The 288358-nt window shown below is 41.2% G+C and overlaps 2 protein-coding genes and 2 pseudogenes across 3 annotated transcripts; 2 read left to right on the forward strand and 2 right to left on the reverse strand.

The window, feature by feature from the left end:
* Positions 1–57042: 57042 nt before the first annotated feature.
* Positions 57043–58044, forward strand: LOC132541464 (mitochondrial import inner membrane translocase subunit Tim10-like; annotated as a pseudogene).
* Positions 58045–69926: 11882 nt separating this feature from the next.
* SELENOF (selenoprotein F) lies at positions 69927–92786 on the reverse strand. The gene is made up of 5 exons (XM_007529960.3): positions 92632–92786; positions 81117–81284; positions 74832–74895; positions 73991–74040; positions 69927–70805 (listed from the first exon to the last, which is right to left on the reverse strand). Exons 1-5 carry the CDS (start codon positions 92704–92706, stop codon positions 70674–70676), a joined length of 489 nt encoding a protein of 162 aa, XP_007530022.2. The 5' UTR covers positions 92707–92786; the 3' UTR covers positions 69927–70673.
* A 571-nt stretch (positions 92787–93357) lies between these two features.
* HS2ST1 (heparan sulfate 2-O-sulfotransferase 1) lies at positions 93358–230511 on the forward strand. 2 transcript variants are annotated; one of them, XM_060202291.1, is made up of 7 exons: positions 93358–93800; positions 197196–197434; positions 209989–210074; positions 221281–221419; positions 222550–222647; positions 223991–224148; positions 225178–230511. In XM_060202291.1, exons 1-7 carry the CDS (start codon positions 93677–93679, stop codon positions 225405–225407), a joined length of 1074 nt encoding a protein of 357 aa, XP_060058274.1. In that variant the 5' UTR covers positions 93358–93676; the 3' UTR covers positions 225408–230511. The 2 variants fall into 2 exon arrangements, with proteins under 2 accessions (XP_060058274.1, XP_007530021.1); XM_007529959.3 differs by having other exon boundaries at positions 93361–93800; positions 225181–230511.
* Positions 219788–220214, reverse strand: LOC103119647 (large ribosomal subunit protein eL27-like; annotated as a pseudogene).
* Positions 230512–288358: the final 57847 nt, after the last annotated feature.

The following is a 288358-nucleotide window of genomic DNA, read 5'->3' on the forward strand; positions in this document are numbered from 1 at the left end:
AAAAGTAGCTTCTCTTTCCTGCGGGTTGGAGAGAGGTAGTGGTAACACAAAATGGTGTAGTTCCTCAGACAAATACTTCTGATCCTTAATTCTGATGAGATGATAGTTCCTCTCATTTTCACTTTCCTGCAGACCAGTTAAACAGGGAGTTCTTGCCCTTCCAACCAGGAGTACGTGGTCAACTTTCAACGGGAAGTAAGGTTTGAGGTTATACCTTCCTCTTATTTTAACAACCTAAAAGGCAACTGAATCACATACCCATCCAAAAAGATTTGTGTATGCCTACGTTCATAGCAGCACAATTTATGATGGCCAAAACCTGGAAGCAGCCCAGTTGTTCCACAACAGGTGAGTGTCTAGGCAAGTTGTGGTCTGTATACAGGTATATATACACAATGGAATACTACTCAGCTATTAAAAATGGTGATTTCACCATTTTCAGCCCATCTTAGATGAAGCTTGAAGAAAGCATGTTAAGTGAAATAAGTCAGAAATAGAAGGATGAATATGGGATGATCTCACTCACAGGCAGAAGCTGAAAAACAAGATCAGAAGAGAAAACACTAAGCGAAACTTGATTGGAGTTGGTGTATTGCACCAAAGTAAAAGACTCTGGGATGGGGGGGGGGGGGGAGTTCAGGTCCTGGAACAGGTGGGGTTTGTACTGTTATGTGGAAAACTGAGAAATGTTATGCATGTACAAACTATTGTATTTACTGTTGACTATAAAACATTATGCCCAATAAGGAAATTTAAAAAATTTAAAAGCAGCTGAATCAAACACCATTTGGCAATGTCTTCACACGTTATGCTCTAAGGTTAACACAAGAACTTTAAAGAAACAGGTAAGCTACCTCACTAGGGCAAAATAGAAACAGGGTGGGGGTATGGATCAACCTGCCAATACCCTTGTGCATCAGGGAAACAATTATAGAAACCAGAACTTTCACCTTCTGCACCACAAAAAGAATTCTGGTCAATATTCCCAGTGGGGTGAAATGATAGGGGAAGATGACCGGAGGGCTCTGAACTCCATCTCCACCAGGACCCAGAGAGAGAAGAGGAAACCCGAGAGACATTTGTGTTAGCGAGCGGAAATCAAACCACCATCCACTGTAAAGAGGCAAAGATGTTTATTCACGAATTGCAATCCGGGCCGAGTGGTAACTGATGTTAGTCTACCAAGCTCGACCCTGAACAAGCCTCAAACCACACAATTTATAGGAATTCAGACTACACTCAAGGAGGGGGAACACATCACCTTATCAGCCTACATCCAATCACATATCATAAAAAACGTGGTATCCAATCATTTCAAACTAAGCAAGAAGCATGATCCATTCAAAGCAAAGCGCGGGCTAAATTCAAACATTGCAAGACCACACAGCCAATAAAATTCAACCAGGTAGGGTCACCACATCCCCCCCGCCATCAGCTGCCCCTTCCTAGAAAATAATTTCCTAGTGCAAAGGCCCTGATAAGCTCTGCCTGTTTGCAGGGTCTTGGTAAACAACTGGTGGTTTATTGATTCTTGGTAAACAACCGGTGGCTTACTGATTAGGTCCTGTTCTTCAAGGGGGAAAGGGCAAGGAATTTTCCATCTCACACTACAAGCAACTTATACTAAAAGGAACTTAAAAACTTCTACATAAAAAGGGAACATCAAGGCTACTGCCTTTTACAATTTGGATGTAGTAATTGGTGTATATGTGACTTGGAAAAGAAGAGAAAATGTGAAGAAGAAAAAAAAAAAGGAAAAAAGGGCAAATATATACAAATACAAACAGTTATAGAAATAATAGTTAACCCCTTTCAGCCGATCTTGGGTGGACCTTGAAAAATTCATGTTAAGTGAAATAAGTCAGAAACAGAAGGATGAATATGGGATGATCTCACTCTCAGGCAGAAGTTGAAAAACAAGATCAGAAGAGAAAATACAAGTAGAAACCGAACTGGAATTGGCATATTGTCCCAAAGTAAAAGACTCTGGGGTGGGTGGGAGGAGAGTACAGGTCCAAGAGGGAGGACAGAGGACCTAGTGGGGGTTGTATTGTTATATGGAAAACTGGGAAATGTTATGCATATACAAACTATTGTATTTACTGGAGAATATAAAACGTTAATTCCCCAATAAAGAAATAAAAATAAAAATAGTTAACCCTTATCTGCAAACTTAGGAGAACTTGCTGTAGCTTCAAATGGAAGGAATGGAGTTGTATCCCTGTTATCTTGTAATTTTGTGAATCAATATTAAATCAGAAATAAAATTTAAAGAAAGGGAGTCGGGTGGTAGCACGGCAGGTTAAGCGTAGGTGGCGCAAAGCGCAAGGACCAGTGTTAAAGATCCCGGTTTGAGCCCCCGCTCCCCACCTGCAGGGGTGTTGCTTCACAGGTGGTGAAGCAGGTCTGCAGGTGTCTGTCTTTCTCTCCCACTCTCTGTCTTCCCTTCCTCTCTCCATTTCTCTCTGTCCTATCCAACAACAATGACATCAATAACAACAATAATAATAACTACAACAATAAAGCAACAAGGGTAACAAAAAGGGAATAAATAAATATTTTTTTAAATTTAAATAATAAAATTTAAAGAAAGAGACAAGGAGATAACTTTCCCAGCAGAGCACACACTTCACCATGTGCCAGTATCCAGGTTTGGGCCCCTGATCTCCACGGTGGAGTACAATATAAAGGCAGAGATTCATGAGTGCTGGAGCAATATTATAATGTCTCTTTCTCCTTAAGTCTTTCACTCCCTCGCTGTTTCTCACCTTCTATCAAAACAAACAAACAAAAAGTCTTCCAGGAGTGGTGGAATTGTGTAGGTACAGAGCCCCCAGTGACAATCCTGGCAATAAGCAAATAAATAAATATAGAGTAGACAGCTAGCTTGTATTCCCTATAAAAAATAGTAAGCATACTGCATATAGTGGTATACATGTATTACAACACTGAATATCATAAATAAAGCAGGACTAGAGCTACTGTTGAGGGCAGGAGGGAATATTTGTACCTGAAGGTGTAAGACATCCAGTGTAAGAGTCAATACTTGAGTCTGCATTCTGTCTACCTTCTTTTGACATATCGGGTTAAAGTTGATGTAGTATGGAAACAGGATGAAGGAGAAGGTATCTCCAGCAAGAATCCTAGATATCCAGATATCAGTTTGGGATTTCCCCACATATATTTTTTTAAATAATAAATCATGGTGGTCCGGGGAGATAGCACAGTGGATAAAGCATTGGACTCTCAAACATGAGGTCCTGAGTTCAATCCCCGGCGCACTTGTACCAGAGTGATGTCTGGTTTTCTCTCTCTCTCTCTCTCTCTCTCTCTCGCTCTCGCTCTCACTCTTGCTCTCTCATTAATAAGTAAATAAAATACTAAGAAATAAAATAAATAAATTTGTGCATTGTGAAAAGGTAGATGAACATATTTTCTTAACCATCACAGTGACTGAGCCATAGTCGAGTTCAAGCTTTGACCAGAAAGACAAATTCTACCCTTCATCCTCTACCACTCTCCTTGCCAAATGTCAACAAACCACTCTTCCCCCACTTCCTTCTCTATTTCCATGGGATTTGCTTTAAATTTTTTATTACCTTTATTTATTTGATAAAGACAGCCAGAAATAGGGGGCTGGGTGGTGGCACACCCGATTGAGTGCACATGTTACAATGCACAAGGATCCAGGTTCAAGGCCCTGGTCCCACCTGCAGGGGGAAAGCTTCACAAGTGGTGAAGCAGGGCTGCAAGTGTCTCTCTGTCTCTCTCCCTATCACCCCTTTCCCTCTCAATTTCTATCTGTCTCTATCCAATAAATAAATAAAGATTTTTTTAAAAAAACAGCCAGAAATATAGAGAGAAAGAATGAAAGACACCTGCAGCCCAGCTTCCCTATTTGTGAAGCTTTCCCCTTGCAGGTGGGGGCCAGGAGCTTGAACCCAGGTCCTTGTGTACTGTAATGTGTTCAACCAGGTGCACCACTGCCTGGCCCCAGAATTTTTTTAATTGACTTTTTTTAAAGATTTATTTATTTATGATAAAGATAGGAAGAGAGAGAAAGAACCAGACATCACTCTGGCACATGTGCTGCCAGGGATAAAACTCAAGACCTCATGCTTGAGAGTCTAAAGCTTTATCACTGCGCCACCTCCCAGACCACCCAGACTTAAAAAAAAAAATGTTGTGGTTAACAGTTAAAGAAGAAGAGACATTCTAGACTTGAATCAAATTGATTCCCAACTCCTCTTTTCAAGTCCCTTGCTCTTTTTTGCCCTCCTCCTCTTTTTTCCATTGGGAAGCATGCTCCTTAAAGTACTGCAGAAGGGCCTGGGCTGGCTTTCTCTGACGGATCCCTCTCTCAAGCCCCAGCTCCGTGATTATGTATGCCCACAGCAAATCAATACAAAGCAACTTCTGCAGCAGCAGCTGCCAAGGCTTCCTGCCACTGCCTGTCAACAGTTCTTGAAAGAGGACATTTGTCACATTCTTGAGCAATAATTCCGAAGCTTACTCATGTTGCCATTCACTTCCCCCACCTCTGCCCCCAAACAAGACATTAGGAAGGAAACATGATAGATTTTATTTTAGCCAAACTGAAAAACAGACCTTACTTCATGTTGAGTAAGATGAATGGACGGCCCAACTTCACATCTCACTTTATCTGTAATGAGGTTTCTCTCTGTCTCAACTGTTTACACAAGTATTTAAAGCACTTTGTGGCCCCTGCTGGTATATTCCATCAAACAGAGGTAATGGGACAGATGAAGACATATGAGGAAGCCAAGGAGGTACGATGCCTTTTTTTTTTTTTTTCTGAGAAAGTTCAGATTCCAGAGCTATTAGAAAGAACTGCTTCCCCACTCTGTGAATTCACTGGCAAGCAATGGTCTTTTCTCCTTGACAGCAGACTAGTTTTTACAGGGCAGGACAGCCCCTGGCAGGTTTTCCTAGGGTCAAACCCACGTTGAAAACTAATTGCAGCCAGTAACATCAGGTGGTAATTGCAAGGCCATAAGAAGCCATTAGTAGCTCTAGTCTGGACACACTCTGTGGGCCCTTCTGTTACCCACAGGGGTGAATCCCAAGTCTGCTCTGGTTCAGGCTCTGTATCCAGCTGTTCTTTGAACATTCAGATGTTGATTGCTACAACGGGGAGGACTGGAAGCCTAGGGAGAAAGTCCTGCTGAGGTTTTGACACTGTTAGGTGACCTTACATGAGTCACTACAGGTCACTGCGCTCTAATTTCTTTCCTCGCAGCTTAACAAGTTACACTACTAAGTATTCCAGAATGGTTAATGAACCCCCTCCGTCTGATGTATTCAGATGTTTGTGTGAAAATTAAGTGTGGATAAAAGCAGAGGCCTGTTCAACGTTTTTATTCAGCAGGAGCTTGGAGCTTGAAGGCCTGTTGTGCACTCATGTACCTGGAGTAGGGAGGAAGAGAAAGTAGGTGAGCATAAAAGTGAAATAAAAGACAAAGCTGTGGGAGAATAGGAAGTCAAATTTCTCCTCCTTGTACATGGCCTCAAAAATGTTCCTTCCTAACTACCTCCTCAGGTGTCTAAGTAAACTGCTCATAGCCACTGCATCTTGTATTGGTGTCTTGTATTTAAGTCTCCTGCTAGGTTGTTTGCTTTAAAAAGAAAGGTCTGTGGGGGTACGGATCAACCTCCCAATGTCCATGTCCAGCAGAGAAGCAATTACAGAAGTCAGAACTCCCACCTTCTGCATTACAAAAAGAATTTTGGTCCATACTTCCAGCAGGGAAAAGATGATAGGGGGAAGATGACTAGAGAGAGGGTTCTTAACTCCAACTCCATCAGGATCCTGAGAGAGAAAAACCAAAAAGGAAGAACATTTGGAATTAATAGTAAGTGTAGGTGTGACTTAGAAAGGAAGAGATGATGGGACCATGGGGGGGGGGGGATAAAGGACAAATCTAGACAAATATATGCAGATAGTTGTAGAATTAATAGTTAACCCATATCCGCAACCTTAGGAGAACTTGCTGTAGCCTTCCAATGGAATTACACCTCTGTTATCTCTCTCTCTCTTTTTTTTTTTTTTGCCTCCAGGGTTATTGCTGGGAGTAGGTACTGCGAATCTACTGAAATTGGTGGCCATTTTTTCCATTTTATATCGATAGGACAGAGAGAAATTGAGAGGGGAGGGTGAGATAGAGAGGGAGAGAGAAAGAGAGACACCTGCAGATCTGCTTCACTACTTCTGAATGGTCCCCCCTGCAGGTGGGGAGGGGGAGGGAGCTGGAACCCGCATCCTTGCACCAATCCTTGCTCCTAACTGGGTGCACCACCACCTGGCCACCTTATCTTGTAATTTTGCAAATCAATATTAAATCACTAATACAATTAAATTATAAAAAAGAATGAAAGGCCTATGTCCTATTCTTTTTTGCCACCATTGCTTCATTAGGCTTTTGTGCCTATGTGGACTCTTTTTTTTCTTTTCCTGAGAGTTGGCGAGAGACAGGACAAACAGAGAGAGGGAGAATGAGGAGAGACACCACAACATTGCTCCACAGCTTGTGAAGCTTTCTTTTAAAAATATATATATATATATTAGTGATAATAATGATTAGCAAGACTGTAAGATAACAGGAGTACAATTCCACACAATTCCCACCACCAGAGTTCTGTATCCCAGCCCCTCCATTGGAAGCTTTCTTATTCTTTATTCCTCTAGGAGCATGGACCAAAATTCTTTATGGGGTACAGAAGGTGGGAGGTCCGGCTTCTGTAATTACTTCTCCATTGGACATGGGAGCTGGTAGGAAGGTAGGAGTCTGGCTTCTGTAACTGCTTCCTTACTAGACATGGACATTGGCAGATGGATCCATACCACCAACCTATTTCTATCTTTCCCTCGTGGGGTATGAATCTAGAGAGGTGAGTTTCCAGAACACATTGGTCAGGTCATCTGCCCATGGAGGCCATGATGGAATCATAGTAGTGCCTGCAACTTAGTGGCTGAAAGGCGGTAATATAGAAGCAGGACAATTTGTTTAATAAACAGGAACCCAAACGTAGGGATAGAGCAGATGAAACTAGGGGTCTTCATGTGGGAAGAAGCTAGGAAGTCTTTTTTAGGTATGTTCCATGGGGCCCTTGACTTCAGTTATTTTTTGCCTGAGCCCAGCTTTCTTTTCTTATGGTGCTGGGGGTTTGAACCCAGGTCCCCATACATGGTAAAGTGTGTGCTCTCCCAAGTGGGCTATTTTTCTGGGCCCTCTATTCATTTTTTTTTAATCCCTTGTCCCTACTATATCTACTAAAAGGTGGTAGATATGCAAATGTTTATGCAGAAAAACAGACATGGAATGCATAAATAAATGTCAAATACAGAGTATACATTGTAAAAGAGAGGTAGTTGTGCTATGGTAGGAAAGGACCTAAATACAAGTCAGAAGACCTAGGTGCAAATCACCAATTTGTCATTCTAGAAAAGTCTGATTTTGCACTCTGAGCCTCAGTAGCTACAGCCAGTAGCACACATTAATTGGAGTAATACCCAAGTGAAACAGAGGTGTAGTAAAAATAAATCAAAGTATCTTTCTGACTTAGCTCACTTAACGTAATTCCTTCTAGCTCCATCCAAGATGGGTCATAGAAGGTGGGTTCGTTGTTCTTAATAGCTGCATAGTATTCCACTGTGTACATATACCACAGCTTTCTCAACCACTCATCTGTTGTTGGGCACCTGGGTTGCTTCCAGGTTTTAGCTAATACGAGTTGTGCTGCTATGAACATAGGTGTTCATATTTCTTTTTGGCCATGTGTTAAGGTGTCCTGGGAGTACATCCCTAGGAGAGGAATTACTGGGTCACCTTCTGCATCCCACAATGATCTTGGGTCCATACTACCAGAGGGATAAAGAAGAGGAAAGTTATCAAGGGAGGGGATGGGATACGGAGTTCTGGTGGTGGGAATTGTGTGGAGTTGTACCCCTCTTATCCTATGTTTTTGTCAGTGTTTCCTTTTTATAAATTAAAAAAGAAAGAAAAAGAAAAACTGAGAAATATTAAAAATAAACAAATAAAATCAGGATAAGTAGGTAAAGCACAGCTAAGTCAAATGTAACTCTTACCCTGTGTCCCTTCTCCCTGAGTAGCTGGAACATAGCAGTAGAACTGAGTGGAGGGACCCCACATGCAACCATGGATTTCTAGATCATAGAAATAAGAAGCTGTCAACTACGAGGGTGTAAGAGTTTTTCAGAAGGCAGTCCACTGATCAAAAACCTACCACAATGGCAAAGGGTGGTGTTAAAATTATTCTAGGGGAGGGTAGATAGCATAGTGGTTATGCAAAGAGATTCTCATGTTTGAGATTCCAAGTCCCAGGTTCAATCCCCACCCCACCCACAATATAAGCCAGAGCTGAACAGTACCCTGGAGATATATATATATATATATATATATATATGATTTCATGCTTGTTAAAATGGTAAGAAAGGGGAAGACACAGTGTTGGATAGAACTATAACCCTACAACAACAATAATAGCCACAACAATAAAACAACAAGGGCAACAAAAGGGAATAAATAAATTAAAAAAAAAAAAAGAACTGTAACCCTGCAGTCTTGTAAGTCATTATTAAATCACTAATAAAAATAATTGGAAAAACGGGACAGGGCATTGGTGCAGACAGTCGAGTGCACATAGTAGGAAACTCAAGGACTCCAGTTCAAGCCCCCAGCTCCCTACCTGCAGGGAAAAAAAAAAATGAAAAAGCATAAGAAAGACTTCATTAGGACTGGTATGATGTTATGTCAAGACCATCACAACTGAGGTTGGGGTTAGTTAGCATAACGGTTATGCAAAGAGATTCTCATACCTGAGCATCCAAAGTCCCAGGTTCAATCCCCTGTCCCCCATCACCATAAACCAGAGCTGAACAGTGCTCTGGTAAAAATAAATAAACAAACAAATACAATAACCATCACAACTGAAAGGCAGAGGGGCTCAGCTCCAAATACAGCAAAGGTAACTGAGAGCAGCAGCTCTAAATTGCCGTGGAGAGTAGCAGTGGACAGTAAACTATTAAAAGGAGACTTCGAGGACAGGAAGAATTCTCGTTAAACTGTGTGAAGAGGATTCTTCCTGCAGCCAAGCCAGGGTGGTCAGGACAATGGTTGTCTTTGTGGGATTCTTGCTATAGGGCCCAAGGGCAAGGTCTAGTCAAGCAGGGAGCTCTGAGGGGGCTGATTACAGTTTAGTCAAGGAGAAAGTCTTTGTCAGTGAGGAAGTCTTGAGCTGACAAAAGATACATGAAAGAGGATATTGTGTCCTGTGGAAGTGGCAAGAATGGCGAAGTCTATGGACTGATGGAATGCAATATAAGAAGGTCCAGCAAAATGAGAATTGATAGATCCATGGACATTTTCTAAACACTAAGGCTGGGTCATTATATTAAACTTCTTCTGTTTGGTGATGACAAAAAAATTCTCAATACATGTTCAATAGTCTGTTTACCAGAACACAAGATTCACTTTATAGAAGAATAAGAGCTCTTATGAATATAACCTTCTTAAAGTGTAGCACTCAAACCACGCATCGTCCTCTCCAGGCAGTACTTGACCAGAACCACCAAAATGTTGAGTATAACTTCGCTGTTTCAGATGTACCCTTTGTATTATTATATTCGATTGTAGTCATGGTTATAATAAGACAATAAACTCCTGGCTTATATTGAGTCTGTGTTTGACTTAAAACAAGATTTTTTTTTTTTGTTCTTTATTGGGGGGGTTATTTGGGATTTAGAGTTGATAATAAAATATAGTAGTTGGTACATGTGTAACATTTCTCAGTTTTCTACAAACACTCTGATCCCCCTCCTAGGTCCTCCTCTGCCATCATGTTCCAGGACCTGAACACTCCCCCCTACCTGACCCAGAGTCTTTTATTTTGGTGCAATACAACAATTCCAGTCCAAGTTCTGCTTTGTGTTTTCCCTTCTATTCTTATCTGTCAATGTTTTCTATGAGTAGGTTCATCACTTATTCATTCTTCTCTTTCTGGCTTATCTCACCTAACATGATTCCTTCAAGCTCCATCCAAGATGAAGTGAAGAAGGTGAATTCACCATTTTTAATAGCTGAGTAGTATTCCATTGTGTATATATACCACAAATTTCTCAGCCACTTATCTGTGGTTGGATACCTGAGTTGCTTCCAGGTTTTGGCTATTACAAATTGTGTTTCTTGGAGTATTGCACCAAAGTGAAAGACTCTGGGGTGGATAGGGGGGAGAATACAGGTCCAAAAAAGATGACAGAGGACCTAGTTGGGGTTGTATTGTTATATGGAAAACTGGGAAATGTTATGCATGTACAAACCATTGTTCTTATTGTCAAATGTAAAACATTAATTCCCCAATAAAGAAATTTTTTAAATTTGTGTTTCTAAGAACATAGGTATACACAAATCTTTTAGGATGGGTATGTTTGGTTCCTTAGGATAAATCCAGGAGAGGAATTGCAGGGAACAAGACTATATATATATATATGCATAAGCTAAGAGATTACTTGACAATATCTTGGCCAGTAATTTTTTTTAATTTAAGTTAAGAATTAATTAGGACTTCATTGATTCTGATACGTCAGAATGTTCTCAATTATCTGATCTTTTATTTGACCTTCCCAGATTTTGTCACCTAAAAATTCACACAATTTGACACCTCAAGCAAAATTGAAAAAGAGAGGAGTAAAAATAGATCTCAACCAATCCTTCTATTAGGCCTCTTTGGGGAGCCAAAGTTTCCCTTGGGCTAAATTAGAATTCTCTGGAGACCCGTTTGACAGTTATGGAGTGACATTTCTTGTCTGTTTCCACATTGTTTCTCTCTTGGAAATAAGAAGAAATCAACTCTATCTAGCTCCCTACCGGACACAATATCTCATAATACATATTGAGCCCAGAGTTTAGCTCGTCGCTTAACTTCCCACAGTCAAAATAAAACCCGACAGTAATTGATTCTCACTCTTCAGATACAAAAGCTACACACAGCAAAGTCAATCAACCTACTGTAATCACCACACTGGTAAGTAGCCAAGTGACTAACTCTGCTGTCACATTACTTATGTTACTATTTATTCAGCAAATATGTATTGTGGCCTGCTGATATAGACCCTCGGCTAAGGGCTAGGATTTACCAGTGAACAAGCTATGGAGAATTCAGTTTCATAGAGAAAACACAGAGTAAACGAGTCTTATAATTGTTCTACCTGCTAAGAACGACTGGCACACAGTGTTGAAAATTTGGGATTCTGAACCAGATAGTTATGTTCGAATTTGTACTAGCTGTGCAATATTGGGATGCTGACGACATTTCTCTCTCTTTTTTTTTTTTTTAGTTTAAAGTCTTTGTTTGTACATGATACAGCCAAAGTTAATCTGTTTTTTTAATTATTTTATTGTACATAATTACATGTCAACAGGGGTTTAAATCCACACCACTCCCATCACCAGAGTTCTGAATCTTCAGTCTCCCCACTGCAATCCACTACAATTCCCCTAAAGTTGTTGGCATGGGCCAACCATCATCTCTACAACTAGCTGAATGACATTTCTATCTTGATTTTACCATTAAGCTCTGATAATATTACTATCGCTCCTCTAGATTTTAAGGACTGGGTTCAAATATATTAACTGCTTATTATTTGTGCTTACTTTCCATATTACATATTATTACTAGGAGTTGTCTTAACCTACATGGTGTCTTAACCTATGGGAATGGGTATGGGGTAGGAGTTGATGAAGACTAAGAAGTTTCCTTAAAGATAGAAACAGGCTGGGAGTATGGATCGACCTGCCAATGCCCATGTTCAGTGGACAGGCAATTACAGAAGCCAGACCTTCCACCTTCTGCACCCCACAATGACCCTGAGTCCATACACTCAGAGAGATAAAGAATAGGAAAGCTTCCAATGGAGGGGATGGAATATTGAGTTCTGGTGCTGGGAATTGTGTTGAATTGTACTGCTCTTATCCTACGATAATATTTTTTATTTTATAAATTTAAAAAAGTTTCCTTTTTTTAAAAAAAGTAATTTAATCTGAGGCTTGAAGGATGAGTCAGAATAAAGTGTATAGAGTCTGTGAGAAGGAGAGAGAGCCGGCGAGGGAGAGAATATTCACAAAGGTAGGAACATGGGTGGAGGACTGGAAGACAGGAGGAGAATGTCGAATTGCTTAGAATTCTTCAGACTCTAAACTGAGCTGACAGCTGCGATAGCTCATGACTGGGGTCATTTCCAGACATTACTAAAATACTTGTCAGAGTAAAGGGTGGGGAGTTTATCAGGGAGAGAAAAGTTAAGGCTTTTAGCCATGGTTCAACTAATCAATCAACTCCTCACCCTACCCTCCTGCCAGCAAGACATAAAGGAAAGAATACCAAAGGAAAGAATACCACACTCCACAGACAAGACTACACTGATTCTGCTCTTCTGGCTCTAGCCATTCCGTGTCATCTCTGAATCTCAGTGTCCTTCTCTGTATAAAATAGTATTAACAATTTCTAACTCAAGCGCTGTGAATTCCTTGTGCCATAGGAAATGCCAAGGTGGCTACAGTGCTGTCAGTCCTGAGTTCAGTCCCAGGCATTGCATGAGCAAAAGTGATGGTCTGTTATTTTTCTCTCTCCATAAGTAAATCCTAAACACACATGAACACACACATACAGGTGTGTGAACCTACTCAAGTGAAAAGTCCAGATTTGCTGTTATTTGACACAGAATAAACAGTTTAACCACTCTGAACCTCATTGTTCTTATCTACCAAGTAGGGATGACTCCTCCATAGAAGCCACCAAGGGGAATTCTACAGATGATGGAGCAATGCTGTTGTGTCTTTATTGTCACCCCCCCATCCTCTCTCTTACTAAAGTTAGAAAGAAGAGAGAGACAGACAGAAAGAGAGAGAGAGGAGAGAGATGGGTACATGTGTTAGCTCAATGGTATCCTGTACGCAAGTGATTTTGAGTCACTTGCCCTGACTCTTTTTTTTTTCTGTCTGTTTGCTCTTTCCTTTCCTCCTTTCCTCCTTCCTCCTTCCCTTCCTCCCTTCCTCCCTTCCTTCCCTTTTTACTTGCTTTCCCCAGAGTACTTTTCAACTTGGGATTATAATGGTACCTTGGACTAAACCTGAAATTCTAAGCTTCAGGCATGAAGGTCTTTTGCATATGGTTATGCTACACCACCCCTCCCCCGTCACCGTGGGACTCCTGGTTTACATTCAAGTTTGTATATGTGTAACATTTCTCAGTTTTCTATGTTAACAATTCAGCCCCCTCTAGGTCCTCTGCCATTATGTTCCAGTACCTGAACCCTTGTCTCCCTCCACCCCACCCCCATCTCCAGAGTCCTTTACTTTGGTGCAATACATAAAATCAACGACTTTTATCTTTCAGGTTTTTTTATGTTCAAGGACTTTTATTGTTAGAGTTTGTATCTGTTACCAAATGACTTGCATTTCTCCGAATGACAACTCCTGGATGGATGGTTTCAACTCATATGTGCAATATAAAGAATCAGAGGCATGTCAAAGAATTGTGGCAGTGCCCCCAATGAAATACATGCATTTTAAAAATGGAGAAAATACTACTGTCTTATCAATCCTAATAAAACAGTAGCAACAACAAAAATTTGTAAAGAAGAGTATTGACCCTGAAATCAGAATTAACTGACTTTACTGCTCCCTTGACATTTTTCTGTGATGTTTCTTCATCTATAACATGAGACTGTAATGTGAATATCCTCTTCCCAGGGTTGCCTGCAGGTTATGTGAGACGCAGACCACTTTTGGCCAGCATAAGACTAGCAGTGTTCTGTTTATTACTTACACCTGAACATGTTCCTTTATGTAAATTACTACTCATTTAAAATAGTAAGACTTTGACTTCCTGTGGTGAGTTTCTCTTAGAATGTGAAATTAATCCTATGATCATTTATTTTCTCTTTTTTAATGTATGATTTGATAAAGACAGAGAGAAACTGAGGTGTTGTCGTGTGCTGCGGAGAAGAGAGAGAGGAGGTCCGGAGCGAAGAGGGAACATAAATCTTCATTTGCGCTGGCACCTCAAATTGGGTGTTAGAGAAGCAGGTTGGGCCACGTGGAGGTAGCGAAAATGGCCACCTCACGCAGTAACTTTTGCTGCGTCTGAACACCGGAGTGAAGCGCTGGCAAGAGAGAGAGGTGCAGAAGAAGAAGGGCAGATTTCGCGAGAATGGGAAGGGGGAGGAGTAACCATAGCACTTCAGGATAGGATAATAACTCTCATGAGAATGGGAAGGGGAAGGAGTGACCAAAGCTCTAAATATCGCAGGGAAATAGACAATGCCCTGAGGGCACAACATGGCGAAACAGGCACTCCGAGAATGTCCCAACTCTCATGGGAACTAGCAGTAGCCTGAGGGGACAACATGGCAGATGTGACTGCATCTGCACAATTTCCCAGCAGAGAGGAGCAGTGCAGTTAGAGAGGAAGAGAGACACCTGCAGCCCTATGTCACCACTCACGAATCTTTCTCCCTACAGGTGGGGATCAGGGGCTTGAACCTGGGTACTCGTTTACTGTAATATGTGTGCTTAAACACCAAGAAGAAGCCCAAATGAACGACCTTACTACACACCTCAAGGACTTAGAGGAAGAGGAACAAAGGAACCCTAAAGCAACCAGAAGGACAGAAATCACTAAAGTTAGAGCAGAAATAAACAACATCGAAAATAAAAGAACCATACAAAAGATCAATGAAGCCAAATGTTGGTTCTTTGAAAGATTAAACAAAATTGACAAACCCCTAGCCAGACTCACCAAACAAAAAAGAGAGAAGACTCAAATTAGTAGAATTGTAAACGATGCAGGAGATATCACAACTGACACCACAGAAATCCAGAGAATTCTGCGAAACTTCTATAAAGAACTATATGCCACCAAGCTAGAGAATCTGGAAGAAATGGAACAATTCCTAGAAACCTATGCACTTCCAAAACTGAACCAAGAAGAACTACAAAATCTAAATGCACCAATCACAGACAAAGAAATTGAAACCGTTATTAAGAATCTCCCCAACAACAAAAGTCCTGGACCAGATGGCTTCACAAACGAATTCTACAAAACTTTCAGGAAACAGTTAATACCCATACTTGTTAAGCTATTCCATAAGATTGAAGAAACAGGAATACTCCCTTCCACCTTTTATGAAGCCAACATCACCCTGATACCAAAAGCTGATAGGGACAGAACAAAAAAGGAAAACTACAGACCAATATCTCTGATGAACATAGATGCCAAAATATTAAACAAGATCTTGGCCAACCGGATACAGCAACACATCAAAAAGATTGTTCATCATGACCAAGTGGGATTCATCCCAGGAATGCAAGGCTGGTTCAACATCCATAAATCAATCAATGTCATTCATCACATCAATAAAAGCAAAGCCAAAAACCACATGATTATCTCAATAGATGCAGAGAAAGCCTTTGACAAAATCCAACACCCATTCATGCTCAAAACTCTACAAAAAATGGGAATAGATGGGAAATTCCTCAAGATAGTGGAGTCTATATATAGCAAACCTACAGCCAACATCATACTCAATGGAGAGAAGCTGAAAGCATTCCCCCTCAGATCGGGGACTAGACAGGGCTGTCCACTGTCTCCGTTACTCTTCAACATAGTATTGGAAGTTCTTGCCATAGCAATCAGGCAAGAGAAAGAAATCAAAGGGATACAGATTGGAAGGGAAGAAGTCAAGCTCTCACTATTTGCAGATGATATGATAGTATACATAGAAAGACCTAAAGAATCCAGTAGAAAATTACTGGAAGTTGTTAGGCAATATAGCAAGGTATCAGGCTACAAAATCAATGTACAAAAATCAGTGGCATTTCTTTATGCAAACACTAAATCTGAAGAAGAAGACATCCAGAAATCACTCCCATTTACTGTTTCAGCAAAATCAATCAAATACCTAGGAATAAAGTTGACCAAAGAAGTGAAAGACTTGTATACTGAAAACTATGAGTCGCTACTCAAGGAGATAGAAACTGATACCAAGAAATGGAAAGATATCCCATGCTCATGGATTGGAAGAATAAATATCATCAAAATGAATATTCTCCCCAGAGCCATATACAAATTTAATGCAATACCCATCAAAGTTCCACCAGGCTACTTTAAGAGAATAGAACAAACACTACAATCATTTATCTGGAACCTGAAAACACCTAGAATTGCCAAAACCATCTTAAGGAAAAGAAACAGAAATGGAGGCATCACACTCCCAGACCTTAAACTATATTATAAAGCCATCATCATCAAAACAGCATGGTACTGGAACAAAAATAGGCACACAGACCAGTGGAACAGAATTGAAAGCCCAGAAGTAAATCCCAACACCTATGGGCATCTAATCTTTGATAAGGGGGCCCAAAGTATTAAATGGAAAAAGGAGGCTCTCTTCAATAAATGGTGCTGGGAAAACTGGGTTGAAACATGCAGAAGAATGAAATTGAACCACTTTATCTCACCAGAAACAAAAATCAACTCCAAATGGATCAAAGACCTAGATGTCAGACCAGAAACAATCAAATACTTAGAGGAAAACATTGGTAAAACACTTTCCCACCTACACCTCAAGGACATCTTTGATGAATCAAACCCAATTGCAAGGAAGACCAAAGCAGAAACAAACCAATGGGACTACATCAAATTGAAAAGCTTCTGCACATCCAAAGAAACTATTAAACAAACAGAGAGACCCCTCACAGAAGGGGAGAAGATCTTCACATGCCAGACATCAGACAAGAAACTAATCACCAAAATATATAAAGAGCTCAGCAAACTTAGCCGCAAAAAAGCAAATGACCCCATCCAAAAATGGGCAGAGGAAATGAACAAAACATTCACCACAGAGGAGATCCAAAAGGCTAACAAACATATGAAAAAATGCTCTAGGTCACTGATTGTCAGAGAAATGCAAATTAAGACAACACTAAGATACCACCTCACTCCTGTAAGAATGGCATACATCAAAAAGGACAGCAGCAACAAATGCTGGAGAGGATGTGGGGACAGAGGAACCCTTTTACATTGCTGGTGGGAATGTAAATTGGTACAGCCTCTGTGGAGAGCAGTCTGGAAAACTCTCAGAAGGCTAGACATGGACCTTCCATATGACCCAATAATTCCTCTCCTGGGGTTATACCCCAAGGACTCCATAACACCCAACCAAAAAGAGGTGTGTACTCCTATGTTCATAGCAGCACAATTCATAATAGCTAAAACCTGGAAGCAACCCAGGTGCCCAACACCAGATGAGTGGCTGAGAAAGCTGTGGTATATATACACAATGGAATACTATGCAGCTATCAAGAACAATGAACCCACCTTCTCTGACCCATCTTGGACAGAGCTAGAAGGAATTATGTTAAGTGAACTAAGTCAGAAAGATAAAGATGAGTATGGGATGATCCCACTCATCAACAGAAGCTGACTTAGAAGATCTGAAAGGGAAACTAAAAGCAGGACCTGATCAAATTGTAAGTAGGGCACCAAAGTAAAAACCCAGTGGTGAGGAGTAGACATGTAGCTTCCTGGACCAGTGGGGGGTGGGAGCGGGCGGGAGGGATGGGTCACAGTCCTTTGGTGGTGGGAATGGTGTTTATGTACACTCCTAGCAAAATGTAGACATATAAATCAGTAGTTAATTAATATGAGAGGGGGAAATCAATTGTATGTCTCAAAGTTTCTCAAAACACAAACTGAATCTTTTTAATATATAGGCTATGTATTTGATATACGGACTCTCTCAAAAGCCTAGACCAAGTAGATTAGAAGCTTCCAATAGCACAGCTATATACAAGATACTAGGTACTGTACAGCAAACCATAACAAAGGGACTTTTCAAAGTTAACCCAATTAACAAATAATGTGATGATAATATTAACTATTGATTGTCTTTTGGAACCCTAAGACAGCAGGAACCTCACATCTTCACTATAGAGCCCCTACTTCCCCCAGTCCTGGAACCCTTGGATAGGGCCCACTTTCCCGTATACATCTCCCAATCCAAACCAAATAATATTGCATCCGCCGATCACAACCTAACCAAAGCAACGATTGCCATCTCAACATGCTTCACCTCAGACTGTATCCAGAGACTTCACGTGTGGAATGACAACCCTTCAGCTTCATTACTTGGGTGAGACCTTTCCTTTAATAGTACACTCTAATTTCATCTCAGGTAGTTCACTTTCTAACAAAGTCCCATAACCTAGATATACACCAGTTTCTGTGAGAGAGAGCTTATGTGCACACGTATCCATAAACTACTGCAAAATATATGCCTGAAAGCAGGATTACACTAGAGTTTGCAGTGAGTACCTTCCTAGCACTTCCTCTCCACTATTCCAAGCTTGGGATCCATGATTGCTCAACAAATTGTTTGGCTTCATATGTTAACTCTCTTTTCAATCACCAGGTTCCAGATGCCACCAGGATGCTGGCTAGGCTTCCCTGGATTGAAGACCCCACCAATGTGTCCTGGAGCTCAGCTTCCCCAGAGACACACCCTACTAGGGAAAGAGAGAGGCAGACTGGGGGTATGGACCGACCAGTCAACGCCCATGTTCAGCGGGGAAGCAACTACAGAAGCCAGACCTTCTACCTTCTGCAACCCTCAACGACCCTGGGTCCATGCTCCCAGAGGGATAGAGAATGGGAAAGCTACCATGGGAGGGAGTGGGTTATGGAGATCGGGTGGTGGGAATTGTGTGGAGTTGTACCCCTCCTACCTTATGCTTTTGTTCACTAATCCTTTCTTAAATAAAAAATTAAAAAAAAATCAGAATAGGTGGTTAATTGTATATTAACAGTGCTGCTTTATAATCAGGGTACATTAAAGAAAGGATACAATTCCTAAAAAAAAAAAAAAAAAAAAATATGTGTGCTTAACTAGGTGCACCACCACCCGGCCCCTTCATAGATATTTTCTAAATGTATTCTAATGGTAGATGTGTTGCCTCCAGGGTTGTTACTAGGGCTTCCTGCAGGATGCTCCCACCTATCCTGGTGGCTTCTCCCCCCACCCCCACCACCGAACTACTGCTTTGACAGTTGTATGGAACACACCCTGGACCAGTGCAGGGGACTTGTCACACTACGTCAGCTTATCATCTTAGCTTACCACAACCCGTGGGATCCTGGGTATATTGTGTGGCCTTTCTGAGACTGGCCTTCCTCTATAGAAGGAATGTGCTAAAGGCCTGATCTCAATCTAGGGGCCAAAGTGAGTGTACTAAAGACCTACAAAGAGCAGAGCACATAGTACATTCTTGTAGTTGAGAATGGAGGCTTATCGCATAGTGGTTCTGCAAAGAGACTCTCATGCCTGAGGTTCCAAAGTCCCAAGTTCAATCCCCTGCACCACCATAAGCCAGAATTGAACAAGACTCTAGTTACAAAAAGAAGAAAAAATAATAAAACTAATAATGCTGGAGGAATAAAAATAAGTAAATAAAAAAATAACATCTTTGGTCTGGGAGGTGGCACAGTGGATAAAACTTTCAAATATGAGGGCCTGAATTCAATCCCCAGTAGCAAATGTACCATAGTGATGTCTGATTCTTTCTCTCCTATCTGTCTCATAAATAAATAAAATCGTTTTAAAAGAGAAAAAAAATACTAGAATGTTCAAAGTTACAAATATTGACTATACTAATTGCTGGTGTGAATTTGAAACAATTGGAACCCTCATCTACTGCTGGTGGAAATCTTAAATAGTAACACATTATTAGAAAGAAGCAGTGGCAGTCCAGGAGGTGGCACAGTGGCTAAGGCACTGGACTCTCAAGCATGAGGTCCTGAGTTCAGTCCCCAGCAGCACATGTACCAGAGTGATGTCTGGTTCTTTCTCTCTCTCCTATCATTTCTCATGAATCAATCAATAAAATTTTTTTTAAAAAGAAAGAAGCAGCGGTGTAGCTTCTTTATCAGTTAAACAGTGATATAGTAGGTAGGGTGCCGAGTTTATAAGAATTAAGTCACCATATTTGAGAGCTAGTCTCTTCCCTGATGCAGCTTTCTGGTCCTTTTTCCAGCCATGACATCATCTCCCCAGATAATAACTTGGATCCACTTGTATATCAGATGTCAGGCTCAGAAAAAAAAAAAGCCCCAAAACTTGTTGGTATAATTCTAATTCTGCTTCTAAAACTCCTTCTGTTTCATTGGTTTAATGCCCCCTGCTTAACACTGTATTCTATTTATATAACCACTGTTAACTAAGCACCACCCTGCCTGCAGGGCATTGGTTTAATCCCCATTGGTTCATGATGTCTTTTTGCTCCGCCCCCTCTCGTAGTACACCCTGATTTCGACCAGTCTTTTTTTGCTCCACCCTCTCTAGGTCACATCCTGTTTCCACCCTACTTGGCGAGTATATATAAGGACAGGATTGTGATTAGAGGTAGTTTAGATTGCGCTTTGTTCCACATGAATAAAGAGATACTGCTTCCCAGCTCAGCCATGAGTCCCTGGTCGTCTGTCTCCTGCCCGCGAAACTAGCCCAGCAAAAACTAATATAGTCATGGGCCTTTAGGAATATAACTAAAATAGGCCTACTAACTATCTACAAAACGGAGACCCCCAACTTTTCATCTGAACTATTCCAGCCATTAAGTTCATGATTAATCAACAATTTGTTTGGCTTTACATGTTAACTTTACATGTTAACAATGTGTCCTGGAGCCCCACTTCCCCAGAACCCAGCCCCAGTAGGGAACGAGAGAATCAGGCTAGATTCTCTGGTATGGATCGACCTGCCAACACCCATGTTCATCGGGGAAGCAATTACAGAACTCAGACGTTCCACCTTCTGCACCCCATAATGATCCTGGGTCCATACTCCCAGAGGGTTAAAAAATAGGAAAGCTAGCAGAGGCAGGGATGGGATATGGAGTTCTGGTGGTGGGAATTGTGTGGAGTTGTACCCCTCTTATCCTGTGTTTTTTGTCAGTGTTTCCTTTTTATAAATAAAAATTAAAAAAAACAACAACAATAAAAATGATTACAAAATTTTTTTTAAAAGAATGAAGTCCCAAGTTCAACCCTGGCATTGAATATGCCACTGTAATCCTCTAGCTCTTGGTGTTTGGGTGGGTATGTGTATTCTTTTCTTTCTCATTCATAAAAATAAATCTTTTTTTCTTCCTCTTACCAGAGCACTGCTCCACTCTGGTTTCTGGTAGTGCAGGGGGTTGAATCTGGGTCTGTGGAACCTCAGGCATGAGAGTCTCTTTATATAATCATTATGCTATTTACCTCCTAAAATAAAATGAAATGTCATGGTACCCGGTCATTTAACTCCTAGGTACTTCTGTGCTAGAGTAATGAAAATATATTTACAACTAAAATTTGTGCACCAATATTTGTAGAACTTTTGTGTATTGTAATCCCTACCTAGAAAACATCCAGCTATCAATAGGTAAACAGACAAATGGTGAAATAACTACAGATGGTCCACTCCACAGAAATAAAGAATGGGAAGTCAGGCGATAGTGCAGCGGCTTAAGCGCATGTGGCGCAAAGCACAAGGACCAGCTTAAGGATCCTGGTTCGAGCCCCCAGCTTCCCAACTGCAGGGGAGTAGCTTCACAGGTGGTGAAGCAGGTCTGCAGTTGTCTATCTTTCTCTCCCCATCTTTGTCTCCCCTCCTCTCTCAGTTTCTCTCTGCCCTATCCAATGACGACAACAACAAGAACAATAATAATAACCACAACAATGATAAAACAACAAGGGCAACAAAAGAGGAAAAAATACCCTCCAGGACCAGTGGATTCATGGTGCAGGCACTGAGCCCAGGGAATAACCCTGGAAGAAGAAAGAAAGAAAGAAAGAAAGAAAGAAAGAAAGAAAGAAAGAAAGAAAGAAAGAAAGAAAGAAAGAAAGAAAGATAGAAAGGAAGGAAGGAAGGAAGGAAGGAAGGAAGGAAGGAAGGAAGGGGAGGGCACTGTAGGAGGGGGTGGGGTGGGGGGGGTGCCTGGGATCCAGGTGCATGATAATGAAAAGAACCTAAAATTGGGGGGTAGGGAGAGTGTTTTGCAGACACCTGTTACTAGGAAATGAGAAATCGTACCCATGTGTCAACAACTGCACTTAAACCATTAACCCCACAATAAAATGATTAAAAAGAGAGAAAGAGAGAGAGAGAGAATGACCTATTGATACACCCAACAACATGGATAAGCTGAATGGGGAAAAAATGTTTATAAAAAGAACATATAATGTATCATTTCACTTACATAAAACTCCAGGGAATTCAGACTAATCTTTAGTGACAGAAAGCAGATGTGGCTGTCTGGGGAGGGGAAAAGGGAAGAAGGGGAAGACTTCCTCAGAAAGGAGTACTTCTTGAAAGGCAGGCAGGAACACTTGGGGTCGGTAATCCTGTTGCCGATGGATTTTCACAAATGTATAAACATGTGTCACAATGATCAAATAGTATTCAAATCGCATAGACTTTATTACCTGCTTACCAAAGCTCAATCAAATTGTTTTTTAAAAGAAAAACCATCAGAAGGATTACACTATTTCGACTGAAGAATAGACCTTACTTTTCCTTAATTCTCAACTGTTTTGTTATTGTTTTTGTCTGCTATGCACCATGCAAGTAGAAATCACCCCACTGCCCTTTTTCCACCCATATGTTTCTGTCATTATTCTCAAACCAGGACTCTAGAGACCTGCTTGCACCCTCAGAGTTTAACTCTCAACAGCTGACAGTGGGTGGAAGTCATCCAAGTCCCCTAGTAACTGTTCAAACAGCTGAGGGAAGCTGGGAGTTATTGGGAGCTCAAAGTGGGGAGAATGGCCACACACCTGTCACCACATGCCTGGCTGAAACCCAGTCCACACTTGGGGTCAGTCAGATAGGGAGGGTTTGTGCAAATAGTAAGAAGGCAGAAATTCCATCATAAAAAAAAAGTTGTTTTTTTTTAATTTACCACATTTTATAGATTCCAGGTATACACCTTAGAAATCATTATCTGTATATGCCAAATTGTGTTCCTGCTGTAAGTCTACTTTTGTCCTTCACCATGCAATTAACCTCTTTTATTCAATTTTGCCCTTCCGGCCCCCTTCCCTTCTAGAAAAGCCAGCTTTGATGGCATTTGAGTTCCTTCTCTTTCCTGTGTTATTGACCTCTTAAACTTTATAACCTGTCGGGGAGGCTGTTGTATTTCTCTGTCTGTTAGTGTCTGAAACTTGCTCACAGACAAGGGCTGGAAAGCAAGTTTCCCTTTGTCCCTTAAAACCAGAGAAAGAGGATCTTTGACCTCTGTTTCTAAGCACAGTAAACAAAGGCCTTCTTGGCTGCCAGTAAACTCAAAGTGCTCATTAAGCAAGAAGTTTTCTGGCCAGTGGTTGAAATGACATCATGCTTCCTACTGGAATCCAACCACAGATAAAAACCAGGTCATTCAATTTACAAAGAGAAAACATTCCCTTCTGCTACCAGCATTCAGGGGGGTAGCCACAGAGATCAGAGAAGAAAAAGAATCTATTGAACACGGAATTTGAGATTATCTCTTAACATCTACACTTAATTCCCGATACTATACAAAGATTTTTTTTTTTTTTACTCCAAATTATCTAATGCTTGACAGCAGGTGTGCTTCTTGGGTAACTTGCCTGAATTTTCAGATTAAGTGTTTAACCAGACTAGGCAGAGGGCAGGTGGGACTCACTAGTTGATAATTGTCTTATCAGATAACCCTTCAGGGCTCACTAACAAAGCAGAAAGAATCCAAGAACCCATTATCTTGACACCATTGATCACAATTTAACATGGAGAAGAAAAAAAAAAAGTGATCTTAAAGTCTATTCGCTTACACAGTTTGTGGGAATACAAGCTGGTACAGCCCCTTTGGGAAACTGTACGGAAAGTCCTTAAATAAAAATAAAAATATCTGACAATCCAGTAACACCATACCTTCAGCATTTGTGTAAAAGACATGAAACACTAATTCCAAGGGACATATACAGTCCTATGTTCATAGCTGCATTATTCACAATAGTCAAAAAGTGGAAGCAGCCTAAATGCCCAGCAGGAGATGACTGGAAAAAGAAATTATGGGATGGATATATATATCCCATACTATTTTGTGATTAAAAAAGATAATATTCTGTCCATTTTGTGGGACAAAATGTATGGAAGTATAAATGATTGTGACATAAGTAAAAGGACGAAAGACAGCTATTGGTTTCATTCATACATGGAGTCTAGAGAACTGAAACACATGAATTTACTGGAAAAGGAAAGAAGAGGAGGAGAGAAGGAAGAGAAGAAAACTCTAAGACTGTGATAACTATGGTGGTTATTGCTGGGAGGTTGGGGGAACAGAACTTTGGTGGTGGTTTCAGTGTGGAACTATACCCTGTAATCATATAATCTTGTAAACCACCATTGATCACTTAAAAAAATTATTTTAAAAAAGTTTACTCAGATTCCTTTAAAATAAAACCAGAAGAAGAATGTGGTCTGGGAGATGGCACAGTGGATAAGATAAAGCCAGAAGAAGTATAAATTTTAGATGATGATCTTAGGAGGTCTTTCTTCCTTTTTCTTTCTTTCTTTTTTTTTTTTTTTTTGAGAGTTAGGAGGGGAACCACTATGGCATTAGATAGAACAACCAATAGTCAGAATTGTTTAAAAGCCAGTGAATCTAATAAAATTGATAATAAGATTTCCTTCCAGTAAAAAAAATGATAATAGAGGGGAAATACCTTAACCCAGTTCCCAAACCTAGAATGTATAGATAATTTCAGCATAATACTAAAACTTAGTAAAATTTAGAACAGAAAGGGAGTCAGGCAGTGGTGCAGCAGGTTAAGTGCACGTTGCGCAAAGCGTAAGGACCAGCATAAAAATCCCAGTTTGAGGCCCCCCGGCTTCCCATCTGCAGGGGAGTCGCTTCACAAGTGGTGAAGCAGGCCTGTGGGTGTCTTTCTCTCTTCCTTTCTTCTTCCCCTCCTCCCTCCATTTCTCTCTGTTCTATCCAACAACAACAACATCAACAACAATAATAACTACAACAATAAAACAACAAGGGCAACAAAAGGAAATAAATAAGTATTTAAAAAAATTAGAACTGAAAAAACACTATGAGAAAATATGTGTTTATTATCCTGCTTGACTGAGGCAACACTGACTTATAAGACTCACTGTCACTGGGCTGTCTTGTCACAGGGGTGTCCTTTCATGTCTCCCCATGACTGGTATCAGCACACCTCACCCACCACCAAGGATGGTATCCTATATTTTTATGCCACATTAAATGTAGCATTTTTCATTTCCTACTAGTGTTCAGTTTTTGTTTGCTTGCTTGCTTTTGGTACTATTTAGTTCTACTAGAAGTTTCATCTCTGATTGTACTCATTTTACAGAATTGAAAATGTGTGTGCACACCAGGCACTGAATCCAGGACCTCATATATACAAAGCACATATTCTGCTACTGATTTATACCTTGGTGTTTTTTTATTCATAAAAATATCTTCAGAACATATCTTAGTTCCAAACTAGTAAAATAAATATTTTAAGAACACATTACAAACATACACATCTCACAAAGAATGCTGCTTTCACTAACCCATTCATTATTTACCTACAACCTTAATATTCTAGAATTGTTCAGAAAGATTATTTCAAACTGGCAAATAAATTAAGAGATAATTGGGTGACCTTTTGATCATGATAGGTCATCCTCTAATAAGTCCATTTTATGTTTGACATTTGACTTACTACTACCAACTAACCCAAAACCCAGCCCTATTATAAGTCCACTAAATTAATCTTTGGGGGCAGGGAGGTGGTGCACCTGGTTAAGAACAAACAATGTGCAAAGACTTGGGTTCGAGGCCCCGGTTCCCACCTACAAAGGGAAAGCTTTGAGAATGGTGAAGCAGGGCTGCAGGTGTCTCTCTGTCTCTCTCCCTTTCTATCACCCTCTCCTTCTCAATTCTTGCTGTCTCTATCCAAGGAATGAAGACAATAAAAAAATTAAAAAGTAAATAAAAAACAAAAATGTCTTAGACTGATTTAATTCTCCAGCACTTCTTATCTGTTACGTGACAACTTTTCTCAAGTTCTAGAGAAAGTTCTTAGGCGTGAAGAAATAGAATGTGCTGTTGGAAGTCTTGGAGTTGACTAAGATAGAATTCAAGCAATATAGCAGAGCGCTTGAGGACTTCCTCTCTTTTAATGAATTTCTACTTCTCAGGAAATAATGTCCTTTTTCAAGGTTATACAGCACAAGTTAAATGCACCAACTTCTTCAATGAAACAAAAGAGCTTCTTATTTTCTATGGTAAAATATCTAGATTTTGAATCTTTTCATCAAAGGAATTTTAGTCATAGTACTTAGAGCACAATACTGTTAATTTTCTCAGAGAAGCATCTATTTCCAGACTGTTGCAGGTTCTCTGTTGTATGCTTGTCATCAGAAGTAAATTTCACTGCATAAAATGCTGAGTGGCCTTTTTTGCAACCTGAATGAAAATTTCTGATTACATAGTTCATTGTCAGATTTTTAAGTGCATAAAACATTTTCCATAATTAAACAAAGTCCCTTAGAAAGTCTTGTTCTAACCCCCACACCTATGGACATCTAATCTTTGATAAGGGGGCCCAAAGTATTAAATGGAAGAAGGAGGCTCTCTTCAACAAATGGTGCTGGGAAAGCTGGGTTGAAACATGCAGAAGAATGAAATTGAACCACCTTATCTCACCAGAAACAAAAATCAACTCCAAATGGATCAAGGACCTGGATGTTAGACCAGAAACTATCAAATACTTACAGGGAAAACATTGGTGGAACACTTACCCACCTAAACGTCAAGGACATCTTTGATGAATCAAACCCAATTGCAAGGAAGACTAAAGCAGAAACAAACCAATGGGACTACATCAAATTGAAAAACTTCTGCACAGCCAGAGAAAATATTACACAAGGAGACCCCTCACAGAATGGGAGAAGATCTTCACATGCCATACATCAGACAAGAGACTAATCACCAAAACATACAAAGAGCTCAGCAAACTTAGCAACAAAAAAGCAAATGACCCCATCCAAAAAAGGGCAGAGGATATGGACAAAACATTCACTTCAGGGGAGATCCAAAAGGCTAACAAACATAGGAAAAACTGTTCCACATCGCTGATTGTCAGAGAAATGCAAATAAAGACAACACTGAGATACCACCTCACTCCTGTAAGAATGGCATACATCAAAAAGGACAGCAGCAACAAATGTTGGAGAGGCTGTGGGGACAGAAGAAGCCTTCTGCGCTGCTGGTGGGAATGTAAATTGGTCCAGCCTCTGTGGAGAGCAGTCTGGAGAACTCTCACAAGGCTAGACATAGACCTTCCATATAACCCAGTAATTCCTCTCCTGGGGATATACCCCAAGGATTCCATAATGCCCAATCAAAAAGATATGTGTACACCTATGTTCATAGCAGCACAATTCATAATAGCTAAAACCTGGAAGGAACCCAGGTGCCCTACAACAGATGAGTGGCTGAGAAAGCTGTGGTATATATACATAATGGAATACTATGCAGCTGTTAAGAACAATGAACCCACCTTCTGTGACCCATCTTGGATGGAGCTAGAAAGAATTATGTTAAGTGAGCTAAGTCAGAAAGATAAAGATGAGTATGGGATGAACTCATTCATCAATAGAAGTTGAGAAAGAAGAACAGAAAGGGAAACTAAAAGCAGGATCTGACTAAATCGAGAGTAGGGCACCAAAGTAAATACCCTGTGGTGAGGGGAGGGTGGACATTCGGCTTCCCAGGGTGGCGGGGGAGTGGGGGTATATAGGTGGGATGGGACACAGTCTTTTGGTGGTGGGAATGGTGTTTATGTACACTCCTATTAAACTGTAGTCATATAAATCACTATTTAATTAATATGAGAGGGAAAAATTGTATGTTTCAAACTTTTTAAAACACAGACTGTCTTTTTAATACATAGGCTGAGTCTTTGATATGCTGACTCTCTCAAAAACCTAGACCAGGTAGAACAGAAGCAACCGGTGGCACAACTATATACAAGATGCTGGGTATTATACAGCAAACCCTAACAAAGGGACCTTTCAAAGTTAACCCAATTACCAAATAATTTGATGTTAACAATAACTATCCATTGTCTTCTTGAACCCTAAAACAGCAGGAACTTCACATTTCCACTATAGAGCCTATATTTCCCCCAGTCCTGGAACCTTAGGGTGGGGCCCACTTTCCTGCATGCTGCTCTCAATCCATAGCAAATAATATTGCATCTGCTGATCACAATCTAATCAATGCAATGAGTGCCACCCCAGCATGCTTCACTTCAGACTGTGTCCAGAGACTTTAGGTGTAGAATGACAGCCTTTCAGCTTCATTACTTGGGTGAGACCTTTCATTTCATAGTATTCTCTAATTCCATTCCATGTGGTTCACTTCCTAGCAGGGTCCCAAAACCTAGATATAGACCAGGTCCCCTAAGATAGAGCATATGTTCACATGTATCCATAAATTAGGGCAAAATATATATCTGAAAGCAAAAGTATACAATAGTCTACAATGAGAACCCCCCAACACATCATATTCCAGTCTTTAGGTCCATAATGGTTCAACAATTTGTTCGGCTTTGTATGTTAACTCTCTTTTCAGCCACCAGGTTCCAGATGCCAGCATGATACCGACCAGACTTCCCTGGACAGACAATCCCACCAATGTGTCCTAGAGCTCCGCTTCCCCAGAGACCTACCCTACTAGGGAAAGAGAGAGGAAGACTGGGAGTATGGATCGACCAGTCAATGCCCATGTTTAGCGGGGAAGCAATTACAGAGGCCAGACCTTCCACCTTCTGCAACCCACAATGACCTTGGGTCCATATTGCCAGAGGGATAGAGAATGGGAAAGCTATCGGGGAGGGGATGGGATATAGAGATCTGGTGATGGGAACTGTGTGGAGTTGTACCCCTCCTATCCTACAGTTTTGTTAATATCTCCTTTTTTAAATAAAAAAAATTTCAATTAAATTTAAAAAAAAAGAAAAAGTGGGATAAGAAAAAGGCACGTGGGGCCTCAGTGTCCTACGAGGCGGATGTGGAGTGCTAACACCTATCACGGGGAGATGTGAAATTATACACTTGTGACAACAGCAGTCTTGTAAATCCATGTTTCCTCCCATACAAGGGCTCCCAGGATCGCTCACTTCAATAGCACATGACTCTGGATCAAAGAATAAGCCTCTAATCTATAGCTAGAAATATACATGCATATTACATATTTCTAGCTATATAAAGTAACATATATATATATATATATATATATATATATATATATATATATATATAACCAGCACACTGATCAGCTGGCTTATGGTGGTGTGGAAGATTGAACCTGAGACTTTGGAGCCTCAGGCAAGAAAGTCTCTTTGCATAACCATTATGCTATCTACCCCTGACCCTAACCTATAGCTAGAAAAATGAGATTTCTTCTCTTTTTTTAAGAAATATTTTTATTTATTTGTTGTAGAGCCAGATGTTGTAGTGTGCGGGCCACAGAGAAGAGAGAGAGAGGGTCCGGAGCGAAGAGTAAACACAAATCTTTATTCGCGCTGGCACCTCAGAGTTGGGTGTTAGAGAAGCAGGTTGGGCCACGTGGAGGTAGAGAAAATGGCCGCCTCACGCAGTAACCTTTCCTGCGTCTGAACACCAGAGTGGAGCGCCGGCAAGAGAGCGAGGTGCGGAAAACGAAGGGTTTTTATAGGAGTAGCTTTCGCGAGAATGGGAAGGGGGAGGAGTAACTATAGCACTCCAGATATCGGGGGGATATAGACAATATCCTGAGGGCACAACATGGCTGAACAGGCACTCCGAGAATGTCCCAACTCTCCAGGGAACTAGCAGTAGCCTGAGGGGACAACATGGCAGATGTGACTGCATCAGCACAATTTCCCAGCATTTATTTGTTTATTATTGAATAGAAACAGAGATAAACTGAGAGGAGAGAAGGAGATAGAAAAAGAGACAGAGAGAGACACCTGCAGCCTTGCTTCGTCACTTGTGAAGCTTTCCCCCTACAGGTGGGGACCAAGGGCTGGAACCAAGATCCTTGTGCACTGAAATGTGTACACTTAACCAGGTGCATGACTGCCTGGCCCTGAAAACAAATTTCTAAAAGAAAAAAAAAAATTGCATTGTCATCTTTATTAACTTATTGGATTGAGGCAACCAGAAATTGAGAGGGAAGGGAGAGACAGAGAAGGAGAGAGACAGAGAAAATCCACAGGCTTGTTTCACCATTCGCAAAGCTTTCCCTCTGCAGGTGGGGATGGGGTTCAAACCCAGGTCCTTGAGCATTGTAACATGTGTGCTCAACCAAGTGCGCCACCATCCAACCCCATTGAAAACAGATTTTTTTTTTTGCAATGCAACTTCTCCCCAAATTACAAGTGCATGGATAAGCATCTACTCTGCCCGCTTGCATAGGCGCACACAAACCCTTATAAGTCCTCTCTCTCTCTCATCCTAAATTCTTCTGAAAGTAGATTGATTCCATGTGGACCCAGGGAACATTCTATTAGTCATACTCACCCACAGCTACCACTCTGCCCCCACCCCCACCCCCCCCACCCCCCCACCCCACCCCCCACCCCCCGCTTGCCTCCCACATTATTTCCTATGAACATTTGTCATCTGACCCTAATCTCCCTCCAACCCTCACAAATACTGACTGGAAAATAAGACTCCTATTGTTTCCTTTCAACCAAAGAGAAGATTTTCATTTCAAGCAAAGGAAGAAGATCTGGACCATCCACTCTTCCCCCTCCCCCTCTCATCCCCGACTCCATTCGGCCCTCACCCATAGCTTCTCCAACTTTCAGATTACACAGATAAATTCCCTGGCACAGCCAGGAACGCAAACAGCTATAAACAGTGATGAGAGAAAGTGCCTTTAATCTATATTTCAGTGATGCTGGCCCGCAGCCACAATGTACCAATCTTTCTTCTACCCGTCGAGTACCAGCAAGAAATTTCCTACTTGAAGTAGCGATTTCAAAGTTTATCCAATTTCTGTGTTGCTATTATTTAGCAAACATCCTAATCTAAGTCAGATATTGTGCTAATGTGAGTATCCTAATGTCATCACGGCTTTTTTTCCCCCTATATTCTCACTCTTGCTACCTCAGTTACCGTCTCAGCCAGCCTCAACACATGCCTCCGCCTTATTGTTGCTAGAATAGTATTTACAAGAAAAACATCTGATCAGTTCCTCGCTTTTTTTTTTTTTAACAATGTCTCTCTAAACGCTCAGTAAAGTCCAAACACAGCAGCAATTAAAACTGTATTTAGGGGAGTCGGGCTGTAGTGCAGCGGGCTAAGCGCAGGTGGCGCAAAGCACAAGGACCGGCCTAAGGATCCCGGTTCGAATCCCGGCTCCCCACCTGCAGGGGAGTCGCTTCACAGGCGGTGAAGCAGGTCTGCAGGTGTCTATCTTTCTCTCCTCCTCTCTGTCTTCCCCTCCTCTCTCCATTTCTCTCTGTCCTATCCAACAACGACAACAACAATAATAACTACAACAATAAAACAACAAGGGCAACAAAAGGGAATAAATAAAATAAATATTTAAAAAAAAAACTGTATTTACTGGGAGTCGGGCGGTAGCGCAGCGGGTTAAGCACACGTGGCGCAAAGTTCAAGGACCAGCATAAGGATCCAGGTTCGAGCCCCTGGCTCCCCACTTGCAGGGGAGTCGCTTCACAGGCGGTGAAGCAGGTCTGTAGGTGTCTATCTTTCTCTCCCCTTTCTGTCCTAACCAACAACAACAATAATAACTACAACAATAAAACAACAAGGACAACAAAAGGAAATAAATAACTCTATTTACTTACCTACTTAGTTTGGATAGAGACAGAAAAAATGGGAGGGGAGAGAGAGAGAGACCTGCAACACTGCTTTACCACTGTGCAGTTCCCCCCACCCCCACCCTGCAGGTGGGGACTGCCCACTTGAACTTGAGTTCTTGAGCACTGTGACACGTGGTCTCTACCAAGTGTGCCGTCACACACACCCCTATTTTCCCCCCACCCACCCCTGAAAAAGATTCTGTGTAATTTAACTCTTGCTGATTTTATCCAGGCTCACCTCTTGTCACTGGCTTTCATTAAATTCTCTGAAGTGCAGCATTTCTTTGCATGATTCTACCCAGCGCAGACGATCTCACCAATATGTCCTGGAACCTCACTTCTTTAGAGCCCTACACCACTAGGAAAGATAGAAACAGTCTGGGGGGTGGGGAGGGGAGTTGGGCGATAGCACAGCGGGTTAAGCACACGTGGCGCCAAGCGCAAGGTAAAGCAGGTCTGCAGGTGTCTGTCTTTCTCTCCCCCTCTCTGTCTTCCCCTCCTCTCTCCATTTCTCTCTGTCCTATCCAACAACAACAACATCATAATAGCTACAACAATAAAACAAGGACAACAAAAGGGAATAAATAAATATTAAAACATTAAATTAAATTAAAAAGAAACAGTTTGGGAGTATGTGACCTGCCAATGCCCATATCCAGAAGAGAAGCAATTACAGAAGCCAGAACTCCTACCTTCTGCACCCCCAAAAACTACTTTGATCCATATTCCCAGTGGGGGAGAAGTGGTAGGAAGAGGATAAGAGGGCTCTGCACTCCAGCTCCATCAGGTACGAGAGAGAGAGAACAAAAAGGAGAGAGAGATTTGGATGCAGTAGTAGGGTTATGTGAGCCTTGAAGGGGAAGAGAGGATTGGACCTGGGAGGAAAAGGGGGAGATTATGTACAAATGCAGACAGATAGTTGTAGAGGTGACAGTTAGCCCGTGTCTGCAACCCTGGGAGAACCACAGTGGTCTGCAATGGAGGGACTTGGGATCAGAACTCTGGTGGTGGGAATGGTGTGCAATTATACCCCTACCGACATGTAATTTTTTAAATCAATATTGAATCACTAATAAAAAATAATAATAAATAAATATTGCTTTCCCACTCCTACTTGTCTTCACAATCTCAGCCCTCACATGTTCTCTTTCTTTGTAGCTGAGCCTACCCTTTGCCCCCACCCCACAGTCCAGGATTTGTATGCTTGAGGCCTCAGAAGTCCCAGGTTCGTCAGTCCATGTCACCACATGCCAGAGCCGAGTACTGCTCTGGTGTCTCTCTCTACCCATCTCTGACATAAAACAAATCTTTCAAAAAGAAAGCAACAGTGCGAGAATTTGAGGCTCAGAAGATTTTTTTAACTTGACCTTTTCACACAGCTCTCAACAGAAAGCAGTCATGCTCAGTCTTAGACCCAGATGTGTCTGATTCCATAGCCTGGCTCTTAACCGGGTGCTTATGGCAGCCTCCTTTCTCGCAGGTGGTGGTCATCAGCTTCTTCAGATGAAAGACATTGAGAAAGGTCACAGAGCAACAACAAGTAGAAGAGATTGATGGATAGCGTAGCTAAGGCTGGAGGAGTGTAGGAAAACATTTCCCATGTGTAAAAACATAAAATTACTTTCTGAAATATTAAGCCTTGTACAAATAGCTTTGTGTCACAGGTGATGAACAAAAAACACATTAACATGGAGAGCAGGCAGCACGTTGATAATCTGAATTTTAAAGAGGCTTTTTTTTTCTGACAACCCAGAATTGTTTTATAAATTTTTAAAAGATGTTAATAGATGTCTGATGTGGACGATTAAAGGGGAACTATTTGGTATTACAAAATGAATTACGATTTCAGAAAGTCTCTACACAGTTATGAGTAGAAGCAAGCCTGCTTAAATTGGAATAATACATGGAGACATTACCACTTCAAGAAAGAAAGAAAGAAAGAAAGAAAGAAAGAAAGAAAGAAAGAAAGAAAGAAAGAAAGGAAGAAAGGAGGGAAGAAAGAAAACAGCAATCTGGCGGTGGTGCCCTGTGTTAAGTGCACCTAGTACCAAGCGCAATGACCAGCCCAAGAAATCCAGTTTCAGCTGCCAGCTCCCCACCTGTGGGTGGGAGGGGGAGTCGCTTCACAAGTGGTGAAGCAGCTCTGCAGGCATCTGTCTTTCTTCCTTCCTGTCTCCCCCTCCTCGCTCAATTTCTCTCTGTCCTAGCCAATTAAATGGGGGGGGAGAGAATGGCCACCAGGAGCAGTGGATTTGCAGTGCACTGAGCCCCAGCAATAACCCTAGAGGCAAAAAGAAAGGAAGGAAGGAAGGGAGGGAAAGAAAGAGGGGAGGAGGGAAGGAGGGAAGGGGAGAAGGAAGGAAGGAAGGAAGGAAGGAAGGAAGGAAGGAAGGAAGGAAGGACCTGAAAGTTATCTCTCTAAAAATAAAATGATTTTAACTCAAGCAGCGGGGCTCTGCACCTTCATAAGAAGTGCTGGCAGAATCACAGCCAGGGCCTCCTAATAGGCACTCATTTCTGAAAGGGAAGAGCCCCGGTACCACCACCATCTTTTTTTTTTTTTTTTTTTTTTGCCTCCAGGGTTATTGCTGGGACTTGGTGCCTGCACTATGAATCCACTGTTCCTGGAGGCCATTTTCCCATTTTGTTGCCCTCATTGCTATTGTTCTTGTTGAATAGGACAGAGAGAAATCGAGAGAGGAAGGGAGACAGAGAGAGGGAAAGAAAGGCAGACACAGGCAGACCTGCTTCACTGCCCATGAAATGACCCCCCTGCAGGTGGGGAGCTTGGAGTCTCAAACTAGGATCCTTACGCTTTGTGCCATGTGCACTTAACCCGCTGCATTATGGCCCGACACCCCGACCATCTTCATCAACTACCTTTCCCTTCTTTTTATCTTTCTCCTCCCTTCTCTCCTCAACCTTTGCCTGCCTCCTTGAAGTGCACTGTCTGTTGAGAGAAGACACTCTTTCTAACAGGCTTGGTGACTCCCACATGTATGTAATGCTGCCAACACTACCAGCTTGTCAAAGTATGCAGGTGGACCAAAGTTATTGTCTGGGGAGATGGTGTCATACTTGGAAAAAGGACTAGAAAGCTGGATCAGGGAAGACAGTAGCTCCCAAATTTGGGCAAAGTGTATAAATATTGTTAACTGGAAACCCCCTCGATTTGATCTGAGGCCCATATTCAGTACAGAAGCCTATAAACTTCTGCATCTCTGTAGGTCTGAGCTCACATTCTGTGGTCAAGGCTAGGAACATTCCAGACTGCAATGATTTCAGGACCCATCTTGCTGGGGTGGTAGGCAGAGTATGTTATCCAATCTCCCTTTGGAGAATGAAACTGTCTTTACCTTTGTTGATCCACATTGAGGGCAAGGTCCTATAGGGGGCCACAAAGGGATCCATTATGTTGTTCCTGATGGAGATGACCAGTGACAGTAAGAGAGGGACCTGTTATAGATCTAGCCCCATCATGTCTGTGGGAATCCCAGAACTCCCTGACTAGGGCCTCAGATGGTGGGGTGGCCTGGTAGTGACTAAAGAGTCATTACTGAGCAGCTGTGTTTCTCTCCTCTTCTCTTCCAGGTCAACTAGGAATACCAAAGGAGAACACCTGGGACCACAACAAGGCAGGACTAGAACAACTTCAGGAACCCACCAAACCATCAGTGAGTGCAAACACATGTGGCTCATGGACAGGGAGGAGCCTAAGGAGAGATTGAGCAACAGTCCAGCAGTTTACCAGTTGAGGTACCACCTCCAGTCTTTACCAACAAAAAGACTGCTGAAGGGAGGAGAGGACTCCCCTAAGACTCAAAAGCAACTGTGAGTCTCAATTGCTACTACCCTCAGAGGCTGGAGCAGCAGCGGGGAGGTCCTGTGCTGACACCTGGAAACAGAGAACTGACCAGGAAACTCAGGAGAAGAGCTACACCTTGGTGGCCTAGCAGTGGGGCTGTATAGTGGGAGCCTTTCCACATTGTTCTCCTGATGAGAATATGGTAACTAATTGCCTCAGAACCTACAGACTGTAAACAGAACTTCTTTAGAAACTCACAGGGCCCAGCAGTGCTGCCCAGCTTGGCAGAGAAGCTGAATTGAGGATGGAGCTTTGGATCCCTGGGGTGTGAGAGTCTCTTTGCATAACCACTGTGCTAACTCTCCCCCACCCTGCTTTATCTCTTGGTCAGGAGTGAGTGATTAAGATAAGAAGCCTACTTCTAGTTTAAAAGTCCTCAGGCTCCCATAGCCTACAGGGAAGAAAAAGAACAAAAGAGGCTTTAACAGCTGCTGTGCTCCAACTCAGGGATTGAAATAATATTGAAACAACTGTTAATTTCCACAACTGTGAATTCTTTAAGTACCTTACTTAGACATAAGTCAATCCAGGCAAGAGAGATCAGTAATTTGAAAAGTGCTGAGAGAGGGACCTCATAACATACTATATAGAATGGTTAAACCAACAAGAAGAAATATTGGAGAAATGAACCGGGACAAGAGTCAAGCTAAAAGCCCCCCAAGGGTGAAGCACAAAATAATGAGGTCAACATCCTAACACTAGCTAAGGAAATAATCATAGGAGTGAGCAAAGAGTTTGAAAGAATTATCATCAGAAATGCAGAAAGCACTAATTATCTCAAGGTTATTAGAGAGCTGAAAGCTGAAATAGCTGAGCTAAGAACACAACTAGCTAAACAAGCTAAAACAGTATCAGAACAGGGTAACAAAATAGATAAACTCCAGAAAACAGTAGAGAGGAGAGATTCCAGGCTTGCATCATGGGAGAGAGACCAGGAACTTGTGGTGGAATGGTAATACAATTCTCTATTCATGTGGCAGCCCCAGAGTCGGATATGAGCACAGTGGGTTAAGCCACGTGGTGCCAAACTGCAAGGGCTGGCATCCGCCTCCCTGTCTGCACACCTGCCCTCCTCCAGGTCGGGACATGGAAAAAGAGAGAGAACCCAGAAACAGAAGTGACTTTTATAGTATAAAACCGGAAGTGGCAAGTCGGAAATGGAAATGGAAATGGCTAGGAAAAGGGGGTGGAGAGAGGCAAAAGGTATGCTGGGAACTTCCTTAGCAACTGTTGTGATGGTTTTAACTGGTGGGATTAATGTTACCCTGCAGGCAGGATAGGTCTCAAGATAGAAAGAAGACAGATCAATGGCAGAGGGGATTGGCTTAATGCCCAACAGAGAGAGAATAGAATAAATGAGGCTGAAGACAGAATTAGCAAGATTGAGGACAAATTAGAGACAACTAAAAAAGAAGTAAGATATCTCAAAAAGAGATTAAGAGGTACTGAAAACAATAATAGAGATATATGGGATGACTTCAAAAGAAATAATATACGCATTATCAGCTTACCAGAGCAAGAAAGAGAGGGAGGAGAAGAAAGCATTCTTCAGGACATAATAGCTGAGAACTTCTCTAGTGTAGACAAGGTTCAAGAAGCCCAGACTTAAACAGAATTAACCCAGACTTAAAGACACCAAGACACATCATATTTATAATGGAAAGGAATAAAGATAGAGAAAGGATCATGAAGGCTGCAAGAGAAGAAAAAAAAAAAAAGTCACCTACAGAGGAAAACCCATAAGACTGGCAAGAGACTTCTCCACACAAACACTACAGCCCAGAAGAGAATGGCAAGATATCTATTGAGTGCTAAATGAGAATGGCTTTCAACCAAGACTACTGTGTCCTGCTCAACTGTCATTCAGGCTAGATAGAAGCATAAAAACCTTCTCAGAGAAGCAACAGTTGAAAGAATCAACTATTACCATGACTGCTCTGAAAGAAGTTCTGAAAGGTCTCCTATAAACAGTCAGACCACCATAAATATGCCATCTATCAGAACACTCTAGAAATATACAAGAATGGCATTAAAATATCTTCAATCTTTGCTATCAATAAATGTCAATGGCCTGGATTCATCTATTAAAAGGCACAGAGTAGGAAGATGGATCAGAAAACACAACCCAACAATATTCTGTCTACAGGAAACCCACCTAACTCAACAAGACAAACACAGACTCAAAGTGAAAGGATGGAAAACTATCATACAAGCCAGTGGCCCACAAAAAAGGGCAGGAACAGCTATTTTCATATCTGACACAATAGACTTTAAAAATCAATAAAATTAAAAAAGATAGGGATGGGGAGTTGGGCTGTAGCACAGCGGGTTAAGCGCAGGTGGCGCAAAGCACAAGCACCGGCATAAGGATCCCGGTTCGAGCCCCAACTCCCCACCTGCAGGGGAGTCGCTTCACAAGCAGTGAAGCAGGTCTGCAGGTGTCTATCTTTCTCTCCTCCTCTCTGTCTTCCCCTCCTCTCTCCATTTCACTCTGTCCTATCCAACAACAACGACAGCAATGATAACTACAACAATAAAACAACAAGGGCAACAAAAGGGAATAAATAAAATAAAATAAAACACTGGGGAGGTGACTGTACTTTAAAAAATTTTTTTTAAAAAAGATAGGGATGGAAACTACATAATGCTCAGTGGATCAGTCAGTCAAGAGGACTTAACAATTATTAATATCTATGCACCCAATGCGAAGCCATCTAAATACATCAAACATCTACTGAAAGAGCTACAGCAATATATTAACAGCAACACAGTCATAGTAGGGGACTTCAACACCCCACTCTCTCAGCTTGACATATCATCCAGGCAGAAAATCAATAAAGAAATGAGAGAGCTAAATGAGGAGATAGATAAACTAGAACTATTGGACATTTTCAGAGTCATTCATCCCAAGAAACTGGGATACACATTTTACTCAAGTCCACATGGGTCATTCTCAAGGATAGGCCATATGTTAGGCCACAAAGACAGCATCAGCAAATTCAAGAGCACTGAAATCATCCCAAGCATCTTCTCAGACCACAGTGGAATTAAACTAACACTTAACAATCAACAAAAGATTAGTAATAAGTCATTATTAGAAATGTATTAATAATTTGATCCCACTGTTAAAATTCAATATGGTTACCAATTTGAAGTCTTAAGTACTTAGATTGAAGGAACATATACTTAGAGCTATGGCCTCTACATCAAAAAGTTTGAGACATTAGAACAATGTTTCCCTGAGAAGGAGACTTCTAATGGTCATTGACCCATGGATTGTGACCCTGAGGAATAGTTTTTAACAGGAAGAATCCAAATTACAAACCAAGCAGATAGTCTAGCAGAATCCTGGGGAAAAGGAAAGAAAAACATCCCTGTACATGAACAGCTGTGCTGTAAACCATTCACCCCTCTAGTAACACAAGGGGGAAAAAAATCAAGGCCAAGGTAGAAAAGAAAAGAAAAGATAGAAATCAAATGACACAGATAAATTTAAAAGAAAAAAAAAGACCTTTAGTTGTGGGTCAATGATGAAGTCAGGAATGCAGGTACTAGCTTAAGACTTTCTGAGAGCTTAAAATAAACTCTTCAAGATTATTGGAGGGCCCTGTAGTTCAGGACTGAAGGCGTGAGATTTACTTGTTCCATTCATTCAAGTGTGTATTGATTTTCCTGCCTGGGCCAAACAGGCTCCCAGGCACTGAGGACCTTGTCCTGAATGTTTACCATTCACAGAATGGAATGTATGTTATGAGTTGTCCTGAGGGCTCATGCAAGTTCAACCACCTTTCTTTGGCTAGACGGATAGGGAAGACTTCCCAGCAGGGAACGTGGAGGCTGACCCCCAAATGTAGGGAATCTGTGAGGATATGATCTCCCATTGAAAGATGGGTGCCTGAGAAACACGGTCTTCCTGTCAGCCTCTCTCTACCAGAGACTGAGCATGGGAGAGAATGGCCTTCAGGTTCAGCTTCACCTGTCAGACTCTCTGCCTCACAGGGACTCTGCATTCCCAATACGATAGCTTAATTCCTTGTCTTTAAACCAAATGGTCTGATTATTCAAAAGCTACCAGAAGTTATCATACCTGACCCATCTTCTCTTCACCCTCAGGACACCTCTCTGTCTGCTAGCCATTGATAACCCTACTTCCTCATTCCCAGAATGGCTCTCCTGCTTACACAGATGCTATCAGAGGCCCCTTTTCTCACTTCTTTGTTCTTGTCCTTCTGAATAAAACTATAACCAAACCTCAGCCTCCTGACAGGCAGGACCTCTACACCTATGCACATCAAAGCCTAGCTTCCTCATTCCTTAGATCACTCACCTGATACTTTTCTCAACCCCTTACCTCTCTCTGCCCCTTTTTTGCTTTAACCATATATGGTATAAACAAGCTACCTCCTTCTGCAACCCCTTAAAAGTCTTGCCTCTCTGATGAATAAACATATCATTGTTATCAGCTTGGTCTCTAGGTCATCTCTTGTCATGGACACAGAGTGAGTCCCGTAAGACTCAGCCCCTGCTCCCTCGGGTGACATTCTCCTAGACCCCCGCATCTGGTGTGCAATAGGGCCTCCCCAGAAGAGGCCTCCCCACAAGAAGAACAACACCCAAAGACCGAGTTAGGTGAGTGGGCAGGATGAGAGTGAATAGTGCTTGCTAAATGAAGTACCCATGTACTTAGAGAATTGCTGCTAGTTGCATGTGCACAAGTAGCGAGTGAAGGAGGGAAGGTGAGGATGAAGGAGTAGTAAGGGCTTTGTTTTTCAGGGGGAAGATAGTAGACAGCCAAGCAAGATCTGTAGGCATGATTGTAGTAATTTCCAAGGGAAAAAGCAGACCCAAAAAGGGGCATGTGACAGATGCAGAGAGAGAGAGTAAGGAGTGTCTCTCAGTGATCTGAAAGAGATAATGATATTCAGCATATCCAAGCCAGGTGGTGGTAAGGTAGATGCTGATATAGTATGAGGTCACTGAGATTGGTGCCAGAGAGGAGTTGGGCACCCCTTGGCAGAGGACAGGGAAATAATTCTGCAGAGACATGTCTCTCTCCTTGGTAGGTCCATGTGGCATAATCTATCATGAATCAGATTACACTTTATATATGTGTGATGGGATTTCTGGGGCAACAGAGTAAGGAGTGAACATTCTGTAAGGCAGAGAAACAGTATTAGCTAAAACTGAGTAGACTCATCTTATCGTAGGATCTCACAAAGCTCTCCATAACCTAGGGGCCTTGTAGCCTAAACTTGGCCTGTAATCCACTTTATGTATCAAATATTGTTGCTTGGGCAGGGGTAGATAGCATAATGGTTATGCAAACAGACTCCCATGCCTGAGGCTCCAAAATCCCAGGTTCAGTCCCCTGTACCACCATAAGCCAGAGCTGGGCAGTGCTCTGGGAAAAAAAACACAAAAAATAAAAACCTTTTTGCTTCCTTCCTGCTACCAGACAGAGATCATCTGTCTCTATCTAGTTCCAGCTATGGAGTTTCACCATGTTTTTTAATTATCTAGTTTGTATTTTGTTTTTTCATTTATATTTATTTATTTAGGATTGAAAGAGAGAAATAGAGAATGAGGGAGGGAGAGAGAGAGGGGAAGAGAGAGAGAGAGAGAGACCTGTAACACTGCTTCACCACTTATGAAGCTTCCCCCCAGGAGGTGGGAACCAGGGATTTGAACCTGTGTCCTTGTGCACTGTAATGTGTGTGTTCAGTCAGGTGCGCCACCACCCAGCCCTTTCTGGCTTGTGTTGGTATGCTTCTAAGACCCCTTCTGTTTCATTGGTTTAATCCCCCCTGCTTAACACTGTATTCTATTTACATAACCACTGTTAACTAAGCACTACCCTGCCTGCAGGGCATTGGTTTAATCCCCACTGGTTCATGATGTGTTTTTGCTCCGCCCCCTCTCGTAGTACACCCTGATTTGCACCGGTCACTTTTCGCTCCACCCTCTCTACGTCACATCCTATTTCCACTCTACTTGGCAAGTGTATACTATAATGACAGGATTTGTGTATAGTTTGGTTTAGATTGTGCTGCGTTCCGCATGAATAAAGACTGATCCGCGTACCACTCAGCCATGAGTCCCTGGTTGTCTGTCTCCCGCCTGCGAAGTTAGCCTGGCAGGCTTGTACTTTGTTTTTTGTTTTTTTTAGTTCTATTAGTGATTTAATATTTATTTACAAAGTTACAAGTTAACAGAAATACAACTCCATACTATTCCCACCACCAGAATTCTGTGTCCCTATTCCCTCCATTGGAAGCTATAGCAGTTCTCCTAAAGCTACAGATATGGGTCAACTATTATTTTTACAACTCTCTTTGTATTTTTTTGTCTTTAACCAGAATACTGATCACCCCTGGTGGTGCAGGGAATTGGACCTGTGTCTTCAGAGCCTCAGGCATGAGAGTCTCTTTGCATAACCATTATACTATTTACCCCCTTACAACTACCTGTCTATATTTGTATATATTTGCCCAATTTTTCTTTTTTAAAAAATTATTTTTATTATCTTTATTTATCAGAAACAGCTAGAAATCAAGAGGGTAGGAGCAGATAGAGAGAGAGAGAGAGAGAGAGACACCTATCTGCAGCACTTCGTCACCACTTGTGAAGCTTTTCCCCCGCAGGTGAGGACCAGAGGCTCGAACCTGGGTCCTTGCACCTGCACTCAACCAGGTGCATCACCACCTGGCCCCCTTTGCCCATTTTCGTCCATGGTCCCATCTTCTCTTTCTTTCCAAATAACTCAGACACCCATTACTACATCCAAATGTCCTTCCCTTTTTATTCTTCCCTCTCCAGGTCCTGATGGAGCTGGAGTTGAGTCCTCTGGTTATCTACTCTCTATCATTTCTCCCCCACTGGGAATATGGACCAGAATTCTCTTTGGGGTGCAGGTGGGAGTTTTGATTTCTGTAATTGCTTCTCAGCTGGACATGGACATCGGCATGTCAATCCATATGCCCTTGACTTGTATTGTCTGCTTTTTAAACCTTTTTTTTTAAAGTAATTCACTGATATTGTATTTTCACCTATGTCCAGAAAATATGGAAAATCAAAAGCCCCAAATAAGCCCTTTACCACAAGTGGTTTGAAAAGCACTGAGCCCAAGAAACTAAAAGACTACAAAGTTGGAACATTCAACGACCCTCAAACCTGGCTACCTGTTTTCTATTTATTTTTTTTAACATTTTTTTCCTTTATTGAGGGATTAATGCTTTCCATGCATAATATTTCTCAGTTTTCCACATAACAATACAACCCCCACTAGGTCTTCTGTCATCCTATTCCAGGACCTGTACTCTCCCCACCCACCCACCCCAGAGTCTTTTACTTCGGTGCAATACACCAACTCCAGTCCAGGTTCTGCTTAGTACTTTCTCTTCTCATCTTGTTTTTCAACTTCTGCCTGTGAGTGAACTCACCCCATATTCATCCTTCTGTTTCTGATGTATTTCACTTAACATGATTTCTTCAAGCTCCATCCCAGATGGGCTGAAAACAGTGAAATAATCATTTTTAATACCTGACTAGTATTCCATTGTGTATATATGTCTCTTTATTTATTTTTTTTTTTACAGATTCTGAGGTCCATTGCGAGACACGGTATATTACATCTTGAAAGCATCTTGGGCCCAGGAACAAGAAAGATCCCCAGGTGACTCTCATGTATCAGAGTGAAGAACCACAGGCTCCATGAAAGACTTTTGCCCTTTGAGGTTCTTGGTTTCACTCTTTGATACCAAGATGAGGATCATGGGTAGAGATAGTGGCCCTCAGGCTTGGCGGCACAGAGGAGTCACTGATCAGTTTTGGACTTCTACCCAGAAAACAATTAAGATGGCGTCTTTGATGGTGGGTGTTTCCTGGACAGTGGAATTTTAATGAAATAGTTCTAGACAGTCAGATTTGAGAACTACCAGACTCGAGATTCTTTTTTTAATTATATCTTATTTATTTATTTATTCCCTTTTGTTGCCCTTGGTTTTTATTTATAATTTATTTATTTATTTATTTAGGAGAGGAAGAACCAGACGTCACTCTGGTACATGTGCTGCCAAGGATAGAACTCAGGACAACCCTATATTTGAGAGTCCAATGCTTTATCCACTGCGCCACCTCCTGGACCACTTGAGATTCTTTTTGTTGTTGTTTGTTTGCTTGGTTGGTTTTTTAATTATCTCTTTTATTTATTTGTTTATTTATTTATTTATTTATTTATTTATTTATTTATTTATTTTAGTGGATAGAGACAGCCAGAAATCAAAAGGGATTGGGGTAATAGAAAGGGAGAGAGAAAGAGAGAGACCTGCAACATTGCTTCACCACTTGCAAAACCTTCCCCCTGCAGGTGGGGACTGGGGGCTCGAACCTGAATCCTTACACACTGTAACATGTGCACTCAACCAGGTGAGCCACAACCTGGCCCCTCAGACTCAAGATTCTGATTGCAAGTGAGAACACTGAAAAGTGAGGAGGTTAGTTTACTACTTTCCCCAGAGCATGAGATCAGTAGTAGAACTTGGGATTTCACATCTTTTATCTTTTGAGGGGCTCAGCCAGTGAGTGGGAGGGTGGTGATCTTACCACAGAGAGCATAGAGAGATGGAGAGAGATGGCTGCCAAAAGCAGTACAAGTTCTTGCCTTCAGCCCCATTCCTGCTCCTGTCTGTACCTCTGGGAGGCAGCACGACTTATGCTTATTTTCTTCCCAGCTAGAGAGAACCTGAGAGGCAGATTTTTTTTTTTTTTGCCTCCAGGCTTATTACTGAGGCTCAGTGCCTGCACTACGAATCCACTGCTCCTGGAGACCATTTTTTTTTCCATTTTGTTGCCCTTGTTGTTGTCATTTACTAGATAGGATAGAGAGAAATCGAGAGAGGAGGGAAGACAGAGAAGGGGAGAGAAAGATAGGCACTAAAATATACCTACTAGCTATCTACAAAATGGAGGATCCCCCACCAACTCTTCACCTGCACTATTCCAGCCCTTAGGTCCTTGACTGGTCAACAGTTTGTTTGGCTTTATACATTAACTCTCTTTTCAACTGCCAGGTTCCAGATGCTAGCATGATGCCGCCCAGACTTCCCTGGACAGACAAACCTACCAATGTGTCCTGGAGACCTGCTTCCCCAGAGCCCTTCCCCACTAGGAAAAGAGAGAGGCAGGCTGGGAGTATGGATCGACTTGTCAATGCCCATGTTCAGCAGGGAAGCAATTACAGAAGCCAGACCTTCCACCTTCTGCATCCCACAATGATCTTGAGTCCATACTTCCAGAGGGATAAAGAATAGGAAAGCTATCAGGGAAGGGGAGGGGATATGGAGATCTGGTGGTGGGAATTGTGTGGAGTTGTGCCTCTCTTATCCTATGGTTTAGTTGATGTTTCCTTTTTATAAGTAAATAATTTTAAAAAAAAAGAAAGAAAGAAATACCATTAACTGTAAAAGGTTGACTTTTTTTTTTTTTTTTTTTGAGAGAAGGAAAAATACCTGACTCTTTTTGCATGAAGTTGTAGCCACCAGGGCAGAGCAACCACTTTCAGACCGTGTGGCAGCTGTATGTCAACATGTTCCATTACTTCCTAATGTCCCTGTGAAAGAGTCCAGCTGTTTATTTCCATCAACCACTGGAAAGGAGGCATGCTTCTTGGGGGAAAGTAAATGCATTAGGACTCCATCTCTAAATGGAAAAAGCCAGAGGGAGAAGCAGCCTATAAATAGTAGAGGTTGTGTTTGGTATTTGCTGGGGGGGGGGGGGAGGATGATTATAGGTATTGGGGGGAAAATGTTTGTAGACTGAGGGAACAAGCCTGGCATAAGGGAGCGTGACCACTGTATTGGAACACCGCTGGGAGTGATAACAGTATATCTCACCATAAATTCAGGAAAATTCCATTGCTTTGCTTATGAGGCCGACACCTATTCTACCAAATACTACAGGAAGTGATGTTTGAGGATATCTTGAAATACAACTTTGTATTCTTTTTAAATAACTTTTTATTATCTTTGCTTACTTATTGGATAGAGACAGCCAGAAATCCAGAGGAAAGGAGGAGATAGAGAGGGAGAGAGACAGAAGACACCTGCAGCCCTGCTTCACCATTCGCAAGGTATTTTCCCCTGCAGGTAGGAACTGGGGGCTCAAACCCAGGGGAGCTGGGGGCTCGAACCAGGATCCTTCTGTTGGTCCTTGCACTATGCACCATGTGCGCTTAACCCACTGTGCTACCGCCCAGCCCCCTTAAGTGCTAATTTTTAAGTTGACAGTTTTGTATGGCATTGAAATGATGTGCTAAACATCCAAATGCCCCTTGGCAGAAAAAAAAAAAAAAAGTTCTCCATTCCTGTTGTATAGGAAGATTGAGCAGAAAAGTAAATAGATTGAAGGTAAATTTAAATCAGGTTTCTCACAGGAGTAGCACAAACATAAAAAACAAGAAAACCATGGTCTGGGATGTGGCATAGTGGATAAAAGCATTGGACTCTTAAGCATTTGAGATCCTGAGTTCAATCCCAGGAAACACATGTACCAGAGTGATGTTTCTCTCTCTCTCTCTCTTTCTCTCTGTCTCTTCCTCCTATCATACTTCATGAATAAATAAATAAAAACTTAAAAATAAAGAAAACGTAATGTAAGCTTTATAGTAGTAAATTGGAATTATAGTTATCTTTATTAATTCTTTGTTTTCAATATATAGAGATAAACAAAGAGAAATGCTTCCTAGCTCTGTCAACCGAGTCTATCTGGGAGTAGAAACACTCAGATAGCAATGATTTCTGATTATCTTCCTCCATTAATGAAAACAATTTCTTCAAGATCAACAAAAATGAGAAAAATGGTCTCCAGGAGCAGTGGATTTGTAGTGCAGGCACTGAGCCTCAGCAATACCTAGAGGCAAAAAAGAAAAGAAAAGAAAAGGAAAGAAACAAAAAGAAAGACAATTTCTTTCATTAATGATTGTCATAACTATAGTTATCTTAGTTTGGATGACAGAATGCCAAGGATTTTATGGTGGGTGTGGTTTGAAGCTATACCCCTGTAGTGTTATAATCTTGTAAACTATTATTAAATTACTAGTAAAAATTAATCAGGGGCTGGGCAGTGGCACAGCCAGTTGACTGCAAACATTGTCCTAAGCAAGAACCTAGATTCAAGGCCCCAGTCCCCACCTACAGGGAGGAAGCTTCATGAGCAGTGAAACAGTGCCGCAGGTGTCTCTCTCTCCCCTCTATTTCCACTTCCTTCTCAATTTCTCTCTGTCTTATCAAATAAAAGGAATGAAAGGAGGGAAATAATATAAAGAATGTCAAAAAAATTCATAGGAGATGTGGCAGAGACTGGGATAGGTGTGGGATTGTGAGGTAGGTGATTTGCAAGGTCCCCTGAACTGACAAACTGACATTGAAACTTCATGTTTCTGAATGGACACTACCTGCCAACCGTCTTTGCCAGGCTTTAAACTCCTAGTCTACAGTCTTACTAGCCTGGTCTATTTGCTAACCTGCCTCTGGGGCAAGTCCCTGAAGAATTTTCAGCAGCAGTGCTGAAAAATAAGTGAAAACCTCATGTAAACACTTAACAATGGAATGGTTTTTAACTTAACTGAGCCAGCAGATGGCAGCAAGCAATTCAGGGAAAGACAGAAAGCGACCCCACCCACCCACCCCCAAACTGGGATGTCCCAGCACTGCTGCATCAAGTGTGACCAGAAGAGGGCTAAAAGGCCTGGCTGGCACATTGAGCTCTTGGCAGTCTGACAAAATCTCACTCTCTGGGAAAAAAATGGGGCAAGGCAGAGGAGGAAGACGGACTAGTAGAAAAGTCTTTATTATGTTTTTAAAGAAAGAAGCTTTTATTTCACCCTAATAATGAAAAAGAGAAGAAATAAAATAAAAATGAGTGGAGAGAGAAAAGCCATAATTTTAGGAGACCCTGAGCCAGATGCCTTGGGGGTCCTAAACTTTAAAAAGCAAAAGGGAGTTGAGTGGTAGTGCAGTGGTTTAAGCTGCACATGGCACAGAGCGCAAGGACCAGAGGAAGGATCCCTGTTCGAGCCCCCCCCCCCCCCCGCCACCTGCAGGGGAGTTGCTTCACAAGCAGTGAAGCAGGTCTGCAGGTGTCTATCTTTCTCTCCCCCTCTCTGTCTTCCCCTCCTCTCTCCATTTCTTTCTGTCCTATCCAACAACAACAACATCAATAATAACTACAACAATAAAATTAGGGCAACAAAAGGAATAATTTTAAAAAAAAAGGCTGGAAAAAAAAAAAAGCAATGAAACTGTTAGATCCACAAATCCTGGGGCATAAAATGGCATCAATTATTTAGATCATAAAAACAGGGCTTCAGATTACTTTGAAATAAGGATGGACAACTGAGAATTATATGAATAAGTACATATTAAACAGTGACCAACACCTGGTAACAGTTCAAAAAGAACAGCGTTATTATGTGGCCCGGGAGGTGGCACAGTGGATAAAACACTGGATTCTCAACCATGAGGTCCTGAGTTCAATCCCCGGCAGCACATGTACCAGAGAGATGTCTAGTTCTTTCTCTTCTCCACTTCTCCTATCTTGCTCGTGAATAAATAAATAAATTATTAAAAAAACAGCATTATTATTATTTGAGAGAGAGAGAGGGAAAGCGATAGAGCTCACAGCACAGAAGGAGGCACCTTCAATGCAGTGAGGGGCCAGACTTTCACCTGGGTCACACTCATAGCAAATTGGGGCACTAATTTGCTATTTTGCGGGCCCTCGCTACTTTGTGTGCTGTTTTTCCTTGCTGCTTTGCGGGCCCTTGCTGCAATTATTATTCTCTACTGGTGTGACAGGATCCCCACTTTCTTAGCATAACTGACTCCATCTTGACCGGAACCTGAGCCTGTGCAACCACTTTATTTGCCAACAAGAAGTAGATCTTAGTATTCTGAAATTATTGATTAATTGTTGATTGTTGATTGCCTCCATAATGGGTTGTCCTGACTGCAGTAACAGACCACCCTAACCACTGCATGTTTGGCTTCTGTAACCTAGCTAGCTTCCTGCACCTACCCCTAGAAATGATTGCTGAGGACTGCACTCTGAGCAGTGTTTTTAGCTATGTGTAGTCACTGGCCGGCTTAATAAAGACTCTCAAATTTGACTGAACTGGTTTCAGGTGGTCTCTGATGTTTACCCCACAACATTGGTGTATGTCAAAAGTGTTACATATTGTTCAATTTCCATGTTGTTTTGTTTTGTCTTGTTTTTTTTTAAATTTTTTTTTTATTGACCTAATTATGATCAACATGTTCGTTGGATTAGAGGAGTACAATTTCACACAGTTCCCACCACCAAAGTTCCTCATCCTATCCCCTCCATTGGAAGTTTTCCTGTTCTTTTTCCCTCTGCGGGTATGGACCCAGGGTAGTTATGGGTACAGAAGGTGGAAGGTCTGGCTTCTGTAATTGCTTCTCCACTGAACATGGGCATTGACAGGTCAATCCATACTCCCAGCCTGTTTCTATCTTTCTCTAGTGAGAAAGGGCTCAGGAGATCTCGGTGGGGTTCCAGGACACCTTGGTGAAGTCCCCTGCCCAAGGGAATTCACAGTGGCGTCATGGTAGCATCTGTAACTTGGTGGCTGAAAGGCATTAAGATATAAAGCATTATGCTGTCTCCCTACCCTAATTGATTTTTTCCCATTGTTTAGTTTTTATTTTACTTTTTTATTTTTAATATTGATTTATTTATTTTCCCTTTTGTTGCCCTTGTTTTTTTCTTATTGTTGTTGTAGTTATTGTTGTTGTTCTAGATGTCATTGTTGTTAGATAGGACAGAGAGAAATGGAGAGAGATGGGGAAAACTGAGAGGAGGAGAGAAAGAGAGAAACCTGCAGACCTGCCTCACCGCCTGTGAAGTGACTCCCCTGTGGGTGAGGAGCCGGGGGCTTGAACCTGTCTGCATTTCCTCTGATGCAACTTTTGGACAGAAGGTGATGCTTATGCATAGTTTCTGATCTAAAAAGCAGTGAGACTGCAATCTGTGGGAAGAGCCCTGTTTCAAATAGACAACCATTAGGTATGAATTTCCAATTAAAATTTGCTGATTTCTTTAATGATCATAACAATAATTTTCATCAACTTGGCTCAGTATAAAAATTAAACAAGGGAGTCAGGCGGTAGTGCAGCGGGGTAAGTGCACGTGGTGAGAAGTGCAAGGACCGCTTTAAGGATCCGAGTCAATCCCCAGAACCACCAGAAACCAGAGCTGAGCAATGCTCTGGTGTCTCTGTCGCTATCTCTCTCTCTTTCCCCCTGTATATCTCTTTAATTAAAATAAATAAAATATTGGTGTATTGCACCAAAGTAAAAGACTCTGGGGTTGGGGGAGAGGGTTCAGGTCCTAGAACATGATGGCAGAGGAGGACCTAGTGGGGGTTGTATTGTTATGTGGAAAACTGGGAAATGTTATGCATGTACCAACTATTGTATTTACTGTCGACTATAAAACATACATCCCTCAATAGATAAATTTTAAAAACGAGGCACAATCACCTCAGAAAAAATGAATAAAATATTTTAAAAATAAAAACACATCTTCTTCTATGCAGTACTTTTCCCAAAAATAATTACAGTGATCCCAGTAAAGTTTTTTGACCTGTCTATAAGGACAGGAAATAGAGGAACCATTATATGATACCATAAAGCAAACTCCAGATGAATCCTCAATAGGCAACATTTACAAGGAAGGGGGAAGGTGGTGGCAAGCCTCACTCATTAAGAGCATGTGTTATTATGCACCAGGACCCAGGTTCAAATCCCTGGTCCCCACTTGCAAGAGGGAAGCTTCACACTATATGAAGCAGGGCTACAGGTATATCTCTTTCTCCTTCCTTCTCTATCTCTCCCTCTCCTCTCAATTTCTCTCTGTCATATTAAATAAAAAGAAAGAAAAAATGGAAAATTAGCCACCAGGAGCAGTGGATTTGTCATGCAGGCACTGAGCCCCAGCAATAACCCTGGCGCCAATAAAAATTAAAAGGAAGCAACACAACGATTGCCACCTCAACATGCTCCACTTCAGACTGTGTCCAGAGACTTCACGTGTGGAATGACAACCCTTCAGCTTCATTACTCGGGTGAGACCTTTCCTTTCATAGTACACTCTAATTCCATCTCAGGTGGTTCACTTTCTAACAAAGTCCCAAAACCTAGATATACACCAGTTTCTGTGAGAGAGAGCATATGTTCACACGTATCCATAAACTACTGCAAAATATATACCTGAAAGCAGAAGTACACTAGAGTTTGCAGTGAGTATCCCCCTAACACTTTCTCTCCACTATTCCAAGCTTTGGGTCCATGATTGCTCAACAATTTGTTTGGCTTTGTATGTTAACTCTCTTTTCAGTCACCAGGTTCCAGATGTCATCAGGATGCCGGCCAGGCTGCCCTGGACTGAAGACCCCACCAATGTGTCCTGGAGGTCAGCTTCCCCAGAGACCCACCCTACTAGGGAAAGAGAGAGGCAGACTGGGAGTATGGACCGACCAGTCAACGCCCATGTTCAGCGGGGAAGCAATTACAGAAGCCAGACCTTCTACCTTCTGCAACCCACAATGACCCTGGGTCCATGCTCCCAGAGGGATAGAGAATGGGAAAGCTGTCAGGGGAGGGGGTGGGATATGGAGATTGGGTGGTGGGAATTGTGTGGAGTTGTACCCCTCCTACCCTATGGTTTTGTTAATTTATCCTTTCTTAAATAAAAATAAATAAATTAAAAGGAAGATAGGGGCCAGGTGGTGGCACAGCTAGTTAACCACTACAGTGTGCAAGGACCCCAGGCTTCAAGCCCCAGTCCCCACCTGCAGCAGGAAAGTTTCCTGAGTGGGAAAAAGCTGCAACTGTCTCTGTCTTTCTCCATCTCTCCCTTCCCCTGCCCACTCATTTTTTTCTGTCTCTATCCAATAATAAATTTAACTTAAAAAAAAAAGTAGAGGGAGTCAGGCGGTAGCGAAGCGGGTTAAGCACAGGTGGCGCAAAGTGCAAGGATCTGTGTAAGGATCCTGGTTCCAGCCCCGGGCTCCCCACCTGCAGGGGAGTAGCTTCACAGGCGGTGAAGCAGGTCTGCAGGTGTCTGTCTTTCTCTCCTCCTCTTTGTCTTCCCCTCCTCTCTCCATTTCTCTCTGCCCTATCCAGCAACGACAAGAATAACTACAACAATAAAACAAGGACAACAAAATAAATTAATTAATTTTAAAAAAGTAGAGTAGGAAAGAAGAAAAGTGAAAAGAAAAGAGAAACATGTCCTGTAACACTCTCGTGGCAAACTAATGATGACGTTCTTCCCTAGTCTGGAATACTTAATCTCCTACTTCACAAATCATCATTCAAATCTCCCTGACCTCAACAACTCAAATATGATCTAGTAACTGCCTCTCATTTCTCTGAGCATCAATATTTCTCATAGTTGTCCTGTTTTCCTGTTACATTCTAGTTAGGTATTTGTCTCAACCCAAATAAGCCTAAATTTTGGACTGAATTGATTAAGTTAAAGAAAAAGATTCTGGGAGTTAAAGATAGCTCATCTAATAGAATATAAACCTTCACTTGAATGAGACCCCAGTTCAACCCTCATCATTGGACCACCAGGAAATCTCCATGGGGTGGAGTGGTGTTGTATTTTTTTCCCCTTCTCTCTATCATTTCCTCTATATGAAATAAAAAGAGTTAAAAGGTCAGTCTGGACAGGGGGTATGAATCAACCTGCCAATCCCCATGTCCAGCAGGGAAGCAATTATAGAAGCCCCACCTTCTACACCCAAAAAAAAAAAAAAAAAAATTTTGGGCCATACTCCCAGAGGGGTAAATGATAGGAATGATGAACAGAAGGCTCTGAAACCCTGCTTCCACCAGGAATTTGTCACCAGGATTCTTGTTTTTATGCCATCAATGAAAGGTAAGTGAATCTGAAAAATACCAGAGGAATCTAGGTACTGTTTCTCTTATCTAAGAGAAAAAAGGAAATGGTGTTGAGTTATAAGCCTAGTATCTTAAAATTTCCTTTTTTTAAGTTGTGTTTTTTAAATGTTTTTATTTATTTATTATTTCACAGAGACAGAGAAATTGAAAGGGGAGAGGGAGAGAGAAACAGAGAGACACCTTTAGCTCTGTTTCACCACTTATAAAGCTTTCCCTCTGTAGGTGGGGATCAGGGGCTTGAACCTGGGTCCCCAGAGATAACCCTGGAGGCAAAAAAAAAATACTGGAGTATAAAGAAGATGTTTATTAAATGCTCAGAAAATCATCTGGTAATGAAACCCCATCAATCAATTATTGTTGCTATTAATTATATCTGACAAGCCACTGAGGGTTTGATTTATACGCTTATATTCTTGGAGAAATGTCTAAGACTATACTATGACCAGCCAGGAACTGGACAGAGACTTTTTTTTTTTTGCCTCCAGGGTTATCCCTGGGGCTCAGTGCCTGCTCCTGGAGGCCATTTTTTTCATTTGTTGCCTTTGTTGCTAGAGATGACAGAGGGAAATCGAGAGAGGAGGGGAACACAGAGAGGTGGGGAGAAATATAGACACCCGCAGACCTGCTTCACTGCCTGTGAAGCAAACCCCCCTCCATCTGCTGGATACCACCTTGCCCCTGGAAGGAGACATAAATATTTGCTGCTCTTACCTCCCTAGTTTTGTTTTGTTTTGTTTTTTGACACCTGCAGACCTGCTTAACTGCCCATGAAGTGATTCCTCTGCAGGTGGGGAACCGGGATCCTTACACCAGTCCTTGTGCTTTGCGCCACATGTGCCTAACTGCTGCGCTACCGCCCAACTCCCACCTCCCTAGCTTTCTTTCTCAAGCAGAAACTTTCTTTTATGCTCAGCCCCTGTGGCACAGAAGTGACTGAACTAACCCCAGCACCATATCTAGCTGAAGAATTGATCCTCCTAGCCACAAAGAATTAATGCAAAGATGAGTATCTTATCAAATTATTAGTTTACTGTAAATTCTCAGATTTGTTCAAGTTACTAGAAAAGAAGTATCCTTTTTTATTTTATTTATTTACTATTGGATAGACAGAAATTGAGAGGGGTGAGGAAGATAGAGAAGGAGAGAGACAGAGAGACACGTACAGCTCAGCTTCGCCACTTGTGAAGCTTCCCCCCTGCATGCGGGGACCAGGGACTTGAACCTGCATCCATGAACAGTGTAATGTGTGTGCTTAACCAGGTGTACCACCGCTTGACCCCAAAGAAGTATCTTTAAAAAAAAATTATTGATTTTATTATTGAGTGAAGACAGAGAGACATTGAGAGTGGAGAGGAGGTAGAGAGGGAGAAAGACAGGGAGACACTGGCAGCCCTGCTTCACCACTCGTGAAGCTCCCCCCTGCAGGTGGGGACCAAAGGCTTGATCCTGGGTCCTTGTGCACTATAATGTGAGCTCTTAACCAGGTGTATTCTTTCTTTTTGTTCTAAAAGACCATTTTTTTTTCTTTATTTATTGGATAGAGACAGCCAGAAATCAAGAGGGAAGGAAGTGATAGAGAGGGAGAGAGACAGAGGGACACCTGCAGCCCTGCTTCACCACTTGCAAAGGTTCCCCCTGTAGGTAAGGACTGGGGGCTTGAACCCGGCTGCTAAAAGACCATGTTTTATTTTGCTATATATTCACTCAAAGTGTAAGAAAATTATACATTATATTTATATAGTATACAAAATATATAAAATTATATATGTGTTTTATATATATTGTATACAATACACATATATACAATCTCTCATTTCCCCATGTTAGGACGTTAGGTGTCTAGTTGTCTGTAAGACACTTTTCATGAACCTAGGTCCAAGACAAAATCTTTTATATATATATATATATATATATATATATATATATATTTTTTTTTTTTTTTTTATTTATTTATAAAATAGGTCAAGACCATATGATAAGATGGGTACAATTCTGTACAGTTCCCAACACCAGAACTCTGTATCCCCTCCCCTCCTGTGATAACTTTCCTATTCTTTATCCCTCTGGGAGTATGGATCCAGGGTTATTATGGGATGCAGAAAGTGGAAAGTCTGGCTTCTGTAATTGCTTTCCTGCTGAACATGGGTGTTGGCAGGTTGACTCTCAGTCTCTCTTTCTCTTTCCTTAGTGGGGCAGAGCTCTGGACACATTGGGGGGGGGGGGGTCGTCTGCCCAGGGAAATCCTATCAGCATCATGGTAGTATCTGGAACCCGGTGGCTGAAAAAGAGTTAAGATATAAAGCAGAACAAACTGTTGACTGATTATGAACCTAAAGGCTGGAATATTGCAGATGCAGATTTGGGGGTTCTCTATTTTGGAAAAAGCTAGTAGGTCTATTTTAGGTATATTCCAAGGAGCCCATGACTTTACTAGTTTTTGCCAGAGCCTGACATCTAATATGCAGATGGACCCAAGTTATTGTCTGGGGAGATGGTTTCATGGCTGGAAAAAGGAGTAGAAAGCTGGATCAGGGAAGAGAGTAGCTCCCAAATATGGGAAAAGTGTACAAATATTGTTGACTATAAACCCCATTGATTTGATCTGGGGCTCATATTCAGCACAGGAGTCTATGTAACCTCTGCTTCTCTGTAGGTCTGAGCTCACATTCTGTGGTCACGATTAGGATTGTTCCAGGTTGCACCAATTTCAGGACCCATCTTCCTCAGATGTTAGGTAGAGTATGTTATAAATTAAGCAATGGGCTATGGTCTGCCAACTCCTGCCTTAGACCGTGTCCTAAGATAGTCAGCCTTTTGAGTTTAGTTTGCCACTAATTTATTCTTTTTGGCTGAAGCCAGCATAAGTCAGACTTATGCCATTACAATGGAAAGAATCCTGATACAAGCTTGCATTTGATAGTATGGCTTTAATTAAGCTAATTATGTCAGATTGCCTAATGCTAGAGAAACTGATCACTTCTGCCATCAAATGGAAATTTTAAGGGGAAAAAAAAAGTCTCTGTCTCTTCCCCTCTCCTCTCAATTTTCCTCTGTGTCTATCCAATTGTAAATAAATAATTTTTTAAAAAGAATGAGGGGGGGTCAGGCAGTGGCATACCTGGTTAAGAGCTCATATTACAGTGCTCAGGGACCCAGGTTCAAATCCCTGGTTCCCCCCTGCAGGGGGAATGTTTCACAAGTGGTAAAGCAGAGCTGCAGGTGTCTCTTTGTCTCTCTTCCTCTCTGTCTCCTTCTTCCCTCTTAATTTCTCTCTGTCTCAATCTAAAAAATAAATGAAAGTAAATTTTAAAAAGAATGAAGCATTAATTTAAAAAAAGAATAGAAACACATGAACTTGAACAAGAATAAGGAGTCTATCCTGAGACCTTGAGAGAACTATGGCAGTAGTATGTTGAGAGTAGGGGGACAGAGGCCCAGAACTCTGGTGGTGAGAGTTGTAGGGAACTACATTCCTATTATCTTAGAATCTTGCAAATCACTATTAAGTCACTAATAAACTTTTTTTTTCACCAAAGCACTGCTTAGTTCTGGTTTATGGAGGTGCTGGGGATTGAACCTGTGACCCTAAAGCTTCTGGCATGACAGTTTCTTTGCATAGCCATTATGTTATCTGCCCGTCCCCCACCCCGTCCACTAATAAACTTTCTTTTAAAAAGGTGAAAAAAAGGCTTCAGCCCGAACCTACCTGGGCACCGGGGTTGGGTTTTCGCGAGTCTACCAGAAGCTGGGGCCACCCGGAGCAGCTGTGTTCCGCCTCCCCCGGCTGTAGTCAGTGGCCTCTGGCCTGCAGGTGACTCCGATGGCGTCACGGGTCGGAGGTGCAGCCCTGGGGCCGCCTGATAGAGCTTCGTGTTTGGTTGAAAACCCACGAGCCGGGAGGGTCGGGCCCACGGTTTGGCGTGTTCAGGGCTGGTCCCTCCATCCTCTCCCGGGAGAGGTGAGCTGGGGGTGGGGGAGAAGCAGGCAGAGCTGCAGGGTTCAAATTCAGCCCCGCAGGGGACGCGCCATGTGCCCTTGAGCCAGAAGAAGCCTCAGTTTGCACCACCATTAGGTGGGCGTGCTGGGGCTCCCCGAGGTCGGTGCCCCGAGTCCTCTACCCCCCCACCCGCACCCCCAGGTGGGCGCTGAGGGTGCCGTCTGCTGCTCCCAGAACCAGGTGGCCAGGAACACGCCCCCCACGGCTGGGGCCCGCGATGGATCTGCTCAGGGCCCAGCAGCTGGCGGCGGAGCTGGAGGTGGAGATGATGGCAGATATGTACAGCAGGATGACCAGTGTGCCTCCCCACTACAAGGAAGCCGAGCTGTCCAAGGGCGAGTCCGTGTGCTTGGACCGGTGCTTGTCTTAGTACTTGGACATCCACGAGCGGATGGGCAAAAAGGCTGATGCAGAACGAGGAGCTGATGAAGACGATGCAGCAGCTCTGGGCCTGCGTGGGTAGCGCACAGCCCAGGGTGCACTTGACCCCTTCCCACCTGTCTAATCAAAGGGCCCCCGCGGGTGTTATCTGTAAAGACTACCCTGGATCTGGCTTTCTGGAGTGTCCAGGAGCCTGGAGTGTGGTGGAGCTCTGTCCTGGGCGAAGAAGGAATGTTTGTCACACTGGAATGGGACTGTGTATGTGTGTGTACATATATATATATATATTAAAACAAGCGTGACAACAGCCAAAAAAAAAAGATTAAAAACAACAACAACAACACCATATCTAAGTGCTTTCTGTGACTGCTAGTTGTTGGGAGTAGTTGTGTTGTACAAAAAAATGAATTTTAGGATTTGAGAGATAGCATCTGAGTTCAATTCCTAGCATCCCATGTACTGTAGTGATACTTGAGTTCTCTCCCCTATCACTTTTCTCTTTTGTTAATAAGTAAACAAGTAAATAAATAAAAGAGGAAGAAGGCTGTAACTCTAGAGTTACAGTCTTGTAAACCAACTTTGAGTAGTGTAGAGATTATTTTTGGCAGAATTGTGTCTATTTGGTGCCTTTTTCAAATTAAAAATGCTTTGGTATGTGTATTTTTTTTTCTTTATCTGAGAGAAAACCCCCTGTATTTTGGGATATTCTAGAGTGATTAAGACTAGCTGGGTAAGGTTTACTACATTTTGGTTTAACTTTTAAGTAGGGGAGTGGGTATATGATCACCAAATTGGCTTCATCAGACAAGAAGGCCTTTGATGGATAGCTCAAGTGAGGTTTAACTAAAGAAAAATTAGAAGAGGCAGGTGGTGGTATTAAGGAACTCTGTTGTAAATCAAAAAGACTGGAGCCAGGATGGGTGAAGGAAGAAAGAAGCTTTTTAAATATGTGCAGGCCAAGAGTTCAGATCTCTCTGAAAACTCCAGCCTTGAACTAAGGGACAGTACAAGCTTATATAGGGGGTGCAGGCTTGAGAGCAAAAAAGGGTCATTATAAAAGCAGAGGCTGCAAGGTTAAGCGGATGGAACTTGTACCCACTGCTCAGGGTCTGGTTGTCTTACTTACTTTTATGGTTACTTGTTATCTTTCCTGCCTAGCTGTGTCTAGTTTAGCCTTAGCATAAGCTAAACCAGTGATGGGGAGGGGAAAGCTAGTTGGGGTTACAGAAGCTGATGTGACAAGCAGTTAAAGACAAAATATGGCAGTAACCTTGTTTACTGCAGATAGTTAGGTCTGGCCTTCTGCTCTATTTATCTACTGTTCAGTTTACAGAAGTTCAGTCTGACTTTCTCTGTCTCAAATCTTTGTTTTCACTTACTCCGACCTTCCAATTTTACACAACCACCTGCTCTATCTCAAAATTTCTGCACTTACTCAGTCTTTCTACACATTCTTAACCCTTTAGCCTCAGTTATTCTGTTCTGTGTTAAGGCCTTCTTACAAATACACCACAATCATATTATAAGCACATATTCTGTGTCGGGCATTAAACCAGCTCCCCTGCTCCATGCTCCATTGCTGACACTATGGCCTATTTACATAATCATTGTTTTGCCTGATCTATCTTCTTTCTACCTCAAGACCCGCCCTGCCTGCAGGGTATATTAATCCCACCAGTTAAAACCATCGTAACATGCCCCGGCCAGCGGGGCGGTAAACAGGGGCTAGGAACCCACGAAACCTGGAATGAAAGGGACAGAAGACACAAGAAATGACAGCAAGACAGGACTCGGATCAAGCTGCAAAATTTTATTGTGTTCACAGGCATTTTAAAGCTTTGGGGAAGGGGGAGCATAGGGGGAAGGGGGAGGCAGAAATCACAGTGGAGGGTCCCTTGCAACTATTTCTGTTAAACTATAACTATATGGTATGTCACTATAACTATATTTTATGTCACTTAGTTTCTGGCAAACATCCTTCCTACGGGAATTAGAAACTTATCTCAAGGGCTTCTGTTGTTTCAAGGCTTAGCTTCTGTCAAGCAGAGAAATGGCTTCTGGCAGTAACAGTTGCTAAGGCCACTTCCACCTTTCCAGCATGCCTTTTGCCTCTCTCCACCCCCTTTCCTAGCCATCTCCATTCCCGACTTGCCACTCCTGGTTTTATCCCATAAAACCCACTTCTGTTCCTGGTTTCACCCTTTTTTCTCTCCCTTGTCCTGACCTGGACAAGGGCTGGCGTGCAGAGTAGGAGGCGGCCATTGCAGTTTGCCGCCGGGTGGTTTAACCTGCTGTGCTCACACCGGACTGTGGGGCACTCCCATGTGAATAAAGAATTGTATTACCACGCTGCCACAAGTTCCTCTCTCCTGCCCACAACGCTAGCCCAGCAATTCTGAGGCTAAAATTTTGGAAATTCTCTTATCAGTGGTGCACCTGGTTAAGCACAAACACTACAGTATTCAAGGACCCTGGTTCAAGCCCCTGGCCCCCACCTACAGGAGGAAAGCTTCACGAGTGGTGAAGTAGTGCTGTAGGCATATCTCTATCTCCCCCTGTCCTCTCAATTTGTCTCTGTCTCTATCTAATAAATAAATTAAAACTTTTTAAAAAATAAAATGAATAAATAAAAATTAGAAAGAAGAAATGGAGCTCAGTGTTTGAGTATATTCTTATGTATAAAGACCTGTATTCAATCCCCAAGGGGAAGAAAAGACAGAGAGGTATTTAGAATTAGTTTGAAAGCAAAGGACTAGTATTAGATAATACAAGCCTAGACTGCTATTAATAATGTTATCGGTAAAATGACCGCTTACAAGACTTGTCACATGTGTAGTTTCTTATCTTGAAATTCTAATCTGCAGTGCCTCAGAATATGATGAAAACACAGCGGAAGCATCTAGTGATCAGGAGGAAAATTAACAGGAGGCCAAAGATTAAACAGAGTGGGCAGTGGGATTGCTTTTCTAATTACAGAGAGTGCAAGAATAAATCAAATCTATAGTCTAACCCAGAAGTCACAGGAAGGGGAAACAGCAAGTCAGATGCCAATGGAAAAAAAATGACCAGGACTAAGAATCCAGTTTTCAGTGCCTTACCCCTTGTCTGGGCAACTAGATGATAAATAGCAGGACTTTAGCAATCATATCATCTCAAAAACCTAGATGCCACTTTTTTTTTTTTTTTTTTTTTTTTACTATTTTCTTTCATTTATTTTCACCAGAGCCCTACTTACACTACTTAGCTTTGAATTATGTTGGTGCAGAGGATTGAGCCTGAGGCTTCAGAGCCTCAGGCATGAGACTCTTTGCATAACCATTATGCTATCTTCCCTGCCCAGCCACTTCCTTTGCTCTGTGTTGATAATGATGTTATTGAAAATAACTGAGAACAAAATAAAATAAGAACTTCAGCGTTCACAAATGTACTCGCTTAAGAACTGATATCATATTTTTGCCTACTTTGCAGAGAACTATATAATGTCAGGTAGGATAAGATATCTGACTATACTGAGGACAAATTACAGCTATCGTCTCTCCCTGCTCTAGCCCACCAATAACTCTGTCAAAAAAGATTACATTAATTTGACAAGCAGTATTTCTTATAGAGCTGTGCTAGTTTATTACTCAGTAACTTTCCCACTTCTGTTTGCAAATCAATTACAGAACATATTTTCCTACTATTGTTTTGCCTTCAGAAACTTCTGAACCAATCTACTGACTGTTTACATTCAAAAGATGACTTTTTCCTTTTTTACATCTGCTAAGTCTTTCCTTGTAAACAAGTTAAATGACTCATTTAATCAGCTTTGATGGTATAAACTATACATAGTCAAACATAAACACAATCCCATATGTTACAACTAATGAGGAAAACACAACCACCTTGACAAAGGCATGTTGACCAGGTGGCTGTAAGAAGTCTGAAAATTCTGTTAAAACTGAAATATTCTCATGGCTTGACAATCTCTGAACATAGGTTGGATATAGTCTATCCATAATAGTTCCATAATAGACTTATGTTGGTCCTTTCCTTGTAAATTTCTTTAAGTCAGGGGTGGGGTGGATCTGGGTTCGAGCCCCTGGCTCCCCACTTGCAGGGGAGACGCTTCACAAGTGGTGAAGCAGGCCTGCAGGTGTCTTTCTCTCTCCTCTCTCAGTTTGTGACCTATCCAATAAAAATGGGGGAAAATGTCTGCCAGGAGCAGTGAATTCATAGTGCTGGCACTAAGCCCCAGCGATAACCCTGGAGGCAAATTATCCTCATCCTTTGTAAGTCAAAGCTATTCACCTCACAGGATAGTACAATAAAAACTGTAACGACTCTATAAAGAAATAGAACCCCCCATAGGACCTTGCCCTCAACTTGGATCAACAATGGTAGAGAACGTTCCATTCTCTGAAGGGAGGCTGGACAACATACTCTATGCTACACCTGAGGAAGATGGGTCAATATTGGGGCAGCATGGAATGTTCCTACTCATGACCACAGAATGTGAGCTCAGATCTAGAGGGATGCAGAGGTCACACAGGCTCCTAAGCTAATTATGGGCCCCAGATCACATCAAATTGATGGGGTTTACAGTAAAATTTATACCCCTTCCCCATATTAGGGAGTTGCTCTCTTCCCTGATTCAGCTTTCTGGTCCTTTTCCAGCCATGACATCATCTCCCCAGACAATAATTAGGATCCACCTGCATATCAGATTTCAGGCTCAGGCAAAAAACAAACAAACAAAACAAAACAAAAAACACTAGTATAGCTACAGGCCCTTTGAAATATAACTACAATATGCCCACTAGCTATATACAAAATGGAGGACCCCCTCAACACTTCATCTGCACTATTCCAGCCTTTAGGTCCATGATTGGTCAACAATTTGTTTGGCTTTGTATGTTAACTCTCTTTTCAGCCACCAGGTTCCAGATGCTACCAGGATGCGACCAGAATTCCCTGGAGAGACAACCCCACCAATGTGACTTGGAGCTCCGCTTCCCCAGAGCCCCACCCCACTAGAGAAAGAGAGAGGCAGGCTGAGAGTATGGATTGATGCTGCCCATGTTCAGCATGGAAGCAATTACAGAAGCCAGACCTTCAATCTTCTGCATCCCACAATGATCTTGGGTCCATACTCCCAGAGGGATAAAGAATAGGAAAGCTATCAGTGGAGGGGATGGTATACAGAGGTCTGATGGTGGGAATTGTGTGAGCTGTAAAGCTGTACCCCTCTTACCCTATGGTTTTGTCAATGTTTCCTTTTTATAAATAAAATGTTAAAAAAAAAAAGAAATAGAACCAATTGAATCTTTTTTTCTCTTTTCCTTGCCCTTCACCTATCTATTCATCCATCCATCCAATCTTTTTTAAAATTTAGTTCTTATTTTATTTTTTTAACTAGACCACTGCTCAGCTCTGGTTTATAGGGGTGCCTGGTAAAGAATTGGTTTACTCTGAGTATCTGAGAAGTCTGCTATCTGTAGGGTAGCAAAGCACACTGAAAATTCAGGTTGGTGTATAGAGAATATGCAGGTGGAGAACTTTAGCCAGTTGCCGGGGCCCTGAGATTAGAGGCGTCTCAGGGTGCAGAGAAAGCCACCACAGCCAATCACCATACAGTTGATCAGAAGAAGTCAGGTGAGAATGCATATGACATCCCTAGCTAGAACAGTGTCAAGTGTGTGTCCCTTCCATTCCCAACTTCAAGGAGTCTTTATTTGTAAAACTTATGCATTACACGACACTGTTCAGACAAAACAACAAGATGGTTATACAAAGATCAAACATATTTCTAAGGGAGAAAACATCAGGGTGAGGGTGCTTGAAATTGTCTTTATCTGAATGTCATTATTATGCCTGGTACATTCATTCTTTTGATGCCGTAAGATACTGAGTTTATCCCAGTGACACCATTCCAGATTCTTAGAGCAGCAGCCAGACATTCAGATTCAGGTGGTTGTGGAGGCAATCTAACCCCTCTACTGCCTGTGGACAGGAGTCTCTGAAATATCTAGATTTTACCTTAGAACAGGATATTGTGGTAACAAAACAAGAGCCTGAAATACAGGTCTCGCGGTTTATTTTAGTCAAAAGAATGTAACTTGTAGACATAGAACATATTTTGTAAACATTGATTCAAAGGTAACAATTATTAGGCTTTTCAGTAACAAGTGTCAGGAAGTCTGGTATCAGAAAACTTCTGTAGCACTGGTGTTTTCCCAAGTCTGAAATCCATTAAGGAAAACATCTTCAGGCTGGAAATTCAGGTAAGGTTTTATTTTATTTTAACCTGGAGGCAGAATTCCTTCTATTTTGGGAAATATAAGGTGTGTGTGTGTGTGTGTGTGTGTGTATTGGGGTATCACTTTGGCCAACTTTATCAGTGAGAGACAAAGGGAGAGAACAAGCCTGCAGCACCAAAGCTTGCCTGAGTGTGGTGGAGTCTGGGTTGAGACTAAGCCCATTTAAAAGCAGGAAGGTGAACCAGTCTTTTCTCTCTCTCTCTCTCTCTCTCTCTCTTTCTTTCTTTCTTTCTTTCTTCTCTTTTTGAATGTGTCATTTCGTTTTTTAAGAATTTATTTATGAGAAAGATAAGAGAGAAAGAACCAGCCATCACTCTGGTCCATGTGCTGCTGGGGATCGAACTTGGGACCTCATGGTTGAGAATCAATGCTTTATCCACCGCACCACCTCCCGAACCACTCTTCCTCCCTCCCTCCCTCCCTCCCTTCCTTCCTTCCTTCCTTCCTTCCTTCCTTCCTTCCTTCCTTCCTCCTTCCCTCCCTCCCTCCCTCCCTCCCTTCCTTTCTTCCTTCCTTTCACTTCTAGGGTTATCACTGGGCCTCGGTGCCTACACTACAAATCTACTGCTTTTGGCAGCCATTTTTCCATTGTTGTTGTTGCTGTTATTATTGTTGGATAGGACAGAGAGAAATTTAGAGAGGAGGGGGAGACAGAGGCAGGGAAAGAAAGATGTCTGCAGACCTGCTTCACCCCTTGCAAAGGGACACGCCTGCAGGTGGGGAGCCCGGGCTTGAACCAGGATCTTTGCTTGGGTCCCTGCCCTTTGCGCCATGTGCGTTTAACCTGGTGCGCTACTGTCCCCCCACCACATGCTGGCTTTGTTCTTAAGGCCATTAAGTAATTGACTGATTCTACCAAAATTATGAAGATAATCTGCAATCCTTGAAGCCTACCAACTGTTAATCCCATTTTAAACTCTTAGTAAATCTTAATCCTATTAGTTTAGTAACTCTTAATCCCATTTTAAAAGTACTCCCATGGCAACATTTAGGTGATAAGACTAAGTAAATGAGTACTCATGAAAAGAACAAGAAATCCGAGGTATAAAGAAACTGAATTCTTTGTACTTTACTTATTGGGAATATACAATGGTATAACTGCTTTGGAAATGTTTGGAAGTTCCCGGGGGCCAGGCAGTGGCCCATCTGTTTAAGCACATACATTACAGTAAACAAGGACCTGGGTTCAAACCCCTGGTCCCCACCTGGAGAAAAGCTTCATAAGTGGCAAAGCAGGGCTGCAGATGTCCCTCTGTCTCCCTCTACCTCCCTCCTCCCCCCTCAATTTCTCTCTGTCTCTATACAATAATAAATAAGAAAGTTAAAAAGAGAGAGAAAGATGTTTGGCAGTTCCTCAAAAAGTTACATAGAGTACTATATGATTCAACAATTTCTCTGGTAGATATATGTACCTAAGATGAAATATTTCCTTTGCTGCAATCCACCAACTCCAGTTCAAGTTCTGTTTGTGCTTTCCCTTCTGTTGTTATTTTTCAACTTCTATGAATGAGATCATCCCATATTCTATTTCTGGCTGATCTCACTTAACATGATTCCTTCAAACTCCATCCAAGATGAAGTGAAGAAGGTGAATTCATCATTTAAAAAGTTTTTTTAAAATTTATTTTCCCTTTTGTTGCCCTTGTTTTTTATTGTTGTAATTGATGTTGCCATTGTTAGGACAGAAAGAAATGGAGAGAGGGAGGGGAAGACAGAGGGGGAGAGAAAGGTAGACACCTGCAGACCTGCTTCACTGCCTGTGAAGCGACTCCCCTGCAGGTGAGGAGCTGGGGGCTTAAACCAGACTCCCTATGCCGGTCCTTGCACTTTGCGCCAGATGCGCTTAACCTGCTGCACTACCACCCAGCTCCCAGTCACATCATTTTTAATAACTGAGTAGTATACCACCACTAACTCAGCCGCTTATCTGTTGTTGGACACCTGGGTTGCTTCCAGGTTTTGGCTATTACAAATTGTCCTGCTATAAACATAGGTGTACAGATTTTTTGGGATGGTTGTGGAAAATATTTCCATATACAAACTTGTACATGAATATATATCTGTGTTATTCATAGAACCCCAAAGTGGGAACAACTCAAATGTCAAATAAAGGATAACACATTCACTCAAAGGAATATTATTTAGTCACAAAAAATGAACAAAGCATGAAAGCATGCTATGGTTTAATATGCATGAAGCATGGAGTTAATGCTAAACAGATGAAGTCAAATACAAAGAAAGGCCATATATTGTTATGTTTCAGTCTATATGAATCACCCAGAGACAAACACCAGATTCACTAATCTTATCTAGGGCTAGGGGGTGGAGTGATTGCTGATGAGTTAGGTTTTTTTTTTTTGGGGGGGGTGGGGAGGTTGTAGAAAATGCTCTAAATGTATATTATGATGGTTGTATGAATCTTTTGTAAATATGCTAAAAATCATTGAGTTGTCTTACTTTATTGGATAGAGACAGAAATTGAGCGGGAAGAGGAAGACAGAGAGGGAGAGAGACACACACAGAGACAGAGACGAATTGAGAGGGAAGTGGGAAATAAAGAAAGATACCAGTAATACTGCTTCACCACTTACGAGGTTTCCTCCTGCAGGTGGGGTTGGAGGCTGTATCCCTCTTATCTCACAATCTTGTTGATTATTATTAAATCACTAATAAAAAAGGGGGGCAGTAGTACACCGGGTTAAGTGCATATGGTGCAAAGTGCAAGGACCGGTGGGTGCATGGTAATGTGTGTGCTTAACTAGATGTGTCACCTCCTGGTTTTAAGATGGTTAATTTTAAATATGAATTACATTTCAATAAAATAGAATAAAAGTTTTAGTTGGGAGTTGGTAGGATTACTCAGGAGGATTTCTGCTTTGCCATGAGAGCAACCCCATTAAGCTCTTAGAAGAAATAAAGATTAGGGCTATGAAAATCTCTGGCCACATTTTTTTTTTAAATATCAGAATGTTATTTTCTATAGTGATTTAATAATGATTAATAAGATTATAGGACAAGAGTGGTACAATTCCATGTATTTCCCACCCAGACTTCCGTATCCCATCTCCTCCAGTGGAAGCTTCCCTATTCTTTACTCCTCTGAGAATATGGACCAAAAATTTTTATGGGGTGAAGGTGGAAGGTCTGGCTTCTGTAATTGCTTCTCTGCTGGACATGGGTGTTGGCAGATGGATCCATCCCCCCAGCCTGTTTCTGTCTTTCCCTAGTAGGGTAGGGCTCTGGAGAGGTGGGGTCACTTGACACATTGGTGAGGTCCTCTGCTCGGGGAAGTCAGGATATCATCATGGTAGTGTCTGCAACTTGGTGGCTGAAAGGTGGTAAGATATAAAGCAGGACAAATCGTTTAATAATCAGGAACATAAAGCTAAGAACAGAGCAGATGAAACTAAGGATCTTTGTGTGGCAAGAAGTCAGACAGTTTATTTTAGGTATATTCTAAGGGGACCATGATTTTACTTATTTTTGCCTGATCCTGATAGCTAACATGCAGCTGGGCTAAAAGTATTATCTGGGAAGATGGTGTTGGGTATGAGAATTAGACTACAAAGCTGGATTAGGGCAGAGTAGCCCCCAAATATGAGGAAATTATATAAATACTATTTTAACTGTAAACCCTATTGATCTGACCTGGGCTCTTACCTATTCATATTTAGCACAAGAGCCTGTGTAACCTTTGCATCCCTGCAGGTCTGAGCCCACAGTCCATAGTCACATAGCTGGGAACGTCCTAGGCTGCACTTGTTTCAGGAGCAGTCTCCCTCAAGCAGCAGATTATGTTGACCCAGCGAGTGGGGCCATCCCTGTTCTACCTTGAGGGTAAGGTCCAGTTGAGACCCACAAGGCTTATGATGATGTTCCTGATGCAAGTGACCAGTGATGGTGGAGAGGGATCTGTTAGACGTCTAGGCCCTTCACATCTGTGTGGGAATCAAGGATTCCCTGGCTAGGGCCCCAGATGATAGGGTAGCCTGGTAGTGACCAAATGAGCCGTCATTAAAGTGTGCTGGTCTCTTGCCTTTGATCTGGCCACATTTTTAACTTATCAATACATTATCTTATTATTAAAACACTCTACCTAATAGATGTTGCTTAACATTGAACTTATGGTCAGTAGTACTCACCTCATAACTAAGCAAGAATACCTCTATAAAATGCAGTTTTGAACTTCAAGGCCTAAACTACAACCTGCTCATAATCCTGAATAGAATACTGTGTGTGTACACAAGGTGTTTTAAGAGTGAGCTGCAGGAAAGAACTAGTTTATTGTTCTTAAGTTTTATCCTCAGTCTTTTTTTTTTTTTTTTAAGGTGGTGCAGAGGATTGAACCTGGGACATCAGAGCCTCAGGCATGAAAGTCTCTTTGCATAACCATTATGCTACCTGCACCCCCCTATCCCCATCCCCAGTATTTCTAAATAACTGTGTTTCATGCGCCTGATTCTTGGACCAAGAATCAGTTCAAGGGTTAAAGTGCATAATCAGGAAAATGCTATATATTTTTTAAGTCACAAGATGCAAACTATACTCCTAGAAAGTTCATTACTACTACAGAATGTCAATAAAAGGTGTTTTTAGTAAAAAAAAAAGTCGTGCTCACATTTGGAAACCGGACTATTATTTGCCATGTATTCATAGACAGGCTTTCATATACTAGCTATTGCGTTCAGATGTATTTTCTGTTTTTTCTTAGATATTTTTTTATTCCCTTTTTGTTGCCCTTGTTGCTTTATTGTTGTAGTAATTATTGTTGTCGTTGTTGGGTAGGACAGAGAGAAATGGAGAGAGGAGGGGAAGACAGAGAGAGGGAGACAAAGATAAGACACCTTTTCTGCATTTTATTACTTTTAGACTGACTTGAAAGTCTCAAATCCTCTTAAAACAGGCAATGTCAGTTCTTGCTCATAGTTTCTTGTAAGAGGCTCCTGCCAAGTTCAGGTATTTAAAGATAAACCTAACTGTTTTAGGTTATAAGGAACATAATTTTGGCTAGGGGAACACATTTATATATATCAAGTGACATATATACATATATATATGAACTTGAATAAGCTTAATCAAATGTCAGAATTTGGCTATAAAGTGGTACTTTTTTGGATCAGTATTTACATCCCTTTCTTGGTAATTGGGTGTGTGTGTGTGTGTGTGTGCTTTGTTTCTTCAAAAAACTCTTAGCTGTTCTTTAATTGGAATTAGTGAAAAGCAGTTGGAACTGGCTGATTAACTCAAATCTCCCAATTAACATAGGGGAGCTTGCTAGATATGCATTTATTCATTAACTCAATAACTTCAAGGACCAGGAAGTACTTTAGCTTCTTTGGATCTCTTAGAATAACCTGAATATAAAGACTTTTCCTCAATTATCTATGTGAATCCTACTATTCTTCTCCATGTGGTGGCTAGTCCTCCTTTGCTGTCCTTAAATTGCTAAAGCAAACCTCCCTCTGGCTCTGAAGTAAACCACCATCCAGGGTCACACCACATTCTGCAGGTCTTTATACCATCAGAAACAGTGCTAGTACTGGGGGAAACCATAACCAGACAAACCCCAGAGTCTGCTTAGCAGAACTCATGTTCTTTCATTTTGGTTAGTCAGATTCTTCAGTATCTTTCCTCTCTCACCAGCTCTAAATATCTATTTCTTAATATTTATTCATCTCATAGGACAGAGAGAAAGTGAGAAGGGAAGAGGAGATAGAGAGGGAGAAAGACAGACACCTGCAGCTCTGCTTCACCACTTGTGAAACTTCCACCTCCCTGAGGGTGGGGACTGGGGCCTTGAACCTGGGTCCTTGAACATACAGTAATATAGTATGTGCATTCAACTTGGTGTGCCACTGCCCAGCCCTGTCTAAATACATATACATATTTTAATGTATATTTAAAAAATTTAAACATACTATGCAACAAACCATAAGCAAAGATTACTTAGTATTACATTGATTACTATTAGATCTCTATTAGTAATTACTATTGATCTCTATTACAAATAATCTATATAAAGTTTCTGACAAAGTTTGTTTTAAAGATTTTGAAACCAAGTGAAAAGATTCGATCATTCTGATATTAGTAATAGGATTAATAACCAAATAACAGTTCTATTACCTGCAAAAAAGAAAAACAAAATCTTCTCTTTTTCTTTTAACATGAGCAGTACTCTGCGCTGGCTATTGGTATCAGAGATGGAAGCATGGGAGCTCTCACATGCCAGTCCTGTGCACTACGGACTACTACTGCAGGACTTCTCCAGCTCAAGATTATAGTCAATTTAAAACAGTGTAACCACCTAAACATTTTGGATTAAAAGAGGCCTGCATGAAGAGAAATTAAAAACACACCAAGAAACTTGTCATTTGAGTGGACCAATCAGAAGAACTTCATACTCAGAGAGAATTGCTTAAAGCTTTTTTATTTATATTTTGGTTTTAGAAATAATGATTTTTAAGTTGATTCTCTGGGTAAGACTGTAAAACACAGAAGTTTGCTGAGCATCAGATCTACACAAATCCTCAGTAAGGTTTTCTATGTAGCCTTCATGGATGCAAACCTTTGTGAGTACTGCTATTAGTGGAGACTGTGTGTGTGCTTCATAATGGTGAAGCTAGAGAGTCTTCCTACAATGCATTGAAAACTGTCGTGTTTCTAGTGAAAGAAAAGCTGAGTGATATAAAAATAGGAGGGGACCGGAGAAGCAGGCAAGCTGCTGAGGCTCAGGGGAGCTTCCTTTGTAGTTTTCTGTCATTACTTGGAAGAGCACAGGGCACATGGAGCTTATAGCGATCATCTCCCTTATTAGCCTACTGAATTAAAAAAAAAAAAAAATCTGTTGTTCGTAAAACTGGACCAATTATCAGAAACTATCATCTGCATAATTAACCACAAGTCTATTGTGAAGCACTTTGGGAGTGGCATCAACAAATGTAGGGGGCTAACGATTCATAAAGAATGGATCTTGTTAACCATGCCAGCTTCTTAGATATTTACGATAGGCAGTGAGGGCACTTTGGCTTCTGATTCGAAACTTTATGCCTCACAGGAGCATTGGTCAAGAAATGGAAGGGAGCAAGACTCAAGTGGTTTTCTGGGTGCTAGAATATTTCCTGGGATAAGGTAACAAATCGACGATGAGGACAGAAGATTTAGATGCGCTCCAATCTTTCACTCAGGAATTCTTCTACGCTGTCTGTGTTCCATTTGAGGATGCTGAGCTCTTCAGCGATGTTCCCGCCGGCATCCAGGAGCTTTAGTACAGGGTCTGAACCACGAACATACTACGACAAGACAAAGCACCGCTTTACTTTCACCTCAGAGTTTCCTTACTTAGCCTCGAATAAAATCCAAATCAATTCAATGCAGTTCAATTATATCCAATTTTAATAAAAAAAACTTAAAAAATATATTTTATTTATTTATTTTGGATAGAGACAGAAATTGAGAGGAAAAGGGGAGGTAGGGAAAAAGAGACACCTGTAGGACTGCTTTACCATTCGTGAAGCTTCCCTCCTTGAGGTGGGGACCAGGGGCTTGAACCTGGGTCCTTGGGCATGGTAGTGTGAGCGCTGAACCAGATGCGCCACTACCTGGTCCCTAATACATTTAAGATAACATTGCAGGGAGTCGGGCGGTAGTGCCGCGGGCTAAGTGCACGTGATGCAAAGTGCAAGGACCGGTGTAAGGATCCCGATTCGAGCCCCTGGCTCCCCACCTGCAGAGGAGTCGCTTTACAGGCAGTGAAACAGATCGGCAGGTATCTATCTTTCTCTCCCCCTCTCTGTCTTTCCCCTCCTCTCTCCATTTCTCTCTGTCCTATCCAACAACGACGACATCAATAACAACAAATGATAACTACAATAATAAAACAAGGGCAACAAAAGGAAATACATAAATAAATTTAAAAACGGTAACATTGCAAAGGTCGTAAAGGAAGTCTTGAAAATAATTTAATGAGTGGTCCCGGAGGTGGTGCAGTGATAAGGCTTTGGACTCTGATGCATGAGGTCCTGAGTTCGATCCCCGGCAGCACATGTGCCAGAGTGATGTCTGGTTCTTTCTCTCTCCTCCTATCTTCTCATGAATAAATAAATAAAATCTTAAAAAAAAAAAGAAAATAATTTAATGGGATTTCATAAAAAGTAGAAACAACATCTACTTTAAAGAGAAAAGGACCTAATGGAATTAGTTTATTTGGGATTTACGCTTTCTTGTGTGCAAGGCACTATGAAATTCTCCACTGAGCTTAAAATCTCATGGAGGCAGCAGGGAAGTTCAAAATAAAAAAAGAAACTGATGGTATAAGAGCACTGTTACAATATGTCATGTGCATAAATTATGAGGCAATTCTGTATTGGTTTAATTTTTTTTTTTTTGTTTAAAGTAATCTAATGATCATGTAATTTCAAAATGTAAAAACAACAAACCACCAGCTACTTACAGCACAAAGTGAAAATACTAAGAGTCAGAGACCCTTATGTTTACAGTAGTTAAATGTATAATTTTTTTTTTTGCCTCCAGCGTTATTGCTGCACTACGAATCCACTGCTCCTGGAGGCTATTTTTTCCCTTCGGTTGTCTTTATTATTGTTGTTATTAGTATTGTTGTTGGGTAAGACAGAGAAATCAAGAGTGGAAGGGAGACACCTGCAGACCTGCTTCACAGCTTGTGAAGCGACCCCCGCTGCAGGTGGGGAGTCAAGGCTAGAACCGGATCCTTGCGCAGGTCCTTGCGCTTAGTGCCATGTGCGCTTAACAGGCTGTGCTACCGTCCTACCCCTGGTAAGTTTAATTGCTTTCTGAGGCAGACAAAGTAGCTCTTGGATAGTCCATTGCTTTGCCATGGACATGACCCAGATTTGAGCTCAGCCCCACAAATGAAGCGTTGAAGTGTCCATTTCCCTGTCTCTGCCTCTTTCAGTTTTAAAGAATCTGCCTGGAGAGTTAGTCCCAATGCAAATTGGGGGGGGGGCGGGAGAGGAGAAGGAGGGGAAACCCTATGAAGTCATCCAATAAACTATATGGAGAGATGACCAATTAGGAAACTGCAAACTAAAACAACAGTGAGAAGATTCTACATACATATTCGAATTGCTAAAGTCGAGATCACTGACAGCACTTAATGCTCGCAAGGACAATAGGAATCTTAGTCATTGCTGCTGGGTAGCACCTAGAAAGACAGCTTGGCAGTTTCACAATATAATCTAGAAATTGTGCTCTGAGGTAATCAAGCAAATCAGTTGAGAACACATGTCTACAAAAAAATCATACTGACAAAATTTGGAAACAATTAAGATGTACTTCAACAATATTAATTATTTTCATTTTGAGACTGTTTAACAACAGAAAAGATGTGAAGCAACTTAAAGCATCTAATTGTTAAGTACACAAGGACCCAAGTTCAAAGCCCCAGTCCCCACCTGCAGAGGTTAAGCTTCCCCCAAGTGAAGCAGGGCTGCAGGTGTCTCTCTCCCACTTCCCTCTCAATTTCTGTCTGTCTCCATCCAAAATGAGTAACAACAACAACAACAACAACAGAATGTTAAGTGAAACACAATCTGAAAGTTCACATACTATATGACTCCAACTATATCACATTCTGGAAAAAACAAAACTGTAGTGACAGCAAAAAGATCAACCATTAACAACAAATTTGGAGATAGTGGGAGAGGAATGAGAGGATGTAGCAGAGGGCATTCTAGAGCTAGGGGTTATTTTGTATGATGCTATAATGGGGCACATAGTGTACATTTGTCAAAACTCCTAGATGTACAAGTCCTGGTGCAAACTATGGAATCAATTAACAGTAATAGCCAACCAATACTGGCTCATCAACTGTAAAGAACGCATAAAATGGCGGCCAGGTGGTGGTGCACGGGGTTAAGCGCATACAGTGCGAAGTGCAAGGCCTGAGCAAGGATCCCAGTTCGAGCCCCCAACTTCGCACCTACAGGAGGGAGGGTCACTTCACAAGTGGTAAAGCAGGTCTGCAGGTGTCTCTCTCTCTCTCCCTTCGCAATTTCTCTCTGTCCTATCCAATGAAAAAATGGCCACCAGGAGCAGTGGATTTGTAGTGCCAGTACCTAGCCCCAGTGATAACTCTGGAGGCAAAAAGAAAAAAACAAAACACTAAACAATGCAAGATGTTTATAATAAAGAAAATTATGTACTTCCTAATAAACTTTTCCACAAAACTACATTATTAAAAAAAAATAAGACTGCTAATGTAATGATCTTGTTCTCTTTCAGTAATAATAAATTAAAAACTTAAAAAGAATGGTCTGGGAGGTAGCTCAGCAGACTGGACTCTCTCAAGCCTCAGGTCCTGAGTTCAATCCCCCAGCAGCACAACATACCAAAGTGATGTCTAGTTCTTTCTCTCTCTTCTATCTTTCCCACAAATAAATAAATAAAATCTTAAAAAAAAAACAAAAACTTACAACGAATTTCAATTGAATCACCTTACCTTGATTTGTAGTCCTCTGAAGAGTTTGGGTTTATCACTCCTGACAAAAGCTTAAAAGTAAAGAAGAAATAAGTTAAGAAGGATTCAAAGTATTTACTTCCAAATTCAAGCTTGCCTCAAGAAGCAATACAAACTGAAGAAATAAACAAGCACCTTTGGTCTGGGAGGGGCATGTGGACAGTAAACTGGACTTTCGAGAATGAGGCCCAGAGTTTGATTCCTGACACTGCACATGCCGGAGTGAAACTCCGGTTCTCTCTCTCATGGATAAATCTTTAAGAGAAAATAGAAGGAAGGAAAGCAAGCATGCAAGAGAATAAGCAACATCCAATGAAGATAAGCTTTGGATTTGGACTGCAAAGGAGTTTTGGGTTAGGGTGCAGACTTCCAGGATGGGAGGGATCCCATGAAATTTGGTGGGGAGATAATAGTGGGTGTGGTGACGTGGTGACATTTTATTTTTCACTGCCATCAGTAAAAAATTGCTGGTGCCTGGTGCCCACAGGGCGAATTCACTGCTCATGGTGAACATATTCCTTCCTGCCCTTTTTTAGTTTTATTTTTGATTAGATAGGGCAGAGAAATTGAGAGTGGGGAGGAAGATAGGGAGAGAGACAGAGATACCTGAAGACCTACTTCACCATTTGTGAAGCTGCCTTGCTACAGGTGGGGCCCTGGGACTTAAACCCAAGTTGTTAACTTATTTAGAGGTATGAAATTGTGTATCGAAAACACTCACTGTCATTGTAAACTAAAGTTACCTCAAATAAACCAAATTTAAGTTAATAGTCGACTTACTGTAATATTAAACTGAGTATTCACTAAAGTGAATTCTATATACCTTGGACTTGAGGGAACCTCCCCAATTTTCATCCACAGACTTCAAGAATAGCTCCTGCATAGAGCTACAAGAGAAAAAAACAGAAATAAAAAAAAATTGATCTAAATTTAAAAAATCCAGTTATGAAATAAAGCTTTCACATTAACATTAAAATTAAGAACAAAACAAAACACCCAAATGTGAATACTGGATAGGATTACCTTGTCCCACTCCAACACAAGAGCAAAGAGAGTTTAAGTCTTTACCTGGAACATTGTCAAATCTAACTGAAAACAGAAAGAGCCACGGAGATTTGACAATGAATCTGCACAGTGCACAAGTAAGATGTCTCACACAGTCCTTCACAACATTTTCAAGAATTCCTACATTTTTTTCCCCCCCAGAATGGTCAACTGAGCATAGATACTTAGTGAGAATTCTATTTGATTTTTAACTTAAGAGATTAAATCTTTTGCAGTTTTCAGCCTATCTTGGATAGAGCTTGAAGAAATCATGTTACGTGGTCTATGGCCATACCACCCTGAACATGCCTGATCTCGTCTGATCTCGGAAGAAATCGTGACTACTGGATTTCCAGTTTACCATAAAAGAGTGATTATTTTTTCTCATGGAATATTACTCAGGTATTAAAAATGGTGACTTCACTGTTTTCAGCCCATCTTGGATGGAGCTTAAAGAAATCATGTTAAGTGAAATAAGTCAGAAACAGAATGATGAATATGGGATGATCTCATTCACAGGCAGAAGTTGAAAAACAAGATCAGAAGAGAAATCACTAAGCAGAACCTGGGCTGGAGTTGGTGTATTGCACCAAAGTTAGTGGGTGGGAGACTCAGGTCCTGGAAGAGGATGGCAGAAGACCTAGTGGGGGTTGTATTGTTGTGTGGAAAAATAAGAAATGTTATGCATGTACAAACTATTGTACTTATTGTCGAATGTAAAACACCCCCCAATAGAGGGAAAAAAAAAGAGATTAAACCTTAGGTCTGAGGAGATAGCACTATCTTGCATGCCTGAGGCCCCCAGATTCAATCCTTTGCCCTGCCTTATGCTATAGCAGAGCTCAGTAGTACAGATTTCTTTCTGTCTCATGAGAAATAAATAAAATCTTTTTAGAAAAGTTAAACAAATCCTTAAAACCATATCACATTACGAATATAACTCAAATGCTAACAATTTCCCTTAATGAACTTCTGTTGAAATGGATCAGCAGGTAAACATTTTTTCAAGCTACAGAACCTGTGCATTCTCTTCACCGTATATGTCAAAAAACGCCACAATGCTCCTACATATTTAAAAAATACAAGCAATTTTCTTGCTACTACAGAAGACTGATATTCAGTCAAAACATCATTCACAGTGTCTGAGAGGCAGCTCCGTGAGTAAAGCCCAAGTCTTCTTATGCATGAGGTTCCTGGGTTGGATCCCTTGCTCTGCACAAGAGAACTCTTGAGAGCACGGATGGAGAGCCCCATGAATGGTATACATGGAGTAATCACTTAGCTACATAAGCAGCTAGGTGTCATCATGCATGTGAGAGATCCTAGATTCATTCGTTAGCACCTCATTAAAAAAATAAGCAAAAATAAATAAATAAATAACCAGACAGAAGGCTAAGATTCAACAAATTTTAAAAGCCTTGAAATAAACTGCATGGTTATACATTAGATTAAAAGCTGGTTTTTCAAAAAGGAACTCCATTCTTTTGTATTCACATTGCTGTCACTACTCCAATATCAAATTCTATTGTTTATAATAAAAATATGGAAACTTGTAATCCTCCTTCAGAAATATCTGAAATAAATATCTGAAATAAAAAGTAAATTTTTATTATTACTCTCACAAATTATGACTTCTCTATCAAGTCTACAATCACCTAGTATACCTCAAGCATAAGTATGAACAGATGGGGGCTGGGTGGTGGCACACCGGGTTAAGCACACACAGTGTGAAGCACAAGGACCTGTCGGGGTAGCCTGAGGGTGTTTCTTCCCAGGCACGTGCTCTCTGGGTTGGAGAGAACTCGACTGGAGCCAACCTGGTGATGCCGGAGAGGAACCAGGAACTCTGGCTGAGCTGGATGCAATGCAATCCTGCCTTTATTGATCAGAAAAGAACTGCCTTTATACCTTCCGAAGCGGAAGTGGCAGGCTGGAAAAGGAAATGGGTAGGACAGGGGGTGGAGAGGAGAAAAGACCCAAAAAGTAGCAAGCTTCCATCTAACCAGTGGGGATTAAACCAATGCCCTGCAGGCAGGGCGGGACTCAGACAAAACAATGATTATGTAAACAGACCAAGTGCAGGGTGCCTGGCATGATGACCAACAAGGACCTGCAAAAGGATCCCTGTTTGAGCCCCTGGGTTCTCCACCTGCACAGGAGGGGGTGGGCGGGTCACTTCACAGGTGGTGAGGCAGGTTGGCAGGTGTCTTTCTCCCTCTATCTCTCCCTACTCTGTCAATTTCTCTGTCCTATCCAATGGAGAAAAAAGAAAAAAAAGACTGCCAAGAGCAGTGGATTCACAGTGCTGACACCAAACTCCAGCAATAACCCTGGAGGCAAAAACAAAAAACAAAACAAAACAAACAAAACAGGGGAACAGATTCAAACGTTAAAAAAAAAAATCATAGTAATATAGAAGCTTTAATATTACAAAGAACAGCAACATGAAACTAGGACAAAAGGAAGCAGGCTAGCCACACTTTGTGTTTGTTTATTCTGACAAATAAGGCACCCATTCTTGATAAAATTCACAGTTTTCTAGATGAAAAAAATCTACAAATAAGGCACCCATTCTTGATAAAATTCATAGTTTTCTAGATGAAAAAAATCTAACATGTTTCTTCAAAAAGAAAACTTGATGTAGAGGCACCTTGTAGCTAACAGGTAAATACTGCCTGGCAACTAACTAACTTTGTAGCTTTTTAGTTTTGGACTTAACGAGTTTCTCAGATGAGAACATCGTGGGGTCATCTTTTCTCATCATATTCTCTCCTCTAATTAATTTAGTCAATAAATTCTGTTGGTTTTACGACCTAAATCTATTTCCCATCAGCCCCATCTCTATTCTATTAGCAACAGTATGCCCTTGGACAATGCCCCCAGAAAACCACAGGATGAATTATTTTCTAACAGCAGTATGCCCACCTCTTCCCTTTCAACTGTCATTCACACCACCAAGTACTAACACACAAATCTGATGTTAGTTTACTACTGATCACTCCTTAATTTTATCTCCTGCCTATAGGAAATTCCTTGTTTTTTTTTTTTTAAGGAAATACAGATCCCACTTCAATAATTACCCCGTCACCATAGTCAACCCACCTCATTTATCTTTGCCATGATTCTCACAACTCTGCCTTTACATGCTGCAAGCAATGACACATCATTTTCTAACTTATTAGCACTAATTTTTGTATAAAGCAAGCAGTGGATATTAGCCTGACCTGCCAATGGCTATACCCGTCCTTTTGTGTACTTTCACGCACATAGCTCAATGAATTATCTTTTTTTTTTTTCTTGATAGAGCATGAGACAGAGAGAGGGAGAGCCAGAGCCAGAGCAGTATCTGCAGGCCTGCTCCCCCGTTTGTGAAACTTCCTACCCTGCGGGTGGAGCCAGAGAGAAAGAACCTGGGTCCCTGCACATACAAAGTCTGCACTTCACTGGTTGTACTACAGCTGAGCTTCCCCACCTGCCCTTGAACTTCTTAAATAAGTCAATACACCTGGAAATAAATACTACCGAAGTGCATAACTTAGAAAACAACTCCACTTTCCCCAATCAAGAATCTCCCCCCCCCCCATTTTATTTGACAGGACAGAGAAACTGAGAGGGTTGGGGAGATATAGACAGACACCTGCAGACCTACTTCCCCACTTGTGAAGCGTCCCTCCTGCGTGTGGGGAGCAGGGCTGGAAACTGGGTCCTTGTTCTCGGTAATATGTGTACTTAACTGGGTGTGCACTGCTTAGCCCACACCACACCCCCCACCCCACCACGAGTTTTTAGTTGCTTGTTTTTGGTTCTTCTGTTAGCCACTTCCATAATTACAATGAATATGCATTATTAATATATCAACTTGAAGAGATTCAATGATTCCTCCTTCCATTTTTCATTTTATTAGACATTCTCCTAGTTACTTTCACAAAATTTGATAATTATGCTTTAGTTCAACAAAATATCTTGCCAAGTGATTTCCAGCCGTCCATTTTCATGTGTATTAATTACTCAGAGGGCAATGACTGTAGAATTATTTTGGCATTAGAGTTTATAACCAAGACAAAACTATATAGTTCATTTTGACTCTAAAATAAGAACCTTTAGGAAATGTTGTAAGCCAATCTGGAGATAGATCAAGAATTATAGTAAAGAATGTTTTAATATGTCTGACTAGCTGATCCTACTGTGTAATAACTGAAAGAATTGACAATTAGCTTTCATATTAAAAGTAGGTGAAATGTCACATTTAGAAAATGTAAGAAATAAAGTCAAGTATCTCAGTTTAAACCATATAAACTTTAAAACTGTTGTTATGTATGTATACATGTTACATGGTTACAGTCATTTATTAGTTGTATAACTAGGCAGGGCCTCTATACCTCAAATGCAAATATGGAATGGGGATAATGCTGTCTGAGAGTGGTGTGAGAATCATGCAAATCAGGTCATTCTAAATGAATGGAAGAACTGTTATAGAGTGAGAACCTGGTAACTGCTATTGGCTACTACCACTCTGTAAATATTTGTGTCATTATACAATAGTAATATTACTTGGGAGCCCTAGTGTTTTTTACACTGGTCGCCAAACATTACTTAACATCTTTAGTGACTACAATCTCTTTGCAGTTAGCTTCGCCTCCATTTCATGTTTGTAGGTTTTACGCACCAGTAAGTAGTATTCTCTATCTGATAGACCGACACTTAAAACTTGGCCAATGTCTAAGCTCATTTCCAGTTACTTTGTAACTGGCTAGAGAATTTCCATGTATGTCAAAAATAAATGCTTTGACTTTTTTTAGCCAGAAATTTTTCTTAAAAAATCATGACCTATAATGTTGGTTGAGACCTTGATACAGACAAATTTGTCAATATCATCATGAAAAAATACCAAACAACAGGAACATTAGAGACTCTGGGTAATTGAGGAATAAAGATTTGCTAATTTAAAATAAAAACTACTGTAATCAGATGACTTGCATGTAGGATGCTCTGGTTCAACACTGGCACTACATATGCTGGACTCTCTGTCTCATGAAATGAATAAATCTAGAAACAAACAAACCCCTGAGTAGCAGTGACTGATCAGTAAGAGTAGTTTCTAGCACTGATTAGTACTGTGGGATAGAGACCCTAGGCTTACTGCTAGGGCTAGGTGCCTACACAATAAATTCATAGCTCATGGTATCCCCTGCCACTTTTTGTAGAAAAACTGTATGGGAAGGGGGTGGGGGAGGTAGACAGACTTACAGCACTGCTTTACTACTTGTGAAGCTTTCCCCTCACTGGTGGGGACCAGAGGCTAGAAACTGGGCCCCTGCGTGTGGTAAAACGTATGCTCTACCAGGTATGCCACCACCCAGCCCCCTGATTATTTTTTGGTCTTATGTGGCCAAAAGTTGTGAAGACTGGGGAGCTATAGGATGCTTAATGATTCTGCTCCTCCTTTGTGGGACAACCATTGTAGGATGGGGTCGTGGTAAAATAGAACCTTTCATTCTTATTTGTTTTGACTGAGCCAGTGGACTAGGAAAAAGTTGCTGGGAGGTGCATGGAATTATATTCCTATTATTTTACAATCTAGTAAATCAGTATTAATAACCCTAATAAAAACTTAAAAAAGGGGGGCCCAGCGGCAATTCTGCGGGGTTAAGCACACATGGCATAAAGCACAAGGACCGGTGCAAGGATCATGGTTCGTGCCCCCGGCTCCCCACCTACAGGGGAGTTGCTTCACAGGTGGTGAAGCAGGTCTGCAGGTGTCTCTCTCGATTTTTCTCTGTCCCATCCAACAACAATGACAATAAGAACAATAAGTGCAACAAAAGGGAAAAAAATGTCTCCAGGAGCAGTGGATTCATAGTGATCCCCAGCGATAACCCTGGAGGCAAAACAAACAAACAAAACCCCCAAACTTAAAAGAAGTTGCTACAAGAACAAAAACAAAGAAAACGAAGGCCAAAGACTTCACCAAAGTTGACAAAGCAAGTTCTAATATTGCGCCTTACCGACTAAATCAGCTAGTGAATACCAGGTGAATATGAACATACAAGCGAGAAAATACAACCTTTTTGGTTTCAAACTGTGCTTCTTCTTGACAACATCGGCCACAGTCGGGACCCAACTGAAGCAGGTTGAATTGTCCGAGAAGATCACAGGAGCTACAGAGCAAATTGCTGGAGAAGCCCAATTCTCTGCATGCCTCTGATGAGAACTCTGCCCCAAATGCAGACACCTGGAAAGAAAGAAAAACACAACGCCATGCTCACAAAGCTTTCAAGAAAGAGAAACACACCGTGCAGACAGATACCTATGCTGGTCATGTTGCTCCGGCCTCAGTCTAGTCTGCCCTTGGGGTCTGCTGACAGAGGAACTACTTTCCAGTTCGACTCCTCCCGGAGCCCCCGCCAGCTGTCCAGTCTGGAGAGCTACCGTCACTCCCAATTTTGCTTCTTCCCCTTTACTGATGTGCTGCCCTTCATTTTGACCCAGGTTTTGTAGGGCTGGATGTCTACAGTGATCCTCTGTGAACACACCCTATGAGTCTGTGGACTCTGAGCCAATGTGGTGTGACCTCTAGAGTTCTGCACTGAGCTCTGGCAAGTTTCAGCTGGAAAGCAGCTTCCCTGACTCCACCTTCCTATTCCTTTAGCACTTAAATTCTCTCACATTGTTGCAGAATATTAAGATTGGGGTTGGATGTCTGGATTTCATTGCAGACTGACCAGAATCCTGTACCTTCTTACTGTCACTCAACAATTTTTTTTTTTTACTTTCAGAAAACTCATAGATTTCTCATGTAATCTTGTACAGATTAGAAATATGAGATAGTGGGGGGTCGGGCAGTGGCGTAGTAGGTTAAGCGCATGTGGCGCAAAGCGCAAGGACAGGCATAAGGATCCCGGTTCAAGCTCCTGGATCCCCACCTGCAGGGGAGTCGCTTCACAGGCGGTGAAGCAGGTCTGCAGGTGTCTATCTTTCTCTCCCCCTCTGTCTTCCCCTCCTCTCTCAATTTCTCTCTGTCCTATCCAACAACGAACAACATCAACAATGGTAATAATAATAACCACAACGAGGCTACAACAAGGGCAACAAAAGGGGGAAAAATGGCCTCCAGGAGCGGTGGATTCATAGTGCAGTCACCGAGCCCAGCAATAACCCTGGAGGGGGAAAAAAAAAACTAAGATAGTGGTCTGGGAGGTGGCACAGTGGATAACACCTTGGACTTTCTTTTTTTTTCCCCTCCAGGGTTATTGCTGGGCTCGGTGCCTGCACCATGAATCCACCGCTCCTGGAGGCCATTTTTATTGCCATTGTTGATGTTGTTCGTCGTTGGATAGGACAGAGAGAAATGGAGAGAGGAGGGGAAGACAGAGAGGGGGAGAGAAAGACAGACACCTGCAGACCTGCTTCACCACCTGTGAAGCGACTCCCCTGCAGGTGGGGAGCCGGGGGCTCGAACCGGAATCCTTAAGCCGGTCCTTGCGCTTTGTGCCACATGCGCTTAACCCACTGCGCCACTGCCCAACCCCCCTGCCTTGGACTTTCAAACATGAGGTCCTGAGTTTGATACCTGGTGGCGTACATGTCCCAGAGTGATATCTGGTTCTCTTTGTCTCATTATGGATCAATAAAACATATATAAAGACCTGAGATAAAAGCAAGTGGGCAAGCTAGCAGATGAACCTTATTTACATCAAACTCTTTCACAGTACCAGGCACTTTGCTAAGCCAGTTACATTGTCCCAGCCTTTACTCTTAGCCTATTGGTGCTAACATCCCTATTTCACAGAGGATTCACACATTCAGGAATGTGACGGTAATGAATGAGTCTATACAGCCACCAATGAGTGGCGGCTTCCAGATTCAAATCCTGGCTGCTCTTACCCACTGTTACTAACCAACATATTTAACAGAATCTATCAGGCATCATTACTGGGCATGTCACAAAAAAAAAAAAAAAAAAATCACAGGAAAATGCTGACCATTATGAATACACAGACCTAAAAGGGGGTGGTTTGCGCGAGTGGTAGGTATATACAATCAGCATTCTATACTGCCCTTCTCAATGGGTATCATGTATTAGTTGAATGCAGAATTGAATACCACTTGGGGCACTTTAGAAAACAGTTCTTGGGGGCTGGGTGGTAACGCAGCAGGTTAAGTGCACACGGCACCAAGTGCAAGGACTGGTATAAGATCTCGGTTCAAGCCCCCAGCTCCCCACCTACAGGGGAGTCGCTCTACAGGTGGTGAAGCAGGTCTGCAGGTGTCTGACTTTCTCTTCCTATCTTTCCCTCCTCTCCCTTGATATCTCTCTGTCCTATCCAACAACAGCAGCAATGACAACAATAACAAGAGCAACAAAAAATGGGAAAAATAGCCTCCAGGAACAGTGGATTTGTAGTGCAGGCACTGAGCCCCAGTGATAACCCTGGAGGTAAAAACAAAACAAAAAACAAAAAACAAAAAAAAAAAAAAAGAAAGAAAACAGTTCCGCCAGCCTCCCTACTAAGCAGTACTAGAATATTCCCCTCCTACTGTTCAAGCATACCCTGATTGCATCTTCAGGCTAAATCACCTTATATTCTACCAGTGCCCCTCATTAGAATGCTGGTAGTGTCACATTGCTATTAACTTTAAATTAGAGCTATTCAGATGCATAGGCAGTGGAAAAAACTGGAGACTCTGAGGTGTGAATTTACAAAGTCGGAACTAAACACTCTATAATTAGCAGCAATCCCACCTCAGTTCTTCCCTACATACTCCCCACTCCAGGAAAGAAGCATGCCCTCGACCCGCTGAGCTACATCTCTGGCCGTCTCCCCAGTTTCCTTTTTAGTCAATTCAATTCGCTGGTTGAAGAGATTTAATTCTCATTACTGCCAACTATTCCACCTGGCCTCTCCCACTTCCCTACCCCACTTAGTAGAATCAAGCTTTTCTAACTTTTTAATGTTTTCATATTCCTTTTCATTTTCAAGAATTTTCTTTTTTGGATTTCGGTTTGAGCCCCCGGCTCCCCACCTGCGGGGGGGGGGGTCACTTCACAGGTGGTAAAGCAGGTGTCTTTCTCACCTTTTTTCTGTCTTCCCCTCCTCTCTCCATTTCTTGCTGTCCTATCTAACAACGACATCAATAACAACAACGATAACTACAACAATAAAAAGGGGCAACAAAAGGGAAAATACATAAAAAATTAAAAAAAAAGAATTAAAAAAATTTTTTTGGAGGGGGCTATCAGGTTCTTGCTGGGGCCTGGTATCTGCAGATGACTCCACTATTCCTAGAGGTCATCCCACCCTTTCTTTTCTGAATGAGAAACAGACACCTACAGCATTGGCAAGGATTTTATTTCCTTTTCTTAAAAAACACTAGACACTACAGAAGAGACAGGAATAAGCAGTTCAACAATCACGAATTGCCCAGGAATTCTATTTTCTTTTTAAATTTTTTGGCTGCACAGGTCCTTGCACACAGGAGGATTCACTGCTCCCAGGATACTTTTTCATTTAGAGAGAGAAAAAAGCGAGAGGGAGAGATACTACAGTGCTAGACTCCCCCTACCCCCCGGTGCCACAGGACCTATGTTGTGCCAGGACTTGAACCTGTGGGGGCAGGCACCCTACCAGGGGAGCTTTCTTTCCTGCCCTCATTTGGTGTTTATGGGCGAGGTTAACTAGAGGCCTACACAAACTGCAGATATCTTGGTAACAGAATGACGCTCAGAAAGACTATTCACATCTCAGAGATTTAAATGAACACACATGCACACATACTGATGGCACAACAAAATATATAAAAGATACGGGCAGTTGGGGGAGTGGTGCAGTGGGCACAAGTGCCTGACTTGCATGTATTGAGTCCTGCGTTCAATCTCCAGCACTGCGTATGTTAGAGTGACTTGTTTCTCCCCTCTCCATCTCATTAATAAAGAAACTTCCTTTAAATGAACACAAGAACTTGTGTGTCATCTGTATACAAAGACTATCCAATCTTACTATCTGTGCTGCAGAGATAAACACAGTTAAATATATATTTAAAAATATACTTAACTGTGTAGTCAGGCAGTAGGACAGTGGGTTAAGCGCAGTGGCGCAAAGCACAAGGACCGGCATAAGGATCCCGGTTCGAGCTCCTGGCTCCCTACCTGCAGGGGAGTCGCTTCCCAGGCAGTGAAGCAGGTCTGCAGGTGTCTATCTTTCTCTCCCTGTCTTCCCCTTCTCTCTCCATCTCTCTCTGTCCTATCCAATGACAACAGCAACAATAATAACTACAACAATAAAACAACGACAACAAAGGGAATAAATAAGTAAAAAAGAATTAAAAAAAAAGTGTATTTATGAGGGAGAGAGAAGAGAGAGAGAGAGTAGAAGAGAGCCAGAGCATCACTGTGGCGTATGTGATACTGATGTGTGTGTATGGGTGTCAAACTCAGGACCTAGTGCAAAGCTTTCTGCAATGTGTTACCTCCTAGGTCAGTTAATGAAAGTACTTATCTTCCGTTGTGCTATATTCTAATTGAAACAGATTGGGCCAACTTGATTGGATGATGTGCTACTCTGCCATGTGCATGACATAGTTTGGAGTCTCCGCCTCCAATACTGGAGGAAGCTTCATTGCTGTGGTCTCTAACTGTCTCTCTGCCTTTCTCTCCCTGAAAAAGTCATCCTAGAGTAGTCAAGCCTCACTTACTAATGAACAACAACAAAAATATTGGCACAGGATTAAGTATGGAGAGTGGAAGGACATAGCATTTACACAGACATGGTGCAGTTAAGATTGGATCAGTGTGCTACAAGAGTAAGATGTGATAGGAGAAAATGGAAAAGTGCTATTATATCTGACTTTGCAAATCTGGATAGAAGATGCCTGGTGAGTCTTTTATTTCATTGCATGTCTTATTTTATAGAGAACGAAATGAAAATCTGATGTCAAGAGTAAATGAACATGGCTTAGATTATAATCAGATACTAGCACTCAACATTACTTCCTTAGAAGTTGTGTTTTGGGGGCCGGGCAGTAGCCCAGCAGGTTAAGCGCACATGGCACAAAGGGCAAGGACCAGTGTAAGCATCCTGGTTCTTCCCCTCCTCTCTCTATTTCTCTGTCTTATCCAACAGCAGCAGCAATGACAACAACAATAATAACGACAACAAGAGTAACAACAAGGGGAACAAAATGGGAAAAATGGCCTCCAGGAGCAGTGGATTCTTAGTGCAGGCACTGAGCCCCAGCAATAACCCTGGAGGCAAAAAAAAAAAAGTTGTCTTCTTTGCACTAACTTGCATGGCATCACGAGCATAAATTCAACAGGCAGAGTCTACAGGGAACAAAGAGAGAGCAAGTCAGGGAACACAGCAGTGCATGACAGCACTGGAGAATACGCAGGGGAAGAGCACAGTCTTCCTTTCACCAAGGCACTGCACTGTCAGCCCTCGTTTATGGTGGTGCTAGGGACTGAATCTGGGACTTCGGAGCTTCAGGCATGAAAGTTATTTGCATAATCACTCTATCATTGCCTTTACCCAATTAAGGAAGATGGCTTGATGTGTTAAGATACTGTCCCATGGGGACCATATTCAGAGAAAGAATGAAAAACTGACCCCTGTCCTCAATAGATTTCAGGTTAGTATGCACTTACTAGGTAATATTACTTGTAGTCACCGGATTTTTGAGTGAGAGCAGAGATCAAGTGTTTTTATTTTGACCCACTTCTACTCCCTTTTTACTTATACCTAAATTAGGAACCCTGTTAACAGACACCTATGAAGCTAACACAGGGATAGAACCTAGAATACAGGGTTAGTGCCCCAGGAGGCCTTGCACTGCCATTTTTTTTTTTTTAAGGAATTTTGCCTGTGAATTCCCTCATCAATTACCTCAATTATATACTAAGCATCACTCACTTTTTATATACATGTCACCACGGCGTTTTCCCCACTACTGTGGCCAGAAGCATGCATTACACTACCACTCTTAGGCAAATTTTTCATTCTTTTATTTCACACAGAGCCAGTTTGTCCTTCCACTACGTAACCCCTCCTCCATTCCATGGGTGCTGGGGCTAGAATCTGGGAATTTGTGCAGGGTAAGGACCCTGCCCTCGTGGGTGAGCTATCTCTGTCACCAGGGGTTAAACAATCAACAGGAAGGATGGGGTGTTCTCTATAGGGCTAGAGTTAGTTCAGAGACAGAATGTCACATGTCAAGCATTATCAAAGAGAAATGGTGGCTGGAGAGGCAGAGTGAAGGGCTTGCGTGTGTCATGGTGGAGGGGTGCTCTGTGGTTGCGCTCTCATTAAGTAACTATAAATAATTTAATTTCCATAGTATATGTATTACTAAGTATTTATATAACACATATTTGGCATATATGCAACTTATTATATATATGTATCTGATAAAACTGTGAAGGTGCCTGTGAAATAAAATATTATCAATGGAGCACAAAGAGACTCTTACACTTGGGACAGTTTTCTTTTTTAATATTTATTAATTTCCATTTTGTCGCCCTTGTTTTTTTTTTTATTATTGTTGTAGTTATTATTGTTGTTGCTACTGATGTCATTGTTGTTGGATAGGACAGAGAGAAATGGAGAGAGGAGGGGAAGACAGAGAGGGGGAGAGAAAGATAGACACCTGCAGACCTGCTTCACCGCCTGTGAAGTGACTCCTCTGCAGGTGGGGAGCCAGGGCTAGAACCGGGATCCTTAAGCCAGTCCTTGAGCTTTGCGTCACATGCATTTAACCCGCTGTGCTACTCTCAGGCATGAGGTCCACAGAGTTTAATCCCTGATATCCTACAGTACCTCTTCTCTTTTCTCTTCCTCTCTCACTAGTAAATCTAAAAAAAAAAAAAAAAAAAAAAAAAAAAAGCATGCTTTTAATACTGCAGAGAGAAAAGTAGATATCACAGTTGGTAAGGTATGTTTAGTAGTGAAATGACTGTGTACAAAGACTACTGAGGGAGGGTTATGATATGTGATATACTAAAAACAAATGACTCTTAATTCTCCATCTATCCTCTTTTGCTGCCCCAGGAGGGGTGAAAAATGAAAACGAAGTCAGATCAGATAACCAAGTACCAGGCCAAATCGGTCTGGTTAGGGAAGACTGGAGAACAGATATTACCTTAAAAAGTAATGGGGGCAGGGTGGGGTGGGGCAGAACTCTGCTGTACCTCTGTAATCCTATAATTATGTAAGTCACTAATAATCATTTTTAAAAATAAAGGGGCCAGATAGTGGTGCGCCTGGTTAAATGCTCACATTACAGTGCACAAGGACCCAGGTTCAAGTCCCTGGTCCCCCCCTGCAGGGGCAAATGGTGAAGCAGGGCTGCAGGTATCTCTCGCCCTCTGTCTCCCCTCCCCTCAATTTCTGTCTCTATTCAATAATAAATAAAAATAATTATTTTATTATTTTTTAGACCATTTCTTTCTTTTCTTTTTTTTTAGAGAGAGAAATGCAGAGGGAAAGAGACAGAAACACCAGAGCACTGCTCAGCTTTGGCTTATGGTGGTGCGGGGGACTGAACCTGGGACTTTGGAGCCTCAGGCATGGCAGTCTGTTTGCATAACCATTATGCTATCTCCCCCACCCAATAAAATAATTGAAAACAAACAAAAAATATATGGCAGTGACCAAAACAGATTCAGTTAAAATAAATAAATAAATGAGTCATTACAATAGTTAGCAAAAGACTTTTGTGTCTGAGGCTTTTAAGTCTCAGGACCAATCCCTCACACCACCTTAAACTACAGCAGAGCTGTTCTCTGGTAAACAAAAAACAAACAGAAAGAAAGAAAGGAAATGAGATGGGCAGACCAGATAAATAAGATGGACAATCAAAAATGGTGTTGACTTTGGATAGTTCGATATCTGTGAAAATAAAACCAAGCAGAATGAGAAGATTTTTACTTGTCTCCAGGGTTATCGCTGTGGTTTGGTGCCTGCACTAAAAATTCACTGCTCCTGGCAGCCATTCCCCCTCCTCCACCCTTTTAAAAAAATAACTGGATAGGGAAATTGAGAGAGGGAGGGGAAGATAGAGGAAGAGAAAGATAGACACCTGCAGACCTTGCTTCACTGCTTGTGAAGTGACCCCCCTGAAGGTGGGGAGCCGGGGCTCGAACCGGGATCTTGTGGCGGTCCTTGTGCTTGGTACTATGTGGGCTTAACCCACCGTGCTACAGCCCGGCCCCCATGATTTAACATTTTCCTTTTTTTTACTTAACATTTTTTAAATTAATTAATTAATTAATTAATTTAAGAAAGGAGACATTAACAAAACCACAGGGTAGGAGGGGTACAACTCCACACAATTCCTGCCACCCAATCTCCATATCCCATCCCCTCCCCAATAGTTTTCCCATTCTCTATCTCTCTGGGAGCAGGGACCCAGGGTTGTTGTGGTTTTTACTTAACATTTTTTTTCAAGATTTTTTCCTTTTTGTATTTTTTAAAAATTTTATTTATTTATTTATTCCTTTTGTTGCCCTTGTTGTTTTGTTGTTGTAGTTATTATTGATGTCATTGTTGCTGGATAGGACAGAGAGAAATGGAGAGAGGAGGGGAAGATAGAGAGGGGGAGAGAAAGACACCTGCAGACCTGCTTCACCGCCTGTGAAGTGACTCCCCTGCAGGTGGGGAGCCGGGGGCTCGAACCAGGATCCTTCGGCTGGTCCTTGTGCTTAGCGCCACCTGGGCTTAACCTGCTGCGCTGCTGCCCGACTCCCTTTACTTAACATTTTAAAGGACTTAGTGATTAATGTAATTTGGAGAGTGAAAGGAAAGAGAACTATTTAAATAATTAATTATTCGTTTGGGTAACTAGGAAGTAAAGATAACCATTTGGATTACAAAAGTTTAAAGAACAAAGCATGAAGCTGTTTTTAAGGAGATGCGGGCAGCTAGAATAATGGACTAGGGGGTTGGGCGGTACCACAGCAGGTTAAGCACACATGGCACAAGGACCAGCATAAGGATTCCCGGTTCCTGCCCCCCCCCTTCTCCACCTGCAGGAGGGGATTGCTTCAGAGGCGGTGAAGCAGGTCTGCAAGTGTCTATCTTTCTCTTCCCTTCTGCCTTCCCCTCCTTTGTCCATTTTTCTCTGTCCTATCCGGCAACAACGACATCAAAAACAACAACAATAACCACAACGATAAAAACAACAAAGGCAACAAAAAGGAAAATAAAATATTAAAAAAGGGGTTAAACAATAAATGAGTGTCATACATATATTATTCATTAATGAGAGAAGAGGAAGAGAAATGCCACAGTTTTGTTCAGGCATATGTGATGCTAGAGAATGACCTCACACCTAAGAATCTATTTGCCACTTCCTGGATCACTGGTTCTAAGCTATTTAAGAAGCAAAATAATCAAGACTTGGAAGACTTAGTAACTGCCTGGCTGTCAGATATATAAAGAAAGGAAGGACTCAAAGATGACACCCAGGTATGTTTTGGAAATTGTCGACAGCTATTATAATTAGATCATTTACTGCCAAACATTTTTTTAATCCTGTTATATCCATTTCCTAGCATATGATTTCATCATTCTTCCCATGCAAAGATGGAGTAAAAAAAAAAAAAAATTCCATCCTTGAATTCCAAACTGTTTTTTGGTATTTGACCTGATACATATTATGTGGTGGAAGTGCTTTCAATGCTAGGCCTTTGGAGGCATTGTGATTTATGTTTGCTAAGAATTCTGCCTAAGGGGCTGATATAAAATGAGGTTTGTTAGGTCCCAGGGGACAGCATAAGTGTAATACAGAAAGATTTTCATGCCTGAGGCTTCACATTCAATTCCAGTCACAACCCTATACCAAAGATAAACTGTTCTGGTGAGAAAAACAAACAACCGCGGGGCACAGTGTTGAACCCTCAAGTAGGATGTCTCAAGTTCAACCCCCAGGGTTGGCTGTAGGAGAGCAATTTTCTGGTTCTCTCTGCCTCTTCATAAATATAGCTTGGCTGCCTACTGAAGGATGAAAGGCACATACAGGAGAATCAAACTGTCTTTGATTAGAACACCAAGTATGAATGAAGCTTTTTTTTTTTTTTTTTAAACTCTTCAGTTCAGCTGATAGACTATTTCAACACAGAGGCATTCTTAAGCAGATCCAGAAAGAGAAATCTTTTACTTCAAGCCACAAAGTTCTGGTGTGGTTACAAAGCTGTACATAACTGAAACAGTTAAAGCCTGAAATCAACAGAAGTCAACTTGAAATATCATCTATCTCTCTATCTTTACTTGGCAATGAACTCAGGTGATCTAAGGTTGGCCACTGATCCTTTAAAGGTAGACAATATAGAGGGGTCCTCTGAAAATCTCCTAAGGCACCAAATCCCAGAATGGAGGGCTGTAATGCTAATTAGAGAATCCACCTCTAGTTAGCTTTAATTCTGCAAAAGAGCAAAGGTGTTTGCTTCAAACCCACTGATAAAAGAAAAGCGAGTTGTTCACAGTGGACTTAAGTATAAGCTCTAATTCCCTCAAATCTTGGATAATGTATTTAACCAATAAATTTAGTTATTTCGTGAATGAGTAAGAAAGTAACCTAAAAATGAGTTCTTTCCCTCCTCCTCCAAAGATTAAGTTCTGTTCTAAGGAGCAAGTGAAATAAAAAAAATCTTGGTCAACATCTTTTTTTTTTTAATTTAAAAAATTTTTAAAAACCAGAGCACAGCTCAGCTCTGGCTTATTGTGGTGCAGGGGATTGAACCTGGGACTCTGGAGCCTCAGGCACGAGACTCTATATAACCATTATACTATCTATCCCTGCCAACAACGTCCCATTTTAAGATGAGAGAAAGTAGTTTCAGAAAATCAGTTTATAATGTCACTGAAGACTGCATCCATGAGTATATATAGACGCCAGAGAAATTGAGATAAAACTTCTTCCCTTCTCTTTTTAAACAAAGAACTACAGAGACTACTTAAAAGAGAGAAGTAAATAGGAAAGTGTACCCTGGACCAAGATCTGAAGGTTTCCCTCAAAGATTTGGAAGCCCTTTGCATTTCTGCCCATTTATTGTCCATTTATATTTTGCACAAAGTCTCCCTGCTTTGTCTCCAGGGTGCGATCCACAGATCTTATTATTTTTAAACTTATCTTTATTTATTGGATAGAATAAGCCAGAAATCGAGAGGGAAGGGGGTGACGGAGACGGAGAGAGACAGAGAGACACCCGAAGCCCCGCTGCGCCACTCGAGCTTTTCCCCTGTAGGTGGGGTCAGGGGGGCTCGAACCCGGGTTCTTGCGCATTGCAACCTGTGCGCTCCACCAGTTGCGCCACCACCCAGTCCTCAGCTTTTTTTTTTTTTTTTGTACTGCAAAGGATCAAGATGAAGTCTCCAATTTAGTCTGGAGAGAAGGAACCGCTAGGAACCAGGGGCGGGGAAAGACACACTGACTGAGCCACGTCGCATTCCGGCCATGGGTGTCGCTCAACCCAGGACCAACACCTAGTTCCAGGGCGGCTCCCCAATGGCCTCCACGTGCCGTGCTCTTCAATGCAATCGCTCCCAGTCGCTCGCCCTGGGACTGTCGCGGACGTGAGCTCCACTCACCGCTTGAAGCACAGCGGCCAGGAGTAACCGCAGCCCAATCGCCGGCCCCAGACATCCGCCCTGCCCGGCCGCCATCGCTCTCTCCCGTGCGTTGGTCTCCCGCTGCCCAGAGGACCCTTGTGCTAGGCGCGCCCTCTCCAGAGCCTGATGCAAAACCCATTTCTAACAAACCTCACATTCTGCTGAGAGTGGCATTACCTACGGACAAATGCAGGTTTAAACCGGGGGGGGGGGTCAAACATCTTTACATTGAAGAGAAACATAAAGTCGCTGGGTCTTCTCGATAACCTCCCCCCCCCCCCCCACACACACACACACACACAACAGGCACTGCCGTAGACGCCCCAAGTCTGTTTCCGCTCTGGGTTCCTTCCTTTCCATTCACGACAGTTCCTCGAGCAGCTAAGTCAAGCCCCGCCTCCTTCAGTTTTCGGCCAGCCTCCGTCTCCGGCCAATCGCAGGCCGCCCTGGCTGAGTCCCGTGAGCTGGGAAACCAACCGTAACCCGAAAGCGAGGCGAGCTTGGGGTCCAATGAACGCAGCGTACAAGGAGCCGCGGGATGGGGCGGGGCTTCTGGTTGCCGAGCAGCGTACGTAGATGCGTGCGCGAGGAGGTGGAGGGGAGGGATGGGTAAGGGGGCGGGGCCGAGGGCGGCGCAGTCGCAGCCGCAGCGCTGGCGGAGGAGCGCGCGTCCGCGAGCTGAGGAGGGAGGAGAGGAAGGCTGAGGGAGGGACGGAGGGAGGCGGGCGGGCGCGGGGGTCAGGCACAGACACGGCACAGGGAAGCCGGGCGGCCGCTTTGCGCTGTTTGCTGCGCGGGCTTTTGGAGGCGGCGGCCACCGGCGGCATTTGGCGCCTGGGGTCGGGGGGGGGGATTGTGGGGAGAGGAGAAGGGTGGTGGTGGGGGGGTCGCTGCGGTGGTTCTCTGGTGGTCGCCCTCTTCCTTGCCGGCTCCCCCCGGTGGGCACCTCCCGGCGTCTCCGGGGACCTCCCCCCCCAGCACCCCAGTACCCCGCGGTATGTCTTGATCCCGAGCAGCGGGGTTCATGGGGCTCCTTAGGATTATGATGCCGCCCAAGTTGCAGCTGCTGGCGGTGGTGGCCTTCGCCGTGGCGATGCTCTTCTTGGAGAACCAGATCCAGAAACTGGAGGAGTCCCGGTCGAGGCTAGGTAAGGAGCAGAGCCACTCCGCGCCCCAGGAGCGGTGTGTGGAAGGGGGAAGGGGGGTGGTGGTGGCGGTCCAGATCGGCTTCTGCAAAAAAAAAAAAAAAAAAAAGGGTCTTTTTTTTTTTTTTTTTTTTTTTTGCAAAAATAGGGGCTTTTTGCAAACGTTGGGCATTTAAAACAAAAATGGGGGCATTTGCAAAAATGGGGCTTTTTGCAAGCGGATTAGCAAATCTCTCACCTGGGGTCTGGTTGGGGAGCGGGAGACTGAAGGTCTGCATGCACGGGAGAGGAGGAGAGCGAGCGAGCGAGCTTGGGCTCGGGGCACCCGGGAGCACCCGCTCCAAGAATGGAGGGAATTGAGCTTGAGTGGCATGCTGGAATCTCGAGGTCACGGGGCAGAGGAGGCAAGGTTTTTATTTGCTGACTGTTATTCCAGAGTCGGCATTTCACCCCTAAAATAAATAAATAAATAAATAAGTAAATAAATAAATAAAAATAGAGCCAACTCGGTGGGCAGCGGGTACAACTGGAAGAGACAGAAACACTCAGCTTGCAAAAGCGTCCTCCCGGAAGGCGCACAGAAAGCCCTGGCAGCGGCCGGAGACGGGTGTTGATCCCAGGTTTTGAGACGTGGACACCCGCGTGTGGAATCTCTACGAGACGCGACGCGCAAGGTTCCCCCGAGGGGGCGGGGAGGGGAGGGGTTCACAGGCAGAAATGAGAGGGAGATGCTGGGGAGGAGGGTGAGCAATAGGAGGAGACCTGGAGTGAGTCGCACACTTGCTGAGGGGGCAGCAAGGGACCGCACAACTGATGGAGACGTAAGAAGTGAAGCCGCCCAGGTTGGACAGGAAAGCAAAATCAAAAAAAGCTTCTCCGAGGTGTCCTGAATGAGGAGGCATATGCGGACATCCGAGGGATGCTGAGGATTGTTTTTAAGAATGGAGATCCAGCATCTGTCTTAGCAGGAGGCGGTGCCAACGTGAATTTCAGAAGAGTAGAGAACGCCAGAAGGGAATTTTAAGAGGTTTTAAATCTAGGAAAGGAAAAAGTTCAGATTGTGCAGGAGTTAACCACATAGCTACTATTAAGAACCTCCAGGAGTAAGGAGTGTGCTTGCTTCCTTGCTTGCTTTCTTTCGTCAGTGGCTTTGGTTTGAAATAACAAAAGAGGTTTGAAATAACAAAAAGTTGGGAGTGTGATTCTTGTGAGACAAAACAAAACAAAACAAAACACCCCACAAAACAAACAAAAACCAACCATACACATTGATAGGATAGGTACTTTCAGATTAATTTGGAACTTTTGGTATTTGGAAGAACTAGGCATGCTAAAAGAATGTAAATCATAAATTTTGATTTAAACATGGATATAGTTGTTAGAAATCAGCTCCATCCAGCCTGTGGTTTGAATATGGAAAAGTAGTATTAAAGTGTGTGCTGCATGTAGATATTTTACCTTAGTTTTGTCTAAAATGCCTTTTGAGGACGGGGCAATGGACTAGAAATTGCAGTTTAGACTAAGAAGTACCAGCTATGCGCTACTACGTGGATTCTGATTAGTTTTCAGGAATATGCGTTAGGAAATAATAGAGTCCATGTTAACGGTTACTGATGGGTTTTTTGTAGACTTTGCAGAAAGACGGTTGGCGACTTAAGATAGCAAGTGTAAGAGCATCAGATAAATCTAATTGATAATGCAGCTCAAGTTGAGAAGCTTGCTTTCTACTAGAGGATAAAAGTTACGCTGGATAGTTCTTAAGACATCAGACTCACTTATTGTAACTTTATTAATAAGATGCGTCTTGTATGGTGGAAGTAATGATAATGTTTGTCCAAACGTTTTTTTTTTTCTTTCTTTTTGTTGGATCCATTTAGCAGCATCCCCAGTCTTCCTCAGTAATGATGTGGCTTTATAGCGAGAAAGCACTCCTTAGGCCTGCAAAATAGCTCAGTTGGATAGTGAGCTGCTCTGTCATGTGTGACCCCCGTTCCAGCCCATTTCCCACCACACTGGAGGAAACTTCTGTACTGGGTTCTCTGCCAGTCTCTGCCTCTTTGTCTCTCTCTGAAAGGTATCTCAGCAGTGAAGTGGGGTAATGACACAAAACAAAACCCTCCTTTTAGAGTTCTGAGTTAGAAGTTATATTGAGGGGGTCGGGCGGTGGCGCAGTGGGTTAAGCTCATGTGGCGCAAAGCAAAGCGCAAGGACCGGTGTAAGGATCCCGGTTCGAGCCCCCGGCTCCCCACCTGCAGGGGAGTCACTTCACAGGCGGTGAAGCAGGTCTGCAGGTGTCTTTCTCTCCCCCTCTCTGTCTTCCCCTCCTCTCTCCATTTCTCTCTGTTCTATCCAACAACGAACAACATCAATGATGGCAATAATAATAACCACAACGAGGCTACAACAACAAGGGCAACAAAAGGGGGAAAAATGGCCTCCAGGAGCGGTGGATTCATGGTGCAGGCACTGAGCCCAGCAATAACCCTGGAAGAAAAAAAAAAAGAAGTTATATTGAGATTAAAACATGTGGAGAGTGTGAGTGTGTGTGTGTGTGTGTGTGTGTGTGTGTGTGAAGCAGGCTAAGACCATCACTCTGCACATGCAGTGCAAGGGCTGGAACTCCTGGCCTCCCCCTCTAGCATTCAGGCGTTGCTCTCTACTGTCTACCACTGAGCCACACTTACATGCCACATGGACCTATTTGTTGTATTTTTTGTTTGCATTTCTTAGATGCATTACAAACAGAGCTTTAATTTTTAATTTTTCCTTCCTTGCCTAACATTTTCTTCATAAACACAGTGGTTTATATACGCACAGCCCAAATAATTTTTAACAAGTTATCTGAAGTTATAGAGAGCTATATGTAGAGGATAATGTGTGTTTTTTCCCCTTTGTTTTAATAAGAAACCTTTTAAGTTCTATCAGGAATGATAAATGCCACTCTAAAAATGAACCAAGTAAAGTAGCCTCAACTACAAAGCACTTGATGGAACTATAATTCCCTAGAGATATAAAAATGTGGTGGAAAATGTTTATATTAGCAATCTTTTGATTAAAAAAAAAGGATTCGAAAGGCAGTACTAATATAGATGTTGCTAGTTAGTAATCTTCCAGAAAGAAAGGACAACAGAAGAAGACATCGCTTGACAATTCAGACTCCTGTGCTAGGCCATTTCCATATGTGATATTCTTGTTTCATCTTCCTAGAGCGCCTTAGAAGTCATTTCTCATTTTCATGTAACTTGACCAGGTAGCTAGTCAGTAGCAGAGTCAGTATTGGAAACCAGGTGTGTCTGATTCTAAATCAAGTGCTCCCTTAACAGATTGCTGTTACACTAAGACTTGGCGATTTTAGTAGGTTTTTAAAACTGTAATGCCAGTGCTTCATTGCATTTATTGTTCAGAATGAATATCAATTTGAGGAAATTCAATTTCTAACACAAAGGAATTGCTTTAGTGTAATGTCTGCCTCTTGTTTGTTTCTTTTATAATGAACATAATTCTATTACCCAACAAAATAACTGAAATAGATAGGTTATTTCTGCAACAGAAAAATAAAGGCTTGTTGTTTCCTATACGTGTAAAAACCCAGCATTAAAAAGATCACTCATGTGATCAGTTTGGTTTTTTTAAAAATATTTTATTTATTTATTAGTTAATGAGAGAGATAGGAAGAGAGAGAAAGAACCAGATATCACTCTGGTACATGTGCTGCTGGGGATTGAACTCAGGACCTCATGCTTGAGAGTCCAGCACTTTATCCTCTGTGCCAGCTCCTGGACCACAGGTTGTTGTTATTATTTAGTAGTCCATTTTCTGTCCTATTTTGCATCTCCTTTTTTTTTTTTTTTTTTTCAAATCTGTTATCTGCTCTTACCTTTATGGTGTATTTTACTTATAGTTATCTTTATTGTAATTTTTCATTGATGAGCCATTTATGGCAAATGTCATCTTCATTTTCCCCCACTTTATGTTAATACTTTCTTAATTCTATATTAAATTTGCACATTTTTTTTGAGCTAAAATGTGGCCTTCATGCTTTTCTACTAATCAGAGAGTCCTTTTTGGGTAGAGACAGAGAAGGCAGTGTGAGATCACAGCACCAAAGTTTCTTTTAATACCGTGGGGTCCGTACTCAAACTTGGGTCCTGAATATGTCAAAGCAGTACACTATCCAGCAGCTATTTCATGGTCCCTAGTCAGAGATTCTTTAAACATTAGGTAGCCATTGGTAGATTTCAAAGTGTCTGATTTCCTTGAAATGGTATGCAGAGTTTTAATCAGATCATAAAGGTAGTGTGCAATTCTCTTAGTGGTAAGAATCACTACTCTAGAGCAGATGTTTCATATTTAGTGGCATGTGTATTTCCTTGGCTCCTACAATGTGCAACAAGTGAATTAAATTTAGGATACAAGCAGTTAATTATGGACAACTTTACCTGGTGCTTTGAAAAAACTTACATTTTTATATCACTAAAAATGATATAAAAAGAAAACACTTATTAAAATATTAAAATGTGTACATACTTTTCTTTTTTAAAAATCTATTTTTTTAATTTATTGCCTTTATTGGACAGAGACAGAAATCAAGAGGGAAAGGGGAGATAGGGAGAGAGAGATACCTCCGGCCCAGCTTCACCACTCACAGAGCTTTCTCCCTGCAGGTGGGGACTGGGGACTTGAACCTGGGTCCTTGCACACTGTACCATGTGCGCTCAACCAGGTACACCACTACTCGGCCCCTGTACATAATTTTTTCTGATGAAAGATAGAAGATAACATATAATTACAATGGAAGCCATGTACTTGGGTCTTAGAGCTTTGCATGCCAGAGCTTAGCTCTTTCTGAATCTTAAGAGCACACTTGTTACAGTTGATTGACAGAAAAGTGCATTTTTTGTTATATAAATACGAAAATTATTTATTTGGTAATTTTATTTTCAGTGAAGTCTAAGGATTTTACATAAATCTTCACACACACACACACCCCCCCCCCCCAAGCACCATTCTGTCTGGTGTCAGGGATCAAACATGGGTTCTCTTGCTTGTTCTGGTCCTAAGCAGTTAGATAGTTGATGTATATTCTAATATCACTATGCAAGTTCATGAGTACATCAGAATATAGTATTTTAAAAGAAGGAGATAAATCAGAATGGATATGTGACCTTCATTGGTGACAGTTGCTACTGTGTGTTAAAGCTCTTCCTAAAGTAATTACTAATTTATCTAGCATTTTGCAGTTTTTACAAATGCTCAAAACAGTAACATGTTCCCAAGAATGATTAATAATCAGTCTAAACACTACTTTTCAGAAAACCCCCCTTACTTCCCCTGAGGGATGCACTTAAAGACTTCATATTCATAGTTCACTGTAGCCTCGTGATCTACAGTGATTTACCAGCCTTCTAGTAAATACGTTTACATACCACTTAACCTTTCTGCCACTTAACTAGATTCGCTACTTGCTAGGTCACTTGCTCACCTGATCCTGTTCCTTCATTTGATTAAAGGGGTTATTCTTGAAAATTTTCCCTGTTCTGTAATCTCCATTTCTTTTTGCTAGACTATTCTCATTAATATATGAACATGACTTTTGTTTCATATTATGTCTTCTCTTTATAGTAAGTCTCTAAAAATCACCCTTTCTCTCCCTCCCTTCCTTCCTTTCTTTCTTCCTTTCTTTCTTCCTTCCTTCCTTCCTTCCTTCCTTTCTTTCTTTCTTTCTTTCTTTCTTTCTTTCTTTCTTTCTTTCTTTCGGCACTGCTCAGCTCTGGCTTATGGTGGTGCCAGGGACTGAACCTAGCTCTCCTTAATTGCTAAAGTCAACAGTAATGTCTTCTTAAAAAATATTTTAAGAAGACGGTGGTTGCATCCTTCCAGTTTCTAAGGTCTCACTGAGTCCCCCCTTCAGAATCTTCTTGTGATCTGTCCTGAAAAGTCTTGTTAACTTTACATTCAGAACATATCTAGAACATGACTACTATTCAGCACTTCCACTGTTATCCTAATTCTAGATACCGCCGAGATCTCGTCCTTGGATTCCCGCCATGTCTTAACTAGTCTGCCTGCTTCCACACTTGCCTCCCTATAAACATTTAATATAACAGCCGGAGTGATCCTTTTAAAATGTAAATCAAATCATGTCACCCCCTACATAAAAATCCTTGGAAACTTCCTGAATTAGAATGTCAACTACTTTTAAAACAAATTGCTTTTTTAAAATTTCAGTTTAACACGATAAACCCTCTTGTCCATGCCTCATCTATTAGATGACCATTTGGGTGGTAGTTTTCCCTTTACATGTCTAGGGCACCTTCTGTCATGCGGTTTGGCCATCTCCTTCTCTGCTATTTCAGCTTAGACGATAGGCAAGAACTGTATACATTCTTTGTATAGATAAAGATTTTTCTTTTTTTAAATTTTTATTAGTGATTTAATAATGATTAACAAGATTGTGAGGTAACGGGGTACAATTCCATACAGTTCCCACCACTAGAATTTTGTGTCCCATCCCCTCCATTGGAAGCTTCCCTATTCTTTATCCTCTGGGACTGTGGACCAAAATTCTTTATGGTATGCAGAGGTGGAAGTTCTGGCTTCTGTAATTGCTTCTCCACTCCACATACATGTTGACAGGTGGATCCATACCCCCAGCCTGTTTCTATCTTTCCATAGTGGGGTAGGGATCTGGAGAGGTGAGGTTCCAGGACACATTGGTGAGGTTGTCTGTCCAGGGAAGTAAGGTTGGAATAATGGTAGAATCTGCAACTGGTGGCTGAAAGGCAGTAAGATATAAATCAGAACAAACCGTTTAGTAAGCAGGAACCCAAATGTAGGACTAGAGCAAATGAAATTAGGGGTCTTTAGGTGGGAAAAAGCTAGGAAGGTATATTCCAGGGGGTTCATGACTTCAGTAATTTTTGCCTGAGCCTGGTAGCTAACATGCAGGTCGACTAAAAGTAGTGTCTGGGAAGATGATGTCAAAGTTTAGAGATGAAGATTATTCATTCTAAACATCTTGCCCTCTTACCCATTCAGTTTATTGGTGAGGATTAGTTTCCCAACAAAAGGTGGACAGGATAGGGCCTGGCTATTTTAACTGGTGGTCACAGAAAAACAAACAACTGTGGAAGTGGTAGGGTAAGCCTTTGATTTAAAATGTTGATTAAAATCTTTTGAATCCTATTAATCAACCCTCAACATTTATTCGGACTTGTTTTGTCGTTCAGAGTATTAACTGGGTCAGTGTCCCATGCACATGTGAAAAATGTGTGTCCTATAGCTTGCAGGGTGGGGCACGCTCTCAGTATCAGTAGCATTGGTCTGTAAAGTTGTTCCAGTCTTCTGTATCTTTTATTTTTCGTTTTATTTTTATTGAGAAAGATAGGAAAAGAGGAAGAATCAGACATCCCTCTGGTACATGTGCTGCCAGGGAGTCCTCATATGAGCTTTACCCCACTATGCCACCCCCCAGACCACTCTGCCTGTTAGCTTCGTCAACTTTCTAAAGGAGGTTTGAACTCTGATGATGATTTTGAGTTTGTCTTTCTCTGTCTTGTATAGAACTGGGACTTTGCGTAGGCATATGACTTCCTCCTTCCTGGGCTGACCTTTGCTTTGCTTTTTTCTTTTAAAGATTGTAGAGGGTGACCTTTTTTTTTTTCTTTTTTTACCCCCAGGATTATTGCTGGGGCTTGAAGCCACTGGAGGCTTTTTTTTTTTTTCTTTTTGTTATTGTTGTTGTTGGATAGGACAGAGAGAAATCAAGAGGAGGGGAAGATGGGGGAGACAGACATCTACAGATCTGCTTCACCGGGATCCTTGAGCTAGTCCTTGTGCTTCACGCCATGTGCACTTAACCTGCTGCGCCATCGCTGAGACACCCCTCCCCCTTCTTCATTCAAGTAGCTTCCCTGAGCAACAAGGAGAAAACACTGTAGCACCATTCAGCTTCATTCCCTTGGGTCCATGGCACTCTCATGTGGCTCTAGGGTTTGAACCTGGGATTCTGTGTGACAAAGCACAAACCACTCATTGTTACCTACTTCTCCAGCCTCTGCTTTCTTGCTCTCTCTCTTTGGAATTCAGTTGATGTTTTTGCTGATACATATACTCTGAGGCTCTGTGATTAGTTGCCTGAATGTTGAGGTGTTGAGACTTGATTCATTAGCCTCTTTTCTTTATGAAATGACCCTCATTAGCCTTCTCACTTTTCTTTATTCAAACCCCATTTAATTTGATGTTCAGATAGCCACTTCAGATTCCTTCCTTTTTTTTAAATTTATTCCTACCAGTGTTATTGCTGGGACTTGGTGCCCGTACTACAGATCCACTGCTCTCAGAGGCTATTTTTTTCCTTTTTTCCTTGCTATTTTATTAGATAAGACAGGAAAATTGAGAGGGTAAGGGAGACCGAGACTTGAAGATCTGCTTCACAGTTCATGAACATCCCCCCTGCAGGTGAGGAGCTGGGACTTGTACCCTTGAACATGGTACTCTACTCGCTCAACCAGGTGTGCCACCACCTGGCCCCTGCCACTTCAGTTTTCTTTTCTTTTCTTTTTTTCTTCTTCTTCTTATTATCTTTATTTATTTATTGGATAGAGACAGCCAGAAACTGAGAGGGAAGGGGAGATAGAGAGGGAGAGAGAAAGAGAGACACCTGCAGCCCTGCTTCACCACTTGTGAAGCTTTCTTCCTGCAGGTGGGGACTGGGAGCTCGACCCTGGGTCCTTGCTCATGGTAGCATGTGCACTCAACCAGGTGTGCCATCACCCAGCCCCTGCCACTTTTTTTTTTGACCATGCACTGCTAAGTGCTGATTTATGGCAGTGTGGGGGATTGAACCTGAGACTTTAGAGCCTCAGGCATGAGAGTCTCTTTGCATAACCATTATGCTTAACCCCACCCTTCAGTTTTCTTTTGATTAGTCTCAGTATGGTATATTTTTTCTCATTCTTTTAATATTAATTTTATCTTTGTGTTTAAATTAAATTTCTTTTAAGCAGCATATAGTTGAGTTTTGCTTCCAACAGTCAGAATTTCTTTAGTGAATGAGGGTGCTTAGAGCTATTCTTATTATCATTACTATTATTTTATATTTATTTTCCTTTTTTGTTGCCCTTGTTTTTTTTATTGTTGTTGTAGTTATTGTTGTTATTGATATTGTCATTGTTAGACAGGACAGAGAATAATGGAGAGAGGAGGGAGAAAGATAGACACCTGCAGGCCTGCTTCACTGCCTGTGAAGTGACTCCCCTGCAGGTGGGGAATCGGGACTTGAACTGGGATCCTTATGCCAGTCCTTGTGCTTCATGCCACCTGCGCTTAACCTGCTGTGCTACCGCCCAACTCCCTATTACTATTTTTTTTAATTTATTTGTTTTTGGATAGAGACAGAAATTGAGATAGGGAGAGAGAGAGGGAACGAGTCAGAGACACCTGCAGCTCTGCCTCACCACTCATGAAGCTTCCCCTACAGGTGGGGACCAAGGACTTGAACCTGGGTCCTTGCACACTGTAAAGTGTGCCACCACCTGGCCCTGAGTTATTACTATTACTACTACTATTGCTGCTGCTACTATTATTACTACTACAACTATTACTTTATTAACCAGAACACTACTTGGTTCTTATGATGGTGTGGGGATTGAACTTGGGCCCTTTGGTATCACAGGCATGAAATATTTTTGCATCACCATTATGCCACCTGCTCAGCTCTCATCTCTCTTTGCATGTGGCTCTCCAGTTTTCCCAGCTTCCTTTGTTTTTCTGTTCTCCACTGTACAGTCTTGACTTCCGTGTCCTAGATTCACTAGCTGTATGCTTGCATCTATTTCGGAGCCTTCTGTTCTTTTTCTCTTTGTTTATTATGAAGCTGCCTTCAGTTGCCAGCAGTCTTCAGTTCAGTGTAGTTCCAGTGGTTTTTTTTTTTTTTTGCAAAGCATACCTATCTTTTAATGAAGTATTGCATGTTTCCAGTGTGTATACCTGGCAGAAAACCAGCTTAGTTCTGTTGTTTTCTCCTTGGAATTGCTGATTATAAAGACCAAGTTGACATGACCTTAAAGTATATTTTAATAGATTGCCTCTGTATTAATGTTGCATAGTACAGGATAAAAACCATTTACCCTTTGGTTATGTCTTACTGTCTCTAAATAGGTTGTCAAGTTAGAAAAAAAAAAGGGGGGGGGTGTATCTTTTGCTCCTGGACTTGAAAATTGTGAGTGGTAGCTTTTCTTTAACTTGGGATGATCCTGCCCAGCTGTGTCTGATTGAAGAGATGCCATCGTGTTTCCTTTCCCTCCTTTTTTGGCTGGGTCTTAAAGTAGAATTCTGACTAATTAACCCTGTGACTGTTTATGATCATGATTCTTCATGAGCACTCTGACTTCACTTTTTTTTTTCCTCGCTTACTTTAAATCTCCCTTTATCATCGGACCCATGCCTGTTAGGTAGTTTTCTGCTTTTTCCACCAGATGACCGACCTTCATGACTTTTGAACCTTTGTCTGTAACCAGCAGTAGTAACTAGCATTTATTGATAAACTATTCTATAGCGGGGATATTTTTAATAATGTGTATAATTGCTTGTCAGATGTCTGATGTTTATCTAGCCTTCAGTTACTGGGAATATCAAATGGTCTTTAAATGCTATAATGAATGGAAATTGTATAGTATAAAAATGCCACAGTTAAAGTTGCTATTAAGTGTTAGTGGTCTTATTCTCATTGCTCTTGTGTTAATAATTCAGTATGGACGGAGTCAGGTGGTAGCGCGGCGGGTTAAAGCGCAGTTGGCGCAAAGCACAAGGACCAGCTTAAGGATCCCGGTTTGAGCCCCTGGCTCCCCACCTGCGGGGGAGTTGCTTCACAGGTGGTGAAGCAGGTCTGCAGGTGTCTGTCTTTCTCTCCCCCTCTCTGTCTTCCCCTCCTCTCTCCATTTCTCTCTGCCCTATCCAACAATGAGGACCTCACTAACAACAATAATATCTACAACAATAAAACAACAAGGGCAACAAAAGAGAGTAAATACAAAAATATTTTAAAAAATTCAGTATGGAGTGTATTTGTCACTGCGGTGTGCTTTCCCCTGCTCCACGTTGTTGGATAAGTATCTGGATAAATAAAGATTCTACATGAGTTACAAATTTTATCTTCAGATTAATTACTTTCTTTAGAAGGAAGAATCGCTAGCAATTATTATTATTTTTGCTCTATAGATAGAAATCAGTTTACTTATATATGAATATAAAATAGAACAACCATTTTAATATTACTGAAGTGTTTTCACTTTCTAATCCTTTCCAGTTTGCACTTAAAGATGATTAAAAAAATTTTTTTTAAATATTTTATTTTTATTTATTTATTCCCTTTTGTTGCCCTTGTTGTTTTATTGTTGTAGTTATTATTGTTGTTGTTGGATAGGACAGAGAGAAATGGAGAGAGGAGGGGAAGACAGAGAGGAGGAGAGAAAGATAGACACCTGCAGACCTGCTTCACCGCCTGTGAAGCGACTCCCCTGCAGGTGGGGAGCCGGGATTGAACCGGGATCCTTATGCTGGTCCTTGTGCTTTGCGCCACCTGGGCTTAACCCGCTGCGCTACAGCCCGACTCCCCAAGATGATTTTTTTTTTTAACGTAAGATTTTATTTACTTATTAATGAGGGAGGTAGGAGGAGAGAGAAAGAACCAGACCTCACTCTGGCACATGTGCTGCCGGAGATCGGAACTCAGGACCTCATGCTTGAGAGTTCAAAGGGTTATCACTGTGCCACCTCCCAGACCACATTAAAGATGATTTTTTTAAAAAAATATTTATTTATTCCTATTTGTTGCCCTGTAAAGATGATTTTATAAATTGCAAATTAAACTTGGATTGTGATGTAATTTTCTGTCCATGCATGTACAACATACATTAGTGAATACTTTTTTAAATATAGATTTCAGCATTTATTGAGGGTAACTTATGTACATTGACTCCATAAAGTTTAATTCCATGCTATTGCAATTTCCAGAAGCTCCCTCTGCTAGTATCAGCAAGAGATAGCAAAACCCCCTTTTCTGATCTTGTTTCTCAACTTTTGCCTGAGAGTGAGATCATCCCATATTCATCCTTCTGTTTCTCACTTATTTCACTTAACATGAATTTTTCAAGGCCCATCCAAGATTGGCTGAAAATAGTGAAGTCACCATTTTTTACAGCTGAGTAGTATTCCATTGTGTATATATACCACAACTTGCTCAGCCACTCATCTGTTGTTGGACACCTGGGTTGCTTCCAGGTTTTGGCTATTACAAATTGTGCTGCCAAGAACATATGTGTACACAGATCTTTTTGAATGGATGTGTTGGGTTCCTTAGGATATATCCCCAGGAGAGGAATTGCAGGATCATAGGGTAGGTCCATTTCTAGCCTTCTGAGAGTTCTCCAGACTGTTCTCCACAGAGGTTGGACCAATTGACGTTCCCACCAGCAGTGTAGGAGGGTTCCTTAGACCCTGCACCCTCTCCAGCATTTGCTGCTGCTACATATTCTGATGTATGACATTCTCACAGGAGTGAAGTGAGTCTCATTGTTGTCTTTATTTGCATTTCTCTGACAATCAGAGACTTGGAGCATTTTTTCATGTGTTTATTGAAATTTTTTAAAAGCATTGATGATAGAGTAATGAAGGGATGAAAAACTCAAGCCTGTTTCTCTCTCCACTTTGTAAATAGTTTTTGTCATAGTTGCTAGGTGCCTGCACAACGAATCCACTGCTTCTGGAGGCTACTTTTTCATTTTTGTTGCCCATTGTTGTTGTTGTTATTGTTGTTAATGCTGTGATTGTTGTTGGATAGGACAGAAAGAAATGGAGAGAGGAGGGGAAGACAGAGGGGGAGAGAAAGACACCTGTAGACCTGCTTCACAGCTTGTGAAGTGACACCCCCCCCCCCCCCCCCCCGCACGTGAGAAGCCTGGGGCTTCAACTGGGATCTTTAAGCTAGTCCTTGCGTTTCGCACCATGTGCCTTTAATCCTCTGTGCCACTGCCCAGCCCCCTAGCATAGATTTAATATGTTGAATGTATACTTTTTGGAAATGACCAAAAAACAATGGGGGCAAATAATCTTCCTGATTCTAACGACTTTTTTTTTTTCTTAATCAAAGTAAAGCTGGTTTGTCACACTTTAGTTTAACAGTTCTGCAGACTTATGTACATATACACATCTGCAATGCATGTGCAGATGTTTATGTTTACACACCGCCTACCACGTAACTCTTTATCCACTATTAGGTTGGAGAGGAAAGAAGGGAAATAGATACAGGGCCATGTGATGGTGTACCAGCTAAAGTAACACATTGCCACATGCAAGGACCCAGGTTCAAGTCCCTGGGCCCTACCTTCAGGGAGTGGTGGTAGGTAAGGTATAGTTGAAGTTCCCACAACCTGTAATCCGATGACTTTGTCTCAGTCTCCTAAGCATGAGTCTGTGTCTTTTGGCATTGACTTTCCTGAGTTCCTAGCTGCCTGGCATCTTCTGTGTGAGTCATATAGTGGGTGCGTATGGAAGTAAAGCTCCAGAAAGTGCTCTTCCCCAAGACTGCTGTCCCCTGAGTGTTTCTGTGCTGAAACTAACTCACACTGAGCTTTTGGCAGATTGTCGGTTACAGTGGATATTCCTAGACGTACTAGCCTGAGCTGTGGACTAGCAATTCTGGACTTCTGGTCACTGGAAAATGTAATTCTCTCTGTATTCACTCACCTCTCTCCAGTTTGTAGGGGGTTAAGGCAGTAGTTTGCCCTGTGCCTGAGTTCTTTATTGATTTTCTAGATAGAGACAGAGAAGGCACTGAGGGAGAAGGAGAGGGAGAGAGACTGAAGCTCCCTTCCGTGTGTTGGGCTGGGCTCAAATCTGGGTTGTGCACATGGCAAAGCAGCACCCTTGCCTCTCAGCGATTTCAGCGTCCACATTCTAATCTGAAATGAATCCTGTCATTTAATCTTCACGATCTCTGAGACAGGTGGGCATTGATACTTTTCCTGTTTACAAACGAGTACTGAATTAATTTAGGTTAAATAGTACATAAATTTAGCTTAATCATATGTTTCAATTAAAAACTATGTGAAGGTCCCACAGCTTAGGAATGAGCTCAGTCTTCATCACAAAACCTCTTACTTGTGGTCCAGGAGGTGGTGCAGTGGATAAAAAGCATTGGACTCTCAAGCATGAGGTCCTGAGTTCAATCCCCGGCAGCACACGTACCAGAGTGATGTCTGGTTCTTTCTCTCTCTCCTCCTTTCTCATTAATAAATAAAATAAACCTTATTTTGCATTTAGCCAGGCTTTGGAATTACCTCATCCTGTAACACCAGAAAAGATGGACTTCCAGCTACTCAGATGAATTTGATTTTAGTGCGTCCTGAGCATACTGAAGTTGCATATCAATAAAGCTCAGACACTTTTTTTTCTTTTCCAAACTGATAATTTAGTAGTTATCAAAAATGTGTTTTTTAAAGGATGGAAGTTTTTTTTTTTTTTTTTTTTTAGCTGCAGCTTTTTTTCTCTTCCTTTCACAGATGTTTGTTGGGAGAGATATAGTTTTGTTAAGTATCCACATATGTCACATTTTTAAAGTTAGGTATGAATTTCAGTGTAGGAGTGCAAAGAAGTTAATATTTATTTGTAAACATAAAGAACAAGATAAAGCTCTTGTGGACTATCAAATATTAAGTCCTCAGCAGTTTAAGTTCACTATGCATTCTTATTTCTGACAATTATAAGATGTCAAGGGAGTCAGGCGGTAGCGCAGTGGGTTAAGTGCACGTGGCGCAAAGCACAAAAACCAGCGTAAGGATTCTGGTTCAAGCCCCCAGCTCCCCATCTGCAGGGGAGTCGCTTCCTAAGCAGTGAAGCAGGTCTGCAGGTGTTTATCTTTCTCTCCCTCTCTCTGTCTTCCCCATCTCTCTCCATTTCTCTCTGTCCTATCCAACAATGACATCAGTAACTACAACAACAATAAAAAAACAACAAGGGCAACAAAAGGGAAAATAAATAAATATAAAAATATGTCAAAATGTTGCTATGACTTTGAATAAAATGATAACCTTTTTTTTTATTCAGAGGAACCTTGCGGGACATTTTCCTTAACCTTCTCCCCCTACCCCCCAGGAGAAGTAGTGGTTTATTCTCTGACAATTTCTGACTTACTTTGTGGGAGGAAAGGGCTACTTTTTTATTCCAAGCCAAAGTTTTTAAAATTTTCTTCTTTATGCCACTTTTTATTTTTACTTGTCAGATTGTCTTTTCTTCTATCAAAGTATGTGTATATCCCTTCAAAATCTGAGGCAGACAGTGTTAAATTTTTTGGTGTCCTTTTTTTTTATAAAGTATTTATTTTATTTGATAGGACAGAGAGAAATTGAGAGAGGAAGGGGAGATAGAGAGGGAGAGAGAGAAACCTGTAGCACAGCTTCACCTCTTGTGACATCCCAGGTGGGGCTTGAACCCAGGTCCTTGCACACGAAATTTGTAAATTCAAGCAGGTGTGCCACCAGCCAATTCCTAGGTGTCCTTTTGTTGTTGTTCTCACCAGGGCTTCATCACAGAGACAAGAGACAGAGGGAGACTTCATAGCACCGAAATGTCCTTGTGTGTGGGGCCTTTAACCTGGGTTCCCTTCACAGCAACGCAGGACTCTTTGCACTTGAACTTTCTCGCCAGCTGCTTTTTTTAGGAATCTTTATTTTTTTTGCCTTGCTATTAATTGGTATAGACCCTTCCACCTATCTTATATTTCTTTCAGTAGTTTAATTAGGCAAGATATGCCTGCTTACTGTTATAACTATATAGTGCATCCTTTACAAAGCATTTTAGTTTTTTAAATATATTTTTGCTTATTATTGGATAGAGACAAAGAGTGACTGAGGGGAGACAGAGAGATACCTGAAGGCCTGCCTCATCGTTTATGAAGCTTCCCCCCTGCATGGGGGGGGAGTTTGAACCCAGGTCCTTGTATGCTATAATGTGAGCATTTAACCAGGTGTGCCACTGCCTGGCCCCCCAAAGCATTTTATTTTTGTTACCAAACTTTGTTACATGTGTAGTTAAAACAATACTTCATTCCTAATATCTAGTCAGATCACTTATTAAATGTTTTCAGTTTGAATAACAGTAAGCTGTTATTGTGAGCGTTATCACTTGAAAACCTTTTGGAAGGAAGGTTGAATTTGTATGTTGATTTACTTTTTTTAAAAATTTTTTAAATTTTATTTATTTATTCCCTTTTGTTGCCCTTGTTGTTTTATTGTTGTAGTTATTATTGATGTCGTTGTTGTTGGATAGGACAGAGAGAAATGGAGAGAGGAGGGGAAGACAGAGAGGGGGAGAGAAAGACAGACACCTGCAGACTTGCTTCACCGCCTGTGAAGGGACCTGCCTGCAGGTGGGGAGCCGGGGGCTCAAACTGGGATCCTGACGCTGGTCCTTGAGCTTAGCGCCACCTGCGCTTAACCCGCTGCGCTACAGCCCGACTCCCCATATGTTGATTTCTTATGGTCAGGAGAAATGTGCATTGGTACAAAGTGTTTACTATTTCTCATTTGGACTGTTTTTGTCCCCCACCCCCCTCCAGGAGTTCTGTGCTAATAAGTTAATGAGAAGCTGGGTCAATTTTTTTTGGAAAGTAGCTTGAAAAAAATGGAATTAAAATGTAAATAGACTTTCCCATAAGAGGATGGGGACATTTTCCATGTTTGATTTTAACACTGTTGCTTAATTTTAAATAAGAATCTTCCTTCCTAATACTTAGAATATCAATCGCTTTCAATTGAATTGCTGTGAATAATTTCTTCTGACCATTTCTCTTTAGCTTTATTAGTCTTTTTTCAATTGAGTTCTTTATTCTTGCTTGCTTTTGACAACTTTTTTTTTTTGGATGGCGAGGACTCCCTACATGGCTTTTGTGATAGATTCATTATAAAAAACAGTAGGATAAATGTTCACACTCCCTTCTTTTGGCTGGCTTGGGGTGAATTAGTGAAGGAAAAAGAAAACCGCCCCAAACAGTGAATGTTGGCAAGTATTTAGGTATTTCTTTGGTCTCATTCCTTAGCTCACTTCAGTAAAAGCTTATGAGTAAGTTTTTCCCACTCTCAGAAATCTGAGCTTGAGAACAGTGTGTGGGTAACTGATTAGTATCCACTGCACAAATGTGTTGGATGGATTACTTGGTTTTTCAAGCGTCTAGGAAGTGTCAGAAGAGTATAAATGCAAACCGCTATTACGATAAAGCAAATACTGCTTTGAAAAAATCATTTTAACTGGTAGAAGAAACTTCCTGTAAGAGCCTGAATTTGAGTTTCTGTATGGCCTTTCACTTTGAATACTAATTAGTAGTTGAACATATGTAAAGCTTAAGTGCTGTTTAAAAAATACATAGTTGTGAAGCACTTATGCAGACGAATGCAGTTTAAATTTTTACATATAAAGAGTTAGGAGGGCTTCTTGAAGTTTGCTTCCTGGCTTGGTGTTTTCTCGTTGATAAGAGAAAATTAAAATTTAGTCCATTAAAATTGAGTCTTTATTAAGGCATTGCCGGTGTTTTCTCTCACACTTATTTTATAGATTGACTAGTTTCAGCTGTACACTTTTATAATCAGTTGCAAAAAGGTGTTTCTATTCCTCCCAGTTCTGTGGCCGATGTCTCTCTGTCTCTCTCTTTTTCCCTTCCTCCCTCCCCTCTGTGTAACAAGCCTCCCCTCTGTGTAACTTATCCCGGGTTCATGGAAGTTCTGGGGATGGAACCTGGGTTCTTAGTGCCTCAAGCATGAAAGGTTTGCATAGCCATTATGCTGTCTCTTCAGCCTGTGGCTTTTCTCTTAACCTGATCAATTTGCTTGGAATTTGTTTGGTGGGAAAATTAATTTGTTGGAGTTTATCTCAGATCACTTAGAAATAAACTCTGTGTTGTCCTACTCTGTCTGTCTTAATGCTTAATACTTAATACTTTGCCGAAATTATTGGTGTCACTGGGGAGGTGCTAGTGATTAGACTGCCCTCTCCTTTCAGCATCTGTAGCTGTAAACAAGTTAATAAAACCAGAATTCTTCTATGACTCTGAAAAGAATGTCCATTAGCACTAGAAGGTAAAAAAAAATGCTCGTGTGCTAGTCAAAAATGTGTAGCCCAAACACCTATATATATACTTTAAAACTAAAGATAAAAATGTTCTGAAGGGTAATTTAAGGGGCTTCTCCATGGGCAGTTACTGTTCCAGGGTAATTCTTGGCAAAACAAAGTGGTTTTTATTTGGTGTGTTCTTGTTTTCTGAAGGGCTTCCTATGTTGTCATGCTACGATGTTTCTTTTATTTATTTATTTATTTGTCTGTAAACTATCTTATGAGTTGTGCAATTATTTTCCAAACTATTTCTTCTTTTCCCTCGCCCAATATTTCTTTTACATGTGGAATTTTCATTGGTGGTGGGGATGGTGTATCAAAAGAGACGTAGAATTTTATGACTTTTATTTATGATTTTTTAAAAAATTATTTTTATATTTTTGTTGGATAGAGACAGAAATCGAGGGGGAAGGAGGGAGGTAGAGAGGGGAAGAGACGAGAGGCACCAGCAGCACTGCTTCAGCACTCGAGAAGCTTTCCCTTTGCAGGTGGGGACTGGGGACTTGAACCTGGGTCCTTGAGTATTGCAACATGTGCGCTCAACCAGGTGCACCACCACCCAGCCCCTATTTATGATTTTCTTTTCAGTGGTATACGTACTGTATAGTCTCTGTACCTACCACTAGGTTATTTACATTTATTCTCCTCAGTTTCTTCCCTTTTTCTGCACAGGTAAACTGTATGAAGTTTATACACTTCAGAAATGTTTTCATGGGAGTTGGGCGGTAGCGCAGCGGGTTAAACGCAGGTGGCACAAAGCACAAAGACCGGTGTAAGGATCCCGGTTCGAGCCTCCGGTTCCCCACTTCCCCACCTGCAGGAGAGTCGCTTCACAAGCCATGAAGCAGGTCTGCAGATGTCTTATTTTTCTCTCCCCTCTCTGCCTTCTGCTCCTCTCTCCATTTCTCTCTGTCCTATCCAACAACAATGACCTCAATAACTATAACTACAACAATAAAAGCAAGGGCAACGAAAGGGAATAAATATTTTTTAAAAAAAGAAACATTTTCATAAACTACATCATGCTCAAGTTGAAATGAGTGAAATTCAGAGGAAAACAGTTCTGAGCAGAAACTCAGTGCCACACTCAGAGGTTATTAATAATGATAAAACGAATTCTGCACCTCAGTTATTTGCATCCTTCTGTATCGAGATGTTCAGTACTTGTTTAAAGACTTTCCTGTTAAAAATTGTAAAAGCATGTGAACTTAGTAAGAGGACACAAAGGACTAATTCTGCTTTGTTAAAACCTACTAATGTGTGTCAAAATGTGATTATGGCTTGTTGACAAGGAACCATTGGATGAACAGAATTCAGTGTTTTATGGGACTAACTTGTTGGCAGGCACAATTAACAGTGCCAACACCACTGAAACCAGCCAACTCTTTTATCTTCAGTAAGTACTCTGTCAAATAAGACATCAGTCCCTTTAAATTTTAGGTAATGAATAGAATTCATTTAGACTTTAATTTACAATGTGCAGCTCAGATAGGTTATCTTTGATTAGATTATCTTGGTTTTAAAATTTTTTTTGAATATTTATTCATTTTCCCTTTTTGTTGCCCTTGTTTTATTGTTATAGTTATCATTGTTGTTGTCATCATTGTTGGATAGGACAGAGAGAAATAGAGGAGGGAGACACAGAGAGAGGGAGAGAAAGATAGACACTTGCAGACCTGCTTCACCACTTGTGAAGCAACTCCCCTGCAGGTGGGGAGATTATCTTGGTTTTTAATGCTGTTCTATTCATCTGCAGGAATGCTGAAGAGGATGGAACAAAGATTGTAAACCTGTCTAGACTTCAGAATCATCTGTGAAGTTATATCAGGGTGAAAAAAATGAAAAATTGCTTATTGCTTTTAAGAAAACTAAATTTTTGGAGGACCTTTTTTCTGAAGAACTGGTTTAATTATTGGAGAAAGTGAGAAAGGATCGATGTGTTGGGGATGGTGACAGAGTTCTCCTCCTTCACTAAACTGGGGCAATGGACCATCTTCCCTGTAGCCCCACATTGTGCAGTCCAGCTGTCAGAGGAGAAATAAGCTTTTCCTTGAGAAATGAAGTCTAGCATCATACTCAGTTTCTTTAAAGTAACTAAACAGTATTTATTCTGGTCCCCAAATGAGCTTCCTTTCTGAACTCGACTTCATTGGCACCTTAACACGCCCATATCAATTAGTCTTGGAAAGTAGGAGTCATCCTTGATTCTTTTACCTTTTATATAAAGTCAGTCACCAAACTTTTCAGGTTCTAACTTGGTCTCTTTCAGGGTTACCTTAAGCACTACATGCCGTAACAAGCTTTAGATACACAGGGTTTCTTCCTGCTTCAAAAGACTATTATGATGACCATTAATATTTGAAATTAAATGTTGGAATGTAGGATTGAACACTTATGATAGAATATTAATGATAAACTTTTGTTTTTATTTTATTTTATTTTATTGTTGACCAGAGCACTGCTCAGCTCTGGCTTATGGTGATACAGGGGATTGAACCTGGGACTTTGGAGCCTCAGGGATGAGAGTCTCTTTGCATAACCATTATGCTACCTACCCCCTAATGATACATTTTGAACAAGAAAACACTGAATTTTAGATCAGATACCTAGAATTTCAAAAGTCATTTTCAACCGTCTAATTATTGCTAGTCTGTTTGCAATCACAAACTATAAAAAGGGGCTTGGTTTTATTTGATGTAGTGTGAGTTGTCTGGGAGGGTGGGTATGAAAGAGTTGGAAGCACCTGGTTGAGTGCACACATTATAGTGTACAAGAACTTGGGTTTGAGCCCCCGTCCCCACCTGCGAGTGGTGAAGCAGGACTGCAGGTGACTCTCCTTCTTTATCTCCCTCTCCCCTCTCAATTTCTCTTCGTTTCTGTCTAATAAATAAAGATGATCAAAAAAAAAAAGAAATAGTTTTGAGGACCAGGAGCTTTTTAGTATTTTGACTCTAGGTGTGGTAGAGTTTACATTGAAATATAAATCCACAAATGATAAATGACAAAATGACATAATTCTTTTGACCTAGGGATTATGTATATGAAACTAGTAAATATTGACATGCTTTCCTGAATGGTCCTTGGTGTTTACCATATATTTGTTTATTTGCTAATGGTAGAAGGCATAGTTACTTGAAGTCTGTATAGGCTTCTAGGGGCACCACCTTCTCCCTCCCCAGCATTGAACTTTTCTTTCTTTTTTTTTATATATTTATTTTATTTATTCCCTTTTGTTGCCCTTGTTGTTTTATTGTTGTGGTTATTATTGTTGTTGTCGTTGTTGGATAGGACAGAGAGAAATGGAGAGAGGGAGGGGAAGACAGAGAGGAGGAGAGAAAGATAGACACATGCAGACCTGCTTCACCGCCTGTGAAGCGACTCCCCTGCAGGTGGGGAGCCGGGGTTCGAACCAGGATCCTCATGCCGGTCCTTGTGCTTTGCGCCACCTGCGCTTAGCCCGCTGCACTACAGCCCGACTCCCTGAACTTTTCTTTCTTATGCTCATGAACTCAGTCATGATGTGAACCTCCTGTGTACACTGGACATCCTGCTACCTTTGCCTCATTTTCATTATAAATTTAGTTTCGACTTGAAGTTTTTGTTCACTTGGCTGATGTCTAATGTTCAAGCTGTCACTTTCTACTTCCTACAAAGTCAGCACCTGCTATCTCTTAAGAGTCTTCTCAATTTTCTTGGGAGCTAATAATTTATTTCCCCTGAGCACCAGCTGCAGTCACTGGGACTGACTGATTTTTCTGAAGGGAGTAGATACTTGATGTTCTTTTGAAGAAGAATGGAATTTGATTAAAGATTTTAGGAAAGGAAAAGTATTTGATGAGGCATTTAGGAGAGATGGAAGAATGATCAGAAATATGAAGATAAGACATACTCAGTATGTGAATTATCATATGGTACAGTGAAACTGTATCATATTGTTTGGCTGTGATAGGGGCTGTCATTGGGAAATTCAAATTCATAGAACTCAGTAATATCTAAGTTGTTATTTAGTGTTATCTGTTGTTTATAAAACTTTTGTGGGTGTAACTGTGTTAGGCCCTTCATGAAATATTTTCAGTTACTTCTTAGAAACTGTAGTCTCAGGCTAGGAAGACAATTACCATAATGGTTATGCAAAAAAGGATTTCATGTCTCAGGCATTAAAGGTTCCAGGTTCAATCTCTAGCACCACCATAAATCAGAACTGAGCGGTGCTCTAGTCTTTCTGTGTCTGTCATTAAAATAAGCAAAGAATTCAAACAAAACAAACAATAGTCTGGTGTAGAAGAAGATAGTATCATCTGAAGAAATTGGAGTTTAGGTTAAAACTGATTGAGCTACTAAAAAAGTTAGATTTGAATCTACATTTCTTCTAATGTACTGTCTTCTAACGCATGTAGATAAATAAAGTTGCTTTGCAGTGAGTGACCTAGATTTTACACATGAAATTTGCAAAAATCTTGCCCTTGTCCCCATGGTGAGTTGATTGCTATTATATTGGATTAAGGGAAGGGCCAAGATAGTAATGCGTCAGCAAAGCTACAAGTAGAAATCCACTACACGGGAACATGGACCAATGGCATGAAAAAGACTATTTTTGACAGAAAAAATAATAATGACTTCTTGATATCTGAGACTTAATAAAAAGATCAGTGTTCTAGAACAGATATTGAAGGCAGTGTTCTGTAATGTAGTCAGTTTCACAAAGCTGTCTTCTTAGAGTTTCAAAAATGAAAATGGAGGCCATACAACTGAGGGGTTATTGAGTGTGAGGGCAGGTGGCTAAATAAGTAATTTTTATTCAGAAGTAAAACTTAGACTGTATCAATTGTTGACCTATATACCCTTGACATAAAACTTTTCTTGCAGAGTAGGTATGATTGATGTAGTCTGTACACACAAGCTTATAAGTTGCATGCATAAAAATAGGTCTGTATGCATACTGATATTATTAAATGTGATTTCCTTACATCTCTGTTGATTGGACAGGAAAGGGACTTGAGCATCAACTGTTTTGGGTTATCAACCAAAGAGTAGGTCCCTTGCTTTAAGGAATAAATAAATACACAGTTGATAACATTGATATCTTTTCTGAAAATTCAGAACTTATTTTATTTCCTTTTAAATCCAAGGTTGTCCCACATCCAGAAGAAAGTAGGCTAATGGAATTCCTGCAGGTAAAGATAGGATTTTTCTAGATGAACAATTCTTGGGGTAGATTATAATTGCTTCAAAAGGAACTAGGTCCTCACAGTTCTTTAAGACATAGCATGGCCTAGACCCTCTCAGTTAGAAGATGGCTTTGAACAAATATGCTAGTTCACTGCTGTGTTGATGGAAAATTATCAGTAAATCTCTGGTAAAAATTTGGTTATGAGCAATATAAACCTGTCTTAAAGAAATACATGGTAAATGAACTTCCCCCCCTTTCAAATTATTTCCTTGGGATGCCTTCACTTACGGTTTCTGTGATCAAACTTTTTTGCTCTGCTATTTTGATTTAAGAGTTCTTTAAAAGGATAACTTCCAGTTTACTTAAAAAGCATTTGCTTCTTTTTATAGTGCCACTTAAGAAACTTTTTCCACTAGGAAACTTTTTTGCCACTTTATTCTTGGGTACTTAATACATTTTTACTGTAAGTTATGCTACATTTGAGAAAGTTCCTATTGCTACACGGGTTTCAAGCTGAATTTATGGCGTTAGGGAATATTCCGAATCTGTGAGTTAGGCCCCATTTCTGACATTGGTTAGTCAATGCATTGTGCTTATTGACATTGGAATCATTCACAATTTTGCCTTTAGAAATCATAGATGGTGAAAGAGTCTACCATATTTTGCTTTCTGTGTTTTAAGGAGGCTATATTAACCTATAATAATTAATGAGTTATTATAAGTAACTGTTGATTATGTACAAAAAGAAAAAAAGAAAACATTGATTCGTTGGGCTTCATTAAAACTAAAATTTAATCCTTTGTGAAAGTCATTGTTAAAAGAGTGAAAAGACAAGCCACAGACTAGGAGAAAGTCATTGTAAAGGACCGGTATCGAAAACACAAAGAAACCTTAAAACTTAGCAAGGAAAGTTCTGTCTTGTTTAAGAATGGGTGTGCAGAAAGTAAAAGTATAAAGAACAGTGAAGGTATGACCACAATCTCTCCGGGGGAGAGAATAAAGGAAAAGCGCCCGTTTCCTTCAATACTAAAAGATTGTACTTTACTTCTTGGTGGTGGTTTCTACAGGCTTCTACTTATAACTCCTTAAATTGTACATAGAGTGTTGCTTGATAGAAAGTTTTCAGTATTTTTATTTATTTATAAGAGAGAGAATATCAAGTCATCACTTGCACATGTAACACCTGGGGTTGAACTCATGACCTCATGCTTTTAAGTCCTTATCTCTTAACCACAATTCCACCTCCCAGGCCACGAGATGTGTTTTTTTATTTAAATGAAACTCCTAATTCTAAAAAATAATTCAAAATGTTTGTAGCTCAGTGGTGTTTAATGTATTTATAATGAGGTATTACTTAGTTATTAGTTTCAAACATTTTTCCCTTACCCATTAGGACTCCATTGTTAAGTATTTTTCACACTTCCCCAATCCACATGTCACTTAGATCCTATTTTTTTTTTAATTTCTAGATTTACCCTTTTTAGATATATCTTAGGAAAGAAGTTGTACTATTGATATATGTAACTTTAGTTTAACTTTCACCTGATGTAACGTTTTCAAAATTCAAATTGTACAGTCATCACTTAACATGTCAGCTAACAGTGCTCTTTAAGTGACCAAACCATTCTAATAATCTAATAATCTCAATAATCTAAATAGCCAGTAACCTAAGTAATCTAAATAACCCTCTATACTAGTGTAATAGGCTAGCTACTATCTAGATTTTTGTGATCACACTGATATTTGAACAATGATGAAATTTGCCAGTGTTTCATTTCTCAAAATATACTGCAGTGGTTTAGTGACACATGACATTATACATAACAGTATAACCATTGAACATCCGGCTTCTCACCTTTCCATAATTACAAATTTTTCTTTTTTTTTAATTTATTTTTTATTTAAGAAAGGATAAATTAACAAATCCATAGGGAATGGTGTTTATGTACACTCCTAGTAAAGGGTAGTCATTTAAACCACTAGATAATTAATATGAGGGGGGAAAATTAATTGTATGTCTCGAAGTTTTTAAAACACTGAGTCTTTTTAATATATAGGATGTGTATTTGATGTGCGGACTCTCTCAAAAGCCTAGACCAAGTAGATCAGAAGCAACCAATAGCACAGCTATATACAATATACAAGATACTGGGTACTGTACAGCAAACCCTAACAGAAGGACTTTTCAAAGTTAACCCAATTACCAAATAATGTGATGATAACATTAACTTTCCATTGTCTTTTTGAACCCTAAGACAGCAGGAATCTCACATCTCCACTATAGAGCCTCTACTTCCCCCAGTCCTAGAACCTTTGGATAGGGCCCACTTTCCCTGCAAAGTTTTCTATACACATTCAGTACATTAGTCATAATGTATGTTAAGTCTGGTGTGTGTGTGTGTGTATGTGTGTGCACGTGTTTTCCTTTTGCCAAGAAATCGAAAATAATGTAGCATTAGGATTATTGTGGATTTACAAAAGAAGTTTTAAAATAACTGCACATTTTTAAGAACCACAGCACAGAACTGAGATGCTCTTTGATGTGATATTAACCTCATATAGGTTAAATGCAATATTAAAATATGTAATTTGTATAGAAATGCTTGGGTAGTATATTAAACTCACCTGAATGCTGTGCTCAGGTAGGCCTCTGTGATATAAGTGAATATCCAGTGAAAATCCTTGATAATTTATTCTCACCCATGATTGTGATTCTCTCCAGCCTGTAGAAAAAGTGATGGCATATGAAAAGATTTTTTTTTTTTGGATGAATTTCTACTTTAATAAACTAAAGGATAGAGGCTAAATTTTACCTTTAAAAGTCCGGAGAAATTTTGACTGTCAAAATGTCAGAAAACTTGTGCTCATTAAATCTTTGATTAAACAGTCTATAATGGCTTTCTTTGTGTCTTTGTATCTTGAACTAGTGAGTTGGGTTCATTAGTAATCTGAGTGTTGAGAAGGTGTGATAATTGAGTTAAATTTACTGCCTTTATTGTTATGTGGCTGGTAGCAGTGATGATATTAGTAGTGATAGACATACTTTCTTTGTATGTAAAGAATGCCAGAATATCCCATGAGTTTAAAGCTAATGTATAGTAGGCATGCTTAGTGAAATTAAGAGTTTAGCGCTAGGATTTCACTGATGTGTGGACCATAAATAAACCAAGCAAATGAGCAAACCAAACAGAAACAAGCCCTTAGATTCTGGCCACAGTATGGTAGTTGCCAGAGGGAAAATGGAGGAGTGTGTGGAAGGGAAGAGTCTGACTGGTGGTGAATGTTAAGTAGGTCGTTGTTGGTATGGTTGATAAATGCGCTGGTTGGGTTGCGAAGCTGCGCCTCTGGGACGTATACAGTGTTAAAAAACGTGTTACTTCAACTGTCAATTGTCAGTCTGTAATAGTAACTACCAAGTGGATTTTTAAACTGTACAAGACTTGCATTTTGGTCTTGGGAAAGTTAAAGGCAAACTCATGTCTCATAATGAGTCTTGCTATTTCTCTCTGAATTGGTTATAGATCATAGATACATACCCAAGTGGCCCTTGGCAGAAAAGAAAGGTCCACTTCTGCATTAAGAACTCCATGGTACAACTTTGACGTTGTTCTAACTCACTCTCATTTCTTCAACTGGCATCTCTCAGCTTGGTTCCTTACCATTTGTGACCTCTCACTTGAAGCACCGCAATTCTCCCAGAAGACTTGAATCAGTATGGGGTCTTCCCATAAAGGGCCACTCCTTATTTTTCCATATTTGATTTCTACAACAGCTCCTTGCTGCCCTCTTCTGGCTGTGACCCAGTGTTACTGAGAATATTTTAGTTTTTAATCCTTAGAAACACCTTGGACAGACCATGGTTCTCATACCTGCCTGCACATTAGAGTCTTTATAATTTTTTTTAAGAAACTTATTGTTTGGATGATACTTTTAGAGATTCTGACTTACATGGTCTGGGGGGGGGAGTAGGGGAACAAGCTCAGGCATCAGCATTTAAAATTTATTTTAATTTTTTCAAAATTTATTTTCCTTTTTGTTGCCCTTGTTTTTCCTTTAGTATTTATTTATTTATTTATTCCCTTTTGGTGCCCTTGTTGTATTTATCGTTGTTGTTACTGATGTCATCGTTGTTGGATAGGACAGAGAGAAATGGAGAGAGGAGGGGAAGACAGAGGGGGAGAGAAAGACACCTGCAGACCTGCTTCACCACCTGTGAAGCGACTCCCCTGCAGGTGGGGAGCCGGGGACTTGAACCAAAATCTCTCCAGAAACTCACTTAAGCCATAGATAGGCACCAAGCTGCCGATGATGCTATGATTTCATCCTGAATTCCCTGGGTTCACCAGTGTGTCCCAGAACCTCACCTCTCCAAAGCCCTGCCTCACTAGGGAAAGAGAAACAGCTTGAGGGTGTGGATCCACCTGCTAATGTCCATGTCTAGCAGAGAAGCAGTTACAGAAGCCAGACCTCCCACCTGCACCTCATAGAGAATTTTAGTCGATATTTCAGAAGGGTAAATGTTAAGGGATGATGACCAGAGGGCTCCAAATTCCTAGTTCCATCAGGACCCAAAGAGAGAAGAGAGAGAGAGAGAGAGAAAGAGAGAGGGAGAGAGAAAGGACACTGGGAAGTAGTAGGTGTGACTTCGAAAGGAAGAGAAAGCAGGGCCATAGAAAAACGGTGGACAAATATATAAATATAAAGATAGTTCTGGAAATAATAACCCGTATTTGTGATCTTGGGAGAACTACTGCAGTTTCCAGTGGAGGGAAGGGGACACAGAACTCTGGTAACAGGAAAGGTGTGGAATTATATCTGTTACCTTATAATTTTGTAAATGAATATTAAATCACTAATAAAAATGTGTGGGAGATCAAACAGGTCTTAGCACATGCTCATGCTCAACTTTTTCTATGTTTTAAGATGAGAGTGAAGGAAATTGAGAAAGAACAAAGCGTGACTCTACCATCCATTGGAATTCTTGCTATATCTTTTTTTTTCTTTAATTTTTTTCCCCTTTTGTTGCCCTTGTTCATCATTGCTGTTATTACTATTGTTGTTATTGCTGTCGTTGTTGGATAGGACAGAAAGAAATGGAGAGAGGAGGGGAAGATGGGGAGAGAAAGAGAAGACACTTGCAGACCTGCTTCACCGCTTGTGAAGCGACCCCCCTGCAGGTGGGGAGTTGTGGGCTCGAACCGGGGTCCTTATTCTGGTCCTTTCGCTTTGCATCATGTGTGCTTAACCCGCTGCACCACCACCCGACTCTTGCTATTTGTGGTGCCAGGGATTAGACCCAGAGACCCATGCATGTGAGGCAACCATTTTAGCACTGAATCATCAATATGCAATGATATGTAGTAAATCTTTATATATACATATATATTACTGAGTTTTAAAAAATTTGTTCTCATATTTCTATTACAACCTAATTTAGGTTGAAGTACACCTAACTAATAACTAAAATTAGCATATTTCTATTCCTTATTTTTATAAATCATGTATTTGACCAATTTTGGAGGATTAAAATAACACTCGTGAGCTCCAGCTTTGCAAACCAGCATGAAAATGTCATACCAATGTATTTTTGGGGATATTTTTTGGTCCTAATTTTCTGGAGTAAAACTAAAGTCCATTTTCATTAGATAGCATGATTCAGATTATACTGAAATAGTATAATTTAGACATACCTAAATTATAGTTTGGAATGATACATTTTCAGCTTCTGCTTCTGTTAAGATAACAGACAATGTTTACAGTTCTAAGTTGGAAACCCTCCTAGTAACAGATTTTGATTGAGAACTTGTCAGTCACTGTAGCAGCTGCTTTAGACTGCATTTATATTTAAATGGGAGAAAGTGATCTGTTTAGAATTTTAAAAGTTGTTGCCATGGCAAACTTAACTTGCTAGCTCATCCTTTATCTCTACTATTGAAGTGATCTATTTGACTGCTCACTCCCATGAGTGAGGAGGATGAATTGTTCAGTGGCAGAGCTTTCATTAGGACAATGTTGAATGCTTCCAAATGGGATATAAAGTAGAGAGACTAAAGCTTTCTGAGACCTCTGACTTTGGTTAGTTATAATTTGAATTAATCCTAAAAATGGGCAGGATAAAGCTAGAGCATCTTTTAAAGAAACGTTTGAATGTGATTTAATGTTTTGACAAATCCAACAAATAACATCAAAATTATACTTGTGGAAATGACATTCTTTTATTTGAGTAATGTGGACTTTTTTTTTTTTTTTTTTTTGAGCGTGAGATGATGTGTAAATTGACCTTTTCCTTAAATTTTTTGTTTCTGTTTTTAAAGAAACATACCCAGGGCCTCCTACACTACAGGGCCATTCAATTTTCTGCTTGTTGGTTTGAAAACCCTAGTATCATATTCTTGCTGGAGTAAGTAAGGTTTGGAGAATAACAGTGTTTTACTTTATATTAACATTTCTTACAAGGGGAATAGTAATTCAACTTCTGCCAGACTAATAATTATCTACGCCATGGTTATTAACCCTACACTAAAAAAGAGCTTGTTCTTTTTTATTTGTTTTTATCAACAGAAAATGTAAAATGACTGGAGGGAATCTTTTTCCATTGTTGCACCTCTGAAAATCACATTCTTTTAATGAGGAAACCTTTATTGAGAACAGACTATTGCTTACTGCAGTTTGTGTGTTTTTGACTCTTATTGAGCACTCAGATATCTTGCCATTCTATTCTGGACTGTAGTGTTTATGTGGAGAAGTCTGTTGCTAATCTTACGGGTTTTCCTCTGTAGGTGACTCTTTGTTTTTTCTCTAGCAGCCTTCAGGAGCCTTTCTTTATCCTTATTCCTTTCCATTCCAAATATGATGTGTCTTGATGTCTTTTAAGTTTGGGTTAATTCTGTTTGCGACCCTTTGGGCTTCTTGAACCTTTATGTCTTTTATGTTGTTTATACTAGAGAAGTTTTCAGCTATTATGTCCTGAAGAATGCTTTCTTCCCCTCCCTTTCTTCCTCTGGTAAGCCAATAATGCCTATATTATTTCTTTTGAAGTCATCCCAATAGGTCTCTGTTGTTGTTTTCAGAATCTCTTAATCTCTTTTTGAGATCTCTCACCTTTTTAGTTGTATCTAATTTGTCCTCAATCTTGCTACTTCTGTCTTCAGCCTCATTGATTCTATTCTCTCTCCCCTCTACTGTTTTCTGGAGTTCATCTATTTTGTTACCCTGTTCTGGTACTGTTTTAGCTTGTTCAGCTAGTTGTGTTCTTAGCTCAGCTATTTCAGCTTTCAGCTCTCTTAATAACCTTGAGTTAGTGTTTTCTTCCAGAGTCTCATTTGTTGTTTCTGCATTTCTGATGACAATTCTTTCAAACTCTTTACTCATTCCTGTGATTATTTCTTTAACTAGTGTTTAGATGTTGACCTCATTATTTTGTGGTTCAACCTTTGGTTGGCTTTTAGCTGGACTCTTGTCCTGGTTCATTTCTCCAATATTTCTTGTTGGTTTAACCATTTTATATAGTATGTTATGAGATCCCTCTCTTAGTACTTTTCAAATTACTGATCACTCTTGTCTGGATTGACTTGTGTCTAAGTAAGGGAATTAAAGGGTTCATATTTGTGGAAATTGACAGTTGTTTCAGTATTTTAATCCCTGAGTTGGAGCACAGTGTCTTAACAGCCTCCTTGGTTCTTTTTCTTCCATGTAGGCTATGGGAGCCTGAGAGCTTTTAAACTATAAATAGGCTTCTTAGCTTAATCAATGACTCCTGAGCAAGAGACAAAGCAGGGTGGGGCAGAGATAATCCAGTGGTTATGCAAAGAGACTTTCACAGCCCCATCACTGGGCCATGAGGTATAGATTTTCTCCTGAGTTTCCTGGTTAGTTCTCTGTCCCCTGGTGTCAGCACAGGGCCTCCCCATCCCCGCTGCTCCAGATTCCGAGGGCAGTAGCAATGGAGACTCACAGTTGCATTTGGTGAGTCTTAGGGGAGTCCTCTCCTCTCTTCAGCCATCTTTTTGTTGGTGAAACAGGCTGGAGGTGGTGTCTCAGCTGGCAAACTGCCAGACTGTTACCAGCCACTTAATCTCTCCCTATAGGCTCCTCTCTGTCCACAAGCCACACATGTTTGCACTCACCAGTGATTTGGTGGGTTCCTGAAGTCATTCCAGTCCTATCTTGTTGCAGTCCCAGGTGGTCTCCTTGGATATTCCTAGTTGACCCAGGAGAGGTGAGAAACACCAGTGTGTTTTTGACTCTTAATCTATTCTTTGAGCTATGTGCAGCATCTGAGCATAGTATTAATGTCTTTCATTAACATGAGGGATTTTTATATCTTGTCAGTTTGGCAACTTTAAGACTCACCACTTTTTTTGTTTTGTTGTTGTTGTTCTTTTTATTGCCAACAGGGCTGTTGCTGGGGCTTAGGGCACTATGAATTCATGGACCTGGCAGCCATTTTCTCTCCTTCCTTCCTTCCTTCCTTCCTTCCTTCCTTCCTTCCCTCCCTCCCTCCCTTTTTCTTTTTTTAAAGATTTTATTTATTTGTTAATGAGAAAGATAGGAGGAAAGAGAAAGAACCAGACATCACTCTGGTATATGTGTTGCTGGGGATTGAACTCAGGACCACCACTCTGGCACCTGAGATGCTAGGGACCTTATGCTTGAGAATCTAATACTTCATTACTTGCCGGCTACTGAGGGTAATTTTATCATTTTGGTTTTTATGTCTAGATGAGCAGTTTTGAGGGGCTGGGTGTTGGCTTAACCAGTAAAGCACACCTGTTTAAATGTATGAGGATCCAGGTCCAAGTGTCCAGTACTCCCTGTGGGGAAGAAGTGTCTTGAGTGTTAGAATAGTGCTGGAGGTCGGTCTCTCTCTCTCTCTCTCTCTATCTCTCAACCTCTATCAAAAAGGAAAAAGAAACTGGCTGCTGTGAACAGTAGAGCCATACAGACATGGAGACTCAGCAATAAGCCTGAAGGCAAAACAAAACACCGTATGTTAATTTTGAAATAAGTAGGACATTCTTTTCCATTCATCCCATGTATGACCAGAAGCGAGACTCAGTGTATTTAAATGTATTATTATCATCAACTAAACAATAATGTGGATGAATATGACGTAGATAATCTGGTTTAACTTAACATGCTCTGAAAAAATTATCATTATCAATTATTATCAAAAATTATCATAATTGCACTCTTAATTGAATGAAGTTTAATGGATCTAGAATTGAAAATACAAAGGGACTGGGTGGTGGCACCCCTTGTTGAGCGCACATGTTATAATGCAGCAAGGACCTGGGTTCGAACCCCCAGTCTCCACTTGCAAGGGGAAAGCCTCACAAGTGATGAAGCAGTGTTGCAGGTGTCTCTTTGACTCTCCCTCTCTATGTCCCCCTACTATATCAATTTCTGGCTGTCTCTATCCAATAAATAAATAGTTTGAAACAAATTAAAAAAGAATAGAATTGAAAATACACCGATAGCGGTAAGGAGAATTGAACTAGATCGACGTTTTTTTTTTTTTTTAATTTACTATTATCTTTATTTATTGGCTAGAGACAGACAGAAGTCAAGATGGAGGGGGTGATAGGGAGAGAGACAGAGAGACGCCTGCAGCCCTGCTTCACCACTTGTAAAGCTTTCCCCCTGCAGGTATAGGCCGGGGTCTTGAACCTGGTGAGATCGAAGTTTCTTTTGACAGTATCTATGTAAATTCTTCAAAAAAAAAAGTTTTTTTTCCCCTTTTTAAATTTTTTATTGATTTAATGACTTTTTTTAAGTAGGCATTTTATTATTTTTGTATGGAAAGCCAGCCATATGTACATGGGTGATTTCAGTCATCTTGCTGCTTTTTCATGGAAAAGATAGGACGACAGAGATAGGGAGAGACCATAGCTCCACCAGGCTAGAAACTGGGCTGGACACATAGGAAGTCATGCCCCTACCCTGTGAGTTTTCTCTCTGGCCTCATATGTGATATGGTGGGGGCCAGGCCGGTCCGTAGCGCACCGGCTTGAGAGCACATGGTGCAAATCACAAGGACCAGGGTAAGTATCCCGGTTCAAACCTCCAGCTCCCCACCTGCAGGGAGAGTCGCTTCACAGGTCTTTACCCTTCTCTTCATTTGATTTATTATGTTCTCCTTAGAAAACAAATCTCGTTGTATAAGACAGATTGCCATATTAACATTAACAATGGTGTTAAAAATCTTAGTACGTTGTTGCTTTCCAAGAGAAGTGACTGACAATAGAAGGCTGACTAAATGAGTTTCTTCATTCACTACTAAAAATGCCTATGATGAGACCTCAGTCATGTTGTGTACGCTACACATTTATGATTAGGACATGTGATAAGTAAGAGTTGGGGGAATGAGTCCACCTGCCAACGCCCATGGCCACTGGCGAAGCAATTTCAGAAGCCAGGCCTTCCACCTTCTGCACCCCATAGTGATCCTGGGTCCATGCTCCCAGAGGGAGAAAGAATAGGAGAGATGGGAGTCTGGCGGTAGCGCTGCGGGGTAGGCGCACCGCAAGATCAACGTGAGGATTCCGGTTGGCGCCCCAGGCGCCCTACCTGTAGGGGAGGGTCACTTCACTAGCGGTGAAGCAGGTCCTGCAGGTGTCTTTCTCTCCCCCTCTGTCTTCTCTTCCTCTCCCCATTTCTCTCTGTTCAAGCCAACAATGACGACAATAATAATAACTATAACAGTAAAACAAGGGCAACAAAAGGAGTCGGGAGATAGTGCAGCGGGTTAAGCGCACGTGGCGCAAAGCGCAAGAACCCACATAAGGATCCGGGTTGGAGCCTCCAGCTCCCTACTTGCAGGGGAGTCGCTTCACAGGTGGTGAAGCAGGTCTGCAGGTGTCTATCTTTCTCTCCCTTTCTGTCTTCCCCTCCTCTCTCCATTTCTCTCTGTCCTATCCAACAACAACGACAACAATCAAACAACATGGGCAACAAAAGGGAATAAATAAATATTAAAAAAAAAACGGAATAAATAAATATTTTAAACTCAAAAAAAAAAAGAATAGAGCTTTCAAGGGAGGGAATGGGATACTGAAGTCTGGTGGTAGAAATTGTGTGGGATTGTACTCTTATTCTATGGTCTTACATAATATTTTTAATCTGTAAGTAAATAAAAACAAAGAAAAAAAAGAATGACCCCTGCCCTGAGGTGACTTACAATCTAATGGGAGAGACAGATAATAAACTAATGAATAAAAAGGGAAATGTAGTATCATGAAGTTGATACATCAAACATCTGGCCTTGAAAGACAATATGTCAGCATGTAGGGAAAATAATAGTAAGTAAAACACACAAATTGCACAATTATATATATATATATATATGACATGCATATAGTTTGAGTTGTCAGAAAAGCAACTTTTTTTTTTTTTTGGCTTAGAAAAACATAAATAGATCATGAATTTTCTGACAGTCTGGTATATCAGTAACAGCTTCATCTTAGAAGATGGGTATCAGTCAGTCCGGGGAGTCAGTGCATTGGGCTCTCGAGCATGAGGTCAAGAGCTTGATCCCCGGCACCATATGTGCTATGGTGATGCTTTGGTTCTTTTCCGCTTTTGTTAATTAAATGAATAAACTAAAAATGGTTTATCAAAGAGACTGTTAAATAATATACGGAATTGATAACAGCTGTTCTGGCATGATGGCCCATTCATTGGCTTTTCTCCCTCAGCTTCTTGAAATTTCAGTATGCACATGTATTATTAAAAGTTGAGGACCTGGGTGGTGGCACACCTGGCTGAGTGCACATGTTACCATGCACAAGGACACAGGTTCAAGCCCCCAGCCCCTACATGCAGGGGGAGAGTTTTATAAGTGGCGAAGTTAGGCTGTAGATGTCTTTGTCTCTCTCCCTCTCTATCTTCTCCTTCCCTCTCAGTTTCTGGCTGTCTCTACCCGACTAATGAGATGAAAAGAAAAAAAAAAAAGAAGTTGAAAAATCACATAATAAAAGGAAAGGTTCTAGGGAGCCTGTTTAATTCTGCTTTTTCATATGTTGCTAATGGTGACCAAAACTGCTTAGTATTAGTGAACAGTTAGTCTATATAGAGGCAATGCCAAGTAAGTTCAGAGTTTGTTTTGATCAAGTAAGAACTTTAATTTTAGCTCTGGGGAAGTAGTTTTTATTCCTGGTCAGTTTCCAACACTATCAGGATATCTGGCCAAGAATTAAGCTCTTAAAAAACAGCTTCATTTTTATTAATGAAAACATGTCATTTTTATGAAGAAGAAGAAAAAAACTCTTCTAGTTCTCTCTGGCTACAGAAATACACTGGTGATATATCTAAAACTACATAGTCTCTTAGAGACTGGAGAGGATGGTGTTAAAATGCAGAGAGCACGGACTGAAGCTCTGGAAGGAAAAGGCTGCAAAGACACTTCCTTCATAGTCGATACATAAACTCACTGTTTATTTAAAGATAAAGTTATCCACATTAAAAAAAAAGTCTCTGACTTCTGTTGTCTACCCATATGTGCTTACTAATGTGTCAGAGGTTAGCAGTCAGTGACAGTAAAACTTAATCTTACAGCTTGCTAGAAACTGAAAAAAAAAGTTGTTGCTTGCTCAATTTGCAGAAAGTGGTCTAATTTAGAGGGGTTTGTTGTGTTTTATCTCTTCAACTATTATCATGGGTAATGTCTGCTTAATTCCGTGCTTTGTCAGCTCCGTCCTTTATATAATCTTCAGTAGAATGAGCACTGTGCTTGGAATTATTTTGTTTTGCTAAATATTACTTGTAAATGATGTTGATTTGCAGTAGACAGGAGAATTAGCAGTAAGATTAGCAGTTTTATTTTAAACCTCCCTAACCAAATAATAAGGCATTGAGGATCGAGAGCTATTTATTTTCCACATTAGGCAGAAGAGTGTAATCCTTTCTTTATTGTTGCTAGCATTGTCTTCAAGACTATGTAATGCTAGCTCCTAGCTTGTTTCTTTTTCTAGTGGATGGGTTTCTAGTACATGGATGGATTGGTATGAAACCTTGGGTCTTGCGATTATATGAAGACTTCTGAGGGGAATTATGGTGTATCTCAGGTGATGTTCATACAAGAATTACTCAAAATTAATAGGACCACTTCATATTACTTTCAATCCATATAGTAACTTTGTTTTACTCAGATATCTTAAGAACTCAGAAACAATTCTGAGAAGTTCTATAGGCCAGATATTTATACTTACATCTAAGTATGCATATTGGTGTCTATATATATTCTTTTCTCTTTACCTTGCAGGATGTTCATTTTCTTCCTCCTCTCTCTCTCTCTCTCTCTCTCTCTCTCTCTATCCTTTACCTTTGTGGGCCTACTTTTCAGGTAGAAAAAGAGAAAAAGACATAACAGCACCAAAATGTTTTTCTTTCCCTCTGTGTGGTAGGGGCTCTATCCCTGGAATATATCCCCCAAAATATTCCTCTGTTAAGTTTTATGATTGTGCTCAGTGGGCTGTGGAGATAATGCTGTCAGTAGAGTAACAGACGTTCATGCCTAAGATAGCGGATGTCATTGTCTACTATAAGCAAAACCCGAGATGTGCTCTCGTTTAAAAAAAAAAATGAGCTCACTAACCAGTTAAATAACTCAGTTGGTAGAATATAGCACTTGCAAGCCTGAGATTCATGGTTCAGTTTCCAGTACCCTATGTACCAGAGTGGTATAATTTGACACTCTCATGTGAGTCTCTGTCATGAAATATTAAAATATTAAATATTTTAAAAAGACTGCTCAGCATGTGGCTGCTGAATAATAAATACCGCTTTGCTGGGTACGTAAGGAGTCATGATCACATGGTATCTTCTTTGGATTAAACTATCATTCTATCTGTTGCTAACCAATGTACCGTGGTCTTCCTTCTTGCGTAGGAGAGGCTCACTCCCCATGATGATTTAAACAAAGGATGCTAGCTTCACCTCAGTTCATCTGCAGTGAGGATAAAGTTCTGGGAGAAGATGTAAAGCTTTCCCTTCTGAGTTTACATCAAGAGAAGAGAAATCTTCTTAATCTTCCAATCACTGGGATCAGAGCGGGTGTGGTGAGAATGCTGCCAGGGTTGGGACAAGACTTCACAATGGCAACTGTTGGGGATGTTTTGCTGCCTGACTTATTTCAGTGGAATACTCCAAAGCCGTAGCTCAAAAGACAAGCTTACACATACCAACATAACAGAACTTAATGAGTAGAACCTCCTTTCCCGTCTGTGTTATATTTGCTCTATAGCATCTTTTTTGCTTTAATCTTGGCAGTGTTTATTTTCTCCTAGAAGGGGGCCTCTGCCTGGGCCGGCAAGTAGCTCGCTTGGAAGTTGCTGCTTTGTCTTGTGTGCAGCCCAGGTTTGATCCCTGACCCCACTGCATTGAAAGAAGCTTCAGTACCGTGGTCTCTTTTATACTCTCTCTGCCTCTTGTGCCATCTGTCTCTATCTTAAAAAAAAAAAATTTGTACTATGTTTTTACAACTTAAATCTCCTTAAATAAAAAAAAAAAATTTAAAACCCTGGTTAAATCATTTGCGATTCCTTTGTTTTTGTTTTTTTTAACCTCTTTTATCTTTTATTCTTGCTATTTTCTGCCTTGCTATTTCTCTTTGCTCTGGTCTTCCTAGATATAAAATCTATTTTTAAATTAAATAATAGGTCCATGGGTCAATCCCAATTCTCTAGTGGGAAGGATTGAGAAGGATATATGTTAATTGTCTCCAAGACACTTTTGCAAGTTTAATTTATATCACATTTTTCTTTACTGTAAGAAGTGTTTGGGGAAATCTGAAATACAGTATGACCATTTTTTTTTCTGCTTTCAAGACTTTAGCTCATAGTATGTAACAGACCTACTATGAGTAATGACCTTCCATGCATATATGCCTGTTAGACAAAAGCAGTTTTTTAAGTGTGCTTTTTTTTTTTTTCCTGTGCATAACTTACTTTAAAAATAGCTCATTTTGGAAGTTAAACATGCTAAGTGTAAATCCCAATTATGCTACTTCCTTTGGCACAAGGCTAAGAAATATAACTCTTCTTAGGCATCTGTTTGGATAAAATTCATATACTTGGTTATAGAGAGAGAGTTACAAATAGTAAAGAACGTAAAAACAGCTAACTTTATTTGGCCCTTTTATACCCACATACATATATTGGAGAAAAAGAAAAATACTTCTCCCTTCACCTTCTAAGTTTTTACCTGCAGTAAACGTATTACAGGGCAGGTCAACATTTGGCCTTCATATATACAGGCACGCTTATACCCAGAAGAAAATGAGTTGACTCTTTGAGGTGACTTAGAATCTTGAGTTAAGTATTTTCTCAGTTGGGAAAAGGATGGAGGATTGTAGAAATCTTAGGAGAAAGTAAATGGCTTTTGGGAGAGTCTAATGAGGCCTTAGAAGAAAGGTTAACATAAGAATGTTAACATGTTAAACATAAGAATGGGGCAATTGAAAGGTTAAGTGTTTATTATTTATTTATTTAAATATTTATTTATTCATAAGACAGAGGTAGTGGTTAGGTGGAAGAATCACTAGGAAGAAGTGAGGCTTATAAGTTACTTCAAACAGGGTCAATATTCTTTTTTGCTGGCCTTTCAAATAGCTACTCATAAAATGTGTGCGGATTGACTCAGTTCAAAGGTGTGGCCCATTTAAACAAGACAGTAAATGGTTTATCAGAAGTGAAATGCCCAACTCCATTTTAAAATGATGTGAACATTTCACAAATGAGAAGACTGATATTTGGGAAGACTGATATTTGTGAGAATTTTTATGGACACCATGCTGACTACTAACTAGTCTCTTTGGTGAGAGGAGTCCAGTCTCTCTTAACTCAGAGTTTTCTGACATTTGAGCTCTTTTTGAAGGAATTTCCTTTAGGTGGGTAATGGATAATTCCCAGAAAGGCTCTGCCTGTGTTAGTTATTTTTCAGGTAGCCAAAGCTTAATATAGTAACTAAAAGACACATTTTAGGGTGCCATATCTTGAACTCATAGTCAAATCAGAGATTAAAATCAGAGATGATTTTAATTGTCTGGGAAACTTTTCTGTGTTTTGAATGACTCATCCTCTGAAAATTAGATTTTTATAATGCTTTCTTTGAATTTCTGTTCTTTTGTGTGCATTGACTTTCATTTGAAAAGTTTTTAAAGCTTCTGATCAAAAGTCTTGCTGGTCATTTATGCAACCGTACTTTCAAATCTAAAACCTACAAGAGAAGCCAGCTAGTTCACCTAGGTAGTGTGTCTGCTTTGTCATAACCCATGACCCACTCAGGTTGAAACCTGGCCTCCACTGGACCAGGGCAAACTTGCATGCTGTCATAGCTGTCTGCCCCTACCCCTTCTCTTTCTGTTGTGCCTCTCTTTCTCTATCTGAAAAAGTTAACCAGGCAGTGAAACCTTGGCTACAAGAACAACAGCAACAGTAATAATAATGTTAAATAATAATATCTGACAAGGATTGTGAAGGAATGTGGGGATTACTTTTCCTTTATCTACTACACATGCTGTTTACTGCTCAGATCGCTTGTCTTCCCCTTGCAAAAATCCAGCAGTGACCTTATTGCTATTACTCTTGTTTACATGTCCACCTAGACATACTGTTTTAAGGTTTTAATTTCTGAATAATTTAAAAGTTGGTTTCATACCCACTTCTTTAAGTTTTTTTTTAATTTAAAATATTTATTTTATTTATTTATTCCCTTTTGTTGCCCTTGTTGTTTTATTGTTGCAGTTATTATTGTTGTCGTAGTTGTTGGATAGGACAGAGAGAAATGGAGAGAGGTGGGGAAGACAGAGAGGGGGAGAGAAAGATAGACACCTGCAGACCTGCTTCACCGCTTGTGAAGCAACTCCCCTGCAGGTGGGGAGTCAGGGCTCGAACCGGGATCCTCATGCCGGTCCTTGTGCTTTGCGCCACCTGCGCTTAACCTGCTGTGCTACAGCCCGACTCCACACTTCTTTAAGTTAATGATTACTATGTGACCCATTTAGATTCACATAATAGGTCATGTTCTTGTGTCTCAACAGTGTTTATACACTCACAACTATATTGATATTTGCTGTTTATAACTGTGATGTCCTCAGAGTGTACCTTATTCCACCTATGACACATCACTGCAGATTTACATAAATTCACATTTGTCAAATTATACGGAGGAAAACTTACAATATAATCACTTCATAATCATGTAATCTGTTCAGTATGATTGCATTTTTCCCCATGCAATTTAGTAAGTGGGTGCTTGTCGAGACACTTAGTGACGTTCCATAGAGAATGCAGTCTTAGGCACTTTGTTATTCGGTACTCTTTATGCGTGGATATATGTGTGTAATATTAGAAAAATTAGAGGAGGACTCTATCTTCTCAGCTTCATTATGTACAGCAGAGTTCCTTTGCTTTGTTAGAGCTTACTAATCCTGTAAATGAAAATAGCTTACAAAATGACTCTTGGCTAGTTCTGAGTTCACGTGATGAGAGCTGTAGTGTAGATTCAGATTTTTTAACGCAAAAATGTTCCCCTCCTTTGAGGGAGGATCCATTTTTATTTCTCTTCCTGTTTCTTTTCTTTTCTGATAGAGGTTGAAAGAGATAGAGGAGGGGAGAGAGAGAGAGAAGAGATTTCTGCACACTGCTCTAGCATTTTTTTTAAACAGAGCACTGCTCAGCTCTGACTTGTAGTGGTGCAGGAGATCGAACTTGGGAGTTGGGAGCCTCAGGCATGGAACTGACCCATGACCCAGCACTGTGAAGCTTCCTTTGATTAGGTGCGGCTGGACTCCAACCTGGTCTGTCTGTGCACAGGGCAAAGCAGTGCATTATCCAAGTAAGCTACTTGGGTGATCCAGTACTTAATATTTTTAAATGTGTGACTGGGGTCTGGGAGGTAGCTCAGCCAGTAGAGTGCATACCTTAACATGGTCAAGGACCCAGGTTCTTTCCCGATTATCTTATATGGAAGCACTATTCAAAGGAGATGCTTCACAAGTAGTGGAGTGATGCGCTGGTGTCTGTCCTTTCTCTGTCTCTCTCTCCCTTCACAAAACAAAGATGAGAGTGTGCTGGGACAGTGGAATCATGAAGGCTCAAAGCCCCAGTGAAAACCCTGTAGCAAACACAACACAGTACAACACAACACAACACAACACAACACTCATGCTGGACTGGAAAGATAGCAGTGTTCATGCAAAAACGTTTTCACGTCTGAGGCTCCAAGGTGCCAAGTTCAATCCCCGCACTGCCATTGGTCAGAGCTGAGCAGAGGCCTAGTTAAAATAAATAAATTTACAGAACAGAATTTTTGTGGTTTATGCAATTTCACCCATACATGTATATTCAAATAATGTAGCTCAGTTAACCCTTGAACAATACAGGGGTTAGGGATACTGCACTCTACGATTTAAAATCTACTTGAAATTTTGACCCTCCCCCCAAAAAAAATTAATTAGTAACCTGCTGCTAGTTGGGATCATTGTACTCAGGGATAGCTTTAAAACATACTTAAACAAGTTAATTTCATATAGTGGGAAGTGCTCTTGGTGACTAGGACTGCTTCTTGACATTCGTGCTCAGGGGAACTCTCAGAGAAGGTGATTAAGATGATGAGAGAAGGGAGTCGGGCAGCAGCACAGTGGATTAAGCGCACGTGGCACAAAGCGCAAAGACTGGCTAAGGATCCCGGTTCAAGCCCCCAGCACCCCACCTGCAGGGGAAGTCGCTTCACAGGTGGTAAAGCAGGTTTGCAGGTGTCTGTCTTCTCTCCTCTCTGCTTTCCCCTCCTCTCTCCATTTCTCTCTGTCCTATCTAACAATGATGACATCAATAATAACTACAACAATAAAAAAAAACAAGGACAACAAAAGGGAATAAATAAATAAATATAAAAAATAATAGATGAGAGAACAACAGTGGTGATTGGTTTCTTAGAGTGTGGAGGTAAATTGCTCATATCTACATTTTTACTGAAAGTAGAGGGATATACTGTGTAAGATACTAAATACTTTAGAAACAGTTAAGTTTTGGAAACAGTAGCCACTTTTTGCATGAGAACCTGTAGCTCTAGATAGGAAGAAAAAGAGAGAAGTATTGAGCAGAATAGGAAAATAATCTGTTACATGAGAAGAGAAGCGACTTGAAAAGTGAGAAATAGACCTTCCCCAGACATTTGTTTTACTAGTACACATAACTCGTCTTGTCTGGAGTTGGTTCATATTCCCCAAAAGACATTGATTTAGAGTGGACAGCTACAGATGCATTTAGAAACACTTGTTCTTTTATTACTGGGAAGAGAAAGAAAGGACAAAAGAAAGAGAGAGCGAAAGAAAGAGACCATAAGATGGTTCCACGGGGGTGGGGGTGGTGGGAGAAATAGCATAATGGTTATGCAAAAGACTTTCATTCCTGGGTCACCAAAGGTCCCAGGTTCAGTCTCCTACACCAGCGTACGCCAGAGCTGAGCGGTACTGTGGTGTTAAAAAAAAAATTAAAAATTAAGGAAAAAAGAAAAAGTTTTGGGCCAGGCAGTGTCACACTTGGTTAAGTGCACACATAATGCTCACAGTTCAAGCCCCTGGTCCCCACCTGTGGGGGAAAAGCTTCACAGGTGGTGAAGCAGGGCTGCAGGTATCTCTCTGTCTCTTTCCTTCTCTATCTCTCCCTCACCTCTCAATTTCTATCTGTGTCTATCTAATAAATAAATAAAATACTTTTTAAAAGATGGTTCCAGGGATTAAACCTGCAACCCCTGGCCTTACACACACCAGTTGTGTGCTATTAATGTTTATCCCTGCCCACTTCTACAAATACATTTCTCAAAAAAAGATTGACTTGTTAATTTATGTACTAGAAAGGGTGAGAGCAACACCAGAGCACCATTCAGCTCTGGCCTGAGGCTGAACCTGTCGCTTTCTACATGTGACTCCTGTGCTTTAGCAGTAAGTTATCTCTCAGGTTGACAGATGCGTTTTCAGACAAGCAGTCTGTGGTAATAAAGCACATAAACAGACAGTCAAACAAGAACTACAAGGATAAGCAGTGGAATCAGAACACCACAGACTTCAGATATTGAAACTGTTAGACAGACTTAAGAATAAATACTTCAAATTATGACACATACAACACCTATAAGAAAATCATAAAAAGCAACATAACAGGAAGCCAGACTATTTATCTATTATTGCATAGAGAAAGAGAGAAATTGAGAGGGGAGGGGAAGATAGAGAGGGAGAGAGAGAGAGAGATATACCTGTAGCTCTCTTCATTCGTGAAGCTTTCCTCCTGCAGGAGAGGATCAGGGGCTTGAACCTGGACTCTTAACCAGGTATGTCACTGCCTGGCCCCCCAGACAAAATTTTTAGAAATGAAAAGTACAGTTAACAAAGTCAGTGAGCTTCTGTCCTGGTCCACACTGTGTCGAATTTTTTCATCATTTGAACCTTCCTACTGAGACTGACTGTACATTTTGGGAATGTACATAAAACACCTCCTTAAAGACCTTTGGAAAGCAGCTATGTAAACTGGATTTGAAGGGCCAATTCTTAAGAGAATAAAAGCTGGTGAAGATTTATATACTTAACTTATTTTCCTTGAGGAAAATTTCCAGTACTCTGTGCCAGATAGAACTCGGGCAGAAAGGACTAGTTTTACTGGTCTGAGGAGGCAGAACTGTCTAGTCTGGAGTCTACTTCCAGAGACAAGGAATTCTTTCATGAAAGATAGTTTAAGAACTACCAGCCCCCAAAGTAGACCCTCAGAAACCTGTCAGTCTTTAAAGTCCATCAAAAAGGAATTAGATGGCACATGTAAACCATCACCTAAATATCTTGCCAGAATATATGCACCTATGTGTAGTTGCTTTGTTCTTTAAGAGCTAAAGATGAAAGAGAATCTCTTTAAAGAAATATAATTGGCCAGACAATGTGATCTTTTTATGAAGTACAAAGGAGCTAGACTTTGTCCAAAATGCAAATAATACTTGAGATTTTAGAGATCAGACTATGAGAATAATATATCTCTGAATCATAACTGCCATTATCTGAACAAAGATATCTGTGACTCTTATCAGCTTTTCACTTGCTGTTCCTGATTGCTACAGGGGATAAGCATAAGCAGGATTCGGCTATCAAGAATTCCCAGTGGTTATCTATCTATCTATCTATCTATCTATCTATCTATCTATCTATCTATCTTTACCCCTAGAGTTTTTTGTTTGTTTTGTTTTTTTAGCTAAAGGGTTAGAGGGTGAGATGGGGAGAGAGAAAAGAGACCACCACACGTGCCTATCACTTGTGAAGATTCCTCTGTTCAGATTTTCTCATCTGGTGGCAGGGCTGGATGGAATCCATGTCTTTGCACAAGGCCCATGTGACCTCTGCCAGGTGAGTTACCTCCTAGCCCCTTACTTAGTATTTATTTTTAAATCTAATTGAAAGTTCCCAACTTATTTTTGCTTTCACATACAACTGGCTTTTAAATGCTTAGAGGAACTTAATATAAGCACTGAAGTGTCTTCAAGTTGACCAGCATGGCTAACGCATGACAAAATGCATTCAGCACCCACAGAACATGTAACATTCAGGAGCCTGTTTTTTTTTTTTTTTTTTTACAGGGCAGCGAGTTTTCTATAGAGCTATTACAGAGAATTAGTTTAAAAATACCTTCTCAGACGTACTTGTCTAAGTCCAGAAGTGTATCGCACTAGATAATTTCCAGGCAATAAAAAAGCAAAATGCTAAGCAAATTGTAGTTCTCTGTCTGTTTTATTTACTGTTCACAATAATTTTGGAGCAAAAGTCATTCCTGTACCTTTTTTTGTGAGTATTACAATTTCATTATATCTATGTGTGATTGTATTATGTTTATGGTCTTGCATTCTTAGGTTTCTTTTTTCATATGTATTTAATATACATATAATTTTGTTATAGGCATTTAGTTAATGACATGTATAATGTATTTTTATGCAGAATTAGTGAATGAACTTGGGGCCTAACATTAGGACCTCACACATAGTAAGAAAAATGCGACACAAGCGCGCACACACACACACACACACACACAGTCTCCTAGTCCTGTTAATAAGGAATTGTTTTAAGTTAGTGCTTTTCTGATTATGCCCAGTCTCATCTGATTAGAATTTATTTATACTTGCCATGTTTCAAACATCTTTATTAAGCTTTTTCATAAAATTAATTAAATATTTTTGTAGCTTTTCTTCCCATACCCTCCTGATCAGTTTTTAGTAATTCATCAAACTGCTCTTTTTCAATTTTTTAAACTTTATTATTTATTTTGATAGAGCAGAGAGAAATTGAGAAGGGAGGGAGAGTTAGAGAAGGAGAGAGGGACATCTGCAACACTGTTTCACCACTCTTGATGCTTTCCCCTGACCAGGGGCTCGAACTGGTTCCGTATGCATGGTAACATGTGCATTTAACCAGGTGTGCCACCACCTACCCCCCTGGGAGCTTATTTAGACAGGCAAAATCTTGCAGTTTCTGTCAGATTTACTAATTCAGAATCTACATTTTAACCAATTCTAATGATTTCTAGATGCATTACAGTTTGAGAAGCTTGTTTTCAGGTGCTGCGTACATAGCAGAACACATGATTTGCATGTATAAGTGCCCTAGTATCTTCACACCGCAAAGAGGATAATATGCATTTTTTGATTATGTCATCCCCCATTCCTACCACATCCTTTTATAAATGACACATCTGCTTTAGGTCCATTAAAGTCTCTTGTTCTTGAGAGTTTAAAGATTTTTGTTTCTCTACTCCCTTAACTAAAAAAAAAAAAAAAAAATTCATATAAGAGGAGAAAGAATTTCAGTCTTCAGCACAAATCTCTCTTTCCCTATTATTCTACTCCTCTCATTATGTTCCCAATAGCAAATGAACTTTGACTCGCCAGGGCACAGGGGCCATCTGCACGCCTTTGGGAGAGAGGGTGATTACTTTATCTCCCCTCTGAGAATAAAATGATGAATTTCTTACATAGAGAGGGAACCTGTTCATTGGTAAACTGATGCCCAGGTACTAAGCTCCTAGCTACATCTTTTAAGGTCATTAGGGTAGCAGCAGTGGATTTTTTTTTTTCCACATTAGAAAATGGGCAAAGCGTTGTGGTGGAACTTCTCAGCCTCCCAGGTCTTAATTGCTATTAATGTGAAATAATCTGCATTGCTACTTGATGGTAACCAGTTTTTCACAAGGCCCCTAAGTTCCCCATATCAAGCTAACAGGCCTACTCTGGCCACACTGAGAAAAATCAAACCCTTTTGGGATGACAGATCACACAGACTATTAAAAGATCTACTTAAATTATTAGGTTAAAAATAGAATGCCAGCAAGTTCATCTTACCAAGTGGTTGACTGTGAAGATGTTATTGAGTAGGTCTTTACCCCCCTCCCGCCCCTTCCCCCCAAAAGAAATAGAAGGAAGTTGGGGAGTCAGAGAGTTGAGAGAGGGAGAGCCGTGAAAGAATCTGTCCACCATCCATGGAATCCAGCTTCTTCTACCCCTCTGTACCCCCAGGACTCGGACCCAAGTGAATTACCTTCTGGTCCCTGAACATTAACTCTTAAGTTTCTATGTTTTATAGTTAACAGAATTTTCATGTTGTATAATAACTACTGCTAACAACATCATTTTACTTGCTAAAAAACAAAAACTAAACAAACCCTCCCAAGAATACAGTAGTTTTTTTTTTTTTAAGATTTTATTTATTAATGAGAAAGATAGGAATAGAGAGAGAAAGAGCCAGACATCACTCTGGTACATGTGCTGCTGGGGATTGAACACAGGACCTCATGCTTGAGAATCTAGTTCCTTAGCCACTGCACCACCTCCTGGACCACAGAATACAGTGGTTCTTATAAAAAAAAAAGAAATCAAATATTTTACTCCTAGGTGCTTAATGGCTTAACACTGATGTTTCATCGCTTAACATAAAGTGAACTGCCTTACAGTTGTATTCGATTTTACAAATGGGAATCATGCTAACTTATATAATTTTAGAGCCATTACAGATCATAACCCCTATGTTTTATAGGAAAGATTACTGAGAAAACAGTGAAATGCGTGTTTTGTTTCTAGTTCTTGCCAAGATAGTGTCTCCTAGGTTTTGATTTTTAGGCTGAAGTCCACAATCTTAAAAGGGATGTGAATTTTCCAGATTATGTTCACTTCTAATTTGAAATGAAAGGTTAGTATTTGGAATAAAAGACAACATTTGGCATCAAATTGTACATCAGACTAGTTTTGACAAAATACTTCATGTTCTTAAAAATGATCCAAAGAGTAGGATGAACTTTGTAGTTTGCTGCTGATGGATTGTTGGGAACATCTAGACCTGTGTGTTTACAAGATTCTGCCAGAATCTTGTAAGATTCTGCCAAGGTTCACTCTATATACTTTTTCCACTGTCTTTTTCTTTTTTAAAAACTTGTTTTGTGTTTTGTTTTAATGAGAGAGTTGTAGAGAGAAAGATAGAGAAGAGACTAGGTCACTCTTCAGCTCTGTTTTATGGTAGTGCAGGGGATTGAACCTGGGACCTTGGAACCTCAGGCATGAAAGTCTTTTGCATAACCATTATGCTGTTTCCCCTGCCTGGTGTTTCTTTATATGCCATGTGAAGCATTTTTATCTTAACTTTTAACATTTTTTAAATATTTATTTATTCCCTTTTGTTGTTTTATTGTTGTAGTTCTTCTTCTAGCGTTTGCCATTATTGTTGTTGTTATTGATGACGTTGTTGTTGGATAGGACAGAGAGAAATGGAGAGAGGAGGGGAAGACAGAGAGGGGGAGAGAAAGACAGACACAGGCAGACCTGCCTCACCGCCTGTGAAGCGACTCCCTGCAGGTAGGGAGCTGGGGGCTCGAACCGGGATCCTTATGCCAGTCCTTGTGCTTTGCGCCACCTGTGCTTAACCCGCTGCGCTACCGCCCGACTCCTTTTATCTTTCATTTTTATCTTTTATAGCTCTTGTGTCTTCAGCCATTTATGGCACAATAATTATATATTCAGATTTGCACTAGGGAAGATACTCTTGTTTGCTGTTTTATATCTAAAGCAATTTTGGTGTGTTTTACCCTCAGTTTTCCAAGAACCAAGGGATCCTACTGTTACCGGAATACACTCCAGATACCACCAGTCAGAATCACAAGTAATGCCTACAACTGCAGTATATTGGTTTCCAGGCTTTCTCTCCTTGTTTGCTTATTGTTTTTGGATGGAGTTCAAATCTTTGATGAACTGGTGGGTGGGTGGGTGGTTGCCATGTGAGCTCAAGAAAAGCTGTGAATAGGAAGATAAATCTTAGATTAAACAAGAGAGGGAGTTTTATAAAAAGGGGTCCAAGTCACAGTAACTTCCCCTCTGAGATGATGACCTAGACATACTGCTCCCCACACAGAATTACAAGTGTTCAGGGCAGTTGAGATGTCCAGGGCGCAGCCCTGAAGCCCTGTCTTATGGACAGTGAGGGAAGGCTGTTGCAGTAACTCAGATGCATGACTTTAATGATGTCTTTTTTTTTTTTTAAAGTTTTTATATATTTATTCCCTTTAGTTGCCCTTGTTTTGTTGTTGTTGTTATTATTGTTGTTGTTATTGATGTCATTGTTGGATAGGACTAAGAGAAATGGAGAGAGATGGGGAAGACAGAGAGAGGGAGAGAAAGAGAGACACCTGCAGACCTGCTTCACTGCCTGTGAAGTGACTCCCCTGAAGGTGGGGAGCTGGGGGCTTGAACCAGGATCCTTAAGCTGGTCCTTAAGCTTTGTATCACCTGCACTTAATCTGCTGCACTACTGCCCAACTCTTAATAATCAGTCTTAATTAGGAAAAGTAAATGGAGAAATAGAGCAAAGTATGTTTAAATTTTTTCCCCTAAAATGCTAAATTTCTAAATTGAATTGGTTGATGTCATCAGGAGAGCACGCGGATATATACGACCACCTTTGCACCTGACCGCACACTTGCTGTATCTCAGAATTTGCTTGTCTTTCTGAAACAACCACCTGACTCCGGAGTTTCTCAAGATGATCTTTGGTTAAACTTTGCTAATATTACAAGATGCAAATCTTCATCTCCTTTTGTAAAAGTCTGTTTCAGCGGTGTTTTCACTTGTTTTTTCCTGTCCTATCCTTTTCTGCATTATATGAGCTATCTACAAATGAAAAAAAATTTAATACACATTTAATATAACTGTATGAGTTTAGTTTTTAATGGCTGACAGTAGTCCTCAGAGGCCTGGGTGGTGCCACACCTGATTGAGCTCACATATTACCAGGCATGAGGACCTGAGTTCAAGCCCTTCTCCCTACCTGCAGGGGAGGGAAGCTTCATAAGTGGTGAAAACAGGCCTTCAGGCGTCTCTTTCTGTCTGCCTCTTTGTCTCCCCTATCCCTCTCAATTTTTCTCTGTCCTATTGACTAAAATAGGGGGAAAAGGGGACAGACAGCTGGCAGGCCAGAGTGGTGGATGTGAAGTGCTGGGTTGAGCCCCATTGATAACTGGTGGCAAGCAAATATATAAAATCCTCAACAATTAGGTTCTAAAAAATATTAACAAAAGAACCTTTTAAAGTTTTAAAGTTCAGAATAAAGAACTCTGAAAAGTGTGAACGTTTGAAGAAACTATGAATTCCTGGGTTTGTTTGATTAAAACCAGAGCACTGCTGAGTTCAAGCCAGGAACTGAACCTGGGACATACGAGCCTTAGAAATGAAAGTTTATTGTATAAACCACTGCACTACTCCCTCACAGTCCCCCTGCCACACACACTAACTATATATATTTTTTCTTTTGCCTCCATGGTTATCACTGGGGCTCAGTGCCTACACTACGAATTCACTGTTCTTGGGGGCCATACTCCCCCCCCCCCAATTTTATTGGATAGTACAGAGAGAAATTGAGAGAGGGGGAGAGAAAGATAGACTCCTGCAGATATGCTTCTCCGATTGTGAAGTGACCCTCCCCCCCTGCAGGTGGGTAGTTGGGGTGGGGGCTTGAATTGGGATCCTTGCTGGGGTCCTTGCAATTTGTATTATGTATGTTTAACCCGGTGCACCACACTGCCTGATCCCCCCAATTGCATTTTTTCAGTAACACTTATTCTTAATTCTTTTGGAAAGTGAGGACTTTGTTAACTGCTAATTCACACACATTTTTGCAACAGCGTATTTACAGTCCCTGTGAGATCTGGGGAAATGCTCATTGTTTCTATCTAATGTTTTCCATTGCCTTAAAATGCACTACTACCACTTAGGGATAGTAGTGATTTAATGAAAAAATTAGCATTGACATAACCCACTTAACATGATTTTTGCAGCCAAATATCTAGAAGACGTTTAGTAATACTGAGAGCCAGCGGACTTGCTAAGCTAGTTCAGTATAGCACTGCTCAAGAAGGCAGAGGCCCCTGAAATAGATGGCATCGAAGTTAGTAGTGCCCACATTTAGCACTTAGTATTCAATGAGGTTTTTTGTTTTTTTTTTACACAAATATAGGCAATGTCTGCCTATTGATTGATTGATGAAGTCTATTCTCACTAGATTGTCTTTACTAAAGGTAACACTTTTCTGTCCTGGGGAGTGGCACAGTAGATAAAACACTGGACTCCCAAACATGAGATCCCAAGTTTGATCCCCGGCATCACATGTGCCAGAGTGATGGTCTGGTTCTCTCTCCTCCACCCCATTAATACATAAATACTGTTTGTTTGTTTGTTTTAAATAAATGACATAGCTAGATTACTACATAATTTAGTAGTTAGAATGATCAAAATGAAATTTTGAAATCAGGATGTTTATTAATTGCTTTTTTAAAATACTTTTCTAATTTTAATGAATTAATTAATTGTTGGATACAGATAGAGAAATTTAGAGGGATGGGGAATGTAGAGAGAGAAAGAGAGAAACTGAGCACGGTTTCACTGTTCACAAAGCTTCCCCTCAGCAAGTGGGGCTGGGGGCTTGAACCTGGGTCCTTGCATACTGTAATATGTGCTCAACCAGGTAGGTTATATGCATCATCACTGAGCCCCCAAAATAAATATAGATTTGTAAGTTTTCCACTTAGAGTTTTAAAGTCATGCTAGAGTGGTGCTGTTCTCTCTCTCTCTCCCTCTCCCTTTCTCTCTCTCTCTCTCTGTCTCCCTCTTTCTCATTAAATACATCTTTAAAAATCTCAGATTTTTCTTTCTCTGTAGTATAAATTGAGTCAAATGGGAGTCTTAGTAAATAATATTTTTATGTGATGCCAGGTAGGTAATGGTGTTTATTGCACACTTTCATATATATATATATATATATATATATATATATATATATATATATATATATGTATCTTCATATTCTTACTCATATAAGTTCCTGAGAGATAAGTTTATATATGTATATACATCTTTTTATTTCATGTTGTTCTTCACTTCCTGACCCATGAATATGAAAGACAAATATTGAATTTGCAGATCCTGCCAAGCTTCCCCAGTGAATGATGGACTTAAGTGTGTTATATTTCAGGTAATGCAAAGAGCATGAACTCAAGCTTTATGCAAGAGTGGTACTGCTCCCTGTGGGCTGGCAGCAGAGCAAGGCTGGTTAAAGGTGATGGGAGAAGCCTTTCTGTTTACCTGCACAATGCTACTTTCCTTTCATTTTTCTTTTCATTCCTTTCAAATACTTCACATTCACCCGCCATCTCCAATAATGCTCAGCTACCCAGTATTTTGTCACCTTGTGCTGTTTGCCATTTCAGTTGTTTTTAGGCACTTGTTATAACGTGAGAGTTTATCATTTATTTAAAATGCTAAAACTCAGTGCTGTTACTCTTTCAGCGCTCATGTTCATCTTCTCTCTCATTTAAACATAATGACCTAGAATTCTCCTTTGAATGCTATGGCTTGTGATTTTTATGTACCCCTGTGCATCCATTTTTAAACCAGCGATTTCTAGTGCTATTTTTATTTTTACTAAAATAAAGGTTTTCTCTCTCTCTCTATCTCTCTCTCTGTCTCTCTTTCTTTCTTTTTTAAAAGAGTTTATTTATTTATTACTGAGAAAGACATCAGGAGAGAGAGAAAGAACCAGACATCACTCTGGCACATGTAATGCTGGGGACTGAACTCGGGACCTCATGCTTACAGGTCCAGTGCTTTACCTACTGTGCCGCCGTGCCCAGACCACAAATAAAGGTTTTCTACTCCAACTGTATTTTCTTTCTTTTTATAAAGTTTATTAATGAGAGAGAGGAGAGACACAGAATGCCCGTACAGGACTGTGGCACAAATGCCAGGGATTGAACTGCGCCACCTCTTGGCCTGTTCTAACCTTGTCTCCTTTCTCTCTCCCTTCCTCCCTTCCTTCATGATTTTTTTTTTAAATAATCTTTATTTATTAGATAGAGACAGCCAGGAGTCAAGAGGAAGGGGGATATAGAGAGGAGCGAGACCCCTGCAGTATTGCTTCACCACTCTCAAAGCTTTTCCCCTGCCTATGGGGGCTGAGTACTTGAACCCAGGTCTTTGGCATTGTACACTCAACTAAGCATGGCACCCCCTGCCTTCCTTTATTTTTTTTCCACTAGGGTTACTGTTGGGCCTTGCTACCCTCACTATAAATCCACTCCCAGGGGCCATTTTTTCCTTTTTATTTAGTTTTTTTCTTCCTAATTTTTATAAGGTAGGACAGAGAGAAATTGAAAGGAGAGAAGACGAAGAGGGAAAGAGAAAGACACCTGCAGACCTGCTTCACTGCTCATGAAGTGGACCCTCTGCAAGTGGAGAGAGGGGTCTCGAACCCAGGTCCTTTAGTTTGGTAATATGTACCCTTAACTGGGTGTGTCACCACCTGGCCCCCTTACCCTTATTTTCTTAAAATAATTTCCCCCTTAAATTCTAGCAGGAAATAACCGAAAATATGCTCAGAGTTTTTCACTGTGTAGATAAACATTACTATAACAAATTACTTTCATTGGGTATTGTTGGGCATTGCTTTAGGTCTAGTCTTTCTGGCATGTTGTTTAGATAGATGGTCTCTTATGGAACCAAGTGAAACTGTATCTGAAATCTTCCTTAGAAAGAATCAACATATGTAGCCAACTGAAAAAAAAGAATGCCAAGACAAATTCAGTAAGTTTACATTAAAATCCACCTAGGTTTTCTTTTTACAACTCATGTTCCTAGGACACAGTAACGTATGACGTGTTGGAAGGACATATACCATTAGTAAATGACTCATATTTGAAATGTGATAAATGAATTTTCTCCAGTACTTAAACAGAAATGGAGACTGATTGCTTGTTCCATGCTTTGACAAAGATTATACTCTGTCATATTTTGAAATATAATTGCTGAGCAAAAGTGACATGTGAATCTCTTAGTTAATTGCCTTGACTCCACTACCAGCTATCTAAAAGCTTCAGCACAGTTCTTCAGTGAACTTTTCATATTCAGTAGCAAGTAACCTTTTAGCCCAAAGCACCCATTCATTAATGTCAAAACATTTTTTGACAAGTCTTTTAAATTGCCAGTAAGTGAATTTATTAGAAAACAATGTGAGATAAAGTTTAAAAGATCTTGAATAGTTGTAATGACTGTCGAGCTGCGCCGTGGAGAAGAGAGGAGATCCGGAGCGAAGAGGGAACACAAATCTTTATTTGCACTGGCACCTCAGAGTTGGGTGAGAGAGAAGCAGCTTGGGCCACGTGGAGGTAGCAAAAATGGCCGCCTCATGCAGCAACCTTCCCTGCGTCTGAACACCGAAGTGAAGGGCCGAAGTGAAGGGCCGGCAAGAGAGAGAGGGGCAGAAGAATAAGGGCTTTTATGGGAATAGCTCTCGTGAGAATGAGAAGGGGGAGGAGTAACCATAGCACTCCAGGGTAGGATAATAACTCTCATGAGAATGGGAAGGGGGAGGAGTAACCAAAGCATTCCAACTAACGCGGGGAATCAACAGTGCCCTGAGGGCACAACATGGCAGATGTGACTGCATCTGCACAATTTCTCAGCAAATGACTTTTTTTTTTTTTTTTTTTAAAGCTTGGAATAGTGGAGAGGAAGTGTTAGGGGGGTACTTACTGCAAACTCTAGTGTACTTCTGCTTTCAGGTATATATTTTGCAATAGTTTATGGATACATGTGAACATATGCTCTCTCTCACAGAAACTGGTGTGTATCTAGGTTTTGGGACTTTGTTAGAAAGTGAACTACCTGGGATGGAATTAGAGTATACTATGAAAGGAAAGGTCTCACCCAAGTAATGAAGCTGAAGGGTTGTCTGGGTCCATGCTCCCAGAGGGGTCTCTACCTCTAGGAGAATGGGAAAGCTATCAGGGGAGGGGGTGGGATATGGAGATTGGGTGGTGGGAATTGTGTGGAGTTGTACCCCTCCTACCCTATGGTTTTGTTAATTAATCCTTTCTTAAATAATAAAAAAAAAAAAAGCTTCATTGCATTAAAAAAAATCTCTCATGACTAATAATGAACCCTAGGTGCTAATTCTATAGGAATTTCAAAGGTGAGTTCAGAAGTATGATTAGAAAGTTCCTATGTGGAGGTTGGGTGGTAGTGCAGCGGGTTAAGCGCAAAGCACAAGGACTGGTATAAGGTTCCCGGTATGAGCGCCCAGCTCCCCACTTGTGGGGGGTGGTGTCGCTTTACAAGCAGTGAAGCAGGTCTGCAGGTGTCTATCTTTCTCTCCCCCTCTCTGTCTCCCCCCCATTTCTCTCTGTCCTATCCAACAACAACGACATCAGTAACAACAATAACCACAATAACGATAGAACAAAAGGGAAAAAAGTAGCCTCCAGGAGCAGTGGATTTGTGGGGTAGGCACCAAGCCCCAGCAATAACCCTAGAGCCAAAAAAAAAAAAAAGGTTCCTATGTTTGATACTGCATATGTGTCCAGCTGGCTGCTACCACATCCATGTATGCTATGTTTTAGATGTTTACCTTTCCATGTTCTCTTATATCTGCTGTATTTTTAGAATGTAGTAGAGCAAAAAAGCAAGCCAACTTAAAGTAAATGGAACTACAGACATCAGGTTGTCATCTGAGGAAGTGAAACAGATTGGCTTTGTTATCTAGTCTCCTGACAGTCAACTAGCCTGGTGATTATGGACACAGAAATGGCATTATGTGAAGCAGATGTTTGTGTGTGTGTGTCTGTCTGTCTTCTGACTATTTAATGCCTATGTTTATTTTTAATACTGGACATTTCTCTAACTTGTCCTAAATAGGAAATAGGCTATATTAGATCACTTTCACTAGATTATATCAAGCAACTTCAAAAACCCAGTGGCATATTTATTCCTATGTGACTTTCTTCTATAACTTTTGCATCTTGAGCCGTATTCTTCAGGAGAGGGAATTTTTATGATAGCTCTGGAATTTTCTGTATGCCACTTTCTTGTTTCATTGGCAGAAATGGGTCAAGTGGAAGCAGGTATGTAAGGAAAGGGCTAATATTAGGCCAGATGTATCACATAGAACGCAACATTCTGTATCTGTACCCACCAGTCCCTTCCTCTACCCTGCTGTTTATAGTAGATAAGTAAATATATATTTTTAAATGTTTTTTTTTATATATTTGTAAAATATAAAACAAGAATTTAGAATTAAAAGTAAAACCAGTGACACTGGTGAGTGCAGAGAGATTTGTTTACACAGCATATTCCTTCGTGTCCTAACTGGTAACCTCTTCTGAGTCACTTAGCAAACACTAGCAGACAGCATTGAATTATAGTGGAGGTTATCTTTTCTTCCTCCTTGTATTTCTTTTCTAATATAGTACCTCTTGGGAGATTAAAGAGCTAGTAGAGAAATTTATAATGGGCTGGGTGGTGGTACACCTGGTTGAGTGCACGTTAGAATATGCAAGGACCCTAGTTCAAGCCCCCAGTCCCTACCTGCAAGGGGAAAGCTTTGCAAGTGGTGAAGCAATGCTGCAGGTCTCTCTCTCTTTCTTTCCCTCTCTATCTTGCCCTTCCCCCTCCATTTATCTATCTCTATTAAGTAAATAAATAAATCATAACAGGAAGTTACTTTTTATTATATCTTTAATATCTTATGTTGGATGTTATACATAGATTAAAACACCACATTCTATATGGATGTAAATTTGAAATACTTTGAAGTATAAAAGGGGTGTGTGTGTGTGTGTGTGTGTGTGTGTGTGTGTGTGTGTGTTCTTAAAACCAGAACACTGCTCAGCTCTTTTGTGGTGATGGTGGGGTATGGATATGGGACTTTGGAACTCCAGACAGGGGAAAAAAAATGTTTGTTTTGTTTCTTTCTCTTTATCGCTACCAGGGTTGTCACTGGGGCTTGGTGCCTGCAGGAAGAATCCACTGTTCCTGGTCAACATTTTATTCTCTCCCACACACACACCTTTCTTTTTTGATAGAGAAGGGAGGAGGGAGAGAGAGATGGGGCGGCAAGGAGGGGGAGCAACCCACAGTGCTGCATCACCACTTGTGAAACTTCCCCTTCTGCATGCAGAGACAGGGGGCTTGAACCTGGGTCCTTGCCCATGGTAATTATGCATCTACCAGGTGTGCTACCACCTGACCCTGTTTTTTTGTGTTTTTTTTTTTTTTTTTTGCATAGCCATTATGCTGTCTCCCTTGTCAAATTTTCAAAGGGTTTAAAATAAGATTACGTTACTTAGAAATGCTATGAAACTACCTAAAAGTCAAAATAGATTTCCATGCTTTCACTATAATAAAAATTAATGTATATTTACTTAACCTTTACTAGTTGGTGTTTATATTCTCTGTTGAGCTCCATACGCCAACCAACATTCTGTTTAACACTTCCTGTCGATATGTTATTTTGGAATGTGAACTGACTTCAGTACATTGAGTGCACATCTTAATGAAATATTCTGTCTGGTGCTGATGAGAAAGTTAACATATTCACATAATGTTAAACAAGCTCTTTTTCTAGCATTTGCAAAAGGGCAGTACCCTCATTTTAGTGGATACATGTATCTGCCACACAAATTTAGCAACTAGTTTAAAATACTGTCACTATACTCTGGAAATAGTCAAGGTTAATTATAAATCCTAGTGTCTTTTTTTTAAGCATCTCTTTTGATAGATACATCTGAAAGCTTGTTTGGAGGTTCTAGCAGGGGAGCGCAGCTACTCGTATCCGTCTCCATTTGAGGAAGGCCGTCCTCTTCGACCGAGCATGCAGCTTCTGGAGGGACGCACATGGAGCGGTGAGGGAGGAAGGGGACACCCGCCTAGCCAGCCAGATCAGCCGAATCAACCCTGGCGATCAATGGGGTGATGGATGTCAGAGCGCCCTCACATCCAGTAGTTACATCTTGATACGTTTTGGGCTCTGCTTCATTTGTTGGTCTTAAACTTTAATTTTGAGTATACCAGGATAGCTGTCTGCTTTCTTCAGTCTGTTGCTTCTTGCATATGATATGGATACCTCGACTTAATTTGTAATTAAAAATACTTTAGGGATCAGAAATTAGGCTAGTTGGTAGAACACATGCTTTTCTGTGTATAAAACTCTGAACAAGAAAGAATGGGAAAGAACTGGGATCCTCATGCCGGTCCTTGTGCTTTTGCGCTTAACCTGCTGTGCAACCGCTGGACTCCCAAAATGTATGTTTTGATAAGAACTATAGGCACCATACTTGGTGCCTTACAGACACGAAGTTGCAGATGATAGTATGATTCCACCGTAAACTCCTTGGACAGACGACCTCATCAGTGTTCCCTGGAACCTCCCTTCTCCAGAGCCATCCCAATAGGGAAAGACAAACAGGCTGGGGTATGGGTCGACCTGCCGGCGTCCATGCCCAGCAGAGAAGCAATCATAGAAGCCAGAACTCCCGAGACCTTCCTAAACCCCCCAAAAGAATTTTGGTCTATACTTAACTCCCAGAGGAGGAGAAGTGTTAGGGGGAGATGACTAGAGGACTTTGAAACCCAATTTCATCATGACCCAGAGAGAAGAGGAAACTACAGGACTCAGAAACCCATCATGACCCAGAGAGAGAAGAGGAGAAAAAAAGGAAAGACATTCAGAAGTAGCAGTACGTATAGGTGTGATTTAGAAAGGAAAAAAAGGGGGGGGGCATGACCAAAGAAAAGATGGATATATATTTATTTATAGAAATAACAGTCAACCCATCCATACCTGTGATCTTGGGAGAACCACTGAAGTTTCTAATGGAGGGGATGGGATATAGAACTCTGGTGGTGGGAATGGTGTGGACTTGTACACCTGTTATTTTGTGATTTTGTAAATCACTAATAAAAAGTAGGGGGAGGGTAAAGAAAAAAAAAGGAAGGAAATAACATGTAGCAAAAAACTTAATAAATTGAAAATCAGGAAAAAAAATATAGGCACAGTTGGTACAGCAAAACTTTTCCATTTTGTGTGACTGAAACTCTATGCACAGTGAATCACTGCCCGCTTACCTGTCTTCTAGCCCCTAACAATGAATTTGACTACTTTAGGGACCTCCTGTAAATGGAATAATACGGTGTTTATCCTGTGGCTCACTGACTCATTTAGTATATCATCCTCCAGGTTCATGCATATGCTGTCTAAAGAGGGGTTTCCTTCTGTTTAAAACCATAATGATATTCCATAGTAGGTTTATACCACATTTTGTTTATCTATTTGTCAGTAAACGTGTAGGTTGTTACTTCTTGGCTATTGTGAATCATGCTGCAGTGAACATGGGATTTACAAATTTGTCTTTAAGATCTGGATGTCAGCTTTCTAAAAATACCTTGCAGTAGGATTACTGGGTTATCTAGTACTCTGAGTTCCTGAACAGCCTCCATACTGTTTTCCACAGTGCTTGAGCATTTTCCAGATGAAAGCACAGTGTTCTAACATAGTCTCTAGAAGAAGGATGTTTTTAAGTGTGGTAGGATGTTGTTGCGGTGGTCTGGTGTTAGGCTGCACCGCGGAGAAGAGAGCGGACGTCCAGAGCAAAGGGGTACACAGATCTTTATTATAGGATGGGGGGGGGGTTGGGTTCAGACCACGTGGAGCCAGCCAGCAGTGGCCGACCACGGGGGGAGAGCAGGGAGACCAGAGAGAGAGAAACACCTACAGCCCTGCTTCACCACTCGTGAAACCTTCCCGCCTGCAGGTGGGAACCAGGGGCTTGAACCCGGATTCTTGCACACCGTAATGTGTGTGCTTAACCAGGTGCACCACCGCCTGGCCCCTCTTTCTTTTTTTTAATAAAAACAAAGAAGTTGAGAGGGAAGGGGGAGAGAAAGACACCTGAAGCATTGCTTCACCAACTCGTGAAGCTTCCATTACAGGTGGGGACTGGGGACTTGAACCCAGGTCCTTGTGTACTATAATACATGAGTTCAACCAGGTGCATCACTGCCTGGCCCCTGAACACATATTTAAAAAATAATAATTCTCAGTCGATGCTTGTGACCTGGACCCATACACAGTTGTCTTTACCTGCTCCCCAGGAAGTGAAAACAGGTTTCCTGTCCAGCCCTCAGGAGAGCACAGGGCCCTCCCTCCAGGGAGGGTGAATGGATGTGACATCCAGGCCAGTAACAGCTGATGACCAAAGAACTTTGTGTAGAGAATGCAAATTGCTCCTGCCAATACAAGCAGCTTTCCATGTCATTAGTACCTACCCAGACCAAATATACAAAAGCCAAACATACAAAAGGAAGAAAAATCAAGGTGGCTTCCCCCTGAGGAATCTAAGTGACAAGGCCGGAATGGTCTTAATGCAGAAACCACAGCTTCCCAAGGCCCGTGGGTAAAGAATGGTCTCAACAGATCCCAGAGCAGGGTCTGAGCTGAAGGTAGGAGTGTCTGGTCCCATCACATATACCTTGAAAACAGACATGGGGTGGGGGAAGGTAGCATCATAGTTATGCCAAAAGATCTTCCTACCTGAGGCTCCAAAGTCCTAGGTTCTATCCCTGGCACCACTATATGCCAGAGATGAGCAGTGCTCCGGTGAATAGTAATAATAATAAAATATTTAAAGGAAATGGAACACCTGCTGCTGTGTTCCAGCTCCTTGCAACTGAAAGTTAACCTTCAGGCTGACTTTTCTCCACAATGATACTTGGGCCAGGAGCTTTGGCTCAAGCCAATCAGGCAGTAGACTGTGGCTCTGCACTGAAGGGCTCCATGTGGGGGCTGCCAGGGCCTGTGTGGAGGCAGAGGAAGAGGCTGGAGGGAGTGACAGCTGCCAACAGCTGCATTCTGCCAAAGTGTGTGTGTGTGTGTGGGGGGGGGGTCCTTTCCTTTGCCTGGTGTTTGCTAGGGCTTCCCAACAGTGCTTCCAACATTGCACTACCCAACCCTTGCAAAGGCCCTTTATCCGGGACCCTCACAACTAGCTGCCCTGCACAGACCTCTCTCCCTCCGCCCCGTCAGGTCCTCTAGAACAGGACAGGATAGGCTTCATACATGACAAACCCAACAACTGTCTGTAGGAATTCCAGGGAAAATAATTCAGATCTTCTCCAAGGTTTGCTGAGCTGCTGCTGCTTCTTCCTGAGGATGCTTCAGAAATAGCAATAGATTTGGGAAACATTATCAGCTGTGACAGTTTATTTCCCTGCTAAGGTCCCTAGTCGATCAAAAATACTGATAAAAATGAAACACATATAAGATCCTCCGGAGTGTACCTCTCCTAACCAGGCCCAGCTGGTAAATAGGAGAATCAACCCGATTCCCAAGCTTACCTGGGTAGCTCTGAGCCTCAAACCCTGAAGACACTTCTTTGCCAGGTTCTGGACTTTTCCTTTACAAAATATTAAAGTCGCAATACACCCAAGGACTGAGGCAGGGTGTCAACTTTTCGACAAATAACGTATTAGTAGTCCACTTAAAATATATTATCGAAGGGGTGCACCTGGTTAAGCGCACACATTACAGTGTGCAAGAATCCGGGTTCAAGCCCCTGGTTCCCACATGCAGGTGGGAAGGTTTCACGAGTGGTGAAGCAGGGCTGTAGGTGTTTCTCTCTGGGCTCTCAGCTCTCCCTCTCTGAGGTCTCGCTCCCTGCCCCCCCCCCCCCCCCCCCGTGGTCGGCCATTGCTGGCTGGCTCCACGTGGTCTGAACCCAACCCCCCCCATCCTATAATAAAGATTTGTGTACCCCTTTGCTCTGGACGTCCGCTCTCTTCTCCGCGGTGCAGCCCGACACCAGACCGCCGCAACAACAGTAGGATTTGAGGTGTAACTTGAAGATTGAGTGGAAGTTTTGGGAGTAAGGAATGATAGAGAGGATGAAGTCACTTGCTTATCAGAGAAATGGATGAAATGTACCCAAGAGAAGGAAGTGGGGCGGGATGAGTTAGAAATGGCTGTTTGGGGATTGATTACTAAAAACTTTGCTTGTCAACCAGAGTTTAGATGATGTCATCTAGATGTTAAAAAAAAAAAAAGAGGGGAGTCGGGCTGTAGCGCAGCAGGTTAAGCGCAGGTGGCGCAAAGCACAAGGACCGGCATAAGGATCCCGTTCGAACCCCGGCTCCCCACCTGAAGGGGAGTCGCTTCACAGGCGGTGAAGCAGGTCTGCAGGTGTCTGTCTTTCTCTCCTCCTCTCTGTCTTCCCCTCCTCTCTCCACTTCTCTCTGTCCTATCCAACAACGACAACAACAATAACTACAACAATAAAACAACAAGGACAACAAAAGGAATAAATAAATAAAATAAAATAAATTTAAAAAAAGAGAGAGACTAAAAACTCTCTTCCCAACTCTTCATAAAATTCTAGCTCCTTTGTGTACCATGAACAATAAAGAATTACTATACCAGTTGCAAAATCCAAGTTAAGTGAAGAGAAAAAAAATGAAGCTATGATAGTGACTTTGTAGATGGAAACTTTGGGATTGACAAAGACTTCTGTAGTGAAGCCAAGAAGTAATATCCAAATGAAACAAGTAAGAGGTGTTTAAAAGTTAACCTCTAAGGCTATATTAGTCAACAGAGTAGCAAAGGGAATTTCTTAAGATCCCAGAGAAAATGTGTGTGTGTGCGTGTAGCGGGGCCAAACTTCTGTTGCTTACTCTAATTTTGGAGACAGCAGAACTCAAGACAGAATGAAGTGAACTGTAAATAACAGTTCACATGAAACTGAATTGAATTATGCATCTGCTAAGCTCAAAAATACTTACTATACTGTACTACCATCCTGCCCCACTCTACTCTTTAAAATTCCAAAAGGACATCTTTTTGTATTTTACTACATGCTTAATTATTACATCCAAGAAGGTAGATATGCTGACGTGATGAAACTATTCTAAAAATATTTTTTTAAAAGGGTTTTGTTTGGTAAAATTTGTTACCTATAGTTCAGAACTTACTTTCCTATGAACATTGCATTTAACTAACCAGTCAACTCACCAGAAAAATATCTGCATTTGATAGTAATTGAACAGAAGGATGAGATAGTAATTGAACAGAAGAATAAGATGGATTTAAAAAAAAAAAAACAGAAAATTTTCTTCTTTTTAGTCTTTCTAGTTTGCTTCCCAGCTCTGCTCTGGTCCTTGCTAGCTGTAATATCAGTCATTAGCAAGTTTCAAAACTTCTTCATGGTACTGTTGGAAAAGTCAAGATGATTTTTTTTTTGGTATTTCTATGCAGAATGCTTCTTGACTTTTCTGACAGCTCAATGTTTTCCTCATCTACAACAATAGTAGTTATTTGTGGCATGGCTGTTAGGTTTTGGAAAGGCAGTTTTTAGGCAAATAAGAGTAAAGTTAGGTCAGTGAATATTGTTATTTTACAGGACAGCCATCTATCTTATCAAGAAAAGCCAATATAATTTAAATCTTAATAGCATATCAAGTATCTCTATTAGAAGAGACAAGAATTTTTCTTACTTGGTAGCTGTACAGTCCCAAAGCCAAAGGTAGTTTGTCAGAATGACAGATTGAGGTCTCAAATCAGTGCTTTTAGGAACTGGTGCTGTAACTTTCATCTCTGTATCTGATTGTGGAGATGCAAGCGGCAGATATAGAATGTAAATTCTACTGGTATTTTTAGTAGTTTAGGAAGGTTAACGTGAATTTATTTTCATTTCATATTTTTTGTTGTTGTTATCTGCCTGGTAATGGATAATTATTAGACTATTTCTTCATTATATTTGTATTGCATGTGTTCATGACTGATTCACTTCTCAACAAAGCTGCCTTGCAGTACTTTTTGCAGATAGAAACAGCAGGAATGTTTGCAAGTTTTCCACGTTTTTTCCCCATTATGAAGACTATTTTCCTATTAGTATTTTGCCTTTTTTTCCTAGCACTGTATTCAAATAACCAATTTTTTAAAATCATTTTTTAAATCACAGTGTTAAGATCCATCTTACAGAATTAAGTTGCAATATGCCTTTATGGACATTTTCAGAGTCATTCATCCCAAAAAACTGGAATACACATTTTACTCAAATCCACATGGGTCATTCTCTTTTTTTATTTAACCAGAGCACTGCTCAGCTCTGGCTTATGGCGGTGTGGGGGATTGAACCTGGGACTTGAGAGCCTCAGGCAAGAAAGTCTCTTTCGCATAACCATTATGCTATACCCCCACCCCAATGGGTCATTCTCAAGGATAGACCATATGTTAGGCCACAAAGACAGCATCAGCCAATTCAAGAGCATTGAAATCATCCCAAGCATCTTCTCAGACCACACTGGAATTAAACTAACACTTAACAATCAACAAAAGATTAGTAACAGTCCCAAAATGTGGAAGCTCAACAATACACTTCTTAACAACTTCTGGGTCAAAGAGGAAATCAAGGAAGAAATCAAAATGTTTCAAGAGTTCAATGAAAATGAAGACAGAAGCTATCAAAATATTTGGGACATAGCTAAAGCAGTCCTAAGAGGGAAGTTTATAGCTATACAAGCACACATTAGGAAACAAGAAAAAGCACAAATAAGCAGCCTGATTGCACATCTTAAAGACCTAGAAGAAGAACAACAAAGGAACCCTAAAGCAACCAGAAGGACAGAAATCACTAAAGTTAGGGCAGAAATAAATAACATTGAGAATAGGAAAACCATACAAAAGATCAATGAAAGTAAATGTTGGTTCTTTGAAAGAGTGAACAAAATTGACAAACCTTTAGCCAGACTCACAAAACAAAAAAGGGAGAAGACCCAAATAAATCAGATATTAAATGAAAGAGGAGCTATCACAACAGACACTGCTGAAATTCAACATATCATGCAAGGCTTCTATAAACAACTATATGCCACTAAGCTAGAGAACCTGGAAGAAATGGACGATTTCCTAGATACCTACCAACTTCCAAAACTAAGTAAAGAGGAAGTGGATAACATGAACAGGCCCATCACAGCTAATGAAATTGAAACAGTTATCAAAAATCTCCCCAAAAATAAAAGTCCTGGACCAGATGGTTTTACAAATGAATTCTACAAAACCTTCAAAGAAGAACTAATACCTCTACTTTTAAAAGTCTTCCAGAAGATTGAAGACACTGGAATACTCCCTGCCAGCTTCTATGAAGCCAACATCACCCTGATACCAAAAGCAGACAGGGACACAACCAAAAAAGAAAACTACAGACCAGTATCTCTGATGAACATAGATGCGAAAATATTGAACAAAATTCTAGCCAACCGGATACAGCAGTATATCAAAAAGATTGTTCATCATGGCCAAGTGGGGTTTATCCCAGGCATGCAAGGTTGGTTTAATATACATAAATCAATCAAAGTGATCCACCACATCAACAAAAGCAAGACCAAAAACCACATGGTCATATCAATAGATGCAGAGAAAGCCTTTGACAAAATCCAACATCCCTTTATGATCAAAACACTACAAAAAAATGGGAATAGATGGAAAATTCCTGAAGATAGTGGAGTCTATATATAGCAAACCTACAGCCAACATCATACTCAATGGTGAAAAACTGGAAGCATTTCCCCTCAGATCAGGTACTAGACAGGGCTGCCCACTATCACCATTACTATTCAACATAGTGTTGGAAGTTCTTGCCATAGCAATCAGGCAGGAGCAAGGCATTAAAGGCATACAGATTGGAAGAGAAGAAGTCAAACTCTCCTTATTTGCAGATGACATGATAGTATACATGGAAAAACCTAAGGAATCCAGCAAGAAGCTTTTGGAAATCACCAGGCAATACAGTAATGTGTCAGGCTATAAAATTAACATTCAAAAGTCAGTGGCATTCCTCTATGCAAACACTAAGCTAGAAGAAATTGAAATCCAGAAATCAGTTCCTTTTACTATAGCAACAAAAACAATAAAATATCTAGGAGTAAACCTAACCAAAGAAGTGAAAGACTTGTATACTGAAAATTATGAGTCACTACTCAAAGAAATTGAAAAAGACACAAAGAAGTGGAAAGATATTCCATGTTCATGGGTTGAAAGAATTAACATAATCAAAATGAATATATTACCCAGAGCCATCTACAAATTTAATGCTATCCACATCAAGATCCCAAGCACATTTTTTTGGAGAATAGAACAAATGCTACAAATGTTTATCTGGAACCAGAAAAGACCTAGAATTGCCAAAACAATCTTGAGAAAAAAGAACAGAACCGGAGGCATCACACTCCCAGATCTCAAACTGTATTATAGGGCCATTGTCATCAAAACTGTTTGGTACTGGAACATGAACAGACACACTGACCAGTGGAATAGAATTGAGATCCCAGAAATGAGGCCCCACACCTATGGACATCTAATTGACAAAGGGGCCCAAACTATTAAATGGGGAAAGCAGAGTCTTTTCAACAAATGGTGTTGGAAACAATGGGTTGAAACATGCAGAAGAATGAAACTGAATCACTGTATTTCACCGAATACAAAAGTAAATTCCAAGTGGATTAAGGACTTGGATGTTAGACCACAAACTATCAGATACTTAGAGGAAAATATTGGCAGAACTCTTTCCCGCATAAATTTTAAAGACATTTTCAATGAAACAAATCCAATTACAAAGAAGACTAAGGCAAGTATAAACCTATGGGACTACATCAAATTAAAAAGCTTCTTCACAGCAAAAGAAACCACTACCCAAACCAAGAGACCCCTCAGAATGGGAGAAGATCTTTACATGCCATACATCAGACAAGAGTTTAATAACCAACATATATAAAGAGCTTGCCAGACTCAACAACAAGACAACAAATATCCCCATCCAAAAATGGGGGAGGACTTGGATAGAATATTTACCACAGAAGAGATACAAAAGGCCGAGAAACACATGAAAAATTGTTCCAAGTCTCTGATTGTCAGAGAAATGCAAATAAAGACAACAATGAGATATCACTTCACTCCTGTGAGAATGTCACACATCAGAAAAGGTAATAGCAGCAAATGCTGGAGAGGGTGTGGGGTCAAAGGAACCCTCCTACACTGCTGGTGGCAATGTGGATTGGTCCAGCCTCTGTGGAGAACAGTCTGGAGAACTCTCAGAAGGCTAGAAATGGACCTACCGTATGACCCTGTAATTCCTCTCCTGGCGATATATCCTAAGGAACCCAACACATCCATTCAAAAAGATCTGTGTACACATATGTTCTTGGCAGCACAATTTGTAATAGCCAAAACCTGGAAGCAACCCAGGTGTCCAACAACAGATGAGTGGCTGAGCAAGTTGTGGTCTATATACACAATGGAATACTACTCAGCTGTAAAAAATGGTGACTTCACCGTTTTCAGCAATATGCCTTTATTCAGGAGAACCTTCTTTTGAGGTCTTATTTGTTGTTGATGGTGTTTTCTAGAAGGACATTTGGAAATATCATTATGGTGGCCCATCTTAATCTAAGATATACTTTCTGGTTTGATGTGATAACAGTTTTAATTTTATATCACAGAAAGAATAGTTAAAGCCGATGGAATTACTTAGCTTTGTTTCCTCAACAAGAAGAAGGATTTTCTAGTTATTTTATCTTTATTTAACTCAAAGCCAAATACCAAGCCACTTTGGATAGATACAGTTACAAAGAGAATGACATCACTTCTAAGACCTTTAGTTTATCACTACAGATATTTAATGTTAGCGATTACTCTTTCTTTTTCCCTGTGTATTCCTTCCTGTCTTTCTTTTGCACTACTCTTTGCTCTTCCTTCCTCTCAGATTATTATTATATTATTTTTGCAAATGTCACAGAAATACTGGCTTAGAATGTAGTTCAGTGGTAGAGTGGTGCTTCACAGGTATAGGCCCTGGATTTTGATTCTCCCCCTTCTCACCCCCTGCAAACTGTTAAAATCTTACAGAAACACAGCACAGTCTATCTCATTATGCTCTTCTGTTTTCCCCCTTAAGCGAATTATGTGTCTTAATATATTCCTGGGGAGTGAGGGGATGATGACAGGATCATATGGAAACACTTGGTTTATAGTGTTATTTCTTAGTACTTGCTTTTTTTTTGTTTATTTTTTTTAAAACATTTCTCAGTCTTAGTTAGTAATTTCAAGCTGTAGAAGTTGACTGCAAAGCAGGCCGAACTCAGTGTTGAAACTAAATGCCTGCAACCCAATCACTTCACATTTTCCTTTGGTTCCACTTAACCACATCTCTGACGTCTTCTCTGCTCCACAGTTTCACTCACTTGACGCTCTTTTCCCCACAGCTCAACCGTCTGTCTCTTCCACCCTCTCCTGTCAAGGTCTCTACTTCTACTTTTTTTTTTTTTTTTAATATTTTTTATTTTATTTTATTTTTATTTATTTATTCCCTTTTGTTGCCCTTGTTGTTTTATTGTTGTAGTTATTATTGTTGTCGTCGTTGTTGGATAGGACAGAGAGAAATGGGAAGACAGAGAGGAGGAGAGAAAGATAGACACCTGCAGACCTGCTTCACCGCCTGTGAAGCGACTCCCCTGCAGGTGGGGAGCCGGGGTTCGAACCGGGATCCTTATGCCGGTCCTTGTGCTTTGCGCCACCTGCGCTTAACCCGCTGCGCTACAGCCCGACTCCCTCTACTTCTACTTTTTAAAAATACACTATCTGTACTAAAGTAGTTACTTATTAGGAATGTAGCATGCCTTTTAATTAGAGCTGTTATTATATCTGTTATTTCTGTTGACCCTTCCCCCCCCCACCCAAGGCCAATTATTTATAGTGTGTGACTCTGCAGAGCACAAAGCTTTTCCCTAGGAACTTGTATCACCTTGTAGCGTAACTGCCTGTAGGTAAAAAGTTAGAGTGACTGTGATTTATAAAGGGGCTTAAGGAGCCCACATCGCCTTCTTTCCCTTTGCCCTACGTGCCAACCCACTGTTTAAAAACTTTTTTTATTTTCCCTTTTGTTGCTCTTGTTGTTTTTTATTATTGTTGTAGTTATTGTTGTTGCTGTAATTGATGTCATTGTTGTTAGACAGGACAGAGAGAAATGGTGAGAGAAAGGGAAGACTCCCCTGCAGGTGGGGAGCTGGGGTCTCAAACCAGGATCCTTACGCTGTTCCTTGTGCTTCGTGCCATGTGCACTTAACCTGCTGCACCACTACCTGATTCCCCCACTTTTAAAAAAACATTCTGGGGGAGCTTCCCAAACTCTAAAACAATCACTAGAAGTATTTTTGTCTAAAGAACAGGCAACCAACGCTCCCCCCAAACATCCTCAAACTTGTCCTAAGATCTGTTTGAGTTACTAAGAGAATACATACTTGGACAAGTTACCCAACTGATATATAAAATTACTGAATTGTACCACAATTTTGTACCTTCCACTTATTTATTTATTTATTTCAGAGCACTGCTCAGTTCTGGTTTATGGTAGTACTGTGGATTGAATTGGAAACTTTGACCTTCAGGCATTAGAGTCTCTTTGCTATTTCTGCTATCACCCCGGCTGATATACTCTCTACTTTTTCTGGGCGAATCTCATTGCAGGTGGCCTTTTCAAAATAACCTTGTTCCTTCGAAAGAGAGAAAGTATCTATAAATAGTAATTTACAAAAAGTAAAGGAGTTGGAGGCAGAAATTCAGTAGTAGACTCGGATAATCTTGGCATGAAATCATGAGGACCTCAGGAGTCAGGCAGTGTGGACCTAGTTAAGCGCACACATTACAATGTGCAAGGTCCTGGGTTCAAGCCACTGGTCCCCACCTGCAGGGGGAAAACTTCATGAATGGTGAAACAGGGCTACAGATGTCTCCCTGTCTCTTTCTTTCTGTCTACCTCTACCCCTCTCAATTTCTCTCCACCTCTATCCAATAATAAGTAAGTAAAAAAATTTTAAAAAGAAGATGAAAAAAGAAAAAAGTCATTCTTAAAAAGTCATGACAACCTCTCTAAGGGGGTAAGGTATGCAATAGGCGATACATTTCTAGCAACAAAGTTCACTCTAAAACTACATTCAATAGGACTTAGAGAGAAAAGTGAGGGAGAAGGGAAAGCTCACAAGGAACTCTATTAAAGTTCACACTTATTTATCGAATTACCTAAAACATGGCAGGGGTCGTAAGACTGAAGACAAAACCACAAAACTGCTTTTCAGACAGTCTAGTCTTTTGATATGCATTGAAATGATAATTTCCCCCCTTCAACCTGTTAATGTAATAAGTTATATTAATTTTTTTTAGTTAATAAACTACCCTATTGCCCTTAGGATTTATCTTTTGCTCTTAGTTTGTGAAGATATAATTGACATATTGCATTGTATTTTTCAAGGTATACAGCTTAATGATTTGATAGATGTATTTACTGTGAAATGATCACCATTAGAAATTTACTTAGCACCATCTCCTAACATAACTACAATTTCTTGTGTGTGTGATGAGAACTTTAGATATGCAATGAAGTCTTGTTAACTATAGTTACTATGTTGAATATTACACTTTGAAAATGTATTCATTTTGTAACTGGAAGGTTTCTTTTTTTGTTTGTTTATCTTTTGGCCATACTCACATATTTCCCTTGACCACTCACCTGCTGCTAGTATTTCTCAGGCTGACATATGCATTTATGAGCTTACTGTTATTTTAGTCTACATGTATGTGAGATAATATAAAAATTCCCTTTTCTGTCTTTTTTCACTTAATTTAATACCATTAAGGTCCATTCACATTATTGTATTGGCAGGATTCCATATGTGTGGGGTGTGTGTGCGTGTGTGTTAATTTTTAACAGAGCACTGCTCAGCTCTGGCTTAATGGTGGTGTGGGGGATTGAATCTGAGAATTTGGAGCCTCAGGCATGAGAGTCTCTCTGTATAATCTGCATAACCATTATGCTATCTACTCTATGTATGTGTTGATAAATACATTGACATATATGTAGTTACAAATGAAGGTCATATTTTTTAAATCTATTTACTCATTGTTTCCATGTCTTGTCTCTTGTAATCCATCATAGAATTGGCTATATTATTACTGTTAATAATATATTTAAATTACAAAAACTTATGATGAATTTTACATCTGTGCTCTTAAGACATATTGGTCTATAAGATGCTTATTATATTGTAGGTGCCTATTTTTATTGTTAAAATATGTATGTTAGTAAATTCCTTACAAAGTAGTATTCTGCCTATAGTTTGACTTTGAGTTAAAAATAGAGCTGTTAAAACTTAGTGCTAAGCCATCTGGATCTGATGCCTTTTGAGACAGAGTTTGTGATTATGTAAGAATAATGGAGATTTCTCACTGTCACTTGGTTTCTTTCAAGCTTAATTTTTTTTTCAAGTTGTCTTTTTTTTTTTTTGGTACAGTGTCAGTTTTCATTATTTCATGCACTCTCCACCCCCCAGCAACTTGTTTATTTCATAAGGTTTGTTGAATTTAGAATGTCTAAGGAAAAACTCACACATCTGGTATCAGTAGTGCAGTCAAGTATAGAAAGTAGTTATCCCCTGAAGAGTCTCCCTATGTTAAGGTTTGTGCATCAATACTGGAGATAGAAATAGGTGGACTCGTTAGAGAATTAATGAAGGAAAGGGAAGATTGATGCTTGGGTTCTAATATAATTTGATTTGTGTCCATAGAAGAGATTAGGACACAGAACAGCACTGTTTAATGACAAGTGGGGAGAACCATCTACCTATAAGCCTAGGGGAAAGATCCTGAGGGAACAAATCACCCCTGGTAACATCTTTATCTCTCATTCTAGTCACCAGAACTATAAGAACAGGGATTTCTATTGTGTGAGCCACCTAATCTTAGCAAATTAAAACAGATGTAGTGAAAGGGAGCAGTAAAGATGCTTGGTCAGATTAAGAACTGTATTCAAAATCTGTTTGAAATCAACAAAAAAGGAAAAAGTACTGTTTTTGAGTTAAGAGTACAGTGGAGCATTGTTAGAGGGAAGTGTGGTGTTGCCGTGCTCTTTAGTGTGATAGCTCCTATTCTAGGAGAAGGAAAAGGAAAGAACCAGATAGCAGCCGTGACCAGGTCTGACAGCAAGACTGCTCACGGTACAATGGAGGCTGTGGGAACCAAACACCATTGTAAATATTACTTACAGCAAAAACTGTCATGGAGTGACAAAATCAAGAGAATAGCCTCAACCTTAGCCTTAATGGCGAAATCTGTACAAAACAATGATAGGTATTTTCCATGGTATTAGAAAAGAAAAATTTAGGATGGATATTCAAGTTAATTTACATAATCCCCTAGCCTGCCTGATTTCCATTTTTGGTATGCTTTTGAAGGAACCGATCAATTTCTTTTTTTTTTTCTTAAATATTTATTTATTTATTTATTCCCTTTTGTTGCCCTTGTTGTTTTATTGTTGTAGTTATTATTGTTGTTATTGATGTCATCGTTGTTGGATAGGACAGAGAGAAATGGAGAGAGGAGGGGAAAACAGAAGGGGAGAGAAAGAGAGACACCTGCAGACCTGCTTCACCACTTGTGAAGCGACTCCCCTGCAGGTGGGGAGCTGGGGGCTCGAACCAGGATCCTTACTCCGGTCCTTGAGCTTTGCGCCACGTGCGCTGAACCCACTGCGCTCCCGCCAGACTCCCGGAACTCATCAATTTCCATGGAGTCAGAAAGTTTTTATTGTTGACAGCGCAAACTCATACTGTAGAGCAGATGCCGTCATCAACTTGTAGTATTCCATTATTCTGCTTTGAAATTAAGTGAAGTACTTGTTTAAAAATGTCTTCTCATTAGAATGTACAATGATCACTTTCAATTCTATCTGCTATAATAGGACATTTCTATTACACTGCAATCTGGACGGTCCCATAAACACTATTGTACTTGAACAGATGGAAATCATAAAGGGATATTTAGCTACAGATTTCCTGTCATAGTTTTGCAAACTGAAAATGAAGAAATCAACATTTGCAATCAACTAAAAACAAAAATACTATCTAGTAAGCTAAAATGATGTTAATGTGACATAGGAAGCTAAGTTCCTTCAATTCAGTGTATTGTTGACTTCCAGGGGAAAAGAAAGCATTCAAATGACATTGTGCAAATCTAGTCAAGAATGTGATTTATGCAGAAAAGAATGATAAATTTGCAAGTGACATGTATGCATTATGTGTAATAGTTTCAACTGACCAAATGATACACTTCTTTTAATTTACTATTTTAAATATAGGAGAATATTAAGAAACATCATTTGAATTTTAGAGTCGAATTCCTCTTATAGATAATGGAGGGATAATACTTACAACATTATTTCATAAAATTGTTAATGAAATAAATATAGAGATGTGGAGTATTATGTGCTGCAGTGTGATTTTAATTCCATGGAACATTTCTTTAAAAAAAAAAAAATTCACTAGGAGATGGTGCCGGGATAGCCTGAGGGTATTTCTTCCAGAGCTAGTGCCCTCTGGGTTGGAGAGAACTCAACTGGAGCTGATCTAGGCTGCTTCGTGGGAGAGGGATCAGGAACTCATGCCACACTAACTAAGCAGGAGATACACTCTGGAACTCTCGGAGCCGGAAAGCAATTTCCAAGTGTCTTTAATCAGAAGAGCAGCTGTTTTTATACTCTCCAAGTAGGGTGGAAACAGGATGTGATATAGAGAGGGTGGAGCGAAAAGTGACTGGTGGAAGATCAGGGTGTGACAAGGAGAGGGGGTGGAGCAGGTGAGAATTCTACTACTAAACCACCAATGCCCTGGAGGGAGTGTGGTGCTTTATGTAAATGTAAAAGTGATTTATGTAAATAGACCAAAGCTTTGAATGGGATTAAATCTATCCCTATATAGGCATATGGTTAAGCAGAAGCCAGGGGGAGCTGGCATACTATCCAACAAGATGGATTTTTAATCTATTAGTAATATGACATAACATCACATTGCTGATGTGTGGGCAGACATGGCAAGGCTTGGAATAAGAACTTCTATAAACCCAGGAGCCCCATAGCTCAAAGCAGACTTCCTTTCCTTTCTTATAGGTGTATAGAGTCTTCTACTGAGTGGTGAGCTTTCTGCTTGGGGTGATCCAAGAATTTCTCCAGCTAGATGGTTGTAATACGAATAGTCCGCATATGAATAGTTGAGTTCTGAACTTACAGTTTGAAAATCAGTGTAGTTATCAAAACTAATATTGTGCTGAAATACATTTCACACTCATATAATCAATCAAGATTAGCAATCTAGAAGAGCAGGAGGTTACAAAAGTGCATTGTATTGGCTTCTCAAGCACGAGGTCCTGAGTTTGAGTCCCAGCATTTTATGTGCTAGAGTGATGATGCTCCTCTCACTTTAATCTTAATGTGTGTATTCATATGCAAATACATCTTTTTAAATTAGCAAGTTAAAGAAAACTTAATTAGTGGTTGTATGTATTTAAACTTTGTCCATTATTGTAATGTATAGTATGTCAACCAGTATCCAGTTAGTACATAGAAAACCACTATGATTTGAACAGGGAAACTTTAATATAAGAAATTATCACTAACCAGTGCCAGAGTAATGAGAGGTTGACTGTATTGTATTGCACCGAAGAAGCAAAGAACTCAGGGGAAGAAGGAAAAGGGGAAGGGAAAGATTGGAGGAGTGTTGAGGTCCTGGTATGTGGTGTAGAAAAGGAGCCCAGGTGGGAGAGGGAGGGAGTGCTTTGCAGACAGCTGTCAGGAAGGAACGAGAAATTGTACCCATGCCTCAACAACTGTATTAGAAACTAGTAACACCCTCAATAAAGTGGTTTAAGAAAGAGAATGTAAAAATTAACAGACATGAAGAACAACCACAATCTCTTAGGACTGTGCTAGTGGCCAAAAAGAAGGATCCCTATAGTGTTAGCCAAATTACCTGGATTGTGTTAGACTAACCACAGCTGTAGCTCACTGGATGACAGAAAAGTTACTGTGGTACTTTGCCAGCATAAGTTACTGACAATCTCTCCATTAGAATGCCAGGGAAATTCTTTTGGGGGAGACACAGGATTATGAAATCACCTAGAAGCTGTTGATTGCCATCTCCCACGGGATCCAGATGCTATACCTATAAGTTCAGTAGTTTTTATATTCTGTTACAGAACTGCCTGGGGTGGGATGGGGGTTCTGCAGGTATAGGAAGAAGCTGTTGGTATCTGTATATTGCTGAACATCTTGTGCTGCAGGAGCCAGAAAGCTGCAAGGACTCTGGAGCCATAAACTTCCCTCCCCAGGGACTGTGCAAGCACCCTTCTTAGTTGACAAAAGCTTGGCACTACACCAATTGGGATAAGTAGTTCTGTGTTTCTCCAAAGAACAAAAATAGTGCTGATAGATACAGGAGTTACAGGATTTCAACCTAAAATAAGAGCCTGCTAGTAACTTAAGAATTGTAAGAACGGGAGTCGGCACGTGGCGCAAAGCGCGAGGACCAGCATAAGGATCCTGGTTCGAGCTCCCGGCTCCCCACCTGCCCCACCTGCAGGGGAGTCGCTTCACAGGTGGTGAAGCAGGTCTGCAGGTGTCTCTTTTTGTCTTCCCCTCTCTGTCTTACCCTCTTCTCTTCATTTCTCTCTGTCCTATCTTAACGATGACATCAGTTACAACAACAATAATAACTACAACAATAATATATAAAAAAACAAGGGCAACAAAAGGGAAAATAAATAATAAAAAAGAATTGGAAGAGCAGTATCATAAAAACTTTTGAATGCATTTATTTGTGTATAGATTCTTATCAGGATTACTATTGGTGTACAGAGATTTGCAACTTTTTTTTTTTGTTTGTTTTATTTTTTCCAAGCAGACCTGGATTTTTGTATGCTCTTCCTTTTAGGAATTACTGTGACCTTGGGCAAAAATCTTTCAAAATTCCTAGTGGGGATAATAAAATGTATCTCATAGCATTTGCTGTGAAGGTTATGAAACACAAAGTACCCAACCTCTGTGTTGTACTAGAGCCTCAAAAAATGACGCTAGTTGCCATTGGAATAAGTACTTTTGGGATGTACTATGGCTCATTCTAAAACTGGCAATTTTGTAAATTTTATTTTACAGATTAAGTATACATTTGTACATGTCTGAGTTACCACAGCATAACTATAATGTCGAACTGCAAGAAATTTCACAGATGTCCTAAGTGTGTTGATCATACTTTATATATTTTGATCATTAAAATGTTTTGCTATTAAGGTAATAAGGCTAAATGGCTCCAAATGTCATACTAGAGTCAGTCAATAAACTGAAAATTCATTATTGGTTCCAACAGAAGAACTTAACTTAGATAACTGGTTTCCTGGTTCTTAGGGGGTGAAATGAACAAAGTGAAGACACTAAGATAGCTCAGTGGTTATTGCTACTCCCTTCAAATCTGTATTCACATCTGGGAAGTAGAGAAAAATTCCTGCAGGACTTGGGCTCACAACCTAGGAGATGGTGCTGCTTGGTGGCTGTTGCTACTTATAAATAATTAGGATGAAGCTTGAACCTGGAACTATTGCTGCTAAGGACAAAACCTTGCTGAGGTAACGAGTGGGCTTACCAGGCAAACCAGGAGCGTGTTTATCTCATTTTCTACCCCTTCTAGTTTTTCATAATGCAGACCCAAAGAAGAGACTAAGTGATGAGGAGTGTGTGTAGTTTGCAGATTCCTAGTCCAGAATCCCAAAGAAGATAAAGGGGGAAAAAACCTGTAATTGAGACAGTATCTTGGATCAGAGAGATAATATAGCATTTGCATACCAGACTTCGTAACTGAGACCCCAGAGGGCACAGGTTCAATCCTGGGCACTACCATAAGCCAGAGCTAAACAGTGCTATGGTATCTCCCTGAATAGATAGATAGATAGGGTTTCTGTTTCTCTAGTATGCATATTAACTCAAATCCTGTCTCTTACGCCACACATAACAGAATACTCTGGTTCTCTTTCACATACACACAAACAAATACATCTTAGACATTTCTGTCCTTTGTCTCTCCTCCTTCTAGCACTTTTAAAAAATATTTATTTATTCCCTTTTGTTGCCCTTGTTTTTATTATTGTAGTTATTGTTGTTATTGATGTCGTCGTTGTTGGATAGGACAGAGAGAAATGATATATGAAGTATAAGGATCGAAAACTGGAGCCAGAGGGTAGTGCACCTGGTTAAGTGCTCACATTACAGTGCACAAGGACCCAGGTTCAAGTCCTTGGTCCTCACCTGCAGGGGGAAAGCTTCACGAGGGCTGCAGGTGTCTCTCTTGTCTCTTTCCCTCTCTATCTCCCCCTTCCCTTCTCAATTTCTCTCTGTCTCTATCCAATAAATAAATAAATAAAGATAAAAAACCTTTAATTAAAATATCCTGAAGTATTATGGAATTTATTCATTAACATGTTAATTTTAAGTATGTTGGTGGAATTTACAAGTTAAATGAATATTCATGAACTCTTTATAATGATGTGTACGTACTAGGCTAAAATGTCTGTAGAGACAATCTTTTCATATTTTTGCCAGCTGTGAAGTTAAGGAAGGTCAGTTACTTAACAGTAGTTGAAAGCAGTGCGGATTTCAGCTGTGATATACTAGTGGGTGACAGTGTCAGTCTTCAAGCTGTGCTCACTTGCCCCTGTTAACCCTTCTTTCCTTCAATTCTAATTCTGTCAGATGGATGTTTAGTCTGGTGAGTGCTTTACATACTAGTTAGTGTCCATGTTCAATTCCCAATACCCCCATAAGCCAGAGCTGAGAGGTGTTTTGATCTCCTCTCTCCCTTTCCTGAAAATCCTTTTTTCTCTCACACAAAAATCAACTAAATATTTTTAAAAAATGGAAATATTGTCTTGGATTATAATTGTTTGTTTGACAGTAACTATTAGTTCCCTCCCCTTTTCTGCTGATCCTAATAAGATTTCTATGAAGGGCCAAACTGTAACTAGTTAACAATAGAGGATAAAATAGCTTCACCACAGACTGTTCAAATGTTTCTATTAGACAAATTACTATCATGTTAGACGAACTTCATGTTGTAACACCCAACTGAGGTAATCTGGGCAGTGACTCCTATGCAGTGCACCAGAAAATCTCAGATGTGCTTCAGGGACAGCTGTGAAAGCCAGGGCAAACCAATGCCCTCGAACTGAATCATCCTTCCAGTCCAAGCACTTTCATGGTTTGTTGGTGTATTTGACTTGCTATAAAAATAACTTCAGTAGAGAGGGGCTGGGTGGTGGCACAGTTGAGTATGCACATTATCACATGCAAGGACCTGGGCTCAAGCCCCAGTTCCCTACCTGCAGATGGGAGCTTTGCATCCAGTGAAGCAGTGTTTCAGCTGTCCATCTCTCCCTCTCTTTCTTTCCCCTGGCCTCTCTCTGCCCTTATCAAAGAGGTGTGGGGGGTGGGGTGGGGGGGGTGACAGATGCGAAAAGCGGTTGCCAGGAGTAGTGAATTTGTCATACAGGCCTTGTGTAAGTCCCTCAAGTGCCACCCATACTGTTACAAATGACAATATTTAGTCTTTTTGTTAAGATTATCAGTAAGAAAGAGATGTACATACCCCAGAGCACCAGATAGTTATTTGGTATTGAAAAGGATAGGGTCACACTAGGGATTTACTCTTTAGGAGGTTACATTTTACCCAAAGAACCACCTCCCTAGGAACAATTAAAAAACATTTTTTTAATAGAGGCGTGGTATTCCATTGTGTATATATACCCTTTCTTCTTCTTTTTTTAAATTATCTTTATAGGATAGAGACAGTCAGAAATCGAGAGGGTAGGGGAAGATAGAGAGGGAAAGAGAAAGACAACTGCAGACCTGCTTCACCACTTGCAAAGCTTTCCCCCTGCAGGTGGGGACCATGGGCTCAAACCTGGGTCCTTGCGCATTGTAACGTGTGCTTAACCAGGTGTGCCACCACCTGGCCCCTGTGTCATAAGCACAACTCCTGTGTCATAAGTTAGCTGTTCAGATATTGGTGGAGTTATTTCTGGCTTCATTGGTCTGTGTGTCTGTTTTTAGTGCAGTTGCATATTGTTTTGATTATTAAAACTTTGTAGTGTGGGTTGTGCTTAGTAAGTCTGATACTTCCATTTTGTTCACTTTTTTTTTAAGGATTGCTTTAAATAACCTAATTTTGACCATGCCATGCTTCTCTTTCTTCTTCTCCTCCTTTTCCTCCTTCTCTTTCTAATTTTTAATTCTTATCATGAGAGAAAAAAAGAGCAGAATACTATCCAGCTCTGGTATATGGTGTTACCCAGGAGTGAACCTGAGACCTTAGTGCCTCAGACGTGAAGTCTTGTGTGTATCTGCACTGTCTCCCAGATGTTAGGATGCTTTCCTTCTATTTATTGTCTCATACTTCAGTAATATAAAAGTAGAAATTTCATAGATTTTTTTCATAGAATTTTCCTTTCCCGGTAGTCTGAATAGAGAATAGTGCTTTTAATCTTTTTAGATATTCATTTCTGGGGCATTGTGAAAAGATACTGTTCTGGGAGTCACTCTTTAATCCTGATGTTTCATCAGCCACGAGAATCAGCTGCCTGATTCTCTAAGTCTCAGTGTTCTCATCTAGAAAATGGAATGAGCTCACATCAGTAGAAATATTTACGCTCTAGGTCTAACCAAGAACAAGTAAAGCAGGGTCTCTAGAAAGTTGGAGCCCCAATATTCATATGTTCAGAAATATCCCAGGTGATTTCTCATGCGAAGTTAGGGCTAAGAATCCTTGGAATAGTTGATCAGTAAGACAGTGCTAGTCATGGTCCTTGGCACTGCCTGCCAATCTAAACAGTGTTAATTACCACTTCATGAGGCAAGTGGAGCATGTACCAGAATGTAAATCATCTAAGAAGCTACTATCATAAATTTCTCTGGTGCCCATATAGAATAATTGTGATGTAACTGCTCTGAGGAAACAGATCATCTCTCCTAATGTATAAGTGAGTCAGAATAGCAATACAATGCCTTGGCTGTATCAAATGGCCTAGACGGGCTGGGAGAGAAAAAGTTTCTTCTCTAAGATCTTTCCCAGTTCTTAAATTCTGAAACTCAACATTTAGTACAAGTCTAAGGTTGCCTATTTCAATACTTAATACAAAATGAATTAGAAAAAAGGCTGGAAAATTGTACTTAAATAGAGGGAGTGGAAAATTTTAAAAGGTTTCAAATGTTGAACTATTTTAAAAATATTTATTTCTTAAGGAGAGGATTAAGAGGAGGGAGGGGGAGAGAACGAGAACACCAGATATCACTCTGGTTAATAGGCTGCTGGGAATCAAACTCAGGATCCCATGTTTGAGAGGCCAATGCTTTATCCATTGTACTACCTCCTGGAGCACATGAATGAAGTATTTAAAAAAAATATTTATTTTTTTTCCTTTTGTTGCCCTTGTTTTTTATTGTTGTTGTTATTGATGTCCTCATTGTTAGATAGGACAGAGTGAAATGTAGAGAGGAGGGGAAGACAGAGAGGGGGAGAGAGAGAGACAAACACCTGCTTCATCGCCTGTGAAGCGACTCCCCTGCAGGTGGGGAACCAGGGGCTTGAACCGGGACCCTTACACCATTCTTTGCGCTTTGCGTCATGAGTGCTTAACCCACTGCGCTACCACCTGACTCCCAAATGAAGTATTTTTAAAGAACATATGAAAAAGTGTAGGCATCAGTCTTCCATAAGAGAATATGTTCTCATTTACCATTGTAATTCTATTTTGTGGCATATTTAACTGCTTCAAGTGTGCCTTTTTTTTTTCCCCATTGTTATCTTAGGAGATAAGTGAATTATATGTAGATAATTATTAAAAATGACTGCAAAGCAGTTTTAAAATGTAAAAAAAATCTGTGTGGTATACTTACGAGAATTTCAGTAATGATAACTGAAGAAAACGATGAAACGGTGGCTCTTAAGCGTGTCAAGTCGTCAGTAAACATAGGCAAAGTAGAAGGACTGCCTAGGAGTGGAAGGAGAAGACCAGGCTCGGGCCGGGTGGTTGCACGCCCGTTTCAACACACATTGCCATTGCCATGTGCAAGGGACCAGATTCAGGCAGGAGGAAGTTTCATGAGTGGTGAAGCAGTTATCTTCCCCATCCCTCTCGATTTTGCTCTGTCTCTATCAAATAAAGAAATAAATAAACAAATAGAGAATTCCACGCTCACAAAGTTTTCACTATTACAGAAAATCATTAGACAAGTCATATAATGTGGACTATTAAATTTATAAGCTCCTTTGTGTTTGAAAAAATAGTAATGTTACAATGGAATACTACTCAGCTGTAAAAAATGGTGACTTCACTGTTTTCAGCCGATCTTGGGTGGACCTTGAAAAAATCATGTTGAGTGAAATAAGTCAGAAACAGAAGGATGAATATGGGATGATCTCACTCTCAGGCAGAAGTTGAAAAACAAGATCAGAAAAGAAAACACAAGTAGAACCTGAAATGGAATTGGCATATTGCACCAAAGTAAAAGACTCTGGAGTGGGTGGGTGGGGAGAATACAGGTCCATGAAGGATGATAAATGACATAGTGGGGGTTGTATTGTTAACTGGGAAACTGGGGAATGTTATGCATGTACAAACTATTGTATTTACTGTTGAATGTAAAACATTAATTCCCCAATAAAGAAATAAATTTAAAAAAATAGTAGTGTTATAAATAGTATTACATAGGAATTCATCTGTTTTTGAACAATTCTGGTAAATCTTCCCCCCTCCAACTCACCATAATTCTCCATGTTCCCGGTCAAAATGGGTCTTAGTATTACAGTGCCAGAATAATTAGTGGTATACTGTGAATTGTCTGCTAACGTTTAAGACTAAGGCCACTTATTTCAGTTACAGTTATATTGAAGACCTCAGGCAGATAATTATAGATGGGTAGCAACAATCGTTGGCTGTCAGAGCTTAATTTCCACAATAGTTAGGATTTTTATTATACTGCTTACTACTTATCTAGTCTGAGTTTTATAAAAATGGTGGGTTTTTTTTTTTTTTTTTGTCTTCTTTTTACTGCTTTTCCTCCCAATTACTTTGATAGTGAAAGTGGCTTGATAGCAGATATTCTTGGGCTCAGAATGAAGTATATATATAGAAGACCAGTGTAATTAAAAGTTTTGAATAGGCTCCAGATTAACTCCCACATTTTCTGAATGAACAGCTGGCTCAACCTGACCATCTGTGATTACTGCCCTTTGTAAAAATTATTTTCTTCCTTTCATTTGACTTGTTCCCAGTCTTTGATTTCTCCCAATCTATTTTGACATATTGTAAACCCGATATTCTAATCATGATAAGCCTCTGGATTAAAAAATAATGGTGGTAAATTTCATTGTTTCAGTGTTTTAATGAATAGGCAAAGCTGAGAGTGTGTATGTCACAAGAATTCCACGGGTATTTGAAAGATGTAGATAACTAGAAAAGTACACTGAGCTCTAGCAGTTAGCAGCTGAAATTTTCATTTTGTCTGTACCTCCTATCCTTTGTTGCATATAACGGGGGGCTTATCATTTGATGCACTCATATTGTTGGAGGGTTTTGTTTGCTTTGTTTATCTTTTGTGGAGCCAGGTCCTTAGGCTTGTACAGCATCACCACTTCCAGGCCAGTTCAGATAGAGAGGAATCTACAGTCACAGCACTAGAGCTTCCTCTCACACTGGAGCACCACTCGTGTGTGTCTGGACGCAAACTTGGGCTACGTTTATGACAGAACAGAAAACTGTCTCCGATTGCCTCAGGGAAATTGTTGACACATAATTGGTAGAGTAGAAAGAATGGAGATCACAAACCCCACTTGGTACTCATCAATTAGTCATAGTTAATGAAGAGCCTTTGGGGGACCGGTTGGTGGCACACCTGGTTGGACACACGTGTTAATTGTGCACAAGGACCGGAGTTTGAGCCCCGGGCCCTCACCTGCAGGGGGAAAGCTTCTTGAGTGGTGAAACAGTGTTGTAGGTGTCTCTCTCTTTCTTTCCCTCTCTGTTACCTCCTATCCTCTCGATTTCTGGCTATCTAGCCAATAAATAAATAGAGATGGTAATTTTTAAAAAGTATCTTTGGTAGAATGAAATACAAATTTTCATCCTGAGTTCAGGACTAACCACATTATTAAGCTTGTGCAAAGCATAAAATGCTCTCACCAAATTTCCACAGTAAAACTCTGAAATGACCTAATTTCTTTGATTAGTGAATGCAAATTTTTGTTTCAAGTGATACTTTTTAGTTTGCATAATGACAGTACTGTATTAAATGGCCTTATAATTGCTTGTGATGTGTAATGATATTCAGTTCCACGATGAGCAATTATGAATTAAATAATGAATCAGGAAGGGGAAAACATCAGTTTTATTCATTTGTCGGTTGAAATACAGTAATTGACATATTGTATTACTTAGTGAGCACTATTTGACAAATATGCATGGACTGGCTTTCAAATATATATATTGTTATTAAGACTAAGATTATCTCTGCTTCCCTGCCTGCCAGGAGGGGAAGCTTCATAAATGGCAAAAGAGTGCTACAGGCATTACTCCTTCTCTGTTTCTCAGTTTCTCTCTCTCTCTCTCTCTCTTCTCTCTCTCTCTCTCTCTCTCTCTCTGTCTCTCTCACCTCTATGGAGAAAAAAGCAGCAATTTGAAAAAGAAAAAAGGCTGCTGAGATTGATGGAGCTAGGCATTCACTGAGCCTCTGGGATAACTAACCCTGGTGGCAGAAACAAACAAGCAACCCCCCTAAAACATTACAAAGACTACCTACTCTTTCTTTATTCAAGCAAATGGGGCCTGTCCATAACTCACTTGGTACCCTGTGTGTTTTCTTATTTATCGTCTTTATTTTATTTACTGGATAGAGACAGCCAGAAATCAAGAGGGAAGGAGGTGAGAGAGAGAGAGAGAGAGAGAGAGAGAGAGAGAGAGAGACGCCTGCAATACTGCTTCACCACTTGCAACGCATTCCCCCTGCAGGTGCGGCCTCGGGCCTTAAACCTGGGTCCTTGTGCACTGTGACACGTGCGCTCAACAAGGTGCGCCACCCACCCTATCTCGCCTATGTGTTTTCTTCACACAAGTGACCTAGGTATTAAACCTGCTCTCACAGCCCTGGGGGGGGAGGGGCTTTGGGGTGCTGTGTTATCTCTCCGCACCCACCTCATCTCTTGTCTTTATTTGAAAAAGGTGGCCTGAAGCCCTGGCAGCAATAACAACCATATAAAGAGTAAGAAAATCAGAGTGGAATTAGTGGTGAGAATGGCTTACTCTGAGACACCATGGAGAAAGGTCATAGGAAAGCCTTTCTCCTTGGCAAAGACAGAAACTCGGAGCTGCAGGTATTAATATCATAGCTATGCAGCTCTGCTGAGGGTGCACTTGGCAACATTCAGCAACAGCTGGACTTCATTTGCTTTTGAGCTTTTGCAGTCTGTGGCCTGCAGGCTAACAATGATGGATAGAGAGTTTTCCTCCAGATTCTTAAGGGGGAGAAATGAATAATGGATTCATAATTCTTGTTTTTCGAGTTATTGTAATTCTTTTCATTACGAGTTTTTAAATTATTCACTAAAATTATCCTTGAGTTGTAAATCTGCTAATAAGTGTGACCATTTAATGAGCTTCATCTTCAAAAATGCAAATATAGTGTCAGGCTAAATCGAAATCTCATTTCAAATGAATCTTGAGGCTTCAGAAACTATCACTTGAGGAACAATTGGCAGTGGTACTAAATATTTATGTCAGTACTAAGCTTTTCTCTTTTAAAATAATTTAGAAGTTGGGGCAGAATGAAAGTGTCAATAATTTTTATTTAAAAATATAGAAATATGGGGCAGGGTGGTGGCACAGACCTCTTTTGAGCTATCTCTCTCTTTTTTTTTTTAACTAGTAATTAATAATGGTTTACAAAATTATAAAATTACAGGGGTATAGTTCCAGCCAGCACCCGCAGTTCAGTGCTCCCATAGTTACATTTTTAAACTTTCATAATTGTTTCTTACAACATGAGACATGCTGTTCGGGTGAAACAACCCACTTGCCTCCTGCTCTGCTTTGCCATGTGCACAGCCTTCGTTTGAGTCGGGTTTTTTTAAAAAAGAATGATTTTTCAGTTGGTGTACTGCACTAAAGTAAAAGACTGGGGTGGCGGGCAGGGCTCAGATCCTGGAACATGATGTCAGAGGAGGACCTAGTGGGGGTTGTATTGTTATGTGGAAATGTTATGCATGTAAAAACTATTGTATTTTACTGTTGACTGTAAGCTATTAATCCCCCAATAAAGGAGAAAAAAAAGAATGATTTCTTAAAGGTATAAATAATAGTGGTTACATATTGTGAAGGGAGACAACTGGGCATGTGGATACAGTGCGAATTGGAGACTTTGTTGCATATCCTTTTAAAATACTTCCTACTTGAGCCCCTTGAATATATTGTTCTTCTATCACTGTAACTGATCAGTAATTTAAATGTAACTCATGTTGTGTAAAATTGTAAATTGTATTAAAAAATCAGTGGTAAGATATTTATTCCCTTTTGTTGCCCTTGTAGTTATTATTACTGTTGATACTGATGTCGTTGTAGTTGAATAGGACAAAGAGAAATGGAGAGAGGAGGGGAAGACAGGGGGGGGAGAAAGATAGACACCTGCAGACCTGCTTTGTTGTTTTCGACGGGTTATGTTGTTTTCTCCGGGCTGGCTTCACGGGCGGGTAACAGACGACCAGGGACTCATGGTTGAGCTGTAGGCAGTATCTCTTTATTCATGCAGGACGCAGCACAATCTAAGCTGAGCTAAGCTAAACTCAAAGTACCCTAAAACTCACAATGCTGTCTTTATATATACTTCCCAAGTAGGGCGTGAACAGGATGTGACATAGAGAGGGTGGACAGAAAAGTGACTGGTGAAAATCAGAGTGTGACAAGGAGAGGGGGCAGAGCAAAAACATATCATGAAACAGTGGGGATTGAACCAATGCCCTGGAGGGAGGGTGGTGCTTGTTAACAGCGGTTATGTAAATAGAATGAAGTGGTTATGTAAATAGAATAGTGTTAAGCAGGGGGGATTTAAACCAAATGAAACAGAAGGGGGTCTCATGCATACCAACAATTCCCCCTTTCTTTTTAACTAATGGCCATAGTATCAGGATTGTGGGGTGAACAGAAACCTATATCATACAGGCGTTTTCAAAAGAACTGGCATAAGACATGGAAAACAAAATAGGCGAGCAGCAATAACCAGTGTGATGCCAAGGGGAACATTTCTTGCCTCTGGGAACGCTTCATGCCTCTGTGGGCATCTCTTGCCTCGTGGGGCGCTTCATGCCTCTGTGGGCATAACCTAATAAGGAGGGGAAGGTTTCTGCCTCTGGGGCAGAGCCTGCAGGCGAGGGGATATGGTCTATAAAGTCTCAAGGCAATTGGCTGAAGTTAGTCTTTGAGAAACACAGCAGCGTGTACCAGTAAGTCCGATGGAGGTGTCAGTCCAAAGTAGCTGACCATAAAAGAAAATGCCAGAGGATGAAACGCTGCACGTCTGTCTCGATGGAGAATGTCGGCCACCAAAATTCTGCTTTTCTGTAGAGAGTGATCTTTGGAGTCTGTGAATCTGTTTCTTCAGGTCGTGCCAGGTCACATCATTGGTTTCCGGGGGTGTGTTGTAGTCATTCCATCTTGTGGGCGATGTCAGAGAACAGGGTTCCAAATGGATTTCCGGGAATTCCATTTGAGTAGATGCTTCTTCATGTGAAGACTTGACAGCTGAAATTCACTTACTTGTCAAACAAAACTTGTAGCAGATTAAAAGTTTACTATAATCGATAACTCCATTATAATTGGAAGTCCTTTCTAGTATGATTTTAAGGTTGTTTAAACAGTTTAAATTCAATAAAATGTGGAAAGGTAAACAGAAGAACCACGGTAGAATCCTCAGGCATGAGAATAATTAACATAATCATTGCACTATCTGCCCCACCCATAACTCATACCGTTTTCAGGATTAAACATTTCAGATTTATGCCAAGACGTAAAAAAATAAATCAAAGGAGGAAAAAACAATTTTTTGGATTGTTTCTGGATGTCTCTATAAATCATGGCTGCGTCCAGCATTTTTTTTTTAAGTCAATGTCAAACAAAAATTCAGTCATTCAAATCACTCTCTTATGATACACAACTTGAACCAGATTATCCAGATCTCACCATGTAGTACCAAGAGTCCCCGGAGGGCGTCCTAGTCCAAAAAGCTCCTCGAAATTCCATTTAGGGTGTTTCTGACTGTTCCTGCTGGATTGCTTCAGGCACCCATTTTTAAAAGCGTCTTCCCATCGGAGAAAGAATCCAATCAGGAGAGTAGAACTATCCACGTGTCTCCATACTTGGGAACTGCCAGGGTACTCGAGAATGTTCTTCAAATTAGAGTAGTCCTTCTCCATGGGAAACATGCGAGAAGAAGTCCAGAAAGTCCCAGTGGAAATCTCCGTGCATATCCCAAGGTCTATGATCATGGTCATAAAGAACCAAATCGTGGCCTGGAGCAAAATGTAGTCCTTTTCTTCGGGAAACATGAGAGAGGGAATCCAGAAAGTCCAAGGAGAAATCTCCGTGCATCTCCCAAGCTCTATGATCCTGGTCATAAGAAACCAAAGTCAGGGAACCGAAGTGTGGCCCAGAGTAAAATGTTCCAGAGACAGAGAAACTGTCTCATAGTGAAACAGTAGAGGCTTTGGCAAACCTCTTCGTAAGCAGAAGAGAAGACCATAGTGCATAGGTAGGCAGTCTTCACTTATCTGGGAGTTGCGCAGGTCCAGTCCCACGTTGTAGCGCCATATGTTGTTTTCGCCGGACTTCATGCATACCAGCACTGCTTCACCGCCTGTGAAGTGGCTCCCCTGCAGGTGGGGAGCCAGGGGCTGGAACTGGAATCCTTACGCAAGTCCTTGTGCTTTGTGCCACATGCGCTTAAGCCACTGCGCTACCGCCTTACTCCCTGCTTTACTATTCTTTATCCCTCTGGGAGCATGAACCCAGTATCATTATGGGGTGCAAAACGTGGAAGGTCTGTCTTCTGTAATTGCTTCCCCTCTGAGCATGAGCACTGGTAGATCAATCCATAATCCCACCCTGTCTCTCTCTTTCCCTAGTGAGGCAGGTTTCTAGGGAGCCAGGGCCCCAGGACACAATTTCCCTACTGTCATCTGCCCAGGGAAGTCAGGTTGGCATAATGATAATCTAGAACCTGGTGGCTGAAAAGGAGATAAGATGTAAGCAGAACAAATTGCTGGCTAATCATGAACCTAAAGGCAAGAATATCGCAGATACAGATTTGGGGTCTCCATTTTGGAAAAAGCTAGTAGGTCCATTTTAGGTATATTCCAAGGGGGTTCATGACTTTACTAGTTTTTGCCTGAGCCTGACAGCTAACAGACAGATGGACCCAAGGTATTCTTTTTTTAAATCCAGAGTAATGCAAAAATCATGTCTGAAACTCACCTTGTTACTCTAGTCTCCGTTTCTGTTTTTAATACTAAGTTATGGTCACAGAACAACAGATAGGCTAATTTAAGGAGATGTATTTGCATCACGGTATTGAATAATTTCCCTTTGGATCTGAAAGTAATGTGCGTTTTAGACAATTGAGGAAATTGTGGAAAAGTACCCTTGTATTTTATGCTTTACAACACTTAAAGGGAAATGCTTAAAGTCTGTGTAGAACCATTATAAGTTAGACTTAGAACAACGCTTGGTAAATAATCAGTAAGCCGTAACACTCAGCTAAAGAGTTCATTGGTGCTAGATAATAATACTAGTTATGATGTACATGAACATAATTTTGAAATGTGTTATTACTTTTGTTTGTGTGGAACTAGAAATAAAGAAATAAAGACCGAAATAAACAGCAGTTATAGTGCCCACAGTTTGGACATAAGCTACTCTACTTGTTCCTTAGTTGACACCTCTTCAATCCTGTCATCTTTATTACGCTTGTTTTGTTGACACCGTGTAACACAAGTATCCAAAAGTGGCTGGTGACAAGAGGAATGTGATGCTAGTTTATATTTCTGTCTAAAAACACCTAGGTAGTTGTTTCTTACTGTTCTGTATTAAAGTGGGAAGTGCTTTGTTAATTTCCACAAACTATTACTTGAGTGAACCAATAATTTTTCTGGTTGTGTTTAGTCTTTCTGAGAAACTGGTTTTGTAGATTTGATTAAACTTAAGTAACTAATGAGCTGAGTAATTGTTTAGGCCTTAAAAGAAAATAAAGAGACAAATAATTTGTTTTATGTGGTGTCTTTTTTGGAATCCAAGTTTTAGCTGTTAATCTGCACTATTTTGAAAAAGTTGACTTGGAGTGATAAAGTTCTTTTGGTGGCAGTTTTTCCTTGAGAAGTTTCTCACCTGGGTAGAGCTGGCGGTCTGGGCAGAGTTGTGGTCTCTGGATGCTCTGGTGATTTGGTGGGTTCCCAAAGTAGTTCTTTTTTTTTTTTTTTTTTTTAAGATTTTATCTATTTCTGAGAAGGAGAAAGAACCAGATATCACTCTGGCACGTGTTGCCGGGGATCGAACTCGGGACCTCATGCTTGAGAGTCCAAGGCTTTATCACTACGCCACCTCCCGGACCCCCAAAGTAGTTCTAATCCTGTCTTGTTGTGGTGTCCTTTTTACAATTTCCTTTATAGAGAGGCAGAATTAGATGGTGTCAATTTTTCTTATTTTTTAAAAATATTTTATTCCCTTTTTTTGCCTTTATCGTGTTATTGTTGCAGTTATTGTTGTTGTTACTGATGTCGTTGTTGTTGGATAGGACAGAGAAATGGAGAGAGGAGGGGAAGACAGAGAGGGGGAGAGAAAGATAGACACCTGCAGACCTACTTCACTGTTTGTGAAGCGACGCCCCTGTAGGTGGGGAGCCGGGGACTTGAACCAAGATCCCTACTCGGGTCCTTGTACTTTGCGCCAAGTGTGCTTAACCCGCTGTGCTACTTCCGGACTCCCTTCTTTGTGTTTTAAAAGTTTTGAGAGTATCAAGCTTTTTAAAAAAAAATTTAAACATTTTTTATTATTATCTCTATTTATTGGATAGATACAGTCAGAAATCAAGAGGGAAGGAGGAGATACACAAGGAGAGAAACAGAGAGATATCTGCAGCTCTGCTTCACTACTCGCAAAGCTTTCCCCCTGCAGGGCTGGACCAGGGCTCAGGCCCAAGTCCTTGCGCATTATAACGTGTGTGCTCAACCAGGTGCACCACTACCCGGCCCTTATTTTTCTTCCCAATAACTGAATGTATCTAGATGATATTTAGATTATTAATGATTCACATCACTAAAATGCACTCAGATGTAATTAAAATGCACAGTCAATGCTAGACTTCAGTGATTCACACTACTATCTAGAATTTTCATTTAGCTTAGGACATTACCAAGAACAAGAACTGCACGAAACTGTGTTTTCTTTCTTGACAAGGGATAATGTATAGTCTACTTGAACTGTAGTTAATATTTTAGCAAGCCTCTGACTGTAATTTATAGTCTGATCAGCACTTTCCCACATACAGTAAAAAGCTGCAAAGTGAATTATCTTTAGCATAGTTCTTGCATTTCTGATTGCATCCAAAAGGTACAATTTCAGATTTAAAAGATTTAGGGAGCACTGAAGGTCAGTCAGAATTAACATATAGGGGGTCAGGTGATGGCACACCCAGTTCAGTACACATATTACAGTGTGCAATGACCCAGGTTCAAGTCCCAGATCCCCACCAGCAAAGGGAAGTTTCACAAGTGGAGAGGCAGTCTACAGGTGTCGCTCTTTCTCCCTCACTCCTCTGTCCTTAATCAGTTTCTCTGTCTCTATCCAAGAAATAAATAAGATTTACAAGTGTTTGTTAAAGTTCAAATGATGTCAGTTTATTTTCAGGACTAATTTTTTTTTAATATTTACTTATTTATTTCCTTTTGTTGCCCTTGTTGTATTCTTATAGTTATTATTGATATCTTCATTGTTGGATAGGACAGAGAGAGATGGAGAGAGGAGTGGAAGACAGAGAGGAAGAAAGAAAGACATCTGCAGACCTGCTTTATCGCCTCTCAAGTGACTCCCCTGCAGATGGGGAGCCGGGGTCTCGAACCAGAATCCTTACGTTGGTCCTTGCATTTTGCTTTGTGCTAACTGCGCTTAATCCACTGTGCTACCATCCGACTCCTTCAGGCCTAATTTAAACATTTCAGTGTCCTTCATATACTGATGGATACCTCATACTTGACAGAAGTGCTTATCTTTCAGGAGACTTAGCGGTGAAGGAGGTGGCCCACTCATACAGCCCAACAGAATCGGTTCCATGAGTTAAATGCTAATTCATGTCTTCACCACAACTCCTTCACCCCTAGCTTTTACCATGAAGTCAAAGAGGGTTAGTTAGACGTAAACTATCAATATAATAATGGAAATTCCATGTGAATGGTGTACATGTTGGTGACAGAGAAAGAAGACTTTTTTTTTTTTTGCTTGCCTCCAAAGAGGAACTCAGTGCCTTCACTGCAAATCCACTGTTCTTGGTGGCCATCTTTTCCATTTAGTTGTTTGTTAGATAAGACAGAAACTGAAAAAGGAGGGGAAAATAGGGGGAGATAAAGACACCTACAGACTTGCTCCACAGCTCATTAAGTGACCCCCTGCAAGTGGGGAGCCGGGGGCTGGAACTGGGATCCTTGCGCGGGTTCTTGTGCTTTGTACTATGTGCGCTTAATCCCCTGCGCCACCACCTGGTCCCCGAAGACACTTCTTTGTCTTCATCTGTTTTAACCTGTTAAATCCAATGGAAATATTCTCTAGAACACTCCATCACAAAATGTCCCATGATTGTCACATTAGTATCTTCTGTGAACTTGACTAAAGTGAACATTCTTGGGCCCTGAATTCACAGTGGGAAAGGAGACAGGAACTGATATTCGAAAAACTCTGCAAGTCATTCTGCTATTTGCTCAAACTGAAAACTACTGCTCTAGACTATGCTGCTTACCAAGTTCTAGTGAAATTATGGCCAGTATTCAGCATGACTAATTCTAATTTGCTAACAGCTGCTGCATTTGGGGTTTAGTTAATGATCTCCAAACCCAGCTGGAATTGAGTCCTAGTTACTCTTTATTCTTTTTTCCTTACGAGTCTATGGAGTACCAGGTGCAGTTGCTGAAGTGTGAAAAAAAAAAAATCAGCTTTGTAGACAGTATTGGCATTTATTTCTTGGCATGGCATTTATTTCAACAAAGCACATTTATTTTAATGGCTGTTTGGACTTTTCCTAAAAATGGAAGAAATCTCTGAATCTTCCTGCCACTTTAATATCAAGCACAGTATTTTACTTGAACTACAAAGCTTATGGATGAGTCTCTCCTATTAGATTTCTTTCAAACTTTTAATATTATATATTTTAATAATTTTTTAAGTATTTGTTTTCTTTTTTGTTTCCTTTGTTGTTTTATTGTTGTAGTTATTATTGTTGTTCTTGATGTCATCATTGTTGGATAGGACAGAGAGAAATGGAGAGAGGAGGGGAAAACAGAGAGGGGGAGAGAAAGACACCTGCAGACCTGCTTCGCTGCTTATGAAGCGACTCCCCTGCAGGTGGGGAGCCGGGGACTCAAACCGGGATTCTGATGCCGGTCCTTGCTCTTAACCTGCTGTGCTACCGCCTGACTCCCTTTAATATTATATATTATTTATTTATTTCCTTTTGTTGCCCTTGTTTTATTGTTATAGTTACTATTGATGTCGTCGTTGTTGGATAGGACAGAGAGAAATGGAGAGAGGAGGGGAAGACAGGAGGAGAGAAAGACACCTGCAGACCTGCTTCACCACTTGTGAGGCGACTCCCCTGCAGGTGGGGAGCTAGGGGCTCGAACCGGGATCCTTCAGCAGGTCCTTGCACTTAGCGAACATGTGCACTTAACCCGCTGAGCTACCGCCCAACTCCCAATATTATATTTTTAAGAATATTTATTTTTCAGTTTCTTCCCATAATAATCTACTTTCTACCCTCTTCACATATTCCATTTGACCACAGATGTTTGTTTGTTTGTTTGTTTGTTTTCTTGTTACCTGGGATTGATGGCTCCAAAGCTTTGTTCAGAGGCAGAGAGACAGTGGAAGACACCGCAGCACTGAAGCTTCCCCAGCACACTGGGAGCTGTGCTCTAGTCCACACACGTAGCTAAGCACCCTTGCAGCTTTATTTTCACTTCAGAAAAAAAAAAAAAAATTCTAGAAGAGCTTTCTGTTAACTAAATGGGCTCCTTATATGTTAAGGGCCAACTACATAACTTTGTGAGCAGCAGAACTTCTTCAGACTCTCAGAAAGCATTTCAGAGGCACATCAGTGAGATGTGAAACAAAAATGTATGTCCATATATCTACATATCTATATATGTATTCTTTATTTTTAAAATGGAAACACTGGCAAGACCATAGGATAAACTACCTAGGGGATGAAGCATACTGAGTATGTATTAGCAATGGACACTGTGTCCAAAACATCTAAAATGTTCATTGGTAGGTCAGCACATGGGCTTGAATGTGTTAGGTAAACCGCTGAAACAGTGTTCCCGTAACTGACATTTCCCTGCCTGGAGCAGTGACCCTCTATTTCCTGGGCAGTCCTTAGAGCAGCTCCTTTATCATGTTCCGACTTTCCCTTTCTCCAGAGCTCAAGCCTGTGGGTATATGGAGATCCAAAGGGAATGGGAATAAAAAGGGTATTAGCCCTTTGTGAGGGAGATGCTGTGTGAATTTCTTTTTCCTGAGTAGTAGAATTTCTTTCCTTCCTTCCTTCCTTCCTTCCTTCCTTCCTTCCTTCCTTCCTTCCTTCCTTCTTTCTCCTCTTTCTCTTTCCGTCCTCCTTCCCCCCTTCCCTTCCCTTCCCTTCCCTTCCCTTCCCTTCCCTTCCCTTCCCTTCCCTTCCCTTCCCTTCCCTTCCCTTCCCTTCCCTTCCCTTCCCTTCCCTTCCCTTCCCTTCCCTTCCCTTCCCTTCCCTTCCCTTCCCTTCCCTTCCCTTCCCTTCCCTTCCCTTCCCTTCCCTTCCCTTCCCTTCCTTCCTTTAAAAATAAATTAATCTTTTGCCCAGGAGACTGCTCACTCAGCTCTGGTTTATGGTGATGCCAGGGATTGAATCTGGGATTTCTGATGCCCCAGACCTGACAACCTACTGCATAAAATGCTATGCAATCTCCTTGCCCTTTTTCTGTTTTGATGACTGTGCAGAATCTTTGTGGCTTCATGTAGCTCCATTTGTTTTTGCTTTTGTTTGCCTGGCCATTGATGTCATGTCTCTATATAGATGTCTAAAGCTAAAAATCATGGAGTCTTTTGCATATTCTTCTATGCATTTTGTAATTTGGGTTTAACATCCAAGCTTTTGGATTCAGTTTGGATTAATTTAGTGGAATGGTGTTCGTCTTCCATTCTTTTGTCTGTGTTTCACCATTTTTCTCAACCCCAGTTATTGAGGAGACTCGGTCCATTTTATGGTGTTGGCTCCTTGTCTATAGGAGATGTATGTGACTTTACTTTTGGAGTCTCAGTTTTATTTCTACCTGTGTCTGCTTTTATTCCAACATCATGCTGTTTTTGTTTTTTATTACCATAGCTTTGTAGCATATTTTGAAGTAGGGGAATGTGATTCCTCCATGTTTGTTTCTTTTTTTCTCAAGATTGCTTTTGTCAACTTGGGATTTGTCTGTTTTTGTTCCAGACTACTTTTAGTACTGTCAGTTCTGTTTTCTTAAAAAAAAAAAAATTATATTGGAATTTTGATAGGGGTCACTACTGCTTTAGGCAGGGTGTATGTTGTTAGTCCTATCAGTCTAGAGCATGAGAGAACATTCCTTTTCTTTTTATCTTTTTTTTTTAAACTGTAACTTAAGGTTTGTTTGTTTACTTGTTTTAGACAGAGACAGAATCAGGGAGCAAGCGTAATAAGAGCCCATAGCACTGACACTTTCTTCATTGTGCTGGGGGCCTTGCTCAAACCTGGGTCTTGCAAATGACAAGACAGCACAGTATCCAAATGATCTGTTTTGCTGGCCCTGGATAGACTTATGTTCATTAGAGTTTAAGTCTTTCGTTAGATTTACCTCTAGGTACCTGAATCTTTTAGATATGATTATAAATGGATCATTTTCTTGATTTTTTTTTTTAATTTTTTATTTAAGAAAGGATTAGTGAACAAAAGCATAAGGTAGGAGGGGTACAACTCCACACAATTCCCAACACCCAATCCCCATAACCCACCCCCTCCCCTGAGAGCTTTCCCATTCTCTATCCCTCTGGGAGCATGGACCCAGGGTCGTTGAGGGATGCAGAAGGTAGAAGGTCTGGCTTCTGTAATTGCTTCCCCGCTGAACATGGGCGTTGACTGGTCGGTCCATACCCCCAGTCTGCCTCTCTCTTTCCCTAGTAGGGTGTGACTCTGGGGAAGCTGAGCTCCAGGACACATTGGTGGGGTCTTCAATCCAGGGAAGCCTAGCCAGCATCCTGGTGGCATCTGGAACCTGGTGATTGAAAACAGAGTTAACATATGAAGCCAAACAATTTGTTGAGCAATCATGGATCCCAAGCTTGGAATAGTGGAGAGGAAGTGTTAGGGAGGTACTCACTGCAAACTCTAGTGTAGTCCTGCTTTCAGGTATATATTTTGCAGTAGTTTATGGATACGTGTGCACATAAGCTCTCTCTCACAGAAACTGGTGTATATCTAGGTTATGGGACTTTGTTAGAAAGTGAACTACCTGAGATGAAATTAGAGTGTACTATTAAAGGAAAGGTCTCACCCGAGTAATGAAGCTGAAGGGTTGTCATTCCACACGTGAAGTCTCTGGATACATTCTGAGGTGAAGCATGTTGAGGTAGCAATCGTTGCTTTGGTTAGGTTGTGATCGGCAGATGCAATGTTATTTGGTTTGGATTGGGAGATGCATACGGGAAAGTGGGCCCTATCCAAGGGTTCCAGGACTGGGGGAAGTAGGGGCTCTATAGTGAAGATGTGAGGTTCCTGCTGTCTTAGGGTTCAAAAAGACACTCAATAGTTAATATTATCATCACATTATTTGTTAATTGGGTTAACTTTGAAAAGTCCCTTTGTTATGGTTTGCTGGACAGTACCCAGTATCTTGTATATAGCTGTGCTATTGGAAGCTTCTAATCTACTTGGTCTAGGCTTTTGAGAGAGTCCGCATATCAAATACATAGCCTATATATTAAAAAGATTCAGTTTGTGTTTTGAGAAACTTTGAGACATACAATTGATTTCCCCCTCTTATATTAATTAGCTACTGATTTATATGTCTACATTTTGCTAGGAGTGTACATAAACACCATTCCCACCACCAAAGGACTGTGACCCATCCCTCCCGTCCACTCCCACCCCCCACTGGCCCAGGAAGCTACATGCCTACCCCTCACCACTGGGTTTTTACTTTGGTGCCCTACTTACAATTTGATCAGGTCCTGCTTTTAGTTTCCCTTTCAGATCTTCTTAGTCAGCTTCTGTTGATGAGTGGGATCATCCCATACTCATCTTTATCTTTCTGACTTAGTTCACTTAACATAATTCCTTCTAGCTCTGTCCAAGATGGGTCAGAGAAGGTGGGTTCATTGTTCTTGATAGCTGCATAGCATTTTCTTGATTTCTTTCTATTTCTGTTTGGTACTTGCACATGCCGGTGTGATTGGTTTCTCTAGCCTCCCTCTATACCATGCTGGCTTATTTCTGAGTTTTCCAGGGCAATCTTTTGGACTTTTGATGTAAGTTATTATGCTCTTTGTAAAAAGTATTAGTCTTACTACCTTCCTAATTTGGATTTACTGTCTTTCTTTTTTTAAAAAAAAATATTTTATTTATTAATGAGAGGGATAGGAAGAGAAAGAAAGTATCAGGTATCACTGTGGTACATGTGCTGCCCGGGATCGAAATCAGAACCTCCCACTTAAGAGTCCAATACTTTATCTACTGTGTCATCTCCTGGACCACTGATTTTCTTTTTTATCTCTTTTTCTTTTTCTTGTTTAATTGTTATGACTAGACATTCCAGTCCTATGTTAAATAATAGTGGTGAGAGCTGGCATTGTCTTGCTTCTGGCTTCAGGGGAATTGGATCGACCCTCTCGTGGTGCATCCCGTGAGTCCCCATTCATTGGGGAAACTGATGATCCTTCCTAGCCGACTGAATCCACATGGATCCCAGTCACTTTCAAAGCCAGCAACAAGCAGACATCAGGCTCAACCTGACGCTGTTGACTGGCTACGGAAGAAGGGCAAACGCTAGAAGAAGAAGGGGAATGAATAGCTTTTCTTTGCTCCCCTACTGTGCTACTTTTTGGTTTGTCCATTACAACCTTTGCTATGTTGAAAAATACATTCCTTCTATTTTCTTTAAAAACTTGTTTTATTATCTTTATTTATTTGTTAGATAGGCAGCTGGAAATTGAGAGGCAGGAGGAAGATAAGGAGAGAGACAGAGAGACACCTGCAGCCCTGCTTCACCACTCGTGAAGCTTTCTTGAGAAGGAAACAGGTCATCTTTTATGGTTTTGTAGAACTCACTAGTTAAGTGTCTAGTCCTAGACTTTTGTTCATGAGATATGATTACTGCTTCAGTTTCCTGGCTTTTTGCTGGTTTTTTTTTGCACTCTTATTATTTTAATTTCTGTTCATTTCTGCTATCATTTTTACTGTTTCCTTCCTTCCACTGATACTGACTTTGGGTTTATTGTGTTCTTTTTCTAGCTTTTTTTTCTTTTTTGTTTTTCTTTTTATGTGTGCGGTTAGATTGTTTATTTGATATTCATCTTGTTTTCAGGTAGCCTACCAAATGGAAAGGCCTATTGGACTTAGATATGTATTGTTTTCAAAAGGATCCTAGAAAAAACTAGAATTGATGAAGAGGTTGTTGTTCCTGTGCATGGCTATACACATTCATGCCTGGCCTCGCTGTAATTTCATGACCCGCAGATTACACTCCCTGTTATTTGCAGGCTATACATTTTGTATCGCCTGTAAAATAGCTCACATAGCAGTTTCTCCATAATTCATTATTCAAACGTGAACCAAATATGACTTCAAAAAGCATTTTAAGTATTTTATGTATAGTGCCTATGTTCTTTCTCTAAGTGCACTACAAATGTGCAATACCTTCTCAGACGTTTCCATTGATTTTAGGATGTCAGAAGAAGCTACACTCACTAGATGTAGAGTACCTCTGATTTAAACGAGATGGACCTGCTATTTGAATACTTAATAACTAGACATTTTGGCATACTGCAGAGTTGTAATGGTTTTAAATATTGTGAAGGAGAAAAAAAGAGTCATTACCCATCAATAGTAGTTACTACTTTTATTTGACTCAGTAAGCCTTAGTTGTTTTTTTTTTTTTTCCCCTTTTGTTGCCCTGGTTGTTTCACTGTTGTAGTTATTGTTGTTGTTGTTATTGATGTCGTCGTTGTCATTGTTGGATAGGACAGAGATGAAGGGAAGACAAAGAGGGGGAGAGAAAGATAGACAACTGCAGATCTGCATCACTGCCTGTGAAGTGACTCCTCTGCAGGTGGGGGGGTCTGGGGCTCAAATTGGGATCCTTAAGTCGGTCCTTGCACTTTGCGCCACATGCATTTAATCCGCTGCCTACCACCCGACCCCTGTAAGCCTTAGTTTTATGAACAAGTTTCAATGATAAAGATTCTCTGGATTTTCTGTAATCTCTCTCTCTCTTTTTTTTTTTAATGTTGTTTTAGTCATACCTCTGTATTAGCAATTATCCTGTGTGAACAATGTATAAAATACTTTCAAAGTAGAAAATGCATAGTTACATTACTTTAATGAGAAGATTAGTGACTTCTGTTTAACTATATATCCATTTTGTATATTTTAAATGCTTCAAACATACAGTGTATATAATTTAATACATGCAATGAGAAGAGGATGAATAACTTCTAAAGCATGTTAATTTCAATATTCAAAGGTTCACAGCTCCTTAAAAAATTTAAAATCCACAGGCTAAAATATCTTAAAATATTCTAAGATTATCATATTAGTTAATTTTGAAATTACTAATTGGGCATGTAGTAGTTTACATATGGAGGAAATAATTATAAAAATTATTAATACTTGGGGGCTGGGAAGACAGCATAATGGTTATGCAAAAGGCTCTCATGCCTGAGGCTCTAAGGTTCCAGGTTCAATCCTCAGCTCACCATAGACCAGAGCTGAGCAGTGCTTTGGTACCCCCCCCCTCTCTCTCGTGTTAAAAATAAATTTTAAAAATTATTAATACTCCTTTTTTTCTATAACCATTGTTTCCTGTAGGTGAGATAGATACTCATTTATGAAATAACACATAATCTGCTTTTCCAGCTCTTTTGATTGTAGGTGAATCTTGTAAAGGCAATTTCACATGTATCTTTGTTCCTAGAGGAAGCCTCTTACACGTCTATCGCACGTGAATGTCAATAGCACGTTTATTTCCCTTGATAGAAGACAAGCAAGAGTGTGGGCAGAGCAACACTAATAGATTTGGACAGTGATGAAAGCTGGGGTTGTTTGGAATATACCCTTCAGTTATTGACTATAATGCTTAGAGGCTCTCAGTAGATATTTATTATTCTGAGACAACTGTCAGATCCTCTCCATGCTTACAGCATTATTTGTTACTTTAATTGAAATGTTCATATGGAAAGCGATTATTTGGGGGAGGGGAGGATTCTGTTTTCTACCTTGATATATATTACTTAAGAAACCCACCCATGCCCTTTTTCCTTTCTGCCTCTTTCTTAGTCTTGTCCCTAAAATTCTGTCCTTGAGTCTCTTTGAATCCTACATATTCAAGATTACCTAGGCAGTTTTAGGTGTTTTCAAGATTCTTCCAGATACGTTTCTTCTGTTTGAATCTGTTTTTCATTCTCGGCCTGTGTGTTCACTTTCCTGTGTAGCATCTCTTGGCTGTTACAAGCAGTCTAGTCATGTCTTCAACACTGAGCTCGCCTCATCCTCCCTCCGTCCCCAACGAGCTCCCCAAAGGAGGAGAAAAAAGGAATAAACATAGAATAGGGACGCATGTCTGCATACGCGTTAATATTTCCGTGCACATACCTATGCTTGTACATACAGAATCCAGAAGCTTTTCCTCCTGTTGTTTCAAATCCTGCTACTGGTAAGCAGCAGGCCCAGAACATTAATTAGCTTTTGAGTTAAAACCTTAGCCCAGGATATACTCTCTGTAACACAGTGACCATATCTGCTAAGCCAGAATTTAAAATACACAGTCTACTGCTGGTGAAACAGCTCGCGTGGAGAGTATGCTGCTTTGCTGCTTTGCCATGTGCACGACCAGGTCTGAGCCCAGCCCCACTGCACTGAGGGCGCTTCAGCGCATTCACTCACCCACTCTTCTCTATCTCTAGCTAAAAACATTAATAATAAGAATACTAGTAATAATGAAATGCATAATCTGACATTACTCAAAGCCTGAGCTTGCTGTTGTAATTATACCACACTGCTTTTCTTTTCATTTTTCATTTATAAAAAGGCAACATTGGCAAGACCATAGGATAAGAGGGGTACAAGTCCACACAATTCCCACCACCAGATCTCCGTATCCCATCCCCTCCCCTGACAGCTTTCCTGTTCTTTATCCCTCTGGGAGCATGGACCCAAGGTCACTGTGGGATGCAGAAGGTGGAAGGTCTGGCTTCTGTAATTGCTTCCCCACTGAACATGGGCGTTGGCAGGTGAATCCATACTCCCAGCCTCTCTCTTTCCCTAGTGGGGTGGGGCTCTAGGGAAGCAGAGCTCCAGGACACATTGGTGGGATTGTCTGTCCAGGGAAGTCTGGTTGGCATCAAGCTAGCGTCTGGAACCAGGTGGCTGAAAAGAGACTTAACATACAAAGCCAAACAAACTGTTGACTAATCCTGAACCTAAAGGCTGGAGTAGTGCAGATGAAGAGTTGGGGTGGGGGTGGGGGTGTCTCTGTTCTGTAGATAGCTAGTAGGCATATTTTAGTTATATTCTAAAGGGCCTGGGGCTGTACTAGTTCCCCCCCCCCCCCAAGCCTGAAATCTGATATGCAGGGGGATCCAAGTTATTGTCTGGGGAGATGATGTCATGGCTGGAAAAAGAACCAGAAAGCTGGATCAGGGAAGAGAGTAGCCCCCTAATATGGGAAAGGTGTATAAACATTACTGACTGTAAACCCCATAGATTTGATGTGATCTGGGGCACATATGCAGGTTAGAACCCTGTGTGACCTCTGCATCCCTGTAGGTCTGAGCTCACATTCTGTGGTCATGAGTAGGAATGTTCCAAGCTGCCCCAGTATCTGAACCCATCTTCCTAAGGTGCAGGATAGAGTATGTTGTTTATCCTCCCTTTGGAGGATGAAACATTCTCTACCTTTGTTGATCCAAGTTGAGGGCAAGTTCCTATGGGCGGCCCACAAAGGGGTCTGTTTTGTTGTTCCTGATAGAGAATGACCAGTAACAATGGAGAGAGTGATTTATTTGAGGTCTAGGCCCATCATGTCTGTTTGGGACTCTCAGGACTCCCCAAGTAGGGTCCCAGCTGATGGGGTGGCCTGATAGTGACTAGAGAATCATCATTAAAATATGCCAGTCTCTTGCCCATATTCGTAGTCCTTGGCTTTGATAAGGTTAGCTTTGGAGTGAATGAGAGAACTATAATAGGAAGTAGGTATCTAAGTCTAAGTAGACACTGTTTCATTATGAACTTGATACTGACTCACTACAGACTATTGTGTACTTTTGCTTTCAGGTATATATTTGGCCCTCATTTATGGATATGTGTGAGCATACGCTCTATCTTGTAGGACATGGTCTATATCTAGGTTTAGGGACTTTGTTAGGAAGTGAACCACCTGGAATGGAATTAGAGAATCCTATGAAAGGAAAGGTCTCACCTGAGTAATGAGGGTGAAAGGTTGACATTCCATACCTGATGTCTCTGGACATAGTCTGAAGTGAAGCATGCTGGAGTGGTACTCATTGTGTGGATTAGATTGGGATTGGCGGATGCAATATCATTTGTTATGAATTGAGAGAAGCATGTAGGAAAGTGAGCCCTACTCTAGAGGTTCCAGGACTGGGGGAAATACTATAGAAATACTATAGGAAATACTTGCTCTATAGAGCAAGTGGGAGGTTCCTGCTGTTTTAGGGTTAAGAAGACAATAGATAGCAATTGCTATAATCACATTAATTGGCAATTGGATTAACTTTGAAATATCCCTTTGTTAGGATTTGCTGTATCATACACGACATCACCATAATGTATGTCCTTTGACATTATTTGTATATAGCTGTGCCACCGGTTGCTTCTCTCCCTGGTCTAAGCTTTTAAGAGAGTCAATTTATCAAGGACTCAGCCTATGTATTAAAAAGACTCAGTCTGTGCTTTAAGAAGTTTGAGACAGTCAACCATTTTTTCCCCTCTCATATTAATTAGTGATTTATATGACTACAAATTAATAGGCGTGTACATAAACACCATTCCCACCACCAAAGACTCTCCTCTACTCCCCCTACCCCGCCCCATGAAGCCGAACATCCACCCTCACCCTCAACCCAGGGCTTTTTCTTTAGTGCCCTATTCCAAGCCACACTGCTTTTCATGCCACTTAATTAAACCATGGACATCATGGTAGGCAGACCACATGTAATGTAAAATTGCAATTATGATATTTCAAGACGTGTAGCATAAGGCTTACATACATTGTCCTTTGGTGTGATTGGACCGTCTTAGGGAGAGCAGTTAATGCTTCCCTTACAAGTGATTATTAAATTCCATGTGAAGGCCGAGGCACTCAGTAGGCAGGGCTGACTGAGCAAGGGGAGAATGGAAAAGTGCTCAAGGCAGGTGAGATAGTTTGCACAGGATCTGGTGGTAGCAGCAGGTGCTGCTGTGTGTGTGAGCATCTGTCTCTGTGCAGAGTAGTGCGCGACCTTGTTAAGAGACTTCCCCTGGTTTCTTCTTCCGTTCCTTTCATCCTTTCTTGTTCTCAAAAGGGTTTGAGCATAACGTTTCTATTAAATACAGAGGAGTGGAAAGCAAAAAAAAAAAAACAACTGCTTTTTAAAGTGAATGATAGATGATTTGACTTAAAGGAATCCTGCAATACATTCAGACTTAGGTGTAGTGAAATATCGAGAAGGTGGGGAAGTATGCTGTTGTTTCTGAACTCTACTGACCTGAAGTCACACCTATGAACTATAATGACAGTTTGAGGCTGTTTGAAAGATAAAATTCCTACCCCACTGCATTTAGATAAATCAGGGAGTAACTAATCCGCAAGTAACAACTCTCACTAATCTTAGCTAAATTTATAAGTAACTTAGTTTCTAGGTGTGAATTTTAATATTCTATGCAATCTTTGTGTGTTTGAGAATTAATCTAGGCTTGAGAAAATCCACTATAATGCAAAGTGACTTTCAAAATGTGCTGAAGGAACTTCAGGTCAGTGGTGTTCAAATTTGACAACTTGGGTTCTGTTTGCTTGTTTTGCTCTTGACCTGCATAATTATTATCCTTCAAAGGTCATTCTAAAATGTTCATTTGCAAAGCATTTCTTCAGCTATTCCTATTGAGTAAGAATATTTTTATTCCAGAAATAGGCAATTATCTTTTGGGTTTTCTAACTTCCTTATCCGATCTTTAAAAAACTGAGCCTGTCTCTGTTTGGCTTTCCAGAAAGGGCTATTGCGAGACATGAAGTCCGAGAAATTGAGCAGCGACAGACAATGGATGGCCCTCGGCAGGATGCAACTTTAGATGAGGAAGAAGACATGGTGATCATTTATAACAGAGTCCCCAAAACCGCAAGCACGTCTTTTACCAATATTGCCTATGACCTGTGTGCAAAGAATAGATATCATGTTCTCCACATCAACACTACCAAGAATAATCCAGTGATGTCGCTACAAGATCAGGTAAACACCATCAGGGAAGGAGTACACAAATATTTCCCGAGACTTCTTCTTACTCAGATTTCACTTTTTGAAGGAACATGAGTGATTTGTAAACTGACCCCAGTGGTCCCAATGATTCTCTTAAAGGAAAGGACAAAACCAAACTTCTGTGTAATTTTATATTCCTTGTAGTTTGTACATTTTCTTGAACATAGTAATGTATTCAGATATTAGTAAAATAAATGAATTAACAGTTCAGATTTTTAAGAGAGAAAATTGAAGCTTTTTTTTTTCCCCCCCCTCCAGGGTTATTGCTGGGTTCGGTGCCTGCACCATGAATCCACCACTCCTGGAGGCCATTTTTCCCCCTTTTTGTTGCCCTTGTTGTTGTAGCCTCCTTGTGGTTATTATTATTGCCATTGTTGATGTTCATTGTTGGATAGGACAGAGAAATGGAGAGAGGAGGGGAAGACAGAGAGGGGGAGAGAAAGATAGACACTTACAGACCTGCTTCACCACCTGTGAAGCGACTCCCCTGTAGGTGGAGAGCTGGGGGGCTCGAACCGGGATCCTTGATGCTAGTCCCTGCGCTTTGCACCACCGCCCGACCCCCCAAAATTGAAACTCTTAAGTATGATGTCCTCTTTATTGGTATTGGACTCTGAGGCCAAGGTGCCAGTAAAAATGCTACAAGCACTGTAGTTGGTTCCTGTGCTAATGACATTTTCAAAGTAAGATGTTCTATTGTCAAGTAACTTGTTTGCTCAAAGCACTTTGTCTGCCCAACAGTGATTTAAGGGAGACAGTATCCCATGTTCCTGCTCCCTCTAGCCTGAAGTCAGGACTTTTACCACTGCAGGACATTACAGGTTTTATACAACCAATCTTTTTCAAATTGGCCTACAGCTTTATCAATCATTCTAAAAGTATGATATCTTTTAGAAATAGGAATGATATTTTGTATGATACTCTGCAGTAAAACATTATTACATTATCTCAATCTATGATAGAGCTTTCAATGACTACCGATGGTGTATATGGCTCTGTTTTGTGACTAGGCTCTGAATTTCACCTTTAGCTTTCCTAGTAATTTATATAAATGTTAGCTGTCAACTCCTGGGCAACAGGCATTATGGTTTATATTCTGACAAACTCTTACCTCTAAAGTTGTCAAGAAATTTTAGATGGTGCCAACAAGATGGCTCACCTTAGAGAGATGCCTGCTTTGCTATATATGTGATTCAGGTTCAAGCATGGCCCACATCACATGGATGGAGGATTGGGTGTGATGATACCTTTCTCTCTTTCTCTCTCTCTCTGTCTCTTTGCCATTCTCTCTCCCCCTCCCCCATCCCTCCCTCCTCTCTTTCTCCCTGAGAAAATTGGCTTGGAGAAGTGAAGCCCTGGCAGACACATGCACACACTTAGATAAATGGATTGCTAATTTAATGAAATAGTTTTAACTAAAATATAAATTATTTTAGGAAACATTTACATTTTAGCCATATTAGCATATACATTATTATTATTATTATTACTAATTTATTTATAAAATGGAAATACTGACAAGACCATAGGATAAGAGGGGTACAATTTCACACAATTCCTAACCCCAGAACTCCATGTCCAATCCCTTCCCTTGATAGCTTCCCTATTTTTTTTTTTTTTTTTAGTTTTTATTTATAAAATGGAAACACTGACAAGACCATAGGACAGGAGGGGTACAGTTCTACACAGTTCTCTAGAACTCTGTATTTTTCATCCCTCTGGGAGTATGGACCCAGGATCATTATGGGGTACAGAAGGTAGAAGGTCTGGCTTCTGTAATTGCTTCCTCACTGAATATATATATATATTCTTGAAGTCCTCTCTGTAAATCTAAATAAGCTCCTCTCTATAAATATTGAATGGGATGAGAACTGTACCCCATGATAAGTTACTATCTAAAAATATTGTCTAGGATCAAGTACTATCTTAGGGTAGCCTTATGAAAAATAAATGTGTGTTAGTTATATAACTAGAATGTGTTTAATGTAGATGAAATTGTTCTAGAATTGACCACTACCCCATTATTTAGCATTATTCCTGTATTGAAATATGAGAAGATTTTAAAAACATGGTTAACTTATACTTCCTTGCTAGGGTACTTTTTTATAAAGGCCAGTAGTATGTGGCATATCATCTGCCCTTAGAATTCTTGGCTCTCTGCAGTAACCATAGTACTCTTTCTCACAGAACCGAAAATCTGTGCCCATCAGCCAACCAAATACCTCTTCTGTAAAGGAGAAGAAACATGAGCTTGTTGAGCTAAGTGGGTCATAAAGCCTATTCATTATGTAATATTGTATCTCTCAGTGACAAGTATCCCGAATAATCAGGTTTTACTTGGTGGATAATAGTTTTAAATCTATTTGCATGACTGCTTTTTAGAGTGTAGATTTTGATTTAAAAGCAACATTTCTCAATGCTCACATATCATTTTAGACTTACTGAGTTTTTTTTGTTTGTTTGTTTGTTTAGAAAAATACTGTTAGCTTGCTTATTCAGTTTTGGGAGTTATTTTGTGTCTAGCATGGTAAAGATGACTGACAATACCACCTACCTTCCCTACCCCCACCAAAAATATAAATCTACAGAAACTGTCTATGTAAGACATTTATAGGCATCATGTAGTAATGCATTTTTCCAGTTGCATTTGGATGAGATAATGCTTCTGTTTTTTATTTCAACAGTATATTAGTTATATATCTGTTAGGGGAAAGCCAACAGAAGAAAAGCATAAAATACTGTCTTAAGAGTGGTGAGATTACATAGTGGACAACACTTAAAACTTGAAAATGTCAGCTTATAGTTCAAAGCTAGGTCAGGACAAGGAATAGGTTAGATCCCAGGTGGATTCTAATATACAACATCTAAATTATTTATAGCCTTTTATTCTATAGACAGCATCCCTCAAAGAAGTCACAGTTACTGCATCATTTCTCTTTGCACGGCAGCATTGATATTTCACTTGTATCAAGTTGTATCTAAATGTAAACTTATAGCTATCCGCGATGCCTTGAAAGTAATCATCCCTAAAATACTCCTTGAACCCCAGTTCGTATAACATACTTTTATTTTAGTACCGAGTTTCTTGTTGACCTGGTGTTTTGTTTCCAACTACTTTAGCATTTGAGTAGGAATCACATGCCTTGTTTTGCTTATCTTCTCTAAGAAATAGTTTGTAAGCAGTATCAGACTTAAGTGAAGTTTAAAAGGTGAGGATGGTTTGGGGAGTGGAAGGTAGCATAGTGGTTATGCAAAAAAGACTTGAAATCCTGAGGCACCCAAGGACCCAGATTTAATTCCTACCACTACCATAAGCCAGAATTTGGCAGTATACTACTTTTAAGAAGGAAAAAAAATGAGAAAAGATGAGGTTTTTAAATTACACTTACTAAAATTCTCATCTACTACTAAAAGCCCAGCTCACTTATCAATTTTTTATGATATTTCTTTTCCTTCCAACCTCACTAGTCCAGTTTGTTTAACATCTGCTTTTAGCCCCATGTCTCTGGACATATTTTGTACACATGTGGTAAGCTCTTGGCTGAACTATTTATGTGCTGAAATGTTTTAGTGAAAGAGGCCAAATATTTACAATCTGGCATAAAACTATTCATTGGATAACAGCTGTATATATTCTGCTATTTTTCAGACATGGTTATCAACTCTGTATTCAGGTTTTTATTCAGTTAAATATACATTTATACAGAGATTGTGTTACATTCTTTAGGGAAATATCAAAGAAATGAAAAACAAGGCCATGTAAGTGTAGAAGCTATGGTGACTGTCTTCTTCTTCTAGCGACTGTCTACTTAGGAAAGCATCAGTTTATTATATTCTCATTAGAACATTTAGCCAAAAATATTCTTCACTAAAATACTTGACCTGGATCATATCTTGAGGAAACAGTCAAAGCTATATTATAGAAAACTCCTTGGGAGTTGGGCGGTAGCGCAGTGGGTTAAGCGCACATGGCGCGAAGCGCAAGGACCAGCCTAAGGATCCCAGTTCAAGCCCCCGGCTCCCCACCTGCAGGGGAATCGCTTCACAAGCGGTGAAGCAGGTCTGCAAGTGCCTGTCTTTCTCTCCCCCTCTCTGTCTTCCCCTCCTCTCTCCATTTCTCTCTGTCCTATCCAACAATGATGACAACAACAACAGCAATAATAACTACAACAATAAAAAACAACAAGGGCAACAAGAGAAAATTAATATAAAAATTTTTTTTTAAAAAAATTTAAAAAAAAAAAAAGAAAACTCCTTCTCTCCTTCCCTCCCCCTTTCCCTCTCTCCCTCTCTCCATGTGTATGTTTGTGTGCGTATGCGTGTGTGTGTGCACACGTGTGTGTGTGTGTGTCTAGAGCTGTGCTGAGCTCTGGCTTATGGTCCTGCAGTAGATTCAGGCCAGGACTTGGGGACCTCAGGCATGAGAATCTGTTTGCATAACCATGATGGTAGCTCCGTGATCCAACATTCTCTAAACTCTTCCAAAGAGTCAGTGTCATAACAACCAAAAGCGTCTAGGTTTAGGAAATGGTGATTTATCCTCTTTCTAGACCAGGGGACACTCAAGAGACATGAAAACCAAATGTCATATATATTCTTTGACTAGAGTCTTGGTCATAACTGTCTTATATTTGCTTTCAAATGGTTCAGAAGAAAATGTCTGTATGTGTGTGGTCCTGGTGTGAAAGACAAACACTTTTCAGAGAGAAGAAGACAGTAGAGCAGCGAAATAACTCACTGGGATAGAGTGCCTGTTTCGCTATTCCTGCAACCCAAGTTCAAACCTAGACCCACCACACTGGGGGCGACTTGAGTGCTGTTTTCTTTCCCTCTCTGCCTCTGTCTTTTTCTGAAAAGGTCAGCTCAGAGTAAATAGTGAGGCCCCCTATGACGACAAGGAAAGAGAGAGAGAAAATAGACACCGAAGCCCAACTCCACCATCCAGGGAGCTATTCCAATGCCATCCACTGTGCTGCCAGGTGGTGCCCATGTAGTGCCAAGGTTTGTACCCCGGTTCTCATGCCTCACAGATCTATGCTCTCCTCAGTAAGCTATACTCCTAGACCTCAGGATGTTGACAGTGCGTCTTTTTTTTTTTTTTTTTTTTTAATGTTTTTATTCATTTACTTATTTTGGATAGAGACAGAGAAGTTGAGAGAAGGGAGGGAGGGAGGGAGAGAGAGAGAGAGAGTGGGTGAATCCTGCAGCACTGTTTCACCATTCGTGAAGCTTTCCCTGTAGGTATGCACCGGGAGCTTGAACCTGGGTCCTTGGGCACTGTGATGTGTGCACTCAACCAGGTGCACCATCACCCAGCCCTGACAGTGAATCTTAGCTTAGAGTATACATATATTGATTGTTGCTTCCATTTTTATGTGTGTTAGGAATTTTTCAAATTTAGAAAAGTGACATATGAGAAGTGAAAACATTAGAATAATGGAATTAAAAGGCAAGCATGACTACAAGGCATAAGAAGACCAAGTTTAGAATGAAATTAAAAGGCAAGCATGACTACAAGGCATAAGAAGACCAAGTTTAGAATGAAGTGGACTTAATCATAAGACCTGTTTCTGAGATGGATGTTTACTCAGTTAATGAGCAGGAGTTGACAGGAAATGGGGAACCAGTCTCATAAATAGGTCTTGAGAGATTGTTTAAAGGTTCTAGCAGGAGAGCCCCACCACTCTTACACCTTTGACTGAAGACAAGTCCGCCTCTGTTCTGCAAAGGTCGTCCTCAAACACACCTGGAGCCCTGAGAGAAGCCACTAGCCACCCAGATCAGCCGAATCAACCTCCTTGATCAGTAGGGTGACAGATGTCACATCCAAATAACCCTCACATCCTCATGAGTACATCTCTGAGTTGAAGGCCTTCTTATCTTTCACTACTCTGGGGAAGGAAGCAGAGCTCGTGTTCATCAAGGGGGCTCACCTTTCTTGTTTCAAGCCCCCATTTCAAGCCTCTGTACCACATGGGAGCATTATGGCACTAGAAAAGCTGAAAGATGGTGGACCAGTGTGCTGGTGTCTTTTTCCCTCTCTGAATGTCTCCGTTTTTGTCTACCTGTCTCTCTATCTGAAAGAGGGAAAAAAAAAAGAAATCACCCTGGGAGCAGTGTAATCATCCTTTTTATAATAATAATAGTAGCAACAATAATAGTAATAACAATAATAACTATATTAAATGGCAGCATCTTTTTTTTTTTAAGAGTTGCTGGGGTGAGGCATGGAATGGCCAGAGTTCTTTTTTTTATATATTTATTTATTTATTCCCATTTATTGCCCTTGTTTTATTGTTGTCGTCATTGTTGGATAGGACAGAGAGAAATGGAGAGATATGGGGAAGACAGAGAGGGGGAGAGAAAGACAGACACCTGCAGACCTGTTTCACCACCTGTGAAGCAACTCCCCTGCAGGTGGGGAGCCAGCATCTTTTATAATTTTTCATGGCCCCTTTTTGCTCTCTCTAGCGTCATCTTTTACTTGTTTCTGCTAGATGTTAGAGATACCCAGAATTTCATTCTTTATAGGACAAATGAGTCTTTTTTTTTCTTCTAATGCACTGTTAATCTAACTTCTCATCATTTGCATTAAAGCCTCTGGTTCAATAATAGCTGCATGGACTGACTTTTTTTAGAGCGACACTTTAGACAAGTGCTTTTAATGTGTATGCAGATCATCACTCGAAGTACAGATTCCAAGTGAGAATGACTCAGGAATTCTGACATTTGAATTTCTAAAATGCTTTACTAGATGCCACAACTGATACCTCTGGTCCTTGCTCCGTGGTGTGAATAGTAAAGATCTGGAACTTGATTCTCAGTGGGGTCTGGGGAAGGTGCATATTGTAATCTTCTCAGGATGACGAAGTACATTCTCTCTAAGTGCGTGTTTCTACTCCCCCCCAACAAAATCCAAATTTCTTATCTAAGCTCACAGGCTTCTTTTAAATTCCAGTTCTTATCCATTGCTTCAACCTTTTCGTGATTAGCTGCACTGACCTTTCAGCTCACTGAATGCACCATGCATTTCCCACTTTCAGGCCTCAGCATTTACTGTTTCCTCTTTAAACATACTCTCATGGCTTCATGTTAACCATTTGATTGAGGTTTCAGCTTCAGTTACATTCTTTTAGAAAAACAGGGTCTCAGGCAGTAGCGCGGTGGGTTAAGCGCACATGGCGCTAAGTGCAAGGATCAGTGGAAGGATCCAAGTTTGAGCGCGCCCCCCCCCCCCCCCGCTCCCCACCTGCAGGGGAGTCGCTTCACAGGCGGTGAAGCAGGTCTGCAGGTGTCTATCTTTCTCTCCCCCTCTCTGTCTTCCCCTCCTCTCTCCATTTCTCTCTGTTCTACCCAACAATGACGACATCAATGACAACAATAAAAACTACAACAACAAGGGCAACAAAAGGGGGGAGGAAGCAAATTAAATTTTAAAAATTAAAAAAGAAGAAAAGAAATACAGTACTTGAACATGCTATGTCTTCCAAGTGACGGTGAGACTCTTCTTACTCTGCCTTTCTTTGTACTGACAGATGTGTTTGTTGCCTGTCTTCATGTGCTGTAACATAAACGCCACAAAGATTGGACACCTTGCCTGTCTTCTTCACCATTGTATTTAACCTGGTGGTTGAAGTAGTGCCTGGGACATAGCAGATATGCCATCATTTTTTTTTAACGGAATGAATAAATATATTTCAAATCTGAATGTAATTCTGAATTAAGCATAGTGTCATGATGATGGTTACTGGCAGGTAGGCCCTCCTGAGTGATAGTAACGTGATCTACCCTTACCCCCAGTGTTTTGGTTCACACACATATCCTTCTACCAAAAGAAAGAAAGAAAGAGGGGGCGGAGGAGGGAGGGAAGCAAAAGAAAGAAAAGAAGAAGGAAGAAAGAAAGAGGAAAAATACATTTTTGAACCTGAATCAAGATATGAATTCATCTCTCTCTGGTGAACCTTTTTTATATTTTTAGTCACTATTACTCAGTTTCCTTCCTTGTAGAGAAAAATCTCTCTAGTTTAGTCTCGAAACCGCCCCTGGCTGTCTAACACATGCTTACTTTAAGTGTATATGAGTAGGAGTTTGGTATATAGTAATTAACCAAGTTAATGGTAGTATTCATTCAGTAGGTAGTAATTACAAAGTTGGAATTTGGCCACAGTATTCAAAACAAATTCTTTTGTGATTACAGATGATCATAATGTTGAGATTAATTTATTAAGTGTGTAGGTCTACATACACTGTTAGTGAGATGGTACTTCCTTAGCTTTTTCCTGTACTCCTGGCTCAGATCTGATTCAACAAGCAAATAAATCACATCACCACTACCTCCATTGCTTGTGTTTTCCCTAAAGGTGTCTTTTGATTACTTGCTAGCCTGGCTCTGCTTGAGTTATAAAATCTGACAAAAATTACAGTGGAAGATCTGCTCCAGGCTAGCCATAAAAACATCTCTTTTCATGTACTATATCTAACTACTGCTTCTGAATTATCTTTTTTTTTGATAGCCTATTTCAGTCAGAGAATGGAAATTCTCTTTGTGACTTTATGTCCTTCTCCAATGCCAGAGTTTTCCATGTCTTTATTCACTTTAACTTCTTTTTGGTACTATGACATTTTACTCCCTTTTGCCTAACGTTTCACCTTTGATCAGTGCCAGTCTGCCAGTAAGAATCGAAACAGTGAGCCAGGTAGACGCTTTCTTGCCCTTTTCTATTTCTTCCGGCCCCACATTCCAGAATTTTCTGTAAGTATTGGGCAAAAAAAAAAAAAACTAGCCCCTCCCCCTCATGACCCTCCCTTCCTTAGAAAAAAAAAAGATGAAGAAAATAAATGAAAATAAGATGAGTGATGGAGGAGAGACGAGACGGTAGGAATGATAAAGTAGGAACTGCACTAGACAGATGAAGGGGGGGAAACAGAGTAGAAATAGAAAATTCTAGAAAACTACGGGGATATTAAATATGACTAAATGGAAAAAATAGCCAAATTAATACTTTGAAAAGGACTTTTAAAAACTTGCTTCAGAGGAAATTAAATTGTTGTTTTGTTCTTGGAGATCACTTTTGAAAATGAGAATCAATCAGTGGTGTAGATTTTTTTTTTTTAGTGATTTAATAATGATCGACAGTATTGTGAGATGAGGGGTACAGTTCCATAAATTCCCACCATCAGAGTGCCCTATCCCCTCCCCTCCATTGAACGCTTCCCTATTTTTTATCCCTCTGGGAGTAGGGACCAAAATTCTTTGTGGGATGCAGAAGGTGGGAGGTCTGGCTTCTATAATTGCTTCTCTGCGGGACATGGCCATTGGCAGGTGGATCCACACCCCCAGCCTATTTCTGTCTTTCCCTAGTGGGTCAGGACTCTGGAGAGGTGGGGTTCCAGGACATATTGGTGACATCGTCTGCCCAGGGAAGTCAGATTGGTGTCTTGGTAGTATCTGCAATTTGGTGGATGAAAAACATTAAGATACAAATCAGGACAAATTGTTTAATAATCAGGAAACTATGAATTGACCTGTCAATACCCATGTCCAGCGGAGAAGCAATTACAGAAGCCAGATCTTCCACCTTCTGCACCCCATAGAGATTTTTTGGTCTGTACTTCCTGAGGGATAAAGAGTAGGGAACCTTCCAGTGGAAGGGATGGGATATGGCACTCTGGTGGTGGGAATTTATGGAATTGTACCCCCCACACACACCATCAATCATTATTAAATCACTAAAAAAAAAAAAAGTTGAAAATAGGAATGCACAAAGCAGAACTTGGGTTGTATTTGGTGTATTGCACCAAAGTAAAAGATGGGAGGTGAGGGGGCCAGGTGGTAGTGCACCAGGTTTAGCGTACATGGTGTGAAGTGCAAGGACCAGCATAAGGATCCCAGTTCGAGCCCCTGGCTCCCCACCTGCAGGGAGGTTGCTTCACAAGCGGTGAAGCAGTTCTGCAGGTGTCTTTCTCTCCCCCTTTGTCTTCCTGTCCTCTCTCAATTTCTCTCTGTCCTATCCAACAACGACAGCAGTAATAATAATAACAAGGGCAACAAAAGGGAAAAAATGACCTCCAGGAGCAGTGGATTCATAGTGCAGGCACCGAGCCCCAGAGATAATCCTGGATGCAAATTAAAAAATAAATAAATAAATAAAAGACAGGGGGAGTTCAGGTCCTGGAACATGATGGCAGAGGAGGACCTAGAGGGGGTTGAATTGTGTGGAAAATTGAGAAATATTATACTTGTACAAACTGCTATATTTTACTATTGACTGTAAACCATTAATCCCTAGTAAAGGGGGGAAAAATCAGGAACCTAAAGGTAAGAATAGAACAGATGAGATTTGGGGTCTTCATGTTGGAAGAAGGTAGGAAGTCTAATTTAGGTATATTCAAAGGGGCCCATGACTTTACTAATTTTTGCCCAAGCCTTACAGCTAACATGCAGGTGGGCTGAAAGTATTGTCTAGGAAGATGATGTCAGAGTTGGGAATAGGACTAGAAAGCTGGATCAGGGCAGAGAGTAGCTCCCAAACATGGGAAACCTACATAAATACCATTAACTGTAAACCCTATCAGTCTGGCTTAGGGCCCATAACTCTTCATATTCAGCACAGGAGCCTGTGTAGCCTCTGCATCCCTGTCAGTCTGGGCTCACAGTCCCTGGTCACAGCTAGGGACATTCTAGGCTGCACTCATTTCAGGACCAGTCTTCCTCAAGTGGCAGAGTATGCTGACCAGCCTCCCTTTGGAGAACGGGGCAGTTTCTACCACGGTTGTTCTACATTGGGGGCTAGGTCCTATAGAGGCCTCCAGGAGGGTTTATGATGTTATTCCTGATAGAGATGGCCAGTGATGGTGGAGAGAGAGATCTGTTAGAGGTCTAGGCTCATATATCTGGGTGGGCATCCCAGCATTCCTTGACTAGGGCCCCTGATGGTGGATGGCCTGGTAGTGAGCAAAAGACCATCATTAGAGAGTACTGGTCTCTTGCCCTTATCCAGCTTTCTGTGTTTTAAATGCTAAGACTCTTTCCCAGATTAGTGTGAGCTGCTGCTTTCACCGTGGTGACATCTTTTTGTTTGCTTAGCAGTTTTTTTCTTCCTTGTAAAGGGAACGTAAATCTCAGTTTAGCGTCTTTCTGTTTATTGCAAGTTGTAAATCAGCCAGAGCTTTATTAATGAGACTTTAATCAAATGGGATGAAAGACAAAACACATGCACACTCCTGTTAGGTATATAAACTTGAACCCTCCCGCCCCACCCCAGTCTTTTACTTTGGTGCAATATAGAGTATTTATAAACAGAACTCACCTGGTGTTTTTGCTAGAACAGAGTAGTTGAGTAGGGCAGAGGGAAACAGAGGGAATGTGAAAGAGAGACACCTGCAGCACTGCTTCACCACTTGTGAAGCTACTCCCCCCACACACACACACAGGGCCTTCAAGGGTTTGAACATGGATCTTTGCACATGGCAGCATGTGTCCTCAACCAGGTGTGCTACCACCAGATCCCAGAAGGGAGTCTTGACTGCTTGGAAATCTTGCAGATTTGCTTATCAGAATTATGTAACATTTTCCTTTGAGAAATTGTGTTATCTGTGCTTTGCAGCTGGGATGCTTAGGATTATCTAGATTAACAAGTTATTAAGCATTTTACTAAATCTGCACTTATTTTTCACAGTAATAGTTTATGTCCATAAAACTCTAGTAAATTTAGATACTGCTGCCTGGGAATTAGCTCTCACAGTAGAATACACACTGCCATGCGTGAGTTTGGTCTGAGCTCCCAGCCACCACATGGGAACACCTGCTCAGAGAAGCTTCACAGTGATGACTAGTGTCTAGTGTTAGGCTTCCTCTGTTATTGTCGTTGTAGTATTAGGCTTTGTCTTTTGTGGTTCTCCTTCTCCTCTCCTCTCTGTCTCTATCTCTCGCGCCACTGTAAACAGTGAAATTGTGCAGGCTTAGAGTCTCAGTAATAACCCTCACGGACCAAAAACTAAATTTACATAGTAATTTCAAAATTAAAAGATTTACCCATATGACATCATATTAATCCTTTTTTTTAACCAGTATGACACCTGCTTTAGATTGACATCTTTGGTCATCACTTTTCCTATCATCATTTCAGTTTAAAGATAAATTTTTGATTCATTGATAAAATTAATTACAAAGTCTCTGGGGGAAAAAAAAAACTTTTGTTACGATTTGCATGGAAGGATTATTCCTGAACTGACGGCTACTTTCCTCACTGTGTGTTGGTTCTCACCCCATGTAAATATACTTGCAAAGCAGTGTGGCAAATGACTACACTGTGTAACTTTTTTTTTCTGAGCATGGTTGTAGCTCTATGATGAATTAGTTATTACAGAACGCACAATGCTTTCCTTAGTTTAAACTGGTGTTTCGAGTCTGTAATTGTCATACCACTGTGATTGGTGTAATATTCCAAACTAGAAATTAATTTTATTATCAGACTTTACTTTCTTTAGATTATACATAAGTAATGAGCATGTTCTTTTTGTTTCAGGTGCGATTTGTAAAAAATATAACTTCCTGGAAAGAGATGAAGCCAGGGTTTTACCATGGACATGTTTCTTATTTGGATTTTGCAAAGTAAGTTACACCGAAAATGATACACTAAAGACTGTTTTGTGCTCTAACAGCTGAAAAAAAGAATACGTGATATGATTTGATTTTTTTTCCAAGAAAACATACTGCTTTGCCATTGCCCGTTATAGGGAAGGCATTTAAATATTCATCTTAGTGTTATACTGCCCTCTAGTGTTCATGAATTGATAATTGTCATATTAATTTTAGAAATTCAAGATAAATTTTGTCATACACTTTAGAGTTACTTATCATTGTTATGCATTGTTACTTATCATTGTTTACGCTTCTCATACAACCATAGATGCAATTTAAGCGCATGTGGCATGAAGCCCAAGGACCGGCGTAAGGATCCTGGTTCGAGGACCCGGCTCTATGTTGTTGTTGTTGGCTAGGACAAAGAGAAATTGAGAGGGGAGGGGAGACAGAGGGTGGGAGAGAAAGACAGACACCTGCAGGCCTACTTCACCGCTCTCGTGAAGCGGACCCCCCTGCAGGTGAGGAGCCGGGTCCTCGAACCAGGATCCTTACGCCGGTCCTTGGGCTTCATGCCACATGCGCTTAACCTGCTGCGCTACCCCTGTGAATCTTTTCCTTTTTAAGAGATCTTTTTTAAATTTTATTTTAACCAGAGTATTGTTCAGCTCTGACTTTTCGAGGTGCCAAGTATAGAACCCGGGAGTCTCTCTCTCTCTTTTTTTTTTTTTGCATAACCATAATGCTGGCTCCCTGGCCTGGATCTTTGCTGTGTGTGTGTGTGTGTTTTAACATGCATTAAAATGGATTTTCAAAACATTAGACATATAAAGCACTTTGTTCTTATTTCTAATTCCTTCCATAGAACTCAAAATCTTAAAAAAAAAAATGCTATCTCTAAAGTTGGATGTACATATTTCTATAAATAATTTATCCTACAATATGGAAAACACTTTATGCACGACTTTAAAATAAACTAATTTTTTTCTTCCCTAGGCATGAACCAGTTTCATAAACTTCATTCATATGCATATTTCCCCTCAGAGCTGCCTTATCCTTCAATTGAATGTTTGTTCCCCTTTCACCTAAATGATTTATTTTTTTTCCACACAAAGCTTGGTTTCTCATACTTGAGGTTTTCATTATTAACATATTTTATTGAGGGCTGGTACTCTGGGCAAAATTCTTTTTTTTTTCCTTACAATGAACCTCTGCCGACAGAGGCACTTGCAATCGAAATAGTACGGAGCTTCGTGAAAAAGATTGATCTCCTTGATTAAGTAGTAACACGAACATTTAAGAGTCTTAAGTATTTTCATAATGAGTCTCATATCATTAGAAGTGAAAACTATTGTGGAAAAAATGTAATACACTTATAAGATTTTAAGAAGATGCCTTCCTTAGAAAGCCAACGTAGGTGAAACAGATTTCGATGTTTGTGGTTAAGAACTATTGTAGATATAACTGGTATTACTTATCATGTTTGCATTTGCCGGCCTTTCTCGTTGAATGAGTAAGGAAAGAGAAAGAAATACTGGCTACCGGTTGTTTAAAAAAAAAATGTATTTTACTTATTTCCTATGAGCTGGACAGAGTTGCACATGAGAGAATGAGAGATATAGAGAGGCAGAGAGGCAGAGAGAAGCCACAGTAGGACTGTAGAGAGCCTGAGGCTCTGGGGATTGATCCAGGAACCCCAGGCAGGAAGGTCCTGCACTCTACTTGCTGAGCTATTTCTCCTGAGGCTGCACCTTACCGATATTTTAAACACGATAGTCTTCAGGATGTATTTGTTTTTTTTAATTAGTAATATAATAATGATTAACAAGATTGTAAGATTACAGGGGTATAATTCCACACAGTCCTTACCACCAAAGTTCCAAGTCCCATCCCCTCCATTGGAAGCTTCTTTTTATTCTTTATCCCACTGGGAGTATGAACTAAAATTCTTTTTCCCCCTTTTTAAAAATAATTTAATTTAATTTAATTAATTTTGCCTCCAGGGTTATCTCTGGGATTCGATGCCTGCACTACCAATCCACTGCTCCTGGAGGCCATTTTTCTCATTTTGTTGCCCTTGTTATTGTTATAGCTGTTGTTATTATTGGTGTTGTTGGATAGAACAGAGGAAAATCAAGAGAGGAGATGAAGACAGAGAGGGGGAGAGAAAGACACTTGTGGACTTGCTTCACCGCCCATGAAGCAACTCCCTGGCAGGTGGGGAGCCAGGGGCTCAAATTATAGGGTACTTGGACTGGTTGTTGTACTCTGCCATGTGTGCTTAACTGTGCTACTGCCTTCCTTCCCCCTTTTTTATTAGTGATTTAATAATGATCAACAAGATTGTGAGATAAGAGGGATACAGTTCTCACTACCAGAGTTATGTATCCCATCCCTCCATTGAAAGCTTCCCTAGTCTTTATCCCTCTGGGAGTATGGACCAAAGATCTTCATGGGGTACAGAAGGTGGAAGGCCTGGCTGTAATTGCTTCTCTGCTGGACATGCCATTAGAAGGTCGATCCATACCCCCAACCTGATTCTGTCTTTCTGTAGTAGGGCAGGGCTCTGGGGAGGTGGGTTTCCAAGACACAGTGGTGAGGTCGTCTGCTAAGGGAAGTCAGGTTTGCGTCATGGTAGGATCTGCAACTTGGTGACTTAAAGGCAATAAGATGGAAAGCAGAACAAGTTGTTTAACAATCAGGAACAAAAAGGTAAGAGTATAGCAGATGAGATTTGGGGTCTTCATGTTGGAAGAAGCTAGGAAGTCTAATTTAGGTATATTCAAAGGGGCCCATGACTTTACTAATTTTTGCCCAAGCCTTACAGCTAACATGCAGGTGGGCTGAAAGTATTGTCTAGGAAGATGATGTCAGAGTTGGGAATAGGACTAGAAAGCTGGATCAGGGCAGAGAGTAGCTCCCAAACATGGGAAACCTACATAAATACCATTAACTGTAAACCCTATCAGTCTGGCTTAGGGCCCATAACTCTTCATATTCAGCACAGGAGCCTGTGTAGCCTCTGCATCCCTGTCAGTCTGAGCTCACAGTCCCTGGTCACAGCTAGGGACATTCTATGCTGCACTCATTTCAGGACCAGTCTTCCTCAAGTGGCAGAGTATGCTGACCAGCCTCCCTTTGGAGAACGGGACAGTTTCTACCACGGTTGTTCTACATTGGGGGCTAGGTCCTATAGAGGCCTCCAGGAGGGTTTATGATGTTGTTCCTGATAGAGATGGCCAGTGATGGTGGAGAGAGAGATCTATTAGAGGTCTAGGCTCACATATCTGGGTGGGTATCCCCTAACTAGGGCCCCTGTTGTTCCTGATAGAGATGGCCAGTGATGGTGGAGAGAGAGAGATCTGTTAGAGGTCTAGGCTCATATATCTGGGTGGGCATCCCCTAACTAGGGCCCCTGATGGTAGGTGGTCTGGTAGTGATCAAAAAGCTGGTCTCTTGCTTTTATCCAGCTTCTGTAGTCCTTACTCTATCTGACAAAGTTAGACTTAAGAGTTATTGAGGGAAGTGAAATAGGAAGTAGATGAGGTAGGTATCTAAGTAGAAGATATTTGATTAAGTACTTTTTGGTGGACCAAATTTTTTTTTTTTCCTTCCTCCAGTGTTATCACTGGGACTTGATGCTAGCATGAATCCATTGTTCCTGGAAGCGGGGCTTTCCTTTTTTTTTTTTTTTTTTTTGTTACTGGAGAAATTGAGAGAGGAAGGGAAGATAGAGAGGGAGAGAGAGATACCTACAGACCTGCTTCACTACGTGGGGAGCAACCCCCCTGTTGATGGAGAACTAGGGGCTTGAACTGGGAACCAGAATTCTTTATGGGGTGCAGAGGGTGGAAAATCTGGCTTCTGTAACTCGATCCATACCCTTTGCCTGTTTCTGTCTTTCAGCACAGTGCTTTGGAGAGTTCAGTAAAATATCTGCCTTAAGGAGATAGTGGTTGAATTTGGTGAAAGAAAAATTTGATCCTTAATTTTCCAGCTGCTTTAGCAGACATTAAAAAAAGAATGTAAACTCTAGAAATAAGATCTTAAGAAATTAAAAGCCCTCTCTAATTTAACTTGGTCACTAGAAACACCCATTTTCTTTTGTAAGCCTGTATTTGCTCAAAGTACACTTTGGCTAGATTAGAATAATAACAAAAATAACTTATTGAACACATTTCTGGGTTTTTCCTTTCCATTTTTTTCTTTAGTATTTAATTACTGTTTTATTTTGAGTTGGTTGGCACAACGGCAACTTTAAATAATGTAGGAAAGATAAATTCATTTAAATTTATACCTAAGGAAAATTAGGTGGGATGTACATTTTTAAAATGTCTTAAGGTGCAGGAAATACAAAGTTGAATAAGTTTCAATTCTTAAAAAGCCTACCACCATTTTTTTCATCACTATCATTTTATTGTTTTTTCTTTATAAGTATTGAAAGTTTATAGATATCTAGAAACCCATATTACAGGGGCCAGGCAGTGGCACACCTGTTTAAGCACACATATTACACAGTACAAGGATGCAGTTTCGAGCTCCTGATCCCCACCTTCACGAGTAATGAAGCAGGTGTCTCTCTGTCTCTTTCCCTCTATTTCCCTTCTCAGTTTCTCTCATCTCTATTTAATAAATTAAAAAATAAAAATAATTTTAAAAATCCTTGTTACACATAATTAGTAGAATATCACCTCACTTAGAGTTTCAGTTGTATAGTAGTTAGCATTATACTGTCTCTTTCATAAACCTTTTTTTTTTTTTTTTTTTTTGGAAAATGCTTCAGTGCTGTTTTTGGTCATTCTTCGCTGAAAATTTTAGTGATCTAGCTGCCTGTATGTCGGATGTCTGCATCTGTCCTAGAAGTACATTTGGAAATTATTTCTGAAACAAAATTCAGTTTTATTTTGGCACAATTTCAGTATATACTGTTTGCCACATGAGTGGACATTGACTTCCAGTGTTGCCATTTTTAGTGTCTTCATTTCACCACTCTCCTTAGGACAATTGAGGGCAAATCAATAAAGCAGATACATCAGGACAAGAGGTAAACAGCCAAATGTTTCACTACATGTGAAATGTGCTAGAGGGTACTAAATCGCCACTGTCTGAGACCTAAACTTTGTTAGTGTGTAGATCATAGGGAATTGGCCCCTTTACCATGTGCTATTCTGCTGGCCCAGGTGAAGTACCGCAATTTGTTTTCTCCTTTCTTTTTTCCTCCTCCTCCTCTCTCTTTTTTTTTTAATATTTATTTATTTTCTCTTTTGTTGTTCTTGTTGTTTTAGTTATTGTTGTTGTTGATGTCGACGTTGTTAGGACAGAGAGAAATGGAGAGAGGAGGGGAAGACAGAGATAGGGAAAGAAAGACACCTGCAGACCTGCTTCACCGCCTGTGAAGCGACTCCCCTGAAGGTGGGGAGCCGGGGGCTCAAACCGGGATCCTTCCTCCGGTCCCTGCGCTTTGCGCCACGTGCACTTAACCTGTTTTGCTACCACCCAACTCCCCTCCACCTCCTTTCTTTTTCTCTTCCTCCTCCCCACCCCCTCATCCTCTTCACCGCCCCCCCCCCCCCCCCATCTCTTCCTCCTCTTTCTCCTCCTTTTTAACCAGAGTGCTGTTCAGCTCTGGCTTATGGTGGTGGTAGGAGGGACTGAACTTGGGACCTAGGAGCCTCAAGCATGAGAGTTAATTTGCATAACCATTATGCTGTCTGCCCCACCAGAAGTACCACAGTTTCTGTCTATGGTCACTTGTATTGCTTTCTACCTTTTTTGATTGAGTAAGACTGCCAAGACATTTACATACAGGTTTTGTGCGGACATATAGCTTCACTTCTCTTGAGTAAAAGCCTGGAAGTGAGGTTGCTGGACGGTATAGTAACTGTACGACTGGCCATTGTTCTCCTGAGTGACCGTATTTTGCATTCTCTTTCTCTTTTCTTACTATCTTTATTTACTGGATAGAGACAGCCAGTAATTGAGAGGAAAGAGGGAGACAGAGAGACACCTGCAGCACTGTGTCACCACTTGCGAAGTTTTCCCCCTGCAGGTGGGGACCAGGGGCTTGAACCTGGGTCCTTGCACACTGTAGTGTGTGCGCTCAACCAGGTGCACCACCACCTGGCCCCCATTTTGCATTCTCATCAACAACGCTGTTCTTGCTGAAACATCCTCTTGAGCATGTAGGATTGCAACACTTCTTTTCTGTAATTGGGCCACAGTAATAGACATTCGCTATATGAATACCCTTTTTCAGATATAAATTACTTGGAGCTCCAATGGTAGTGCACCGAGTTAAATAAATGCACATAGTACCAAATGCAAGGATCCTGGTTCGAGCCCCCGGCTCCCCACCTGCAGGTGTGTCACTTCACCAACGGTGAAGCAGGTCTGCAGATGTCGGTCTTTGTCTGCCCTGCCCCTCTCTGTCTTCCCTCAATTTCTCTCTGTCCTATCCCCCCCAAAATAATAATAAGAATAAAAATAAAAGGAAAAAATGGCCTCTAGTTGCAGTAGATTTGTAGTGCAGATGCCAAGCCCCAGTGATAACCCTGTAGGCAAAATTTAAAAAGAGAGAGATAATTTACTCTTAAATAATGTATTCACAAGGCAAAAAAAAAAGAGAGATAATTTACTCTTAAATAATGTATTCACATGGTTGTCAATGAGACCAACAAACACCAGCAGGCAATTCACTGTTTTTGCAGCAAAACAATGGAAACCTGCTACTGGAAACCCTTTGAAAATCCTGTGAACTCTTTAGGCCTAAGGGAGTCCAGAATATATTTCTGTCAATATCATTGTCACCAGTGAGGGCCCTCCTTAACCAGAGATACTAAATGTAGTTTGAAGCAGAAACCTCAAAGCATGTTTCCCAAACACGGTTCAGCTCTTTATCAGTTTTACCATTGTCTAGCCAGCTAACTAGTCTCCTTTTAAATATTCTGAGTATGGGGGGGTAGGCTGGGAGGTAGCGCAGCAGGTTAAGTGCACATGTCAACAAGTACAAGGACCGGCGTAAGGATTCCGATTCGAGCCCCCGGCTCCCCACCTGCAGGGGGGTTGCTTCACAGGTGGTGAAGCAGGTCTGCAGGTGTCTGTCTTTCTCTCTCCCTCTCTGTTTTCTTTCTGTCCAATCCAACAACAATGACAGCAATAACAACAACAACAATAATAACGACAGCAATGATAAACAACAAAGGGCAACAAAAGGGAAAAAATGGCCTCCAGGAGCAGTGGATTCGTAGTGCAGGCACCAAGCCCCAGCAATAACCCTGTGTTGGGCAGTATGCCAGCTTCCCTTGGCTTCTGCTTAACCAAGCACCAGTATGCCTGTATAGGGATTGGTTTGATCCCAATCAAAGCTGCGGTCTATTTACATAAATCACTTTTACATTTACATAAATCACCACCCTCCCTCCAGGGCATTGGTTCAGTGGTAGAATTCTTGCCTGCTTCGCCCCCTCTCCTTGTCACACCCTGATTTGCACCAGTCACTTTTCTCTCCACCCTCTCTACGTCACATCCTATTCACACCCTATTTGGAAAGTATATATATAAGGACAGGATTGTTTGTTTTAGTTCAGTTTTTAGTTTTAGTTTTAGTCTAGCTCAGCTTAGATTGTGCTGCGTCCTGCATGAATAAAGAGATACTGCCTACAGCTCATCCATAAGTCCCGGGTCGTCTGTCTCCTCTCGCGAAGCCAGCCCGACAACCCTGGGGCTTGAAAAAAAAATCTGATTATGTTGACCAGGTGGGGGCACACCTGGTTGAAACACACATGTTACAGTGCACAGGGAACCCAAGTTCAAACCCTGGGTCCTCACCTACAGGGGAAAAGCTTTGTGAATGGAGAAGCAAGACTACAGGTATCTCTGTCTCTGTCCATCTGTATCTCCCCATTCCTCTCAATTTCTGGCTGTCTCTATTCAATAAAATGATAAAGATTAAAAAAATATTCTGAGTATGCACATGATTTTTTTTTTTTTTTACACTTAGGCACCAGAGCCTTCCTTATCCATGCATGGTGCTCCTGACCCAGGCCATTGGTTTTTCTTCATTTATTGTTTTAAAGTAGTGCAAGGGTGTGGGGGAGAAGTAGAGAGCAGAGACACCACAGCACTGCTCCACCATCCATTGCATTCCCCCAGTGCTGTTCATGTGCCCCCACATGGTATGGGGATTTGAACCTGGGTCCTCCTGCATAGGCAGGTGTATTTGGTGAGCTCTCTCCCAGCCCACTTAATTACTCTTCGTGTTCACTCATCTACCATGTGATTATAAAGAAGTTTGCATTCCGGGAGTCGGGTGGTGACGCAGCAGTTAAGCGCACGTGACACAAAGCGCAAGGACCAGTGTAATGATCCCGGTTTGAGCCCCCAGCTCCCCACCTGCAGGGGAGTCGCTTCACAGGCGGTAAAGCAGGTCTGCAGGTGTCTGTCTTTCTCCCTCTCTGTCTTCCCTTCCTCTCTCCATTTCTCTCTTTCCTATCCAACAACGACAACATCAGTAACAACAGCAACAATAAAAACAACAAGGGCAACAAAAGGGAAAATAAATAAATATAATAAAAAAATTTTAAAAAGAAGTTTACATTCCTTGCTTTATCTTACCACATATCCCAGATGACAAGAATGTGTTTCTTAAAATATCTTTTGGGTAGAGACAGTCAGAAAATGAGAGGGAAGTTGGTGATAGAGAGGAAGAGAGACGCCTACAGCACTGCTTCCCCAACTCGCAAAGCTTTCCCCCTGCAGATGGGTCCAGGGGCTCAACCTGGGTTCTTGCACATTGTAACATGTGCACTTAATCAGGTGCACCACCACCTGGCTCCCAAATAGCTTTTTTTAAAAAGATTTTATTTATGTATTAATGAGAGACAGGAGGAGAAAGAGAACCAGAGCATCATTCTGGTACTTGCACTGCCAGGCATCAAACTCAGGACCTCGTGCTTGAGAATCTACTGCCTTAACCACTGTGCCACCTTCCAGGCTGCCCTAAAATGTTACCGTACCAAACTGATGTTCAGATTTTATTTTTCCTTTTCTAATTGTCATATAACATCATAGATTCCTGCCAGATGTTCTCTTCTCTACCGAGGAAAGTCATGTTCTAGGCCAATATCGGTTTATTTTCTTGGAGTAAAGATGACTTTTAAAAAAAAAAAATTATTATTGGAGAAATTGAGAGGGGAAGGGGAGATAGAGAGGGGAAAAGACAGAGCGACACCTGCAGCTCTGCTCCACCACTTGTGAAACTTTCCCACTAAAGGTGGAGACCAGGGGCTTGAACCCAGGTCCTTATGCATGGTAACATGTGCACTCAACCAGGTGCACCACCACTTGGCCCCCAAAAGATGAGTTTTCCACTCTTCCACCCCCTCAGCCCCGCTGAGACGCATCTCAGATGATCATAATAAAGGTGGGGTCTGTAACCACAAAACATAATTTTCCCAGGTATGAAACTGTCTGGTTAACAAGAGAATGAAGCCTGCTCTCCTGAAAGCTGATTTATTCCCTAATCAGCTGACCTGGATGGCCCTGCTGCTGTTTTTGTCATGCCAGTTTTCTGTTACAATTTCTTGCTTCTTGTTTATATAGCCATAGCCTATCTTACAAATAATTTTTTTTCTTTCTTTTTTTTTTTTTTTAATTGCCACTAGGTTTATTGTTGGGGCATGGTGCCTGTGTGACCAATCCACAGCTCCTGGATTTTTTTTTCTTGTCTTTTTTTTTTTTTTAGCTTTTAATGACTGAAACAAAATGTCTAAAATCGTAGTTTTTGGAAGAACCATTTGTTCTTGCCAGTCTTGTACCTTTCCTCAAACTTGACTTTTGCCTCTCGACGTGCCTTGTGGCAGGATCTCGGAAGACATCCTTGTTGACAACAGTTTTGTCCAAGGGGATATCCACAGAGTACCTCATGGGCATAAGGTGATTGTAATTATAAACTTTCACGAAAGACTTGATCTTTGACCTCTTGGCGATTTTCTTCTTGTCCATAGTAGCTGTCATGGTCAATCCCAGCCACCTGAGCACATGGCTGTATGGGCGGTCTGAGGTGCCATCATCAATGTTCTTCACGATGACGGCTTTGCGTCCAGCATAGCTTCCGGCCAAAACCAGCACCACCTTCCTGGGTTTCATAAACTTGCCCATTTCGACAGTAGCCACCAGCGCCTACAACAAAAAAGCCCCCCCCCCTTTTTTTTTTAAACTAGCTATGACAGAGGCAAATGGAGAGAAAGACAGATACCTGCAGACCTGCCTTTCTGCTCAGGAAGTGAACCCCCCTACAGGTGAGGAGCAGGGTCTCAAACTCAGGCCCCTGAGTATGGTGATAAGTATACTTAGCCAGGCGTGCAAATACCTGTCCCCCCAAATAATAGTTCTCACTTAATTTCAGAAAGAGTTCATTTTGTCTTACTCAAATCTTGCTTCACATCCATATACATGCCACCCATAGAATCCATACAACCTGAAAATCTGCTAATAGAAAAATAAGGGAGTGGTCCAGGAAGTGTTGTAGTGGCTAAGGGACTGGACTCTCAAGCATGAGGTCCTGAGTTCAATCCCCAGCAGCACATGTACCAGAGTGATGTCTGGTTCTTTCTCTCTCTCCTCCTCTCTTTCTCATTAATAAATAAATAAAATCTTTAAAAAAAAAAAAGGGGGGGGGACAGATGAGTCCAGATAATTGTAAGGTTTTCAGATTGGCCAAAGTGAGATTGACGAGTCACCTAAACAATTCTCAGGGACTGCAAGGATTGCCGAGTAAAAAGCCTCTCTAGTGTTTGTTCAACTATCTAGCACCCCCTCAGAAAATAATGCTCACGACTCAATGTCTCTTACTTCCATCGTGTTAAAATCGGTATCGGTAGGAGTTAGACGCCAGTGATAATGCCTGTGCACACTTGCAACTGGACCTACCATTTAGTGTTCATCGGTTTAGTTTGCTGCAAGTGAGAGTCTAAAATTGCAATGGTTTATGTACTCGGTTTATGTACTCCTTGCTAGTAGAGCTTGGAATTATTTTTCCTTCAATATTCCTGTCTTCAGTCATAATGTTAAAATTTTGTTTTATGTATTTTTATTCTAACAAATAATCATAAAATATTTCCTAATTTTCAAATAATCTGTTTTACAAATTAATTTTACTTCCATATAGAATCATTAAATTTCAAGGAACTACTGGATAGAAATGTCAGTTTCATGTTTCAATGGTGTTCTGTTTCAGATTTGGTGTGAAGAAGAAGCCAATTTACATTAATGTCATTAGGGATCCCATTGAGAGACTGGTTTCTTACTATTACTTCCTGAGGTTTGGGGATGATTATAGACCAGGATTGAGGAGGCGAAAACAAGGAGACAAAAAGGTAATTCCATTTTATAAAGGTAATGTTTATGAAGCACATCAATCTATTTTTAAATTTTATTATCGGTGATAAATATATTACAGTCAAATACACTAGTTGTACATGTATAACATTTCCACATAGCGCTACAACCCCTACTACGTCCTCCTCTGCCATGATGTTCCAGTACCTGAACCCTCACCCCCAGAGTCTTTTACTTTGGTGCAATACACCAACTCCAGTCCAAGTTCTGCTTTGTTTTTATAACCTGTGAATCTCTGTCCCTTTATTATTGTTATTATTATTATTATTATTATTTCTTTATTGGGGGATTAATGGTTTATAGTCAACAGTAAAATACAATAGTTTGTACATGAGTAACATTTCCCAGTTTTCTGCATTCTCTGTCCCTTCAGATGCATCTGGGCCATGTAATTCATGATTATCTGAGAGCTGCTTCTGCTTTATACAGAGATGATGTTTTTTTCTTTTCAGGAAACAAGGTTTAAGTGTGGTTCTACACTATATTCTTTTCAGATGATTATTTCACAAAGAATACTTCTATGTTTTGTTTTTATTTAATTTCCTCTGCTAAGTTGACAGGAACTACAAATACTATATATAGTTTTATTCTTTCTTTATTGGGGGAATTAATGGTTTACAGTCAACAGTAAAATGCAGTAGTTTGTACATGTGTAACATTTCTCAGCTTTCCACATAACACTCTAGCCCCAGAGTCTTTGATTTTGTTGCAATACAATACAGCAAACCCAGTCCAAGTTCTGCTTTGTTGAGAACATATATTTTTTTAATTCTTTTTTTTTTTTATTTATTATTTTTTTTTATTAACAAAACCATAGGGTAGGAGGGGTACAACTCCACACAATTCCCAAGGAGGTGAGGTAGGGCTGTTACCTTCACATAGTAAAAAGGACCAATAAAACCCTATTGACATGAAACAAAGGCATAAGAGAAGAGAAGCCTGTGCTGAACATTCCTCACTTCTTATGTCCTCTTGACTTACCTAGCCCTTTCAGTTCACCATCTGTCCAGCCACTTCTGCCCATTTACTCTAATTGGTTACATGAAGATATTTGATCATTGAAACTCACGTTAGTGGCTCACCAAGTACTGCACTGTCTTTGTTCTAGACCTTTGATGAATGCGTCGCTGAGGGTGGCTCAGACTGTGCTCCCGAGAAGCTCTGGCTTCAAATCCCATTCTTCTGTGGCCATAGCTCGGAATGCTGGTAGGCAGTTAAAACTAAACTGACTTGAACTGATAATACTCTCTGTTTCTGTTATCTGTATAGTAACAAGTGGGACTCTCTTGGTCAAGGGTTAGGTATAATGAAATCAGAGAAAAGCCAGACTGAATGTAACATGTAATTAAAATGTCATGTCATTAAATTATATCTGATTTTGTGGCTAACTTTAAATGCCCTAAAAAATTCTTCATATATGTGGCCTGGGAGGTGGCAGAATGGAAGAGCTCTGAACTTCTTCTTCTAGCGTTTGCCCTTCTTCCGTAGCCAGTCAACAGCGTCAGGTTGAGCCTGATGTAAAGTTTCGAGACCTCCTTTGAATCTGGAGAGGTGGCTTAGAAGCAGGAGGTCCTGAATTCTTACCTGTTAACTGTTCCTTGGCAACTCCTGTAAACTAAGCTCACAAATTAACTACTAAGCACAAGTTGCAGGAGTGAGTGGGGGAGTCTGGGCAGTAGCGCACCTGGTTAATTACACACATTATCATAAGCAAGGATCCAGGTTCAAGCCCCCTGCTTCCCACCTCCAGGGTGAAGCGAATACTTCATGTGTCTCTCTGCCTCTTTATCTTCCCCTCCCCTCTCTGAGATAAAAAAGGGAGCGGGGAAGGCAAAAATGGCTGCTGAGAGTGTTGGATTGTTGTGTAAGCATTAAGCCCCAGTGACTTGATAACCCTGCTGGCAATAAACACACACACACACACACACACACACACACACACACACACACACACTGCTTGAACCTTACTAGAAAGCTCTTAAAATAAAGAGTTTAGTTTAGAGTTGATTTTTTTTTTTTTAAATGTAATGGGATTGATGAGATAGCTTAACTGAAAACTCACCTACCTGATTTGCTAGGTGTGTGACCCCGTTTCCAGTTCAAGCACCTTGCAGCCACAGTCAAGAGGTGGGGGTGATGGTGGTTCAGTGTTGCGATTCTCCCATCTGAAAAAGAACAAAGCAAACAAACAAACAAAAATTCAGAATCATGAAGCCACGAAATTTTTTTTTTCTTTTTAATGAAATGCACTGAGACTAAACTAGATGGAAGGATTATGTCACACATAGACTTTCTCATGCCGCCGTCATGAAAATACCAGTCATTTTGTATCCCTTGTCCACTCTGAATTAGTTCACACAGAAACTGAGGATAGTGACAAATAATATTTGAAACAGTTGTGCCTTCCCAAAAAGAACATTAATAAAAGACCGTTAAGCCTTTGGGTGGACATGTGTTGATCTGTTTTCTCCATGATAAACAGTGTCAGAGGCATCAGAGATAATAGGTTTCACAACCAAGTGTTTAACTCCTCTTTCTTGGTGGTTTAGGAATGTGGGAAGCAGGTGGGCTATGGATCAAGCCAAGTATAACCTAATTAATGAATACTTCCTGGTGGGAGTGACTGAGGAGCTTGAAGATTTCATCATGTTGTTGGAAGCGGCTTTGCCCCGGTTCTTCCGGGGGGCTACTGAACTCTATCGTACAGGTATGTAGAGGCTAGGTTTCTTTTGAAAGTGGTCTTTGACTATATTTGTTTATAGCTAGAAAAATGTACTTGATTGAGCTTCTTCAGTAAAGCAAAGAAGTGATTCCAAAAGGCTACTCTAACGTCTGTTTTTGTTCATTATTTCCAATACAAAGCAGTGTCTCACACAGATGGGTCATTAAATATATTTTGAATGAATCAGAAGGTATTGGAAGAATGGTGATACTCCATACAGAGCCAGTCTTAAAAATATGTAATATTCAATAACGCTGCATAACAAACAGTAGAACTATGTCTTCTCTGTGTAAACCTGTCATCTATTCTTTAAAATCAGATTGGGACTTTGGGACCCAGTCACCTTAATAACGATCATCACTCGGGTGGGGGAGACAGCATGATGGTTATGCAAACAGACTCTCATGCCTGAGGCTCTGAAATCCCAGGTTCAGTCCCCGCCCTGAAACCAGAGCTGAGCAGTGCTCTGGCAAAAAATCTAAAAATAATGGTCATCATTTGTTACACTCACGTGCTTGAGGAGCCTCTACAGTGCCAATATAGGAAAGTGGCTGTGTTGACCTTATCTTATCTGCCTTTTCTTGATATTTGGCCCCGTTCTTTGGCAAGATAAGAATTCCCTTTCCTAACAGTTGCATATGTTCACGTTTTTAATACATAATTGTAGAGAATGAAAGTTAATTATTCATAACATCAAGCATGTGATAATATATGTAAAGTGACAAGCTATTTTTTTTTTCTTTTTTGACAAGCTACATAGTACTGTTGGGTGATACGTTACTATTAGGCATCCCACTAAGACTTTGATAGGTTAAGGATTGGTATTATAAGTGAATAAGTTATAGTTCTTACATGATTAGTGCACTGATTATGCCTGAGTGATGTTAATATCAAAAAGTATATCACATGTAATATTAATTTAAATCATTGCTTCAGAGAGTCAGTAATTGATCTTCTGTCTGCTCTCAGAGTTAGTTACCTTTTCTTCCTTCTCTTCCCTTTCCCCTTTATAAGTAGGAAAGAAATCTCATCTTAGGAAAACCACAGAAAAGAAAGTCCCCACAAAACAAACCATTGCGAAACTCCAGCAGTCTGACATTTGGAAAATGGAGAATGAGTTCTATGAATTTGCACTGGAGCAGTTCCAGTTCATCAGAGCCCATGCTGTACGGGAAAAAGATGGCGACCTCTACATCCTCACACAAAACTTTTTCTATGAAAAGATTTACCCTAAATCGAACTGAATACAAGATGGGACTCTTCCATGGAGTCTTGAACTCAATTGACCTTTGGCCCTGTCTTCACCTTAGTCTTGAGTTCCACAACCTGGACTGCTGACAGTTGGTATTGAACCACGTTAGTAAACAGACAGTAAAGCCAAGGAAATGCGTACTGGCTGCTGTTACCCGTGGTCGGAAACATTTTACATTTCAGCCCTTCTTCTTTTCTCTGGTTAGATTTTGGTGAGAATATAGTCTCCTCCCTGAAGAAACTACACATCATCTAAAAAGAAAACAAGCAGGTCTAATGAGAAGGGTAAATCCAGTTTCCGAAAAAAAGCTTCTGATACTTTGTTTCCGATTGAGCCCCCCCACCATGGGCCCACCCCTACCCCACTAAGCATGAATGAAGAGGAGTCCGTTTTCTGTTTTCACCTTTACCTAGAGATTTGGGTTCTCCACCTCTACTGAATAGTATTATTAACTGCTTGGCAGTGTGCACTTTGTTTTTGTGAACCACGTCTCATGATTTATTAGAATGTTTGATCATGTTTGCTAAAAAAAGTGTTTCTGCTGTAGTTGAAATTGCTCATATTCGTGTCATTTTCATTTTTATTCCAAAAAGGTATTGTAAGTGTTTAAAAAAAAGAAGAAGAAAGAAAAGAAAGGAAAAAAGGAAAAACAACTTAAACCATTACTAATACTGTTAAAAAAAAAAAAAAAAAAGAAGCAAAGCAGTATTTCTCATTCCTGTTCCCCCCACTAAGTTTGGAGGAGGCGTTTCAAGAAGGTTGACATTACCTAGAGTTTAATTACTGCTTCCACACAGTAATTCAAAAACAAAAAACAAACAAAAAAACCCCAAAGTTTAGTATTTGTTTCTCTATGGGTCGTTTGTAAAGCTGTAAATTGAATTTTCAGTAATTCCGTATTATAACTCCATTAGTGAGCTGTGGTATGAGGAGGATTTTCCTACTTCTGTACTTTTACTCGTAGACTATTTTTACTAAGGTGCTTTATAATGGGTTTTAAAGCATTGCATTTACAAAAAGATGAAGAAGAAAAATGCTGTAAATATTGCGTATTTTATGGGTCTGGACCAAAAGGCTATAGGTAATTAGCTAAAAGTGGTTTTGCACAATTTTTTGTCAAGTAAAACCATCGGACCCACTGTTCTTGTATTTCTCATCAACTTTGCTGTTCAGACATCACTGAATTGAATTTCAGTCATCTTTCCATTTTTTGATTGCATTATTCACAACTAGGGGCAGTAGTTAGAGTGGAAAGAGTCAGAACATTTGATTTCTGGTGCTGGCTCAGCCACTTAATAGCTGTGTGATCTTGGGCAAGTCACTTAACCTTTCTTTGCCTCAGTGTCCTCATCTTGAAATGAGGATAGTCAGATCTGCTGTACCTACCTCACAGGGGTGGTGTGAGGATTAAATGAGATGATGTGTTAAAGCACTTTGAAAACTGTAAAACGCTATATAAATGGAAGGTATTAAGGAAACATCTTTGGCATATATAGTTTTACCTCATTTTTTTTTTTTTGAATAAACAAAGGTGAGAGTACACTTATAAGACGGTTGGAAAAGGTTAATCTTGATAGAAAGTTGTGTTTGATAAATATTCTCAGTGTTTTATCTTCATGTTTGGTCAACTATTGAAACATGAAACACCTGTGAACTCTTAACAGTTCATGAGCTTGAGTTCAGAAAGTTCCCTGTTGGGAAAAAGACTTCATCAGCTGACTTGGGCAGGAAATGTTCACCCTTTGAATTTGGAACATTTATTTGGTTTTTATTTTACACTACCTTTACAAGTGTTCACTTTTTTTATACCTCTGTTTTTTAAGATATATTCTACAGTTTGATTTCGTATGAATTTCCCTTCTTACAGTACAGAGATAAAGAATTTTAGAAACATTTTCTAAAAAGTAATTAATAATCCTTAATATATTGAGTTTCAATATTCCTGAGTAAGGCCTCATCAGACTTATGTAAGCATGTTAGACCAGCTTCTCTAAAGGTCATTCCTTAATTGTGGGAGGGGTTCAAAGAAGGCATCGCCTATCAAAGTATCATTCATCAGTAAACATATTTAAGGCTGATAGAAGCATTTTCACACCCTTCCAACATAGGAAAATATTAATAGGTCTTAAACAGAAAGGATTTTCTTCTTTTTCTTTTTTCCTTCTACCTCTTCTCTTTTTCTCCCTTCTTCAACTCCTATCTTTTTTGGTATTTGTGTTCATAAACATTTACAGATAATTGTTAAAAGTCTTTACTAATCATTTCCTTGCCCCAAACTAAACACTGCTTCAGAATGGAGCATGCGTGCCATTCATCTGCAGTGAACCCAACCACAAAATCGGGAGAACAAGCTGAAATATTCTCAAGGTACAGTAACTCTTTGTAGCAGCTAGAGTAGCACATAATACCTAGATCCAAGGGGTCAGCAGACTTTTTCTAGAAAGGCTTTTTTTTTTGCCTCTGTGATTATCTCTGGAGCTCAGTGCTGGCACTATGAATCCACTGCTCCTGGTGGCTTTTTTGTGTTTTGTCTTTTTTTTTTTTTTAATGGATAGAACAGAGAATTTGAGAGGGGGAAGGGAAGACGGGGAGAGAAAGAGAGACACCTGCGGACCTGCTTCACCTCTTGTGAAGCAACTTCCCTGCAGGTGGGGAACCAGAGGCTCAAACTGGGATCCTTGTGGGGGTCCTTGTGCTTCGCACTATGTGCGCTTAACCCAGTGTTCTACTGCCTGGCCCCTCTAAAGAGAATTAAGAAGTAAATATGGTAGGCTGTACAGGCCATACTCTGTCACAACTAGTCGGCTCCACCACTTCAGAACAGAAACAGTAGTGAGCAATACATAAATGAGTTTGGACGTGTGCCAGTAAAAGTTCACGACATTCAAGATACAGACCATAGATTGTAGTGTACCAAGCCCTATAACAGAGAAGTCACTGTTGATGGAAAAGTCATTTATTTAAAGATCTGCACTCCAGTGGCCTAAAAGAGTCTATATACTCCCAACATCTCTTAACGTACGTCCAAAGACTAGTTTTCTAATTCAGTCAGTCTCTCCTACAGATTCATAAAGTTTTTATGGTGTAGACATGTTTTCTTTCTTAGTTTAAAGGTTCAGCATAGTAGCATTATTCTCTCTTTAAGGAAGGTTAGGAATATCATTCCTGGAGATTGAGAAGGATTTAATTCTCTCTGTTCAGTAGTGTTCTTGCTTTCAGACAATTGCAGAGACCTTTTAATTCCTAACTTTATAATCGGTGAATAAATAAAACCACTCAAAATTACAATGTATTTTTTAAAGTAGCAAATGTGATTTTCTTTTTTCAGCCTTTGTGCTTTTTCAGTATTTTGATCAGAGGGAATGGTTTTGATACAAAAGCAAATTAACCACTCTTGAATTTTAAAAGATAATGTTGTGTGTATATGTGTCTCTCTATAAATATATATATATGTGTGTGTGTGTTATTTCCTAAAAGAGGGAAAAATACCTTTCTGTCCAACTTGTATCAACTCCTGTTTTCTATTTGCTGTGAAGTGGCAACTGTTGATAAGATTGTGGCTGTTTTAAAATGTAATGGGAAGGATATATATATATACATATATATATATATTTTTTTTTACTCAACTTTAATCTGTAAAATATCACTTAAATATATCTCGTGGCAACACTTAAAAATATTGCACGGGCTTATTACTTTTCCATTCATATCCACTTGTATAACTTTGGACATATTTGGGTGCTTCTGAATTCCTGAGGGATTTTAAGTTATTGAAGATCAAAGACCTTACACTTACTGACTTTTACTTTTTTAATGTTATCTTCTGTTCTTAAAATTATTTAGTACCTATAATTTGAAATCTACTGTTGTCCTGTCCCAATATGCACCCTACCGGAAATTGGTGAAATTGTTAGTGCCACCAGTGATTTGCAAACAATATTTTGATATTGCAGATGATTTGCTTATTTGCATAGTTCGAAAGAAAACAGTTTGTAGGCAATAATTCTTCTTTTCTAATAAAAGTTTAGTAGAAATCCTAAGATCACTAGAGAATTTAACTAAAGGCTGGTTCCCAAATGACCAGTTGGTATTTTATTTGCAGATTCTACATGGAGAGCATCTGTGTAAACCATCTCTCTGAGTTTTCTCCCATTGATGGTTTTTAAATGCACCAATTGACCTAGAATCTCTTATTGTGAGAAGCAGCCGGGACTGTAACCTTTTACAAAGTCTGTCTTTTAACAGGCCCAGGTGTTTCTACTTGGTGATGTGAAATGTTGTCTTTTCATAAATTTGTGCTATTTATTTTGAGTGGAAGCAGGGCAATTGCTATTAAATTCTTGCATTTATCTACTCTATCAAAGCTGCTGTTTGACACTAACTTAACTGTCATTCAAGGCAGCCTTTTGAGGGGGCAAAAACAACCCTGTTTGAAATGCACTGCCAACTCATCTCCTCTGGAACAGAGCTTACTGTCTGACTGCCTGGATTGGAGCTTACTGTCTGACTGCCTGGATTGGAAGATTTCAGAGATTGCAGTGGGTGATCAGTTGGTCAGATTTGTCCTATAATTCAAGTTCACGTAGCTTTGTGACCTTTGCAGTACTATTTTTAGAAGAACCCTAGGGTGAGGATCTCTTTTTTAACATATCACGGGTAAACCTGTGATTTAGACATTGGTGTGGTCTGAATTTTTAGACAGCTTTCATAGCTTCCTATTGTGAGTCAGGTATGTGAACCTCTCTAAAACAAACGTCGAATGTGATTTTGAGAAACATGGGTTGTATATTTGACTTTAATTGTATAAATATTCAAACAACTAAGCAGTGCCTTTTGCCCCACCTCACCCGCCACAATCCATGTTGGAAGATGCTCCCTCCTTCCTGTCTCTGCTGCTCTCTTTACCCTCCCACTCCCTTTCCGTCGATTCATTTATGTACTACTGTTTCCGACTTGAAACCATTTTGTCACATCTGTTGGAGAGCTAATCATGCCTTTTCCTTAACATTCTGCCAGCTTTCTGTTGTTGAAATGTTTCGGTTGATTACCTGATGCAAAAGCTATAAAATAAACACTCAGCAGGAAGGGGGAAAATGGTTTGGTGTCCTGTTGTCATATTTCCTTCTCTAACCTTGAATGCTGACATTTTTCTAGTGGACCCAGTTCAGTGCAATCAGCTTAGCCCTTAGTTATTGCTGCAGCCAGAAAGATAGGCAGGAATGACTTTCTGACTTATTTGTAACATTATTTTCATCTAGATGGTTGCCTGATACTTTGTACCACTCCTATTGAAATAACAGGTTATAAAAAAAGGGGGGGAGGGGTATTTGGGATGTACACTGAATTAGAAGAAAAAAAACAACTAAGAAATCAGGGACCAACTTGGAATAAAAAGGAAATCTGAAAGGAAAACAATGATCGGATTAACATTTAATACACAGTTGAAACATGTTCATGATGTCTCTTTGCTAATTCACATTTTTATTGAGGTTTTTTTTTTTGTTTTTTCATCCTTCAAGAATGGTTTCTACGTAGGTTTCTAATTTTTAGCCACTGGTTCATTGTTTTGAGCAACTAATTGACTTTTGTATGATATTAGATCAAATAATACCAGCTCAGTGATACATTTTCTGAAGAGGGAATTTGTTTTTACCCACAGAGATAGAATAGAAGAGAGAGTTAAATGCACCTGCTTCTAACAGTGTGACTTCAGTAAATTGAAAGAGCAGTATTGTAAAAATTGGATATGACAGATACGAAGTGCTGGCCCAGGGTAAATTAATAAATGATAGCTTCTACATGCCATGTTCAAATGTTTTGGGAAAACCTGCCCTTTTGACATTGCTCAATACTAGTGGGTGTCATGTTAAAGAAACCGTTTTAATAAATATTTCAGTGCCACTAATTTATTATTTTTTAAAAAATTTTGTTAATCTAGCACAGAGAGTTTTTTATTCTGATACTAGTTTTTATTTCCGTCTACAAATATCCCTTGAGAAAAGAGGCAGAGGTGGGTGGAGGCTGATTTGTTTTTAAAAGAAACTGGACTTGGCCGACTCCAAAAATAGCTGTATCCACATTCATATTTGAATAATACAGACTGCCAAATAGTATACAGATAAAATTCATGATAAAATTGCAAAATGATTGGTAGTTAGAATATTGGTTCTTTGAATGAAAAGAAAAAGAAAAAGTATCCATACTGCTGGTAACAAGAATATTTACTTACATTAGGATTTTATATTAGTTGGTCATCTTAGAAATCTAGGGTTTAGAGTTGTAAATACATTTAGTATGCAGTAATTGTTACCTAAATTGGTCTGTTTTCGTTGTATTCTTACTGTCACTTTTTAATATATTTTTTACTTATTATTGACTAAAGACAGAAATTGAGAGGGGAGGGGGAGATTGACACCTGCAGCCCTGCTTCACTTGTGAAGCTTTCCCCCTGCAGATGGGAACCAGGGGCTTGAACCTGGATCCTTTTGCACTATAATGTGAGCGTTTAACCAGGTGCACCACCGCCTGGCCCATTTACTTTCATTTATTTTATTTTATTTTTTTTATTTTTATTTTTTTTTCCTCCTGCAGGGTTATTGCTGGGCTCGGTGCCTGCACCATGAATCCACCGCTCCTGGAGGCCATTTTTTCCCCCCTTTTGTTGCCCTTGTTGTAGCTTCGTTGTGGTTATTATTATTGCCCTTGCTGACGCAATTCGTTGTTGGATAGGACAGAGAGAAATGGAGAGAGGAGGGGAAGACAGAGAAGGGGAGAGAAAGATAGACACCTGCAGACCTGCTTCACCGCCTGTGAAGCGACTCCCCTGCAGGTGGGGAGCCGGGGGCTCGAACCGGGATCCTTACGCCGGACCCTGCGCTTTGCGCCACCATGCGCTTAACCCACTGCGCCACCGCCCGATCCCCTACTTTCATTTTTTTAAAGCAGCAGTTGAATTTTGAATTTCTGAATTTTCTTCCAGTAGTAGCTAGCAAGTCCAAAAATACCATTTCTTTTTTTTTTCTTCAAGATTTTATTTATTTATGAGAAAGACAGGAGGAGACAGAAAGAACCAGACCACTCTGGCACATGTGCTTCTGGGGATCAAACTCGGGACCTCATGCTTGAGAGTCCAAAGCTTTACCACTGTGCCATCTCCCAGACCACCAAAAATACCATTTCTAAGTCACTGTTCACATGTTTGTTTGAACTCCCCCAGCCACACACACACACACACCTTCCATCCTCTTTAAACTTTATATATAAAGTTAATGGGACAGGCACCTGGTAGCAAAACAAACTAGCAGGAAAAAAAAAAAAAAAAACAGCAATCAAATGATCTTCAAAATGCATCCCTACCCTAGCTTCAATACACAGGCACACACACACACTTTAAAAATAACCCGTTGAACAAATAAAGGAGAAAATTAGGAAGTCCTGTAGCCCTGGATTGGCAAAGGTAGCGTGATCACCTCAGAGGGTGCCTGTTTTGTTTGTCATGCACATGACTGGTTCAAAGCCAGTCCCCACTGCACTGAGAGAAGCATTGGTGCTGTAGCTTACTGCCCTCCCCCCTTACTTGTCTTTCTGTATCTGAAAGAACTGGCCTGAAACAGTGATGTTCCAGCACCAACAAAGAAATAGAAAGCCCTTCTCTTTGTGACTTGCATTGTTTCTTTTAGTAGCACAGGACTAAACAGATAAAAAAAAAAAATTACTAAGGGGCTGGGTGGTAGCGCAGCGGGTTAAGCGCACATGGTGCAAAGCCCAAGGACCAGCGGAAGATTCCTGGTTCCTGTCCCCCCACTCTCCCTGCAGGGAGTCAGTCGCTTCACAGGCGGTGAAGCAGGTCTGCAGGTGTCTTATCTTTCTCTCCCCCTTCTGTCTTTCCCTCCTCTCTCAATTTCTCTCTGTCCTATCCAACAACGACGACAAAAATAATATTAACAACAACAACGTTAAGACAACAAGGGCAACAAAAGGAAAAAAGTGGCCTCCTGGAGCAGTGGGTGTGTAGTGCAGGTACTGAGCCCCAGCAATAACCCTGGAGGCAAAAAAAAAAAAAAAACCCATACATTTAGTAGTGCTTCAAGAGCTTATTTAGGGGGGGCCAGGGGGTGGCACACCTGATTAAGCATACACATTACAAGGACCCAGGTTCAAGCCCCTGGTCCCCACCTGCAGGGGGAAAGTTTCACGAGTAGTGAAGCAGGGCAGAGCTGCAGGTGTCTCTGTCTTTCCTTCTCTATCTCCCCCCTACCTTCTCAATTGCTTTCTGTATTTACCCAATAGTAAACAGATAGATTTTAGAAAGAGCTTCTTCAGGTGGTACACCTGGTTGAGTGCACGTTACAGTGTGCAAACCCCCATTCCCCACCTGCAAGGCGAAATCGTCCCAAGTTGTGAAACAGTGCCACTGTCCCTCTCTCGCTCTTCTTTCTCGATTTCTGGCCATCTCTGTCCAATAAATAAAAGTAATAAAAAACTTTTTAAATGAGAAAAAAAAGGTTTTTTTTTTTTTTTTTTAAAAAAAAGCTATAGTTGATTTCTAGTTAAGAGATTTAGCCATGTAAAACCTTTGGGAAGGCGGTAGGATTAATTAATTATTCTATTTTATTCTATCAAGAAAATCTCACAATCGATGATTTTGGGTTGAGAATTATGAGTAGACATTTCGAACATGTAATCCTTGAGTTGTCTAGTTGTTACTCCTTTCTTCTCACCTTTTTGTTCATCATATGATCGTTTTGATGAAACCATACATTTAGAGAAAAAAAAAAAAAGCAATAAACAACAACAAAAAACTTGACATGCTCATTTTTAACCTTGAAAACCAAGACTTCAGACTTTTCTTGATCTCTTACTTTTGTAAGATTCGGTACCTTGTTCTTCCTTTTTCCAGCCGTCCTTCATTTTATACATATGTTTCTGGAGGATTTCCTTTTTTAAAAAATATGTATTCCCTCTTGTTGCCCTTGTTTTTATATTGTTGGAGTTATTCTTGTTGTCATTGTTGTTGGATAGAGAGAAATGGAGAGAGAAGGGGTAGACAGAGGGGGAAGAGAAAGACAGACACCTGCAGACCTGCTTCACTGCCTGTGAAGCGACCACCCTGCAGGCGGGGAGCCCAGGGCTTGAACCGGGATCCTTAAACTGGTCCTTGCGCTTTGCACCACATGTGCTTAACCCACTGCGCTACAGCCCGACTCCTGGGGGGGAGGGGGATTTTCTTAGCTAGGTAACTAGAAGTCACTTCTGAAAGACGAAGGTGTAAGGTACAGAGGAATCTACAGTTGTTCCTGAAAATAGGTTGTGATAGAACTATCTGCCTCTAGAATGTCACCACTTACTAGCTCTCTGATCTTGAACAAATTAATTCCCATAAGGGAGAGTTTTGTCATTTGTAAAATGGAAATAACAACATATATCAATAATTTGAGCTTTACCTGAGATAATATATTTGGACATACTGTGCTGAAGTGTATACCCACTCACTGACAAGCATGTGCTGTACATGAGGGATAAGAGTGAGGGCAAGGGTGGGGATAGACAGCACGATGGTTATGCAAACCAACTGTCATGCCTTAACCTCCAAAATCCCAGGTTCAATTCCTGGAAAACAAACAAACAAACAAACAAAAAACCCTCTTAGGGCAAGGGTAGATAGCATAATGGTTATGCAAACAGACTGTCATGCCTGAGGCTTCAAAGTCCCAGGTTCAATCCCCTTGCACCACCATAAACCAGAGCTGATCAGTGCTCTGGTAAAAAAATAAAAATAAAAAAGAGTGAGGGCAAAAGAGACAGATTGAAAAGAAAACATAAAGAAAAAGTCAAAAGAAAAAAAAAGTCCCATGTTACGGGTGAATCAACTTTTTGAGCTTAAAGAGTCATTAGGCAACTCCATTTTTAAATATAAGTGATAGTGTTATCAATTATTTTAAAAGATTTATTTTTGGGGTCAGGTAGCACCATACTTGGTTAAATGTATGTATTACCAAACACAGGACCCAGGTTCAAGCCCCCAATCCCCACCTGCAGGAGGAAAGCTTGAGTGGTGACGCAGGGCAGCAGATGTGTGTCTCTCTCTCTCTCACTCTTACTCTATCTCTCCATCTCTCTCAATTTCTCTCTGCTCTATCAAATAAAGTTTAAAACAAATTTTTAAAAAATATGTGTTCATCTTGTGAGTATGAAAATCGGAGCCAGAAATACTGAAGCAGAGATAACGCCATATCAGGGACTCAAGCTGGAGCTGCAGGCACCCAAGGCTCCTGCCTCGCTGCCTCGCAAGTCACGGCTTCCCTGGCATTAAGCTTCAAGTACCAGAAGCATTAGTCGGGCCCAGATAATCACTAATGGCGAAGCAGGTCTGCAAGTGTCCATCTTTCTCTCCTATCTCCACCTTTCCTCTCAATTTCACTCTGTCCTATAGAATGAAAAGCAAGGGGAAGGGGGGGTGAAGCCACCAGAAGGTGGTGGATTCCTAGTGCTGGCACTGAGTCCTAGTGACTGGAAGCAACAACAAAAAACAAAAACTATAGCACAGATAAAGGAAGACCTTGGACCCCCTAGGCCCCTCCCTGCTCCTGATTTCCAGCCCCCTCCCCTTCTACCTAAGTAAAAGTTATCACTCTTTTTCAACTTCTGCTGTATGAGTCTTCTTTGAGAATGGTTATAACAGTGATTCATATACCATGAGGAACATGAACATGTGAAATTGTCTTATGTTAAACTCCCTAACATGTAACAAAATCAATTTCTGAAAAAACCAAAAGTGATTATCCTGAAATTCTAGACTCATAATTCTTTTCAGTTCAAATGTTTCAATCCCTTAATAGAAACAATATCAATGGAGCGAGCTATGGTGTACACACTCCTAAGTTGTGATTTTGTTTTAAAGATTGTGTTTCCTTAAAGCACCAAATTGAAGCTTCATCTTGCATTTGAGTGGTTAAAAACTGGTAACGGGGGTCGGGCGGTAGCGCAGCGGGTTAAGTGCATATGGTGTGAAGACCCGCAAAAGGATCCGGGTTCCAGCCCTTGGCTCTCCACCTGTGTGTGGGGGGGGGGTCGCTTCATAAGTAGTGAAGCAGGTCTGCGGGAGTTTATCTTTCTCTCCCCCTCCCTGTCTTCCATTCCTCCATTTCTCTCTGTCCTATCCAACAACAGTGACATCAATAACAATAACAATAATAACCACAACAATGATAAAACAACAAGGGCAACAAAAGAGGAAAAAAAAATAGCCTCCCCTCCTACCCTACGGTTTTGTTAATTAATCCTTTCTTAAATAAAAAAAAAAAAAAAGCCAAAAAAAAAAAAAAAAGAAAAATAAAAGAAGAGGGTGGGGTGATAGCATATAAAAAAACAAAAAAATAGCCTCCAGGAGCAGTGGATTTGTGGTGCAGGCACCGAGCCCCAGCAAGAACCCTGGAGGCAAGAAAACAACAACAACAACAAAAAACTGCCTCCAGTGATCTGGGTTCCGAGCTTTGATGTTCTTTCACCGATGTGAATCAGTTTGATCTAAATCTCTAGAAATGTATTTTAATTATCTGTATTAATTGGATAGAGACAGCCAGAAATCAAGAGGAAAGGGGGAGATAAAGAGGGAGAGAGACCCCTGCATTACTGCTTCACTACTTGCCAAGTTTTCCCCCCTGCAGGTGGGGGCCAGGGGCTTGAACCCCCCAGTCCTTGTGCATCATAACGTGTGCGATCAATCAGGTGTGCCACCCCTTACCCCCAGAGATTTATTGTAAATGTTTGTGGCAGTAACATTTAATCTGTATTCATGTTTATTGATTCTGAGCCCTCCCCCTTAATAACAATCAGATCATGATGTAAAAACAAACAAACAGTTTTCTTATGTGTTAGGAAACTGATACTTCGAAGCAGCTCTCAAAATTGACTAGCTGAATTATACCTTACCTAGATAACAACTCACTGGTAACTCCACTTGAAGTCAATAAAGCCTTTCAGAAAATGACTGACTAGAAATCAGTGAGAATTTATTCAACCAAAAGTAACAAGAAACTTTTTTCCTTTTAAAGGCAGTTAAAATTCTCCAGAGGATTAGTAATTAGATCTCTTCTATGATTTATCTGGCCAAACTATCATGCCCATACATGGTGAAAATACAAGTTGGTTGATTCATTCACGTGTTTTTAAAGACGGTGATGAACTTGAAACACTCTTTTCATTCTCACTTATGTTCTGTCTCTCTATTTGTCTCTGACTGGTTTTCCAACAAAATCTTAGACAGAATAATGTTTTAAACATGGGCCAGTTCTATTTTGCTTCTCTATTTCTACCATGCTAATGGCTCCCTACTTGATCTTTTAAATACTGATCCAAATCCAGCTGGAATTAGATGTCCTTTTCTGCAGTCAGACAGTCTGTAATGTTTGATAGGGATCTTCTGAGTGGACAAGATGAGATTAGACTGGGCTCTCTGGGAGCCAACACTGTTCGTTTTGTGAGAAAGTTATACTGGAGGCTTGAGGACTGCCAAGAGCAAAGTGGAAACAGAGCCTAGCATTTCCCTCTTATCAAGATCCGCACTTGGTTCCACATTAGGCAACGAAGCCTGCGATCGTGAAAGGATTTGACTGATGAATTGGATCAGAAGCTAAGAAGGAGGTCCCTGCCACCCAGCAACAACTGGAACATAAATTTCATGTGTTGTAACTTTATTACATTTTTGTGTTTGCTTTAATGTACAACAGAGACTGAAATCACTGCATGGGGGTCATGGCTATTTTTTATTTTATTTTTAGATATTGGGTGTTTTGTTTAATTAATATTTACTGAGCCTCAGAATGTGCAAGGCATTGCACTAGCGACCTCTGTATGTAACATGAACTTTAACCCTTAGAACAGTCCTCTTATTTAACCCTTTGCATGAAATATAGGTTATTTTCACCTTCATCTTCTCATAGCCTCACCTGGATAGCACTATCTTCAGTTTACCATTGAGAAAGCTAGCACAGCAAGAAGAGGAAGCTGGACTAATTCAGCTCTTAGGAGTCCTAGTCCACCAGACTCTGAAGTGTCTGCTATGTCTTGTCTCTCCAAGTAAACAATACCTCTCCAGGGAAGCAATGGTATCAGCAATTGCAGTGGTTCTTACAGTGCAGTTCAGTCTCTGGATCAACAGCTCCAGCGTCACCTGGGAAGTTGTGAGGTAAATTCTTTTTTTTTTTTTAATTTTTTAAAATTATTTATTTTCCCTTTTGTTTCCCTTGTTTATTTATTGTTGGATAGGACAGAGAGAAATGGAGAGAGGAGAGGAAGACAGAGGGGGGAGAGAAAGACAGACACCTGCAGACCTGCTTCACCGCCTGTGAAGGGACTCCCCTGCAGATGGGGGGCTCAAATCGGGATCCTTATGCTAGTCCTTGTGCTTTGGGCCACGTGTGCTTAACCCGCTGTGCTACTGCCCGACTCCCATAAGGTAAATTCTTAAGCCTTTGATTTTTGTTTTTGCTTCGCTTTTTTTTTTTTTTTTTGCCTCCACGATTATTGCTGGGGCCCAGTGCTAGCATTACAAATCCACAGCTCCCGGGTGGCCATTCCCCAACCCCCATTTTTTTTTTTATTATCTAGGACAGAGAAATTGGGGGGGGGCATAGGCAGGGAGAGTAAAAGACACCTGCAGACGTGAAGCGACCTCCCCTGCAGGTGGGGACTCCGGTCTCAAACCCAGATCCTTCCCCGGGTCGTTGCACTTTGTACTATGTAAGCTTAACTGGGTATGCCTCCACCCGCCCCACCCCCGCCCTAGACTTTATAGGTATGTGTGGAGTCAGGCCTTAGCGCAGACATAGTCGCACAGTTCTGGACAGATAGCTTTTTCAGCATCAGAATTACCTCAGGTGCCATAGCACTCCCCACCCCCTCCCCCATTTGATACTGGGACTTAAACCAGATTTGCATCCATGCCAAGGCAGGTGCCCTCTCCATTGAGCTATCTCTCTGGCCCCCTAGGCCTTTTGGGGGTAGGTAGGAGGACCAGCTACAGCACAGACTAAAGTTCAAGAACTACTGGTCAGGGAGGTGGTGCAGTGATGGGGCATTGGATTCTCAAGCATGAGGTCCTGAGTTCAATCCCTGGCAGCACATGTACCAGAGTGATGTCTGGTTCTTTCTCTCTCCTCCTATCTCTCTCATGAATAAATAAATAAATTCTAAAAAAAAAAAAAAAAAGAACTACTGAACTACTGGACTTGAGCATCAGTTTACAGCAGAGATTATTAAAATTCAGCTGGATTAAGTGGATCATCGAAGACTTCTTAGAATAAGTGAGCTAGAATTGTAGCTTAGGTCCTTGGGGCATCAATGCTGTTTTCTTTTCTTTTTTTAAATGTTTATTTAGTCCCCTTTTTTTGTCCTTGTTTTTTATTGTTGTAGTTATTATTGATGTCGTCGTTGTTGGATAGGACAGAGAGAAATGGAGAGAGGAGGGGAAGGCAGAGGGGGGGAGAGAAAGACAGACACCTGCAGACCTGCTTCACCATCTGTGAAGCGACTCCCCTGCAGGTGGGGTGCGGGGGCCTCGAACAGGGATCCTTACGCTGGTCCCTGTGCTTTGTACCACCTGCGCTTAACCCGCTGCGCTACCGCCCCACTCCCGCTAGTTCTTTTCTATTGGGGTTCCCACTCTAGCCCACCTTAGATTTTTCCTTTCTTGGTGAGTTCTTTTCTGAAATACCCATTGGGGAAGAGGAGAACCGGTTAATATAAAACATAACAAGGGCTCTGGATGTGCTTTCTGGGTGAAATGAATAAGGTGCGTATGGGAGGGGTGAACCTCACAGTGGTTACTAGGGTGCTCAAGGTCAGGAAATTCAGTCAAGGGTGCAAATAGCTGCGCAGAGTAAACACATGGCACTGGGCATCTGTCCAGGTCTAGCATTTGTGGTCAATCCTAATCTGCTATAATGGATTCCCAACCAAGACTGCTCATACCTTGCAGTTATCTGTGGAGCTGTGGGTTACAGCGAGGTAAGAATACCTGCAGCTACTTGGAAAGTCTTGGTGACGTCCTTCTCACTGGCAATGCCTTCATAACTAAGACTCAGACTCTGTGATCATAGCTATGTGGCTTAAATCAAAGTGTCCACCTTTCCTTCGTGAATCCATGCGCGTTTTTTTTTTTCCCTTTAGGAAGCAAAACCCAAACCAAGGGTTAGTCTAACCCTAGCTCATGGGACATCCAGGGAAGTCAGAATTGACCCCCTTTCTCCTGGTGTTGACTTCCTTCTGCAGGCTCTAGAGATCAGCACAGAAACAGTTTGAGTCTTCATGTGTAATACAATACATTCTCTTTATTTTAAAAATATAATTCTATCGATCATCTAGCTATTTATGTAATTGGACAGAGACAAGAGAAATAGGAGAAGGGAAGACAGAATAGGAGAGACAGACACACACAGCACTGCTTCATCACTCACAAAACTTTCCTTGTGAATGGCAACATGTGTGCTTAATCCGGTACACCACCATCTTGCCACCATCATCATTATTTACCAGAGTACTGCTCAGCTCTGACTTCTAATTGGGTTAGGGACTGAGCCTACAACCTTGGAACCTCAGGCATCAAAGTTCTTTGCATAACCATTATGCTGTCTCTCCAGCCCTTAATACATTCTCTTCTGTTGTAGAGCCAGATGTTGTAGTGCGGGGGGCCGCAGAGAAGAGAGAGAGAGGGTCCAGAGCAAAGAGGAAACACAAATCTTTATTCGCGCTGGCACCTCAGAGTTGGGTGTTAGAGAAGCAGGTTGGGCCACGTGGAGGTAGAGAAAATGGCCGCCTCATGCAGTAACCTTTCCTGCGTCTGAACACCGGAGTGGAGCGCAGGCAAGAGAACGAGGTGCGGAAAACGAAGGGTTTTTATAGGAGTAGCTTTCGTGAGAATGGGAAGGGGGAGGAGTAACCATAGCACTCCAGGATAGGATGATAACTCTCGTGAGAATGGGAGGGGGGAGGAGTAACCAGAGCACTCCAGATATCTGGGGGATATAGACAATGTCCTGAGAACACAACATGGCTGAACAGGCACTCCGAGAATGTCCCAACTCTCTCGGGAACTAGTAGTAGCCTGAGTCACAACATGGCAGATGTGACTGCATCGGCACAATTTCCCAGCACTCTTCAACATACTGTTTTTGAGAGAGTAACTTTGGTTTTCTTTGTTTATTTTTGCAGAGCCAGGACTTCAAATATGCATGAAATTTCACAACTGCCTGGCCAACTTTTTTTTTTTTTTCATTCAGAGGAACAAAGACAGGGAGAGGGAAACACCACAGCACCTGGAGCTCTCCCTCCCCTGCTGCAAAGGGGTACACATGTGAGGCAGGAACTCAGACCTGGGCCATGTTCTTGACAAGGTAGGTGCACTCCCCAGGGAGCAATTCCTCTGGCTGAAAGAGAGCTGTGGCTTGTGTACAGAAAGCTTCAAAGAATGTGCTTGCACTAGAAGAAACACTTCACATTCGTCAGCTCATTGTAGTCCTGCAACCCTCCCAAGAAGGCGCTGCTATTAGCCCCATTTTACAGCTGAGGACAATCAGGCACTCAGGAATCCAAACACTTTCCTACTCACACTGCCAGGGTGTGATAGAGGAGCGGAAGGATTCAAATCCGGTCTGGGGGAGTTGCGAGGTAGCGCAGCGGGTTAAACACAGGCGGTGCAAAGTGCAAAGACTGGCGTAAGAATCCCAGTTAGAGCCCCCGGCTCTCCACCTGCAGGGAAGTCGCTTCATAGGAGGTGGAGCAGGTCTGCAGGTATCTATTTTTCTCTCCCCCTCTCTGTCTTCCCCTCCTCTCTGTTTCTCTCTGTTCTATCTAACACCAACGACATCAATAACAACAACAACAACAACTGCAACAATAATGAAAAACAACAAGAGCAAGAAAAAAGAGAAAACAAATCCAGATCCGAAGACAAATTGCCAGCTGTTAACCACTGCGTGACATGGGTTCTGACAGCTGTGACAAGCGGGGGAGAGGGTTTGTTTTGAAAGTCTTGCCACATGTGTACTTCATCCTCTTTCATACAACCCCACAGGGCTTGGCAAGGGACCGTGGAGCGCAGTGGTGGCTCACATCCACGTGTGGGCTGCAGCTGCAGTTGTAGCTGTAACTCAGCAGGAGCCTCCAGTGGGCGGGAAAGCAACTGGAAGTTGCAAGGGCAGGCTGAGGTCATTTTGTCTTTTTAAATGCTTCCTCCCAGACTTTATATCTGTGCATGTCTTTCTCAGGTCAAGAGATGGTAGTTTGGGGGCTGGGTGGTAGTGCAGCGTGTTAAGCGCACATGGCACAAAGCCCAAGGACTGGTGTAAGGATCCAGGTTAGAGCCCCCGGCTCCCCACCTGCAGGGGAGTCGCATCATAAGCGCTGAAGCAGGTCTGCAGGTCTTTCTCTTCTTCTCTCTGTCTTCCTCTCTTCTCTCAATTTCTCTCTGTCCTATCCAACAACAATGACATTGATAACAATAATAATAATAAACACAACAACAACAACAAAAAGGTCAACAAAAGGGACAAAAAATAACCTCCAGGAGCAATGGATTCGTGGTGTAAACACCGAGCCCCAGCAATAACCCTGGTGGCAACAAAAAAAAACCCACCAGAAACAGTGCATTTGTAGTACAGGCACTGAGCCCCAGCAATAACCTTGGGGGCATAAAAAAAAAAAGGTAGTTTATTAAACCAGATCCAGTGTGAGGAAAGTCACTGTGAGTGCCTCAGAACTGCTTTTTTCGTGTCCCTTGAAGTCAGTGCAGGTCAAATCCACGTCCTTCCTGCCACAGGGCCAGTCTTACCAATGCTGCCAGGGCCCTTGGGTTCTAGCAGGTCTCCAGGTGCAAGCTTTGCCTTTGCACACCAGTCAACATGGTGGGAGGTTGTCCGCTCTACTTTCCAGAGAAGCAGGATGCCAAGCAGTTTATTTCTCCTCTCAAGGGATCCCTAGAGAAGCTTTGGCCCAGCTGTAACCCGTGCACCCAGCAGTCAAGATATCCCCCTGTCTTTCTCTGGCCCCCAGCCAATCAATTTCTCAATCCCTGAAGGCACCTAGCCTTTTTTTTTTTTAAAAAAAAAAAAAAACAACATTTTATTTATTTTATTTTAATGAAAGAAACAGAGGGAGAAATACAGAGAGAAAGACCAGAGCATTGCTTAGCTCTGGCTTATGGTGGTGCTGGGTATTGAACTTGGGACCTTGGAGCCTCAGGCATGAGAGTCCTTTACATAACCACTATATTGTCTTCCCAGCCTACCTGGGCTTTTATTTTGTTTTATTTTGCAAAAAGGTGCTGAGAGTCCAGTGTTCAGGCTGGGAGACAGCATTCTTATTCTCCTTCTCCTTCTCCTTCTCCTTCTCCTTCTCCTTCTCCTTCTCCTCCTCTCCTTCTTCTAGTTCTTTACTACTATTACAATTACTACTACTACTATTGGTTTTGTACTGTCTATTTACACTGAAGACTTGAAGCTACACGTTCTACCTCTGGAACTCAGCATCTCTAAGCAGAGGAGTGACTAGAAGGCCTTTTTGCCTTCAGGGATCTCATTTCACAAGTGACGCTCTGAATTCTGCCAAGACCCCTGAATCTGGTTATATCACCTCTGGCTTCCTGTCTCTCCCCATCTTCGCACACTACCCAGCTTCCTCATCATACCATTTGTGCTTAGAGGAGGCTTCTCAGCACCTCCTTGACTGACGGATTAGACCCATCTGAGTCAGACTGAGCCTCTCACTTAGTCACTTAGGCCTCTGGAGTCCGGGTGGCCCAGGCTGAGTGCCAAACCCATGCCTGCTAATAGCGGCACGATCAGAACGGCTTTTGTGCTTGAATGTCCTCTCTTCCAGGAGCCTCAGAGTCTTTAACAAATGTAAGAATTCTGTTCCAAGCCAAGAAGTAGAAGCTGAGGGAAAACGTTCTCCTTATTCTAATCCCACTGCTCCTTCCTGGCCTCTCATGCTGCTACGTAGGGTGGGTATAAACTGGGGGTAGTGTGGTGGTGGTTAGAGATGACTAAGGAGAACTGGGGTCTTTCTTTCTTTCTTTCCTTCCTTGTCTTTTTTGTAGTCTTCAAATAGATTTTTCTCTCTTTAAAAAATACTTTTCCTAGTGATTTAATGATGCTTTACAAGATTATAACATAAGGGTATTATTTCTTTTTTGTCTTCACCACCTGTGAAGTGACTCCCCTGCAGGTGGGGAGCTGGGGGCTCGAATCGGGATCCTTGCGCTTTGCACCGCGTGCGCTTTACCCACTGTGCTGCCGCCTGACTCCCCTCTTTTTTAAATCTCTTATTAGTGATTTAATAATGATTAACCAGATGTAAGATAATAGGGGTATAATGCCACATAGTTCCCACCACCAGAGTTCCATGTTCCATCCCCCCATTGGAAGCTTCCTTATTTTTTATTCCTCTGGGAGTATGAACCAAAATTTTTTATAGGGTACAGAAAGGTAGAAAGGTTTGGCTTCTGTAATTGCTTCTCCACAGGGCATGGGCATTGGATCCATACCCCCAGCCTGTTTCTGTCTTTCCCTAGTGGGGTAGGGCTCTGGGGAGTTGAGACCTCTAGACACATTGGCGAGCTTGTCTGCCCAGGAGACTCAGGATGGCATCACAGTAGCATCTGTAGCTTGGTGGTTCTCGGCTTTCTCACCACTCCTACCACCAAAGTTTTGGGCTCCCAGCTTTGTTGAATGAGAATGAAAACAGAGCATCACCCTGGCATATTCTGTGCCAAGGATAAAAAACTGAGGCTTAATGCATACAAGTTCTGCTTCTTACTACTCTAACACCTCCTTGGCTACCGTCTGTCGTGTTTGGTAAGTGAGAAAGAGGATTAATCTTTTTTTTTTGCTACCAGGGTTATCACTGAGACTCAGTGCTGTATGATGCTTTCAGTATGAACTCAGTGGCTTTTTAAAATTTAAAGAGAGAGAGAGAGAGATGTAAGGGGGGGAGGGAGAGAGAAAGAGAGACATATACACACTTGTAGCACTGCTTCACCACCTATGAATCTTCTCCTTTGCAAGTGGGAACCAGGGCCTTGAACTAGGATCCTAAACATGGGAACGTGCATGCTCTACTGCATGTATCACTGTGGGATCCCAAGAGGTTTAGTTATAGACCAGGCTCCTGACCTCCTGCCTCTGGCTGTCCTCCTCACAGGAGTCTAGGCAAGGGCCACATCAGTTTGTCATTTCTTTTAGCCAACACTGGCCTGGAGTCAGGCAGCGGCACACCTGGCTAAGTGCGCACATTACAGTGCGTAAGGTCCTGGGTTCAAGCTTGTGGTCCCCACCTACTGGGGGAAAGCTTCACGAGTGGTGAAGCAGGGCTGCAGGTGTCTCTCTGTCTCTCTCCTTCTCTATCTCCCCTCCCATCTCAATTTCTCTCTGTCTCTATCCAGTACTAAATAAATTAAAATTTTTTTTTCTAAATATTTTTATATTTATTTATTCCCTTTTGTTGCCCTTGTTGTTTTATTGTTGTAGTTATTATTGTTGTTATTGATGATGATGTTGTTGTTGGATAGGATAGAGAGAAATGGAGACAGGAGGGGACAACAGAGAGGGGGAGACATCTGCAGACCTACTTCACCACTTGTGAAGAGACTCCCCTGTAGGTGGAGAGCCAGGGGCTCGAACCGGGTTCCTTATGCCAGTCCTTGTGCTTTGTGCCACCTGTGCTTAACCTGCTGCGCTACCGCCTGACTCCCTAAAAAATATTTTTAAAAATCTCTTTGGAAAAAAAAAAAGGACAATATTGCCCTTAAGTATCAGGATTAGATTCTCTGACTCAACATTTTTTTTAAAAAAAGTTTGTTTATTTATTTATTTATTTACTTATATTACTGCATAGAGACAGAGAGAAATTGAGAGGGGGGAAGAGACAGAGAGACACCTGCAGCCCTGCTTCACCACTTGTGAAGTTTTTCCCTTGCAGGTGGGGACCAGGGGCTTGAACCTGGGACCTTACGCGCTAGCTATAATGTGTGAGCTTAACCAGGTGCACCACCGCCGGACCCTTCTTATTCTTCTTTTTTAAAATAAGGATAATTTAACTTTTATTTTATTTATATATTTTTTATTTTTACCTATTAGAGACAGAAATTTAGAGAGAAGGGGAGATAGAGAGGAAGAGAGACAGAGAGATACCTGTGGCACTGCTTCGCCACTAGCAAAGCCTTTCCCCTGCAGGTGGGGACTGGGGTTTGAACCTGGGTCCTTGTGCATTGTAATATATGTGCTCAACCAGGTGTGCCACCACCTGGCCCCTGACTCAGTCATTCTTCACATGACAAAATTGTCTTTCAGAGAAACTTTGCTCCTATTTTGAGGAAGTCTCAGTGGCAGGCCACTACTGGAGGAAAAGTCTCAGCTCCTTTAATGAGTCCAGACCTTCTGTGATATAGCTCAGTTCCCCCCTTTCAGCCTGTTCACCACCACCCCTCTCTTATAACCTGGGCACAGCAGAACCGCCCCCCCCCCAGCAGCAGCAGCAGTCCCCACTTTAATGCTTTGTCTACTTTCTCTCTCCAGTTCTTTATGAAAAGTCTCACTAGTCAAGACTCGGTTCAGACATTATCTCTCTGGGTCAGTGTCTCTGGTTCCAGTAGTGGAAATCTACTGTTTCTGCCATTTATAATCACAAGCAACATTTTGTCACTGTGTCTTGTAACATAAGGTTATTCCAAACATACTCCAAAGGTTTTTGATATGAGATAAATTTGGATTTAAGTCTACACTCTTGTCACTGCTCTACCACATGAAGTTAAGAAAATCACTAATATCTAAATGTCCCTGTGCCACAAAAAATAAAACTCAACTTTGCTTACCTGCTGGGGTTTTAAAAAAATGAATTCAAAGCTAGGAAATCCTTGAAAGAGGAGAAATGTGACTGAACTGAATGTTTCTTTTTTCTTTGTGTTATTCTTTAAAAACTATTTATTTATTGAATAGAGACAGAAATCAAGAGGGAAAGGAGTGATAGGGTGGAAGAGAGGCAGAGAGACATATGCAGCACTGTTTTACCACTTGAGAAGCTTCCTTTCTGCAGGTAGGGACTGGGGGGCTTGAACCTGGGTCCTTGTGCATAGTAATATATGTGCTCAACCAGGTGTTCCCTAATTTTATCTTAAGATCCCTTTATCGGTGGGAAATATTGAATTTTTAAACAGCAGTTATTTATTTGTTTGTTTGCTAGAGACAGAGAGAAACTGAGAGGGAAGGGGAAGATAGAAAAAAGAAAGCCACATGCAGCACTGGTTCACCACTCATGAAGATTTCCTCCTGCGAGTGGGGACTAGGGGTTTGAACCTGGGTCCTTACACATTGTAACATGTATGCCCAACAGGGAGCATCACTTCCTGGCCCCTGAGAAGTAGTGATTTAAAGGATAAGTGCCAGCACAGCACACCGTTTGCCAAATCCTCATCATTCACCTTAGGACTCTAGGTCCTCTGGTCTCTTTCAAGGCCCTGAGAAGGTGTGTTTTTCTTTCTGTTGCTTCTGAAGTAGTTCCCCTGCCCACTTCCTCCACAAGGTACCAAATTCTAGGTGAGCACCTATGCTGGACATCTTAACATTCACTCCACCCAACCTCAGTGCCCCATTTTGGGAATTCCACAGTGGGAAGCCAGTAAGTCGCCAAGATACTTGGAAACAATGTCTGTGTTCCTCAGTTTCTTTCCTTGAACAGTAGTGATTACAGCAAAAAAAAAAAAAAGGGGGGGCAGATGGTAGCGCAGCGGGTTAAGTACACAAGAAGCAAATCCCAAGAACTGGCTTAAGAATCCCAGTTCAGACCAGACTTCCCTGGACAGACGACCCCACCAATGTGTCCTGGAGCTCCACTTCCCCACCCTACTAGGGAAAGAGAGAGGCAGGCTGGGAGTATGGATCGACCAGTCAACGCCCATGTTCAGCGGGGAAGCAATTACAGAAGCCAGACCTTCTACCTTCTGCATCCCACAATGACCCTGGGTCCATGCTCCCAGAGGGATAGAGAATGGGAAAGCTGTCAGGGGAGGGGATGGGATATGGAGATTGGGTGGTGGGAATTGTGTGGAGTTGTGCCCCTCTTATCCTATGGTTTTGTTAATGTCTCCTTTTTTAAATAAATAAAAATAAATTAAAAAAAAAAAGAAAGAAAGGATCCCAGTTCGAGCTCCCGGCTCTCCACCTGAAGGGGGTCTTTTCACAAGCGGTGAAGCAGGTCTGCAGGTGTCTGTCTTTCTCTCTTCCTCTCCATCTTCCCATCCTCTCTTGATTTCTGTCTGTCCTATCCAACAACAATGACAGCAATAACAACAACAATAATCATAACAACAAGGCTAAACAAAAGGGAAAAAATAGCCTTCAGAAGCAGTGGATTCATAGTGCAGGTGATGAGCCCCAGCAATAACCCTGGAGGAAATAAATAAATAAATAAATATTTTTTTTAAAAAAAGAGGACATTCTGAACACTAAGGGAATCCCCCCCCCCCAGCACTCTCCTAGGACAGAGCCTATTGTTAATTGGAAAATAAATAGCTCTCAACTGAACACGCCTCTCCTTTCATGGGGCCCCCTGTAGTGATGTGGCTGTTTGGGAGACAGTTACACCTCCTTTGAGGATAATAATGATGGTCCAAACTTCTTTGGAAGAATGTTGGGAAGATAAATGAGATAATCTACCTGACAGCTCTTTGAGTCTTATGACAAAAAAGATACCCTTGAAATATAATATACAGGTGTGCCTGGCTTTGGTTTGTGAATTTGGGAGATTTTATGAAAATCTGAACCTACCAAACAGACAAATTAGGGGGTGAAAATTAGCATCACAAACAGCCTCATGGCTTCACAAAAAGATTCACAGCAGGATCCCTTTAAATAGCCAGCTCCCTTCGTGCTTTTAAAATATGACTCTATTTATAAAGAATTTGATCTACGTCTACTCAGTAAGAGCACAGCTATTGCAGAAGGCGAGGCACATATGTTTTTTATAATAAAGATTGATAACTGTGGGGTTTAAAAGACAAACTATTTCTTTCTTTCATGATCTTGAATCATGTAGTTAACACTTCCACTGCTAGGAAGCAACTCTGGAAACCTGCAGATGTTGCTGTGGAGGTTGGGGGAATCCTTGCCAGGACACCTTGGGCATCAGGCAGGCGGTGAAGGGCTCTGTTCAGCTGACACCCCATTGCAATAAATAAATGGCTTGAGATCGCATCTGAGTGCAACATGCTGTTTCTAACTGAGTTAAAGCATTTCCAGTTTCATGTCAGATTAAAAATCAGCAAACAGTGAATCTCTGATATCTAAAAAAAAGGGGGGAGGGAAGGGGCAAAAATCAGCCTTATCTAGAAAAAGGCCCATGTATCTAATGGATGCAGAAGCCACTGGGAGATGACTGAGCTCAATGTAGAAACCAGTCCATGCTTCTTGGATTAAATGGAGTGGGCTTATGGTGGTGTAGAGGATTTACCTTGAAGCCTCAAGCATGAAAATCCCTTTGCATAGCCATTATGCTATCTTCCTGCCTCTATTTTTAACAACTTGCTAATCCTTCTTCTCTACTCCCCACAATAGCATGAAACCCTGATGTCTTAACAGTCATGGGTGACACGACACAAGTGGCACTTCAGCTAGAAACCAAAGTAAAAGACTCTGGAGTGAGGAGAAGGGTTCAGGTCTTGGAAGATGACAGAGGAGGACCTAGAGGGGGTTGAATTGTTATGTGGGAAACAGAGAAATACTTCACATGTACAAACTACTGCATTTTACTGTTGACTGTAAACCACTAATCCCCAGTAGAGAGAGACAGAGACAGAATGATGAGGATGATGAGGATGATAGCACTGATCACATAGCAGTCTACAGTTAACAAGTAGGAACTAAGAGGAGGCATCAGAAAATGCTTTAACACAGTCCTCCCCTACTGACCATAGACCGCATTATAGATAAGAAACAGATATCTCCATTTATATTTCTCTTACCTTAGGAGAAGATTGGATTGCCTGTGTTTGAGGTCTAATTGTATTTTCCAAAGGACATGCTCCTTCTGGCCAAATCTGTGGCTTTCCCCAACTAAGAAGACAAGAGCCTCAGAGCATAGCTCAAGTGTGCCAGAAACAGTACTTACTGTGGAAATCAAGGTCATATACATGTCCAGTGCCCATCCTGCTTGGTGGCTGCAGTTTTGCTAACCATTGGATAGTCTCTCTAGCCCTAGAATTATGCATCTATTTTGGCTGGCTCATTCATGCTGCAGTAGCCTGGAGCTGGAGGAGAAGTGGAATGAGGAGGGTTCTGGCCCAGGTTTCCTGTCTACTCCAGCCTCCCAGGTTTGTACCGTTTTGTCCCCTACTTGCTCATTGACACAGAGTCTTGAGGCTATGAAGATCTCAGGGCCTGCTCAGGACAGACTCTTTGCAAACTGTGTTCTCCTGAAGTAACCCAGGGCTGTCACACTGGAATCACTTCCACTCTGCTGCTCCTGCCCGCACCACCCACACGGGAGGGCTCAGTTCCTCCAAGAATTGCTGCCCTCATGGCACAAGAAAGAAGGGCAGGGTTGTCCTCTGGTCTCGCAGTTCTCAAACCTCCTTGCCTCGCTCATTCCCTCCTTCCACCAAGAGGCTGTGCAGTGTGGGCGACAGAGGCAGGCCTTTCTCAGGAGCCCCACTTTGGAGCTAGCTCTTTCTCATTCTCTTCTCCTTGTCAAGTCTGGGGCAGGCATCTTAAGATAAGAGTGCATGTTTGTGTTGGGGGGGTTATGGATTTTTTAAAAAGTATTCTATTTATATATTTTGTATTGGATAGAGTCAGAAAGAAATCAAGAGGGAGGGGGATATAGAGAGGGCAAGGGAGAGGGAGAAGTAGAGTGAGGTGGAGAAGGAGAAGGAGAGAGAGAGAGAGAAGCAGGTGGTGGTTCACCCAGTTAAGCACACATACTAGGAAGCACAAGGATTTGGGTTTGGAACACCCCCCCCCAGATCCCCACCAGCAGGGGGGGATGCTTCACAAGCGTGAAGCAGGTCTCTCCCTCTCTCTCTCTCTCTCTTTCTCCCCCTTTATCTTCCCCTCTTACACTGGCCCTTGCACTTTGCACCTCCTGTGCTTAACCCGCTGCGCTACTGCCCGGCTCCCTTATATCTCCCTCTTTCTCAATTTCTCTCTGTCCTATCCAATAAAAATGGGAAAAAATGGCTGCAGAAGTAGTGGACTCATAGTGCCAGCACCAAGCCCCAGGGATACCCCTAGAGGCAAAAGAAAAAACAAAAAAGAAGAAGAAGAAGAAGAAGAAGAAGAAGAAGAAGAAGAAGAAGAAGAGGAGGAAGAAGAGGAAGAAGAAGAAGAAGAAGAAGAAGAGGAAGAGGAAGAAGAAGAGGAAGAGGAAGAAGAAGAAGAGGAAGAAGAAGAGGAAGAAGAAGAGGAAGAGGAAGAGGAAGAAGAGGAAGAGGAAGAGGAAGAGGAAGAGGAAGAAGAAGAAGAAGAAGAGGAAGAGGAAGAAGAAGAAGAGGAAGAGGAAGAGGAAGAGGAAGAGGAAGAAGAAGAAGAGGAAGAAGAAGAAGAAGAAGAGGAAGAGGAAGAGGAAGAGGAAGAGGAAGAAGAAGAAGAAGAAGAGGAAGAGGAAGAGGAAGAAGAAGAAGAAGAAGAAGAAGAAGAAGAAGAAGAAGAAGGAGAGACTACTACACCATTCCTGAATTATCCCTGCAGGTGGGAACCAAGGATTTGAACCTGAGTCCCTGCAGCTGTTACCATGTGCACTCAACAGGTACACCACCACCTAGCCCCTTACTAACTTCTTTATGTCTTCACTTATGAAACATTTGGATCTCGAATATCCTGGTTCCATAGAGATAATCTTCTTTTCAGAGAGAAATGCCTTGTGGCCCACTGTCATGTGCAAGAAACAGTGATTCAGTTACCCACGGACTGTCTCTGCACACAGCCAATGCATGAAGATGCCCTCTCTGCCCCGCCCCCACCACTGTGGTGCCACGCAGAGCCCCACCACTGCGGTGCCACGCAGAGCCTCACTAGGATGGCAGTGCCTCCCGTCTAGGCTTCAAAGCTGAGAAGATCCCATTTGCTTTCAAGTTTAAACATGTAGGTATATTTTCCTGGCTCAGCTGGGAAGGTAAATGCTTTCTGTCTTTAGTGAGCCTGGCCACTTGGCAGTTGTAGCTTTTCACAAACATTTGTCTAGAAGAGATTCTCTGCTTGTTGTGAGCAGTTAAGTTTATCCTCCATATAAATCTCTTAAAACCCTTGTACTTCAATGCTTGTGGTTGTGTGGGATATTATCAGTGTCAGGGATGGGCAGAATTGAAGGTATTTGGGGTCAGTCTACTTTCTTTAAATCTCTTCCAAACATTTTAGGTTTGGCAAATCCTAACTTGCATTTGGCCAAACCCCTGTGCCTGCAATTTGTAAAGCCCTGTGTATTTTCAGGGAAATGTAGTCCATATGCTTCTGATTGATTTACACTTAACTCATCTAAGTGCTGTTTGGCTGCTGTTATTTGATGTCCAAAGGGCCCCAGAGCCTGTTTACATCTGTCCAAGCAACTTTTCTCCCCTGAGACTCAGGAAGAGTAAACGAAGTTGAAAACTGTACCGCCTTCCTTGTCCACACCCCCGTGTTCAGTGTTCAGATCAGACTGGGCTAACTCTGCAATAAAGATCTGAGGAAGTTGTTCGGAGCTTTGAAGTTGACCAAACACACTACCCTGCCACATTCACTAAGAAGAGTCAGAGGTCAAAGCCTCCCCACTGGGGACTGTGACAATTACCATGAACACAGAGACCAGCTTTGAGGCGGGCCAGTGTCCAGACTGGCTCTGTCCCTAAGGAACCTGGCATGTCCCTGTGACCAGCCCCGGCAATTTGCCTCGATGGACCCTTCCATTAGCCAAATGCCATCAAGAGGAATTAAGGAGATTATATACAGTGAATAAAAGTTCTCAGCCTCTTTGTTGCTAGAACTGTGCTAGACCAAGACTGTGGTTTTTAAATCAAAACAAAAAAGCTAAAACTAGCTCCACATCACTGAACCTTAATTTGAGATAGTCTGCATTTGCCTTGCAAATGAGCCCCAACATTACCAAACCACAAATATTTAAAGCAGTCCTACCCACAGCCAGAAGGAGTTCAGTGGGCAGAAGGAATGAGGCCACCCCCCCACACACACACTGCTGTGGAAGTGGGATAAGGGTGTTGCTGGAACTTAAATGGCACCCCTCGAATTTGGAAACAATGATAGAAATTGTCTCATTGCCACTTCATGATTCATCATGGAGGGAAAAACAACACTTGATTTTGGAGGACGTCCTTAAATGGGCATTTGGCTGTGTTCACAGAGTCAATTTGGAATGGGAGATATTTTTAGATAAAGAGGAAATACATGGAACAGTAGTAGGAGGTTCTAGAACATAAAACTACATCCCTGAGATTGTTGCTTCATTGACTTGGAGGGTAGTATGAACTATTTCTGCCTTCTTTTGGAGCCTAGGTATAAGTGAAGGGGACAAGATCAAGATCAAATCATTTAAAGGTGTAGACTGTATCCCTGAAATGTGGAGATAAGGACTAAGGATAAAGATAGTGTTCCCTGTCTCCAGAGCTTATGCTTTTTGTTGCTATTTCATCACTTCCTACTGTTATATTTTAGTTTTCAAAAAAAAAAATTCTGGATCAGTATGATGAGCTGGTCTTGACTGTCCTCTCAGGGTGGGAGGGGGCATTCCATGACTAGGCAATGCTGCAGTGCAGGAGCCAGAGGCGACCTGGAGGGTGGGGAGCTAGTCCAGGGCAAGAGACACGTGAGAAACAGGCTTCATGTCTAAAGCTCAGTTGCCTCACTTGGGGAATTTTCAGAAATACCTGTGAGAGCGCACAATAGACTACAACGAGTCAGCATGAAGTTCCTAATGAAACAGTGTCTACTTAGACTGAGCTACCCTCCTCACCTACTTCCTATTACACTTCCCTCACTCACTCCAAAGCTAACCTCAAAAAAGCAAGGACTGCAAAAGCTGAATGAGGACAAGAGACTGGCATACTTTAATGATGACTCTTTATTCACTGTCAGGCCAACCCATCAGCTGGGGACCTATTTGGGGAGTCCTGAGATTCCCAAACAGACATGAGGAGCCTAGACCTTGGATAAATCCCTCTCTCCATTGTTATTGGTCATCTCTATCAGGAACAACAAAATAGAGCCCTTTGTGGGGCCCCCACAGGACCTTGCCCTCAACTTGGATCAACAACGGTAGAGAGTGTTTCATCCTCTGAAGGGAGGCTGGACAACATACTCTGTGCTACTCCTGAGGAAGATGGGTCGATATTGGGGCAGCTTGGAATGTTCTTTGCCGGGAGCCAAGGCCTCAGCTAAGACTCTCATATAGTCGGTGAGAGGACATTCCGATCATTGGAACTGAGATTACCATCTTGCTGTTTGGAAAGTTGCTCACCCACCTCCCTCCCCCACTACCTTAGCAGAACTTCCTCCTTGTTTGTGCATATATGGCGGTTGAAAAATAAAATTTTCAGAGCTTGATCAGACCTCCTGTCTTGCTCTCGTTCTTCATGTCTCTTGTCCCCTCCATTCTCTCGCCCCCTATCCTAGGTTTCCGTCGATAACCCCGCAGGCTGGGGCACCTGGCACCCAACGTGGGGCCTTTTTGGGTCTGGGGTCCGAGAGAACGTCGCTTCCCAGTGGTCGACCACGAAGCATAGGACCTCCACTTCAGAGTAGGAGTGAGTGACGGTTCGCATAGGATTGCCACTCTAGCCCAGAGTGAGTGAAGATCCAGATGGTGATCACTGCAGATTCGCCCGTCTGTGAGATTGATCCGTTTTGAGGTAAGAAAGAGCGACACAATTATGGGACAAGCATTGAGTAAACATGATTTGTTGCTTAAGGGCCTCAAAGAGTCCCTCAAGACATGAGGAGTAAGGGTTAAGAAAAAGGATCTCAAGAAGTTTTATTTTGTGAGTGATGTTTGTCCGTGGTTCCCCTTAGAAGGGACTATTGATGAAAAAAGATGGGCCAGAGTAGGAAACTGTTTAAGAGATAACCTTCTGTTTGTGAGTCTGTCTCTATTCCCATGCCTGACTCAGGAGACCCCACCCCTGAGGCTGCCGAGATCAAAACGGCTCCTGCTAAGTCTCCTCCTGTTAAGATTTACCCCTCTTTGACAACCTTAAGACCCCCTGCCAAAGATGGGCCTGATGATAGTCTTTCTCCTGAAGAGGCCTTATCCCTTGATGAAGAGATGGCCAAATAACATAATCCTGACCGGCCACCCCTATGCTCTTCTTTGTCCAGACCGCCTCCCTACACCACCGCCCCTCCGTTTTGTGCTCCAGTCCTCGACTTGGCCAACATCACTGACTATACCACCAAGGCTAAAACTCAACTAGCACAAAAAACAGCTTCCCTTAGAAAATTAATAGAAGAAAAACGAGAGCATTTACAATTAGTTAAAGAACTGTGGGCTCTTGATTTGGCATTATCTTAAAACTAGCCAGCCAAAAAAAAAAAAAAAAAAATCCAGCTTTTTCCCTCTGGCTTCCCCCAGAGCTCTTAGAGAGCGTTAAACCAATTCTGAGTGAGATCTTATCTGGCTAGCAAGCTATTCTTTAGAGAAAGAATGCAATCAATCAAACAAGACATTCTCTCTAACTTAAAAACTATTAATCAGAGAACCAGTACACACTTTTGATAGAAATTTAATAAATTGTTTCTTTAAAACTGTAAAATGTACCTTAGCCCAGAAAAAGAATTTCAAAGATTTTTCTCTGCACGCGGTAAACTAAGCCCGCCTGTTCCGTCCATGCAGCCAATCACGGCACAGAGCTACTGCTCCACAGATTGGCAAAGACTGCAGTCAATCATTCCCTAGCCACAAACGCCCCTCATGGGGGGGGTGGAGAGTTGATGAGTTAGGAATCCAAAAACCAGAGTGGTTTTTCAAAGGGAAATATTTCTTTTCACCAAGAATGTCTGTTTTAAGTCTGTGTGCTAACCTTGTTTCCATTAATGTGTGTTAACCCCTAAGTAACTGAAGTTTGTTTTAAGTTTTAAATAAGATTTAGTTAAGCTAAATGTGGTTTTAAAGATCCCGACTCATAGAGTTGTCACACCTTTACCAGAGTAAAATATAGGACAGTTTCGTCCTTCTGACAGCTAATATCAGCATTAATTCATTAGTTAAAAGATTTTCTGATATCTCTAGGTGTGGTAAAATGCCTCTGCAGTCTCTCTCACTCTAGTAAAAATTCTAAATATTACCAGCACCCCAATACCAACTGCCACTGTTTGTTAATTTGTTAATTCCATGCTTGAATTGGCTTTCTAATAACCCAGTCAGTGTAGAGCAGTGGCCTTGCCAGGAAAAAAGGGTTAAACATGATATTCTTGGCCTGATAAAAAATTTTTATTCAGCAGATGTGATTCAACAAAATTATTTAGTGTAAAATGGTCATCTAAAAGAAATGTTAACAGTAAAAATTTATTTTGAACATTTCAGCTATGAGGTTTATCTTAGCTTTTTAAGTTACCTATCCAAATCAAAGTGAAAGATCAATTAAGTTGTGTACCCACCCTTGTTCATAGCTGCCCTAAGGGTGTGATAGCTTTGTGATAAGCAAAGATCCTAACAAAGTTTAACATTTTACTTAAAATTGTTTAAGTGATTTCAAAAAAAAAAAAAAAGGTTTCCAACACAGTTCTTATGTGGTAACATAAAGGTAAAAATTCATTTGATAAGACAGCTAAAGATTTAAAGTAAAAGTCTTAAGTATTTAACGTGACAATTCATCTCCAAATTGATATACAAATTATCTATGTATTTAACTGAAAAAGTTCCAGCACATTCTGGAGGGCCCCCAAAATGTCCTGTGAACTGTTTTGTGGATATTGGTCCACAGCAAATTTGGCATTTGTCTGACACTAGAAATGTTTTTGAGAAGCAATGTCACTAATGTGTATTAACTCTTTAAGTAACTTAAGTTTGTTTAAAGTTTAAAGAAAAATTTAGTTAAACTGAATTGGGTTTAGAGACCCTGGTTATAAGAATTGCTATAAGAGGTTAAAAAGATAACTTTTAAATTTATGCTCTTTAAAATTCAAACAGAGCCTTTTAGAATTAGATATCATTCACTGAAGATGTGTCTAGATCTTGACTGTGATAAGTAAAAAAAAAGGTTTTAAAATACTTTCTCAACTAAACAGGCAAAACTGGCTTGGGTTAGTAAAAGATAACACAATGGTTATGTTAATTATTTACATGCCAGAGGCTTTTGCTCTAATAAATGAGGTTTAATTTAAATAAGATATGTAAAAATTTTTTTCCAAATAAAACTTATCAAATAAATATGGGGCGGCCTAATGTCGAGCTGTATAGATGTTTTAGCTAACCTTTTTACATTTTATTAAAGAAATATGCCCTGGTTTCCCTGAGAAAGAACTTTAGATATTAAAACATAAGAGAGACTAGGTAAAAAGTTAAGAGAGTTTTATGTCTGATATATACAAAAATGCTCCGGTTAAAACTTTTATTTTAAAACTTGGTAAGAGATTTTTTTATCTTACTCATGAGTTAGTTACTTGTGCTTTTACAGTGACTTACTCCTTCTGATAAAGTTGTTACTGAGATAACTCCCCTATTTAGAAAGACTACAAAAATTATTATCAAATAATTGGTTTTTGAGAGTACAGATTCTACATGTCAAACTTTAATTAGTTCTTTTAGAGAGCAAAAAATTATCTGGTTTGTTTTAAGACACTGTCAGAGGTTTATTCTTGATAAATTAAGGTAATACATGGTGCTTCTGGTCTGATAGATTTGTTTTGACAAAACCTGACTTAACAAAATTATTATTTTAAACATTTAAACTATGAGGTTTTATTTTAGCCTTTTAAGTTGCCATATTAGAGTTCTAAAGAGCAAAATCTATTAAGAATTTTATATCTACGCTTACTCATGATAGCTTTGTGATGAGTAAAGATCTTAGTAAACTAAGTTATAGTAGTGTGCTTAAACTGTCTAATCAGTTTAAAATAATGCTAAAAAATGGTAAACATTTTATCATGTCAACACATTAGGTATTAACTTTCTATAACATATTGGTATATTTTAATAAAAAGCCTTCTAAAATCATATAAAAACTCAAGACAATTCTAACCATTAGATCATCAATTAACTTGGTACAACTTCTCTCCCTAATTAAATAATTATAGGTACATCTGCAAATGAAGAACTGACTGCTCATATGGTAAGATTTAAAACTAAACATTTTTCATTTTTTATTTATGGGTGTGTGATGACTCCTAAAGTCACTCATATCCTAAAAATTTTTTCTCTCATTTTTTTACAAGCCTCTCAAAATTTAAAAAAAAAATATTTTATTTTATTTATTTATTCCCTTTTGTTGCCCTTGTTGTTTTATTGTTGTAGTTATTATTGTTGTTGTTGTCATTGTTGGATAGGACAGAGAGAAACGGAGAGAGGAGGGGAAGACAGAGGGGGAGAGAAAGATAGACACCTGCAGACCTGCTTCACCCCCTGTGAAGCGACTCCCCTGCAGGTGGGGAGTCGGGGTTCAAACCGGGATCCTTATGCCGGTTCTTGTGCTTTGCGCCACCTGCGCTTAACCCACTGCACTACAGCCCGACTCCCCAAGCCTCTTAAAATTTTAACGCTTGACCTGCCATAGTGAGAGCACTTTACTGGCTCCTGCATTGTTTAATTAAGATCCTACTATTCAGACTTTTAATCCCCATTGATAAAAGCCAATGCTCTCTGGCAGATTGATGTAATTCACCTGCCCATGTTTAGTAAACAAAAACATTTTTTTTTCTCAATTGGTACTTTTTCTAAATTTATGTGGGCTACAGCTCAAACAAGAAAAAGCTCAAAAACCTTAGGAGTCATATGCTCTGTTTTACTTCAATAGACATCCAATCCATGTATTTTTGTTTCCTTTAGAACATTAAAAGCTCAATAAATAAATAAAAAAAGAAGGGGGAATATTCAGTTGGCTAAAGTGTCAATGAAGTAACTATACTAAACCTTAATATTTACAAAAATTCGAATTGTCCATTTATTGTATCTCATTGACAAAGCCACCCACTCTCCCAGCCATAGAGACATATTTCTTCTTTTTCTTTTTTCAACACTGGATGTCTATGTTTGTTTTCCTTTTATTATGGTGGATGCCATTATTGCTCTTGCAAAATCCACAGAGTCCCTGTTGGCAAGTCCTTACCACAAAGGACGCCATGGCAGTATATACTCCAGCTAACTGCACCAGCCTATCCAAGTCTTCTCTTTCTGCTAACCTACCACTGCTGACTTTATCCTTACATGTTTGTTGACTGCTCACTTTTCTCAAAATATTCCTCATGTTCAAGGAACCTCACCTAATGTGTATGCACCTCCTCTGTTTGTGTTTTGGTACAACACCATCCTATATTTTCATGTCAATTCTTCTCTACCTAGTCCTTGCCTCCTAGTTTTGCTTGTGCCACAGCTGACCCTCTATGAAGAAGAAAAATTTCATCAGTTGGCACTGACGACCACCAGAGGACCAGACGTGCTGTGTTTCTTCCCCTGGACGTCACATCCACTGACTGCTTCCCTTAGACTTGCTGGTGGCACGCTAGGACACTTTGATGCCCCTTATGATGCCCCTTATGAAGACCCTTGATTAGTCTTTTGTTAATGATTACCTTGGGACCCTTTATTTTGAATAAGATTATTGGCTTTATAAGACAACAAATTGACTCCTTGACATCGAAACCCTTACAAATATATTACCACAGACTTGACTTGGCTGACAGAGGCTTGGCTGAACATGAGGGTGACAGAGCTCTTTTAGGAGCTGCATAAAACTCAGATTTATGCATGCCAGCCTTGGCATGGCGTAGGCACCAGTAAGGGGTGCAGGGCTAAGCACTGCAGGGGGAGGACCCTATAGTCCGCCTCTGAGTCCCCCGTGAAGCAAACCTGATTTGCATGGAGGTTGGTGTCGGTCATCAGAACTCTTCGCTGTGAGTTTTCCTCACCTTGGAAATAGTGGCTCTCCCTCCCCTCCCCAAAAGACACCAAGAGCCGTATAAGATGCGGGAAGATCAGTTCTATATTTACCCCACGGGAGAAATCAGGTCAATACTTCCTCCCTCTGGTTAATGCCCACTTATCTCTTGATAAGATTCCTAGCTTTTACCCTCAATTGCCCGCCTCACTTAAATTGTAAAAAGGGAAGAGTTCTTACTCATGACCACAGAGCTCAGATCTACAGGGATGCAAAGGTCACATAGGCTCCTAAGCTGAATATGGGCCCCAGAGCACATCAAATCAATGGGGTTTACAGTCAACAATATTTATATACCTTTCCCATATTTGGGAGCTACTTTTTCCCCCTGATCTAGCTTTCTGGTCCTTTTTCCAGCCATGACATCATCTCTCCAGACAATAACTAGGATCCTCCTGCATATCAGATCTCAGGCTCAGGGAAAAAACAAACAAAAAAACTAGTATAGCCACAGGCCCTTTGGAATATAACTAAAATATGCCTACTAGCTATCTACAGAACAGAGACACCCCCACCCCAACTCTTCATCTGCACTACTCCAGCCTTTAGGTTCATGATTAGTCAACAGTTTGTTTGGCTTTATACGTTAACTCTCTTTTCAGCCACCAGGTTCCAGATGCTAGCATGATGCCCACCAGACTTTTCTGGACAGACAACCTCACCAATGTGTCCTGGAGCTCTGATGCCCCAGAACCCTGCCCTACTAGGGAAAGAGAGAGGCAGGCTGGGAGTATGGATCTAACTATCAATGCCCATGTTCAGCAGGGAAGCAATTACAGAAGCCAGACCTCCCACCTTCTGTATCCCACAATGACCATGGGTCCATACTCCCAGAGGGATAAAGAATAGGAAAGCTATCAAGGGAGGGGATACGGAGTTCTGGTGGTGGGAATTGTGTGGAGTTGAACCCCTCTTATCTTATGATTTTGTCTGTTTCCTTTTTATAAATAAATTTTAAAAAAGAAAAAAGAAATACCTGTGATGGGAAGGACTCTCAGAAAACCGGTTTCCTTGTAGCCTCCTGGCATGGAGCTGAGTTAACAAAGATACTTTCCTCATGTCTGGGAGATACTCTCTGCCCTAATCCAGCTCTCTAATCCTATTCTCAACCCTGACAACATCTTCCCAGACAGTATTTTCAGTCCCCCTGCACATTAACTGTTGGACTCATGCAAAAATTATTAAAGTCATGGGCTTCTTGGGACATACCTATAATATACTTCCTAGCTTCTTCCCACATGAAGACCCCTAATTTCATCTGCCTCTTTCTCTTTTATTAAACAATTTGTCCGGCTTTATATATCTTACTGCCTTTCTGCCACCAAATTGCAGATGCTACTATGATTCCATCCTGACTACCCTGGGCAGATGACCTCACCAATATGTGAACCTTACGCTTCAGAGCCACTAGGGAAAGCTAGAAACAGGCTGGGGGTGTGGATCCACCTGCCAACATCTGTGTCCAGTGAGGAAGCAATTACAGAAGCCAGACATTCCACCTTCTGCACCCCATAAAGAATTTGGTTCATACTCCCAGGGGGATAAAGAATAGGGAAACTTCCAATGGAGGGGATGGGACACAGAACTCTGGTGGTGGGAACTGTGTGGAATTGTAACCCTGTCATCTTACAATCTGGTTAATCATTATTTAATCACTAATAAAAAGAAACGTGAAAAACAAAACAAAAAACGCTCATTCAGTCTTGGAGACTGAGGATCTGGAGATCCTGGCTCAAGTCAGTGTTCACTCTGGGGGCTAGTCAAGTGGTAATGCTGCCAGTTTCACTTAAACCAAGCACCAGTGGGACTGCCATAAGGTCCCTTGGTCTGTGGGACAAGCAGGATGCTCTCCCCAGTCAGGTTGAGCAGATGGCTTCGGCTGCTCCCCAGCGACCAGTGTGTTTATCCGGACTGCAGGACACGCTCTTGCTCCACTGCACTGCTTTCATGCTCATATCCAAGCTGGCTGTTAACCTGCACTGAAGACGGAGAATTGCATCTGTGTATTCTAAGTCTGTTGGGAGGCCATTGCTTACAACCTTACAGAGCCTCCTTCTGACGGACTTCTGAGAAGACACTTCTTCCTGATCTTCCTATCTAAAGCTGATTCCGCTTTTCCTGAGGGCTTTGGGCTTTTGTTTCCTTCACTTCCAACTGAAAATTTATATCCATTAAGTTCTAGCTCCTCCCACCCCCCAGCCCCTGGCTAGGACTGTCTGTCTCAAAGAAATTGACTACCTAAGACCTCCTGAGTAGAATCTGAGTATTTGTCCTCTTGAGACTGGTTTATTTTAATAAGGGCTTGGTTTATATTTATCTTAAAAATGTTTTTGTTTATTTGTAATTGGACAGAGACAGAGAGAGAAACTGAGAGACAAGGGGGAGATAGAGAGGAAAAGAGACAGACGTCTGCAGCCCTGCTTCACCACTTGCGAAACTTTCCCCCGGCAGGTGGAGACCAGGGGCTTGAACCTGGGTCCTTGCACACTGTAATGTGTGCGCTTAACCAGGTGTGCCACCACCCAACCCCGGTTTATTTTTATCTTATGGCCACTAAATTCTCTAAAAAAGCAGATCGACACCCCCGCCTCCTTCCCCCAACTTTCTGTTGACAGCTTCTAATGAGAGAAAACAGAAGCAAGCGGGAGTCTGGCGCAGTGGGTTAAGTGCATCTGGCGCAAAGCGCAAGGACTGGTGGAAGGATCCTGGAAGGATACCGGTTCGAGCCCCAGACTCCCCACCTGCAGGAGAGTCCCTTCACAGGTGGTGAAGCAGCTCTGCAGGTGTCTATCTTTCTCTCCTCCTCTCTGTCTTCCCATCCTCTCTCCATTTCTCTCTGTCCTATCCAACAACGATAACAATAACAACAACAACAAAAGGGAATAAACAAATATTTACACACACACACAAAGAAAATAAAAACAAGCGTGTGTGACTGATGAAAACTGCATATGTGGTTAAGGTCTTTGAAGTCGGTAATACTTTTACTCCATTTTCTATAGCCTGTGTTTTTGTTTATAATTTATATATAATTTAGCAAAAAAAAAATACTTTTTTTTGTTAAGGTATCTCCAACCCCTTTTATTAGAAGGAAATAAATGAAAACAAAACAAAAAGCAGGTGGTAAAGAGACTTAGAGAGCTAAGCCAGTTTGTCAGTGAAGTCACTCACCCAGGCACTTGCACCGCTAAACTCCGGTAACTGCTCAGAACATGGCTCTTTCCTCCTGAGCTGACGTGCTCTCTGCTAGAAGTCAGCGCACTGAACAGAGACCGCCTATATATCTACTCTATTCCCACCTTTGGGTTCCTGTTTATTAAACAATTTGCTGTGCTTTATATCTTACCACCTTTTAGCCAGCAAGTTGCAGATGCTATTACCATGATCCTGTTACAGAAAAATAAACAAACAAACAAAAATCTATGTTTCAGCTCTGTGGTGTTACAGTTCAAATGTGGCCAAGGAACAAGACCCAGGCCAGCATGGAGGGCAGGGAGTTATGTTTATTTCTTGTTATTGGGTTTCAGGTTGATTCCTTCCAGGCCTGAATAACTTTCTGCTTCAGCACCCAGTCTTTTTTTTTTTTTTTTGCCTCCAGGGTTATTGCTGGGGCTCTGTGCCTGTACCACGAATCCACTGCTCCTGGAGGCCGTCCCCTGTCGGGCTGAGCTTCATTGACGGGAGACAGACGACCAGGGACTCATGGTTGAGCTGTACCCAGTATCTCTTTATTCATGCAGGATGCAGTGCAATCTATACCAAGCTAGACTAAACTAACAACTAACTAAAACGAACAATGTTGTCTTTAGATATACTTCCCAAGTAGGGTGTGAACAGGATGTGATGCAGAGAGGGTGGAGAGAAAAGTGACTGGTGAAAATCAGGGTGTGACAAGGAGAGGATCAGGGTGTGACAAGGAGAGGGGGTGGAGCAGGTGAGAATTCTACCTCTAAACCACCAATGCCCTGGAGGGAAGGTGGTGCTTTATGTAAATGTAAAAGTGATTTATGTAAATAGACGGCAGTGGTTATGTAAATAGAATACAGTGGTTATGTAAATAGAATGCAGTGTTAAGCAGGGGGGATTTAAACCAAATGAAACAGAAGGGGTTTTTAAAAGCAGAATTAGAAGATACCAACAGTCCCCCCCTTTTGTTGCCCTTGTTGTTTATCATTGTCGTGGTTATTATTGATGTTATTTGTTACTGCTGCCACTGTTGTTGGATAGGACAGAGAGAAATCAAGAGAAGAGGGGAGGACGGGGGAGAGAAAGACAGACACCTGCAGACCTGCTTCACTTGCTCGTGAAGCAATCCCCCTCTCCCCTGCAGGAACCAACCTGGATCCTTACACTGGTCCTTGTGCTTTGCACCATGTGCCCTTAGCCGCTGTGTTACCGCCGGACCCCAGCACCTAGTCTTTTATCTTGTTCAAGATGGGCAAACGGGGCGTGGCACAGCTGATTGGTTACAGAGTCCACCCAGGTGCTGACAGTATCACAGGTGAGAGCAGACTGGCTGCACTCTGAGTCCAGCAAGGCTCCCACTTGGGATCCTGGAACACGAAGTGAGAGCCACTTGAAGTTTTCTTTCCTTCATTCTTTTTCCTGTAGATTTTTCATTTTAGTTCCACCCTGACTTCCCTGGACAGACAACCTCACCAATGTGTCCCGGAACCCCACCTCTCCAGAGCTCTGCCCCATTAGGGAAAGATAGAAACAGGCTGGGGGGTTTGGATCCACCTGCCAACGTTCATGTTCAGTGGAGAAGCAATTACAGAAGCCAGACCTTCCACCAGCTGCTCCCCATAGGGAATTTGATCCATGCTCCCAGAGAGATAAAGAATAGGGAACCTTCCAAAGGAGGGGATGAGATACAGAACACTGGTGCTGGGAACTGTATGGAATTGTACCCCTATTATCTTCCAATCTTGTTAATCATTATTAGATCACTATGGAGAAAAAAAAAGATGCCAGTGCACTGAGATCATAGCTTAGGAACCCAGCGTATACTCTTATAAGCAGATGTGCAAACTTTTGCCACAGCTTTGTCCTTCAGGGACCTCACTGAGTACTGTCACTCAGAAGCACTTCACATCCAGGTCTAGATAAGCTGCAGTGACCAGGGTGCATTGGAAGATTGCGGGGCAGGTGGGAGCTGAAGTCGAGCTCGGAGGTGAATGGTATTGTTCAAATGAAAAAAAGATAAGTCATTGTTCTGTTTAGATCTAGAGAACAGAATAAGGTCCAAACAGGTAGAAGTGATAGAAAAAGCAGATTCTATCCATCAGAAGGAGGAATTTCTCTCTCTCTTTCTTTTTGCTTTTTATTTTTTCTTATTTATTATTGGATAGAGAGAGACACTGAGAAGAGGGGGAAGGTAGAGAGGGAGAGAGACAGAAAGACACCTGCAGAACTGCTTTAACCACTCATGAAGCATTCCCCTGGCAGGTGGGGACCAGGGTCTTGAACTTGGGTCCATGCACACTGTAATGCCTGCACTTAACCAGGTGCATCACTGCCTGACCTCAACTTTTATCTTTCTTTTTTTTTATTGTTGTAGTTATTATTGCTGTTGTTATTGATGTCATTATTTTTGGATAGGACAGAGAGAAATGGAGAGAGGAGGGGAAAGACAGAGAGGGGGAGAGAAAGATAGTCACCTGCAGACCTACTTCACAGCTTGTGAATCGACTCCCCTGCAGGTGGGGAGCCCGGGGCTCGAACCGGGATCTTTACGACAGAGAAAAATCTGGGGGAGGGAGAAATAGAGAGGAGGAGAAACAGAGAGACACCTGCAGCATTGCTTCACTGCTTGAGAAGCTTGCCCCACACAGGTGGGAAGCAGGGCTTGCACCTGAGTCCTTGCACATGGTAACATGTATGTTGCACGTAGTATGGCCCCAGAAGGAGGAATTTCTAATAACTAGAATTACCCCCACAAAAGTAGGGCTTGAGGAGGTGGAGGACCACTTAAGTGCTCAAGCACCTGGGGCATCATAGTCTGGAAAAGCCCAGAAGAGAAGTGCCTCCCACCCTCTCTTACCTTAGCTGACTTCCTTTATCAGGAAGCAGATCTGCCCTCAACATGTGGATTGGGTTGTTGGATAAATCATGAAGCACTTTTTGCTTTGGGAAACACAGACAATCCGGTATTTCTGCATGGAGTAGAAGAGGGTTGAGATGTTCAAATAAATGCTTGACAGGGCTGTTCTAGGCCCTGGGAAGGGGTGGGGGTAGCAGTGGGTACAGTGAGTCAGAAATGCCCTGCAGGCACTATATGTAAGCTAATACTAGCTTAGAAGCTAGGATACTGGAGCTGCTTTTCTTTATTTCTTTTTTTATATTGCAGAATTACATGTCAACAGGGGTTTGAATCCACACCATTCCCACCACCAGAGTTCATAATCTTCACTCTCCCCACTGCAATCCACCACAGTTCCCCTCAAATTGTAGACATGGGCCAACCAACCATATTCTCTACAACTATCTGTCCACATTTATACAAAGTTACTCCTTCTTTTTCTGATTCAATCCTCTCTTCCTCTTTAAGCCATGCATAACATCACAGCTACCTCCATATGTCTCTCTCCTTTTCCTTCTCTCTCTCTTTCTCTCTCTCTTTCTCTCTCTCTCTCTCCCTCTCTCGGTGCTGATGGAGCTGGAGTGCAGAGTCCTTTTATGGGGAGCAGAAGGTAGAAGTTCTGCCTTCTGTAGCTGCTTCTCTGCTGAGCATAGGCATTGACAGGTCGATCCGTACCCCCAGCCTGTTTCTATCTTCCTAGTGGACCAGAGCTCTGGAGATGCGAGGGTCCAGGACATGTTGGTGAGGTCGTTTGCCCAGAGAAGTCAGGGTGGAGTCATGAGTTTCTTTTCCTTGTCAGTGCCCATTAGGGTCAGAAGTGAACATTTCCTTTTGCTCCTCCGTGCTATGCTTTAAGTCCAGACCAGTGCTGACTAGAGTCTATGAAGCATCTCCTCGGTAACCTTCACCATCTTCAAATGTCCTTGAGTATACCTCCTCTAGCATCAAGGTGGACTTGTTCACAAAAGTTAGAAAGGTAGAGGATGTTATCTTCAGTCAGGGGACCCCAGATCTATTCCTGCCACATACCACAAGAACACTTATCAGTTAACTTCTCTGCTAAACCCTTCCTGAATTGTTATCAAATGGGCCAGGGTGGGGGGCAGCTTCTAAATTGTACACCTGAAAGCATTTTGTTATTACAATAAGGTTGTGGGGAGCCAGGCAGTGGCACACCTGGTTGAGCACACACAGAACCCTACTCAAGGATTTGGGTTGGAATCCCTGTTCCTCACCTGCAAGATGTGGGGGGGTGGGGTGGGGGTGGGGCTTCAAATTGTTGAAAGAAAAAAAAAATGACCACTGGGATTGGTGGTAGATTTGTAATGTGGCACTGAACCCCAACGATAACCCTGGTGGCAAAAAGAAAAAAAAGATAGTTTAATGCCTGAATCTTTGGATTCAGCTCTTATGCATTAATTTTGTCCTTCTCTTCTTGAACTCATTAAAAAAAATCACTAAGATTTAGTGCTGATCCTTGAAAGGTCGTCTTGACTTCAGGTTCCCACACCTGACCACACATCGAGCTGCTTGAAGAATTGTAAGAGACACTGGACATGGATGCTGAGGAATCTGTAAGGAGCTTTCCTATTGGCTTGGCCTTGCCCACCGACCTTCTTGCTTAGCCCTTCTCTCTGTCACCAGGCAAGGTTGCTATTTCGGGCAGCTGGAATGTTATAGGGGTTAACAAGCAGGGCTGTGCACGCCCCGGGGCTGCACTCCCCACCCCCACCCCCATCGCCGCCCCCGCAGTGTCTAATAGTTTTTTATTGCTCTTCTTTTCCCAGTGAGTTCTTTGTTTATTTCACCAACGATCTTGAATAGCTTGCAATTTCCATCCAGCCAATTCCTTTGTGTTCCAATCTGGTTACCAGACCTCTCCTCTCCTTTGGGACATGGGTCTTTTGTCTAGCCTTGTTATTCTTTTAGCCTAGAGGAGATACCAACTCCAACTCTTCATCCCCCCCCCCCACTTTCTCCTGTCTGGAGTTTAGGTTTGTTTTTCTTCCTGCCTAACTACGTCTAATATACTAAGTCAATAAACAGATTCTCTGTGGTTACATATGGCAAACAGCTGAAATTTACAGCTGAGAGTAATATTTCCTCATTTGGGAAAAAAAATTCATTTCACAGATTTAAAAAGTGGTCATTCTGAACATCAGGGCAAATAAAAGTGTTTTATAACCTTCTACAAAAGCTTATGCCTTGATTAAACTTTATTATGAATTATTAATTAAACCAAGGAGACACAGAGGCCTAAATCTTTGCTTAAATCTGCTCCAGATTGAGACACAAAGGCAACAAGACACCCTGGAGGAGAGAGACAGGGTGTCTTGTCATGTATCTGAGCACAGGGCCAGATGGTGGCATATCAGGTAGAACTCACGTGTTTACTGTGCAAGAGGACCCAAGTTCAAGCCCCTGGTACCCACTAGCAGGGGGAAAGTTTCACGGGCAATGCTTTCTCTCTCCCCCCTTTTATCCTTTTTAGAGTTATGTTTTAAATTTTATTTATTTTATTTGATAAAACAGAGAGAAATTAGGAGGGGGAGGTATAGAAGGAGAGAGAGAGAGAGAGAGAGAGAGAGAGAGGGACCTGCAGCATTCATGAAGCTTTTCCCCTGAAGGTGAGGACCGGGGGACTTGAACCTGAGTCCTTGTGCATGGTAATACATATACTTAAACAGGTGCATCACCACCTGGCCCTAACTCTTATTTCTCTCTGTCCCTATCAGAAAAGAAGGAAAATGAATAAGAAATGGCTTCCGGAAGTGGTGGAGTCACTGTGTAGGTACAGAGCCCCAATGGTAACCCTGATGGAAAAAAAAGAAAAAAGAATAAACCAACCATTCAATCAGCTAACCCACCCACCCACCCATCTGAGCACATTCATATGCCAAAGGCTCCTAACCTGCCATGTGAGTCCATGTGTCTTGGCAATGTGTGTAGAGGGCATAGAAACTCTTTTCGTCTCTCTCTCTCTCTCTGCTGGGTTGTGTGTTTGGGCTTGGTGACACTCAGTTCATCTACTTCCTGAGTTGCTGTGATCTGGTGGGGAATGGTCAGAAGCAGAGTAGAAAGGTAGCCTGGAGCCTCGGAAGCTGAGTCAGAGGGCAGAAGAAATGGTTTACTGTGCTTGTGAGGAGTGATTGACTCTGCCTGAACCAGCACACATAGCCCTGGGGGTTGCATGCAGGCAGGACAAATGCGTGGAGACACCAGCTTATGGGTTCCTTGTCAAGCCTTGTTCCTTGTTGTCTGCCTGTGTTTTTCTTTTTCTTTTTTCTTTTCTTTCAGGGTTATTGCTGGAGCTAAGTTCCAGCACTATGGATCCGCTGATCCTGGTGACTCTTCCATTTTATTGGGTAGGGCAAAGAGAAATTGAGAGAGAAGGAAGAGATAGGGAGAGAGAAAGACAGACACCTGCAGATGTGCTTCACCACTTGTGAAGTGTCCTCCCTGCTGATGGGGGACCAGGGGCTCAAGCCCTATTTTTGTGATTAGTACTATGTTCTTTTAACTGGGTGTGCCACCACCTGGCCTCCTCTGCCCATGTTCATCATGAAGAAGGTATCATTTTCTGATTTGATCAAGGGGTTCGTGAGCTAGCCATACCTTGCTTAAAGGCTGATAATAATGGAGTGGGTGGGATGCGAGGACTTGAGTTCAAAGAGCTCACTTGGCAAGTAGACAGAACATTGCACAGTGGTGATTAGACCAAAGGAGACACTTGGATAGCCATGCACAAGGAGTCCAGGAGAGAATCAGAAAAGTTTTCTTGAGGGTGATGTTTCAATGAGTATTGAAATGCTGAAAAATAGAAGGGTTGAGGGAAGGAGAATGGAGAGTTCCCCTCAGTCAAGTGCTGAGGGTGTGAGGAGTGGATTAGCTCACAGAAGAAAGACCCGCCCTCAGAGACACTGAGTAGCTTATGGAGGCTTCCCCATATGGGGCTGAAGTTCAATCCATCTTCAACAAGGAATATGTATGCAAGTATGAAAGAAGAGACAATGCCTATCGTCATTTCCCTTTGGCCAAGATTGGAAAGACTTCTCCCATAACAGTGCTTGATAACTGAAGTGGTCCGTGGTGACTTTCTTCCCCACCCCTAGTTCCTCTTGCCTTTCCTGTCAATCTGAAAACAGAGACAAAAAGGTAGATAGATATTAATTCGTCCTCTACCACATTCAAAAAGCAACTAACCCGATTATAAACTGAAGGGTAGTGACTTGACTCTGGCAGTGAGCAACCCATATGTTGTTGTGTCCCCCTTTTGAGAGTTTTAAGAACAGATAAGAGGCTGAATCCCAGCATGGAGCTGGCCTCCCCAGAGCCTTCACTGCAGAGGAGAAGAAGGAAGGAGAGCTTTGCTATCATTATCCAGTCAGCCAAACTTGCTTTGATCTGATTACTTCTAGAGGTTCACATCCTATCTCTGTGGAGACACAAGGACTTCTAGTTAGGCCTCCTAAAGATTCTGTTCATAGAAAGGAGTTTCCTGACGATGTTGTTCCTTATCATGACATCATATAAGTAAGTTTGAAGATACTGCTTGATAAGAAGTCTATAAAGATAAGAGAAGTGGTAGAAATAATTGAAGGGTACCGTTTTCCCCCTAGTGTCTCCCATGAATCATTGCTTGGAGGGAAGACAGAAAACATAAGTTTGAGAGACATGAAGTTGAGGAGAGGTAAGCTTCTAGAAGGCAGCGTATCTTCTGTTCTTCCCATTGCTTTGGTTAGAGGCTGGACAGAGAGGAAAGCAGGGGGACAGGTGGTGGCACACCTGGTTGAGCGCACATGTAACAGTACACAAGGACCCAGGTTCAAGCCCCCAGTCCCCATCTGCATGGGGAAATCTTCACAAGTGGTGAAGCAATGATGCAGATATCTCTTTGTCTCTCTTCCTCTCTATCTCCCTCTGCCTCTAAATTTCTGACTGTCTCTTGCCAATAAATAAAGATAATTAAAAAATTAAAGGGTAGGGGAAGCAGAGGGTTGTGGGTGTTGGTCCGATGGGTGGGGTGGAATGGTTAGCCTTTGCCTGCATCTGGTCTTACAATCTATTTTTACTGACTAAATCTATCAGAGCAGTGCCTCCCCCTAGTTAATGAGCACTTCATAAATGCTTTTTGTTGAGCACAGTTGAGGGAACTCTGAGAGTAGACCATTCTGTCACCACAAAGGAATGAACTCGATCCTCTAGGACTTTTCTTTCCAGATAAAGGCACATTGATTCCTTCCTTCTCCTCATTTACAAGGAAAACAAGGTACAAGATTCCTCATTTACTTGGAATTTCTTTTCTTTTTCTTCCCTCCCCCCCCTCCAGGGTTTTTTGCTGGCGCTTGGTGCTAGCACTATGAATCCACTGTTTCTGGCGGCCATTTCCCCCCCATTTTATTGGATAGGACAGAGACAGATTGAGAGGGGGAGGAAACAGAGAGGGAGAGATGTAGATGTGGGCCAGGATCAGGCCCAGTGTCCTGTACATGCGAAGGATGTGTTCTGCCACTGGGCTACCTGCCTTTCATTTCATTTCATTGGAGGCTGAGTGTGTGGCTTAAACAGGCCTCAAGATTGGAACTGTCATTCCAGGTCTTACGTTTACAGGGACGGTCTGAACCATCTTCAACTTGCTCTTTTGGGTGGAAGAAGAGTGCGAGAGTCAGGGGACTGTGAATTTGGGGGGGCTGTTTGTTAACACCCCTGCTTTTCTTGCCCACATATTTCCCGACTTTCCACATGAAGGCAGAACACCAACTGCTCACTCTCAGGATGGGGTTGTGAGAGGCTGACAAGAAGAAACTGCTTCTGGGCAGCGGGACTGACTGCATCACCCCCCTCCCTGTTATGGAGGTGGCAGTTACAGGGTAGCGTGACCCTTGAGAGGAGGAGATAAACTGCTTCTGAAAGGAAGGGTTTATCTCTGAGGTTATTGCAAATATGCCTGACTCCTTAATCTAGTTCTGTCCAGATCTGAACTGGTAGCCAGATAAACTGTTGGCAGCCTGATTTCAGGTATTTATCAAGGATGAACAATTATCACGAGACAATTAGCTCTTGGAGACGGGTGGCTTGAGAGATAAGCAGAACCCCATAGGTATGGTTCTGATCCCAACCTATGTAGATTTTCTCTTTCGTCACCATCCTAAATTTGAAAGGAGGCTGGATGTTCTAACATGGCCAAAACTTTGGTAGTTTCTTTCTTTTTTCCTTTCTCTCCCTCTTTTTCCTCTTTTCTCTTCCTATCTCTTTCTTTTTCTTTCTTTTTTTTGCTCAGAGCCCCAAATAAAATCCAACCATTTTATAGGTAGGTAAATCATTTTTTAAAGGCTATTTTGTTATCACCATGGTGGGACCAAGTGACCACTTGGCACAGCCCTGTCATTTTGCCCATGAGGAGGTCAAAACACAGACAGCTTCAGCAGCTCACGAAAGGAATATATATGTATATATACACATATGTATATATACATATATATTTAGAAACAATCTAAATTTTTAATAATTATCTTTATTTATTTATTTATTAGATAGACACAACCAGAAGCCGAGAGGGAAGGGGAAAATAGAGAGGGAGAGAGACAGAGAGACACCTGCAGCCCTGCTTCACCACTTGCAAAGCTTTCCCCCTGCAGGTGGGGACCGTGGTCTTGAATGTGGGGCTTTGTACATTGTAACGTGTGCTCAACCAGGTGTGCCACCACCCGGCCCCCGGTTTTTTTTTTTTTGGGGGGGTCACTGTTAATGCTAGTTATGGTTGGGTGCCTGCACTACAAATTCACTCTTCCAGGCAGAACTTTCATATATATATATATATTTGCTAGAGACAGAAATTGAAAGGAAATGGAGAGATAGGGAGCGAGACACACACACACACACAATACTGTTTCACTACTTGTGAAGCTATTCTCTCTGTAGATGGAACCAGGAACTTGAACCCAGGGCCTGTACTCTCTACAAGGTATGCTCTCAACTGGCCCCTAGGAACAGTATTCTCTAGAGTCGGGAAAGCATGGACCTGAAAAATGACATAGACCTGCTGTTGACCTTGGGTGACCTCTTAGAATCGATTTCCTCATCTGTCAGGTGGAGAGAAACATCTGGACCTCACAGCATGATCCCCACAAGTCTGAGCTATTTGCCTTAGTCAAGATCCCACAAATGACAGGGGCAGAGTGACTGTCAGAACTCTTTTATCCTGGATCCCGGATCTCAGGTCCTTCCACTATCTGGCAGAACTTTCTTCTTTAGAGATCTTCCATTGACTATTCAGTAAAAGTTAAGATTCTTCTTGGTCCCATTCAAAGTGCTAGTTCAGTGTTTCTTAAGTCTGCTCCCTCCAGATGGTCTGATGCTCAGTTCTGCTCTGGACTCATATTTATACAATGACAGCATCTATATTTTTCCTGGATGAATTAATAATCGACTTGCCATTGTATTTAGGAAAAACCAGACATCACCTCATGAATGTCTCATTGAAAGGGAATGTCATTTATTCCATGAATCCTGGAAATTTTCTGTTTAGGTCTGTTGTCAGTAGGAACAGGGTTGGGGATGTCATTTTGCTCAGCCAGAGGGAGTCAGTGATCCATGGTAGAGAAATAGCCAGGACTCAGAGGTTACACAGGTTCCTGGCTAAATATGAATATATATGGGCCCAAGGTCAGATCCATGGGTTTAATAATTAGTGGTATATATTTACTTATATACCTTCCTCATATTTGGGAGCTACTCTCTGCCCTAATCCAGCTTTCTAAGTTTGTTCTCAACTCTGACACCATCTTCCCAGACAATACTTTTAGTCCACCTGCACATTAGCTATCAGACTCAGGCAAAAATTACAAGAGTCATGGGCCCCTAGGAACATATCTAAAATGGACTTCCTAGCTTCTTTCTACCCAAAGACCTCTAATTTTATCTGTTCTCTTCCTACCTTTGGGCTCCTGTTTATTAAACAATTTTTTCTGCTTTATATATCTTACTGCCTTTCAGTCACCAAGTTGTAGATGCCACTATGATGCCATCCTGACTTCTCTGAGCAGACAATCTCACCAATCTGTCCCGGAACCTCTCCTCTCCAGAGCCCTGCCCCACTAGGGAAAGACAGAAACAGCCTGGGGGTATGGATCCACCTGACAATGCCCACGTCCAGTGGAGAAGCAAATACAGAAGCCAGACTTTCCACCTTCTGCACCCCATAAAGAATTTTGGTCTGGGAGTCGGGCGGTGGCGCAGTGGGTTAAGCGCACGTGGCGCAAAGCACAGGGACCGGCGTAAGGATCCCGGTTCGAGCCCCCGGCTCCCCACCTGCAGGGGAGTCGCTTCACGGGCGGTGAAGCAGGTCTGCAAGTATCTATCTTTCTCTCCCCTCTCTCTCTGTCTTCCCATTCTCTCTCCATTTCTCTCTGTCCTATTCAACAACAAAGCGACGTCAACAATGGCAATAATAACCGCAACGAGGCTGCAACAACTAGGGCAACAAAAAGGGGGAAAAAGGCCTCCAGGAGCGGTGGATTCATGGTGCAGGCACCGAGCCCAGCAATAACCCTGGAGGAAAAAAAAAAAAAGAATTTTGGTCTATACTCCCAGAGGGATAAAGTACGAGAACCTTCCAGTGGAGGGGAGGGAACCCGGAACTCTGGTGGCAGGAGCTGTATGGAATTGTATCCTGTTATCTTACAATCTTGTTAATCATTATTAAATCACTATTTAAAAAAAAAAAAAAGGAGTCAGGATGACAGACTCAGGAAGGTCTTTTTGCAGGACCTCGCAACCCGGGCCTGGCAACTTCTGTGTTAAGACACTAGGTGGCGCCACAGGAACATCCTCACAGACCGAGACGTGGTTGCTGCCCGGGAATTCTTGGGCTTTTTTCCTATGTTGGGTCCAACTCTTTCTGGTCACCTCTTGTCCCACTGTCCTCCCAGGTCACCTCTTGTCCCACTGTACTCCCATCAAAAGCAAGACTTCTCTCCCAGGAAAGGTTTAGTGTTGTCCTGCCGGGCGACGGGTGTCTTCGTCAGTTTGATGTCAGCATTTTAAACACCCAAGAGCCAAGTTGGTTGGTTCTCCATTAGTCAGTCGCTGCTGTGCTCTCCCCCTCCCCCGCTCCAACCCCCCTGTGTTATTAGTGATTGGTTTGCTTTGCGTGGCTTCGTTACCGGGGCTCGGGGCGCTAAATATACCTCCCTGTTTTTCTATTTTTAAAAGGCTGCAGACGTGATACAAATTAGGCTTGCCTGATGTGCGTCTCTGACTTGGCCTAAAGAGGTTGCCCTGGGGATTGTGGAGCGGGAGGGAGATGAAGAAATGCCAGGAGAGCTGGTCTGGAAGCAAGGCTGCAGCAGGCTTGTTGGGCCTGGTACCCCCGAGCGGCCCCTGGAGGCCAACCCCGGGTGCAGGGTGCAGGGTGCAGGGTGCAGGGTGCAGGGTGCAGGGTGCAGGGTGCAGGGTGCAGGGTGCAGGGTGCAGGGCAGGGCAGCTGGAGGTTTGCACCTAGAGTTCAGCCCAGGCCTTTATCCCTTTCTGTGGATCCCTCCCTCCGGAAATCCCAGTTGCTTTTCACGTGGCAGTAAAGTTTCACCACTTCAGAGTCAATTGCTATGCAACCCCCCCCCCCCCCCGCAGGGTCATTTACACCTCTGTCATTCCCTCAACTTCTTTAGACAAATGGCCTCTTCATCCTACATGGTCCCTCTTCCCTTGTTCCCTATTCACACTCCAGCTCTTACTACAAACATTTCTCATAGTCCGAACCAAGCAAACTTTAACTTTAGACTGGATTCAGGGAGCTCATACCATGTCAAGACTTTTTCTTTTCTTTCTTTCTTCCTCTTATTTATTTACACACACACACACACACACACACACACACACACACACACACACACACACACACCTGTAGATCTGTTTTGCTGCTGGTGAATCTTCCCTCCACCCCGCAGGTGGGGAGTGGGGTCTCTGAACCTGGGTTCTTACACTCTTGTCAAGGCTTCTGGACCAAAGGAATTACGGTAAGTTTGTTTCCCCCCCCCCCCCCCCCCCCGCCCCGTTTGTTTGTTTGTTTTTTTCCTCTCCGGTCCTAGTGTCAGTAAGTCTAGCAATGATTTGAGAATAAGAGTAGTTTCTCTGGGGGCCAGGTGGCGGCGCACCTGGTTAAGCACACACGTTACAGTGCTCAAGGATCCGGGTTCAAGCCCCTGGTCCCCACCTGCCGGGGGAAAGCTTCACAAGTTGTGAAGCAGGGCTGCAGGTGTCTCTCTGCCTCTCTCATCCTCTCTGCCCCCCCCCCCCCGCTCCGCTCTCAGTTTCTCTCTGTCACTATCTAGTAAGTAAATAAAATAAAATAAATTAAAAATAAAAAAAAGAGTAGTTTCTCCTTCTTCACCATAGGAGCACAGACCTTGGCAGCTGGTGGAAATTCCAGTTACAACAGCCTCAGCTGTGAAGGTGAAGTTCTAGCTAGACTGGAGAACTGACATGAGAAGAGATAACACACACACACACACACACACACACACACACACACACACACACACACACACACACATCAGGAAGAGCTGCAAGAACAGCAGCACCACATTTGCAGGTCTGGCAGTGTCTGAGTCCTTCCTATGCTGAGATCTGATTAACACTCAAGCTTCCTTTTCCTGCTCTGTGAAAATGGGAATCCTGCTACCTTCCTTAAAGTGGTGCTGAGAATTATGAACTGTTAGGTATAGGAAATGCCCTTCTGGCCAATAGGCGATTTAATGAGTATGACAAGTGTCTTTATCAGGCAAGATCCAGCCAGGTGGGTCGGCCAGAGACAGGAGTTGTTATTATCAGATCTAAGTCTCTAGTCTTTCATCAAACTGATTTTACAGATATTCCTAAAGTACTTTCTCCACTCACCTTGTTTGTGATTAGGATACATTTCCCCCCAAATTATAATTATTTCTTAATTTTTACTAGTGATTTAATAATGAATAACAAGGTTGTAAGATAACAGGGGTACAAATCCAGTTCCCACCACCAGAGTTCTGTGTCCCAACCCCTCCATTGGAAGCTTCCCAATTTCTCCCTCTGGGAGTATGGACTAAGATTCTTTATGGGTTGCAGAAAGTTGAAGGTTTGGCTTCTGTATTTGCTTCTCCACTGGACATGGATGTTGGCAGTTTGATCCATACCCCCAGTCTATTTCTAACTTTCTCTAATTCACCCCCTTCCAAGTTATTAATATTTTCCTTTATTTTATGGCATTCAATGTTCTTTCCTTGGTAGAAGTTAAGAGGGGGCAACTAAATTATTTTCTACCCATAGGACTTTTGAAAAGAGAAATTTACACTTTAGCTAACATACTGGGGCAAAAGAAAAAAACCAAACAAAGCAGTGTAACAGTGAAGCATTAGTGTCCTGTGTGGAGTGGAGACTTCTCACTGGCCTCCTCCTTTCTGGAGACATTCTGGGACAGCAGATACTGCTGTCCCATCACACTGGAATTTGAAACAAGTCCATCTCTTACTTTAGGGCAGAATACTGTGCCCCAATATGGTTCCGTAGCCCCCATGTCCACTTGGTCGATTCCAAATTATATTCCTCCATGAGGATAATTTCTGGAACCATCCGTTCCACCCCGGTTCCATGGCTGCCAGTTCTTAACAACAACGACAAAATGGAAAAAAATAGCCACCAGGAGCAGTGGATTCGTAGTGCACAGAGCACCAGCAATAAAACCTGGAGGGGAAAAAAAGTCACTAGGAGTGGTGGAAGCTTTCTGGCATGAAGTAGCATGGATCAAAATAAGCTCATAGTTGTAATGCAGTCTTTAAAGGAGAAAGGCAGGAATATGTATAGTAAGGTGTGTAATAGTGGTAGGCACTGTAACTGCTCATGAATCACGTCAGCTCCAGGATTACTGGAGTTTTATGATGGGAAGTAGGCACTGGTTGGCTTAAAACACCAAAATCCAAGGGAACAAAATGAGAGCGAACTTCCTTAGAGAACAGATCAATCCAGGAGACCAGGTGGAGGTGTATCTAGTTAAGCACACATACTACAGAGCAAAAGGACCAGGGTTCCAATCCCTGGTCCCCCACCTGCAGGGGAAAAGCTTCATGAGTGGTAAAGTAGAACTGCAGGTATCTCTGTCTCTCTCCCCTATTTTCTTTCTTTTTCCCTTCCTTTTCTTTTTCTTTTTTTTGTCTCCAGGGTTATTGCTGGGGCTGGGTGCCTGCACTACAAATCTACTGCTTCTGGAGGCCATTTCTCCCCCATTGTTGTTGTATTTTGTTATTGCTGTTGTTGGATAGGACAGAGAGAAATTGAGAGTGGAGGGGAAGACAGAGAGGGAGAGATAAAAAGAGACACCTGCAGACCTGTTTCACCGCTTGTGAAGCGACAACCCCCCTACACAGGTGAGGAGCTGGGGGCTCAAACTAGGATCCTTGAGCCGGTCCTTATGCTTCGTTCTATGTGCTATTAACCCGGTGCGCTACTGGCCCACCCTCCCCCTTCCCTTTCTGCCTCCCCATCCCCTCTCAATTTGTATCTCTCCAATAATAAATAAGTTAATTAATTAATTAATTAAAGTCTTAAAAAAAGAAGGACTAGATCAAGCCACTGGAGAAGTGAATGCTAAGGCTATCAGCCTCAGGCATGGCAGTCTCTTTGCATAACCATCATGCTATCTATCCCTGCTCCCTCAGTGACTCTTTTTTTTTTTTTTTATAAAATATATATTTTTAAAGATTTTATTTATTTATTAATGAGAAACATAGGAGGAGAGGGAAAGAACCAGGCATCACCCTGGTACATGTGCTGCTGGGGATTGAACTCAGGACCTCATGCTTAAGAGTCCGATGCCTTATCTACTGCGCCACCTCCCAGACCACTTTTTTTTTTTTTTTTTTTTTTTTTGAGTAGAGACAGAGAGAAAGGGAAACAGAGAGAAGAATAGATACGATAGCACATGCCGGCATGGTGCTCCCAGGTGCCAGGGCCTTGAACCTCGGGCCTTGGGCACGGTAAGTACGTCCCTGTTTCTGTTTATTTTTAGTAGAGTGATCACAGTGCCCTTCTGCTCTGACATTTGTGGTGCCAGGGGTTCAAGCTGGGATCTCACATGTGGAAGCTCTGTGCCTTATTTCTGAGACATCTCCCAGCTGCTCTCTTTGCTTTTCTCTCCTTTTGCTTTTCTTTACATGCTCCATGGCTCAGAGAGAGGTAGCATGAAGAATTAAAAATAGGGCTATGAAGGGAGGCAGAGGGAGAGAGGGCATGAGAAAGCAAAAGAGAGAGAGAGAGAGAAGGACCGGTTTCAAAACAAACCTTTGCTTTTTCTTTCTTTTTCATAAGAAAGTTATTTTTGGTCTTGGAAAAATAACATGAACCAAACATGGAAACCATGTTATTGGCTAAGAGGGTACAAAAATCTAAAAGATAATCTTGATGGGTCTGTTCAATTTATAAACATTTCTACTCTGAGGATCTTGTTTCAAATCTAGAGGCCCAAAATCAGAAGCTTACAGAGGGGAGCTGTTCCTCTAAGATTCCAGATGTGTCTGTGAGACACGTTATGGGGCAAATTGATTTCACCCTTGGGGAACTGGAGATTTTCCAGAGTTCTATCTGTAAAGCTGGCTAATGCAATTCCCCATTAGTGCATTAAAGTATGCCCTTATTAATTCAAATATAAAGGCAACAAAATAAGCTGTTAAATTAAAAATATAATACATATATAATGAGGAGAATGTGTGAAAGCCCTTATTCAAATGAAAATGCAGAAGTGTTTGAACTATGGAGGTATCTTTTGTATTGAATTATGAGCATATGTAATAGATTTAATTATTAATTTCCCCATTGTTCTATGCACACAGACAGGGTTCAAGGCACAGTCATTCTCTGGCTTTCATAGATCTAATTTGTATAATTATTGCCTGAATAAAGAATTGCTCCAATTTCTAGCTCTCTTTCTCCACCCCCCTCCCCCAAATACTATCTCAATGTTGCGTTCCAAAAGGGGAAACACCTGCCACTTCTTCAAAGTCAGCTGATCATTTGAAATGATGGACGGCGCTGCTGCCGATGACGTCCCCTTTCAAGTCTCTTTGTCTAAGTGAATTATCGTGCATCCTTTTAATTTTATTGAACAAATTACATTTGTCAAGGTCTATCTTTGTAAATAAATGATAACTAGAGACACATGGATGTGTATTTCTGCTGTTCAAGGGCTCTTGTTCCATTTCTGGAAGCCAGATGAACATGGAACAAAGGAGAAACTTTCCTCTAAAAGCAATTATCTTTCTGCATTCCCATCAGTATAATTATATTGCAGGGAATTTTAAGAAGCTATACAAGTAGAATTGAATGCTTAAAACTATGTTTGCTGAATTGCCATGTAAAAGTTGAGCAGGCTGTATTGCATCACACTAAATAGTCTCTCTCCTGGACACATTTCTCTATGTTTAGAGCATGCCTGAAGGGTGGAGGCTGAGGGCTGGGAGTGAGGTGGAGAGGAGAGGGAGAGAAGGAGGAGGAGGAGAAGGAAGAGGAGGAAGAAGAGGAGGAGGAAGAAGAGGAGGAGAAGAAGGAGGAGGAGGAAAACTACACTGAGGGGGTGGAGGCTATGTGTTCTTTGAGTGAAAAAGTTCATGCCGTTTCTGAACCCTGAGGGTTGCTATTAAGGTGACTGGGTGTGTACATTAAGACTACCACTTTCGGGGGTTGGGCAGTAGCAAAGCGTTAAGCGCGTGTGAGGGCAAGCTCAAGGAGGCTTAAGGATCTGGCTCCTGCAGGGGAGTCGCTTCACAGGCGGTGAAGCAGGTCTATAGGTGTCTCTCTTTCACTCCCACCTCTGTCTTCCCCTTCTCTTTCCATTTCTCTCTGTCCTATCCAACCATGATGACATCATCATCAACAGCAATAACTACAACAACAATAAAAAACAAGGGCAACAAAAGGGAAAATAAATGATAAAAAAAAAAAAGACTACCAATTTCCAGTCTGTTTGGAGAGCTTTTGATTTGCACATTGCTCTCTGCCCAGAACAGAAAGCTTCTAGCTTATTAACTAATCCATTAATGGTGGAGGAATAAGAAAGGGATTGTTCATGAAATCATAGTAGCAGCAATTACATTGCCCCTCACCCCCCAAAGTGACAGAGAGCAGCTGGTTTAGAAAGATATTGAATGTGGTTTCTGTGGCTACTGTGTCAGTACTAGATGTCAAGGAGAATCATTTCCTTCTCATCGACTCTCTGCGTTTTAGTGAAGTAACCTGTCTTGTCTCATCTCTGATGGATGTCAGTTGGTTCATCCTTCCGCCTTTCCAGTGTTTACTTAGCTACTGAGGGACATCCAGCTGGGAATAAAAGTATCCATGAGAAAAGACAGTAGAGATGCCAGAATTGTGCATTAGCTTAATACTGACTGGGAAATTTTGATTCACAAGGCAGTAGATGGAGTACTACTGTGGTCTAGAAATTCTGTCAAAAAATAGAATCCCAGGGAGTCAGGCTGTAGCGCAGCGGGTTAAGCACAGGTGGTGTGAAGTGCAAGGACCGGCTTAAGGATCCCGGTTCTAGACCCCGGCTCCCCACCTGCAGAAGAGTAGCTTCACAGGCGGTGAAGCAGGTCTGCAGGTGTCTATCTTTCTCTCCCCTTCTCTGTCTTCCCTTCCTCTCTCCATTTCTCTCTGTCCTATCCAACAACAACGATATCAATAACAACAATAAAACAACAAGGACAACAAAAGGGAATAAATAAATAAAATAAAAAATAAGTTTAAAAAAAAGTAAAAAAAAATAGAATCCCAGACATGAAGATGATCTTGCATCTTCAAAGGTGAACTCGAAGCCTAAAAGTAGGAGCTGAGAGATAGTTTTCCCATTAGAACATCACCTTACTGTGTATGAAGCCCAGGATTCAAGCTCCAGCACTACAATTAGCACTGGGGAAAGTCAATATATGATAGAGTTTTGTTGTTGTATCTCTACTGTCTCTCTTTTAAAACAATCTTTAATTTAATATTTTTATTTATTATTGGAAAGAGGCAGAGAGAAATTAAAAAAATTAAAAAATATATACATATATATATATTCCCCCCCCCCCCCCAGGGTTATTGCTGGGCTCGGTGCCTGCACCATGAATCCACCTTACCTGGAGGCCATTTTTCCCCCTTTTTGTTGCCCTTGTTGTAGCCTCCTTGTGGTTATTATTATTGCCATTGTTGATGTTGTTCATTGTTGGATAGGACAGAGAGAAATGGAGAGAGGAGGGGAAGACAGAGAGGGTGAGAGAAAGATAGACACCTGCAGACCTGCTTCACCGCCTGTGAAGCGACTCCCCTGCAGGTGGGGAGCCGGGGTTCGAACCGGGATCCTAACGCCGGTCCCTGTGCTTTGCGCCACATGCGCTTAACCCACTGCCCCACCGCCCAACCCCGGCAGAGAGAAATTTGGAGGGGAGGGGGTGAGAAACAGAGAAACACCTACAGCCCTGCTTCACCATTCCTGAAATTTTCCCCCTGTAAGTGGGGACCAAGAGCTGTCGTGTGTGTACTGAACCAGGTGTGCCACCGCCTGCCCCCATTTATGTCCATCTTCCTCTTCTCTCTCTGTCCATTTCTCCCCCACTCTAAAGAACAACAATAACAACAAAAAATTGTGCCAAGGAAGGCCTCTGAGTGGTTGATACACAAGAATCCAGGTTCATTCCCCAGAAGTGCGTTTAAAAAGTCTAGAAGACCTCCTACTAGCCCAAGGGGAAGACATGAGTCCCAACCACTTGAGCTCTTGCAAATGGAAGCTGAAGGAGTTGGATGTAATGATTAGTCAACTTATGTTGAGATTCTGGCTTCAGGATCATGGATCCCATTACATTTGGGTAGTGATCTCTGTAAGAGGGTGGTGGACACCTCTGGGCCCTGAGACTGAGTAGCTAAAGCTATGTGAATGTACCCCAAAGAAAAAATGATATATTCTCTTATATAAACGAGTCCAGAGGTTTCCATTTTCAATTTCTTTTCTTTTTTTTTTATTTATAAAAAGGAAACACTGATAAAACCATAGGATTAGAGTAGCACAACTCCATACAATTCCTACCACCAGAACTCCGTCCGTATCCCATCCCTTCCCTTGACAGCTTTACTATTCTTTATACCTCTGGGAGTATGGACCCAAGGTCATTGTGGGATGCAGACGGTGGAAGGTCTGGCTTCTGTAATTGTTTCCCCGCTGAAGATGGGCATTGACATGTCGATCCATACTCCCAGCCTGTCTCTCTCTTTCCCTAGTGGGGTGGGGTTCTGGAGAATCAGAGCTCCAGGACACATTGGTGGGGTTGTCTGTCCAGGGAAGTCTGGTGGGCATCATGCTAGCATCTGGAACCTGGTGGCTGAAAAGAGTTAACATATAAATCCAAACAAATTGTTGACCAATCATGAACCTAAAGGTTGGAATAGTGCTAATGAAGAGTTGGGGGGGGGGGTCTACATTCTGTAGACAGCTAGTAGGCACATTTTAGTTAAATTATAAAGGGCCTGTGGCTATACTAGTTTTTTTTTTTCTTTTCTTTTTTTCCCTGAGCCTGAAATCTGATATGCAGGTAGATCCAAGTTATTGTCTGGGGAGATGATGTCATGGCTAGAAAAAGGACCAGAAAGCTAGATCAGGGAAGAGAGTAGCTCTCTAATATGGGAAAGGTGTATACATATTGTTGACTGTAATTTTTTAAAAAATTTATTCATGAATAAGAAAGGGAGAGAGAAAAATAACTAAGAGAGAGGGAGAGAGTGAGAGAATATCACTCTGGTACAATGCATGAGATCAATGCCAGGAGGACCTTATGCTTTCAGATCTGAAGCACTAGCCACTGTACCACCTCCTGGGTCACTTAACTTTTCAGTGTCTGTGGCTGAGGTTTGGTGATGAGCAAGGGCTGAAATTCCAAGGGCTTTTGAAGAAACGTGATCAGAAATTTGTGGGTTCAGAAAACAAGTTTAGAATGTTGCCTTAGGTATCTTCAGGAATTACTGAAAACACTCTTCTCTTTGGAGAAAGTGGCCGATGTGACTTAATTTGTTTGATTCAAGATGATCTCTTCTTTGACTTGCATCATCTTACTAAGCAAGAAGTGAAGGGAAAGGACAAAGAAAGCCAGCATGTTTAGCTTAGTAGATTCAATTTCCCCATAAAAGTGCCGGACAGTACTTCTGGCACTAAGAATAGATGGGGTCACATAAGACATGGCTGCTGCCATCAAGGCCAGATTTCATGAGTTTGTTGAAGAGACCAGGGAAGAACATAAAGCATTATAGGACAAAATGAGAAGGGCCCAGGCAAAATTTGGGGTTGAGGGTGCTATCAAAGTGCAGAGAAAGAATATCCAATTTAGTCAATAAGGCTAGGGTGGTCACTGGAGAACTTGGAAGGGAGTGGGGCTTGAGAAAACATAGTTAGATAAAAATGGAGTCATAGAAATAATAGAGAAAATATGGGAGAGCCTGTAAGAAGCAAGACTCCACTTTATGAGCAGAAAGCTGTTAATATTTCAGCATGACCAAGGTTGAGAGTGGGGTGCTTGTGGGAGGGGAACAAGGCTGAAGAAATCAGTCAATACCAGGCAAGGAAGAGTCTGGGGACAGGAAGCATGAACTTTATGTCCCAAGTTATGTGAGGGCACAGGTGAATGACCTGACCAGGGTGACTTTTGAAAGTTTCCTACTGTGAGCCAGAACCAGTGACTAGTCCAGTGGGCATGCAAATGAGGGTTCACTTCCAAAAACCAATAAAGATGCTGAGGCTGTGGTGCTAGGTATGGAATGGAAGCAGAAATGGGAGATAGCAGGAACATGTGAGAGAGTGAATCAGTGGGATACAGGGTCATTAACTTCCAGACTTTGAATGTAGGCAATCCATTTTATTTTATTTTAAATTTTTTAATGAAATACTTTCACAGGACTTTCATCATTTCATTTGCAAAATAGCCTGTGGAGTGTGTATTTTTGATTCTCCATTTTCTGGTGGGGTCTGCTGGTGGTGGTAGTTTTGAGATGAGAGATGACTGACCCAAGTTCACCTTTCAGAAGACTTTGGACCCCCACCCAATGCATTTGATTTCAGTTACACATTCTGTCCATGGTGACATTTGGCCGTTTTGGAGCTCTGGGTGACTTTGGTCTGCTTTATTCATTTGCTCACTTAGACATTCATTAATTCATTGCTTCATTCAGCAACTAGTTATTAAGTGACCACAATGTGTCAGGCACTCATCTAAGTGTTGGGGGATATATTGGTAAACAAGCTGACAAGGTCTCTCCTCTCATGGAGTGCATATTCTCCCAGGGCCCAGGTGCCAGATTTAATCAGAGATTCCCATAGGGCTTTAAGGACCAGTGAAAGCCATTATTTATTTTTTCCTCTCTGTTTTTTTTTTTTTTTTTGCCCTGATTTCTAATGAATTAGGATTTGATTAGCTGCAACAGAGCAATCATGACTATAGGGAGAGGAATCAAGTGCCCTTTCTACCACCCCTATCCAAAAGCTGTGTGTAATTAGAAAAATCAAACCCTAGTGTTTATCATCTCCACCAGGGTTGGCGGAGGTCTGTCCATTATATAGATAGGAGTTATGCTGTTTTGTTCTTTCATCTAAAAATATATTATCCGTTTCAAAGAACATTATAAATCTCAGACTAAGAGACTGGATATTTCTGATGAAAGATACATTTCAAAGCATTAAATTGTTGCTGGGCCAACAGCAACACTGTTTGGGATGACTCAACAGTGTGGGTCAGGAGGCACTTAGTTGGTAGATGACTCAGCCTGTCCTTGCCTTGTACTGTAGAAGACTGTCAGGAAGGCATGTGTCAGATGGTGTCAGGATGAACCCATTTTCTCCCCTGAGCTAGAATGGTTGCCAGATAGTACAGGTGCTAGAACAGGAGTATTCAAAGCCTGATGATGCAAGAGACAGAAGTTTGGAGGCTGAAATTCTCTCAAAGGCAATGCTGTAACAAATGGGAAACATTATAAAAAGACTAGTCACTGAGTGAGCAGCCATGAACAAATGAAGTCATCATTCTTACAGGAGAACTCCCTGCACTTGAAGATTTCTCTATGACTTGTCTTGAGTCAGAGTACAGGGGAATGTAACCCAAAAGCCAGCATCTAGTGACTCAGGAGGTGGTGCTGTGACTAGAGCACTGGACTTAAAAGTATGAAGTCCCAAGTTGGATCCCTGGCATCACACGTGCTAGAGTTCTAGTTCTCTTTCCTTTATACAGAGTCTGTCATGTTTTTTGTTTTTTTTTTAAATTGTCGTAGTTATTGATGTCATCGTTGTTAAGATAGGACAGAGAGAAATGGAGAAAGGAGGGGGAAGACAGAGAGGGGGAGAGAAAGATAGACATCTGCAGACCTGCTTCACCAACTGTGAAGTGACCCCCCTGCAGGTGGGGAGCCAGGGGCTTGAACCTGGATCCTTGCACGGGTCCTTTAACCTGCTTCGCTACCGCCCAATTCCCACAGTCTCTCATGTTAATAAATATTCAAATAAATGTATGATTCTAGTAGGCACATAGCTGTCTTCACACTGCAGAATGTCTGTCTTAGTATGAATGTTTATATCATATATATATTCATATATTCACATAATATATATGCTTTTATTTGACAGGACAGGGAGAAATTGAGAGGTGAAGGAGAGATATAGAGGGTTAGAGAAAGGAGACATCTGCAACACTGCTTCACTGCTTGTGAAGCTTCCCCCCTGCAGGTAGGGACTAGAGGTTTGTACCTGGGTCCTTGCACATGGTAATGTGTGTGCTCAACCACGTGTATCACCACTTGATGCAGTGGTCCTTTTTAAATTAAATTATTATTTTATTTAATTGTTAATTAATTAAATAATAATAATAATAATAATTTTTACCAGAGCACTGCTCAGTTCTTGCTTATGGTGGTGTGGGGAGTTATTGAATCTTAGACATTGGGGTCTCTTTGCATCATCTTTATCATTGTACCCCCTCGTCCCCAGGTTCCTAGTTTCTAAGATAATGGCCAAGAGTGAATCAGGACAACTGGTATAAAGATTCATCCTTGAAGGCCTGGTGTGTAGTGCATTTGGGAAGAGTATTGGCTCAAAAGTCCAATTCCAACGAAGGCCTATGAAAAGATCTGAAGACCATTCCAATATTGACTGAACTTTCCTTGAGTAAATCATCATCTTAGAGTCAATCTGGCCGCCCGTTGTGTACAGAAAGCCTTCTTCTTGTGTCTTTATTGTATGAGTATGTCTCTCCCTGATGGTACTCCCTTCCCAAGCCTATCACATTGCCTTGTCCTTATACAGTCCCTCTCCATAGTAACAGAAGCTTCCACTGAGTTAACACCTCAGCCCATTAAGCTTAAGTGCCTTTCAAAACATTTTCTTATTGGCTGTTTGTGACACTGCTCACCTTGGACTCCACCTGGCTTCAAGAGCTTTGTGTATGTCTCCTATTCCAGAAGAGCTATGCCACAAACCCAAAACATTTTAACATAAGCATCTCCAAAGTGTGATGTCACTCATGGGAAGACCATGGAGGAATACTATGTCAGATTTCTTTCTTCTTTTTTAAGAAACTTTCTTTAATTTTTTTCTTTTTGTTGCCCTTGTTGTTGTCATTGTTGTTATTATTGATGTCATTGTTGTTGGATAGAACAGAGAGAAATCTAGAGAGAAGGGGAATATAGAGAGGGAGACAGAAAGATAGACACCTAT

The sequence above is a fragment of the Erinaceus europaeus genome, chromosome 11 (assembly GCF_950295315.1).
Source record: "Erinaceus europaeus chromosome 11, mEriEur2.1, whole genome shotgun sequence".
Taxonomy (NCBI): domain Eukaryota; kingdom Metazoa; phylum Chordata; class Mammalia; order Eulipotyphla; family Erinaceidae; genus Erinaceus; species Erinaceus europaeus.

What these genes read in the sequence shown, in the direction of transcription:
- HS2ST1 (XM_060202291.1), top strand. Translation starts at nt 93,677, where the DNA reads ATGGGGCTCCTTAGGATTATGATGCCGCCCAAGTTGCAGCTGCTGGCG. An exon ending in TCTTATTTGGATTTTGCAAA is followed by an intron (nt 210,075 to 221,280) that starts GTAAGTTACACC and finishes GTTCTGTTTCAG; the next exon opens with ATTTGGTGTGAAGAAGAAGC. An exon ending in GAAAACAAGGAGACAAAAAG is followed by an intron (nt 221,420 to 222,549) that starts GTAATTCCATTT and finishes TCTTTGTTCTAG; the next exon opens with ACCTTTGATGAATGCGTCGC.